Source organism: Panulirus ornatus, chromosome 36 (assembly GCF_036320965.1).
Source record: "Panulirus ornatus isolate Po-2019 chromosome 36, ASM3632096v1, whole genome shotgun sequence".
Classification (NCBI taxonomy): Eukaryota; Metazoa; Arthropoda; class Malacostraca; order Decapoda; family Palinuridae; genus Panulirus; species Panulirus ornatus.
The window spans coordinates 16329876-16618233 of NC_092259.1; the positions used below are offsets into that span (position 1 = coordinate 16329876).

Consider the following 288358-nt stretch of genomic DNA (forward strand, 5'->3'; position numbering starts at 1 on the left):
ATACTTCAAATGAATTGTGTCGTCAATTCGGCACATGGTTTTAAGAAGTTTTATTGTCAAAATAAATGTTATTTCTGTTTTCAGCTTATTGTTTTGATAGCCAAATGGGCGGTTCAGCTTCTTATAGCTTTTGTATTGCTTTTTTAGATAAAGTTTCGAAATTTTGTTATATTTTCATTTCAGTTGGCTATTCTAATTTTAGTTTTATTACTTTCTGTAATGTTGTTGCCTTCTAAGGCTGTTTTGTTGACCATAAAAAGGTTAATTTTGTTCAGTCATTGTTCGCAAATAACTTTGGTCACTAAATTTGGTCACTAATGAATAATTGCTTCATTTTATTTCATTTTCTTTTATTTTATTGTTTATTTTATTTCTTTTTTTTGTCTTCAAAAATGTTCTGTAAGGTTCTGCACAATTATTTTGTAACTTTCTCCGAGATTATTTTGTACGGTTACTAAGAAATAACCTTAAAGATATCTGCTCAAACTCTTAACTATTAACTGCAAAAAAAAAACTATCCACGAAACAGTCTTGCAAAAAATAACCTATTGATGAAAAATAACCACAAAACAACCACAAATAACCACAAATTCTATGAGGTTGTTTTATGCGCTAATTTTCATCATTTTGTTTTTTGAGATTATCTTTCATCAGTCTTTTCAGATATTGATAATTGTTTTCTTTGTGCACTCTTTATCATTAATTTTGTGTAAGAACGTTGTCAATTGTTCAAAAACTTTATGTACTTTTGTGTTATTATTGTGATATTGATATTTTGTGATATTTTTTGCTAGGTTGTTTTTGTACATCATTAATTTGTTTCATTAAGGATGTTTTATGCAGTCATTTATAATTTCTGTAATGTTGTGGTTATTTTTCATCAAAAGATTATTTTTTGCAAGGCTGTTTCGTTGATTTTTGCATTTATTATTCACCAAAAACATTAAGAGTTTATAAGGTTATTTTATTGTTATTCTTTATTAACTTATAGTAATAGTTATTTTTTTGTGCAGTTATTGATCATGAAATACATAATACATAACTTTCAGTAAGTTCTAACGTTCTAAATGTAACTGTTAATAACTTCCTGCAAATCCATCAATAGCTTGTTTTCAGCTGTTATTTTTCATTAGTAATTTTGTTATTAACAACATATGTTGACATAGAATTGTTACGAACATTTCTATCAAAACGTTATCAAAAAATGTTTTTATTCAAAAAAAAAAAAATTTCATTAGAAATATCAGAAAAAGAACTGTATGGCAACGATAACATGTGCTTTGATATCATTAAGAAATACTTTATCAATAAATCAACAAAACAAAATGTGTAAACATCAACAAAACAAAGTAATCATTAGAAAAGCCAAAGAATTTTAGCGTGAAGACGTTAAAATGCCATTTTCCTGTAAAAACTACAGCTAAACACCGACAAAAAAGAGATTGGTTTAGACATCAATAAAAGCCAACGACAGCCTAGGAAGTTGTTTTGACTATATTTCAACAAAAAGAAAACATTTATTGTGATATTGATATATTTAAAAAAGTAGCATCCCTGGACCATAAAAGCCATGAGATATATGTATATCAAACCAACATCCTAAGAAATCGTTTTGACTATATTTCAACAAAATATTTAGTAATAGACAATCCAAAAACGAGTAAATATAATCAAAACAGACTTCCTTTCTATAAATATATTAGTCATCAGTTACCACGGTGCAACAAAAACACATTTGTTTTGTTTAGTGGAAAACTAATATATGCATTCAAATACATGATCGCTATTAACAAAACAGCAGCCATACATTTGACATCTAAGAAACACCAAACACCAAAAAAAACGAATTTTTCTTTTTTTCTGTAAAAACGACAAAATCAAGAAATTTGTCTTGATTGATATAAATTGATATAAAGTATCGAAACAACATATCTTCAAAACACCCATTGGCATATCAAAACGAGAGCAAAAGAGTTATTTTCAACAGAAAACGTTTGTTGTGACTAATGAAACATTAAATAACGTGTTGACATTTACACCAATAATCTCATTGTAGCAAACGCAATTGACTGATAAAAATATGTCAATGCCAAAACAAAAAAACTGCTTATTTTTTACAATATAATAAGTGTAGACCCTCTAAAATTGATATCATCACAAAGGAAAAAAAAGACCGTTTTGTTTCTAATTTGTTCTGTTTTTTCATTGCGATGAGTGGAAAAAACCTACGTTTCATTTAATTTTGATAGCAAAAAGGTGTCCTAGCTCGTGCTCCATAGCATACCGTCTGTTCTCTCATGTTTTTTTTTGGTTTTTGATGCTTCCTTCCTTTACTACTTCGCTTATGTATCATTATCAAAGCATATTTTGTTTTTCTTGCAGTCGTTTTATGATATAATGATATAAAAGATGTTGATATTAACACCTGTTCTTTGGATATTTTATTGGTTTTCGATGTCGTTTTCATAAGATTATGTGGTTAAGATGTTTTATTTGTGTAAGTATGATGTAAAATTAGTGTTTACAGACGTGTATCTGTTTTAATATGAGCATTTGGATGTTACATTAAATGTTAAAAAAAATTCTGATTTGTTGAATGAGATTAATCATTTTTTTTGCTATCAATTTCTTAACAAAATGTCGATATGAAGGTCTGAATCTTTTAATGATGTCAATATACAGTTTCAATATACAATATACAATTTCAAATGACATATAAAGCAAAATATATAATGTTTCGCATATATTTTTTTGATAAAACATCTTTGGCTTCAGTTTTGATAGAAAAAAAAAAGCGTTTTAGAGCCTGTACGCACAAATTCTATGGCTTCTAATGTCAGTGGAAGTGTTTTGTTTCGTCCACACTTAATGTTTTCTTTTTGCTACAAAAATTGTGTTTTGTAATGGATTTTCTTAAGGATGTCATAGAGAGTATCTTTAACCATTTCAAGGACGTTTCATTCAAATAATGTTTTATTCAATGACGTTTCAATTTTTTTTTTTTTTTTTTGCTTTGTCGCTTTCTCCCGCGTTTGCGAGGTAGCGCAAAGAAACACATCCACACACGCAAATATACATAATTACACAGCTTTCCATGGTTTACCACGGACGCGTCACATACCTTGATTCAAATCACTGACAGCACGGCATGTTCAGGTCCCGATCGCTCAAAATCTTTTTCACTCCATCTTTCCACCTCTAATTTGGTCTAATTTTTCCTCGTTCCCTCCAACTCCGACACATATATCCTCTTGGTCAATCCTTCCTCACTCATTCTCTCAATGTACACAAACCATTTTAAAACACCCTCCTCTGCTCTCTTAACCACGCTCTTTTTATTTCCACACATCTTTCTTACACTTACGTTACTCGATCAAACTACCTCAAACATCTCATTTAGAGCACATCCATCCTCCTGCGCACAACTCTATCCACAGCCCATGCCTTGTAATCATCCACTATTCCTTAAAAAAAAAAAAAAAAAAAACCATTTTTGCTTTCCGAGATAATGTTCTCGACTTCAAGGCTCCCAGGATTTTCGCTCCCTCCCCACCATATGATTCACTTCCGCTTCCATGGTTCCATCCGCTGCCAGATCCACTCCCAGATATCTAAAACACTTTACTTCCTCCAGTTTTTCTCCATTCAAACTTACCTCCCAATTGACTTGACCCTCAACCCTTATTCACATTTTCTCTTAACTTTCTTCTTTTACACACACTCGGTCACCAGCTTCTGCAGTTTCTCACATGAATCAGCCACCAGCACTATCATCAGCGAACAACTGACACTTCCCGAGCTCTCTCATCCACAACATCTCGCATTCACCTCCCCAACAACCCCATCCATAAACATACAACCATGGAGATATCACACATCCCTGCCGCGAACCTACATTCAATGAGAACCAATTACTTTCCTCTCTCCTACACGTACACATACCTTACATCCTCGATAAAAAACTTCACTGCAACTAACAACTTGCCTCCCACACCATATGTTTTTAATACCTTCCACAGAGCATCTCTATCAATTCTATCATATGCCTTCTCCAGATCCATAAATGCTACATACAAATCCATTTGCTTTTCTAAGTATTTCTCACATATATTCTTCAAAGCAAACACCTGATCCACACATCCTCCACCACTTCTGATACCACACTGCTCTTCCCCAATCTGATGCTCTTTACATGTCTTCACCCTCTCAATCAACACCCTCCCATATAATTACCTCAGTAATTTGAGCAAATTCATCCCCTTTGCCTTTGTACAATGGCACTATGGCACCTCACAATGAGTCATACATACATTAAATATGTTTTATTCATATAAAGAGATTTGTTGCAATGAACTTTGCTTTGTAATCAACACTAGAATAGATATTTCAACATAACATCTAAGAAAATGGCACGAAAAACAGAAAACAAAACAACTAAAATAGTCAAAAGCTCATTTTAACAAATCCAGAAAGCTAAAAAAAAATCGAAACTGTTTTGATGTTCATATCAAAACATTCAAATGCAGTCAACGAACCCCATTTTTGCTATGAAACGACATCCAAACCGTTTCAGAGCATGTACTTTATTATCAAACATACAGAATTTGCACAATAAAGAGATCATGTGAAACGCCATTTTCCCGCATAACGACAAAAGGAAAACATCTAGTACATCGATGTTGACAGATATCTCAGATTTTTGGTTTTTATAAACAAAATATTCAAGAAATATGTGTTGAAATCGATGTAAAATCCAAACAATATATGTAGACCATTAGAAAACCCAAAGACCATCGAAGTTAACGCGTTTTTTTGTGTTTCGTCTGTTTTGATGTTTTACAGTCAAAAATTTTTTTTCTGTTGTATTGATTGGAAAAAAGGGTGTATTAGCGTTTGCACTCATGTCGTACACAAATTCTAAGGCTTCTGTTTTTATTTTATTAATGTTACCAAATGTTTTTACTTTTGTTTCTTGCATATTTCATGGATGAGAAAAAGAATGTTTTCCTTCAAATACTTCAAATGAATTGTGTCGTCAATTCGGCACATGGTTTTAAGAAGTTTTATTGTCAAAATAAATGTTATTTCTGTTTTCAGCTTATTGTTTTGATAGCCAAATGGGCGGTTCAGCTTCTTATACCTTTTGTATTGCTTTTTTAGATAAAGTTTCGAAATTTTGTTATATTTTCATTTCAGTTGGCTATTCTAATTTTAGTTTTATTACTTTCTGTAATGTTGTTGCCTTCTAAGGCTGTTTTGTTGACCATAAAAAGGTTAATTTTGTTCAGTCATTGTTCGCAAATAACTTTGGTCACTAAATCTGGTCACTAATGAATATTTGCTTCATTTTATTTCATATTCTTTTATTTTATTGTTTATTTTATTTCTTTTTTTTGTCTTCAAAAATTTTCTGTAAGGTTTTGCAAAATTATTTTGTAACTTTTTCCGAGATTATTTTGTACGGTTACTAAGAAATAACCTTAAAGATATCTGCTCAAACTCTTAACTTATTAACTGCAAAAAAAAACTATCCACGAAACGAAATCAAAAGATTATTTTTTTGCAAGGCTGTTTCGTTGATTTTTGCATTTATTATTCACCAAAAACATTAAGAGTTTGTAAGGTTATTTTTTTGTTATTATTCTTTATTAACTTATAGTAATAGTTATTTTTTTGTGCAGTTATTGATCATGAAATACATAATACATAACTTTCAGTAAGTTCTAACGTTCTAAATGTAACTAACTGTTAATAACTTCCTGCAAATTCATCAATAGCTTGTTTTCAGCTGTTATTTTTCATTAGTAATTTTGTTATTAACAACATATGTTGACATAGAATTGTTACGAACATTTCTATCAAAACTTTATCAAAAAATGTTTTTATTCAAAAAAAAAAAAAAAATAAAAAAAAAAAAAAATTTCATTAGAAATATCAGAAAAAGAACTGTATGGCAACGATAACATGTGCTTTGATATCATTAAGAAATACTTTATCAAAAAATGTTTTTATTCAAAAAAAAAAAAATTTCATTAGAAATATCAGAAAAAGAACTGTATGGCAACGATAACATGTGCTTTGATATCATTAAGAAATACTTTATATCAATAAATCAACCAAACAAAATGTGTAAACATCAACAAAACAAAGTAATCATTAGAAAAGCCAAAGAATTTCAGCGTGAAGACGTTAAAATGCCATTTTTCTGTAAAAACGACAAAATCAAGAAATTTGTCTTGATTGATATAAATTGATATAAAGTATCGAAACAACATATCCTCAAAACACCCATTGGCATATCAAAACGAGAGCAAAAGAGTTATTTTCAACAGAAAACGTTTGTTGTGACTAATGAAACATTAAATAACGTGTTGACATTTACATCAATAATCTCATTGTAGCAAACGCAAACCATTTTTTATCAAAAAATATGTCAATGCCAAAACAAAAAAAACTGCTTATTTTTTACAATATAATAAGTGTAGACCCTCTAAAATTGATATCATCACAAAGGAAAAAAAAGACCGTTTTGTTTCTAATTTGTTCTGTTTATTCATTGCGATGAGTGGAAAAAACCTACGTTTCATTTAATTTTGATAGCAAAAAGGTGTCCTAGCTCGTGCTCCATAGCATACCGTCTGTTCTCATGTTTTTTTTTAGTTTTTGATGCTTCCTTCCTTTACTACTTCGCTTATGTATTATTATCAAAGCATATTTTGTTTTTCTTGCAGTCGTTTTATGATATAATGATATAAAAGATGTTGATATTAACACCTGTTCTTTGGATATTTTATTGGTTTTCGATGTCGTTTTCATAAGATTATGTGGTTAAGATGTTTTATTTGTGTAAGTATGATGTTTTTGACAGTAAAATTAGTGTTTACAGACGTGTATCTGTTTTAATATGAGCATTTGGATGTTACATTAAATGTTAAAAAAAATTCTGATTTGTTGAATGAGATTAATCATTTTTTTTCTATCAATTTCTTAACAAAATGTCGATATGAAGGTCTGAATCTTTTAATGATGTCAATATACAATTTCAATATACAATACACAATTTCAAATAACATATAAAGCAAAATATATAATGTTTCGCATATATTTTTTTGATAAAACATCTTTGGCTTCAGTTTTATAGAAAAAAAAAAAAAAAACACTTTGAAATCAAATATATTTTATCCTAAATGTAACAGAAACAGAACATTTGTTTAGTACATAAAGAAAACATCAAAAAAGAGATCATGTGAAACGCCATTTTCCCGCATAACGACAAAAGGAAAACATCTAGTACATCGATGTTGACAGATATCTCAGATTTTTGGTTTTATAAACAAAATATTCAAGAAATATGTGTTGAAATCGATGTAAAATCCAAACAATACATGTAGACGTCATTAGAAAACCCAAAGACCATCGAAGTTAACGCGTTTTTTTGTGTTTCGTCTGTTTTGATGTTTTACAGTCAAAAATTTTTTTTCTGTTGTATTGATTGGAAAAAAGGGTGTATTAGCGTTTGCACTCATGTCGTACACAAATTCTAAGGCTTCTGTTTTTATTTTATTAATGTTACCAAATGTTTTTACTTTTGTTTCTTGCATATTTCATGGATGAGAAAAAGAATGTTTTCCTTCAAATACTTCAAATGAATTGTGTCGTCAATTCGGCACATGGTTTTAAGAAGTTTTATTGTCAAAATAAATGTTATTTCTGTTTTCAGCTTATTGTTTTGATAGCCAAATGGGCGGTTCAGCTTCTTATAGCTTTTGTATTGCTTTTTTAGATAAAGTTTCGAAATTTTGTTATATTTTCATTTCAGTTGGCTATTCTAATTTTAGTTTTATTACTTTCTGTAATGTTGTTGCCTTCTAAGGCTGTTTTGTTGACCATAAAAAGGTTAATTTTGTTCATTGTTCGCAAATAACTTTGGTCACTAAATCTGGTCACTAATGAATATTTGCTTCATTTTATTTCATATTCTTTTATTTTATTGTTTATTTTATTTCTTTTTTTTGTCTTCAAAAATTTTCTGTAAGGTTTTGCAAAATTATTTTGTAACTTTTTCCGAGATTATTTTGTACGGTTACTAAGAAATAACCTTAAAGATATCTGCTCAAACTCTTAACTTATTAACTCCAAAAAAAAACTATCCACGAAACGAAATCAAAAGATTATTTTTTGCAAGGCTGTTTCGTTGATTTTTGCATTTATTATTCACCAAAAACATTAAGAGTTTGTAAGGTTATTTTTTTGTTATTATTCTTTATTAACTTATAGTAATAGTTATTTTTCATCAATAAGATAGTTTTGTGCAGTTATTGATCATGAAATACATAATACATAACTTTCAGTAAGTTCTAACGTTCTAAATGTAACTAACTGTTAATAACTTCCTGCAAATTCATCAATAGCTTGTTTTCAGCTGTTATTTTTCATTAGTAATTTTGTTATTAACAACATATGTTGACATAGAATTGTTACGAACATTTCTATCAAAACTTTATCAAAAAATGTTTTTATTCAAAAAAAAAAAAATTTCATTAGAAATATCAGAAAAAGAACTGTATGGCAACGATAACATGTGCTTTGATATCATTAAGAAATACTTTATATCAATAAATCAACCAAACAAAATGTGTAAACATCAACAAAACAAAGTAATCATTAGAAAAGCCAAAGAATTTCAGCGTGAAGACGTTAAAATGCCATTTTTCTGTAAAAACTACAGCTAAACACCGACAAAAAAGAGATTGGTTTAGACATCAATAAAAGCCAACGACAGCCTAGGAAGTTGTTTTGACTATATTTTAACAAAAAGAAAACATTTATTGTGATATTGATATATTTAAAAAATGTAGCATCCCTGGACCATAAAAGCCATGAGATATATGTATATCAAACCAACATCCTAAGAAATCGTTTTGACTATATTTCAACAAAATATTTAGTAACTAGACAATCCAAAAACTGAGTAAATATAATCAAAACAGACTTCCTTTCTATAAATATATTAGTCATCAGTTACCACGGTGTAACAAAAACACATTTGTTTTGTTTAGTGGAAATCTAATATATGCATTCAAATACATGATCGCTATAAACAAAACAGCAGCCATACATTTGACATCTAAGAAACACCAAACAGCTTGGAAAAAAAAACGAATTTTTCTTTTTTTCTGTAAAAACGACAAAATCAAGAAATTTGTCTTGATTGATATAAATTGATATAAAGTATCGAAACAACATATCTTCAAAACACCCATTGCCATATCAAAACGAGAGCAAAAGAGTTATTTTCAACAGAAAACGTTTGTTGTGACTAATGAAACATTAAATAACGTGTTGACATTTACATCAATAATCTCATTGTAGCAAACGCAAACCATTTTTTATCAAAAAATATGTCAATGCCAAAACAAAAAAACTGCTTATTTTTTACAATATAATAAGTGTAGACCCTCTAAAATTGATATCACAAAGGAAAAAACAGACCGTTTTGTTTCTAATTTGTTCTGTTTATTCATTGCGATGAGTGGAAAAAAACCTACGTTTCATTTAATTTTGATAGCAAAAAGGTGTCCTAGCTCGTGCTCCATAGCATACCGTCTGTTCTCATGTTTTTTTTTAGTTTTTGATGCTTCCTTCCTTTACTACTTCGCTTATGTATTATTATCAAAGCATATTTTGTTTTTCTTGCAGTCGTTTTATGATATAATGATATAAAAGATGTTGATATTAACACCTGTTCTTTGGATATTTTATTGGTTTTCGATGTCGTTTTCATAAGATTATGTGGTTAAGATGTTTTATTTGTGTAAGTATGATGTTTTTGACAGTAAAATTAGTGTTTACAGACGTGTATCTGTTTTAATATGAGCATTTGGATGTTACATTAAATGTTAAAAAGAATTCTGATTTGTTGAATGAGATTAATCATTTTTTTTCTATCAATTTCTTAACAAAATGTCGATATGAAGGTCTGAATCTTTTAATGATGTCAATATACAATTTCAATATACAATACACAATTTCAAATAACATATAAAGCAAAATATATAATGTTTCGCATATATTTTTTTGATAAAACATCTTTGGCTTCAGTTTTATAGAAAAAAAAAAAAAAGCGTTTTATAGCCTGTACGCACAAATTCTATGGCTTCTAATGTCAGTGGAAGTGTTTTGTTTCGTCCACACTTAATGTTTTCTTTTTGCTACAAAAACTGTGTTTTGTAATGGATTTTCTTAAGGACGTTTCATTCAAATAATGTTTTATTCAATGACGTTTCAATTTTGTTTTTTTTTTTTGCTTTGTCGCTTTCTCCCGCGTTTGCGAGGTAGCGCAAAGAAACACATCCACACACGCAAATATACATAATTACACAGCTTTCCATGGTTTACCACGGACGCGTCACATGCCTTGATTCAAATCACTGACAGCACGGCATGTTCAGGTCCCGATCGCTCAAAATTTTTCCTCGTTCCCTCCAACTCCGACACATATATCCTCTTGGTCAATCCTTCCTCACCCATTCTCTCAATGTACACACAATGTACACATGCTCTCTTAACCACGCTCTTTTTATTTCCACACATCTCTCTTACCCTTACGTTACTCGATCAAACTACCTCAAACATCTCATTTAGAGCACATCCATCCTCCTGCGCACAATATCCACAGCCCACGCCTTGTAATCATACAACATTGTTGGAACCACTATTCCTTAAAAAAAAAAAAAAAAAAACATTTTTGCTTTCCGAGATAATGTTCTCGACTTCAAGGCTCCCAGGATTTTCGCCCCCTCCCCCACCATATGATTCACTTCCGCTTCCATGGTTCCATCCGCTGCCAGATCCACTCCCAGATATCTAAAACACTTTACTTCCTCCAGTTTTTCTTCATTCAAACTTACCTCCCAATTGACTTGACCCTCAACCCTACCTTGCTCTTATTCACATTTTCTCTTAACTTTCTTCTTTTACACACACTCGGTCACCAGCTTCTGCAGTTTCTCACATGAATCAGCCACCAGCACTATCATCAGCGAACAACTGACACTTCCCGAGCTCTCTCATCCACAACATCTCGCATTCACCTCCCCAACAACCCCATCCATAAACACAACCATGGAGATATCACACATCCCTGCCGTGAACCTACATTCAATGAGAACCAATTACTTTCCTCTCTCCTACACGTACACATACCTTACATCCTCGATAAAAAACCACTGCAACTAACAACTTGCCTCCCACACCATATATTTTTAATACCTTCCACAGAGCATCTCTATCAATTCTATCATATGCCTTCTCCAGATCCATAAATGCTACATACAAATCCATTTGCTTTTCTAAGTATTTCTCACATATATTCTTCAAAGCAAACACCTGATCCACACATCCTCTACCACTTCTGATACCACACTGCTCTTCCCCAATCTGATGCTCTTTACATGTCTTCACCCTCTCAATCAACACCCTCCCATATAATTACCTCAGTAATTTGAGCAAATTCATCCCCTTTGCCTTTGTACAATGGCACTATGGCACCTCACAATGAGTCATACATACATTAAATATGTTTTATTCATATAAAGAGATTTGTTGCAATGAACTTTGCTTTGTAATCAACACTAGAATAGATATCTCGTGCAGGTTATGTAACTGTAATGATGTTATAGCTACACTTTCGATGTTTATTTTTTTTTTTTTTTTTTGCCGAAATAAGGTTCAAACAACTTATTTGGGTGTCCTTTAGATAGCCTTTTTATGCAAGAGTCCTCTAGATGTCGTTTCAATAACGTTTTAATGTTTTATTCATATAAAGGTATAACAAAAAAAAAACTGCTTTCGATGTTCCGTGTTTGTAACAAAATGTGTTCTTTGATATACAATCAAAGAACACATTTTGTTACAAAGAAAATTTTGGGGTCAGGTCGCTTTTAATGATGGAAACATGTTAAGTTTTTTTTTAGTAAACTTAGATAAATGGTATCTTAGTGACCATATGAACGTCACAGCGCTGTATCATCAGCGAACAACCAACACTTCCCAAGCTCTCATGCACATCTCGCATTCACCTCCGATCCATAAACAAACAACCGTGGAGACCACTGTTCCATTGTTCTTTTCTTTTGTTCTAATGTTCTAATGTTTTCTAGGTTTCATGATATATTATTTTAGTTTTTAGAGCAAAAACGAGTGTTTTTGTGTTGTAGTTAGGTTAGAAAATGGCATTTTAGCGCCTTTATGCATAAATTCTATGGCGTCTTTGTTTCATTTGGTTGTCATTTGTTGCCACAAAGCTAGAATAACATGTGTCTATGTGGAAAAAGTGCTTATTTAGCTCACATTTTGACGTTTAGATGCTTCGATTCTATGTCAACATATGATATTTGGATTCTTATTTTATATAGATGTTAAAATTATTGATTAACAATTTCAAAAATTTTATCCATCAAAAAATTGTTGCAAAAAATTGTGTTTAATGGTTTTTATAAAAAGAATTAGGTATTTGGTTACAAAGAAATTGAAATAACCTATTTTTTTCATACTAAAACGCTTTTGTAATAATAAAAACACGTTAAAACCTTTTTATAGATGTTTTATGGTAATTAGAAACCTTTTATTGAAACTTCAATTTCTTAGCATAAATTTTGTTTCGATGTTTTCTCAATATCAACACATTTCGTCATTTTAGGTTAGTTTAGGTTTTAGGTTGGGTTACGTTAGGTTGTTAGGTTAGGCTTGGTTAGGTTAGGTTTTAAGTTAGGTTTTAGGTTAGATTAGGTTAGGTTTGTTTTTAGGTTAGGTTAGCTTAGGATGTTAGGTTTTAGGTTATGTTAGGTTTTAGGTTATGTTAGGTTTTAGGTTAGGTTAGGTTAGATTTTAGATTATGTTAGGTTAGGTTAGGTTAGGTTAGGTTTTAGGTTAGGTTAGGTTAGATTTTAGATTATGTTAGGTTAGGTTAGGTTAGGTTAGGTTTTAGGTTAGGTTAGGTTAGGTTAGGTTAGTTTTTAGGTTAGGTTAAAATAGGTTATGTTAGTTTTAAGTTTTAGTTTAGGTTATGTTAGGTTAGGTTAGGTTACGTTGTTAGGTTAGTTTAGGTTAGGTTAAGTTGTTAGGTTAGGTAAGGTTAGGTTAGGTTAGGTTAGATTAGGTTAGATTAGCTTAGGTTAGGTTAGGTTAGTTTTTAGGTTAGGTTAGGTTACGTTGTTAGGTTAGTTTAGGTTAGGTTAAGTTGTTAGGTTAGGCTAAGTTTTAGGTTAGATTAGGTTAGGTTAGGTTAGATTAGCTTAGGTTAGGTTAGGTTAGTTTTTAGGCTAGGTTAGGTTAGGATGTTAGGTTAGGTTAGGTTAGGTTAGGTTAGGTTAGGTTAGGTTAGGTTAGGTTAGATTTGGTTAGGTTAGGTTAGTTTTTAGGTTGGGTTTTTAGGTTAGTTTTTAGGTTGGGTTAAGTTAGTTTTTGGTTAGGTTAAGTTATTATTAAGTTAGGTTAGGTTATAGGTTAGGTTATGTTTGACGTTAGTTTAGGTTAGGTTAGGTTTGGTTAGGTGAGGTTATAGGTCAGGTTATGTTTTACGTTAGGTTAGGTTAGTTTAGGTTTGGTTAGGTTGTTTTAGGTTAGGTTAGGTTAGGTTCGGTTAGGTTAAGTTAAGTTAGGATAGGTTGACATTTACGTGTTTTTAGGTCTTTGTTTTCTTTGTTTTGACAATAAATCATTTAGCTTCATTGTCAAAACAAATGTTCTGTTTTTTCAATGCTTTCATAAAAGACAGAAGTATTTCTATGAAAACGACATTGTAATGATATCAATGTTACATGATATACACATTTATTTCTCTTATTCATATGAATGTATATTTCTTGTATAATTATTATTATCAAAACATAATTGTTTTTGTTGCAGTTTACTTTTTTATGGGTTGGGTTTTAGTGTCAACATATGACTCATTTTTATTGGTCAATTGTTTTTGTTACGAGGTTAAAACAACTGCTTTCGTTGTCATTTTCTTACCAAAAAGAATCTTTTAGCTCCTGTGAGATTCAATAGATTTTGCATTATCACTATGAAGGTTTTAATATTACTACGTTCTTGGATGTTCTATTAATGTCAACACAATTGTTTCATTTGTCACAACAAAAAGTTGTTGAAAACAACTTTTTTTGCTGTCGTTTCAATATATAGCTTTTGTAATGATGCCAATGAGGATGGTATTAGGCTTTGAAAATATGTATGTTTATTCAGCTTTATTGATGTCGACAAATTACTGATTTTGTCGTTTTTACAGCAAAAAAAAAAATGTTTTAACGTGCGTACACAATTTCTCTAAATTTGTAATGATGTAAGGGTTCGTTAGCTATTTTGTTGGTCTTCTATGTTGTTTGGTGTTTCTTAGATGTTTTTATTGATGTTTTTGTTGAAATGGTGTTAAAACAACTTTTTTAGCTGTCGTTTTGATAAGAAAAAGGAAGTACACGCGTAATATTAACATATTACACATATTACACTGTTGATTTAGTGATGTTCACACATGTTTCTTAGATTTTTACTGTCAAAATAAGTGCTCTGAGCTTGTTGTATCGATGTCGTTTTAAGATTTTGCAATGATTTTAATGGGAAGGGTGTTTGGATATTTCAATGATTATTTTTTTCAGATTTTGATATCAAAATAATTGCCTGTTTTGTGTTACAATGTCATTTTGATAAAAAGATTTAGCTGAGTTCCGTAAGATCATATTCTATGATGTTTCTAAAGATATTGTTTAGATATGAAAACATTTTTATTAATGTTTTACCGTCTGTAGTGATATGTTTGGTTCAACTTTTGGTGTATGTATTATTGGTATCAAAGTGAGTTTTTTTCGTGTAAATTTTTTTTTTTTCGAAGTAATAGTCTTTTTTATAATGTCAATGACTGATTTAATGATGTTTGTTAGATTTTTATTGGTTTTAATTCAAATGCTCTGTTACTTTATGATGTTACTTTATTGAAAATTAGTTAAGGATGTTTCCTTGAGAGCAAAAAAAAATGTTTGTTAAAATCAGTTAAAACAACTTTGGTGATTTATATGTTTCTTGACTTTTGTCAATATATGTTTGGATGCTTTATTGATATCAAAAAGACAGATTTTCAATGATGTCAAAACAAATGCTCTGTTTTTGTTGCAACGAGTTTGACAATTGTTTTCGTTGTCTTTTAGCTCCTTTCTAACATTACAAAAGCCATAGAATTTGTGCGCTAAAACACGACAACTAAAGATATTCTAACCTCAATGTAACAAAAAACATTTTGTACAAAAACTTCTTTGTTGATTACACAGGTTGTTTTATGGATTGATGTTTCGTGCAGATGTTATGTTAGCTTTTGTAACTGTAATGATTATAATAATTATTCCTTTTTTGCTGAAATAATGTTAAAACAACTTATTTGGGTGTCGTTTTGATAGCCTTTTTATGCTATTCATATAATGCTATTTATATAATGTCTTATTCAATGACATTTCAATGTTTAAAAAAAAAGAAAAAACTGCTTTCGATGTTTCGTGTCAAAGGACCTCTTTTTGATACACAAAGAAATTGAAATAACTTCTTTGCCTTTTGGGGTCGTCTTTTAATGTTGATTTTTATTAAAGTTATCAAGCTTAGATAAATGGTATTTTAGCGACCATATTAACAAGTCCTAAGGCTGTTTTAATGATGTTTTGCAGGTTTGATATTGGTCATATTGATGTTTATTTCTGTTTTTACAGCAAAACGAGTGTTTTAGTATCGGATTTGTAATGATGTCTTTTCGTTGAAAAATAGTCCTAGGATGTTTTGAAGATGTTTCGATGTTTTGTCACCATTTTCTTTAAAGCTACTGCTTCTGAGCTATAGCTTTAAGGAAAATGACATTTTAGCGCCTGTACGCATAAATTCTATGGCGTCTTTGTTTTTGGATACCTACACATATCATTTGGTTGTCTTATTGATATGAGTATATATTTCATGAATCTATTATTGATATCAAAGCATGTTTTGTAATTGTTGCCACAAAGCAAGAATAACTTAGATATTAAATCTATGTAGAAAAAGTGTTTTTGTATAAATGATAAAAAAAACTTGTTTGGTTCACGTTTTGTGATGGCTGTTTGAATTATTGATTAACAATGTAAGGATGACACGTTTTTAGACGTTTTATTCATGTCAAAAGAATTGTTGCAACGAGGTTCAAAAAATTGCTTTCAATGACGTCTATATAAAAAAAAAACATTCTAGGGTTTTTGACTGCCAATGTTGTTTGCTTACAAAGAAATCAATATAATTTCTTAGCTTGTTCGTTTCGTACTAACACGCTTTTGTAATAATGAAAACGTTAAAAATTTTAGTTTTAGGATTGTTTTATAAAAGTCAGAAGAAATCTTTCATTGAAATTTCAATTTCTTAGCATACATTTTGTTTAAACGTTTTCTCGTTTCTTAGAAGTCCTAATTTTGTCATTTTACGGCAAAAACGTTACGTTAGGTTAGGTTAGGTTTTAGGTTTGATTAGGTTAGGTTAGGTTAGGTTAGGTTAGGTAAGGTTAGATTTTAGATTATATTATGTTAGGTTAGGTTAGGTTTTTGTTTAGATTATGTTAGGTTAGGTTTTAGGTTAGGTTAGGTCAGGTTAGGTTAGGTTAGGTGTTAGGTTAGTTTAAGTTAGGTTAGGTTATGTTAGGTTTTAGGATAGGTACTGTTAGGTTACATTAGGTTAGGTTAGTAAAAACTAAGCTAACCTAAGGTTAGGTTAGGTTAGTTTTAAGTTTTAGTTTAGGTTAGGTTAGGTTAGGTTAGGTTAGGTTGGGTTACGTTGTTAGGTTACTTTAGGTTGTTAGGTTAGGTTAGGATAGGATAGGTTAGCTTAGGTTAGGTTGTTAGGTTAGGTTAGGTTAGGTTAGGTTAGGTTAGGTTAGTTTTTAGGTTAGGTTAGGTTAGGTTAGGTTAGGTTAGATTAGTTTGTTAGGTTAGGTTAGTTTTTAGGTTAGGTTAGTTTTTAGGTTAGGTTAGGTTAGGTTAGGTTAGATTAGGTTAGGTTTTAGGTTTTATGATAGATTAGGTTAGGTTAGATTAGGTTTGGTTAGGTTAGGTTGTTTTAGGTTAGGTTAGTTTAAGTTTTATGTTTAGGTTAGATTAGGTTAGGTTAGGTTAGGTTAGTTTTTAGGTTAGGTTAAGTTAGGTTAGGTTAGTTTAGGTTTTATGTTTAGGTTAGATTAGGTTAGGTTAGGTTGGGTTAGTTTTAGATTAGGCTAGTTTAGGTTTTAGATTAGGTTAGGTTAGGTTAGGTTGGTAGGTTGGTAGGTTAGGTTAGGTTAGATTAGTTTGTTAGGTTAGGTCGGTGACTGTTTTGTTGACGTTCACGTGTTTTTAGGTCTTTATATTTGTTTTCTTTGTTTTGACAATAAATCATTTAGCTTCATTGTCAAAACAAATGTTCTGTTTTTTCAGTTGTTTTCATAAAAAGTATCAAAAAAAACAAAAACAAAACAGATTCTTTATTTCAATGTATAGGCATCATTATGTATACACATATTTACTTGTTGCAATAATTATTATTATCAAAACATAAGCACTATTTTTGTTGCAATAAAGTTGTTTTCTTATTTAAATCGTGATTTGGCGTCTGTAGAAATATTAAAACCTTCATAGTGATAAAGCAATATCTATTGAATCTCAGGAGCTAAAAGATTATTTTTGGTAAGCAAATTACAACGAAAGCAGTTGTTTTAACCGTTGTAACAAAAACAATTGACCAATAAAAATGAGTCATATGTCTCATTTTTATTGGTCAATTGTTTTTGTTACGAGGTTAAAACAACTGCTTTCGTTGTAATTTGCTTACCAAAAATAATCTTTTAGCTCCTGAGATTCAATAGATATTGCTTTATCACTATGAAGGTTTTAATATTTCTACGTTCTTGGATATTCTATTGATGTCAACACTATTAATTGTTTCATCTATGTCACAACAAAAAATTGTTGAAAACTTATTTTGCTGTCGTTTTGATATGCATACCTCTTATAGCTTTTGTAATGATGCCAATGAGGATGGTCCAAGGCTTTGAAAATATGTTGCCTCGATGTTTTCTTGTCAACACGTTTATTTAGCTTAAGACAAATTCCTGATTTTGTTTTTACAGAAAAAGAAAAAATGTTTTAACGTGCGTATACAATTTCTCTTAATTTGTTACAGCTTCTGATCTGTAGCTTTAAAGAAAATGGCATTTTAGCGCCTATACGCATAAATTCTATGGCGTCTTTGTTTTCGGATGTCTACACATTTCATTTGGTTGTCATTGATATGAGTCTATGTTCTGTAATTGTTGCCACAAAGCTAGAATAATGTGGAAAAAGTGTTTTTGTATAAATGAGGATAAAACAACTTCTTTGGCTCACGTTTTGACGTTTTGATGCATTGATTCTATGGCTCTTGTGATGGCTGTTTTAATTATGTCAACATATGATATTTGATTGCTTCAGTTTATTATAGATGTGAAAATTATTGATTAACAATGTAAGGATGACACGTTTTTAGACGTTTTATTCATGTCAAAAGAATTGTTGCAATGAGGCTCAAAAAATTGCTTTCAGTGACGTCTTTATAAAAAAAAAAAATATTCTTGGCTTTTTGACTGCCAGTGTTGTTTAGTTACAAAGAAATTGAAATAACTTCTTAGCTTGTTCGTTTGTAAAAATGAAAACACGTTAAAAATGTTAGTTTTCTAGATGTTTTATAAAAGTCAGAAGAAATCTTTCACTGAAATTTCAATTTCTTAGCATACATTTTGTCTAGACGTTTTCTCGATATCAACACGTTTCTTAGAAGTCTCATTGATGCCCTAATTTTGTCATTTAACGGCAAAAAAGAGTTCTTTGGAATTGTAATGATGTTGTTAGCATGGGTTAGGTTAGTTAGGTTAGGTTAGGTTAGGTTAGGTTAGGTTAGGTTAGGTTAGGCTAGGTTAGGTTAGGTTAGGATTTAGGTTAGGTTAGGTTTGGTTTTAGGTTAGGTTAGGTTAGGTTAGGTTAGGTTTTAGGTTAGGTTAGGTTAGGTTAGGTTAGGTTTTAGGTTAGGTTAGGTTAGGTTAAGCTAGGTTAGGTTTTAGGTTAGGTTAGGTTAGGGTAGGTTAGGATAGGTTAGGTTAGGTTTTAGGTTAGGTTAGGTTAGATTTTAGATTATGTTAGGTTAGATTAGGTTTTAGGTTAGGTTATGTTAGGTTAGGTTTTACGTTAGGTTAGGTCAGGTATGGTTAAGTTAGGTTTTAGGTTAGTTTAAGTTAGGTTAGGTTTTAGGATAGGTTAGGTTAGGTTAGGTTAGGTTAGGTTAGGTTAGGTTAGGTTAGGTTAGGTTAGGTTAGGTTAGGTTAGGTTAGGTTAGGTTAGGTTAGGTTAGGTTAGGTTAGGTTAGGTTAGGTTAGGTTAGGTTAGGTTAGGTTAGGTTAGGTTAGGTTAGGTTAGGTTAGGTTAGGTTAGGTTAGGTTAGGTTAGGTTAGGTTAGGTTAGGTTAGGTTAGGTTAGGTTAGGTTAGGTTAGGTTAGGTTAGGTTAGGTTAGGTTAGGTTAGGTTAGGTTAGGTTAGGTTAGGTTAGGTTAGGTTAGGTTAGGTTAGGTTAGGTTAGGTTAGGTTAGGTTAGGTTAGGTTAGGTTAGGTTAGGTTAGGTTAGGTTAGGTTAGGTTAGGTTAGGTTAGGTTAGGTTAGGTTAGGTTAGGTTAGGTTAGGTTAGGTTAGGTTAGGTTAGGTTAGGTTAGGTTAGGTTAGGTTAGGTTAGGTTAGGTTAGGTTAGTTTAGGTTAGTTAGGTTAGTTAGGTTAGTTTTAGGTTAGGTTAAGTTAGGTTAGGTTAGTTTAGGTTAGGTTAATTTAGGTTTTATGTTTAGGTTAGATTAGGTTAGGTTAGTTTTTAGGTTAGGTTAGTTAGTTAGGTTGTTTTAGGTTAGGTTAGTTTAGGTTTTAGGTTAGGTTAGGTTGGTAGGTTGGTAGGTTAGGTTAGTTTAGATTAGTTTGTTAGGTCGGTGACTGTTTTGTTGACGTTCACGTGTTTTTAGGTCTTTATATTTGTTTTCTTTGTTTTGACAATAAATCATTTAGCTTCATTGTCAAAACAAATGTTCTGTTTTTTCAGTTGTTTTCATACATATTTACTTGTTGCAATAATTATTATTATATCAAAACATAAGCACTGTTTTTGTTGCAATAAAGTTGTTTTCTTATTCAAATCGTGATTTGGGCGTCTGTATGCATATATTCATTGACTTTGGCTGTTTTAATGTCAACATATAACTCATTTTCATTGGTCAATTGTTTTTGTTACAACGAAGTTAAAACAACTGCTTTCTTTGTCATTTTCTTACCAAAAATAATCTTTTAGCTCCTGAGATTCAATAGATATTGCTTTATCCTATGAAGGTTTAATATTTCTACGTTCTTGGATGTTCTATTGATGTCAACACTTATTAATTGTTTCATCTATGTCACAACAAAAAATTGTTGAAAACTTTTTTGCTGTCGTTTTGATATGCATACTTCTTATAGCTTTTGTAATGATGCCAATGAGATGGTCCAAGGCTTTGAAAATATGTTTCGATGTTTTCTTGACAAAACGTTTATTCAGCTTGTCAAGACAAATTCCTGATTTTGTCGTTTTTACAGCAAAAGAAAAAATGTTTTAACGTGCGTATACAATTTCTCTTAATTTGTTACAGCTTCTGATCTGTAGCTTTAAAGAAAATGGCATTGTAGCGCCTATACGCATAAATTCTATGGCGTCTTTGTTTTCGGATGTCTACACATTTCATTTGGTTGTCACTGATATGAGTCTATATTCGTGCATCTATCAAAGCATGTTCTGTAATTGTTGCCACAAAGCTAGAATAACTTAGATATTATATCTATGTGGAAAAAGTGTTTTTGTATAAATGAGGATAAAACAACTTCTTTGGCTCACGTTTTGACGTTTTGACGCATCGATTCTATGGCTCTTGTGATGGCTGTTTTAATTATGTCAACATATGATATGTGATTGCTTCAGTTTATTATAGATGTGAAAATTATTGATTAACAATGTAAGGATGACACGTTTTTAGACGTTTTATTCATGTCAAAAGAATTGTTGCAATGAGGCTCAAAAAATTGCTTTCAGTGACGTCTTTATAAAAAAAAAAATATTCTTGGCTTTTTGACTGCCAGTGTTGTTTGGTTACAAAGAAATTGAAATAACTTCTTAGCTTGTTCGTTTGTAAAATGAAAACACGTTAAAAATGTTAGTTTTCTAGATGTTTTATAAAAGTCAGAAGAAATCTTTCACTGAAATTTCAATTTCTTAGCATACAATTTGTCTAGACGTTTTCTCGATATCAACACGTTTCTTAGAAAAGTCTCATATGATGCCCTAATTTTGTCATTTAACGGCAAAAAAGAGTTCTTTGGAATTGTAATGATGTTGTTAGCATGGGTTAGGTTAGGTTAGGTTAGGTTAGGTTAGGTTAGGTTAGGATTAGGTTAGGTTAGGTTGATTTGGGTTTAGGTTAGGTTAGGTTAGATTAGTTGTTAGCTTAGGTTAGGTTTTAGGTTAGGTTTTAGGTTAGGTTAGGTTAGGTTAGGTTAGGCTAGGTTAGGTTATAGATTAGGTTAGGTTTTAGGTTAGGTTAGCTTAGATTAGTTAGGTTAGGCTAGGTTAGGTTAGGTTAGGATTCAGGTTAGGTTAGGTTTGGTTTTAGGTTAGGTTAGGTTAGGTTAGATTAGTTTGTTAGCTTAGGTTAGGTTTTAGGTTAGGTTAGGCTAGGTTAGGTTAGGTTAGGTTAGGTTAGGTTAGGTTAGGTTAGGTTAGGTTAGGTTAGGTTAGGTTAGGTTAGGTTAGGTTAGGTTAGGTTAGGTTAGGTTAGGTTAGGTTAGGTTAGGTTAGGTTAGGTTAGGTTAGGTTAGGTTAGGTTAGGTTAGGTTAGGTTAGGTTAGGTTAGGTTAGGTTAGGTTAGGTTAGGTTAGGTTAGGTTAGGTTAGGTTAGGTTAGGTTAGGTTAGGTTAGGTTAGGTTAGGTTAGGTTAGGTTAGGTTAGGTTAGGTTAGGTTAGGTTAGGTTAGGTTAGGTTAGGTTAGGTTAGGTTAGGTTAGGTTAGGTTAGGTTAGGTTAGGTTAGGTTAGGTTAGGTTAGGTTAGGTTAGGTTAGGTTAGGTTAGGTTAGGTTAGGTTAGGTTAGGTTAGGTTAGGTTAGGTTAGGTTAGGTTAGGTTAGGTTAGGTTAGGTTAGGTTAGGTTAGGTTAGGTTAGGTTAGGTTAGGTTAGGTTAGGTTAGGTTAGGTTAGGTTAGGTTAGGTTAGGTTAGGTTAGGTTAGGTTAGGTTAGGTTAGGTTAGGTTAGGTTAGGTTAGGTTAGGTTAGGTTAGGTTAGGTTAGGTTAGGTTAGGTTAGGTTAGGTTAGGTTAGGTTAGGTTAGGTTAGGTTAGGTTAGGTTAGGTTAGGTTAGGTTAGGTTAGGTTAGGTTAGGTTAGGTTAGGTTAGGTTAGGTTAGGTTAGGTTAGGTTAGGTTAGGTTAGGTTAGGTTAGGTTAGGTTAGGTTAGGTTAGGTTAGGTTAGGTTAGGTTAGGTTAGGTTAGGTTAGGTTAGGTTAGGTTAGGTTAGGTTAGGTTAGGTTAGGTTAGGTTAGGTTAGGTTAGGTTAGGTTAGGTTAGGTTAGGTTAGGTTAGGTTAGGTTAGGTTAGGTTAGGTTAGGTTAGGTTAGGTTAGGTTAGGTTAGGTTAGGTTAGGTTAGGTTAGGTTAGGTTAGGTTAGGTTAGGTTAGGTTAGGTTAGGTTTTAGGTTAGGTTAGGGTAGGTTAGGTTTTAGGGTAGGTTAGGTTAGGGTAGGTTAGGTTAGTTTTTAGATTAGGTTAGGTTTTAGGTTAGTTTAAGTTAGGTTAGGTTAGGTTAGGTTTTAGGATAGATTAGGTTAGGTTAGTTTTTAGGTTAGGTTAGGTTAGTTTTTAGGTTAGGTTAAGTTAGGTTAACTTAGGTTAGTTTTAAGTTTTAGTTTAGGTCAGGTTAGGTTAGGTTAGGTTAGGTTTTAGGTTAGGTTAGGTTACGTTGTTAGGTTAGTTTAGGTTGTTAGGTTAGATTAGGTTAAGTTGTTAAGTTAGGTTAGGTTAGGTTAGGTTGTTAGGTTAGGTTAGGTTAGTTTAGATTAGTTTGTTAGGTTAGGTTAGTTTTTAGGTTAGGTTAGGTTAAGTTTTAGGTTAGGTTAGGTTAGGTTAGGTTAGGTTAGGTTAGGTTAGGTTAGGTTAGGTTAGATTAGGTTAGGTTAGGTTAGGTTAGTTTTTAGGTTAGGTTAAGTTAGGTTAGGTTAGGTTAGGTTATGTTTTAGGTTAGGTTAGGTTAGGTTAGGTTTTAGGTTAGGTTAGGTTAGGTTAGGTTAGATTAGTTTGTTAGGTTAGGTTAGGTTAGGTTAGGTTAGGTTAGGTTAGGTTAGGTAAGGTTGTTAGGTTAGGTTAGGTTAGGTTAGATTAGTTTGTTAGCTTAGGTTATGTTAGGTTAGGTTTTAGGTTAGGTTAGGTTAGGTTTTAGGTTAGGCTAGGTTAGGTTAGGTTAGGTTTTAGATTAGGCGTCTTTGTTTTTGGATGCCTACACATATCATTTGGTTGTCTTATTGATATGAGTATATATTTCGTGAATCTATTATTGATATCAAAGCATGTTCTGTAATTGTTGCCACAAAGCTAGAATAACTTAGATATTATATCTATGTGGAAAAAGTGTTTTTGTATAAATGATAAAACAACTTGTTTGGCTCACGTTTTGACGTTTTGACGCATCGATTCTATGGCTTTTGTGATGATGGCTGTTTGAATTATGTCAACATAGTTTATAGATGTGAAAATTATTGATTAACAACGTAAGGATGACACGTTTTTAGACGTTTTATTCATGTCAAAAGAATTGTTGCAATGAGGTTCAAAAAATTGCTTTCAATGACGTCTATATAAAAAAAAAAAAACATTCTAGGGTTTTTGACTGCCAATGTTGTTTGGTTACAAAGAAATCGATATAATTTCTTAGCTTGTTCGTTTCATACTAACACGCTTTTGTAATAATGAAAACATTAAAAATTTTAGTTTTAGGATTGTTTTATAAAAGTCAGAAGGAATCTTTCATTGAAATTTCAATTTCTTAGCATAAATTTTGTTTAAACGTTTTCTCGATATCAACACGTTTCTTAGAAGTTTAATATTGATGTCCTAATTTTGTCATTTTACGGCAAAAATGAGTTCTTTGGAATTGTAATGATGTTAGCATGGGTTACGTTCCGTTAGGTTAGGTTAGGTTTTAGGTTTGATTAGGTTAGGCTTGCTTAGGCTTTAGGTTAGAGTAGGGTAGGTTAGGTTAGGTTAGGTTAGGTTTTAGGTTAGGTTAGGTTAGGTTTTTGCTTAGATTATGTTAGGTTAGGTTTTAGGTTAGGTTAGGTTAGGTCAGGTTAGGTTAGGTTAGGTTAATTTAAGTTAGGTTAGGTTATGTTAGGTTTTAGGATAGGTACGGTTAGGTTAGATTAGGTTAGGTTAGTAAAAACTAAGCTAACCTAACCTAAAAGGTTAGGTTAGGTTAGTTTTAAGTTTTAGTTTAGGTTAGGTTAGGTTAGGTTAGGTTTTAGGTTAGGTTAGGTTGGGTTACGTTGTTAGGTTACTTTAGGTTGTTAGGTTAGGTTAGGTTAGGTTAGGTTAAGTTGTTAGGTTAGGTTAGGTTAGGTTAGGTTAGGTTAGGTTAGGTTAGATTAGTTTGTTAGGTTAGGTTAGGTTAGTTTTTAGGTTAGGTTAGGTTTTAGGTTAGGTTACGTTAGGCTAGATTAGGTTAGGTTAGGTTAGGTTAGTTTTTAGGTTAGGTTACGTTAGGTTAGGTTAAGTTAGGTTAGTTTAGGTTAGGTTAGGTTTTAGGTTAGGTTAGGTTAGGTTAGACTAAGTTTTAGGTTAGGTCAGGTTAGGTTGTTAGGTTAGGTTAGATTAGTTTGTTAGCTTAGGTTAGGTTAGGTTAGTTTTTAGGTTAGGTTTTAGGTTAGTTTAGGGTAGGTTAGGCTAGGTTAGATTAGGTTAGGTTTTAGGTTAGTTTAAGTTAGGTTAGGTTTTAGGATAGATTAGGTTAGGTTAGATTAGGTTTGGTTAGGTTAGGTTAGTTTTTAGGTTAGGTTAGGTTAGGTTAAGTTAGGTTAGGTTAAGTTTTAGGTTAGGTTAGTTTAGGTTTTATGTTTAGGTTAGATTAGGTTAGGTTGGGTTAGTTTTTAGGTTAGGTTAAGTTAGGTTAGGTTAAGTTTTAGGTTAGGTTAATTTAGGTTTTATGTTTAGGTTAGATTAGGTTAGGTTAGTTTTTAGGTTAGGTTAAGTTAGGTTAGGTTGTTTTAGGTTAGGTTAGTTTAGGTTTTAGGTTAGGTTAGGTTGGTAGGTTGGTAGGTTAGGTTAGGTTAGATTAGTTTGTTAGGTCGGTGACTGTTTTGTTGACGTTCACGTGTTTTTAGGTCTTTATATTTGTTTTCTTTGTTTTGACAATAAATCATTTAGCTTCATTGTCAAAACAAATGTTCTGTTTTTTCAGTTGTTTTCATACATATTTACTTGTTGCAATAATTATTATTAATATCAAAACATAAGCACTGTTTTTGTTGCAATAAAGTTGTTTTCTTATTCAAATCGTGATTTGGCGTCTGTATGCATATATTCATTGACTTTGGCTGTTTTAATGTCAACATATGACTCATTTTTATTGGTCAATTGTTTTTGTTACAACGAGGTTAAAACAACTGCTTTCGTTGTAATTTGCTTACCAAAAATAATCTTTTAGCTCCTGAGATTCAATAGATATTGCTTTATCTCTATGAAGGTTTAATATTTCTACGTTCTTGGATGTTCTATTGATGTCAACACTTTATTAATTGTTTCATCTATGTCACAACAAAAAAATTGTTGAAAACTTCTTTTGCTGTCGTTTTGATATGCATACTTCTTATAGCTTTTGTAATGATGCCAATGAAGATGGTCCAAGGCTTTGAAAATATGTTGTCTCGATGTTTTCTTGTCAACACGTTTATTTAGCTTGTCAAGACAAATTCCTGATTTTGTCGTTTTTACAGCAAAAGAAAAAATGTTTTAACGTGCGTATACAATTTCTCTTAATTTGTTACAGCTTCTGATCTGTAGCTTTAAAGAAAATGGCATTGTAGCGCCTATACGCATAAATTCTATGGCGTCTTTGTTTTCGGATGTCTACACATTTCATTTGGTTGTCACTGATATGAGTCTATATTTCGTGCATCTATCAAAGCATGTTCTGTAATTGTTGCCACAAAGCTAGAATAACTTAGATATTATATCTATGTGGAAAAAGTGTTTTTGTATAAATGAGGATAAAACAACTTCTTTGGCTCACGTTTTGACGTTTTGACGCATCGATTCTATGGCTCTTGTGATGGCTGTTTTAATTATGTCAACATATGATATGTGATTGCTTCAGTTTATTATTGATTAACAATGTAAGGATGACACGTTTTTAGACGTTTTATTCATGTCAAAAGAATTGTTGCAATGAGGCTCAAAAAAATTGCTTTCAGTGACGTCTTTATAAAAAAAAAAATATTCTTGGCTTTTTGACTGCCAGTGTTGTTTGGTTACAAAGAAATTGAAATAACTTCTTAGCTTGTTCGTTTGTAATAATGAAAACACGTTAAAAATGTTAGTTTTCTAGATGTTTTATAAAAGTCAGAAGAAATCTTTCACTGAAATTTCAATTTCTTAGCATACAATTTGTCTAGACGTTTTCTCGATATCAACACGTTTCTTAGAAAAGTCTCATATTGATGCCCTAATTTTGTCATTTAACGGCAAAAAAGAGTTCTTTGGAATTGTAATGATGTTGTTAGCATGGGTTAGGTTAGGTTAGGTTAGGTTAGGTTAGGTTAGGTTAGGATTCAGGTTAGGTTAGGTTTGATTTTGGGTTTAGGTTAGGTTAGGTTAGATTAGTTTGTTAGCTTAGGTTAGGTTTTAGGTTAGGTTTTAGGTTAGGTTAGGTTAGGTTAGGTTAGGCTAGGTTAGGTTATAGATTAGGTTAGGTTTTAGGTTAGGTTAGCTTAGATTAGGTTAGGTTAGGCTAGGTTAGGTTAGGTTAGGATTCAGGTTAGGTTAGGTTTGGTTTTAGGTTAGGTTAGGTTAGGTTAGATTAGTTTGTTAGCTTAGGTTAGGTTTTAGGTTAGGTTAGGCTAGGTTAGGTTTTAGGTTAGGTTAGGTTAGGTTAGGTTAGGCTAGGTTAGGTTAGGATTCAGGTTAGGTTAGGTTTGGTTTTAGGTTAGTTTAGGTTAGATTAGTTTGTTAGCTTAGGTTAGGTTTTAGGTTAGGTTAGGTTAGGTTAGGCTAGGTTAGGTTTTAGGTTAGGTTAGGTTAGGTTAGGATAGGTTAGGTTAGGTTTTAGGTTAGGTTAGGTTAGATTTTAGATTATTTTAGGTTATGTTAGGTTAGATTAGGTTTTAGGTTAGGTTATGTTAGGTTAGGTTTTTAGGTTAGGTTAGGTTAGGTTTTAGGTTAGTTTAAGTTAGGTTAGGTTAGGTTAGGTTTTAGGATAGATTAGGTTAGGTTAGTTTTTAGGTTAGGTTAGGTTAGTTTTTAGGTTAGGTTAAGTTAGGTTAGTTTTAAGTTTTAGTTTAGGTCAGGTTAGGTTAGGTTAGGTTAGGTTTAGGTTAGGTTAGGTTAGGTTAGGTTATATTGTTAGTTTAGGTTGTTAGGTTAGGTTAGGTTAAGTTGTTAGGTTAGGTTAGGTTAGGTTAGGTTAGGTTAGGTTAGGTTAGGTTAGGTTGTTAGGTTATGTTAGGTTAGATTAGTTTGTTAGGTTAGGTTAGGTTAGTTTTTAGGTTAGGTTAGGTTAGGTTAAGTTTTAGGTTAGATTAGGTTAGGTTTTAGGTTAGGTTAGGTTAGATTAGGTTAGGTTAGGTTAGGTTAGGTTAGATTAGGTTAAGTTAGGTTAGGTTAGGTTATGTTAGGTTAGGTTTAGGTTAGGTTAGGTTAGGTTAGGTTAGGTTTAGGTTAGGTTGTTAGGTTAGGTTAGGTTTGTTAGGTTAGGTTAGGTTAGGTTAGGTTGTTAGGTTAGGTTAGGTTAGGTTAGGTTAGGTTAGATTAGTTTGTTAGCTTAGGTTAGGTTTTAGGTTAGGTTAGGGTAGGTTAGGTTTTAGGGTAGGTTAGGTTTTAGGTTAGGTTAGGTTATGGTAGCTTAGGATAGGTTAGGTTAGGTTATATTTTAGATTATGTTAGGTTATGTTAGGTTAGATTAGGTTTTAGGTTAGGTTATGTTAGGTTAGGTTTAGGTTAGGTTAGGTTAGGTTAGGTTAGGTTAGGTTAGGTTAGGTTAGGTTAGGTTAGGTTAGGTTAGGTTAGGTTAGGTTAGGTTAGGTTAGGTTAGGTTAGGTTAGGTTAGGTTAGGTTAGGTTAGGTTAGGTTAGGTTAGGTTAGGTTAGGTTAGGTTAGGTTAGGTTAGGTTAGGTTAGGTTAGGTTAGGTTAGGTTAGGTTAGGTTAGGTTAGGTTAGGTTAGGTTAGGTTAGGTTAGGTTAGGTTAGGTTAGGTTAGGTTAGGTTAGGTTAGGTTAGGTTAGGTTAGGTTAGGTTAGGTTAGGTTAGGTTAGGTTAGGTTAGGTTAGGTTAGGTTAGGTTAGGTTAGGTTAGGTTAGGTTAGGTTAGGTTAGGTTAGGTTAGGTTAGGTTAGGTTAGGTTAGGTTAGGTTAGGTTAGGTTAGGTTAGGTTAGGTTAGGTTAGGTTAGGTTAGGTTAGGTTAGGTTAGGTTAGGTTAGGTTAGGTTAGGTTAGGTTAGGTTAGGTTAGGTTAGGTTAGGTTAGGTTAGGTTAGGTTAGGTTAGGTTAGGTTAGGTTAGGTTAGGTTAGGTTAGGTTAGGTTAGGTTAGGTTAGGTTAGGTTAGGTTAGGTTAGGTTAGGTTAGGTTAGGTTAGGTTAGGTTAGGTTAGGTTAGGTTAGGTTAGGTTAGGTTAGGTTAGGTTAGGTTAGGTTAGGTTAGGTTAGGTTAGGTTAGGTTAGGTTAGGTTAGGTTAGGTTAGGTTAGGTTAGGTTAGGTTAGGTTAGGTTAGGTTAGGTTAGGTTAGGTTAGGTTAGGTTAGGTTAGGTTAGGTTAGGTTAGGTTAGGTTAGGTTAGGTTAGGTTAGGTTAGGTTAGGTTAGGTTAGGTTAGGTTAGGTTAGGTTAGGTTAGGTTAGGTTAGGTTAGGTTAGGTTAGGTTAGGTTAGGTTAGGTTAGGTTAGGTTAGGTTAGGTTAGGTTAGGTTAGGTTAGGTTAGGTTAGGTTAGGTTAGGTTAGGTTAGGTTAGGTTAGGTTAGGTTAGGTTAGGTTAGGTTAGGTTAGGTTAGGTTAGGTTAGGTTAGGTTAGGTTAGGTTAGGTTAGGTTAGGTTAGGTTAGGTTAGGTTAGGTTAGGTTAGGTTAGGTTAGGTTAGGTTAGGTTAGGTTAGGTTAGGTTAGGTTAGGTTAGGTTAGGTTAGGTTAGGTTAGGTTAGGTTAGGTTAGGTTAGGTTAGGTTAGGTTAGGTTAGGTTAGGTTAGGTTAGGTTAGGTTAGGTTAGGTTAGGTTAGGTTAGGTTAGGTTAGGTTAGGTTAGGTTAGGTTAGGTTAGGTTAGGTTAGGTTAGGTTAGGTTAGGTTAGGTTAGGTTAGGTTAGGTTAGGTTAGGTTAGGTTAGGTTAGGTTAGATTAGGTTAGGTTAGGTTAGGTTAGTTTAGGTTAGGTTAGGTTAGGTTAGGTTAGGTTAGGTTAGGTTAGGTTAGGTTAGGTTAGGTTAGGTTAGGTTAGGTTAGGTTAGGTTAGGTTAGGTTAGGTTAGGTTAGGTTAGGTTAATTTAGGTTAGGTTAAGTTTTAGGTTAGGTAAGTTTAGTTTTTATGTTAGGTTAGGTTAGGTTAGGTTAGATTAGGTTAGGTTAGGTTAGTTTTTAGGTTAGGTTAAGTTAGGTTAGGTTGTTTTAGGTTAGGTTAGGTTTTAGGTTAGGTTAGGTTGGTAGGTTGGTAGGTTAGGTTAGGTTAGATTAGTTTGTTAGGTTCGGTCGGTGACTGTTTTGTTGACCACGTGTTTTTAGGTTTTTATATTTGTTTTCTTTGTTTTGACAATAAATCATTTAGCTTCATTGTCAAAACAAATGTTCTGTTTTTTTCAATGTTGTTTTCATAAAAAGACAGAAGTGTTTTTATGAAAACGACATTGTAACAAAAACAAAACAGGTTCTTTTTTTCTTTGTAATGATATCAATGTATAGGCATCATTATGTATACACATATTTACTTGTCTTATTCATATCAATGTACATTTTGTGTATAATTATTATCGATATCAAAACATAAGCACTGTTTTTGTTGCAATAAAGTTGTTTTCTTATTAAAATCGTGATTTGGCGTCTGTATGCATATATTCATTGACTTGTTATGGGTAGGGTCTTTGGCTGTTTTAATGTCAACATATGACTCATTTTTATCGGTCAATTGTTTTTGTTACAACGAGGTTAAAACGATTGCTTTCGTTGTCATTTTCTTACAAAAAATAATCTTTTAGCTCCTGTGAGATTCAATAGATATTGCATTATCACTATGAAGGTTTTAATATTACTACGTTCTTGGATGTTCTATTGATGTTAACAATTTATTGTTTCACTTGTCACAACAAAAAGTTGTTGAAAACTTTTTTGCTGTCGTTTTGATATGCATAATTCTTATAGCTTTTGTAATGATGCCAATGAGGATGGTACTAGGCTTTGAAAATATGTTGTCTCGATGTTTTCTTGTCAACACGCTTATTTAGCTGATTTTGTCGTTTTTACAGCAAGAAAAAATGTTTTAACGTGCGTATACAATTTCTCTTAATTTGTTACAGCTTCTGATCTGTAGCTTTAAAGAAAATGGCATTTTAGCGTCTTTGTTTTTGGGTGTCTACACATTTCATTTGGTTGTCTTATTGGTATGAGTATATATTTCGTGTATCTATTATTGATATCAAAGCATGTTCTGTAATTGTTGCCACAACGCTAGAATAACTTAGATATTATATCTATGTGGAAAAAGTGTTTTTGTATAAATGAGGATAAAACAACTTGTTTGGCTCACGTTTTGACGTTTTGACGCATCGATTCTATGGCTTTTGTGATGATGGCTGTTTTAATTATGTCAACATATGATATTTGATTGCTTCAGTTTTTTATAGATGTGAAAATTATTGATTAACAATGTAAGGATGACACGTTTTTAGACGTTTTATTCATGTCAAAAGAATTATTGCAATGAGGTTAAAAAAAATTGCTTTCAATGACGTCTTTATAAAAAAAAAAAAATTCTAGGGTTTTTGACTACCAATGTTGTTTGGTTATAACTTCTTAGAAATAACTTCTTGTTTGTAATAATGAAAACACGTTAAAAAGTTTTCTAGATGTTTTATGAAAGTCAGAAGAAATCTTTCATTTAAATTTCAATTTCTTAGCATAAATTTTGTTTAGACGTTTTCTCGATATCAACACGTTTCTTAGAAAAGTCTCATATTGATGTCCTAATTTTGTCATTTTACGGCAAAAATGAGTTACGTTAGGTTAGGTTATGTTAGGTTAGGTTAGGATTTAGGTTAGGTTAGGTTAGGTTAGGTAGGTTAGGTTAGGTTAGGTTAGCTTAGGTTAGGTTAGGTTAGGTTAGGTTTTAGGTTAGGTTAGGTTTTACGTTAGGTTAGGTTAGGTTAGGTTTTACGTTAGGTTAGGTTAGGTTTTACGTTACGTTAGGTTAAGTTAGTTTAGGTTTTAGGATAGGTTAGGTTAGGTTAGGTTTGGTTAGGCTAGGTTAGGTTTTAGGTTAGGTTAGGTTTTAGGTTAGGTTAGGTTAGGTTAGGTTAGGTTAGGATAGGTTACGTTTTAGGTTAGATTAGGGTAGGGTAGGGTAGGGTAGGGTAGGTTAGGTTAGGTTTTAGGTTAGGTTAGGTTTCAGGTTAGGTTAGGTTAGCTTAGTTTAGGTAAGGTTTTACGTTAGGTAAGGTTAGGTTAGCGAGTTTAGATGTTTAAAAAACTGCATTCAATATCGTTTCCATGGTAAAAGCGGTGTTTTGTGATGATGCTAATGGGGAGGGTTTCGATGTTTTAATAATGTCATCATACGTTGTTTCGATGTTTTATTGATGTCAACATGTTTTTTAGATGATTTATTGATGTCAAAGTTAATTTTTTCGTTTTGTTGAAATGATAAAACAACTTCTTAGGCTATTTTGATGCCAAAAGAAGGGTTTTCTAGTGCATGTTCTTTTGATTTTGTATTATGTCAACTGTTTTTTCTAATGATGTTAATGGTTGTTTTAATGATGACACCACATGATATCTGAATGTTATTGACGTTAACATATCCTTAGATTTATTATAGGTCAGAAGGAGTTCTTTTTTTTTTTAAATTAAGTAGCTTATTTAGTTAGAAAAATTGACGCTTTAGCGCAAATTCTATAGTGGTTTTAATTATGTCCTTATGTCTTATTGATATCAAAACATGTTCTGTTGTTTTCATAATGCTTCCGTTGTCTTTTGTAAAATCATGTTCTACGGTTTTTCTAATGTTACTTTATTGCTTTTGTAATGATGTCAATGAAGATGGTCTTTGGTTGTTTTAAAGAAGTGAAAAATGGGTTAAGGATGTTTCCTTGAGCAAAAAAATGTTTTTGTTGAAATGAGTTAAAACAACTTTGGTTGTACTTTGGTGATTTACGGTCTATATGCATATGTTTCTTGACTTTTGTAATGGCTGTTTCAATGTCAACATATGTTTGGATACTTTACTGATATCAAAACGACAGATTTTCATTGATGTCAAAACAAATGCTCTGTTTTTGTTGCAGCGAGGTTAAGACAAATGTTTTCGTTATCTTTTAGCTCCTGTGGATGTTGCAATATTGATGGGAAGATTCTCTGTTTTAATATTTCCATATTTTTGGATCTCCTAATGATGTCAAAACGTTTTTAAATGTTTTGTTGATGTTACATCAAATGTTCTCTTTTCGTTAGAATATAGTCAAAACAACTTCTTTGGCAGTCGTTTTGATATGCATATGCTTTTGTTGTTTCGATGTTCTGTTGATGTTTTAGATGTCAAAGCAAATGTTCTCTGTTTGTCGTAATAAACAATTTGTTTAATCGTAGTTTTTATAGCAAAATGGCATTTTAGCGTCCGTAGACACAAATTCTATGGCTTTTGTAATGTCAATGGTAGTGACTTCGTTTTGTTTATTTCACATTATATTTGGTTTTATATATATTGTTGCCATAAAGTTAAAAGGGTGTTTTAGCGTCTGTACGCATAAGTTTTTGGCGTTTGTGATGATGTCAACACATGTTTCTTTGATGTCATATCGGTGAAAAAAAAAAGTCGTTTTTATTAAACTGAGGTTAAAACAACTTTTTGGCTGTCGTTTTGATAGAACTGTACGCAACAGTTCTATGGCTTTTGTAATGATATCATTGGGGAGGGTCTTTGGCTGTTTTAATGATGTCGACAGTTTTTTTATTGATGTCAAAATTATAACTGCACAAAACATCCTTCAAGAGTTACTGATGAAAAATAACACAAAACCACCTAAGAGAAAGTTATTGATGAATAATGAAAGCAAAAAACAACCTTGATAAAATGAGTTGCAAAATGTTATGTTACAGAAAAATATCTGCACAAAACATTACAGAAATTTATTTATGAACAATTATTGCACAAAACAATCTTAAAGTTATTGATGAAAAATAACTACACAAGACAATCCTCATAGAAAGTTATGAATGAACAACAACTGAAAGAAATAATAACTGCCCAAAACAAACACAAAGATACTGATGAACAATAACTGCAGTGTTATAGATGAGAAATAACTAAACGAAACAGCCTTACAGAAAGATACTGATGAATAATATCTATACGAAACTTAATGAAAGTTATAGATGAAAAATAACTACACAAAACATTCCTTACAGAGAGTTATCAATGAACAATAACTGAAAGAAATAACCTTATTGATGAACACTAATTGCACAAAACAAACACAAAACAATCATCCAGTATTATTGATGAGAAATAACTAAACGAAACTGTCTTACAGAAAGTTATTGATGAACAATATCTACACAAAACAACCGAATGAAAGTTATTGATGAAAAATAACTCCACAAAACATCATTACAAAAAGTTATTGATGAACAATAACTGCAAAGCAACCTTAAAGTTATTGATAAAAAAAAACTACACAAAACAACCTTGCAGAAAAGTGTTTGATGAACATCAACTGACTAAAGCTACCTTACAGAAAGAGATTGATGAAAAATAACTGCAGAAAACCTTACAGAAACTTATTGATAAACAAAACCTTGCAGAAAGTTACTAATAAAGTTAACTGCACAAAATTAGCTGTACAAAACCTTACAAAAAGTTGTTGAACAATAACATCACAAAAAACTTACAGAAACTTTTTGTTGAACAATAACATCACAAAAAACTTACAGAAAGTCATTCATGAACAGTAACGTCACAAAGAATTACAGAAACTTCCTTATGATGAAAAGTACTGCACAAAACAAGGTTACAATAGCTGAAAACATTACAGAAAGTTGTTGATGAAAGATAACCGCAAAAAACACAAAAAGCTATTGATGAAAAATAACTGCATAAAACCATACAGAAAACTATTGAAAAATAACTGCATAAAACCATACAGAAAACTATTGAAAAAATAACTGCACAAAGCAAGTTATTATTGATGAACAAAAACTTACAGAAAGTAGATAAAACAATATCAAAAAGTTATTGGTGAACAAAAACTGTACAAAACTACCTTACAAAAAGATATTGATGAACAATGACAGAAAACAACCTTAGAGAAAGTTATTAATGAAAAATAAGAGCACAAAACACCCTTACAGAAAGTTATTGATAAACATTAACTGCACAAAACCACGTTCTTTATGAACAATTGCACATATGTTCCTTTGTTATTGTCTAGGGTCTTCGGCTGTTTTAATAATGTTGTTTGGATGGGTTATGATGTCAACACATGCTTCTTAGATGTTTTCGTTGAGGTTAAAACAATTGATTTCGATGTTGTTTTGTTACCAAAAACGGTGTTTTAGCTCTTTGCAATGAGTTTAATGTGAAGGGCCTTTGGGCGTTTTAATGATGTCAGCACAAGTTGTTTGGATGTCTTATTCACGTCAACATATGTCAGATGTTTTATTGATGTCAAAACAAATGTTCTGTTTTACTGAAAAAGTTTTACAAGTTCTATTGCTTTTGGCAGGGTCTTTCACTGTTTTGTTGATGGCAATGTGAACACTCAAATGGCTTCACTCCTGTATGAACAATCATGTGCCTTACTAAATGTCTTTTGGCAATCTTACTAAATGTCTTTTGGCAATGTGAACATTCATACGGCTTCTCTCCTAAATGAAGTCATGTGCTTCACCACCTCATCCTTCCGGGAGAACGTCTTTTGGCAATTTGAACACTCATACGGCTTCTCTCCTGTATGAACAATCACTCTTCCGAAAGAATGTATTTTGGCAATGTGAACACTCATATGGCTTAACTCCCGTATGAAGAGTCATATGCCGCACTAAATCACTCTTCCGGTAGAAAGTCTTTTGACGATGTTAACACTCGTATGGCTCCTTACTTGTATGAAGAGCCATGTGCCTCACCAAATTACCCTTCTTGGAAAAGGTCCTTTGGCAATATGAACACTCGTATGCTTTTTCTCCTGTATGAATATGTATGTGTTGTACTAAATTACTCCTCCGAGAGAATGTCTTTTGGCAATGTGAACATTCATATGGCTTCTCTCTTGTATGACCAAGCATGTGTTCTACTAAATGACTCTTCCGAGAGAACGTCTTCTGGCAACGCGAACATTTATATGGCTTCTCTCCTGTATGACCAAGCATGTGTTCTACTAAATGACTCTTCCGAGAGAATGTCTTTTGGCAATGTGAACATTCGTATGGCTTCACTCCTGAATGAACAGTCATGTGCTTCACCAAATCATTCTTCCGTGAGAAGGCCTTCTGGCAATGTGAACATTTGTATGGCCTCTCTCCTGTATGAACTATCATGTGTTGCACTAAATAACTCCTAAAAGAAAATGTCTTTTGGCACTGTGAACATTCATGTAGCTTCTCTCCTGAATGAACAGTCATGTGCTTCACCAAATCATCCCTCCGGGAGAACGTCTTTTGGCAATGTGAACACTCATACGGTTTCTTTCCTGTATGAACAATCATGTGCTTTACTAAATCATTCTTCCGGGAGAATGTCTTTTGGCAATGTGAACACTCGTGTGGCTTCTCTTCCGAGTGAGCAATCATGTGCTTTACCAACTCACCCTTCCGATAGAATGCCTTTTGGCAATTTGGACACTCATGTGACTTCTCTCCTGTATGAACAATCATGTGCTGCATTAAAACACCCTTCTTGGAGTATGTCTTTTTGCAATGTAAGCATTCATATGGCTTCTCTCCTGAATGAGGAGTTATGTGCTTCACCAAATCACTCTTCCGGGAGAAGGTCTTTTGGCAATGTGAACACTTAAATGGCTTCTCTCCTGTATGAACAATCATGTGGTTCACTAAATATCTCCTCAAGGAGAATGTCTTTTGACATTGTGAACACTCATATGGCTTCTTTCCTGAATGAAGACTGATGTGCATCACCAAATCATCCTTCCGGGAAAAGGTCTTTTGGCAATGTGAACACTCATACGGTTTCTTTCCTGTATGAACAATCATGTGCTTTACTAAATCATTCTTCCGGGAGAATGTCTTTTGGCAATGTGAACACTCATATGGCTTCTCTCCTGTATGAACAATCATGTGCTTCGCTACATTATTCTTCCAGGAGAACGTCTTTTGGCAATATGAACACTCATATGGCTTCTCTCCTGTATGAACAACCATGTGCCGGACTAAATAATACATCTTGTGGAACTCTTTTTGGCAAAGTGAACACTTATGTGGCTTCTCTCCTTTACGAGTTGCCATGTTCTACACCAAGTTAATTCTCCCAACATATGTCTTTTGGAAAATACTTAATTGTTTTTTATTTGCACGAACTTTCACGTCCCTTAAATTTTCATAATAAAATTCTCTACAAAATGTTCTAGAGTATAGCTAACATTCCATTCATTTGCCCTCCATAAAGTTACCATGCAAAATCACAAAACAAAAGAGCACGATTCCCTCATGTTCAGTGAGTGTACACTACAGTTGGAGCATCACAAGATAAGTGAACTGAGCACCTACTGCTCCAGGTACCACAGAGTCAACTATAGAGGTGAACTACTCACAACCTGTGAGGTGAAGCATACAGAGGGCTCAGGTAAACAATGTACCTTCCAAAGTAAGGTCAACCATTACACCCTCCAACCAAGCATTACCTGCAAGATATGCCAGCGACCCTATATGACAATTCACATTCTTCTCTCTTCTTCTGCATTCCCATAACTAAAAGTCCAGCTATCTCTGTAAGTACATCTCAATCAATTACTTACACTTCACACTGCAAGTCTTACTTACCTTAACATGTCTGACAACGACAAATTTTTTCATGTAAGGTTAGTTCCAACACCAGTTATGAAACGTTATCTTTACAAAGACACAATCCCACAATCACCTACTACAGACAGGAATACCGGTTTACATCTTAGGGCCTTACACTAAGCAGGATAAACCAGTCAAGATCATATTAAATATTTTGACGAAAAATGAATCTAGTTATGAGAATTATTTGTCATTAATCTACATCTGACTATTGTATTTATAATCAAAAAATGCTAACTATAACATTTTGATTTTATCTAATAGTAACATGACTTTGGGGGGAATAATTCAAAATACATCTCGCTATCATGAAACTATGAAGAGGTCATTGTTTAGAGTTCTTGTCATAAAGAAATGTATCCAATAATAATTTTATTAAATATAATGAAAAGTTTAATTGCACTAAACATGAATTATGATCCTTTTATTGTACTAAACACGAACTATGGTCATTATTGTATTTAGCATGATCTATGGTCCTTTTTATTGTACAAAACATGAACTATGGTCCTTCTTATTGTACTAAGCATGAACTATGGTCCTTTGAACTGTACTAAACAAGAACTATGGTCCGTGTTATCATACTTAAGGTGTTTCTTATTTTAGCTGAGACAGCTCAGGGAGCTGAGTTGGATGAACAGTTGGGTTGACTGTGGACCAACACCAGCAACCTGGCAGGATTCGAACCCATGCGCTATGATCCTTTCTGCACTTAACATACACTTTGGTTTTTCTAACTGTACTAAACATGAACTATGTACTATATAAAACTTTCCCTAGTTCTTTTTATTGTTTTTACTGTTCACTGTTGTTTCTACTGCTATACTGTCATTGATGTCTTTCACATGCTGTTGATGCTGCTCTAAAAACTCTACATCAATCTGATTTATTGATGCAGCTATGTTTCTACTGATGTTGCTCTTGTTTATACTGGTGATCTTGGTATTACTGATTCTGCTTGTGTTTTTCCTGATGACACTCCTTATCTAACTGCTATTGCTACTGTGATTATTGGTGCTTGTCTTGTTTCTACTGATGCCGCTTCTGAAGATGTTTCTGAAGATGCTGCTTCTGTTTTTACCGATGCTTCTTCTGTTTGTACTGTCATTTCAGGAAAACTTGGAAGCTCATATCATGTTATTGTGCTGAACACAGACAGCTGCCAAAGACAGAAGATTAAACATTACAGAACACACCCTTTGCCAACATATAAAAATAAAAGCTTTTAATCATATCCTTATCATACACCAAGATGAGGTCGTCAGTATTAATTACTGACACTATACTGAACCCAAATCTAGAGATAAAATCCTATAAAATCTATATGCCATCAAATATATAGTGATGGTAAATAAACATAAGAACTCTAACGCCAAATTCTGGCAACATATAAAAGAGGTGAGTTCCCCAAATTCAAGTGCTCCTGTTACACCAATGTATACACCCAATATCATGAATTAAGTTGTGACACCACAGATATGTAAATCATAAATCTAACATCAATCTATACTTTATCATGTTTAGGTGTTTACATTTGTGTAACAGACCTTTCCATGGTTTCTCCTGGCCGCTTCAGTCCAAAATCTTTTTCACGCCATCCTTCCATCTCTAATGTGATCCCTTCTCTTTCTCTCCTCCATTTCTGACACACATATATTCTTTGTTAACCTCTTCTCACTCATTCTCTTCCTATGTCTAGATCATTTCAGCACACACTCATTATTACCATATCTATCTCGTACCCTTTTGTTCAATACTCGATCAAATCACCTCACAGTTCATATCCAACAAATCCACCCTCCTCCGCACATCATGCCTGTGCCTCATATCTATGCAATATTGTTGGGACTACTATACCTTCAGAAATAATGATTTTCAGCAATGAAGACAACCTCTTTCCACACATCCGCTTCCATGGTTCCAATTGCTGCCATGCCCAATCCCAGATATCAAAAACACTTCACTTCCTCTAAATTTTCTCCAGTCAACTTCTCACCTCAATTAACCTTTCCATCTATCCCGCTAACCCTAATAATCTTGTGTTTATTCACATTTCCTCTCAACTTCCTCTTTTCACACAGACTTATAAACAGTCACCAACTTCTGCAGCTTCTCACTAACAAACAACAACTAACTCACTTCCCAGGTCCCTTCATCCCTAATGGACTAAATACATACACACATGCAAGCCTACATAAATAAATCGAACAGCCATGGAGACATCACACCTCCCTGCCACCGACCAACCTTGCTTCTTGCAGCTTTCCTCCCTCACCATATATTCTTAAAATCTTCCACAATGCATCTCTATGAACCCTATCATGTAATTTCCCCCGATTCAAAAATGCCACATATGCCACATATAGGGACGGGGCGGGAGAGGGGGACTGGAAACACTCCCCTTCTTGTATTTCAATTTCTAAAGGAAGAAACAGAAGTCAAGCTCATCCACCTCGAAGGCTCAGACTGGGGTGTCTGAATGTGTACAGATGTAACTGAGATGAGAAGAAAGGAGAGAGGACAAGAGATAAGAAGCAGCAGTAGTGGAAATGTTTGATAGAATGTAAGGAAGTAAATTCTGAGTGATATGGGTAAAACTGGAAGCGGATGGAGAGAGACGGGTGATTATTGATGCTTATGCACCTGGTCACGAGATCGAGAGAGGCAAGTGATTTGGGAGCAGCTGAGTGAGTGTGTCAGCAGTTTTGGCGCACAAGACCAGGTATTAGTGATGGGTGATATAAATGCGGAGTGAGTACTGTAACAGTTGTGAATGGAAATAATGAAAAGCTGAAAAAAGACTGACGATTGGGAATACCTGCTTTAAAAAGAGATATACACATATAAACGTATATGAGTATAGAGATGGTCAAAGAGCATTAATACATTACATGTTAAATTGATAGGCTGAGAGGAGCAGCTGCTGAAGGCAAAGGTGAAGATTTGGAGGTTTTCACAAAAGAAGAGAGAATGTTGGGGAGAAGAAACTGGTGAGAGTGAGCTTGGAAACTTGGAAAGGAGACGTGTAGGAAAGTACCATGAGATATTATGAGTAGAGTGGGACAGGAATGAGAAGTATTCAAGGAAGCGGTGATGGCATGTGCACGAGATGCATGTGGCATAAGAAAGGTAGTGGCGCACGAGTATGAAGTTTTCATTTTCGTGCCCTGGCAGTCCGCAGGGCGTCGGATTTCATGTATAACGTCATACGCATTGAAAACAGTTTTCAGTATTATTTGAATGGCCAAATATGGAGGCAGCAATGACGAATACTGTTAATTACAATCGATTTTGAGTTACAAAATAAGGTCGCTGATTATGATTTATAAAGGGCTCGAACTCTGCCCTCCACCTAGCTGATCCACTACATATCAATCACAAAATATCTACGTCGTATTCTAACATACCATAAGACATAGGTTACCTTGTACCCTTATTTCCAGGATTATTATCCGCAAAATAATTGCAATATCATTGGTTATTGCTGATGGCGGATGAACGGCAGGAAAAGGCGGGAAAGATGAATGTTTGCAGCCGATGTCCGGACTTGCCTCCTTCTCTACCCGTTGTACTATGCTCTATACACCCATAATTGCAAGCATGCTGCACTCTCTCTCTCTCTCTCTCTCTCTCTCTCTCTCTCTCTCTCTCTCTCTCTCTCTCTCTGGAGTTTTAGAGCTATATTCTAATTAACATGAATAGTCTGCTACAGTATCCATTCTCTGAATGGCCTCCATATTTGGCCATTCAAATATTACTGACAACTGTTTCCTAAACACTGTGGACCGGTAGGTTGCCAGGGCATGATAATGAAACCTTCAGATTCATGTGCCGCGACTATAGTGAAAGAGAAAAGACAGGCGTTTGGACGATCTTTGAAAGGAGGACGTGCAAATGACCGGGAGATAAATAAGAGAAAGCGGCAGGAGATCGAGGTAGGTTCAAGGGTTAAAAGAGAGGGCAAATGAGAGTTACGGAGAATAAAAAGATGTTTTGGAAAGAATAATAACGTGCGAAAGACAAGAGAACAAATGGGAACATCGGTTATTGGGGGCAAGGGGGAAGTGATAACAAGTAGTGATAAAGTGAGGAGGAGATGGAGTGAGTATTTTGAAGATTTATTGATTGTGTTTGATGATAGAGTGGTAGATGTAGGGTACTTTGGTCGGGGTGGTGTGCAAAGTGAGAGTAACGGAGAGCGGTTTGGTGAAGATGGTGAAAGCCTTGCGGAAGATGAAATCCGGCAAGGTGGCGATTCTGGATGGTATTGCAGTTGAATTTATTAAGGGGGTGACTGTGTTATTGATTGGATAGTAAGGATATTCAATGTGGATGGATCATGGTGAAGTGCAAGTACAGAGCATCAGATTGGGGTGGAGCAGTGTGGTTTTAGAAGTGGTAGATGTTTGGACCAAGAAACATTTAGAAAAACAGATGGATTTTTATGCAGCATTTATGGATCTGGAGAAGGTTATGATAGGGTCAATATATGTTGGGAGGTAAGCTGCTAGAGGCAGAGAAGTTTTTATCAAGGATGTAAGGAAGACAGGAGAGTGGTTCTCAATGAAAGTCGGTCTGCGACAGGTGTGTGTATGATGTTTCCATGCTTGTTTAATTTGTTTATGAATGGGGTGGTTAGAGAGGTAAATGCAAGAGTTTAGGAGAGAGGGGCGAGTATGTAGTCTGTTGGGTATGAAAGGGCCTCGGAAGTTAGTCAATTGTTGCTCGCGGTTGATACAGCTGATTCGAGTGAAAAACTGCTGAAGTTGGTGACTGAGTTTGGAAAAGTATGTGTAAGGAGAAAGTTCAACACAAGGTTGAGGGACAAATTAGTTGGGATGCAAGTTTGAATGGAAAAAAATTGGAGGAAGTAAAGTGGACTTGGCAGCGAATAGAACCACGGAAGCAGAAGTGAATCATAGGGTTAGGGAGGGGACAAAGGTTCTGTAGGAGCTATGAAGATTATGTGGAAAGAGTGAAAGCTACCTCAAAGAGCAAAAATATGTATGTTTGAAGGAATAGTGGTTTCAACTATTCCAACAATATCATATGGTTGCGAGGTTGTACAGGAGGAGGGTGTATGTGTTGGATATGAAGTGTTTGAGGGCAATATGTGGTGTGAGATGGTTTGATCAAATAATGAAAGGGTAAAAGAGATGTGTGGTAATAAAAAGAGAGGTGGTTGAGCAGAGGAGGGTGTGTTGAAATTATTTGGACATAAGGAGAGAATGAGTGAGGAAAGGCTGACAAAGAGGATATATGTGTCAAAGGTGGAGGGAACAAAAAAAAGCTGGAGACCAAATTGGAAGTGGAAGGATGGAGTGAAAAAGATTTTGAGTGACAGGGGCCAGTTCATGCAGGAGGGTGAGAGGCGTGTAAGGAAGAGAGTGAATTGGAATGATGTCGTCTGCTGGGGTCACTTGCAGTCAATGGACTGAGCCAGGGCACGTGAAACGTTTGGGATAAACCAAGGAAAGGTCTATGGGGCGTGGGAGCTGTGGTTTCGGTGCATTACACATGACCAATATTTTTTTTTTTTCTTTTTTTGTCTTTCCCTGGCGCTACGCTGTTTTCTGTGGGTCAAGGTGGCGCCGGAATAAAAGAAGGAAAGCAAGTAAGAATACATAAGAATGCATATGTTCATATGTATATGTATGTATATGCAGTGACGAGGGAAATGGCGATCAAGTATAATGATATAATAATAAAACAAAGATATATGTTTCTCAAATTTTTCTGACACCCTTTGAAGCAAACACCTGATCTGGCATCACTCTCTGTCACCATTCTCCCATATAGCTTACCAGATAAACTCAACAAACTTATACCCCTGTAGTTTGAATACTCTTGCCTTTGTACAGTGGCACTATACATGCATTCTGCCAATCCTCAGGAATATCACCCTGATCCATACATACAACGAAAATCCTAACTAACCACTGAACAAGAGTCACACTATTTCTGAAGACGTTCAACTGCAGTACCATCTACTCCAGCTGCCTTGCCATATTTAATCTTACACAAAGCTTTCATAGCCTTCCTTCACCAAGCAGCTTGCAATGACTCTCTCACTTCGCATTTATATATTTATATTTCAAATCTTATTATACTTAATCACATAAACGCCCACACACACTCATATACACACTCATATACATCCATCTAACCCCCCCCCCCACGAGGAAGCCCCAGGGAAAGAAAAAATGACCCGAAACCACAGCCCCCTTTCCTAATCCAGGCCTAACAGACCTTCCAAGGTTTACCCCAGACGCTTCACTTGCCTTCGTTCAATCCATTGACAGCATATCGACCCTGGTATACCACATCGTTCCAATTCACTCTATTCCTTGCAAGCCTTTCTACCCTCCTGTATGTTCAGGGCCCGATCGCTCAACATCTTTTTCACACCATCCTTCAACGTCCAATTTGGTCTCCCGCATCTTGTTCCCTCCATCTCTGACACATATATCCTATTTGTCAATCTTTCCTCAATCATTCTCTCCACGTGTCCAAACGATTTCAACACACCCTCTTCTGCTCTCTCAACCAAACTTTTTATTACCACATATCTCTCTTGCCCTTTCATTACTTACTCGATCAAATCACCTCACACCACATATTGCCCTCAAACATTTCATTTCCAACACAACCGTCATCCTCCGCATAACCCTATCTATAGCCCATGCCTCGCAACCATAAAACATCGTTCAAACATATCAATTTTTGCTCTCCGAGATAACGTTCTCGCCTTCCACACATTTCTCAACGCTCCCAGAACCTTCGACCCCTCCCCCACCCGGAGACTCACTTCCGCTTCCATGGTTCCATCCGCTGCTAAATCCACTCCCAGATATCTAAAACCCTTCACTTTCTCCACTTTTTCTCCATCTAAACCTACTTCCCAACTTTCCTCTTTCACACAATTTACCAAACTCAGTCACCAGCTTCTACAGTTTCTTACCCGAATCAGCCAACAGAGCTGTATCATCAGCGAACAACTGATTCACTTCCCAAGCCCTTTCCTCCTCAACAGACTGCATACGTGCCCCACTCTGCAATACTCTTGCATTCACATCCCAAACAACCCCATCCATAAGCAAATTAAACAACCATTACGCACCCCTGGGAACCAATCACTTTCCTCTCTTCCTACTCTTACACATGCCTTACATCCTTGATAAAAACTTTTCATTGCTTCAAGCAACTTACCTAACACACCATATACTCTTAATAGCTTCTACAGAGCATCTCTATCAGCTCTATCATATGCCTTCTCCAGATCCATAAATGCTACATACAAATCCATTAGTTTTTCTCAGTATTTCTCACATACATTCTTCAAAGGAAACACCTAATCCACACATCCTCTACAACTTCTGAAACCACACTGCTCTTCCCCAGTCTGATGCTCTGTACATGCCTTCGCCCTCTCAATCAATACCGTCCCTTATAATTTCCCAGGAATACTCAACAAACTTATACCTCTGTAATTTTAACACTCATCTGTATCCCCTTTGCCTTTGCACAATGGCACTATGCATGCATTCCGCCAATCCTCAGGCACTTCACCATGAACAGTGAATATCCTCACCAACCAGTCAAAAACACTCACCCCCTTTGTAATAAATTCCACTGCAATACCATCCAAACCTGCCGCCTTGGCGGCTTTCATCTTCCGCAAAGCTTTCACTACCTCTTCTCTGTTTCCCAAACCATTCTCACTGACCATCTCACTTCGCACACCACTCAACCAAAACATCCTATATCTGCCACTCTATCATAAAACATATTCAACAAACCTTCAAAATACTCACTCCATCTCCTTCTCACTTCACCACTACTTGTTATTACCTCCCCATTACCCCCCTTCACCGATGTCCCCATTCATTCTCTTGTCTTACGCACTTTATTTACCTCTTTCCAAAACATCTTTTTATTCTCAATAAAATTTAATGATACTCTCTCACCCCAACTCTCATTTGCCCTCGTTTTCACCTCTTGCACCTTTCTCGACCTCCTGCCTCTTTCTTTTATACATCTCCCAGTCATCTACACTATTTCCCTGCGAAAATAGTCTAAATGCACTCTCTTTCACTAATAATCTTCTTCATCCCACCACTCACTAGCCTTTCTAATCTGCCCACCTCCCATCTTTCTCATGTCGCAGACATCATTTGCGCAAGCCATCACTGCTTCCTTAAATACATTAAATACATTCTTCACTCAATCTCTCCTGGTCCTTCCTCACACAAGTCTCCTTTCCAAGCTCACTTACTCTCACCAGCTCTCTTCACCTCAACATTATCTCTTCATTTTTGAAACCCTTTACAGTTGCCTATCAGCACATTAACATCCAAAACTCTCTCTTTTACGCGCCTATCAATCAACACCTAATCCACTAACGCTCTCTGGCCATCTCTCCTACTTACATACGTATACTTATCTCTCTTTTTGAACAGGTATTCCCAATCACCAGTTTTTTCCGAACACAAATCTACAAGCTCTTCACCATCTTCATTTACAACACTGAACACCCCATGTACACCAATTATACCCTCATCTTTGCATTAAAATCACCCATCACTATAACCCGGTCTCGTGCATCAAAGCTGCTGACACACTCACTCAGCTACTCCTAAAACACTTGCCTCTCATGATCTTTCTTCTCATGACCAGGTGTATAGGCACCAATAATAACACATCTCTCTCCATCTACTTTCAGTTTTACCCATACTTTCTTACATTCTACCACATACTCCCACAACTCCTGCTTCAGTGGTGCTACTCCTTCCTTTGCTCTTGTCCTCTCACCAACCCTAACTTTTTACTCCCAAGACATTCCCAAACCACTCTTCCCCTTTACCCTTGAGCTTCGTTTCACCCACAGCCAAAACATCCAGGTTCCTTTCCTCAAACATACTACCTATCTTTCCTTTTTTCTCATCTTGGTTACATCCACACACATTTAGATACCCCAGTCTGAGCCTTCGAGGAGGATAAGCACTCCCCGCATGACTCCTGTTTTCCCCATTAGAAATACAAGGAGGGGAGGATTGCTAGTCCCCCGCTCCCGTCCCCTTTAGTCGCCTTATACGACACGAGGGGAATGCGTGGAAAGTTTTCTTTCTCCCCTATCCCAAGGGATTTATATATATATATATATATATATATATATATATATATATATATATATATATATATATATATATATATATATATGGTGGATATTCAATGTATGTATGGCTCATGGTGAAGTGCCTGAGGATTGGCGGAATGCATGCATAGTGCCACTGTACAAAGGCAAAGGGGATAAAGGCAAGTATTCAAATTACAGAGGTATAAGTTTGTTGAGTATTACTGAGAAATTATATGGGAGGGTATTGATTAGAGGGTGAAGGCATGTAAAGAGCATCAGACTGGGGAAGAGCAGTGTGGTTTCAGAAGTGGTAGAGGATGTGTGGATCAAGAATGTATGTGAGAAATACTTAGAAAAACAAATGGATTTGTATGTAGCATTTATGGATCTGGAGAAGGCATATGAAAGAACTGACAGAGATGCTCTGTTAAGAGTATATGGTATGGGAAGTAAGTTGCTAGAAACAGTGGAGGATGTAAGGCATGTGTACGAGTAGGAAGAGAGGAAAGTTATTGGTTATCAGTAAATGTCGGCTTGCGGCAAGGGTGCGTGATGTCTCCATGGTTGTTTAATTTGTTTAAGGATGGGGTTGTTAGGGAGGTGATTGCAAGAGTTTTGGAGACAGGGGTAAGAATTCAGTCTGTTGTGGATGAGAGAGCTTGGGAAGTGAGTCAGTTGTTGTTCGCTGATGATAAAGCGCTGGTGGCTGATTCGGGTGAGAAACTGCAGAAGCTGGTGACTGAGTTTGGTAAAGTGTGTGAAAGAAGAAAGCTGAGAGTAAATGTGAATAAGAGCAAGGTTATTAGGTACAGTAAGGTTGAGTGACTACTCAATTGGGAGCTAAGTTTGAATGGAGAAAAACTGGAGGAAGTGAAGTGTTTTAGATATCCGCGAGTGGATTTGTCAGCGGATGGAACCATGGAAGCGGATGTGAGTCACAGGGTGAGGAAGGGGGCAAAGGTTCTGGGAGCCTTGAAGAATGTGTGGAAGGCGAAACATTATCTCGGAGAGCAAAAATGGGTATAACATTGGTTCCAACAATGTTATATGGTTGCGAGACGTGGGCTATAGATACAGTTGTGCGGAGGAGGGTGGATGTGTTGGAAATTAAATGTTTGAGGGAAATATGTGGTGTGAGGAGGTTTGATCGAGAAAGAAATGAAATGGTAAGTGAAATGTGTGGTAATAAAAAGAGTGTGGTTGAGAAAGCAGAAGAGGGTGTGTTGAAATGGTTTGATCACATGGAGAGAATGAGTGAGGAAAGATCGACAAAGAGGTGGAGGGAACGAGAAGTGGAAGATCAAATTGGAGGTAGAAGGATGGAGTGAAAAAACTTTGAGTGATCGAGGCCTGAACATGCAGGAGGGTGAACTGGGGCCAACGGGCATGTGATGCGTCTGGGGTAAACCATGGAAAGTTGTGTGGGGCCTGGATGTGGAAAGGGAGCTGTGGTTTCGGTGCATTATACATGACAGCTAGAGACTGAGTGTGAAGGAATGTGGCCTTTGTTGTCTTTTTCTAGCGCTACCTCGCGCGCGTGCGGGGGGAGGGTGGGTGTCATTTCATGTGTGGCGAGGTGGCGACGGGAATGAATAAAGGCAACAAGTATGAATTATGTACTTGTGTATATAAGTATATGTCTATGTATGTATGTATATGTATACGTGGAAATGTATAGGCATGTATATATTCGTTTGTGGACGTGTATTATATACATGTGTATGTGCGTGGGTAGGACGATTCTTCCATCTGTTTCATTGCGCTACCTCGCTAAATAAATAAATAAATAAATATATATATACATATATATATATATATATATATATATATATATATATATATATATATATATATATATATATTTTTTTTTTTTTTTTTTTTTCAAACTATTCGCCATTTCCCGCATTAGCGAGGTAGCGTTAAGAACAGAGGACTGGGCCTTTGAGGGAATACCCTCACCTGGCCCAACTCTCTGTTCCTTCTTTTGGAAAATTAAAAAAAACGAGAGGGGAGGATTTCCAGCCCCCCGCTCCCTCCCCTTTTAGTCGCCTTCTACGACACGCAGGGAATACGTGGGAAGTATTCTTTCTCCCCTATCCCCAGGGATATGAAAATGAAATACTACTATAAATTGAGATAAACTTTGAAAATACAAAGTAACTTCACCATGGGACCAAGATTTACCTTAATTACAGTTGAAGCATAACAACAACATTTTTGTAATCTTCCTTCTGCTGTACTGGTTGCATGCAACAAGAAGCAAATACTCAGCAACTACAGCAGCAATAAACAATTCTTCCTGCAAGGTTGTCTTCATATATATATATATAGCGGGAATGCTAACCGCTAGGCTATGGGCCTGGCCCATAGCCTAGCGGTTAGCATTCCCGCCTTTTGCATAGGGGTCCTGAGTTCGATCCTAGCTGTTGGAGGTTTGTATGATATATATATATATATATATATATATATATATATATATATATATATATATATATATATATATATATATCTTTTCTTTTTTCTTTCATACTATTCGCCGTTTCCCGAGTTAGCGAGGTAGCGTTAAGAACAGAGGACTGGGCCTTTGAGGGAATATCCTCATCTGGCCCCCTTCTCTGTTCCTTCTTTTGGAAAAAAAAAAAAAAAAAACCGAGAGGGGAGGATTTCCAGCCACCCGCTCCCTTCCCCTTTAGTCGCCTTCTACGACACGCAGGGAATACGTGGGAAGTATTCTTATATATATATATATATATATATATATATATATATATATATATATATATATATATATATATATATATTATTACCATACATCTCTCTTACCCTGCTTTCATTACTTACTTGATCAAACCACCTCACACTGCATATTGTCCTCAAACATTCCATTTACAATACATCCACCGTCCTCCGCACAACCCTATCTATAGGCCATGCCTCGCAACCATACCCATTTTTGCTCCGATACAACGATCTCATCTTCCACACGCTACCAGAACCTTTATCCCCTCCCACACCGTGACTCACATCCGCTTCCATGGTTCTATTTGCTGCTAAATCCACTCCCAGATATCTAAAACACTTTACTTCCTCCACTAAATCTCCATTCAAACTTACCTCCCAATTAACTTTCTCTGAACCCTAACTGAACCTAATAACCTTGCTCTTATTCATATTTACTCTCAGCCTTCTTCTTTTACACACTTTACCAGTTTCTCATCCGAATCAGCCACCCCATCCATAAACAAATTAAACAACCATGGGGACATCAAGCATCCGTGCCGCAAAACCGACATTCACTGGGATCCAATCACATTCCTCTCTTCATACTTGGTAAAAACTTTTCAATACTTCTAACAACTTGCCTCCCACACCATATACTCTTAATACCTTCCACAAAGCATCTCTATCAACCCTATCATATGCCTTCTTCAGATCCATAAATGCTACATACTAATCCACAAATCCATCTGTTTTTCTAAGTATTTCTCACATACATTCTTCAAAGAAAACACCTGATCCACACATACTGTATTACTTCTGAAACCAAACTGCTCTTCCCATGCCTATACCCTCTAAATCAAGACCCTCCCATATGATTTCCACGGAATACTCAACAAACGTATGCCTCTATAAGTTACACATTAGCCTTTGTACAACTGCATTCCTCCAATCCTCAGGCGCTTCACCATGAACCATACATACATCGAATATCCTTACCAACCAATCAACAACACAATCACCCCCTTTTATATATATATATATATATATATATATATATATATATATATATATATATATATATATATTTCATACTATTCACCATCTCCCGCGTTGGCGAGGTAGCGTTAAGAACAGAGGACTAAGCCTTTGAGGGAAATCCTCACTTGGCCCCCTTCTCTGTTCCTCCTTTTGGAAAATTAAAAACGAGAGGGGTCCCGGGTTCGATCCTGGCTGTTGGAGATTTGTATGTGATATATTCTTTTAAACTATTCGCCATTTCCCGCGTTAGCGAGGTAGCGTTAAGAACAGAGGACTGGGCCTTTTTTGGAATATCCTCACCTGGCCCCCTCTGTTCCTTCTTTTGGAAAATTAAAAAAAAAAAAACGAGGGGAGGATTTCCAGCCCCCCGCTCCCTCCCCTTTTAGTCGCCTTCTACGACACGCAGGGAATACGTGGGAAGTATTCTTAATCCCCTATCCCCCTATCCCCCCATCCCCTATCCTCATGGGGGATATATATATATATATATATATATATATATATATATATATATATATATATATATATATATATATATATATATATATATTTTTTTTTTTTATACTTTGTCGCTGCTACCTCGCAAACGCGGGAGACAGCGACAAAGTATAAAAAAAAAATATATATATATATATATATATATATATATATATATATATATATATATATATATATACATATATATATATATATACATATAGCTACCTCGCTAATGCGGGAAATGGCGAATAGTATGAAAAAAAAAAAATATATATATATATATCCCCCATGAGGATAGGGGAAAAAGAATACTTTCCACGTATTCTCTGCGTGTCGTAGAAGGCGACTAAAAGGGGAGGGAGCGGGGGACTGGAAATCCTCCCCTCCCGTTTATAATTTTCCAAAAGAAGGAACGGAGAGGTGGGCCTAGTGAGGATATACCCTTTAAGGTTCACTCCTCCGTACTTAATGCTATCTCGCTACGCGAGATAAGGCGAATATATATATATATATATATATATATATATATATATATATATATATATATATATATATATATATATATATATATATATATATATATATATATATATATATATATATATATACGCCACATACGCACATATACATATATACATACCTGTTACTACCCAGCCCCACAGGAGACAGCATCGCAACCCTTCGCTTCAAGAAGGCAGCGCCAGGAAAACGGACATAAAGGCCACATTTGTTCACACTCAGTCTCTAGCTGTCATGTGTAATGCACCGAAACCACAGCTCCCTATCCACATCTAGGCCCCAGAGACCTCTCCAGGGTTTACCCCAGACGCTGCACATGCCGTGGTTCAGTCCACTGACAGGACGTCGACTCATTCTAATTCACTCAATTCCTTGCACAGCTCTCTCGCTCAAAATCTTTTTCACTCCATCCTTCAACCTCCAATTTGGTCTCCTGCTTCTCCTTGTTCCCTCCATCTCTGACACATATATCCTCTTCGTCAATCTTTCCTCACTCATTCTCTCCATATGTCCAAACCATTTCAACACACCCTCTTCTGCTCCCTCAACCACACTCTTTTTTTATTTCTACACATCTCTTACCCTTTTATTATTTACTCGATCAAACCATCTCACAACACATATTGTCAACAAATTCTTCATTTCCAGCATATCCACCCTACTCCATACAACCTAATCTATACCCCATGCCTCGCAACCATATAACATAGTTGGAACTACTATTCCTTCAAACATTCCCATTTTTGCTCTCCAAGACATTATCTCCTTCTACGCATTCTTCATCACTCCCAGAACCTTCGCCCTCTCCCCCACCCTGTGACTCACTTCCACTTCCAGATATCTAAAACACTTCACTTCCTCCAATTTTTCTCCTTCCAAACTTATATCCCAATTACCTTGTCCCTCAACACTACCGAACCTAATAACCTTGCTCTTATTCACATTTACTCTCAACTTTCTCCTTTCACACACTTTTCCAAACTCAGTCACGAACTGCTGCAGTTTCACACACGAATCAACCGAGTCATTTCCCAGGCCCTCTCATCCCAACAGACTGCATACTCGCCCCTCTCCAAAACTCCAGCATTTACCTCCCTAATAACCCCATCCATAAACAAATTTAACAACCATGGGGACATCACACACCCCTGCCGCAGACCGACATTCACTGGGAATGTCACTCTCCTATCTTCCTACTCGTACACATGCATTACACCTTTGATAAAAACTTCTCTGCTTCTAGTAACTAACCTCCCACACCATATACTCTTAATCAACTCTCCTCTCTTCCTAATCGTACACATAACTTACATCCTTGGTAGGACTTTTTCACTGCTTCCAGAAAGCATCTCTTGTCAACCCTATCATATGCTTTCTCCAGATCCGTAAATGCTACATAAAAATCCACATGTTATTTTAAGTATTTCTCACATACAATTTTCAAAGCAAACACCTGATCCACACATCCTCTACCACTTCAGAAACAACACTGCTCTTCCCTAATCTGATACTCTGTACATGCCTTCATCCTCTCAATCAAGACCCTCTCATATAATCTCACAGGAATACTCAACAAACTTATGCCTCTGTACTTTGAACACTCACGTTTATCCTCTTTGCCTTTCAACACTGGAACTATGCATGGATTCCGCCGATCCTCAAGCACTTCACCTTGGTCCATGCATACATTGAATATCCTTACCAACCAATCAATAAGACAGTTACCCCCGCTTTTTTATAAATTCCACTGCAATACCATCCAAACCCGCTACCCTGCCGGATTTCATCTTCCGCAAAGCTTTTACTACCTCCTTCTTCTTTACCAAACCATTCTCCCAGACCCTCCCACTTCGCAAACGACACCAACTAAAACACCCTATATCTGTCAATCTATTATCAAACACATTCAACAAACCTTTAAAATACTCACTCCATCTCTTTCTCTCTTCATCACTACCTGTTATTACCACCCCACTTGCCCCCTCACCAATGTTCCCATTTGTTCTCGTCTTACGCACGTTATTTACCTCCTTCCAAAACATCTTTTTATTCTCCCTAAAATCTAATGATTCTCTCTCACCCAAACTCTCATTTGCCCTCTTTTTTCAACCCTTGCACCTTTCTCTTGACCTCCTGCCACTTTCTTTAGACATCTTCCAGTCATTTACACTACTTTCCCGCAAGTATCGTCAAACACCTCTTTTTTTTCTCTTTCACAAACAATCTTACTTCTTCATCCCACCACTCACTACCCTTTTTAATCTACCCACCTCCCACCTTTCTCATGCCACATGCATCTTTTACGTAAGCCATCACTGCTTCCCTAAATACATCCCATTCCTCACCCACTCCCCTCACATCATTTGCTCTCACCTTTTGCCATTCTGCACTCAATCTCTCCTGGTACTTCCACACACAAGTCTCCATTCGAAGCTCACTAACTCTCACCACTCTCTTCTCATCAACATTTTCTCTTTTTTTCTGAAAAACTCTACAAATCTTCACCTTCGCCTACACAAGACAGCGATCAGATTCAGCTGCCCCTCTCAGCACATTAACATCTAAGTCTCTCTTTCACACGCCTCTCCATTAACACATAATTAATGCCTTTTGACCATCTCTCCTACTCACATACGTATACTTACGTATATCTCTCTTTCTAAACCAGGTACTCCCAATCACCAGTCCATTTTCAGCAAACAAATCCACAAGCTCTTCACCACTTCACCCCATGTACACCAATTTACCCTCAACAGCCACATCACTCACCTTCACATTTAAACCACCCATCACTATATATATATATTATTTTGCTTTGTCGCTGTCTCCCGCGTTAGCGAGGTAGCGCAAGGAAACAGATGAAAGAATGGCCCAACCCACCCACATACACATGTATATACATACACGTCCACACACAGCACATATACATACCTATACATCTCAACGTATACATATATACACACACACAGATATATACATAAATACACATGTACATAATTCATAGTCTGCCTTTATTCATTCCCATCGCCACCTCGCCACACATGAAATAACAACCCCCTCCCCCTCATGTGTGCGAGTAGCGCCACATTCGTTCACACTCAGTCTCAAGCTGTCATGTAATAATGCACCGAAACCACAGCTCCCTTTCCACGTCCAGGCCCCACACAAGTTTCCATGGTTTATCCCAGACGCTTCGCATGCCCTGGTTCAATCCATTGACAGCACGTCGACCTCGGTATACCACATCGTTCCAATTCACTCTACTCCTTGCACGCCTTTCACCCTCCTGCATGTTCAGGCCTCGATCACTCAAAATCTTTTTCACTCCATCTTTCCACCTCCAATTTGGTCTCCCACTTCTCCTCGTTCCCTCCACCTCTGACACATATATCCTCTTGGTCAATCTTTCCTCTCATTCTTTCCTTGTGACAAAACCATTTCAAAACACCCTCTTCTGCTCTCGCAACCACTCTTTTTATTACCAAACATCTCTCTTACCCTATCATTACTTACTCGATCAAACCACCTCACACCTCAAACATATGTCCTCAAACATATTTCCAGCACATCCACCCTCCTGCGCACAACTCTATCCATAGCCCACGCACATTGTTGGAACCACTATTCCTTAAAACATACCCATTTTTGCTTTCCGAGATGATGTTCTCGACTTTCACACATTCTTCAACGCTCCCAGAATTTTCGCCCCCTCCCCCACCCTATGATTTACTTCCGTTCCCATGGTTCCATCCACTGCCAAATCCACTCCCAGATATCTAAAACACTTCACTTCCACCACTTTTTCTCCATTCAAACTTACCTCCCAATTGACTTGACCCTTAACCCTACGGTACCTAATAGCCTTGCTCTTAGTCACATTTACTCTCAACTTTCTTCTTTCACACACTTTACCAAACTCAGTCACCAGCTTCTGCAGTTTCTCACATGAATCAGCCACCAGCGTTGTATCATCAGCGAACAACAACTGACTCACCTCCCAAGCTCTCTCATCCACAAAAGACTGCATACTTGCCCCTCTTTCAAAAACTCTTGCATTCACCTCCCTAACAACCCCATCCATAAACAAACTAAACAACCATGGAGACATCACACACCCCTGTCGCGAACCTACATTCACTGAGAACCAATCACTTTCCTCTCTTCCTACAAGTACACACGCCTTACATCCTCGATAAAAATTTTCACTGCTTCTAACAACTTGCCTCCCACACCATATATTCTTAATACCTTCCACAGAGCATCTCTATCAACTCTATCATATGCCTTCTCCAGATCCATAAATGCTACATACAAATCCATTTGCTTTTCTAAGTATTTCTCACATACATTCTTCAAAGCAAACACATGATCCACACATCCTCTACCACTTCTAAAACCACACTGCTCTTCCCCAATCTGATGCTCTGCATATGCCTTCACCCTCTCAATCAATACCCTCCCATATAATTTACCAGTAATACTCAGCAAACGTATACCTCTGTAATTTGAGCACTCACTCTAATCCCCTTTGTCATTGTACAATGGCACTATGCAAGCATTCCGCCAGTCCTCAGGCACCTCGCCATGAATCATACATACATTTAATAACCTTACCAATTAGTCAACAATACAGTCGCCCCCTTTTTTAATAAATTCCACTGCAATACCATCCAAACCCGCTGCCTTGCCGGCTTTCATCTTATGCAAAGCTTTTACTACCTCTTCTCTGTTTACCAAATCATTTTCCCTAAACCTCTCACATTGCACACCACCTCGACCAAAACACCCTATATCTGCCACTCTATCATCAAACACATTCAACAAACCTTCAAAATACTCACACCATCTCCTTCTCACATCACCACTACTTGTTATCACCTCCCCATTAGCCCCCTTCACTAAACTTCCCATCTGTTCCCTTGTCTTACGCACTTTATTTACCTCCTTTCAAAACATCTTTTTATTCTCCCTAAAATTTAATGATACTCTCTCACCCCAACTCTCATTTGCCCTCTTTTTCACCTCTTGCACCTTTCTCTTGACCTCCTGTCTCTTTCTTTTATACATCTCCCACTCATTTGCATTATTTCCTTGCAAAAATCGTCCAAATGCCTCTCTCTTCTCTTTCACTGATAATCTTACTTCTTCATCACACCACTCACTACCCTTTCTAATCAGCCCACCTCCCACGCTTCTCATGCCACAAGCATCTTTTGCGCAAGCCATCCCATTCCTTCCCCACTCCCCTTACCTCCTTTGTTCTCATCTTTTTCCATTCTGTAGTCAGTCTCTCCTGGTACTTCCTTACACAAGTCTCCTTCCCAAGCTCACTTACTCTCACCACTCTCTTCACCCCAACATTCTCTCTTCTTTTCTGAAAACCTCCACAAATCTTCACCTTCGCCTCCAAAAGATAATGATCAGACATCACTCCAGTTGCACCTCTCAGCACATTAACATCCAAAAGTCTCTCTTTCGCGCGCCTATCAATTAGCACGTAATCTAATAATGCTCTCTAGCCATCTCTCCTACTTACATACGTATACTTCTGCATATCTCTTTTTAAACCAGGTATTCCCAATCACCAGTCCTTTTTCAGCACATAAATCTACAAGCTCTTCCCCATTTCCATCACTGAACACCCCATGTATACCAATTATTCCCTCAACTGCCACATTACTCACCTTTGCATTCAAATCATCCATCACTATAACCCGGTCTCGTGCATCAAAACTACTAACACACTCATTCAGCTGCTCCCAAAACACTTGCCTCTCATGATCTTTCTCCTCCTGCCCAGGTGCATATGCCCCAATAATCACCCATCTCTCTCCATCCACTTTCAGTTTTACCCATATCAATCTAGAGTTTACTTTCTTACACTCTATCACATACTCCCACCACTCCTGTTTCAGTAGTGCTACTCCTTCCCTTGCTCTTGTCCTCTCACCAACTCCTGACTTTACTCCCAAGACAATCCCAAACCACTCTTCCCCTTTACCCTTGAGCTTCGTTTCACTCAGCGCCAAAACATCCAGGTTCCTTTCCTCAAACATACTACCTATCTCTCCTTTTTTCTCATCTTGGCTACATCCACACACATTTAGACACCCCGATCTGAGCCTCAGAGGAGGATGAGCACTCCCCGCGTGACTCCTTCTTCTGTTTCCCCTTTTAGAAAGTCAAAATACAAGGAGGGGAGGGCTTCTAGCCCCCCGCTCCCGTCCCCTTTAGTCGCCTTCTACGACACGTGAGGAATGCGTGGGAAGTATTCTTTCTCCCCTATCCCCAGGGATAATATATATATATATATATATATATATATATATATATATATATATATATATATATATATATATATATATATATATATATATATATATTCACTGCTTCTAACAACTTGCCTCCCACACCATATATTCTTAATACCTTCCACAGAGCATCTCTATCAACTCTATCATATGCCTTCTCCAGATCCATAAATGCTACATACAAATCCATTTGCTTTTCTAAGTACTTCTCACATACATTCTTCAAAGCAAACACCTGATCCACACATCCTCTACCACTTCTGAAACCACACTGCTCTTCCCCAATCTGATGCTCTGTACATGCCTTCACCCTCTCAATCAATACCCTCCCATACAATTTACCAGGAATACTCAACAAACTTATACCTCTGTAATTTGAGCACTCATTCTTATCCCCTTTGCCTTTGTACAATGGCAATATGCACGCATTCCGCCAATCCTCAGGCACCTCACCATGAGTAATACATACATTAAATAACCTTACCAACCAGTCAACAATACAGTCACCCCCTTTTTTAATAAATTCCACTGCAATACCATCCAAACCTGCTGCCTTGCCGGCTTTCATCTTCCGCAAAGCTTTCACTACCTCTTCTCTGTTTACCAAATCATTTTCCCTAACCCTCTCACTTTGCACACCACCTCGACCAAAACACCCTATATCTGCCACTCTATCATCAAACATCCTTATCGAGGATGTAAGGCATGTGTACGTGTAGGAAGAGAGGAAAGTGATTGGTTCTCAGTGAATGTAGGTTTGCGGCAGGGGTGTGTGATGTCTCCATGGTTGTTTAATTTGTTTATGGATGGGGTTGTTAGGGTGGTGAATGCAAGAGTTTTGGAAAGAGGGGCAAGTATGAAGTTTGTTCTGGATGAGAGAGCTTGGGAAGTGAGTCAGTTGTTGTTCGCTGATGACACAGTGCTGGTGGCTGATTCATGTGAGAAACTGCAGAAGCTGGTGACTGAGTTTGGTAAAGTGTGTGAAAGAAGAAAGTTAAGAGTAAATGTGAAAAAGAGCAAGGTTATTAGGTACAGTAGGGTTGAGGGTCAAGTCAATTGGGAGATAAGTTTGAATGGAGAAAAACTGGAGGAAGTAAAGTGTTTTACATATCTGGGAGTGGATCTGGCAGCGGATGGAACCATGGAAGCGGAAGTGAATCATAGGGTGGGGGAGGGGGCGAAAATCCTGGGAGCCTTGAAGAATGTGTGGAAGTCGAGAACATTATCTAGAAAGCAAAAATGGGTATGTTTGAAGGAATAGTGGTTCCAACAATGATGTATGGTTGCGAGGCGTGGGCTATGGATAGAGTTGTGCGCAGGAGGGTGGATGTGCTGGAAATGAGATGTTTGAGGACAATGTGTGGTGTGAGGTGTATGTATATACATTGTGTATGGGGGTGGGTTGGGCCATTTCTTTCGTCTGTTTCCTTGCGCTACCTCGCAAATGCGGGAGACAAGCGACAAAGCAAAATAAAAAAATGATATATATATATATATATATATATATATATATATATATATATATATATATATATATATATATATATATATATATATATATATTGTTTTGTTATCATTATTTTGCTTTGTCGCTGTCTCCCGCGTTTGCGAGGTAGCGCAAGGAAACAGACGAAAGAAATGGCCCAACCCACCCCCATACACATGTATATACATACACGTCCATACACGCAAATATACATACCTATACATCTCAATGTACACATATATATACACACACAGACACATACCTATATACCCATGCACACAATTCACACTGTCTGCCTTCATTCATTCCCATCGCCACCTCGCCACACATGGAATACCATCCCCCTCCACCCTCATGTGTGCGAGGTAGCGCTAGGAAAAGACAACAAAGGCCCCATTCGTTCACACTCAGTCTCTAGCTGTCATGCAATAATGCCCGAAACCACAGCTCCCTTTCCACATCCAGTCCCCACACAACTTTCCATAGTTTACCCCTGACGCTTCACATGCCCTGATTCAATCCACTGACAGCACGTCAACCCCGGTATACCACATCGATCCAATTCACTCTATTCCTTGCCCGCCTTTCACCCTCCTGCATGTTCAGGCCCCGATCACACAAAATCTTTTTCACTCCATCTTTCCACCTCCAATTTGGTCTCCCACTTCTCGTTCCCTCCACCTCCGACACATATATCCTCTTGGTCAATCTTTCCTCACTCATTCTCTCCATGTGCCCAAACCATTTCAAAACACCCTCTTCTGCTCTCTCAACCACGCTCTTATTTCCAAACATCTCTCTTACCCTTACATTACTTACTCGATCAAACCACCTCACACCACACATTGTCCTCAAACATCTCATTTCCAACATATCCATCCTCTTCCGCACAACTCTATCCTATAGCCCATGCCTCGCAACTATATAACATTGTTGAAACCACTATTCCTTCAAACATACCCATTTTTGCTTTCCGAGATAATGTTCCCGCCTTTCACACATTTTTCAACGCTCGCAGAACTTTCGCCCCTTTCCCCACCCTGTGACTCACTTCCGCTTCCGTGGTTCCATCCGCTGCCAAATCCACTCCCAGATATCTAAAACACTTCACTTCCTCGTTTTTCTCCATTCAAACTTACGTCCCAACTGACTTGTCCCTCAACCCTACTGTACCTAATAACCTTGCTCTTATTCATATTTACTCTCAGCTTTCTTCTTTAACACACTACCAAATTCAGTCACCAGCTTCTGCAGTTTCTCACCCGAATCAGCCACCAGCGATGTATCATTAGCGAACAACAACTGGCACTTCTCAAGCTCTCTCATCTACAACGGACTGCATACTTGCCCCTGTCTCCAAAACTCTTGCATTCACCTCCCTAATAACCCCATCCATAAACAAATTAAACAGCCATTGAGACATCATACACCCGTGCCGCAAACCGACATTCACTGAGAACCAATCACTTTCCTCTCTTCCCAATCGCATACATGCCTTACATCCTCGATGAAAGTTTTTCACTGCCCCTAACAACTTGCCTTCCACACCATATATTCTTAATACCTTCTACAGAGCATCTCTATCAACTCTATCACATGCCTTCTCCAGATTCAAAAATGCTACATACAAATGCATTTGCTTTTCTAAGTATTTCTCACATACATTCTTCAAAGCAAACACCTGATCCACACATCCTCTACTACTTCTGAAACCACAATGCTCTTCCCCTCTCAATCAATACAATTTCCCAGGAAAACTCAACAAACTTATACCTCTGTAAATAATTTGAGCGCTCACCTTTGCCTTTGTACAATGGCGCTATGTATGCATTCCGCCAATCCTCAGGCACCTCACCATGAGTAATAAAAGCATCAAATATCCTTACCAACCAGTCAACAACACAGTCACCCCTTTTGTAAGAGATTCCACTGCAATACCATCCAAACCCGCTGCCTTGCCGACTTTCATCTTCCGCAAACCTTTTACTACCTCTTCTCTGTTTACCAAATCATTATCCATAACCCCCTCACTTCGCACACCACCTCGTCCAAAACACCCTATTTATCTGCCACTCCATCATCCAACACATTCAACAAACCTTCAAAATGCTCACTCCACCTCCTTCTTACATCACCACTTCTTGTTATTACCTCCCCATTAGCACCCTTCACTGAAGTTCCCATTTGTTCTGTTGTCTTACGCACTTTATTTACCTCCTTCCAAAACATCTTTTTATTCTCCCTAAAATTTAATTATACTCTCGCCCCTAAAATTTAATTATACTCTCTCACCCCAACTCTCTTTTTCACCTCTTTCACCTTTCTCTTGACCTCCTGCCTCTTCTTTTATACATCTCCCAGTCACTTGCAGTATTTCCCTGCAAAACTCCTCCAAATGCCTCTCTCTTCTCTTTCATTAATAATCTTACTTCTTCATCCCACCACTCACTACCCTTTCTAATCTGCCCACCTCCCATGCTTCTCATGCCACAAGCATCACCAGCTTCTGCAGTTCTCACTCTAATCAGACACCAGTGCTGTAACATCAGCGAACAATAACTGACTCACTTAACAGGCCCTCTCATCCCCAACAGACTGAATACTCGCCCCTCTCTACAAATCTCATGCATTTACCTCCCTAACCACCCCATACATAAACAAATTAAACAACCATGGGGACATCACACACCCCTACCACAGACCGACCTTCACTTGGAAACAATCACTTTCTTCTTTTCTTACTCGTACACATACCTTACACCCTCAATACATACTTCTCTGCTTCTAGCAGCTTACCTCTTACACCATATACTCTTAATATCTTCCACAAACAATCTCTATCAATCCTAACCTATGCCCTCTCCAGATTCGTAAATGCTACATACAAATCCATTAGTTTTTCTAAGTATTTCTCACATACATTCTTCAAAGCAAACACAAGATCCACACATCCTCACTCACTTCTGAAACCACACTGCTCTTCTTCAATCTGATGCTTTGTACTTGCCTTCACCCTCTCAATCAATACCTTCCCATACAATTTTCCAGCAATACCGAAGAAACTTATGTCTCTGTAGTTAGAACACTCATCTTTACCCCCTTTGCCTTTTTACAATTTTACTATACATGCATTCCATCAATCCTCAGACACTTCACCATGATCCATACATACACTGAATATCCTTACAACCAATCAACAATACAGTCACCCACTTTCTTGATAAATTCAACTGCAATATCATCCAAGCCCGCCGCCTTGCCAGATTTCATCTTCTACAGGTCTTTCACCACCTCTTCTCTCTTCACCATATCACTCTCCCTGACTCTCTTAGTTTGCCCACCAGAACAACCAACACACCCTACATCAGCCACTCTGTCATCAAACACATTCAACAAATCATGAAAATACTCACTGCATCTTCTCACTTCATCACTACCTATTATCACTTCCTCCCATACAATTTTCCAGCAATACCGAAGAAACTTATGTCTCTGTAGTTAGAACACTCATCTTTACCCCCTTTGCCTTTTTACAGTTTTACTATACATGCATTCCAACAATCCTCAGACACTTCACCATGATCCATACATACACTGGATATCCTTACAACCAATCAACAATACAGTCACCCACTTTCTTGATAAATTCAACTGCAATATCATCCAAACCCGCCGCCTTGCCAGATTTCATCTTCTACAGGTCTTTCACCACCTCTTCTCTCTTCACCATATCACTCTCCCTGACTCTCTTAGTTTGCCCACCAGAACAACCAACACACCCTACATCAGCCACTCTGTCATCAAACACATTCAACAAATCATGAAAATACTCACTGCATCTTCTCACTTCATCACTACCTATTATCACTTCCCCCCTTGCCCCCTTCAACTATGTTCCCATTCATTCTCTTGTCTTAAACACATTATTTACCTCCTTCTATATGTACGTACCTTGAGGTGGTTAGGGCATGTGGAAGGAATGCATGACTGGGAGTTTACAGGGAGCGTGTATAATAGTATATACATGGTGAGAAAGAAATTGGGGAAGAATTCATGGAATGTTACATGAGAGGGAGGCATGTAAGGACAGGGATAAGTGGAAACTCTTTTGCCGTGGCCACCCCTCTATGGGAGTTTCAAGAGGGTATGGAATCAGAGATACAGATAAATAGATAGATATGTACGTACATTATCCCTGGGGATAGGGGATTAAGAATACTTCCCACGTATTCCCTGCGTGTCGTAGAAGGCGACTAAAAGGGGAGGGGGCGGGGGGCTGGAAATCCTCCCCTCTCGTCTTTTTTTTTAATTTTCCAAAAGAAGGAACAGAGGGGGCCAGGTGAGGATATTCCAAAAAAGGCCCAGTCCTCTGTTCTTAACGCTACCTCGCTAACGCGGGAAATGGCGAATAGTTTAGAAGAAGAAGATGTACGTACATATACATACACATGCATATATGTCTCTTTCACTCTTTTATACTTGATTGCCGCTCCCATGTTAGTAAGGTAACGCCAGGAAAAGACAGAATGGCCATATTCGCAGCTGTCTATCCACATCCAGGCCCCATAGATCTTTCCATGGTTTACTCCAAAAGTTTCACACGTCCTAGTTCTGTCCACTGACAATACGTTGAACCCAGTATACCAATTCACCCTATCCGATGCACACCTTTCACCCTCCTGAATATTCAGGCCCTGATTGCTCAAAATCATTTTCACTCCATTCTTCCACCTCCAATTTGGTCTCCCCATTCTCCCTTTTCCTTCCACTTATGACACATATATCCTACTTGTCAACCTATCCTCACTCATTTTCTCCACATGTCCAAACATTTCAACAGACTCAACAGACCCTCTTCTTGCTTTCTCAACCGCATTCATTTTTACTTACTCGAGCAAACCGCCTCACACCACATATTGTCCTCAAACATTTCATTTCTAACACATCCACCCTCCTCCAAGCAAGTCTATGTATAGTCCATGCCTCGCAACCATATGATATTGTTGGAACTACTATTCCTTCAAACATACCCATTTTTGCCTTCCCAGATAAAGTTCTCCCTTTCCAAATATTCCTCAGCACTCCCAAAACTTTCACTTACTCCCCCACCCTATGGCTCACTTCCACTTTCATGGCTCTGTTCACAGTCATTTCCTTTCCCAAACATCTAAAGCACTTCATATCCTAAAATTTTTCTCAATCCAAACTTACACCCCAATTACCTTGTCCTTCAACCCTTCTGAACCTAATAACCTATACCTGGTTTACATCAACCACTTCACTTGCACAAGTTCAGTCCACTGACAGCAAGTCAACCAATTAACTATCAGTACACCTTTCATCCTCCTGCATATTCAGATCCCAGTCACTCAAAATCTTTTTCACTCCATCTTTCCATCTCTAATTTGGTTGCCTCCAACTCTGATGCATATATCTTTTTGTTAACCTCCTCTCACTCATTTCAGCAGACCCTCTACAGCTTTCTCAACCACACACACAAAGGTCCACATCAATCTCCCTATATCTCTGATGCCTGTTACCTTCTGGAACTTCCATCAAAGGGTGGCCACGGAAAAAGGTCTCCAATCATCCTTGTCCTTGCATGCCTTCCTCGTATACACCATTTCACATATTCTTCCACCATTTCTCTGCCTCCAGCATTCCTTTACTCTATTTACCTATGTCACTGGTGGTCTTCTGCTCACACCAACCCCTTTAATTCTATCATACACTCTCCATGAAAAATTCCAGTCTTGCATTCTTTCCACAAGCCTAAACCACCTTAAAGTATTAAGTTTCACCCTTTCTACCACTCCACAATTAATTCCCTTTGCATTCCCTGCCATAATAAATCTCTCATAAACTCCTTCAGTTGTTTCTTCATTCAATCTAGTCACACCATATGCTCTTTGCAATTAGCTCATTTCCAAAGTCTGGATTCTTGACCTTTGTGACTTAATCCATGCCCATGTTTTCAGCTGCATAGGTCAGAGTTGGGAGTACTCTCTTCACTTCCATACTTACACCTCTGCCCATCATTATTCTATTAATGTACCAAATGACTCTTATACCCTGTACTGCTTTCTCCCTTAATTTTCTTCCATGTCATCAAACTTACCCAAAAGGGTTAAATACTAAAAGTCTCCATATATATATATATATATATATATGTATATATATATGTATATATATATGTAGGTTTGCGGCAGGGGTGTGTGATGTCTCCATGGTTGTTTAATTTGTTTATGGATGGGGTTGTTAGGGAGGTAAATGCAAGAGTCCTGGAAAGAGGGGCAAGTATGAAGTCTGTTGGGGATGAGAGAGCTTGGGAAGTGAGTCAGTTGTTGTTCGCTGATGATACAGCGCTGGTGGCTGATTCATGTGAGAAACTGCAGAAGCTGGTGACTGAGTTTGGTAAAGTGTGTGGAAGAAGAAAGTTAAGAGTAAATGTGAATAAGAGCAAGGTTATTAGGTACAGTAGGGTTGAGGGTCAAGTCAATTGGGAGGTGAGTTTGAATGGAGAAAAACTGGAGGAAGTGAAGTGTTTTAGATATCTGGGAGTGGATCTGTCAGCGGATGGAACCATGGAAGCGGAAGTGGATCATAGGGTGGGGGAGGGGGCGAAAATTTTGGGAGCCTTGAAAAATGTGTGGAAGTCGAGAACATTATCTCGGAAAGCAAAAATGGGTATGTTTGAAGGAATAGTGGTTCCAACAATGTTGTATGGTTGCGAGGCGTGGGCTATGGATAGAGTTGTGCGCAGGAGGATGGATGTGCTGGAAATGAGATGTTTGAGGACAATGTGTGGTGTGAGGTGGTTTGATCGAGTAAGTAACGTAAGGGTAAGAGAGATGTGTGGAAATAAAAAGAGCGTGGTTGAGAGAGCAGAAGAGGGTGTTTTGAAATGGTTTGGGCACATGGAGAGAATGAGTGAGGAAAGATTGACCAAGAGGATATATGTGTCGGAGGTGGAGGGAACGAGGAGAAGAGGGAGACCAAATTGGAGGTGGAAAGATGGAGTGAAAAAGATTTTGTGTGATCGGGGCCTGAACATGCAGGAGGGTGAAAGGAGGGCAAGGAATAGAGTGAATTGGAGCGATGTGGTATACAGGGGTTGACGTGCTGTCAGTGGATTGAATCAAGGCATGTGAAGCGTCTGGGGTAAACCATGGAAAGCTGTGTAGGTATGTATATTTGCGTGTGTGGACGTGTGTATGTACGTGTGTATGGGGGTTGGGCCATTTCTTTCGTCTGTTTCCTCGCGCTACCTCGCAAACGCAGGAGACAGCGACAAAGTATAAAAAAAAAAAAAAAAAAAAAAAAAAAAATATATATATATATATATATATATATATATATATATATATATATATATATATATATATATATATATATATATATTATCTTTTTTATTATCATACTTACCATCTCCTGCGTCAGCAAGATAGCGCGAGGAAACTGACGAAAGATGGCCCAACCCACCCACATACACGTATATACATAAACGCCCACACACGCATATATAAATACATATACAATTCAACGTATACATACATATATACACATATACATATTCACACTTGCTGCCTTCATCCATTCCTGTTGCCACCCACCTACACAAGAAATAGCATACCATCCCCCACCAGCGAGGGAGCGCCAGGAAAAGCCAAAAAAGGCCACATTCGTTCACACTCAGTCTCTACCTATCATGTGCAATGCACCAAAACCACAGCTCCCCCTCCACATCCAGACCGCACAGACTTCTATGGTTTATCCTACACGCTTCACATACCCTGGTTCAATCCAATGACAACAAGTCGACCCTGGAATAATACATTGTTCTAATTCACTCTATTCCTTGCATGCCTTTCACCCACCTGTATGTTCAGGCCTAGATCACTCAAAATCTTTTTCACTCCATTCTTCCATCTCCAATCTGGTCTCCCGCTTCTCCTTGTTCCCTCCACCTCTGACACACATATCCTCTTTGCCAATCTTTTCACACTCATTCTCCCCACGTGTCCAAACCATTTCAACACACCCTCTTCTGCTCTCTCAACCACACTCTTTTTCTTACCACAAATCTCTCTTACCCTTTCATCACTTACTAGATCAAACTACTTCACACTACAAATTGTCCTCAAACATCTCATTTCCAACACATCCACCCTCCTCCGCACAACCCTATCTTTAGCCCATGCCTCGCAACCATATAACAATGTATATTTCTTCAAACACAACCATTTTTGCTCTCCGAGATAATGTTCTCACCTTCCACACATCTTCAACGCTCCCAGAACTTTCGCCCCCTCCCCCACCCTATGACTCACTTCTGCTTCCATGGTTCCATCTGCTGCCAAATCCACTCCTAGATATCTAAAACACTTCACTTCCTCCAGTTTTCCTCCATCCAAACTTACCTCACAATTTACTTGTCCCTCAACCCTACTGAACCTAATAACCTTGCTCTCATTCACATTTACTCTCAACTTTCTTTTTCACATACTTTACCAAACTGTCACCAACTTCACCAGTTTCTCACCCGAATCATCCATCAGCGCTGTATCATCAGCGAACAACTGACTCACTTCCCAAGCTCTCTCATCCACAACAGACTACATACTTGCCCCTCTCTCCAAAACTCTTGCATTCACCTTCCTAACAACCCTATCCATAAACAAATTAAACAACCATGGAGACATCATGCACCCCTGCCACTAACCAACATTCACTGAGAACCGATCACATTCCTCTCTTCCTACTCATATAAATGCCTTACATCCCTGGTAAAAAAAAATTTCACTGCTTCTAGCAACTTACCTCCCATGCCATATACTCTTAATTCCTTCCACAAAGCATCTCTATCAACTCTATAATATGTCTTCCCCAGATCAATAAATGCTATATACAAAGCCATCTGTTTTTCTAAGTATTTCTCACATACATTCTTCAAAGCAAACACCTGATCCACACATCCTCAACCACTTCTAAAACCACACTGCTCTTCCCCAGCCTGATGCTCTATATATGCCTTTACCCTCTCAATCAATACCATCCCATATAATTTCCCAGGAATACTCAACAAACTTATGCCTCTATAATTTGAACACTCACCTGTATCCCCTTTGCCTTTGTACAATGGCACTATGCATGCATTCTTCCAATCCTCAGGCACTTCATGATCCATACATACACTGAATATCCTTATCGACCAATCAACAACAAAGTCACCCGCTTTTTTAATAAATTTCACAGCAATACCATCCAAATCAGCCGCTTTGCCGGCTGTCATCTTCCGTAACGCTTTCACTACCTCTCCTCTGTTTACCAAACCAATTTCCCTGACCCTCTCACTTCGCATAACACCTCGACCAAAACACCCTATATCTCTAAACTCTATCATCAAACATATTCAACAAACCTTCAAAATACTCACTCCATCTCCTCACTTCATCACTACTTGTTATCAACTTCCCATTTGCCCCCTTCACCGATGTCCCATTTGTTCTCTTGTCTTACGCACTTTATTTACCTCCTTCCAAAACATCTTTTTATTTTCCCTAAAATCTAATGATACTCTCTCACCCCAAATTTTATATGCCCTCTTTTTCACCTCTTGAACCTTTTTCTTGACCTCCTGCTGCTTTCTTTTACACTTTTTTTTTTTTTTTTGCTTTGTCGCTGTCTCCCGCGTTTGCGAGGTAGCGCAAGGAAACAGACGAAAGAAATGGCCCAACCCACCCCCATACACATGTATATACATACGTCCACACACGCAAATATACATACCTACACAGCTTTCCATGGTTTACCCCAGACGCTTCACATGCCTTGATTCAATCCACTGACAGCACGTCAACCCCGGTATACCACATCGCTCCAATTCACTCTATTCCTTGCCCTCCTTTCACCCTCCTGCATGTTCAGGCCCCGATCACACAAAATCTTTTTCACTCCATCTTTCCACCTCCAATTTGGTCTCCCTCTTCTCCTCGTTCCCTCCACCTCCGACACATATATCCTCTTGGTCAATCTTTCCTCACTCATTCTCTCCATGTGCCCAAACCATTTCAAAACACCCTCTTCTGCTCTCTCAACCACGCTCTTTTTATTTCCACACATCTCTCTTACCCTTATGTTACTTACTCGATCAAACCACCTCACACCACACATTGTCCTCAAACATCTCATTTCCAGCACATCCATCCTCCTGCGCACAACTCTATCCATAGCCCACGCCTCGCAACCATACAACATTGTTGGAACCACTATTCCTTCAAACATACCCATTTTTGCTTTCCGAGATAATGTTCTCGACTTCCACACATTCTTCAAGGCTCCCAGATTTTTCGCCCCCTCCCCCACCCTATGATCCACTTCCACTTCCATGGTTCCATCCGCTGCCAGATCCACTCCCAGATATCTAAAAACTTCACTTCCTCCAGTTTTTCTCCATTCAAACTCACCTCCCAATTGAATTGACCCTCAACCCTACTGTACCTAATAACCTTGCTCTTATTCACATTTACTCTTAACTTTCTTCTTTCACACACTTTACCAAACTCAGTCACCAGCTTCTGCAGTTTTCGTAAGTATTTCTTACATACATTCTTCATAGCAAACATGTGATCCATACATCCTCTACCACTTCTGAAACCACACTGCTCTTCTTCAGTCCGATGCTCTGGCTCTGTACATGCCTTCACCCTCTCAATCAATACCCTCCCATATAATTTCCCAGGAATACTCAACAAATTTATACCTTTGTAATTTGAGCACTCACTTTTATCCCATTTGCCTTTGTACAATGGCACTATGCAAGCATTCCGCCAATCCTCAGGCACCTCACCATGAGACATACATACATTAAATAACCTTACCAACCAGTCAACAATACAGTCACCCCCTTTTTAAATAAATTCTACTGCAATATCATCCAAACCGGCTGCCTTGCCGGCTTTCATCTTCCGCAAAGCTTTTACTACTTCTTCTCTGTTTAACAAATCGTTCTCCCCAACCCTCTCCCTTTGCACACCACCTCGACCAAAACACCTTATATCTGCCACTCTATCTTGAAACACATTCAACAAACCTTCAAAATACTCACTCCATCTCCCTCTCACATCACCACTCCTTGTTATTACCTACCCATTATTCTCGTGTCTTACGCTTTTTATTTACCTCCTTCCAAAACATCTTTTTACTCCTTAAAATTTAATGATACTCTCTCACCCCAGCTCTTATTTGCCCTGTTTCACATCTTGCACCTTTCTCTTGAGTGCAGAATGACAAAAGGTGATAGCAAATGACATAAGGGGAGTTAGGGAAGAATGGGATGTATTTAGGGAAGCAGTGTTAGCTTGCACAAAAGATGAATATGGCATGAGAAAGGTGGGTGGTGGGCAGATTAGAAAGGGTAGTGAGTGATGGGATGAAGATGTAAGATTTTTAGTGAAAGAGAAGAGGGGCTTTTGGTCGATTATTGCAGGGGAGTAGTTTAGATGGTATTGCAGTGGAATTTATTAAAAAAGGGGGTGACTGTATTGTTGACTGGTTGGTAAGGTTATTTAATGTATGTATGACTCATGGTGAGGTGCCTGAGGATTGGCGGAATGCGTGCATAGTGCCATTGTACAAAGGCAAAGGGGATAAGAGTGAGTGCTCAAATTACAGAGGTATAAGTTTGTTGAGTATTCCTGGTAAATTATATGGGAGGGTATTGATTGAGAGGGTGAAGGCATGTACAGAGCATCAGATTGGGGAAGAGCAGTGTGGTTTCAGAAGTGGTAGAGGATGTGTGGATCAGGTGTTTGCTTTGAAGAATGTATGTGAGAAATACTTAGAAAAGCAAATGGATTTGTATGTAGCATTTATGGATCTGGAGAAGGCATATGATAGAGTTGATAGAGATGCTCTGTGGAAGGTATTAAGAATATATGGTGTGGGAGGCAAGTTGTTAGAAGCAGTGAAAAGTTTTTATCGAGGATATAAGGCATGTGTACGTGTAGGAAGAGAGGAAAGTGATTGGTTCTCAGTGAATGTAGGTTTGCGGTAGGGGTGTGTGATGTCTCCATGGTTGTTTGATTTGTTTATGGATGGGGTTGTTAGGGAGGTAAATGCAAGAGTTTTGGAAAGAGGGGCAAGTATGAAGTCTGTTCTGGATGAGAGAGCTTGGGAAGTGAGTCAGTTGTTGTTCGCTGATGATACAGTGCTGGTGGCTGATTCATGTGAGAGACTGCAGAAGCTGGTGACTGAGTTTGGTAAAGTGTGTGAAAGAAGAAAGTTAAGAGTAAAAGTGACTAAGAGCAAGGTTATTAGGTACAGTAGGGTTGAGGATCAAGTCAATTGGGAGGTACATTTGAATGGAGAAAAACTGGAGGAAGTAAAGTGTTTTAGATATCTGGGAGTGGATCTGGCAGCGGATGGAACCATGGAAGTGGAAGTGGATCATAGGGTGGGGGAGGGGGCGAAAATCCTGGGAGCCTTCAAGAATGTGTGGAAGTCGAGAACATTATCTCGGAAAGCAAAAATGGGTATGTTTGAAGGAATAGTGGTTCCAACAATGTTGTATGGTTGCGAGGCGTGGGCTATGGATAGAGTTGTGCGCAGGAGGATGGATGTGCTGGAAATGAGATGTTTGAGGACAATGTGTGGTGTGAGGTGGTTTGATCGAGTAAGTAACGTAAGGGTAAGAGAGATGTGTGGAAATAAAAAGAGCGTGGTTGAGAGTGCAGAGGAGGGTGTTTTGAAATGGTTTGGGCACATGAAGAGAATGAGTGAGGAAAGATTGACTAAGAGGATATATGTGTCGGAGGTGGAGGGAACGAGGAGAAGTGGGAGACCAAATTGGAGGTGGAAAGATGGAGTGAAAAAGATTTTGTGTGATCGGGGCCTGAACATGCAGGAGGGTGAAAGGAGGGCAAGGAATAGAGTGAATTGGAGCGATGTGGTATACCGGGGTTGACGTGCTGTCAGTGGATTGAATCAGGGCATGTGAAGTGTCTGGGGTAAACCATGGAAAGCTGTGTAAGTATGTATATTTGCGTGTGTGGACGTATGTATATACATGTGTATGGGGGTGGGTTGGGCCATTTCTTTCATCTGTTTCCTTGCGCTACCTCGCAGACGCGGGAGACAGCGACAAAGCAAAAAAATATATATATATATATATATATATATATATATATATATATATTCCCTGGGGATAGGGGAGAAAGAATACTTCCCACGTATTCCCTGCGTGTCGTAGAAGGCAACTAAAAGGGAAGGGAGCGTGGAGCTGCAAATCCTCCCCCCCTTTTTTTTTTCTTTTTTCCCAAAGGAAGGAACAGAGAAGGGGGCTGGATGAGGATGTTTTCTCAGAGGCCCAGTCCTCTGTTCTTAACGCTACCTCACTGACGCGGGAAATGGCGAATAATATGAAAGAAAGAAAGATATATATATATATATATATATATATATATATATATATATATATATATATATATATATATATATATATATATATATATATATTTTTTCTTTTTTATACTTTGTCGCTGTCTCCCGCGTTTGCGAGGTAGCGCAAGGAAACAGACGAAAGAAATGGCCCAACCCACCCCCATACACATGTATATACATACGTCCACACACGCAAATATACATACCTACACAACTTTCTATGGTTTACCCCAGAAGCTTCACATGCCTTGATTCAATCCACTGACAGCACGTCAACCCCGGTATACCACATCGCTCCAATTCACTCTATTCCTTGCCCTCCTTTCACCCTCCTGCATGTTCAGGCCCCGATCACACAAAATCTTTTTCACTCCATCCTTCCACCTCCAATTTGGTCTCCCTCTTCTCCTCGTTCCCTCCACCTCCGACACATATATCCTCTTGGTCAATCTTTCCTCACTCATTCTCTCCATGTGCCCAAACCACTTCAAAACACCCTCTTCTGCTCTCTCAACCACGCTCTTTTTATTTCCACACATCTCTCTTACCCTTACGTTACTCACTCGATCAAACCACCTCACACCACACATTGTCCTCAAACATCTCATTTCCAGCACATCCATCCTCCTGCGCACAACTCTATCCATAGCCCACGCCTCGCAAACATACAACATTGTTGGAACCACTATTCCTTCAAACATACCCATTTTTGCTTTCCGAGATAATGTTCTCGACTTCCACACATTCTTCAAGGACCCCAGAATTTTCGCCCCCTCCCCCACCCTATGATCCACTTCCGCTTCCATGATTCCATCCACATGTTTCTGGGTGGGTTGGGCTATTCTTTCGTCTGTTTCCTTGCCCTACCTCGCTAACCCGGGAGACAGCGACAAAGTACAATAACATAATAAATAACAAATATATAAATATTTTTTTTTTTTTATTATACTTTGTCGCTGTCTCCCGCGTTTGCGAGGTAGCGCAAGGAAACAGACGAAAGAAATGGCCCAACCCCACCCCATACACATGTATATACATACGTCCACACACGCAAATATACATACCTACACAGCTTTCCATGGCTTACCCCAGACGCTTCACATGCCCTGCTTCAATCCACTGACAGCACGTCAACCCCGGTATACCACATCGCTCCAATTCACTCTATTCCTTGCCCTCCTTTCACCCTCCTGCATGTTCAGGCCCCGATCACAAAAAATCTTTTTCACTCCATCCTTCCACCTCCAATTTGGTCTCCCTCTTCTCCTTGTTCCCTCCACCTCCGACACATATATCCTCTTGGTCAATCTTTCCTCACTCATCCTCTCCATTTGCCCAAACCACTTCAAAACACCCTCTTCTGCTTTCTCAACCACGCTCCTTCTATTTCCACACATCTCTCTTACCCTTACGTTACTCACTCGATCAAACCACCTCACACCACACATTGTCCTCAAACATCTCATTTCCAGCACATCCATCCTCCTGCGCACAACTCTATCCATAGCCCACGCCTCGCAACCATACAACATTGTTGGAACCACTATTCCTTCAAACATACCCATTTTTGCTTTCCGAGATAATGTTCTCGACTTCCACAAATTCTTCAAGGCCCTAAGGATTTTCGCCCTTCCCCCACCCTATGATCCACTTCCACTTCCATGGTTCCATCCGCTGCCAGATCCACTCCCAGATATCTAAAACACTTCACTTCCTCCAGTTTTTCTCCATTCAAACTCACCTCCCAATTGACTTGACCCTCAACCCTACTGTACCTAATAACCTTGCTCTTATTCACATTTACTCTTAACTTTCTTCTTTCACACACTTTTCCAAACTCAGTCACCAGCTTCTGCAGTTTCTCACATGAATCAGCAACCAGCGCTGTATCATCAGCGAACAACAACTGACTCACTTCACAAGCTCTCTCATCCAGAACAGACTTCATACTTGCCCCTCTTTCCGAAACTCTTGCATTTACCTCCCTAACAACCCCATCCATAAACAAATTAAACAACCATGGAGACATCACACACCCCTGCCGCAAACCTACATTCACTGAGAACCAATCACTTTCCTCTCTTCCTACAAGTACACATGCCTTAAATCCTCGATAAAAACTTTTCACTGCTTCTAACAACTTGCCTCCCACACCATATATTCTTAATACCTTCCACAGAGCATCTCTATCAACTCTATCATATGCCTTCTCCAGATCCATAAATGCTACATACAAATCCATTTGTTTTCTAAGTATTTCTCACATACATTCTTCAAAGCAAACACCTGATCCACACATCCTCTACCACTTCTGAAACCACACTGCTCTTCCCCAATCTGATGCTCTGTACATGCCTTCACCCTCTCAATCAATACCCTCCCATATAATTTACCAGGAATACTCAACAAACTTATACCTCTGTAATTTGAGCACTCACTCTTATCCCCATTGCCTTTGTACATATATATATATATATATATATATATATATATATATATATATATATATATATATATATATATATATATATATTTTTCTTTTTTTTTTTTGCTTTGTCGCTGTCTCCCGCGTTTGCGAGGTAGCGCAAGGAAACAGACGAAAGAAATGGCCCAACCCACCCCCATACACATGCCTTGATTCAATCCACTGAGAGCACGTCAACCCCGGTATACCACATCGCTCCAATTCACTCTATTCTTTGCCCTCCTTTCACCCTCCTGCATGTTCAGGCCCCGATCACTCAAAATCTTTTTCACTCCATCTTTCCACCTCCAATTTGGTCTCCCTCTTCTCCTCGTTCCCTCCACCTCCGACACATATATCCTCTTGGTCAATCTTTCCTCACTCATTCTCTCCATGTGCCCAAACCATTTCAAAACACCCTCTTCTGCTCTCTCAACCACGCTCTTTTTATTTCCACACATCTCTCTTACCCTTACGTTACTCACTCGATCAAACCACCTCACACCACACATTGTCCTCAAACATCTCATTTCCAGCACATCCATCCTCCTGCGCACAACTCTATCCATAGTCCACGCCTCGCAACCATACAACATTGTTGGAACCACTATTCCTTCAAACATACCCATTTTTGCTTTCCGAGATAATGTTCTCGACTTCCACACATTCTTCAAGGCCCCCAGAATTTTCGCCCCCTCCCCCACCCTATGATCCACTTCCGCTTCCATGGTTCCATCCGCTGCCAGATCCACTCCCAGATATCTAAAACACTTCACTTCCTCCAGTTTTTCTCCATTCAAACTCACCTCCCAATTGAATTAACCCTCAACCCTACTGTACCTAATAACCTTGCTCTTATTCACATTTACTCTTAACTTTCTTCTTTCACACACTTTACCAAACTCAGTCACCAGCTTCTGCAGTTTCTCACATGAATCAGCCACCAGCTCTGTATCATCAGCGAACAACAACTGACTCACTTCCCAAGCTCTCTCATCCCCAACAGACTTCATACTTGCCCCTCTTTCCAAAACTCTTGCATTCACCTCCCTAACAACCCGATCCATAAACAAATTAAACAACCATGGAGACATCACACACCCCTGCCGCAAACCTACATTCACTGAGAACCAATCACTTTCCTCTCTTCCTACACGTACACATGCCTTACATCCTCGATAAAAACTTTTCACTGCTTCTAACAACTTGCCTACCACACCATATATTCTTAATACCTTCCACAGAGTATCTCTATCAACTCTATCATATGCCTTCTCCAGATCCATAAATGCTACATACAAATCCATTTGCTTTTCTAAGTATTTCTCACATACATTCTTCAAAGCAAACACCTGATCCACACATCCTCTACCACTTCTGAAACCACACTGCTCTTCCCCAATCTGATGCTCTGTACATGCCTTCACCCTCTCAATCAATACCCTCCCATATAATTTGCCAGGAATACTCAACAAACTTATACCTCTGTAATTTGAGCACTCACTCTTATCCCCTTTGCCTTTGTACAATGGCACTATGCACACATTCCGCCAATCCTCAGGCACCTCACCATGAGTCATACACACATTAAATAACCTTACCAACCAGTCAACAATACAGTCACCCCCTTTTTTAATAAATTCCACTGCAATACCATCCAAACCTGCTGCTTTGCCGGCTTTCACCTTCCGCAAAGCTTTTACTACCTCTTCTCTGTTTACCAAATCATTTTCCCTAACCCTCGCACTTTGCACACCACCTCGACCAAAACACCCTATATCTGCCACTCTATCATCAAACACATTCAACAAACCTTCAAAATACTCACTCCATCTCCTTCTCATATCACCACTACTTGTTATCACCTCCCCATTTGCGCCCTTCACTGAAGTTCCCATTTGCTCCCTTGTCTTACGCACTTTATTTACCTCCTTCCAGAACATCTTTTTATTCTCCCTTAAATTTAATGATACTCTCTCATTTGCCCTTTTTTTCACCTCTTGCACCTTTCTCTTGACCTCCTGTCTCTTTCTTTTATACGTCTCCCACTCAATTTCATTTTTTCCCTGCAAAAATCGTCCAAATGCCTCTCTCTTCTCTTTCACTAATACTCTTACTTCTTCATCCCACCACTCACTACCCTTTCTAATCAACCCACCTCCCACTCTTCTCATGCCACAAGCATCTTTTGCGCAATCCATCACTAATTCCCTAAATACATCCCATTCCTCCCCCACTCCCCTTACTTCCATTGTTCTCACCTTTTTCCATTCTGTACTCAGTCTCTCCTGGTACTTCCTCACACAAGTCTCCTTCCCAAGCTCACTTACTCTCACCACCCTCTTCACCCCAACATTCACTCTTCTTTTCTGAAAACCCATACAAATATTCACCTTAGCCTCCACAAGATAATGATCAGACATCCCTCCAGTTGCACCTCTCAGCACATTAACATCCAAAAGTCTCTCTTTCGCGCGCCTGTCAATTAACACGTAATCCAATAACGCTCTCTGGCCATCTCTCCTACTTACATAAGTATACTTATGTATATCTCGCTTTTTAAACCAGGTATTCCCAATCATCAGTCCTTTTCCAGCACATAAATCTACAAGCTCTTCACCATTTCCATTTACAACACTGAACACCCCATGTATACCAATTGTTCCCTCAACTGCCACATTACTCACCTTTGCATTCAAATCACCCAACACTATAACCCGGTCTCGTGCATCAAAACCACTAACACACTCATTCAGCTGCTCCCAAAACACTTGCCTCTCATGATCTTTCTTCTCATGCCCAGGTGCATATGCACCAATAATCACCCATCTCTCTCCATCAACTTTCAGTTTTACCCATATTAATCGAGAATTTACTTTCTTACATTCTATCACATACTTCCACAACTCCTGTTTCAGGAGTACTGCTACTCCTTCCCTTGCTTTTGTCCTCTCACTAACCCCTGACTTTACTCCCAAGACATTCCCAAACCACTCTTCCCCTTTACCCTTGAGCTTTGTTTCACTCAGAGGCAAAACATCCAGGTTCCTTTCCTCAAACATACTACCTATCTCTCCTTTTTTCACGTCTTGGTTACATCCACACACATTTAGGCACCCCAATCTGAGCCTTCGAGGAGGATGAGCACTCCCCGCGTGACTCCTTCTTCTGTTTCCCATTTTAGAAAGTTAAAAAAAATACAAGGAGGGGAGGATTTCTGGCCCCCCGCTCCCGTCCCCTCTAGTCGCTTTCCACGACACGCGAGGAAGGCATGGGAAGCACTCCCTCACCCCCACCCCCATATATATATATATATATATATATATATATATATATATATATATATATATTATATTATATTATTATTTATATTATACTTTGTCGCTGTTTCCCGCATTTGTGAGGTAGCGCAAGGAAACAGACGAAAGAAATGGCCCAACCCCCCCCCATACACATGTATATACATACGTCCACACACGCAAATATACATACCTACACAGCTTTCCATGGTTTACCCCAGACGCTTCACATGCCTTGATTCAATCCACTGACAGCACGTCAACCCCGGTATACCACATCGCTCCAATTCACTCTATTCCTTGCCCTCCTTTCACCCTCCTGCATGTTCAGGCCCCGATCACACAAAATCTTTTTCACTCCATCTTTCCACCTCCAATTTGGTCTCCCTCTTCTCCTCGTTCCCTCCACCTCCGACACATATATCCTCTTGGTCAATCTTTCCTCACTCATTCTCTCCATGTGCCCAAACCACTTCAAAACACCCTCTTCTGCTCTCTCAACCACGCTCTTTTTATTTCCACACATCTCTCTTACCCTTACGTTACTCACTCGATCAAACCACCTCACACCACACATTGTCCTCAAACATCTCATTTCCAGCACATCCATCCTCCTGCGCACAACTCTATCCATAGCCCACGCCTCGCAACCATACAACATTGTTGGAACCACTATTCCTTCAAACATACCCATTTTTGCTTTCCGAGATAATGTTCTCGACTTCCACACATTCTTCAAGGCCCTCAGAATTTTCGCCCCCTCCCCCACCCTATAATCCACTTCCGCTTCCATGGTTCCATCCGCTGCCAGATCCACTCCCAGATATCTAAAACACTTCATTTCCTCCAGTTTTTCTCCATTCAAACTCACCTCCCAATTGACTTAACCCTCAACCCCACTGTACCTAATAACCTTGCTCTTATTCACATTTACTCTTAACTTTCTTCTTCCACACACTTTACCAAACTCAGTCACCAGCTTCTGCAGTTTCTCACATGAATCAGCCACCAGCGCTGTATCATATATATATATATATATATATATATATATATATATATATATATATATATATATATATATACATACATACATTAAATAACCAGTCAATAATACAGTCACCCCCTTTTTTAATAAATTCCACTGCAATACCATCCAAACCTGCTGCCTTGCCGGCTTTCATCTTCCGCAAAGCTTTTACTACCTCTTCTCTGTTTACCAAATCATTTTCCCTAACCCTCTCACTTTGCACACCACCTCGACCAAAACACCCTATATCTGCCACTCTATCATCAAACACATTCAACAAACCTTCAAAATACTCACTCCATCTCCTTCTCACATCACCACTACTTGTTATCACCTCCCCATTTGCGCCCTTCACTGAAGTTCCCATTTGCTCCCTTGTCTTACGCACTTTATTTACCTCCTTCCAGAACATCTTTTTATTCTCCTTAAAATTTAATGATACTCTCTCACCCCAACTCTCATTTGCCCTTTTTTTCACCTCTTGCACCTTTCTCTCATGGGAAGGTGCCTGAGGATTGGCGGGATGCGTGCATAGTGCCATTGTACAAAGACAAAGGGGATAAGAGTGAGTGCTCAAATTACAGAGGTATAAGTTTGTTGAGTATTCCTGGTAAATTATATGGGAGGGTATTGATTGAGAGGGTGAAGGCATGTACAGAGCATCAGATTGGGGAAGAGAAGTGTGGTTTCAGAAGTGGTAGAGGATGTGTGGATCAGGTGTTTGCTTTGAAGAATGTATGTGAGAAATACTTAGAAAAGCAAATGGATTTTTATGTAGCATTTATGGATCTGGAGAAGGCATATGATAGAGTTGATAGAGATGCTCTGTGGAAGGTATTAAGAATATATGGTGTGGGAGGAAAGTTGTTAGAAGCAGTGAAAAGTTTTTATCGAGGATGTAAGGCATGTGTACGTGTAGGAAGAGAGGAAAGTGATTGGTTCTCAGTGAATGTAGCTTTGCGGCAGGGGTGTGTGATCTCTCCATGGTTGTTTAATTTGTTTATGGATGGGGTTGTTAGGGAGGTAAATGCAAGAGTTTTGGAAAGAGGGGCAAGTATGAAGTCTGCTGGGGATGAGAGAGCTTGGGAAGTGAGTCAGTTGTTGTTCGCTGATGATACAGCGCTGGTGGCTGATTCATGTGAGAAACTGCAGAAGCTGGTGACTGAGTTTGGTAAAGTGTGTGGAAGAAGAAAGTTAAGAGTAAATGTGAATAAGAGCAAGGTTATTAGGTACAGTAGGGTTGAGGGTCAAGTCAATTGGGAGGTGAGTTTGAATGGAGAAAAACTGGAGGAAGTGAAGTGTTTTAGATATCTGGGAGTGGATCTGGCAGCGGATGGAACCATGGAAGCGGAAGTGGATCATAGGGTGGGGGAGGGGGCGAAAATTCTGGGGGCCTTGAAGAATGTGTGGAAGTCGAGAACATTATCTCGGAAAGCAAAAATGGGTATGTTTGAAGGAATAGTGGTTCCAACAATGTTGTATGGTTGCGAGGCGTGGGCTATGGATAGAGTTGTGTGCAGGAGGATGGATGTGCTGGAAATGAGATGTTTGAGGACAATGTGTGGTGTGAGGTGGTTTGATCGAGTGAGTAACGTAAGGGTAAGAGAGATGTGTGGAAATAAAAAGAGCGTGGTTGAGAGAGCAGAAGAGGGTGTTTTGAAGTGGTTTGGGCACATGGAGAGAATGAGTGAGGAAAGATTGACCAAGAGGATATATGTGTCGGAGGTGGAGGGAACGAGGAGAAGAGCGAGACCAAATTGGAGGTGGAAAGATGGAGTGAAAAAGATTTTGTGTGATCGGGGCCTGAACATGCAGGAGGGTGAAAGGAGGGCAAGGAATAGAGTGAATTGGAGCGATGTGGTATACCAGGGTTGACGTGCTGTCAGTGGATTGAATCAAGGCATGTGAAGCGTCTGGGGTAAACCATGGAAAGCTGTGTAGGTATGTATATTTGCGTGTGTGGACGTATGTATATACATGTGTATGGGGGGGGTTGGGCCATTTCTTTCGTCTGTTTCCTTGCGCTACCTCGCAAACGCGGGAGACAGCGAAAAAGTATAAAAAAGAAAAAAAAAAAATATATACATATATATATATATATATTTTTTTTTTTTCAAACTATTCGCCATTTCCCGCGTTAGCGAGGTAGCGTTAAGAACAGAGAACTGGGCCACTGAGGGAATATCCTCACCTGGCCCCCTTCTCTGTTCCTTCTTTTGGAAAATTAAAAAAAATTGAGAGGGGAGGACTTCCAGCCCCCCGCTCCCTCCCCTTTTAGTCGCCTTCTACGACACGCAGGGAATACGTGGGAAGTATTCTTTCTCCCCTATCCCCAGGGATAATATATATATACATATATATATATATATACATATATATATATATACACACATATATATATATATATATATATATATATATATATATATATATATATATATATATATATATATATATATATATATATATAAACAAATTAAACAACCATGGAGACATCACACACCCCTGCCGCAAACCTACATTCACTGAGAACCAATCACTTTCCTCTCTTCCTACACGTACACATGCCTTACATCCTCGATAAAAACTTTTCACTGCTTCTAACAACTTTCCTCCCACACCATATATTCTTAATACCTTCCACAGAGCATCTCTATCAACTCTATCATATGCCTTCTCCAGATCCATAAATGCTACATACAAATCCATTTGCTTTTCTAAGTATTTCTCACATACATTCTTCAAAGCAAACACCTGATCCACACATCCTCTACCACTTCTGAAACCACACTGCTCTTCCCCAATCTGATGCTCTGTACATGCCTTCACCCTCTCAATCAATACCCTCCCATATAATTTACCAGGAATACTTTGTTTATGGATGGGGTTGTTAGGGAGGTAAATGCAAGAGTTTTGGAAAGAGGGGCAAGTATGAAGTCTGTTGGGGATGAGAGAGCTTGTGAAGTGAGTCAGTTGTTGTTCGCTGATGATACAGCGCTGGTGGCGGATTCATGTGAGAAACTGCAGAAGCTGGTGACGGAGTTTGGTAAAGTGTGTGGAAGAAGAAAGTTAAGAGTAAATGTGAATAAGAGCAAGGTTATTAGGTACAGTAGGGTTGAGGGTCAAGTCAATTGGGAGGTGAGTTTGAATGGAGAAAAACTGGAGGAAGTGAAGTGTTTTAGATATCTGGGAGTGGATCTGTCAGCGGATGGAACCATGGAAGAGGAAGTGGATCATAGGGTGGGGGAGGGGGCGAAAATTTTGGGAGCCTTGAAAAATGTGTGGAAGTCGAGAACATTATCCCGGAAAGCAAAAATGGGTATGTTTGAGGAATAGTGGTTCCAACAATGCTGTATGGTTGCGAGGCGTGGGCTATGGATAGAGTTGTGCGCAGGAGGATGGATGTGCTGGAAATGAGATGTTTGAGGACAATGTGTGGTGTGAGGTGGTTTGATCGAGTAAGTAACGTAAGGGTAAGAGAGATGTGTGGAAATAAAAAGAGCGTGGTTGAGAGAGCAGAAGAGGGTGTTTTGAAATGGTTTGGGCACATGGAGAGAATGAGTGAGGAAAGATTGACCAAGAGGATATATGTGTCGGAGGTGGAGGGAACGAGGAGAAGAGGGAGACCAAATTGGAGGTGGAAAGATGGAGTGAAAAGGATTTTGTGTGATCGGGGCCTGAACATGCAGGAGGGTGAAAGGAGGGCAAGAAATAGAGTGAATTGGAGCGATGTGGTATACAGGGGTTGACGTGCTGTCAGTGGATTGAATCAAGGCATGTGAAGCGTCCGGGGTAAACCATGGAAAGCTGTGTAGGTATGTATATTTGCGTGTGTGGACGTGTGTATGTACATGTGTATGGGGGGGGGGGTTGGGCCATTTCTTTCGTCTGTTTCCTTGCGCTACCTCGCAAACGCGGGAGACAGCGACAAAGTATAAAAAAAAAAAAAAAAAAAAAAAAAAAATATATATATATACTCATATATATATATATACATATATATATATATATATATATATATATATATATATATATATATATATATATATATATACACACACATATATATATATATATATATATATATATATATATATATATATATATGTGTGTGTGTCATTTGCTCTCACCATTTTCCATTCTGCACTCAATCTCTCCTGGTACTTTGTCACACGTCTCTTTTCGAAACTCACTTACTCTCACCACTCTCTTCACCCAAACATTCTCTCTTCTTTTCTGAAAACATCTGAAAATCTTCTCCTCCACAAGATAATGATCAGTCATTCCTTCAGTTGCCCCTCTTAGCCCACCGTTGAACTCAACTCTTGATATTAGCACAGCTGCTGAATGTAACTCTTGATCTTAACACCACGGATGAATACAACTCTTGATCTTAAAACAGCCGCTGAATCTAACTCTTGAACTTAACACGACCGTTGAATCCATCTCAAGTTTAACACCAACGTTGATATATATATATATATATATATATATATATATATATATATATATATATATATATATATATATATATATATATATTCTTTCTTTCAAACTATTCGCCATTTCCCACGTTAGCAAGGTAGCGTTAAGAACAGAGGACTGGGCCTCTGAGGGAATATCCTCTCTGTTCCTTCTTTTGGAAAATTAAAAAAAAATGAGTGGGGAGGATTTCCAGCCCCCCGCTCCCTCCCCTTTCACTCGCCTTCTACGACACGCTGGGAATACGTGGGAAGTATTCTTTCTCCCCTATAACCATGGATATATATATATATATATATATATATATATATATATATATATATATATATATATATTCATATTTATTTATTTTGCTTTGTCGCTGTCTCCCGCGTTTGCGAGGTAGCGCAAGGAAACAGACGAAAGAAATGGCCAAACCCACACCATACACATGTATATACACACACGTCCATACACGCAAATATACATACCTATACATCTCAATGTACACATATATATACACACACAGACACATACATATATACCCATGCACACAATTCACACTGTCTGCCTTGATTCATTCCCATCGCCACCTCGCCACACATGGAATACCGTCCCCCTGCCCCGTCATGTGTGCGGGGTAGCGCTAGGTAAAGACAACAAAGGCCCCATTCGTTCACACACAGTCTCTAGCTGTCATGCATTAATGCCCGAAACCACAGCTCCCTTTCCACATCCAGGCCCCACACAACATTCCATGGTTTACCCCAGACGCTTCACATGCCCTGATTCAATCCACTGACAGCACGTCAACCCCGGTATACCACATCGATCCAATTCACTCCATTCCTTGCCCGCCTTTCACCCTCCTGCATGTTCAGGCCCCGATCACACAAAATCTTTTTCACTCCAACTTTCCCCCTCCAATTTGGTCTCCCACTTCTCCTCGTTCCCTCCACCTCCGACACATATATCCTCTTGCTCAATCTTTCCTCACTCATTCTCTCCATGTGCCCAAACCATTTCAAAACACCCTCTTCTGCTCTCACTACCACACTCTTTTTATTTCCACACATCTCTCTTACCCTTACATTACTTACTCGATCAAACCACCTCACACCACACAATGTCCTCAAACATCTCATTTCCAGCACATCCATCCTCCTGCGCACAACTCTATCCATAGCCCACGCCTCGCAACCATACAACATTGTTGGAACCACTATTCCTTCAAACATACCCATTTTTGCTCTCCGAGGTAATGCTCTCGACTTCCACACATTCTTCAAGGCCCCCAGGATTTTCGCCCCCTCCCCCACCCTATGATCCACTTCCGCTTCCATGGTTCCATCCGCTGCCAGATCCACTCCCAGATATCTAAAACACTTCACTTCCTCCAGTTTTTCTCCATTCAAACTCACCTCCCAATTGACTTGACCCTCAACCCTACTGTACCTAATAACCTTGCTCTTATTCACATTTACTCTTAACTTTCTTCTTCCACACACTTTTCCAAACTCAGTCACCAGCTTCTGCAGTTTCTCACATGAATCAGCCACCAGCGCTGTATCATCAGCGAACAACAACTGACTCACTTCCCAAGCTCTCTCATCCCCAACAGACTTCATACTTGCCCCTCTTTCCAAAACTCTTGCATTTACCTCCCTAACAACCCCATCCATAAACAAATTAAACAACCATGGAGACATCACACACCCCTGCCGCAAACCTACATTCACTGAGAACCAATCACTTTCCTCTCTTCCTACACGTACACATGCCTTACATCCTCGATAAAAACTTTTCACTGCTTCTAACAACTTGCCTCCCACTTTCATATATTCTTAATACCTTCCACAGAGCATCTCTATTAACTCTATCATATGCCTTCTCCAGATCCATAAATGCTACATACAAATCCATTTGCTTTTCTAAGTATTTCTCACATACATTCTTCAAAGCAAACACCTGATCCACACATCCTCTACCACTTTTGAAACCACACTGCTCTTCCCCAATCTGATGTTCTGTACATGCCTTCACCCTCTCAATCAATACCCTCCCATATAATTTACCAGGAATACTCAACAAACTTATACCTCTGTAATTTGAGCACTCACTCTTATCCCCTTTGCCTTTGTACAATGGCACTATGCACGCATTCCGCCAATCCTCAGGCACCTCACCATGAGTCATAAATACATTAAATAACCTTACCAACCAGTCAACAATACAGTCACTCCCTTTTTTAATAAATTCCACTGCAATACCATCCAAACCTGCTGCCTTGCCGGCTTTCATCTTCCGCAAAGCTTTCACTACCTCTTCTCTGTTTACCAAATCATTTTCCCTAACCCTCTCACTTTGCACACCACCTCGACCAAAACACCCTATATCCGCCACTCTATCATCAAACACATTCAACAAACCTTCAAAATACTCACTCCATCTCCTTCTCACATCACCACTACTTGTTATCACCTCCCCATTTGCGCCCTTCACTGAAGTTCCCATTTGCTCCCTTGTCTTACGCACTTTATTTACCTCCTTCCAGAACATCTTTTTATTCTCCCTAAAATTTAATGATACTCTCTCACCCCAACTCTCATTTGCCCTTTTTTTCACCTCTTGCACCTTTCTCTTGACCTCCTGTCTCTTTCTTTTATACATTTCCCACTCAATTGCATTTTTTCCCGGCAAAAATCGTCCAAATGCCTCTCTCTTCTCTTTCACTAATACTCTTACTTCTTCATCCCACCACTCACTACCCTTTCTAATCAACCCACCTCCCACTCTTCTCATGCCACAAGCATATATATATATATATATATATATATATCTTTCTTTCTTTTAAACTATTCGCCATTTCCCGCATTAGCGAGGTAGCATTAAGAACAGAGGACTGGGCCTTTGAGGGAATACCCTCACCTGGCCCAATTCTCTGTTCCTTCTTTTGGAAAAAAAAAAAAACAAGAGGGGAGGATTTCCAGCCCCCCGCTCCCTCCCCTTTTAGTCGCCTTCTACGACACGCAGGGAATACGTGGGAAGTATTCTTAATCCCCTATCCCCAGGGATAATATATATATATATATATATATATATATATATATATATATATATATATATATATATATATATATCTTTTCTTTTCTTTTAAACTATTCGCCTTTTCCCGCATTAGCGAGGTAGCGTTAGGAACAGAGGACTGGGCCTTTTTTGGAATATCCTCACCTGGCCCCCTCTGTTCCTTCTTTTGGAAAATTTTAAAAAAAAAAGAGGGGAGGATTTCCAGCCCCCGCTCCCTCCCCTTTTAGTCGCCTTCTACGACACGCAGGGAATACGTGGGAAGTATTCTTAATCCCCTATCCCCAGGGATAAATATATATATATATATATATATATATATATATATATATATATATATATATATATTTTTTTTTTTTTTTTTTTTTTTGTCACTGTCTCCCGCGCTTGTGAGGTAGCGCAAGGAAACAGACGAAAGAAATGGCCCAACCCACCCCCATACACATGTATATACATACGTCCACACATGTAAATATACATACCTACACAGCTTTCCATGGTTTACCCCAGACGCTTCACATGCCTTGATTCAATCCACTGACAGCACGTCAACCCCGGTATACCACATCGCTCCAATTCACTCTATTCCTTGCCCTCCTTTCACCCTCCTGCATGTTCAGGCCCCGATCACACAAAATCTTTTTCACTCCATCTTTCCACCTCCAATTTGGTCTCCCTCTTCTCCTCGTTCCCTCCACCTCCGACACATATATCCTCTTGGTCAATCTTTCCTCACTCATTCTCTCCATGTGCCCAAACCATTTCAAAACACCCTCTTCTGCTCTCTCAACCACGCTCTTTTTATTTCCACACATCTCTCTTACCCTTACGTTACTTACTCGATCAAACCACCTCACACCACACATTGTCCTCAAACATCTCATTTCCAGCACATCCATCCTCCTGCGCACAACTCTATCCATAGCCCACCCTCGCAACCATACAACATTGTTGGAACCACTATTCCTTCAAACATAGCCATTTTTGCTTTCTGAGATAATGTTCTCGACTTCCACACATTCTTCAAGGCTCCCAGAATTTTCGCCCCCTCCCCCACCCTATGATCCACTTCCGCTTCCATGGTTCCATCCGCTGACAGATCCACTCCCAGATATCTAAAACACTTCACTTCCTCCAGTTTTTCTCCATTCAATCTCACCTCCCAATTGACTTGACCCTCAACCCTACTGTACCTAACAACCTTGCTCTTATTCACATTTACTCTTAACTTTCTTCTTTCACACACTTTACCAAACTCAGTCACCAGCTTCTGCAGTTTCTCACATGAATCAGCCACCAGCGCTGTATCATCAGCGAACAACAACTGACTCACTTCTCAAGCTCTCTCATCCCCAACAGACTTCATACTTGCCCCTCTTTCCAAAACTCTTGCATTCACCTCCCTAACAACCCCATCCATAAACAAATTAAACAACCATGGAGACATCACACACCCCTGCCACAAACCTACATTCACTGTGAACCAATCACTTTCCTCTCTTCTACACATACACATGCCTTACATCCTCGATAAAAACTTTTCACTGCTTCTAACAACTTGCCTCCCACACCATATATTCTTAATACCTTCCACAGAGCATCTCTATCAACTCTATCATATGCCTTCTCCAGATCCATAAATGCTACATACAAATCCATTTGCTTTTCTAAGTATTTCTCACATACATTCTTCAAAGCAAACACCTGATCCACACATCCTCTACCACTTCTGAAACCACACTGCTCTTCCCCAATCTGATGTTCTGTACATGCCTTCACCCTCTCAATCATTACCCTCCCATATAATTTACCAGGAATACTCAACAAACTTATACCTCTGTAATTTGAGCACTCACTCTTATCCCCTTTGCCTTTGTACAATGGCACTATGCACACATTCCGCCAATCCTCAGGCACCTCACCATGAGTCATACATACATTAAATAACCTTACCAACCAGTCAACAATACAGTCACCCCCTTTTTTAATAAATTCCACTGCAATACCATCCAAACCTGCTGCCTTGCCGGCTTTCATCTTCCGCAAAGCTTTTACTACCTCTTCTCTGTTTGCCAAATCATTTTCCCTAACCCTCTCACTTTGCACACCACCTCGACCAAAACACCTATCTGCCACTCTATCATCAACACATTCAACAAACCTTCAAAATACTCACTCCATCTCCTTCTCACATCACCACTACTTGTTATCACCTCCCCATTTGCGCCCTTCACTGAAGTTCCCATTTGCTCCCTTGTCTTACGCACTTTATTTACCTCCTTCCAGAACATCTTTTTATTCTCCCTAAAATTTAATGATACTCTCTCACCCCAACTCTCATTTGCCCTTTTTTTCACCTCTTGCACCTTTCTCTTGACCTCCTGTCTCTTTCTTTTATACATCTCCCACTCAATTGCATTTTTTCCCTGCAAAAATCGTCCAAATGCCTCTCTCTTCTCTTTCACTAATACTCTTACTTCTTCATCCCACCACTCACTACCAACTAATCAACTAATCAACCCACCTCCCACTCTTCTCATGCCACAAGCATCTTTTGCACAATCCATCACTGATTCCCTAAATACATCCCATTCCTCCCCCACTCCCCTTACTTCCATTGTTCTCACCTTTTTCCATTCTGTACTCAGTCTCTCCTGGTACTTCCTCACACAAGTGTGTTAGTGGTTTTGATGCACGAGACCGGGTTATAGTGATGGGTGATTTGAATGCAAAGGTGAGTAATGTGGCAGTTGAGGGAATAATTGGTATACATGGGGTGTTCAGTGTTGTAAATGGAAATGGTGAAGAGCTTGTAGATTTATGTGCTGAAAAAGGACTGATGATTGGGAATACCTGGCTTAAAAAGCGAGATATACATAAGTATACTTATGTAAGTAGGAGAGATGGCCAGAGAGCGTTATTGGATTACGTGTTAATTGACAGGCGCGCGAAAGAGAGACTTTTGGATGTTAATGTGCTGAGAGGTGCAACTGGAGGGATGTCTGATCATTATCTTGTGGAGGCTAAGGTGAAGATTTGTATGGGTTTTCAGAAAAGAAGAGTGAATGTTGGGGTGAAGAGGGTGGTGAGAGTAAGTGAGCTTGGGAAGGAGATATATATATATATATATATATATATATATATATATATATATATATATATATATATATATATATATATATATATATTATTCAGGAAGACGAAAGCCGAAAAGGCGGCTGGTTTGGATGGTATTGCAGTGGAATTTATTAAAAAAGGGGGTGACTGTGTTGTTGATTGGTTGGTGAGGATATTCAATGTATGTATGGCTCATGGTGAAGTGTCTGAGGATTGGCGAAATGCATGCATAGTGCCATGTAAAGGGGATAAAGGTGAGTGTTCAAATTACAGAGGTATATGTTTGTTGACCTCACTGACACAGGGGGTGGCAATGTTGTTTCCTGTGGGACAGGGTGGCACTGGGATTGGATGAAGGTGAGCAAGTTTGAATATGTACATGTTTATATATGTATGTGTATGTATATGTGTATATGATGATATGTATATGCATATGTATGTATATCTACGTGTATGTGTGTACATGAGTGAATCAGTCTTTCTTCGTCTGGTGATCAAGTATACTAAAAAAAATTGTCTTATTGTCTCTTTTCTTTTTCAAATATAAATGTGTACAAAGGCAAAGGGGATAAGAGTGAGTGCTCAAATTACAGAGGTATAAGTTTGTTGAGTATTCCTGGTAAATTATATGGGAGGGTATTGATTGAGAGGGTGAAGGCATGTACAGAGCATCAGATTGGGGAAGAGCAGTGTGGTTTCAGAAGTGGTAGAGGATGTGTGGATCAGGTGTTTGCTTTGAAGAATGTATGTGAGAAATACTTAGAAAAGCAAATGGATTTGTATGTAGCATTTATGGATCTGGAGAAGGCATATGATAGAGTTGATAGAGATGCTCTGTGGAAGGTATTAAGAATATATGGTGTGGGAGGCAAGTTGTTAGAAGCAGTGAAAAGTTTTTATCGAGGATGTAAGGCATGTGTATGTGTAGGAAGAGAGGAAAGTGATTGGTTCTCAGTGAATGTAGGTTTGCGGCAGGGGTGTGTGATGTCTCCATGGTTGTTTAATTTGTTTATGGATGGGGTTGTTAGGGAGGTGAATGCAAGAGTTTTGGAAAGAGGGGCAAGTATGCAGGTCTGTTCTGGATGAGAGAGCTTGGGAAGTGAGTCAGTTGTTGTTCGCTGATGATACAACGCTGGTGGCTGATTCATGTGAGAAACTGCAGAAGCTGGTGACTGAGTTTGGTAAAGTGTGTGAAAGAAGAAAGTTAAGAGTAAATGTGAATAAGAGCAAGGTTATTAGGTACAGTAGGGTTGAGGGTCAAGTCAACTGGGAGGTAAGTTTGAATGGAGAAAAACTGGAGGAAGTAAAGTGTTTTAGATATCTGGGAGTGGATCTGGCAGTGGATGGAACCATGGAAGCGGAAGAGAATCATAGGGTGGGGGAGGGGGCGAAAATCCTGGGAGCCTTGAAGAATGTGTGGAAGGCGAGAACATTATCTCCGAAAGCAAAAATGGGCTATGTTTGAAGGAATAGTGGTTCCAACAATGTTGTATGGTTGTGAGGCGTAGGCTATGGATAGAGTTGTGCGCAGGAGGATGGATGTGCTGGAAATGAGATGTTTGAGGACAATGTGTGGTGTGAGGTGGTTTGATCGAGTAAGTAATGTAAGGGTAAGAGAGATGTGTGGAAATAAAAAGAGCGTGGTTGAGAGAGCAGAAGAGGGTGTTTTGAAATGGTTTGGGCACATGGAGAGAATGAGTGAGGAAAGATTGACCAAGAGGATATATGTGTCAGAGGTGGAGGGAAGAAGAAGTGGGGGACCAAATTGGAGGTGGAAAGATGGAGTGAAAAAGATTTTGAGTGATCGGGGCCTGAACATGCAGGAGGGTGAAAGGTGGGCAAGGAATAGAGTGAATTGGATCAATGTGGTATACCGGGGTTGACGTGCTGTTAGTGGATTGAATCAGGGCATGTGAAGCGTCTGGGGCAAACCATGGAAAGTTGTGTGGGGCCTGGATGTGGAAAGGGAGCTGTGGTTTCGGGCATTATTGCATCACAGCTAGAGACTGAGTGTGAACGAATGGGGTCTTTGTTGTCTTTTCCTAGCGCTACCTCGCACACATGAGGGGGGAGGGGGATGGTATTCCATGTGTGGCAACGTGGCGATGGGAATGAATAAAGGCAGACAGTGTGAATTGTGTGCATGGGTATATATGTAGGTGTCTGTGTGTGTACATATATGTGTACATTGAGATGTATAGGTACGTATATTTGCGTGTGTGGACGTGTATGTATATACATGTGTATGGGGGTGGGTTGGGCCATTTCTTTTGTCTGTTTCCTTGCGCTACCTTGCAAACGCGGGAGACAGTGACAAAGCAAAATAAATAAATAAATAATAAATGTGTAAATTATAAACAATCTCTCCAAAATGTATTCTCACAAATCAGGAGACAGAAAAGAAAGAATGAGAGGAAAATGAAATACGGGGTCAACAAACACTCTTTCAACTTAGATTAAGTGCAGATTCATACAAATTTTCATTGAACTCACCAGTAGAATTGGACCAAGAAGAAACTGTTGGAAACCTCATCCCCAAACAAGGAGCAAATGATATGGGTAATCATATGAAGGGGCAGATGCAAAACATGAAAATGGAAAACAGAAACAAACAGATATACAGGTGCATGTGGAAGTGAATTTGGAAGACGAGGGGAGAAATCATAATGTAGGCCTTGACACTGGATACATCACAAATGAGTTTCCATCCCGAAAGAAAATGAAAAAGTATGTTAACAACTGTCACATCCCTCTGCTCAAAACATTCCCAAGACACCTGCAATCAAGTCTTCCCAGACAGCATATTGAAATTTCAAAGAACCAATGAAGAGCTACATGTAAGAGACTGGCTTCCCTGGAGTCAAAAGAAACAAGGATCATATTGCTTTCCATGTCGATTATTTTGGCACAAGACAGTTTAGACTAGCACTTCTGCATCTAAGTCTGCATTAGTATCTGCTGAAGGCTGGGATGCTAATGGGAAGTGGTGGAAACTTTCCAAAAGGAACCCAAAATATGAAAAAGGCAATAGTCACAGAGAATGTTACCTAGCTTGGCAAGAACTAGAAAGGTGCCTGTTGTCTGGGACTGGAGTTGACACCACCTCAGAAGCATCAATCAAAACTGAAGTTGTGAAATAGTACAATCTTTTAAAGTGGATCATCAATGCTGTACTCTTCTTGGGAGAACATGGTCTTGCATTTATTGGTTCATCACACCAAATTGGTGATTCAAACAATGGAAACTTTTTAGGACTTAATGAACTGCTTTCCAGGTGGGACCCGATCCTTCAGGAACATGTACTCAGTGTAGAGGAGTCCCAGAAAAGGAGTATGCAGCTTCAAGTTCATTATCTGACCCAACTCACAGAATGAATTCATTGCATAATGCTCAAATCTTCTGAAACAACACATCTTGCTTAAGAGGCAATCTGCAAAGGACTTTACAGTAACAGTAGATTTATCTATTCATTTATTTATTTTGCTTTGTCGCTGTCTCCCTGCGCCAGCGAGGTAGCGCAAGGAAACAGACGAAAGAAATGGAACAGACGAAAGAAATGCCCAACCCACCCCACACACACATGCACACACACACACGTCCACACACGCAAACATACACACCCACACATCCCAACGTACACACATATATACACACACAGACACACACATATACACACATGCACACAATTCACACTGTCTGCCCCTACTCCCCCCATCGCCACCCCGCCACACACAGAATAACATCCCCCTCCCCCCTCATGTGCGCGAGGCAGCGCCAGGAAAAGACAACAAAAGCCCCATTCGTTCACACTCAGTCTCTAGCTATCATGCAATAATGCCCGAAACCACAGCTCCCTTTCCACATCCAGGACCCACACTACTTTCCATGGTTTACCCCAGACGCTTCACATGCCCTGATTCAATACATTGACAGCACGTCGACCCCGGTATATCACATCGATCCAATTCACTCTATTCCTTGCCCGCCTTTCACCCTCCTGCATGTTCAGGCCCCGATCACTCAAAATCTTTTTCACTCCATCTTTCCACATCCAATTTGGTTTCCCACTTCTCCTCTTTTCCTCCACCTCCGACACATATATCCTCTTGGTCAATCTTTCCTCACTCATTCTCTCCATGTGCCCAAACCATTTCAAAACACCCTCTTCTGCTCTCTCAACCACGCTCTTTTTATTTCCACACATCTCTCTTACCCTTACATCACTTACTCGATCAAACCACCTCACACCACATATTGTCCTCAAACATCTCATTTCCAGCACATCCACCCTCCTGCGCACAACTCTATCCATAACCCACTCCTCGCAACCATACAAAATTGTTGGAACCACTATTCCTTCAAACATACCCATTTTTGCTTTCCAAGATAATGTTCTCGACTTCCACTCATTCTTCAAGGCTCCCAGGATTTTCGCCCCCTCCCCCACCCTATGATTTACTTCCGTTTCCATGGTTCCATCCGCTGCCAGATCCAATCCCAGATATCTAAAACACTTTACTTCCTCCAGTTTTTCTCCATTCAAACTTACTTCCAAACTGACTTGACCCTCAACCCTACTGTACCTAATAACCTTGCTCTTATTCACATTACTCTTAACTTTCTTCTTTCACACACTTTACCAAACTCAGTCACCAGCTTCTGCAGTTTCTCACATGAATCAGCCACCAGCACTGTATCATCAGCAAACAACAACTGACATCACTTCCCAAGCTCTCTCATCCCCAACAGACTGCATCCTTGCCCCTCTTTCAAAAACTCTTGCATTCACCTTCCTAACAACCCCATCCATAAACAAATTAAACAACCATGGAGACATCACACACCCCTGCCACAAACCTACATTCACTGAGAACCAATCACTTTCCTCTCTTCCTACACGTACACATGCCTTACATCCTCGATAAAAACTTTTCACTGCTTCTAACAACTTGCCTCCCACACCATATATTCTTAGTACCTTCCACAGAGCACAGTAGATTTATCTTATATTAATTCTATATCTATTAACTATACTCTGTGGCCCAACCCACCCACATACACATGTATGTACATGTGTATGTACACGCACATATCCATGCCAATACATTTCAACGTATACATACATATACATACACAGACATCAACATATGTACACATGTACATATTCATGCTTGCTGCCTTCATCCCTTCCCGTCACCACCCCACCATACATGAAAAACAGCACCCCCCCCTTCACCCGGCGCATGCGAGGTAGCACTAGGAAAAGACAACAAAGGCCACATTCATTCACACACTCAGTCTCTAGCTGTCATGTGTAATGCACCGAAACCACAGCCCCTTTCCACATCCAGGCCCCACAAAACTTTTATTGGTTTACCCCAGATGGTTCACATGCCCTGGTACAATCCATTGACAGCACGTCAACTCTGGTATACCACATCTTTCCAATTCACTCTATTCCTTACACGCCTTTCACCCTCCTGTATGCTCAGGCCCTGATCACTCAAAACCTTTTTCAATCTATCCTTCCACCTCCAATTTGGTCTCCCACTTCTCCTCATTCCCTCCACCTCTGACACATATATCCTCTTTGTCAACCTTTCCTCACTCATTCTCTCCATGTGACCAAACCATTTCAATACACCCTCTTCTGCTCTCTCAACCACGCTCTTTTTATTACTCTTACCCTTTCATTACCTACTCTATGAAACCACCTCACACCACATATTGTCCTCAAACATTTCATTTCCAACACATCCACCCTCCTGCGCACAACCCTATCTATAGCCCATGCCTTGCAACCATATAACATTGTTGGAATAGTAGTGCCACACTAAATTTCTTTCATACTGAACAAACAACATTTCTATTGAGATACATACTTTTAAAAGAAACGCAGTACGAGATTCAAGAAAGATTTCTCATGTCTGCAGATTTTAGTAACAAAAGGGGGAACAAACTGCTCAGCTGATAACTAATACATTGAAAGAACATGCTATTCCTCTCAGTGACTGTAGAGCTCAAGCCTATGATAATAGGGCAAATATGGCTAGAAAATACAATGGTACACAAGCAAAAATATAAGAACAATGCTCAACAGCAATATTTTCACCTTGCAGTTGTCTCAACTTATGTGGAAATGATGCTGTGAATGCATACCTGAAGCAATCATCTTTTTTGGAACAATTCACACTGTGTAGCACTTGTTCAGTTCCAGTCCTAAGTTCTGGGAATTACTACAATACCATATTGGTTGTTCTCTTCACGGAATGTCTCAAAGAAGACGGTCAGACCATGTTGAATGTGTACAGCCTTTTGCAGTTCACTTGCCTGGCATTACTCAGCATTAAAAGACCTCCTAGAACTAAATTTGACAGCCAATATAAATGAAGTCCATTGAGTTATATGTGACACCTTTTTCATGTTAATTTCAGCTGTGTGATACAAAATATTAGCTGGCACAGATAATTACAACAAGGTTATCCAAGCCGGATATGCCACACTGAATGCTGAAGAAGCAAACAGAGAAACTCTCCTCACAGATCTGAAAAAATTCAAAACAACTGGAGAGGTATGTGGAATGAAGCCAAATTGGTTGTGTCAAACCTAAAGATAGAAATAAAACTCTCCTGTATATGTGTTGAAGTTAGACACAAGAGGGAAGGGCCACATGATAACAACACACCTGATGTTAACTTGGAGGAAATGAATGACACAGATGATACACCAGAAGAGGCCTACTTCAGTTAAAAGTGTGTTTTACATTTTGATAGACGATGTTATAGCAGGATCAATTGTACACTTCAATGCTGTTAAGCAGTTGGCTGAAAAATTTGATTTCTTGTGGAAATATCTCACCATGTCTGAAAGTGATGTGGAGAGAAAGGATCTATCTTTATCAGAGCAATATCCTCCTAACCTTAATGGTGATGACATTTACCGTTAGGACATAAAACAAATTTTGTTCACAGTGTACGGACTTGGTAACCTGTTCCCAAATGTCTGTCTTAGCTTAAGAATGCTATTAACAATTCCAGCAATGGTAGCTTCTTCAGGGAGGTCATTCAGCAAACTCAAGCGATTAAGAATCATTTAAGGTCTACAATGTCTCAGGAATGTCTTGTGGATTTGGCCAGGCATTGCCAAAACAACCAAATTTCATACTGATTTGAAATTCTTCACAAAACAAGACCAGGAAAGCCCTTTTCAAATAATAAACCTGTCTACTTTTTTTTTTTTACTTTTTTTTTATTACTATTTTGCTTTGTCGCAGTCTCCCGCATTTGCGAGGTAGCGCAGGGAAACAGATGAAAGAAATGGCCCAACCCACCCCACACACACATGCACACACACACACGTCCACACACGCAAATATACATACCTATACATCTCAATGCACACACATACATATACACACACAGACATATACATATATACACATGTACATAATTCATACTGTCTGCCTTTATCTATTCCCATCGCCACCTCGCCACACATGGAATAACATCCCCCTCCCCCCTCATGTGTGCGAGGTAGCGCTAGGAAAAGACAACAAAGGCCCCATTCGTTCACACTCAGTCTCTAGCTGTCATGTAATAATGCCCGAAACCACAGCTTCCTTTCCACATCCAGGCCTCACACAACTTTCCATGGTTTACCCCAGACGCTTCACATGCCCTGATTCAATCCATTGACAGCATGTCGACCCCAGTATACCACATCGATCCAATTCACTCTATTCCTTGCCCGCCTTTTACCCTCCTCCATGTTCAGGCCCCGATCACTCAAAATCTTTTTCACTCCACCTTTCCACCTCCAATTTGGTCTCCCACTTCTCATTCCCTCCACCTCTGACACATATATCCTCTTGGTCAATCTTTCATCACTCATTCTCTCCATGTGCCCAAACCATTTCAAAACACCCTCTTCTGCTCTCTCAACCATGCTCTTTTTATTTCCACACATCTCTATTACCCTTACATTACTTACTCGATCAAACCACCTCACACCACATATTGTCCTCAAACATCTCATTTCCAGCACATCCACCCTCCTCCGCACAACTCTATCCATAGCCCACGCCTCGCAACCATATAAGATTGTTGGAACCACAATTCCTTCGAACATACCCATTTTTGCTTTCTGAGATAATGTTCTCGACTTCCAAACATTCTTCAACGCTCCCAAGATTTTCGCACCCTCCCCCACCCTATGATTCATTTCCGCTTCCATGGTTCCATCCGCTGCCAGATCCACTCTCAGATATCTAAAACACTTTACTTCCTCCAGTTTTTCTCCATTCAAATGTACCTCCCAATTGACTTGACCCTCAACCCTACTGTACCTAATAACCTTGCTCTTATTCACATTTACTCTTACATTCCTTCTTTCACACACTTTACCAAACTCAGTCACCAGCTTCTGCAGTTTCTCACATGAATCAGCCACCAGTGCTGTGTCATCAGCGAACAACAACTGACTCACTTCTCAAGCTCTCTCATCCCCAAAAGACTGCATACTTGCCCCTCTTTCAAAAACTCTTGCATTCACCTCCCTAACAACCCCATCCATAAACAAATTAAACAACCATGGAGACATCACACACCCCAGCCGCAAACCAACATTCACTGAGAACCAATCACTTTCCTCTCTTCCTACACGTACACATGCCTTACATCCTCAATAAACACTTTTCACTGCTTCTAACAACTTGCCTCCCACACCATATATTCTTAGTACCTTCCGCAGAGCATCTCTATCAACTCTATCATATGCCTTCTCCAGATCCATAAAAGCTATACAAATCCATTTGCTTTTCTAAGTATTTCTCACATACATTCTTCAAAGCAAACACCTGATCCACAAATCCTCTACCACTTCTGAAACCACACTGCTCTTCCCCAATCTGATGCTCTGTACATGCCTTCACCCTCTCAATCAATACCCTCCCATATAATTTACCAGGAATACTCAACAAGCTTATACCTCTGTAATTTGAGCACTCACTCTTATCCCCTTTGCCTTTGTACAATGGCACTATACAAGCATTCTGCCAATCCTCAGGCACCTCACCATGAATCATACATACATTAAATAACCTTACCAACCAGTCAACAATACAGTCACCCACTTTTTTACTAAATTCCACTGCAATACCATCCAAACCTACTGCCTTGCCGGCTTTCATCTTCTGCAAAGCTTTTACTACCTCTTCTCTGTTTACCAAATCATTTTCCCTAACCCTCTCACTTTGCACACCACCTCGACCAAAACAACCTATATCTGCCACTCTATCATCAAACACATTCAACAAACCTTCAAAATACTCACTCCATCTCCTCCTCACATCACCACTACTTGTTATCACCTCCCCATTAGCCCCCTTCACTGAAGTTCCCATTTGCTCCCTTGTCTTAGGCACTTTATTTACCTCCTTCCAAAACATCTTTTTATTCTCAATAAAATTTAATGATACTCTCTCACCCCAACTCTCATTTGCCCTCTTTATCACCTCTTGCACCTTTCTGTTGACCTCCTGCCTCTTTCTTTTATACATCTCCCACTCATTTGCATTTTTTCCCTGCAAAAATCGTCCAAATGCCTCTCTCTTCTCTTTCACTAATAATCTTACTTCTTCATCCCACCACTCACTACCCTTTCTAATCAACCCACCTCCCACGCTTCTCATGCCACAAGCATCTTTTGCGCAAGCCATCACTGCTTCCCTAAATAAATCCCATTCCTCCCCCACTCCCCTTACCTCCTTTGTTCTCACCTTTTTCAATGTACATTTTTTCTCCTTACCTGTATTGTAGCATAAACAAAGATGTTCAAATCATAAGAGCATTCTTCTCTCTGATCCTCTTTTACTTTATTTACATTTATCACGGAGGGAGTATAGGAGCACAAGGCCTCAAATGCAGAAAATCAACAGAGCACTCTATTCCACCCCTCTCTCATCTTCCATACTCTTTTTTGCCTTACAGTTCATGGCATAAAACCATAGAGGATAAAAACAGGATGAATAATGGAGAAGGGAAGGTGACCCAAAAGAAACTTTGTACCCCATTATATTCTTTTCAGAGGCCTGGAAGGAAATTCAGAAAAGAATTTTCTTAAGTTATTCTAGTCAACTTTGTTGAGGTGCTAGAATCTACGTCTAAGATGTGCTACTGGAGGGATTGGTGCCATTAGAGTAGATATATTTAAGACAGTATGATCAAAAGAATCAACTGAGGGGTACTCTGTACATACAGCAGGATGGATTAATGGTGAAAAAGAGAACTAGACTATTCAGTGGTCACAGGGCTCAGGAATATGGATAGGGTTTGAGAAAATTTGTTCTACATCATAAAAAATGGAGAATATGTGGGCTTCAACCCCTCTATCATCCATATAGGATGGGTTCAACCACTACCTATGGTGAGTGTTGAAATCCCAAAAATAAGAGGATCTCAGCTTGTAGGTAAAAGATGCCACAGTCTTGTGGTGGGAAATTTACACAATCGAAAAGCAAAAAAAAAATTTAATTTTAAATTAGGTGAGCAATAGGCGACATAAAGGAAAAGTGTGGTAGCTGGGAGACAGAGCTTGAGCCACATAACAAAGTTAGTGGAATCAAGGGCCTCTCTCTTTCCCTTTTATTAATTACTAAATAAAAGAAAATCTCACACCACATATCATCTGTGAACATTTCATTTCCAACACACCCACCCTCCTCTGCACATCCTCATCTACAGCCCATTCCTCACTTCCATATATAATATTGTTGGGACAACTATACCTTCAAACATACCCATTTTTGCCCTCCCAGGCAACTACCTCTCTTTCCACATATTTTCATTTCCCCCATCCTATGATTCACTTCCTCTTCCATGGTACATTCATTGCCATGTCCACTCTCAGGTGTCTAAAACACTTCAATCCTCAAGTTTTTTCTCTGTTCAAATGCACACCGCAACAAACCTGTACCTCAATGCTGTTTAACATACTAACCTATATTTCATTCATATCAACTCTCAAACTCCTCCTTTCACACACTCTTCCAAACTCAATCACCAACTTCCGAAGTTTCTAACTCAAATCAGCCACCAGTGCTGCACCCTCGGCAAATAACAAATGACTTACCTCCTAAGCCCTTCATCCCCTACAGATTGTGCATACTCACCCCTCTCCCCATGTCTCTCGCATTTACCTCCCTCACCATCCAATCCATAAACAAATTAAACAGCTATGGCAACATCAAATATCCTTGCTGCAGACAAACTTCATTAAGAACCACTCACTCTCCTCCCTTCCTATTCATAAACATGCCTTACACCCTTGATAAAAACTACTCTGCGTGTTAAGGCTTTCATTCTACACCATATATACTTAACAACTTGCATAAGGAACCTCCGTCAACCCTGTCATATGCTTTCATCATATCCATAAATGCCACATATATATCTGTCTGTTTCTCTAAGTATTCTCACACACATTCACTGAAGCAAACACCTGATCCACAAATACTCTTAACACTTCTGAAACCACACTGTTCCTCAAAATCTGATGCTCTGTATATTCCTTCACACTCTCAATCACTATTCTCCCATACGACTTACCAGGAACACTTAACAAGCTTATATATATATCTGTAGTTTGAACACTGAATGCTTGTAAAGATTGGTTTTTTTTTTTGTTTTTTTTTTGGCTTTGTCACTCTCCCGCGTTTGCGAGGTAGTGCAAGGAAACAGACGAAAGAAATGGCCCAACCCACCCCCATACACATGTATATACATACACGTCCACACACGCAAATATACATACCTACACAGCTTTCCATGGTTTACCCCAGACGCTTCACATGCCCTGATTCAATCCACTGACAGCACGTCAACCCCGGTATACCACATTGATCCAATTCACTCTATTCCTTGCACGCCTTTCACCCTCCTGCATGTTCAGGCCCCAATCACACAAAATCTTTTTCACTCCATCTTTCCACCTCCAATTTGGTCTCCCACTTCTCCTCGTTCCCTCCACCTCCGACACATATATCCTCTTGGTCAATCTTTCCTCACTCATTCTCTCCATGTGCCCAAACCATTTCAAAACACCCTCTTCTGCTCTCTCAACCACGCTCTTTTTACTTCCACATATCTCTCTTACCCTTACGTTACTTACTCGATCAAACCACCTTACACCACACATTGTCTTCAAACATCTCATTTCCAGCACATCCACCCTCCTGCGCACAACTCTATCCATAGCCCACGCCTCACAACCATACAATATTGTTGGAACCACTATTCCTTCAAACATACCCATTTTTGCTTTCCGAGATAATGTTCTCGACTTCCACACATTCTTCAAGGCTCCCAGGATTTTCGCCCCCTCCCCCACCCTATGATCCACTTCCGCTTCCATGGTTCCACCCGCTGCCAGATCCACTCCCAGATATCTAAAACACCTTACTTCCTCCAGTTTTTCTCCATTCAAACTTACCTCCCAGTTGACTTGACCCTCAACCCTACTGTACCTAATAACCTTGCTCTTATTCACATTTACTCTAAACTTTCTTCTTTCACACACTTTACCAAACTCAGTCACCAGCTTCTGCAGTTTCTCACATGAATTAGCCACCAGCGCTGTATCATCAGTGAACACGAACTGACTCACTTCCCAAGCTCTCTCATCCACAACAGACTTCATACTTGCCCCTCTTTCCAAAACTCTTGCATTCACCTCCCTAACAACCCCATCCATAAACAAATTAAACAACCATGGAGACAACACACACCCCTGCCGCAAACCTACATTCACTGAAAACCAATCACTTTCCTCTCTTCCTACACGTACACATGCCTTACATCCTCGATAAAAACTTTTCACTGCTTCTAACAACTTGCCTCCCACACCATATATTCTTAATACCTTCCACAGAGCATCTCTATCAACTCTATCATATACCTTCTCCAGATCCATAAATGCTACATACAAATCCATTTGCTTTTCTAAGTATTTCTCACATACATTCTTCAAAGCAAACACCTGATCCACACATCCTCTACCACTTTTGAAACCACACTGCTCTTCCCCAATCTGATGCTCTGTACATGCCTTCACCCTCTCAATCAATACCCTCCCATATAATTTACCCTGTCCTTCCAAACATCTTTTTTATTCTCAATACAATTAATGATACTCCTCTCAACCCCAACTCTCATTTGCCCTCCTATTATCACCTCTTGCCCCTTTTTCTGTTGACCTCCCTGCCCTTTCTTTTATACATCACAATCTCCCACTCATTTGCATTTTATTCCTCTGCAAAAAATATCGCCCAAAAATGCCTCTCTCTTCCTCTTCACTAATAATCTTACTTCTTCATTCCCACCACTCATCTACCCTTTCAATCAACGTCCACCCCTCCCACGCTTCTCATGCACAAGCATCTTTTGCGCAAACCATCACTGCTTCCCTAAATAAAATCTCCATTCTGCTCCCCAACTCTCCCCTTACCTCCTTTGTTCTCACCTTTTTTCAATGTCATTTTTCGTCCTTACCTGTATTGTAGCAAAACATAGATGTTCAAATCATAAGATCATTCATCTCTCTGATCCTCTTTATTACCTTTAATTTACATTTATCACGAGAGGGAGTATAGGAGCACAAGGCCTCACAAGCAGAAAAACAACAGAGCACTCTATTCCACCCCTCTCTCATCTTCCAATACTCTTTTTTTGCCTTACAGTTTCCATGGCATAAAACCATAGGGATAAAAAACAGGATGAATCATGGAAAGGGAAGGTGCCCCAAAAAGAAACTTTGTACCCCATTAATTCTATTTCCAGAGGCCTGTAAGGAATTCAGGGAAAAAAATTTTTCTTAATTTTCTATTCAACTATGTTGAGGGCTAGAAAATCTACGTCTAATATGTGCTACTGGAGGATTGGTGCCTTAGAAGTAGATATATTTAAAGCCAGTAGAATCAAAAGAATCACTAGTGTTTACTCTGTACAAATACAGCAGATGGATTAATGGTGAAAAAGAGAACTAGAACCTATTCAGTGGTCACAGGGCTACAGGAATATGGAAAGGGATTGAGAAAATTTGTTCAAACATCATAAAAAATGAGAATATGTGGGCTTAAAACCCCTCTATCATCCATATAGTAGGGTTCAAAACCACTACCTATGGTGAGTGTTGAAATCCCAAAAATAAGAGGATCCTCATCTTGTAGTAAAAGATGCCAAGTCTTGTGGTGGGAAATTTACACAAACGAAAAGAAGCAAAAAAAAAATTTAATTTTAAAATAAGGTGAGCCATTAGGCGACAAAAAGGGGAAAAGTGTGGTAGCTGGGAGACAGAGCTGAGCCGCCAAACAAAAGTAGTGGAATAAGGGCCTCTCCTTCCCTTTTATTAATACTAAGATAAAAGAAAAACTCACACCACATATCACTGTGAACATTTCATTTCCAACACCACACCCACCCTCCTCGCACATCCTCATCTACAGCCCATTCCTCACTTACCATATATAATTATTTGTTGGGACACCAATACCTTTCAAACATACCCATTTTTGTTTTGCCCTCCCAGGCACTACCTCTCTTTTCCTTCCACATATTTTCATTTCCCCCATCCTATGATTCACTTCCTCTTCCAAGGACAATTCCACAAAAGCATTATCCTCAAATATACTGCAATCCGAACTCCAACTCTCCAGGTGTCTAAAACACATCAATACCTCAAGTTTTTTCTCTGTTCAAATGCACACGCTCAACAAACCTGTACCTCAATGCTGTTATAACATACTAACCTATATTTCATTTCATTAACAACATCTCAAACTCCTCCTTTCACACACTCTTCCAAACTCAAATCACAACTTCCAGAAAGTTTTCTAACCACATATGCAGCCACAGTGCTGCACCCTCGCAAATAACAAATGACTTACCTCTCCTAAGCCCTTCATCCTCCCCCTTACAGATTGGGTGCAAATCTCCACGACCCTCCCTCGTCCCCATGTCTCTCGCATTTATTCCCTCCCTCACCATCCAATCCATAAAAAAAATTAAACATCTAATGGCATCATCAAATATCCTTGCTGCAGACAAACTTCATTAAGAACCACTCACCTCCTCCCTTCCTATCTCAAAAACAGCTCCTTACACCCTTGATAAAAACTACTCTGCGTGTTAAGGCTTCATTCTCCTACACCATATCTACTTAACAACTTGCATAAGGAACCTCCGTCAACCCTGTCATATCTTTCATCATATCCCATAAATCCACATATAATCTGTCTGTTTTTTCTCTAAGGTTTTAAAATTCTCACTAACACACATTCACTGAAGCAAACCCCCTGATCCACAAATACTCTTTAAACACTTCTGAAACCAACACTGTAGACAACTGTTCCTCAAAATAATCTGATGCCTTGTATATTCCTTCACACTCCTCAAACACTATCTCCTACTCCCATACGACTTACCAGTAAACACTTAACAGAAGCTTATATATATATCTGAGTTTGAACACTGAATGCTTGTAAAGATTGGGGTTTTTTTTTTTTTTTATTTTTTTGGCTTTGTCACGCTCCCGCGATTGCGAGGTAGTGCAAGGAAACACGACGAAAGAAATGGCCCAACCCACCCCCATACACATGAAAATACATACCCGTCCACACACGCAAAAAATACATACCTACACAAAACAGCTTTCCATGGTTTAACCCCCAGACGCTTCACATGCCCTGATCAATCCACTGACACACGTCAACCCCCGGTAATACCACAATTGATAACCAATTCATCTATTCCTTCACGCCTTTCACCCTCCTGCAATTTCAGCATGCGCCATCACACCAAAATCTTTATCACTCCATCTTTTCCCACCTCCAATTTGGTCTCCACACTTCACCTCTTCGCCTCCACCTCCGAACACATATATCCCTTGGTCAATCTTGATTCCCTCACTCCTTCCTCTCCATGTGCCCAAACCATTTCAAAACACCCTCTTCTGCTCTCTCAACCATGCTCTTTTTATTTCCACACATCTCTATTACCCTTACATTACTTACTCGATCAAACCACCTCACACCACATATTGTCCTCAAACATCTCATTTCCAGCACATCCACCCTCCTGCGCACAACTCTATCCATAGCCCACGCCTCGCAACCATATAAGATTGTTGGAACCACAATTCCTTCGAACATACCCATTTTTGCTTTCCGAGATAATGTTCTCGACTTCCAAACATTCTTCAACACTCCCAAGATTTTCGCACCCTCCCCCACCCTATGATTCATTTCCGCTTCCATGGTTCCATCCGCTGCCAGATCCACTCTCAGATATCTAAAACACTTTACTTCCTCCAGTTTTTCTCCATTCAAATGTACCTCCCAATTGACTTGACCCTCAACCCTACTGTACCTAATAACCTTGCTCTTATTCACATTTACTCTTACATTCCTTCTTTCACACACTTTACCAAACTCAGTCACCAGCTTCTGCAGTTTCTCACATGAATCAGCCACCAGTGCTGTGTCATCAGCGAACAACAACTGACTCACTTCCCAAGCTCTCTCATCCCCAACAGACTGCATACTTGCCCCTCTTTCAAAAACTCTTGCATTCACCTCCCTAACAACCCCATCCATAAACAAATTAAACAACCATGGAGACATCACACACCCCAGCCGCAAACCAACATTCACTGAGAACCAATCACTTTCCTCTCTTCCTACACGTACACATGCCTTACATCCTCGATAAACACTTTTCACTGCTTCTAACAACTTGCCTCCCACACCATATATTCTTAGTACCTTCCGCAGAGCATCTCTATCAACTCTATCATATGCCTTCTCCAGATCCATAAAAGCTATACAAATCCATTTGCTTTTCTAAGTATTTCTCACATACATTCTTCAAAGCAAACACCTGATCCACAAATCCTCTACCACTTCTGAAACCACACTGCTCTTCCCCAATCTGATGCTCTGTACATGCCTTCACCCTCTCAATCAATACCCTCCCATATAATTTACCAGGAATACTCAACAAACTTATACCTCTGTAATTTGAGCACTCACTCTTATCCCCTTTGCCTTAGTACAATGGCACTATACAAGCATTCCGCCAATCCTCAGGCACCTCACCATGAATCATACATACATTAAATAACCTTACCAACCAGTCAACAATACAGTCACCCCCTTTTTTAATAAATTCCACTGCAATACCATCCAAACCTACTGCCTTGCCGGCTTTCATCTTCTGCAAAGCTTTTACTACCTCTTCTCTGTTTACCAAATCATTTTCCCTAACCCTCTCACTTTGCACACCACCTCGACCAAAACAACCTATATCTGCCACTCTATCATCAAACACATTCAACAAACCTTCAAAATACTCACTCCATCTCCTCCTCACATCACCACTACTTGTTATCACCTCCCCATTAGCCCCCTTCACTGAAGTTCCCATTTGCTCCCTTGTCTTACGCACTTTATTTACCTCCTTCCAAAACATCTTTTTATTCTCAATAAAATTTAATGATACTCTCTCACCCCAACTCTCATTTGCCCTCTTTATCACCTCTTGCACCTTTCTGTTGACCTCCTGCCTCTTTCTTTTATACATCTCCCACTCATTTGCATTTTTTCCCTGCAAAAATCATCCAAATGCCTCTCTCTTCTCTTTCACTAATAATCTTACTTCTTCATCCCACCACTCACTACCCTTTCTAATCAACCCACCTCCCACGCTTCTCATGCCACAAGCATCTTTTGCGCAAGCCATCACTGCTTCCCTAAATAAATCCCATTCCTCCCCCACTCCCCTTACCTCCTTTGTTCTCACCTTTTTCAATGTACATTTTTTCTCCTTACCTGTATTGTAGCATAAACAAAGATGTTCAAATCATAAGAGCATTCTTCTCTCTGATCCTCTTTTACTTTATTTACATTTATCACGGAGGGAGTATAGGAGCACAAGGCCTCAAATGCAGAAAATCAACAGAGCACTCTATTCCACCCCTCTCTCATCTTCCATACTCTTTTTTGCCTTACAGTTCATGGCATAAAACCATAGAGGATAAAAACAGGATGAATAATGGAGAAGGGAAGGTGACCCAAAAGAAACTTTGTACCCCATTATATTCTTTTCAGAGGCCTGGAAGGAAATTCAGAAAAGAATTTTCTTAAGTTATTCTAGTCAACTTTGTTGAGGTGCTAGAATCTACGTCTAAGATGTGCTACTGGAGGGATTGGTGCCATTAGAGTAGATATATTTAAGACAGTATGATCAAAAGAATCAACTGAGGGGTACTCTGTACATACAGCAGGATGGATTAATGGTGAAAAAGAGAACTAGACTATTCAGTGGTCACAGGGCTCAGGAATATGGATAGGGTTTGAGAAAATTTGTTCTACATCATAAAAAATGGAGAATATGTGGGCTTCAACCCCTCTATCATCCATATAGGATGGGTTCAACCACTACCTATGGTGAGTGTTGAAATCCCAAAAATAAGAGGATCTCAGCTTGTAGGTAAAAGATGCCACAGTCTTGTGGTGGGAAATTTACACAATCGAAAAGCAAAAAAAAAATTTAATTTTAAATTAGGTGAGCAATAGGCGACATAAAGGAAAAGTGTGGTAGGTGGGAGACAGAGCTTGAGCCACATAACAAAGTTAGTGGAATCAAGGGCCTCTCTCTTTCCCTTTTATTAATTACTAAATAAAAGAAAATCTCACACCACATATCATCTGTGAACATTTCATTTCCAACACACCCACCCTCCTCTGCACATCCTCATCTACAGCCCATTCCTCACTTCCATATATAATATTGTTGGGACAACTATACCTTCAAACATACCCATTTTTGCCCTCCCAGGCAACTACCTCTCTTTCCACATATTTTCATTTCCCCCATCCTATGATTCACTTCCTCTTCCATGGTACATTCATTGCCATGTCCACTCTCAGGTGTCTAAAACACTTCAATCCTCAAGTTTTTTCTGTTCAAATGCACACCGCAACAAACCTGTACCTCAATGCTGTTTAACATACTAACCTATATTTCATTCATATCAACTCTCAAACTCCTCCTTTCACACACTCTTCCAAACTCAATCACCAACTTCCGAAGTTTCTAACTCAAATCAGCCACCAGTGCTGCACCCTCGGCAAACAACAAATGACTTACCTCCTAAGCCCTTCATCCCCTACAGATTGTGCATACTCACCCCTCTCCCCATGTCTCTCGCATTTACCTCCCTCACCATCCAATCCATAAACAAATTAAACAGCTATGGCAACATCAAATATCCTTGCTGCAGACAAACTTCATTAAGAACCACTCACTCTCCTCCCTTCCTATTCATAAACATGCCTTACACCCTTGATAAAAACTACTCTGCGTGTTAAGGCTTTCATTCTACACCATATATACTTAACAACTTGCATAAGGAACCTCCATCAACCCTGTCATATGCTTTCATCATATCCATAAATGCCACATATATATCTGTCTGTTTCTCTAAGTATTCTCACACACATTCACTGAAGCAAACACCTGATCCACAAATACTCTTAATACTTCTGAAACCACACTGTTCCTCAAAATCTGATGCTCTGTATATTCCTTCACACTCTCAATCACTATTCTCCCATACGACTTACCAGGAACACTTAACAAGCTTATATATATATCTGTAGTTTGAACACTGAATGCTTGTAAAGATTGTTTTTTTTTTTTGTTTTTTTTTTTGGCTTTGTCACTCTCCCGCGTTTGCGAGGTAGTGCAAGGAAACAGACGAAAGAAATGGCCCAACCCACCCCCATACACATGTATATACATACACGTCCACACACGCAAATATACATACCTACACAGCTTTCCATGGTTTACCCCAGACGCTTCACATGCCCTGATTCAATCCACTGACAGCACGTCAACCCCGGTATACCACATTGATCCAATTCACTCTATTCCTTGCACGCCTTTCACCCTCCTGCATGTTCAGGCCCCGATCACACAAAATCTTTTTCACTCCATCTTTCCACCTCCAATTTGGTCTCCCACTTCTCCTCGTTCCCTCCACCTCCGACACATATATCCTCTTGGTCAATCTTTCCTCACTCATTCTCTCCATGTGCCCAAACCATTTCAAAACACCCTCTTCTGCTCTCTCAACCACGCTCTTTTTACTTCCACATATCTCTCTTACCCTTACGTTACTTACTCGATCAAACCACCTTACACCACACATTGTCTTCAAACATCTCATTTCCAGCACATCCACCCTCCTGCGCACAACTCTATCCATAGCCCACGCCTCGCAACCATACAAAATTGTTGGAACCACTATTCCTTCAAACATACCCATTTTTGCTTTCCGAGATAATGTTCTCGACTTCCACACATTCTTCAAGGCTCCCAGGATTTTCGCCCCCTCCCCCACCCTATGATCCACTTCCGCTTCCATGGTTCCACCCGCTGCCAGATCCACTCCCAGATATCTAAAACACCTTACTTCCTCCAGTTTTTCTCCATTCAAACTTACCTCCCAGTTGACTTGACCCTCAACCCTACTGTACCTAATAACCTTGCTCTTATTCACATTTACTCTAAACTTTCTTCTTTCACACACTTTACCAAACTCAGTCACCAGCTTCTGCAGTTTCTCACATGAATTAGCCACCAGCGCTGTATCATCAGTGAACACGAACTGACTCACTTCCCAAGCTCTCTCATCCACAACAGACTTCATACTTGCCCCTCTTTCCAAAACTCTTGCATTCACCTCCCTAACAACCCCATCCATAAACAAATTAAACAACCATGGAGACAACACACACCCCTGCCGCAAACCTACATTCACTGAAAACCAATCACTTTCCTCTCTTCCTACACGTACACATGCCTTACATCCTCGATAAAAACTTTTCACTGCTTCTAACAACTTGCCTCCCACACCATATATTCTTAATACCTTCCACAGAGCATCTCTATCAACTCTATCATATACCTTCTCCAGATCCATAAATGCTACATACAAATCCATTTGCTTTTCTAAGTATTTCTCACATACATTCTTCAAAGCAAACACCTGATCCACACATCCTCTACCACTTTTGAAACCACACTGCTCTTCCCCAATCTGATGCTCTGTACATGCCTTCACCCTCTCAATCAATACCCTCCCATATAATTTACCAGGTATAAACCTATAAAAGCATTCTGCAAATCCTCAGGCAACTCACCATAATCCATACACAGGGTGAAAATTGTAACTTACAAATCAACAACACAGTCACCCCCTTTCTTAAGAAATTCAACTCTAATACCATCTACTCTAGTTGCCTTGCCACATTCAATCTCATGTAAGGCTTTCATCATCACTTCTCTTTTTACCAAACCACTCTCCAAGGCTCTCTCTATTCATATACCACCCAACCCAAACACCCTACATCTGCCATCCTGTCATCAACCACACTCAAAAATCCTTTCATAATACTCTCCATCTCCTCACTTAATCACTACCTATTACCATTTCCCAATTTGCCCTTGCACCAATGTTCCCATTTGTTTTCTTGTTTTTCACACACTACTAACATCACATCTTATTCCCCCAGGGGTTTACTGATACTCAACCCAGCTCCCATTGGCCTGTTTTTCAACCCTTACAGCTTCCTCTTGACCTCCTGCTGCTTTCTCTAATATCTCCCTCTAGCCATTTGCACTCCTTCCTGGTAAGTACCACCCATATACCTCTCTTTTCTCTTTTACTAGCAACTTCCCTTCTTCATCTCACCACTCACTACCTTTTCTAATCTCCCCACTTCCCACTTAACACATGCTACATGCATCTCTCGTTAATGCCAGCACTGCTTCCCTAAATAACTCCTATTTCCCTACCTTTATTTGTACCCACATTTGCCACTCTAGACTGGATCTCTCTAGGTATTTCTTCAAAGAAATCTATTTTCCAAGCTCACTTACTCTCACCTCACCTGCACTGTTTCCTCTTTTCTAAAAACCTTTACAAATCTTCACTCAAGCTCCACACTATGTTCAACATTTACTGTGTTCTCCAACATTACAATACCACCATAAAATCATATATTGTACGGTGCTCATAATCAAAAAATACTTCAAGTGCACAGCTAAACAGGTTAAGTACTGAGGTACACAGATAAGCAGGTAAAGTACGGAGGTTTGTTCATGTTTATGAAAACATGAACAGATTCCATCACATACTTAACCAAGTGATGTCACATAGCTGAAATTAGTTATTTCAAATCTAAAAATACGGTCATATATATTCATTTATTGATTTTGCTTTGTCGCTGTCTCCCGCGTTAACAAGGTAGCGCAAGGAAACAGATGAAAGAATGGCCCAACCCACCCACATACACATGTATATACATACATGTCCACACAAGCACATATACATACCTATACATCTCAACGTACACATATATATATACAAACACTGACATATACATATATACACATGTACATAATTCATACTGTCTGCCTTTATTCATTCCCATCGCCACACCAACACCCATGAAATAACAACCCCCTTCCCCCTCATGTGCGCAAGGTAGCACTAGGAAAAGACACAAAGGCCACATTTGTTGACACTCAGTCTCTAGCTGTCATGTAAAATTCACTGAAACCACAGCTCCCTTTCCACATCCAGGCCTCGCAAAACTTTCCATGGTTTACCCCAGACGCTTCACATGCCCTGGTTCAATCCACTGACAGCACGTCGACCCCAGTATACCACATCGTTCCAATTCACTCTATTCTTTGCAAGCCTTTCACCCTTCTGCATGTTCAGGCCCCAATCACTTAAAATCTTTTTCACTCAATCTTTCCACATCCAATTTGGTCTCCTACTTCTCCTCATTCCCTCCACCTCTGACATATATCCTCTGTGTCAATCTTTCCTCACTCATTCTCTCCATGTGACCAAACCATTTCAAAACACCCTCTTCTGCTCTCTCAACCACACTCTTTTTATTACCACACATCTCTCTTACCCTATTATTACTTACTCGATCAAACCACCTCACACCACATATTGTCCTCAAACATCTCATTTCCAGCACATCCACCCTCCTCTGCACAATTCTATCTATAGCCCATGCCTCGCAACCATATAACATTGTTGGAACCACTATTCCTTCAAACATACCCATTTTTGCTTTCTGAGATAATGTTCTTGACTTCCAAACATTCTTCAAGACTCCTAGAACTTTCGCCCCCTCCCCCACCCTATGATTCACTTCCGCTTCCATGGTTCCATCTACTGTAAAATCCACTCCCAAATATCTAAAACACTTCACTTACTCCAGTTTTTCTCCATTCAAACTTACCTCCAAATTGACTTGTCCCTCAATCTCGCTCTTATTCACATTTACTCTCAGCTTTCTTCTTTCACACACTTTATCAAACTCAGTCACCAGCTTCTGCAGTTTCTCACACGAATCAGCCACCACCGCTGTATCATCAGCGAACAACAAGTGACTCACTTCCCAAGCTCTCTCATCCACAACAGACTGCATACTTCCCCCTCTTTCCAAAACTCTTGCATTCACCTCCCTAACAACCACATCCATAAACAAATTAAACAAATTCAACAGAATCCGTAAAAAATCCAAACTAAACCCATGCTACATGTGAAATCACCTGGTCAAGTATGCATTGAAATCCAATCTTGTCTATATGAACATAAAGAATATGCAACAACAGCTTGCAAGTGAAAACCATACCAATCACCAATTTTTCAAATAATATAAAGAATAAGGTAATATAAAGTAAGGTTTGGTAAATTTTTCAAAAATTTCTAGTAATAACTTATGCATTACAGTTGAGAGTGAATGTGAATAAGAGCAAGGTTATTAGCTTCAACAAGGTTGAGGGACAAGTTAATTGAGAAGTAAGTTTGAATGGAGAAAAACTGAAGGAGGTGAAGTGTTTTAGGTATTTGGGAGTGGACTTGGCAATGAATGGAACCGTGGAAGCAGAAGTGAGTCACAGGGTGGGGGAGGAGAATGTGTTGAAGGCGAGAACGCTATCTCAGAGAGCAAAAATGGGTATGTTTGAAGGAATAGTGTTCCAACAATGGAATATGGTTACCAGGCATGGGCTATAGATAAGAGATGTACGCAGGAGGATGGATGTGTTGGAAATGAAATGTTTGAGGACACTTTACGGTGTGAGGTGGTTTGATGGAGTAAGTAATGAAAGAGTAAGAGAGAAGTGCGGTAATAAAATGAGTGTGATTGAGAGAGTAGAAGAGGGTGTGGTGAAATGGTTTGGACACATGAAGAGAATGAGTGAGAAAAGATTGACAAAGAGGATATATGTGTCAGAGTTGGAGGGAACTGGGAAAAGCAGGAGACCAAATTGGCGGTGGAAGGATGGAGTGAAAAAGATTTTGAGCGATCGGGGCCTGAACGTGCAGGAGGGTGAAAGACAGGCAAGGTATAGAGTGAATTGGAAAGATGTGGGTACTGGGATCGACATGCTGTCAATGGATTAAACCAGGGCATGTGAAGCATCTGGGGAAAACCATGGATAGGACTGTGTGGCCTGGATGTAGAGAGAGAGCTATGGTTTCGGTGCATTACACGAGAGCTAGAGGCTAAGTGTGAACAAATGTGGCCTTTTTTGTCTGTTCCTTGCACTGCCTCGCTGGAGGGGGATGAATGCTATTTCATGTGTGGCAGGGATTTGATGGGAATGGATGAAGGCAGCAAGTATGGATATGTACATGTGTATATATATGTATATGTATGTATATGTGTGGGTATGGGCATTTATGTATACACACGTGTATGTGGGTGGGTTGGGCCATACCTCATCTGTTTCCTTGCGCAGCCTCGCTAACGTGGGACACGACGGTTAAGCATGATAAATAAAAAAGATCATAAAATAACTATATTTATTTATTTATTATACTATGTCGCATTCTCCCACTTTAGCAAGGTAGCGCAAGGAAACAGACGAAAGAATGGCCCAACCAACACATATACACATATATATACATAAACGCCCACACACGCACATATACATACCTATACATTTCAACGTCAATGTATACATATATATACATACACAGACATATACATATGTAAACATGTACATAATTCATACTTACTGCCTTTATCGATCCCATCGCCACCCCGCCACACATGAAATGACACTCCCCTCCACCCGCACGCACATGAGGTAACACTAGGAAAAGACAACAAAGGCCACATTCAATCACACTCAGTCTCTAGCTGTCATGTCTGATGCACCGAAACCACAGCTCTCTTTCCACATCCAGCCGTATGTATAGGTATGTATATGTGCGTGTGTGGACTTGTATGTGGGTGGGTTGGGCCATTCTTTCGTCTGTTTCCTTGCGCTACCTCGCTGACATGGGAGACAGCGACATAATATAATAATGATAATATTTCAACGTATTCCTGGTAAATTATATGGGAGGGTATTGATTGAGAGGGTGAAGGCATGTACAGAGCATCAGATTGGGGAAGAGCAGTGTGGTTTCAGAAGTGGTAGAGGATGTGTGGATCAGGTGTTTGCTTTGAAGAATGTATGTGAGAAATACTTAGAAAAGCAAATGGATTTGTATGTAGCATTTATGGATCTGGAGAAGGCATATGATAGAGTTGATAGAGATGCTCTGTGGAAGGTATTAAGAATATATGGTGTGGGAGGAAAGTTGTTAGAAGCAGTGAAAAGTTTTTATCGAGGATGTAAGGCATGTGTACGTGTAGGAAGAGAGGAAAGTGATTGGTTCTCAGTGAATGTAGGTTTGCGGCAGGGGTGTGTGATGTCTCCATGGTTGTTTAATTTGTTTATGGATGGGGTTGTTAGGGAGGTAAATGCAAGAGTTTTGGAAAGAGGGGCAAGTATGAAGTCTGTTGGGGATGAGAGAGCTTGGGAAGTGAGTCAGTTGTTGTTCGCTGATGATACAGCGCTGGTGGCGGATTCATGTGAGAAACTGCAGAAGCTGGTGACGGAGTTTGGTAAAGTGTGTGGAAGAAGAAAGTTAAGAGTAAATGTGAATAAGAGCAAGGTTATTAGGTACAGTAGGGTTGAGGGTCAAGTCAATTGGGAGGTGAGTTTGAATGGAGAAAAACTGGAGGAAGTGAAGTGTTTTAGATATCTGGGAGTGGATCTGGCAGCGGATGGAACCATGGAAGCGGAAGTGGATCATAGGGTGGGGGAGGGGGCGAAAATTTTGGGAGCCTTGAAAAATGTGTGGAAGTCGAGAACATTATCTCGGAAAGCAAAAATGGGTATGTTTGAAGGAATAGTGGTTCCAACAATGTTGTATGGTTGCGAGGCGTGGGCTATGGATAGAGTTGTGCGCAGGAGGATGGATGTGCTGGAAATGAGATGTTTGAGGACAATGTGTGGTGTGAGGTGGTTTGATCGAGTAAGTAACGTAAGGGTAAGAGAGATGTGTGGAAATAAAAAGAGCGTGGTTGAGAGAGCAGAAGAGGGTGTTTTGAAATGGTTTGGGCACATGGAGAGAATGAGTGAGGAAAGATTGACCAAGAGGATATATGTGTCGGAGGTGGAGGGAACGAGGAGAAGAGGGAGACCAAATTGGAGGTGGAAAGATGGAGTGAAAAGGATTTTGTGTGATCGGGGCCTGAACATGCAGGAGGGTGAAAGGAGGGCAAGGAATAGAGTGAATTGGAGCGATGTGGTATACAGGGGTTGACGTGCTGTCAGTGGATTGAATCAAGGCATGTGAAGCGTCCGGGGTAAACCATGGAAAGCTGTGTAGGTATGTATATTTGCGTGTGTGGACGTGTGTATGTACATGTGTATGGGGGGGGTTGGGCCATTTCTTTCGTCTGTTTCCTTGCGCTACCTCGCAACCGCGGGAGACAGCGACGAGGTAAAAAAAAAAAAAAAAAAAAAAAAATTTCAACGTAAACATGCATAAACATTTATAATATTCATTTTATTATATTTTGTCGCTGTCTTCGGTGTTAGCAAGGTAGCACAGGGAAACAGGAGAAAGAATGGCCCAACCCATCCACATACACAGTATATACATACACGTCCACACACGCACATATACATACCTATATATCTCAACGTATACATATATATACACACACACAGACATAGACATATATACACATGTACATAATTCATACTGTCTGCCCTTATTCATTCCCATCACCATCCTGCCACACATGAAATGACATCCCCCTCCCCACATATATGCGCAAGGTAGCACTAGGAAAAGACAACAAAGGCCACGTTCGTTCACACTCAGTCTCTAGCTGTCATGTATAATGCACCGAAACCACAGCTCCCATTCCACACCCAGGTCCAATAAAACTTTCCATGGTTTACCCCAGACGCTTCACATGCCCTGGTTCAATCCACTGACAACACATCGACCCCGGTATACCACATCGTTCCAATTCACTCTATTCCTTGCACGCCTTTCACCCTCCTCCAGTCAACGTATACATATATATACATATACAGACATAAACATATATATATGTATACATAATTCATACCTGCTGCCTTTATCAATTCCTGTCGCCACCCTGCCACACATGAAATGACAACCCCCTCCCCCAGCACATGCGCGAGGTAGCGCAACGAAAAGACAACAAAGGCCACATAAGTTCACACTCAGTCTCTGGCTGTCAGTATAATGCAGCAAAACCACAGCTCTCTTTCCACATCCTGGCCCCACAAAACTTTCCATGGTTTACCCTAGATGCTTCACATGCCCTGGTTTTATCCAGTGTCAGCACATCGACCCCGGTATACCACATCGATCCAATTCACTCTATTCCTTGCATGCCTTTCACCCTCCTGCATGTTCAGGCCCCAATCGCTCAAAATCTTTTTCATTCCATCCTTCCACCTCCATTTTGGTTTCCCACTTCTCCTCGTTCCCTCCACCTCTGACACATATATCCTCTTTGTCAATCTTTCCCCACTCATTCTCTCCATGTGACCAAACCATTTCAAAACACCCTCTTCTGCTCTCTCAACCACACTCTTTTTATTACCAAACACCTCACTTACCCTTTCTTACATACTCGAATCAAACCACCTCAAACCAGATATTGTCCTCAAATATCTCATTTCCAACACATCCACCCTCCTCCACAAAACCCTATCTGCAGCCTACGCCTCACAACCATATAACATTGTCAGAACCACTATTCCTTCAAACATACCCATTTTTGATTTCTGAGATAATGTTCTCGCCTTCCACACATTCTTCAATGCTCCCAGAACCTGTGCCCCCCCCCCCCCCCCACCCCCCTGAGACTCACTTCTGCTTTCAATATTCCATTCGCTGTCAATTCCACTCCCAGATATCTAAACCACTTCACTTCCTCCAGCTTTTCTCCATTCTAACTTACCTCCCAATTGACTTGTCCCTCAACCCTACTGTACCTAATAACCTTGCTCTTATTCACATTTACTCTCAGCTTTCTTCTTTCACACACTTTACCAAACTCAGTCACCAGCTTCTGCAGTTTCTTACCCGAATCAGCCACCAGCGCTGTATCATCAGCAAACAACAACTGACACTTCCCAAGCTCTCTTATCCACAACAGATTGCATACTTGCCCCTCTCTCCAAAACTCTTGCATTCACCTTCCTAACAATCACATCCATAAACAAATTAAACAACCATGGAGACACCATGCACCCCTACCGCAAACCGACATTCACTGGGAACTAATCACTTTCCTCTATTCCTACTCGTACACATGCGTTACATCCTCGATAAAACTTTTCACTGCTTCTAGCAACTTGCCTCCTACACCATATTCTCTTAACACCTTATACAGAGCATCTCTATCAACTCTATCATATGCCTTCTCCAGACCCATAAATGCTACACACAAATCCATCTGGTTTTCTAAGCATTTCTCACATAAATTCTTCAAAGCAAACCCGTGATCAACACATCCTCTACCACTTCTGAAACCACACTGCTCTTACCCACTTTGATGCTCTGTACATGCCTTCACCCTCTCAATCAATACCCTCCCATATAATTTCCCAGAAATACTCAACAAATTTACACCTCTGTAATTTGAACACCCACCTTTATCCACTTTGCCTTTGTACAATGGCACTATGCATGCATTCCGCCAATCCTTAGGTACTTCATCATAAGCCATACATACATTGAATATCCTCACTAACCAGTGAACAACAGTCACCCTTTTTAATAAATTCCACTGCAATACCATCCAAACCCACAGCCTTGCCAGCTTTAATCTTCCGCAATGCTTTCAGTACCTCTTCTTTGTTTACCAAACCATTCTCCCTGACCCTCTCACTTCGCACACCACCTCGACCAAAACACCCCATATCTGCCACTCTATCATCTAACACATTCAACAACCTTCAAAATACTCACTCCAACCGTTCTCACATCACTTCCCACATCATTTGTCTTATTTATATTTATTTACTTATTATTATACTTTGTTGCTGTCTCCCGCATTAGCGAGGTAGCGCAAGGAAACAGACAAAACAATGGCCTAACCCACCCACATACATATGTACATACATACACGTCCACACACAGCACATATACATACCTATACATCTCAATATATGCATATATATACACACACGGACATATACATAATTAATACTGTCTGCCCTTATTCATTCCCATCGCCACCCCGCCACACATAAAATGAAAACCCCCTTCCCCGCATGTGTGCAAGGTAGCACTAGAAAAAGACAACAAAGGCCACATTCGTTCACACTCAGTCTCTACCTGTCATGTATAATGTACTGAACCCATACCTCCTTTTCCACATCCAAGCCCCACAAAACTTTCCACAGTTTACCCTAGACGCTTCACATGCCCTGGTTCAATCCACTGACAGCACATCGACCCCGGTATACCACATCGTTTCAATTCACTCTATTCCTTGCACGCCTTTCACCCTCCTGCATGTTCGTGCCCCGATCACTCAAAATCTTTTCCACTCTATCTTTCCACCTCCAATTTGGTCTCCCACTTCTCGTTCCCGTCCACCTCTGACACATATATCCTCTTGGTCAATCTTTCCTCACTCATTCTCTCCAAGTGCCCAAACCATTTCAAAACACCCTCTTCTGCTCTCTCAACCACACTCATTTTATTACCACGAATCTCTCTTATCCTTTCATTACTTACTCAATCAAACCACCTCACACCACTTATTGTCCTCAAACATCTCATTTCCAGCACATCCACCCTCCTCCACACAACTCTATCTATAGCCCACATCTCACAACCATATAACATTGTTGGAACCACTATTCCTTCAAACATACCCATTTTTGCTTTCGAAGATAACATTCTCGACTTCCACACATTCTTCAATGCTCCCAGAACTTTCGCCCCCTCCCCCACCATATGATTCACTTCCGCTTCCATGGTTCCATCCACTGCCAAATCCACTCCCAGATATCTAAAACACTTCACTTCCTCCAGTTTTCCTCCATTCAAACTTATCTCCCAATTGACTTATCCCTCAACCCTACTGTACCTAATAACCTTGCTCTTATTCACATTTACTCTCAGCTTTCTTCTTTCACACACTTTACCAAACTCAGTCACCAGCTTCTGCAGTTTCTCACCCGAATCATCCACCAGCGCTGTATCATCAGCGAACAATAACTGACTCACTTCCCAACCTCTCTCATCCACAAAAGTCTGCATTCTTGCCCCTCTTTCCAAAACTCTTGCATTCACCTCCCTAACAACCCTATCAATAAACAAATTAAACAACCATGGAGACATCACACACCCCTGCCACAAACCTACAATCACTGAGAACCAATCACTTTCCTATCTTCCTACACATACACATGCCTTACATCCTTGATAAAAACTTTTCACTGCTTCTAACAACTTACCTCCCACACCATATACTCTTAATACCTTCCACAGAGCATCTCTCTCAATTTTATCATATGCCTTCTCCAGATCCATAAATGCTACATACAAATGCATTTGCTTTTCTAAGTATTTCTCACTTACATTTTTCAAAGCAAACACCTGATCCACACATCCTATACCACTTCTGAAACCAAACTGCTCCTCCCTAATCTGATACTCCGTACATGCTTTCACCCTCTCAATCAATACCTTCCCATATAATTTCCCAGGAATACTCAACAAACTTATACCTCTCTAATTTGAGCACTCACTCTTATCCCCTTTGCCTTTGTACAATGGCACTATGCAAGCATTCTGCCAGTGCTCAGGCACCTCACGATGAGTCATTATGGTGAGTCATTATACATTAAATAACCTTATCAACCAGTCAACAATACAGTCACCCCCTTTTTAATAGATTCCACTGCAATACCATCCAAACCCGCTGCCTTGCCGGCTTTCAGCTACCACAAAGCTTATACTACCACTTCTCTGTTTACCAAATCATTATCTCTAACCCTCTCACTTTGCACACCACCTCACCCAAAACACCCTATATCTGCAACTCTATCATCAAACACATTAAACAAACCTTCAAAATACTAACTCCATCTCTTGTCTTACGCCCATTATTTACCTCCTTTCAAAACATCTTTATTATCATTATTATTATACTTTGTCGCATTTTCCCATGTCAGCAAGGTAGCGCAAGGAAACAGAAGAAAGAATGGCCCAACCCACCCACATACACATGTATATATATGCACGTCCACACACGCACATATACATACCTTAACATTTCAAAGTATACAAATATACACATACACAGACATTTATTTCATCATTTATATTTTGCTTTGTCGCTGTCTCCTGCATTAGGGAGGTAGCGCAAGGCAACAGACGAAAGAATGGCCCAACCCACCAACATACACATGTATATACATACGCGTCCACTCATACAAATATACATACCTATACATCTCAACATATAAATACATATACACACACACACATTTACATACATTTTCATAGTCTGCCTTTATTTATTCCCATCGTTACCCCGCCACACATGAAATAAAAACCCCCTTCCTCCTCATGTGTGCAAGTAGCGCTACGAAAAGATAACAAAGGCCACATTCATTCACACTCAGTCTCTAGCTGTCATGTAATAATGCACCGAAATCACAGCTTCCTTTCCACATCCAGGCCCCACAAAACTTCCCATGGTTTACCCCAGACACTTCACATGCCCTGGTTCAATCCACTGACAGCACGTCGACCCGGTATAACACATCATTCCAATTCACTCTATTCCTTGCATGCCTTTCACCCTTCTGCATGTACAGGCCCTGATTACTCAAATTCTTTTTCACTCCATCTTTCCACCTCCAATTTACTCTCCCACCTCCCATTCCCTCCACCTCTGACACATATATCCTCTTGGTCAATCTTTCCTCACTCATTCTTTCCATGTGACCAAACCATTTCAAAACACCCTCTTCTGCTCTCTCAACCACACTCTTTTTATTACCACACATCTCTCTTACCCTTTCATTCCTTACTCGATCAAACAACCTCACACCACATATTGTCCCAAAACATCTCATTTCCACCACATCCACCCTCCTCCGCACAACTCTATCTATAGCCCATGCCTCGCAACCATATATCATTGTTGGAACCACTATTCCTTCAAACATACCCATTTTTGCTTTCCGAGATAATGTTCTTGACTTCCACACATTCTTCAATGCTCCCAGAACTTTCGCCCCCTCCCCCACCCTTTGATTCACTTCCGCTTCCATGGTTCCATCCGCTGCCAGATCCACTCCCAGATATCTAAAACACTTTACTTCCTCCAGTTTTTCTCCATTCAAACTTACCTCCCAATTGACTTGTCCTTCAATCTTACTGTACCTAATAACCTTGCTCTTATTCACATTTACTCTCAGCTTTTTTCTTTCAAACACTTCACCAAACTCAGTCACCAGCTTCTGCAGTTTCTCACATGAATCAGCCACCAGCGTTGTATCATCAGCGAACAACAACTGACTCACTTCCCAAGCTCTCTCATCTACAACAGACTGCATACTTGCCTCCCTTTACAAAACTCTTGCATTCACCTCCCTAACAATCACATCCATAAACATTTTAAACAACCATGGAGACATCACACACCCCTGCCGCAAACCAACATTCACTGAGAACCAATCATTTTCCTCGCTTCCTACACGTACACATGCCTTACATCCTCGATAAAAACTTTTCACTGCTTCTAACAACTTGCCTCCCACACCATATATTCTTAGTACCTTCCACAAAGCATCTCTATCAACTCTATCATATGCCTTCTCCAGATCCATAAATACTACATACAAATCCATTTGCTTTTCTAAGTATTTTTCACATACATTCTTCACAGCAAACACCTGATCCACACATCCTCTACCACTTCTGAAACCAAACTACTCTTCCCCAATCTGATGCTCTGTACATGCCTTCTCCCTCTCAATCAATACCCTCCCAAATAATTTCCCAGGAATACTCAACAAACTTATTTTTTTTTTTTTTTTTTTGCTTTGTCGCTGTCTCCCACGTTTGCGAGGTAGCGCAAGGGAACAGACGAAAGAAATGGCCCAACCCATCCCCATACACATGCCTTGATTCAATCCACTGACAGCACGTCAACCCCGGTATACCACATCGCTCCAATTCACTCTATTCTTTGCCCTCCTTTCACCCTCCTGCATGTTCAGGCCCCGATCACACAAAATCTTTTTCACTCCATCTTTCCACCTCCAATTTGGTCTCCCTCTTCTCCTCGTTCCCTCCACCTCCGACACATATATCCTCTTGGTCAATCTTTCCTCACTCATTCTCTCCATGTGACCAAACCATTTCAAAACACCCTCTTCTGCTCTCTCAACCACGCTCTATTTATTTCCACACATCTCTCTTACCCTTACGTTACTTACTCGATCAAACCACCTCACACCACACACTGTCCTCAAACATCTCATTTCCAGCACATCCATCCTCCTGCGCACAACTCTATCCATAGTCCACGCCTCGCAACCATACAACATTGTTGGAACCACTATTCCTTCAAACATACCCATTTTTGCTTTCCCAGATAATGTTCTCGACTTCCACACATTTTTCAAGGCTCCCAGAATTTTTGCCCCCTCCCCCACCCTATGATCCACTTCCGCTTCCATGGTTCCATCCGCTGCCAGATCCACTCCCAGATATCTAAAACACTTTACTTCCTCCAGTTTTTCTCCATTCAAACTCACCTCCCAATTCCATTGACCCTCAACCCTACTGTACCTAATAACCTTGCTGTTATTCACATTTACTCTTAACTCTCTTCTTTCACACACTTTACCAAACTCAGTCACCAGCTTCTGCAGTTTCTCACATGAATCAGCCACCAGCGCTGTATCATCAGTGAACAACAACTGACTCACTTCCCAAGCTCTTCATCCCCAACAGACTTCATACTTGCCACTCTTTCCAAAACTCTTGCATTCACCTCCCTAACAACCCCATCCATAAACAAATTAAACAACCATGGAGACATCACACACCCCTGCCGCAAACCTACATTCACTGAGAACCAATCACTTTCCTCTCTTCCTACACGTACACATGCCTTACATCCTCGATAAAAACTTTTCACTGCTTCCAACAACTTGCCTCCCACACCATATATTCTTAATACCTTCCACAGAGCATCTCTATCAACTCTATCATATGCCTTCTCCAGATCCATAAATGCTACATACAAATCCATATATATATATATATATATATATATATATATATATATATATATATATATTTTTTTTTTTTTTTTTTTTTTTATACTTTGTCGCTGTCTCCCGCGTATTGCGAGGTAGCGCAAGGAAACAGACGAAAGAAATGGCCCAACCCCCCCCCCATACACATGTACATACACACGTCCACACACACAAATATACATACCTACACAGCTTTCCATGGTTTACCCCGGACGCTTCACATGCCTTGATTCAATCCACTGACAGCACGTCAACCCCTGTATACCACATCGCTCCAATTCACTCTATTCCTTGCCCTCCTTTCACCCTCCTGCATGTTCAGGCCCCGATCACACAAAATCTTTTTCACTCCATCTTTCCACCTCCAATTTGGTCTCCCTCTTCTCCTTGTTCCCTCCACCTCAGACACATATATCCTCTTGGTCAATCTTTCCTCACTCATTCTCTCCATGTGCCCAAACCACTTCAAAACACCCTCTTCTGCTCTCTCAACCACGCTCTTTTTATTTCCACACATCTCTCTTACCCTTACGTTACTCACTCGATCAAACCACCTCACACCACACATTGTCCTCAAACATCTCATTTCCAGCACATCCATCCTCCTGCGCACAACTCTATCCATAGCCCACGCCTCGCAACCATACAACATTGTTGGAACCACTATTCCTTCAAACATACCCATTTTTGCTTTCCGAGATAATGTTCTCGACTTCCACACATTCTTCAAGGCCCCCAGAATTTTCGCCCCCTCCCCCACCCTATGATCCACTTCCGCTTCCATGGTTCCATCCGCTGCCAGATCCACTCCCAGATATCTAAAACACTTCACTTCCTCCAGTTTTTCTCCATTCAAACTCACCTCCCAATTGACTTGACCCTCAACCCTACTGTACCTAATAACCTTCACATTTACTCTTAACTTTCTTCTTCCACACACTTTACCAAACTCAGTCACCAGCTTCTGCAGTTTCTCACATGAATCAGCCACCAGCGCTGTATCATCAGCGAACAACAACTGACTCACTTCCCAAGCTCTCTCATCCCCAACAGACTTCATACTTGCCCCTCTTTCCAAAACCCTTGCATTTACCTCCCTAACAACCCCATCCAACAAACTTATACCTCTCTAATTTCAGCACTCACTTTTGTCCCCCATGCCTTTGTACAATGGCACTCTGCAACCATTCCACCAATCGTCAGGCTCCTCACCATGAGTCATACATACATTAAATAACCTTACCAACTAGTCAACAATGCAGTCACCCCTTTTTTTTAATAAATTCCACTGCAATACCATCAAACCCACTGCCTTGCTGGCTTTCGTCTTCCACAAAGCTTTTACTACCTCTCCTCTGTTTACCAAATCATTCTCCCTAACCCTCTCACTTTGCACACCACCTCGACCAAAACACCTTATATCTGCCACTCTATCATCAAACACATTCAACAAACCTTCAAAATACTCACTCCACCTCCTTCTCACATCACCACTACTTGTTATCCCCTCCCCAGACATACATAAATACATAAACATTAATTTGTTTATGGATGGGGTTGTTAGGGAGGTGAATGCAAGAGTTTTGGAAAGAGGGGCAAGTATGAAGTCTGTTGTGGATGAGAGAGCTTGGGAAGTGAGTCAGTTGTTGTTCGCTGATGATACAGCGCTGGTGGCTGATTCATGTGAGAAACTGCAGAAGCTGGTGACTGAGTTTGGTAAAGTGTGTGAAAGAAGAAAGTTAAGAGTAAATGTGAATAAGAGCAAGGTTATTAGGTACAGTAGGGTTGATGATCAAGTCAATTGGGAGGTAAGTTTGAATGGAGAAAAACTGGAGGAAGTAAAGTGTTTTAGATATCTGGGAGTGGATCTGGCAGCAGATGGAACCATGGAAGCGGAACTGGATCATAGGGTGGGGGAGGGGGGCGAAAATCCTGGGAGCCTTGAAGAATGTGTGTAAGTCGAGAACATTATCTGGGAAAGCAAAAATGGGTATGTTTGAAGGAATAGTGGCTCCAACAATGTTGTATGGTTGCGAGGCGTGGGCTATGGATAGAGTTGAGCACAGGAGGGTGGATGTGCTGGAAATGAGATGTTTGAGGACAATGTGTAGTGTGAGGTGGTTTGATCGAGTAAGTAACGTAAGGGTAAGAGAGATGTGTGGAAATAAAAAGAGCATGTTTGAGAGAGCAGAAGAGGGTGTTTTGAAATGGTTTGGGCACATGGAGAGAATGAGTGAGGAAATATTGACCAAGAGGATATATGTGTCGGAGGTGGAGGGAACGAGGAGAAGTGGGAGACCAAATTGGAGGTAGAAAGATGGAGTGAAAAAGATTTTGTGTGATTGGGGCCTGAACATGCAGGAGGGTGAAAGGAGGGCAAGGAATAGAGTGAATTGGATCGATGTGGTATACCGGGGTTGACGTGCTGTCAGTGGATTGAATCAGGGCATGTGAAGCGTCTGGGGTAAACCATGGAAAGCTGTGTAGGTATGTATATTTGCGTGTGTGGACGTATGTACATACATGTGTATGGGGGTGGGTTGGGCCATTTCTTTCGTCTGTTTCCTTGCGCTACCTCGCAAACGCGGGAGACAGCGACAAAAAAAAATATATATATATATATATATATATTTATTTTTTTTACTATACTTTGTCGCTGTCTCCCGCGTTTGCGAGGTAGCGATATATATATATATATATATATATATATATATATATATATATATATATATATATATATACATACATATATATATATATATATATATATATATATATATATATATATATATATATATATATATATATATATATTTTCTTCTTTCAAACTATTCGCCATTTCCCGCATTAGCGAGGTAGCATTAAGAACAGAGGACTGGGCCTTTGAGGGAATACCCTCACCTGGCCCAATTCTCTGTTCCCTCTTTTGGAAAATTAAAAAAAACGAGAGGGGACGATTTCCAGCCCCCCACTCCCTCCCCTTTTAGTCGCCTTCTACGACACGCAGGGAATACGTGGGAAGTATTCTTTCTCCCCTATCCCCAGGAAATCCTCCCCTCTCTTTTTTTTTTTAATTTTCCAAAAGAAGGAACAGATAAGGGGTCAGGTGAGGATATTTCCCTCTAAGGCCCAGTTCTCTGTTCTTAACGCTACCTCGCTAACGCGGGAAATGGCAAATAGTATGAAAAAAAAAATATATATATATATATATATATATATATATATATATATATATATATATATATATATATATATATATATATATATATTTGTCCCTGGGGATAGGGGAGAAAGAATACTTCCCACGTATTCCCTGCGTGTCGTAGAAGGCGACTAAAAGGGAAGGGAGCAGGAGGCTGGAAATCCTCCCCTCATTTTTTTTTTGCCAAAAGAAGAAACAGACAAAGGGGCCAGGTGAAGATATTCCCTCAAAGGCCCAGTCCTCATCCTCTGTTCTTAACGCTACCTCGCTAATGCAGGAAATGGCGATTAGTATAAAAAAATATATATATATATATATATATATATATATATATATATATATATATATATATATATATATATATAAACAGAGAAGAGGTAGTAAAAGCTTTGCGGAAGATGAAAGCCGGCAAGGCAGCAGGTTTGGATGGTATTGCAGTGGAATTTATTAAAAAAGGGGGTGACTGTATTGTTCACTGGTTGGTAAGGTTGTTTAATGTATGTATGACTCATGGTGAGGTGCCTGAGGATTGGCGGAATGCGTGCATAGTGCCATTGTACAAAGGCAAAGGGGATAAGAGTGAGTGCTCAAATTACAGAGGTATAAGTTTGTTGAGTATTCCTGGTAAATTATATGGGAGGATATTGATTGAGAGGGTGAAGGCATGTACAGAGCATCAGATTGGGGAAGAGCAGTGTGGTTTCAGAAGTGGTAGAGGATGTGTGGATCAGGTGTTTGCTTTGAAGAATGTATGTGAGAAATACTTAGAAAAACAAATGGATTTGTATGTAGCATTTATGGATCTGGAGAAGGCATATGACAGAGTTGATAGAGATGCTCTGTGGAAGGTATTAAGAATATATGGTGTGGGAGGCAAGTTGTTAGAAGCAGTGAAAAGTTTTTATCGAGGATGTAAGGCATGTGTACGTGTAGGAAGAGAGGATAGTGATTGGTTCTCAGTGAATGTAGGTTTGCGGCAGGGGTGTGTGATGTCTCCATGGTTGTTTAATTTGTTTATTGATGGGGTTGTTAGGGAGGTGAATGCAAGAGTTTTGGAAAGAGGGGCAAGTATGAAGTCTGTTGGAGATGAGAGAGCTTGGGAAGTGAGTCAGTTGTTGTTCGCTGATGATACAGCGCTGGTGGCTGATTCATGTGAGAAACTGCAGAAGCTGGTGACTGAGTTTGGTAAAGTGTGTGAAAGAAGAAAGTTAAGAGTAAATGTGAATAAGAGCAAGGTTATTAGGTACAGTAGGGTTGAGGGTCAAGTCAATTGGGAGGTGAGTTTGAATGGAGAAAAACTGGAGGAAGTGAACTGTTTTAGATATCTGGGAGTGGATCTGGCAGCGGATGGAACCATGGAAGCGGAAGTGGATCATACGGTGGGGGAGGGGGCGAAAATTCTGGGAGCCTTGAAGAATGTGTGGAAGTCGAGAACATTATCTCGGAAAGCAAAAATGGGTATGTTTGAAGGAATAGTGGTTCCACCAATGTTGTATGGTTGCGAGGCGTGGGCTATGGATAGAGTTGTGCGCAGGAGGATGGATGTGCTGGAAATGAGATGTTTGAGGACAATGTGTGGTGTGAGGTGGTTTGATCGAGTAAGTAACGTAAGGGTAAGAGAGATGTGTGGAAATAAAAAGAGCGTGGTTGAGAGAGCAGAAGAGGGTGTTTTGAAATGGTTCGGGCACATGGAGAGAATGAGTGAGGAAAGATTGACCAAGAGAATATATGTGTCGGAGGTGGAGGGAACGAGGAGAAGAGGGAGACCAAATTGGAGGTGGAAAGATGGAGTGAAAAAGACTTTGTGTGATCGGGGCCTGAACATGCAGGAGGGTGAAAGGAGGGCAAGGAATAGAGTGAATTGGAGCGATGTGGTATACCAGGGTTGACGTGCTGTCAGTGGATTGAATCAAGGCATGTGAAGCGTCTGGGGTAAACCATGGAAAGCTGTGTAGGTATGTATATTTGCGTGTGTGGACGTATGTATATACATGTGTATGGGGTGGGTTGGGCCATTTCTTTCGTCTGTTTCCTTGCGCTACCTCGCAAACGCAGGAGACAGCGACAAAGCAAAAATAAAAAAAATATATATATATATATATATATATATATATATATATATATATATATATATCTACTTATTCATTTTGCTTTGTCCCTGTCTCCTGCGTTAGCGAGGTAGCGCAAGGAAACAGATGAAAGAATGGCCCAACCCACCCACATACACATGTATATACATACATGTCCACACATGCAAATATACATACCTATACATCTCAACATATACATACATATACACACACAGACATATACATAAATACACATGTACATAATTCATAGTCTGCCTTTATTCATTTCCATCGCCACCCCGCCACACATGAAATAACAACCCCCTCCCCCTTCATGTGTGCAAGGTAGCGCCAGGAAAAGACAACAAAAACCCCATTCGTTCACGCTCAGTCTCTAGCGGTCATGTAATAATGCACCAAAACCACAGCTCCCTTTCCACAACCAGGCCCCACACAACTTTCCATGGTTTACCCTAGACGCTTCATATGCCCTAGTTCAATCTATTGACAGCACGTCGACCCCGGTATACCACAACGTTCCAATTCACTCTATTCCTTGCACGCCTTTCACTCTCCTGCATGTTCACGCCCCGATCACTTAAAATCTTTTTCACTCCATCTTTCCACCTCCAATTTGGTCTCCCACTTCTCCTCGCTTCCTCCACCTCTGACACATATATCCTCTTGGTCAATCTTTCCTCACTCATTCTCTCCATGTGACCAAACCATTTCAAAACACCCTCTTCTGCTCTCTCAACAACACTCTTTTTATTACCACACATCTCTCTTACCCTTACATTACTTACTCGATCAAAACACCTCACACCACAATTTGTCCTCAAACATCTCATTTCCAGTACATCCACCCTCCTGCGCACAACTCTATCTATAGCACACGCCTCGCAACCATACAACATTGTTGGAACCACTATTCCTTCAAACATACCCATTTTTGCTTTCCGAGATAATGTTCTCGACTTCCACACATCCTTCAATGCTCCCAGAATTTTTGCCCCCTCCCCCACCCTATGATTCACTTCCGCTTCCATGGTTCCATCCGCTGCCAAATCCACTCCCAGATATCTAAAACACTTCACTTCCTCCAGTTTTTCTCCATTCAAACTTACCTATCAATTGACTTGACCCTCAACCCTACTGTACCTAATAACCTTGCTCTTTTTCATATTTACTCTCAACTTTCTTCTTTCGCACACCTTCCCATACTCAGTCACCAGCTTCTGCAGTTTCTCACATGAATCAGCCACCAGCACTGTATCATCAGCGAACAACAACTGACTCACTTCCCAAGCTCCCTCATCCACAACAGACTGCATACTTGCCCCTCTCTCTTGCATTCACCTCCCTAACAACCCCATCCATAAACAAATTAAACAACCATGGAGACATCCCGCACCCCTGCCGCAAACCTACATTCACTGAGAACCAATCACTTTCCTCTCTTCCTACACGTACACATGCCTTATATCCTCGATAAAAACTTTTCACTGCTTCTAACAACTTGCCTCCCACACCATATATTCTTAATACCTTCCACAGAGCATCTCTATCAACTCTGTCATATGCCTTCTCCAGATCCATAAATGCTACATACAAATCCATTTGCTTTTCTAAGTATTTCTCACATACATTCTTCAAAGCAAAAACCTGATCCACACATCCTCTACCACTTCTGAAACCACACTGTTCTTCCCCAATCTGATGCTCTGTACATGCCTTCACCCTCTCAATCAATACCCTCCCATATTATTTACCAGGAATACTCAACAAACTTATATCTCTATAATTTGAGCACTCACCTTTGTCCCCTTTGCCTTTGTACAATGGCACTATGCAAGCATTCTGCCAATCCTCAGGCACTTCACCATGAATCATACATACATTAAATAACCTTACCAACCAGTCAACAATACAGACACCTCCTTTTTTAATAAATTCCACTGCAATACCATCCAAACCCGCTGCCTTGCCAACTTTCATCTTCCGCAAAGCTTTTACTACCTCTTCTCTGTTTACCAAAGCATTTTCCCTAACCCTCTCCCTTTGCACACCACCTCGACCAAAACACCCTATATCTGCCACTCTATCATCAAACATTCAACAAACCTTCAAAATACTCACTCCATCTCCTTCTCACATCACCACTAAGCGGGAGACAGCGGCAAAAAAAAAAAAAAAAAAAAATATATATATATATATATATATATATATATATATATATATAAAAAGATGTTCTGGAAGGAGGTAAATAGGGTGCGTAAGACAAGGGAGCAAATGGGAACTTCAGTGAAGGGCGTAAATGGGGAGGTGATAACAAGTAGCGGTGATGTGAGAAGGAGATGGAATGAGTATTTTGAAGGTTTGTTGAATGTGTCTGATGACAGAGTGGCAGATATAGGGTGTTTTGGTCGAGGTGGTGTGCAAAGTGAGAGGGTTAGGGAAAATGATTTGGTAAACAGAGAAGAGGTAGTAAAAGCTTTGCGGAAGATGAAAGCCGGCAAGGCAGCAGGTTTGGATGGTATTGCAGTGGAATTTATTAAGAAAGGGGGTGACTGTATTGTTGACTGGTTGGTAAGGTTATTTAATGTATGTATGACTCATGGTGAGGTGCCTGAGGATTGGCGGAATGCGTGCATAGTGCCATTGTACAAAGGCAAAGGGGATAAGAGTGAGTGCTCAAATTACAGAGGTATAAGTTTGTTGAGTATTCCTGGTAAATTATATGGGAGGGTATTGATTGAGAGGGTGAAGGCATGTACAGAGCATCAGATTGGGGAAGAGCAGTGCGGTTTCAGAAGTGGTAGAGGATGTGTGGATCAGGTGTTTGCTTTGAAGAATGTATGTGAGAAATACTTAGAAAAGCAAAGGGATTTGTATGTAGCATTTATGGATCTGGAGAAGGCATATGATAGAGTTGATAGAGATGCTCTGTGGAAGGTATTAAGAATATATGGTGTGGGAGGCAAGTTGTTAGAAGCAGTGAAAAGTTTTTATCGAGGATGTAAGGCATGTGTACGTGTAGGAAGAGAGGAAAGTGATTGGTTCTCAGTGAATGTAGGTTTGCGGCAGGGGTGTGTGATGTCTCCATGGTTGTTTAATTTGTTTATGGATGGGGTTGTAAAGGAGGTAAATGCAAGAGTCCTGGAAAGAGGGGCAAGTATGAAGTCTGTTGGGGATGAGAGAGCTTGGGAAGTGAGTCAATTGTTGTTCGCTGATGATACAGCGCTGGTGGCTGATTCATGTGAGAAACTGCAGAAGCTGGTGACTGAGTTTGGTAAAGTGTGTGGAAGAAGAAAGTTGAGAGTAAATGTGAATAAGAGCAAGGTTATTAGGTACAGTAGGGGTGAGGGTCAAGTCAATTGGGAGGTGAGTTTGAATGGAGAAAAACTGGAGGAAGTGAAGTGTTTTAGATATCTGGGAGTGGATCTGTCAGCGGATGGAACCATGGAAGCGGAAGTGGATCATAGGGTGGGGGAGGGGGCGAAAATTTTGGGAGCCTTGAAAAATGTGTGGAAGTCGAGAACATTATCTCGGAAAGCAAAAATGGGTATGTTTGAGGGAATAGTGGTACCAACAATGCTGTATGGTTGCGAGGCGTGGGCTATGGATAGAGATGTGCGCAGGAGGATGGATGTGCTGGAAATGAGATGTTTGAGGACAATGTGTGGTGTGAGGTGGTTTGAGCGAGTAAGTAACGTAAGGGTAAGAGAGATGTGTGGAAATAAAAAGAGCGTGGTTGAGAGAGCAGAAGAGGGTGTTTTGAAATGGTTTGGGCACATGGAGAGAATGAGTGAGGAGAGATTGACCAAGAGGATATATGTGTCGGAGGTGGAGGGAACGAGGAGAAGAGGGAGACCAAATTGGAGGTGGAAAGATGGAGTGAAAAAGATTTTGTGTGATCGGGGCCTGAACATGCAGGAGGGTGAAAGGAGGGCAAGAAATAGAGTGAATTGGAGTCATGTGGTATACAGGGGTTGACGTGCTGTCAGTGGATTGAAGCAAGGCATGTGAAGCGTCTGGGGTAAACCATGGAAAGCTGTGTAGGTATGTATATTTGCGTGTGTGGACGTGTGTATGTACATGTGTATGGGGGGGGGGGGCCATTTCTTTCGTCTGTTTCCTTGCGCTACCTCGCAAACGCGGGAGACAGCGACAAAGTATAAAAAAAAAAAAAAAAAAAAAAAAAATATATATATATATATATATACATATAACAGAGGTATAAGTTTGTTGAGTATTCCTGGTAAATTATATGGGAGGGTATTGATTGAGAGGGTGAAGGCATGTACAGAGCATCAGATTGGGGAAGAGCAGTGTGGTTTCAGAAGTGGTAGAGGATGTGTGGATCAGGTGTTTGCTTTGAAGAATGTATGTGAGAAATACTTAGAAAAGCAAATGGATTTGTATGTAGCATTTATGGATCTGGAGAAGGCATATGATAGAGTTGATAGAGATGCTCTGTGGAAGGTATTAAGAATATATGGTGTGGGAGGAAAGTTGTTAGAAGCAGTGAAAAGTTTTTATCGAGGATGTAAGGCATGTGTACGTGTAGGAAGAGAGGAAAGTGATTGGTTCTCAGTGAATGTAGGTTTGCGGCAGGGGTGTGTGATGTCTCCATGGTTGTTTAATTTGTTTATGGATGGGGTTGTTAGGGAGGTAAATGCAAGAGTTTTGGAAAGAGGGGCAAGTATGAAGTCTGTTGGGGATGAGAGAGCTTGGGAAGTGAGTCAGTTGTTGTTCGCTGATGATACAGCGCTGGTGGCTGATTCATGTGAGAAACTGCAGAAGCTGGTGACTGAGTTTGGTAAAGTGTGTGGAAGAAGAAAGTTAACAGTAAATGTCAATAAGAGCAAGGTTATTAGGTACAGTAGGGTTGAGGGTCAAGTCAATTGGGAGGTGAGTTTGAATGGAGAAAAACTGGAGGAAGTGAAGTGTTTTAGATATCTGGGAGTGGATCTGGCAGCGGATGGAACCATGGAAGCGGAAGTGGATCATAGGGTGGGGGAGGGGGCGAAAATTCTGGGGGCCTTGAAGAATGTGTGGAAGTCGAGAACATTATCTCGGAAAGCAAAAATGGGTATGTTTGAAGGAATAGTGGTTCCAACAATGTTGTATGGTTGCGAGGCGTGGGCTATGGATAGAGTTGTGCGCAGGAGGATGGATGTGCTGGAAATGAGATGTTTGAGGACAATGTGTGGTGTGAGGTGGTTTGATCGAGTGAGTAACGTAAGGGTAAGAGAGATGTGTGGAAATAAAAAGAGCGTGGTTGAGAGAGCAGAAGAGGGTGTTTTGAAGTGGTTTGGGCACATGGAGAGAATGAGTGAGGAAAGATTGACCAAGAGGATATATGTGTCGGAGGTGGAGGGAACGAGGAGAAGAGGGAGACCAAATTGGAGGTGGAAAGATGGAGTGAAAAAGATTTTGTGTGATTGGGGCCTGAACATGCAGGAGGGTGAAAGGAGGGCAAGGAATAGAGTGAATTGGAGCGATGTGGTATACCGGGGTTGACATGCTGTCAGTGGATTGAATCAAGGCATGTGAAGCGTCTGGGGTAAACCATGGAAAGCTGTGTAGGTATGTATATTTGCGTGTGTGGACGTATGTATATATATGTGTGTGGGGGGGTGGTTGGGCCATTTCTTTCGTCTGTTTCCTTGCGCTACCTCGCAAACGCGGGAGACAGCGAAAAAGTATATAAAAAAAAATATATATATATATATATATATATATATATATATATATATATATATATATATATATATATATATGTCTGATCATTATCTTGTGGAGGCTAAGGTGAAGATTTCTATGGGTTTTCAGAAAAGAAGAGTGAATGTTGGGGTGAAGAGGGTGGCGAGAGTAAGTGAGCTTGAGAAGGAGACCTGTGTGAGGAAGTACCATGAGAGACTGAGTACAGAATGGAAAAAGGTGAGAACAATGGAAGCAAGGGGAGTGGGGGAGGAATGGGATGTATTTAGGGAATCAGTGATGGATTGCGCAAAAGATGCTTGTGGCATGAGAAGAGTGGGAGGTGGGTTGATTAGAAAGGGTAGTGAGTGGTGGGATGAAGAAGTAAGAGTATTAGTGAAAGAGAAGAGAGAGGCATTTGGACGATTTTTGCAGGGAAAAAATGCAATTGAGTGGGAGATGTATAAAAGAAAGAGACAGGAGGTCAAGAGAAAGGTGCAAGAGGTGAAAAAAAGGGCAAATGAGAGTTGAGGTGAGAGAGTATCATTAAATTTTAGGGAGAATAAAAAGATGTTCTGGAAGGAGGTAAATAAAGTGCGTAAGACAAGGGAGCAAATGGGAACTTCAGTGAAGGGCGCAAATGGGGAGGTGATAACAAGTAGTGGTGATGTGAGAAGGAGATGGAGTGAGTATTTTGAAGGTTTGTTGAATGTGTTTGATGATAGAGTGGCAGATATAGGGTGTTTTGGTCGAGGTGGTGTGCAAAGTGAGAGGGTTAGGGAAAATGATTTGGTAAACAGAGAAGAGGTAGTGAAAGCTTTGCGGAAGATGAAAGCCGTCAAGGCAGCAGGTTTGGATGGTATTGCAGTGGAATTTATCAAAAAAGGGGGTGACTGTAGGGTAAGGTTATTTAATGTATGTATGACTCATGGTGAGGTGCCTGAGGATTGGCGGAATGCGTGCATAGTGCCATTGTACAAAGGCAAAGGGGATAAGAGTGAGTGCTCAAATTACAGAGGTATAAGTTTGTTGAGTATTCCTGGTAAATTATATGGAAGGGTATTGATTGAGAGGGTGAAGGCATGTACAGAGCATCAGATTGGGGAAGAGCAGTGTGGTTTCAGAAGTGGTAGAGGATGTGTGGATCAGGTGTTTGCTTTGAAGAATGTATGTGAGAAATACTTAGAAAAGCAAATGGATTTGTATGTAGCATTTATGGATCTGGAGAAGGCATATGATAGAGTTGATAGAGATGCTCTGTGGAAGGTATTAAGAATATATGGTGTGGGAGGAAAGTTGTTAGAAGCAGTGAAAAGTTTTTATCGAGGATGTAAGGCATGTGTACGTGTAGGAAGAGAGGAAAGTGATTGGTTCTCAGTGAATGTAGGTTTGCGGCAGGGGTGTGTGATGTCTCCATGGTTGTTTAATTTGTTTATGGATGGGGTTGTTAGGGAGGTAAATGCAAGAGTTTTGGAAAGAGGGGCAAGTATGAAGTCTGTTGGGGATGAGAGAGCTTGGGAAGTGAGTCAGTTGTTGTTCGCTGATGATACAGCGCTGGTGGCTGATTCATGTGAGAAACTGCAGAAGCTGGTGACTGAGTTTGGTAAAGTGTGTGGAAGAAGAAAGTTAACAGTAAATGTCAATAAGAGCAAGGTTATTAGGTACAGTAGGGTTGAGGGTCAAGTCAATTGGGAGGTGAGTTTGAATGGAGAAAAACTGGAGGAAGTGAAGTGTTTTAGATATCTGGGAGTGGATCTGGCAGCGGATGGAACCATGGAAGCGGAAGTGGATCATAGGGTGGGGGAGGGGGCGAAAATTCTGGGGGCCTTGAAGAATGTGTGGAAGTCGAGAACATTATCTCGGAAAGCAAAAATGGGTATGTTTGAAGGAATAGTGGTTCCAACAATGTTGTATGGTTGCGAGGCGTGGGCTATGGATAGAGTTGTGCGCAGGAGGATGGATGTGCTGGAAATGAGATGTTTGAGGACAATGTGTGGTGTGAGGTGGTTTGATCGAGTGAGTAACATAAGGGTAAGAGAGATGTGTGGAAATAAAAAGAGCGTGGTTGAGAGAGCAGAGGAGGGTGTTTTGAAGTGGTTTGGGCACATGGAGAGAATGAGTGAGGAAAGATTGACCAAGAGGATATATGTGTCGGAGGTGGAGGGAACGAGGAGAAGAGGGAGACCAAATTGGAGGTGGAAAGATGGAGTGAAAAAGATTTTGTGTGATCGGGGCCTGAACATGCAGGAGGGTGAAAGGAGGGCAAGGAATAGAGTGAATTGGAGCGATGTGGTATACCGGGGTTGACGTGCTGTCAGTGGATTGAATCAAGGCATGTGAAGCGTCTGGGGTAAACCATGGAAAGCTGTGTAGGTATGTATATTTGCGTGTGTGGACGTATGTATATAGATGTGTGTGGGGGGGGGGTTGGGCCATTTCTTTCGTCTGTTTCCTTGCGCTACCTCGCAAACGCGGGAGACAGCGAAAAAGTATAATATAAAAATATATATATATATATATATATATATATTTTTTTTTTTTTTTTTTTTTCAAACTATTCGCCATTTCCCGCATTAGCGAGGTAGCGTTAAGAACAGAGGACTGGGCCTTTGAGGGAATACCCTCACCTGGCCCAATTCTCTGTTCCTTCTTTTGGAAAATTAAAAAAAAAAAAACGAGAGGGGAGGATTTCCAGCCCCCCGCTCCCTCCCCTTTTAGTCGCCTTCTACGACACGCAGGGAATACGTGGGAAGTATTCTTTCTCCCCTGTGATAAGAGGACATTTTCTTTTGAGTCTGTGAAGTCCCCCACATGTGAAGAGATGTCAAAATAGGATGGTGTTCTCTACTTATGTAGATTTTTTCCAAAATCTATCTTCTAACCATATAAATCAGTGACAACATGCATCCATTTGTCTAAAACAGTGTTGCACTGAAGTACCACTTATCCATATCAGGAATGAATCCATTATTATTTAAGAGCAAGTACCTTGTCAAGTTTTGAGGCAAGTCACAAAATCCCAATTTTTAAATTATGATCATAAGAACATATGCTTGTAACAAACCAAACATAATCAAGATCTTATTTTTAATGTGTCATTACAGTACATACCCTGCTGAATATACATAAAAAAAATACATTGTCTTTGGCTCTTTCAAGATCTCAGGTTCTCAAAAACTCAGACAGGCACTACAAAGTCATCAACCCCCATATACAGACTAAAGCATAGTCCTCAATGCTCTATATATATGTCTGATCATTATCTTGTGGAGGCTAAGGTGAAGATTTCTATGGGTTTTCAGAAAAGAAGAGTGAATGTTGGGGTGAAGAGGGTGGCAAGAGTAAGTGAGCTTGAGAAGGAGACCTGTGTGAGGAAGTACCATGAGAGACTGAGTACAGAATGGAAAAAGGTGAGAACAATGGAAGCAAGGGGAGTGGGGGAGGAATGGGATGTATTTAGGGAATCAGTGATGGATTGCGCAAAAGATGCTTGTGGCATGAGAAGAGTGGGAGGTGGGTTGATTAGAAAGGGTAGTGAGTGGTGGGATGAAGAAGTAAGAGTATTAGTGAAAGAGAAGAGAGAGGCATTTGGACGATTTTTGCAGGGAAAAAATGCAATTGAGTGGGAGATGTATAAAAGAAAGAGACAGGAGGTCAAGAGAAAGGTGCAAGAGGTGAAAAAAAGGGCAAATGAGAGTTGAGGTGAGAGAGTATCATTAAATTTTAGGGAGAATAAAAAGATGTTCTGGAAGGAGGTAAATAAAGTGCATAAGACAAGGGAGCAAATGGGAACTTCAGTGAAGGGCGCAAATGGGGAGGTGATAACAAGTAGTGGTGATGTGAGAAGGAGATGGAGTGAGTATTTTGAAGGTTTGTTGAATGTGTTTGATGATAGAGTGGCAGATATAGGGTGTTTTGGTCGAGGTGGTGTGCAAAGTGAGAGGGTTAGGGAAAATGATTTGGTAAACAGAGAAGAGGTAGTGAAAGCTTTGCGGAAGATGAAAGCCGGCAAGGCAGCAGGTTTGGATGGTATTGCAGTGGAATTTATCAAAAAAGGGGGTGACTGTAGGGTAAGGTTATTTAAGGTATGTATGACTCATGGTGAGGTGCCTGAGGATTGGCGGAATGCGTGAATAGTGCCATTGTACAAAGGCAAAGGGGATAAGAGTGAGTGCTCAAATTACAGAGGTATAAGTTTGTTGAGTATTCCTGGTAAATTATATGGGAGGGTATTGATTGAGAGGGTGAAGGCATGTACAGAGCATCAGATTGGGGAAGAGCAGTGTGGTTTCAGAAGTGGTAGAGGATGTGTGGATCAGGTGTTTGCTTTGAAGAATGTATGTGAGAAATACTTAGAAAAGCAAATGGATTTGTATGTAGCATTTATGGATCTGGAGAAGGCATATGATAGAGTTGATAGAGATGCTCTGTGGAAGGTATTAAGAATATATGGTGTGGGAGGAAAGTTGTTAGAAGCAGTGAAAAGTTTTTATCGAGGATGTAAGGCATGTGTACGTGTAGGAAGAGAGGAAAGTGATTGGTTCTCAGTGAATGTAGGTTTGCGGCAGGGGTGTGTGATGTCTCCATGGTTGTTTAATTTGTTTATGGATGGGGTTGTTAGGGAGGTAAATGCAAGAGTTTTGGAAAGAGGGGCAAGTATGAAGTCTGTTGGGGATGAGAGAGCTTGGGAAGTGAGTCAGTTGTTGTTCGCTGATGATACAGCGCTGGTGGCTGATTCATGTGAGAAACTGCAGAAGCTGGTGACTGAGTTTGGTAAAGTGTGTGGAAGAAGAAAGTTAACAGTAAATGTCAATAAGAGCAAGGTTATTAGGTACAGTAGGGTTGAGGGTCAAGTCAATTGGGAGGTGAGTTTGAATGGAGAAAAACTGGAGGAAGTGAAGTGTTTTAGATATCTGGGAGTGGATCTGGCAGCGGATGGAACCATGGAAGCGGAAGTGGATCATAGGGTGGGGGAGGGGGCGAAAATTCTGGGGGCCTTGAAGAATGTGTGGAAGTCGAGAACATTATCTCGGAAAGCAAAAATGGGTATGTTTGAAGGAATAGTGGTTCCAACAATGTTGTATGGTTGCGAGGCGTGGGCTATGGATAGAGTTGTGCGCAGGAGGATGGATGTGCTGGAAATGAGATGTTTGAGGACAATGTGTGGTGTGAGGTGGTTTGATCGAGTGAGTAACGTAAGGGTAAGAGAGATGTGTGGAAATAAAAAGAGCGTGGTTGAGAGAGCAGAAGAGGGTGTTTTGAAGTGGTTTGGGCACATGGAGAGAATGAGTGAGGAAAGATTGACCAAGAGGATATATGTGTCGGAGGTGGAGGGAACAAGGAGAAGAGGGAGACCAAATTGGAGGTGGAAAGATGGAGTGAAAAAGATTTTGTGTGATCGGGGCCTGAACATGCAGGAGGGTGAAAGGAGGGCAAGGAATAGAGTGAATTGGAGCGATGTGGTATACCGGGGTTGACGTGCTGTCAGTGGATTGAATCAAGGCATGTGAAGTGTCTGGGGTAAACCATGGAAAGCTGTGTAGGTATGTATATTTGCGTGTGTGGACGTATGTATATACATGTGTATGGGGGGGGTTGGGCCATTTCTTTCGTCTGTTTCCTTGCGCTACCTCGCAAACGCGGGAGACAGCGACAAAGTATAAAAAAAAATATATATATATATATATATATATATATATATATATATATATATATATATATATATATGATACAGCGCTGGTGGCTGATTCATGTGAGAAACTGCAGAAGCTAGTGACTGAGTTTGGTAAAGTGTGTGAAAGACGAAAGTTAAGAGTAAATGTGAATAAGAGCAAGGTAATTAGGTACAGTAGGGGTGAGGGTCAAGTCAATTGGGAGGTAAGTTTGAATGGAGAAAAACTGGAGGAAGTGAAGTGTTTTAGATATCTGGGAGTGGATCTGGCAGCGGATGGAACCATGGAAGCGGAAGTGGATCATAGGGTGGGGGAGGGGGCGAAAATCCTGGGAGCCTTGAAGAATGTGTGGAAGTCGAGAACATTATCTCGGAAAGCAAAAATGGGTATGTTTGAAGGAATAGTGGTTCCAACAATGTTGTATGGTTGCGAGGCATGGGCTATGGATAGAGTTGTGCACAGGAGGATGGACGTGCTGGAAATGAGATGTTTGAGGACGATGTGTGGTGTGAGGTGGTTTGATTGAGTAAGTAACGTAAGGGTAAGAGAGATGTGTGGAAATAAAAAGAGCGTGCTTGAGAGAGCAGAAGAGGGTGTTTTGAAATGGTTTGGGCACATGGAGAGAATGAGTGAGGAAAGATTGACCAAGAGGATATATGTGTCGGAGGTGGAGGGAACGAGGAGAAGTGGGAGACCAAATTGGAGGTGGAAAGATGGAGTGAAAAAGATTTTGTGTGATCAGGGCCTGAACATGCAGGAGGGTGAAAGGAGGGCAAGGAATAGAGTGAATTGGATCGATGTGGTATACCGGGGTCAACGTGCTGTCAGTGGATTGAATCTGGGCATGCAAAGCGTCTGGGGTAAACCATGGAAAGCTGTGTAGGTATGTATATTTGCGTGTGTGGACGTATGTATATACATGTGTATGGGGGTGGGTTGGGCCATTTCTTTTGTCTGTTTCCTTGCGCTACCTCGCAAACGCGGGAGACAGCGACAAAGCAAAAAATATATATATATATATATATATATATATATATATGAAAAAAAAAAAAAAAAATATATATATATATATATATATATATATATATATATATATAGATATCTATCCCTGGGGATAGGGGATTAAGAATACTTCCCACGTATTCCCTGCGTGTCGTAGAAGGAGACTAAAAGTGGAGGGAGCGGGAGGCTGGAAATCCTCCCCTCTCGTTTTTTTTTTTTTTTTTTTAATTTTCCAAAAGAAGGAACAGAGAATTGGGCCAGGTGAGGGTATTCCCTCAAAGGCCCAGTCCTCTGTTCTTAATGCTACCTCACTAATGCGGGAAATGGCGAAGTTTAAAAGAAAAAAAGATATATATATATATATATATATATATATATATATATATATATATATATATATATATATATATATATATATTATCCCTGGGGATAGGGGAGAAAGAATACTTCCCACGTATTCCCTGCGTGTCGTAGAAGGCGACTAAAAGGGGAGGGAGCGGGTGGCTGGAAATCCTCCCCTTTCTTTCTTTTTTTTTTTTTCTAAAAGAAGGAACAGAGAAGGGGGTCAGGTAAGGATATTCCCTCTGAGGCCCAGTTCTCTGTTCTTGGCGCTACCTCGCTAACGCGGGAAATGGCAAATAGTATGAAAAAAAAAAAAAATATATATATATATATATATATATATATATATATACATTTCATTTCTTTCGTCTGTGTCCCTGCACTACCTCACAAACGCGGGAGACAGCGACAAAGCAAAATAAATAAATAATATATAATATACACATCATTCATACTTGCTGCCTTTATTCATTCCAGTCGCCACCCCGCCATACATGAAATGACAACCCCCTCCCCCCCGTATGCATGCGAAATAGCGCTAGAAAAAGACAACAAACACCACATTAGTTCACACTCAGTCTCTAGCTGTCATGTATGATGCACCGAAACCACAGCTCCCTTTCCACATCCAGGCCCCACAGAACTTTCTATGGTTTACCCCAGACGCTTCACATGCCCTGGCTCAATCCACTGACAGCACGTCGACCCCAGCATACCACATCGTTCCAATTCACTCTTTTCCTTGCACACCTTTCACCCTCCTGCATGTTCAGGCCCCGATCACTCAAAATCTTTTTCACTCCATCTTTCCAACTCCAACTTGGTCTCCCACTTCTCCTTCTTCCCTCCACCTCTGACACACATATTCTCTTTGTCAATCTTTCCTCACTCATTCTCTCCATGTGACCAAACCATTTCAAAACACTCTCTTCTGCTCTCTCAACCACACTTTTTATGACCAAACATATCTCTTACCCTTCCATTACTACTCGATCAAACCACTTCACACCACATATTGTCCTCAAACATCTCATTTCCAGCACATCCACCCTCCTCTGCACAACTCTATCTATAGCCCATGCCTCGCAACCATGTAACATTCTTGGAACCACTATTCCTTCAAACATAACCATATTTGCTTTCCGAGATAATGTTCTTGCCTTCCACACATTTTTAAACACTCCCAGAACTTTTGCCCCCTCCCTCACCCTGTGACTCACTTCCGCTTCCATGGTTCAATCTGCTACCAAATCCACTCCCAGATATCTAAAACACTTCACTTCCTCCAGTTTTTCTCCATTCAAACTTATCTCCCAACTGACTTGTCCCTCAACCCTACTGTACATAACAGCCTTGCTCTTATTCACATTTACTTTCAACTTTCTTCTTTCACACACTTTACCAAACTCAGTCACCAGCTTGTGCAGTTTCTCACCCAAATCAGCCACCAGTGCTGTATCATCATCGAACAACATCTGACTCACTTTCCAAGCTCTCTCATCGACAACAGACTGCATAATTGCCCCTCTCTCGAAAACTCTTGCATTCACCTCCCTAACAACCCTATCCATAAACAAATTAAACAACCATGGAGACATCATGCACACCTGTCACAAACCAACTTTCACTGAGAACCAATCACTTTCCTCTCTTCCCACTTGCACACATGCCTTATATCCTCCATAAAAACTTTTCATTGCTTATAACAACTTGCCTCCCACACCATATATTCTTAATACCTTCCACAGAGAATCTCTATCAACTCTATCATATGCCTTCTCCAGATCCATAAATGCTACATACAAATCCATTTGCTTTTCTAAGTATTTTTCACATACATTCTTCAAAGCAAACACCTGATCTACACATCCTCTACCACTCCTGAAAACACACTGCTCTTCCCCAATCTGATGCTCTGTACATGCCTTCGCCCTCTCAATCAATACCCTCCCATATAATTTCCTAGGAATACTCAACAAACTTATACTTCTGTAATTTGAGCACTCACCATTTTCCCCTTTGCCTTTGTACAATTCCACTATGCATGCATTCCACCAATCCTCAGGTACTTCAACATGAGTCCTACATACATTAAGTATCCTTACCAACCTGTCAACAACAACAGTCACCCTCTTTTGTAATAAATTCCACTGCAATACCATCCAAACCCGCTGCCCCGCCGGCTTTCATCTTCCGCAAAGCTTTTACTACCTCTTCTCTGTTTACCAAATCATTCTCCCTAACCCCTCACTTTGCACACCACCTCGTCCAAAACACCCTATATCTGCCACTCTATCATCTAACACATTCAAAAAACCTTCAAAATACTCCATCTCCTTCTCACATCACTACATGTTATCACCTCCCCATTAGCTCCCTTCACCTATGTTCCCAAATGTTCTCTTGTCTTACGCACTTTATTTACCTCCTTCCAAAACATCTTTTTATTCTCCCTAAAATTTAATGATACTCTCTCACCCCAACTCTCATTTGCCCTCTTTTTCACCTCTTTCACCTTTCTCTTGACCTTCTGCCTCTTTCTTTGATACATCTCATAGTCATTTGCACTATTTCCCTGCAAAACTCATCCAAATGCCTCTCTCTTCTCTTTCACTAATAATCTTACTTCATCCCACCACTGACTACCCTTTCTAATCTGCCCACCTCCCATGCTTCTCATGCCACAAGAATCTTTTGAGCAAGCCATCACTGCTTCCCTAAATGCATCCCATTCTTCCTCCACTCCCCTTACATCCTTTGCTCTCACCTTTTTCCATTCTGCATTCAGTCTCTCCTGGTACTTCCTCCCACAAGTCTCCTTCCCAAGCTCACTTACTCTCACCACTCTCTTCACCCAAACATTCTCTCTTCTTTTCTGAAAACCTCTACAAATCTTCACCTTCGCCTCCACAAGATAATGATCAGACATCCTTCTAGTTGCACCTCTCAGCACATTAACATCCAAAAGTCTCTCTTTTGCGCGCCGATCAATTAACACATAATCCAATAATGCTCTATGGCCATCTCTCCTACTTACATACATATACTATGTATATCTCTCCTTTTAAACCAGGTATTCCCAATCACCAGTCATCTTTCAGCACATAAATCTACAAGCTCTTCACCATTTCCATTTACAACACTGAACACCCCATGTACACCAATTATTCCCACAGCTGCCACATTACTCACCTTTGCATTCAAATCACCCATCACTATAACCCGGTCTTGTGCATCAAAACTACTAACACACACTCAGCTGCTCCCAAAACACTTGCCTCTCATGATATTTCTTCTCATGCCCAGGTGCATATGCACCAATAATCACCCCTCTCTCTCCATCCACTTTCAGTTTTACCCATATCAATCAAGATTTTACTTTCTTACACTCTATCACATACTCCCACCACTCCTGTTTCAGGAGTAGTGCTACTCCTTCCCTAGTTCTTGTCCTCTCACCAACCCCTGACTTTACTCCCAAAACATTCCCAAACCACTCTTCCCCTTTACTCTTGAGCTTCGTTTCAGTCAGAACCAAAACATCCAGGTTCCTTTCCTCAAACATACTACCTATCTCTCCTATTTTCTCATCTTGGTTACATCCACACACACTTAGACACCCCAATCTGAGCCTTCAAGGAGGATGAGCACTCCCACGCGTGACTCCTTCTTCTGTTTCCCCTTTTAGAAAGTTGAAATACAAGGAGGGGAGAGTTTCTAGCCCCCACTCCTGTCCCCTTTAGTCACCTTCTATAACACTTGAGGAATGTGTGGGAAGTATTCTTTCTCCCCTATCCCCAGGGATAAAAAAAAATCTTTTTATTCTTCCTAAAATTTAATTATACTCTCAACCCAATTCTCATTTGCCCTCTTTTTCACCTCTTGCACCTTTGTCCTGACCTCCGGACTCTTTCATTTATACATCTCCCAGTCATTTGCACTATTTCCCTGTAAAAATCATCCAAATGCCTCTCTCTTCTCTTTCACTAAAAATCTTACTTCTTCATCCTGCCACTCACTACCCTTTCTAATCTGACCACCTCCCACACTTCTCATGCCACAAGCAGCTTTTGTGCAAGCCATCACTGCTTCCCTAAATACATCCTATTCCTCCCCCACTCCCCTTACGTCCTTTGCTCTCACCTTTTTCCATTCTGCACTAAGTCTCTCCTGGTACTTCCTCACACGAGTCTCCTTCCCAAGCTCACTGACTCTCACCACTCTCTTCACCCCAACATTCTCTCTTCTTTTCTGAACACCTCTACAAATCTTCACCTTCGCCTTCACAAGATAATGATCAGACATCTCAACAGTTGCACCTCTTAGCACATTAACATCCAAAAGTCTCTTTCAAGCGCCTAACAATTAACACGGAATCCAATAATGCTCTCTGGCCATCTCTCCTACTTACATACGTATACTTATGTATATCTCTCTTTTTAAACCAGGCATTCCCAATCACCAGTCCTTTGTCAGCACACAAGTGTACAAGCTCTTCACCATTTCCATTCACAACACTGAATATCCCATGTACACCAATTATTCCCTCAACTGCCACATTACTCACCTTTGCAGAGTAATGTGGCAGTTGAGGGAAAATTTGTTGTACATTCACAGACATATACATATATACACATGTACATATTCATACATGCTACCTTCATCCATTCCCGCCGCCACCCCGCCACACATGAAATGGCACTCCCCTACCCCTGCGTGCGCGCAAGGTAGCGCAAGGAAAAGACAACAAAGACCACATTCGTTCACACTCAGTCTCTAGCTGTCTTGTGTAATGCACCAAAACCACAGCTTCCTTTCCACATCCAGGCCACAGAACTTTCCATGGTGTACCCCAGATGCTTCATATGCCCTGTTTCAATCCATTGACTGCCCTTCGACCTCAGTATACCACATTGTTCCAATTCACTCTATTCCTTGCACACCTTTCAGATCTCCTGCATGTTCAGGCCCTGATCGCTCAAACTCTTTTTCACTCGTTCCCTCCACCTCTGATATATATAACCTCTCTGTCAATCTTTCCTCACTCATTCTCTCCATGTGACCAAACCATTTCAATACATCCTCTTCTGTTCTCTCAACCACACTCTTTCTATTACCACACATCTCTCTTACCCTTTCATTACTTACTCGATTAAACAACCTCACACCACATATTGTCCTAAAACATCTCATTTCCAACACATCTAACCTCCTCTGCACAACCCTATCTATAGCCCATGCCTCACAACCATATAACATTCTAGGAACCACTATTCCTTCAAACATACCCATTCTTGCTCTACGAGATAACGTTCTTGCCTTCCACACATTCTTCAACGCTCCTAGAACCTTCACCCCCTCCTCCACCCTGTGACTCACTTCCATGGTTCCATCCACTGCCAAAACACTCCCAGTTATCTAAAACACTTCACTTCCTCCAGTTTTTCTCCTTTCTAACTTACCTCCCAAGTGACTTGTCCCTCAACCCTAGTGTACCTAATTACCTTGCTCTTATTCACATCTACTCTCAACTTTCTTCTTTCACACACTTTACCAAACCCAGTTACCAGCTTCTGCACTTTCTCACCCAAATCATCCACCAGCGCTGCATCATCAGCGAACAACTGATTTACTTCCCAAGCCCTCATCTACAACAGACTGTATACTTGCCCCTTTCTCCAAAAATCTTGCATTTGCCTCCCTAACAACCCTATCCATAAATAAATTAAACAACCATGGAGACATCACACACCCCTGCTGCAAACCAACATTCACTAGGAACCAATCACTTTCCTCTCTTCCTCCGTACACATGCCTTACATCCTCGATAAAAACCTTTCACTGTTTCTAGCAACTTACCTCCCACACCATATACTCTAAATACCTTCCACGTAGCATCTCTATCAACTCTTATCATATGCCTTCTCCAGATCCATAAATGCTACATACACATTAATCTGTTTTTCTAAGTATTTTTCACATACATGCTTCAAAGCAAATACCTGATCCACACATCCTCTACCACTTCTGAAACCAAACTGCTCTTCCCCAATCTGATGCTATGTATATGCCTTCACCCTCTCAATCAATACCCTCCCATATATTTCCCAGGAATACTCAACAAACTTATACCTTTGTATTTTGAACACTCACCTTTATCTCCTTTGCCTTTGTACGATGGCACTATGCATGCATTCCGCCAATCCTCAGGCACTTCACCATGAACCATACATGCATTGAATATCCTCACCAACCAGTCAACAACACAGTCACCACCCATTTTAATAAATTCCACAGCAATACGATCCAAACCTGCCGCCTTTCATCTTCCACAAAGCTTTCAGTACCTCTTCTCTGTTTACAAAGTCATTCTCCCTGACCCTCTCACTTCCCACACCACCTCGACCAAAACACCTTATATCTGCCACTCTATCATCAAACACATTCAACAAACCTTCAAAATACTCACTCCATCTCCCTCTCACTTCACCAATGCTTGTTATTACCTCCCCATTTGCCCCTTCATCGATGTTCCCATTTGTCCTCTTGTCTTACACACTTTATTTACCTCATTCCAAAACTTCTTTTAAATCTCCCTAAAATTTTCATGATACTCTCTCACCCCAACTCTTATTTGCCCTCTTTCTCAACTCTTGCACCTTTCTCTCGGTCTCCTGCCACTTTCTTTTATACATCTCCCACTCATTTGCATTATTTCCCTGCAAAACTCGTCCAAATGCCCCTCTCTTCTCTTTCACTAACAATCTTACTTCTTCATCCCACCACACACTACCCTTTCTAATCTGCCCACCTCCCACCTTTCTCATGCAACATGCATCTTTTGTGCAAGCCATCACTGCTTCCCTAAATACATCCTATTCCTCCCCCACTCCCCTTACGTCTTTTGCTCTCAACTTTTTCCATTCTGCACTCAATCTCCCCTGGTACTTCCTCACACAAGTCTCCTTTCCAAGCTCACTTACTCTCACCACTCTCGACTCCAACATTCTCTCTTCTTTTCTGAAAACCTCTACATATCTTCACCTTCGCCTCCACAAGATAATGATCAGACATCCCTTCAGTTGCCCCTCTCAGCCCATTAACATCCAAAAGTCTCTCTTTCACTCGCCTATTAACACGTAATCTCATGCCACAAGCACCTTTTGCGCAATCCACCACTGCTTCCCTAAATACATCCCAATCTTCTCACACTCCCCTTACATCCTTTGCTGTCACCTTTTTCCATTCTGCACTCAGTCTCTCTTGGTATTTATTTCCTCACACAAGTCTCCTTCCCAAGCTCACTTACTCTCACCACTCTCTTCACCCAAACATTCTCTCTTCTTTTCTGAAAACCTCTACAAATCTTCACCTTCGCCTCTACAAGATAATGATCAGACATCCCTCCAGTTGCACCTCTCAGCACATTAACATCCAAAAGTCTCTCTTTCGCACGTCTATCAATTAACACATAATCTAATAACGCTCTATGGCCATCTCTCCTACTTACATACTTATACTTATGTATATCTCTCTTTTTAAACCAGGTATTCCCAATCACCAGTCCTTTTTCAGCACACAAATCTCCAAGCTCTTCATTATTTCCATTTGTATTTTAACTTTCTAAAAAGGGAAACAGAAGGAGTTATGCAGGGAGTGCTCATCCTCCTCAGTGGCTCAGATTGGGGTGTCTAAATGTGTGTGGATGTAACCAAGATGAGAAAAAAGGAGAGATAGGTAGTATGTTTGAGGAAAGGAACCTGGATGTTTTGGCTCTAAGTGAAATGAAGCTCAAGGGTAAAGGGCAAGAGTGGTTTGGGAATGTCTTGGGAGTAAAGTCAGGGGTTGGTGAGAGGACAAAAGCAAAGGAAGGAGTAGCACTACTCAAGAAGCAGGAGTTGTGGGAGTATGTGATAGAGTGTAAGCAAGTAAACTCTAGATTGATATGGGTAAAACTGAAAGTGGATGGAGAGAGATGGGTGATCATGAGAAAAAAATCATGAGGCAAGTGTTTTGGGAGCAGCTTTGAATATGCACGAGACTGGGTTATAGTGATGGGTGATTTGAATGAAAAGGTGAGTAATGTGGCAGTTGAGGGTATAATTGGTGTACATGGGGTGTTCATTGTTACAAATGGATAAAAAATACAAGAACAATAATAATAGTAACAGCTACATTTCCCTGATATACATAGCCCTCACCACTATAACCATATTTACTAACAAAGAACAAGTATAGTACACTAAATCTTGTTTTGCTCCTTATATTCTATCTTTAAAAGCTACATCATCTTTGCCAAACAATTTCACTCAGTGTTCAAAGCTAGCCTTGTGTAGCTAAACATGTAATTAGTAAATTTACATAGCTTTAAGGAAAAATACATATATCAACGGACACTAAGCACATGATCTAAACTGGAGAAGCACGATTTTGAGTAATATTTCTATCTTCAAAATAAGTAAATGTGTAGGGACTGCTATGTTCCAGGAAACTGATGGGCACATGAAAATGAAATTTTTTTTTTTTTTTTTCAAACTATTCGCCATTAGCGAGGTAGCGTTAAGAACAGAGGACTGGGCCTTTGAGGGAATGCCCTCACCTGGCCCAACTCTCTGTTCCTTCTTTTGGAAAATTAAAAAAAACGAGAGGGGAGGATTTCCAGCCCCCCGCTCCCTCCCCTTTTAGTCGCCTTCTACGACACGCAGGGAATACGTGGGAAGTATTCTTTCTCCCCTATCCCCAGGGATATGAAAATGAAATACTACTATAAACTGAGATAAACTTTGAAAATACAAAGTAACTTCACCATGGGACCAAGATTTACCTTAATTACAGTTGAAGCATAACAACAACATTTTTGTAATCTTCCTTCTGCTGTACTGGTTGCATGCAACAAGAAGCAAATACTCAGCAACTACAGCAGCAATGAACAATTCTTCCTGCAACTGGATGCAAAAAACACTGTAATTCCCATACCTTTTTCTTAATAACAAGAAAAGTCCAATTTTGATTATAAGGTGATTTAGTATGGCAATGCTTGTGGATATAATACAATAACAGCTGCAAAGCATGATTAGGAGCATTATCAAAATATATCAAATTAGGAAGAATAATTGGGTTATTTGCTTCCAGAAAAATGATGCATTCACTGATATAAAAGGAGGTACAACACTTCTAAAAACAACAAAATCAAGAGGACATATGACAACCCCATCTAACAACCCATAGTAGCCTAATTGTACAGCTGAAATATACCAACAATAAGTTGGTCTGCTGGTGGAATCACAACAAATGGCTGCTTGTCGAGAACTTGGACAGTGGCATACCTCTGTCATCTATTTGTTGATATTCAGCTGCATCTGACAGACACTCACAAGTTTCAGTGATATATTTTGAATAAAATAATGAACATCAAATCTCATCTGCTACAAAAGTTGGATGGAGTTTTCATCAATTCTGTTGATTTTTTGTAAGTGTATTACCTACTTTTATATTAGCACCACATTATTTCTGATATAAAGAGCCAATACTTACTTATATTATCTGTGACAATATAAATATATAAATAATTATCTAAATCATGCTCTACAACTGTTACTGTATCTCTTAAACAGTACTCTTAAAAAATTGAAATGTTAATAGAAGTGCTGAGCAGCTCTCCATGTACACCAAAATATAGCCTGAATAAGGAAACCAATAGAGTGTAGTCATGATGCAAAAACCTGTAATAGTATGATATGCAAAGTCAACTACCTGAAATCATATTAATTATAGTAGTATTGTAAAAGTGCTTTGAGAATATCATTGGATATAATGAAGCACGAGTCACAAAAATTGAAGCCAGTGTATCATTACATTCACAAGACGCCTTACTCTTACAAAAAACAATTACTTGGCTGTATCTAATTGCATAAACATGATGTAGTTTTTAATATAATGCTGCATGCCAGGCAAATCTTAATAATCTAAAAAATGAGGCATATTATTAAAGACTGTGAAACAAAATCATAAATGTTAAGAATACGAGAAAGTTGAAAGTGAATATGAATAAAAGCAAGGTTATTAGGTTCAGCAGGGTTAAGGAACTTGGGTTTGAGTTTGAACAGGAAAAAAAATTGGAGGAAGTGATTTAGATATATGAGATTGGATGGCAGGTCACCAAATGGAACCATGGAAGCAGAAGTGAGGAGGGAGGCAAAGGTTTTGGCAGCACTTGATGACAGTATGAAAGAGAGAACGTTATCAGAAAGGGCAAAAATGGGTGTTTGAAGGAACAGTAGTACCAACAATGGATATGAGGCAAAGGCTTTAGAAAAAGCTGTGCAGAGTAGGGTGGATGTGATGGAAATGAAATGTTTGAGGACAATATGAGGTGTGAGGTGTTTTGATAGAGTAAGTAATGAAAAAGTCAAAAAGATGTGGTAATTATAAGAGTTTGATAGAGAAAGCAGAAGACGGTATGCTGAAATGGTGTAGACATATACTGAGAATAAGTGAGGAAAGGTTGACAAAGAGGATATATGTGTCAGAAATGGAGGGAACAAGGTGAACAGGGAAACCAAACTGGCGATTGAAGATGCATTTAAAAAGATTTTGTGATCGAGGCCTGAACTTGCAGGAGGGTGAAAGGTGTCCACAGGATAGTGAATTGGAACGATGTGGCATACTGATGTCGATGTGCTGCCAATGGACTAAACCAGGGCATTCAAAGCATCCAGGGTAAACCATGGAAAGGTCTGCAGGCCCTGATTGTGGATAGGGAGCTGTGGTTTTGGTGCAATATACATGACAACTGAAGATGAATGTGAGCAAATGTGGCCCTTCTTCATCTGTTCCTGGTGCTACCTTGCTAATGCAAGAAACTGCGATTAAATGTGAAAAAAAAGTTAAAATAATTTTTTTAATTCATTTATCATACTTTGTCACTGTCTCCCACATTAGCGAGGTAGCGCAATCAAATAAGATGAAAGAATGGCCCAACCCACCCACATACACATGTATATATATAAACGCTCATACACGCACATATACATATCTATACATTTAAACGTAAACATACATATACATACAAAGACATATACATATAAACACATGTACATATTCATACATGCTGCCTTCATCTATTCCCAGCGCCACCCCGCCACACCTGAGAAATTTACATTCTAAACACTGAAATACAAGAAGATTGAAGTAGACCAAGTGAAAAATATACAAAAATGTAGGTAGTCCATCTGGCTTATATGATTCATATTATTTCAACTTTTAAGTTGTATTTCTGTGTTTAAAGAGTAAAGTTCTTACCTGATTAGCATGAATATATGGGAAAAGTTACAAGAAGTTTTCAATGATTTTCTTGATTTGAAGGTTATTATTGCCTATTTCCCCCCTCCCCCCCATATCTCTCTCTTAAACATCAAAAACCTTACTATTAACACATTAACAATTGTAAGATATAATGTTCCAAATCCCATTAAATCACTTCTATCAAACATAAATAGTTCACTGCTATAAGTTTATTCAAACCTACACGCTATTTCTATGGTACCCCTAAATTAGTATTTCACGTAATAATTTACCCAAAATATCAATATAACGAAAAAGGTGCCATTCTAATGTAAGGGATGGGGGGGGGTCAGCTGGTGTAAAACCCGGATAATAACATGGCACCTTTCTAACAAGGGTTATTGCAGCACCTTTTCTATTACATTTAGAAACAGCAGCTCCATTAATAGAACTTTACACATCCAAACCTAATTGCAACCTAAGTCAACCAGATCAAACAAATGGTGATAACACTAGAATAAACAATACATTAATCACTAACCTCGACCTCAATGCTTTCATTAGCAGTGATTACTATTCAATAAATATATATTTTTTCCTCATATGTGATATTTACAAACAAACAAAAAAAACTTGTTGCTTAGTACCGTAACTACACCATACCACTTGTGGGGCTTACCTCTCGACCCATCAGAATGTGTTGAGTTCAAAATACTGTTTTACGATAGTGTGATCTTACAATTAATTTCATAATCTAACACAACTCGAACATCAACATAACAACAAAAGTAGCGTACGTACGGTTGTCTTCATAAATTGCCTAGATATTGCATACATCATGACAATGTTGCAGTATCAAGCCAAGCGTCACAGATAAACATTATAGTAGGTAAGGTGACGAGCATCGAGTTCCGCAGCTCAGGTCTCCCTCCTGCCCACCTGCCATGATCAACCTACTCGACCAAACCTTTTCCTTACATTAAATCTAATTTGACGGACACTACGGCCTCCAATGATGCAAGTTGCGGTAAAAGCCTAGAGCAAAGGCATTACTGTCATAGGTTTTAGCTTTTTTTCTTTTTTTTTTTTTTTTTTTTTATACTTTGTCGCTGTCTCCCGCGTTTGCGAGGTAGCGCAAGGAAACAGACGAAAGAAATGGCCCAACCCCTCCCCCATACACATGTACATACACACGTCCACACACGCAAATATACATACCTACACAGCTTTCCATGGTTTACCCCGGACGCTTCACATGCCTTGATTCAATCCACTGACAGCACGTCAACCCCTGTATACCACATCGCTCCAATTCACTCTATTCCTTGCCCTCCTTTCACCCTCCTGCATGTTCAGGCCCCGATCACACAAAATCCTTTTCACTCCATCTTTCCACCTCCAATTTGGTCTCCCTCTTCTCCTCGTTCCCTCCACCTCCGACACATATATCCTCTTGGTCAATCTTTCCTCACTCATTCTCTCCATGTGCCCAAACCATTTCAAAACACCCTCTTCTGCTCTCTCAACCACGCTCTTTTTATTTCCACACATCTCTCTTACCCTTACGTTACTTACTCGATCAAACCACCTCACACCACACATTGTCCTCAAACATCTCATTTCCAGCACACCCATCCTCCTGCGCACAACTCTATCCATAGCCCACGCCTCGCAACCATACAACATTGTTGGAACTACTATTCCTTCAAACATACCCATTTTTGCTTTCCGGGATAATGTTCTCGACTTCCACACATTTTTCAAGGCTCCCAAAATTTTCGCCCCCTCCTCCACCCTATGATCCACTTCCGCTTCCATGGTTCCATCCGCTGACAGATCCACTCCCAGATATCTAAAACACTTCACTTCCTCCAGTTTTTCTCCATTCAAACTCACCTCCCAATTGACTTGACCCTCAACCCTACTGTACCTAATAACCTTGCTCTTATTCACATTTACTCTTAACTTTCTTCTTCCACACACTTTACCAAACTCCGTCACCAGCTTCTGCAGTTTCTCACATGAATCCGCCACCAGCGCTGTATCATCAGCGAACAACAACTGACTCACTTCCCAAGCTCTCTCATCCCCAACAGACCTCATACTTGCCCCTCTTTCCAAGACTCTTGCATTTACCTCCCTAACAACCCCATCCATAAACAAATTAAACAACCATGGAGACATCACACACCCCTGCCGCAAACCTACATTCACTGAGAACCAATCACTTTCCTCTCTTCCTACACGTACACATGCCTTACATCCTCGATAAAAACTTTTCACTGCTTCTAACAACTTGCCTCCCACACCATATATTCTTAATACCTTCCACAGAGCATCTCTATCAACTCTATCATATGCCTTCTCCAGATCCATAAATGCTACATACAAATCCATTTGCTTTTCTAAGTATTTCTCACATACATTCTTCAAAGCAAACACCTGATCCACACATCCTCTACCACTTCTGAAACCACACTGCTCTTCCCCAATCTGATGCTCTGTACATGCCTTCACCCTCTCAATCAATACCCTCCCATATATTTATATTCTTTTTTTTTTAATGTAAGAAATTGGCAGGGTTATGAGCGAAAGGTGTGAGGTTAAAAAAGACTATGATACTGGCAAATATGGAAATTAAGAAATGTTCACCTTTAATGTTTAAATATTGCATAAGTGATGGTCTCGATATTATCACATATTACGAAAAACGAACAGTACTCCTCGGATCTCCATCAGTTTTTTTCGTTTGAGTAAATTGTGGTGAGTTCATTTAGATATCAAAAAAAATAAAAAAAAGAATCTTACTCTGTGCGGCTGAAATCTCATAATCGTAATTACGAGCCTTAAATATATAAAGATATCTGGTCAACATATTTGCAAAATTGGTTTGCTATGTTACGAGGATATGGCGTTATTCAGTGGAATTATGAATTATAATGGGCATTTCCACTGTGTTCATGTAAGTTTTGTCGTCTTACAGCATCATTCGTTTTGTATATTGACATACGAACCAAATGAAGCTCTACATAATCCCAGGTAAATGATTTTGGTCAGCCAGCGGGAGGTCATAAGCGTCCTCTCCTGTTCGTTTACTAATTGCTCCTCTAATACAAAAATATATTTCTTACATTGTTCTGTTACTTTTTCTTTCTTAACCCGGCAAATTCCCTCTACTTCAAAGCCCTGCTCTCAAGGATATTACAAATGATGGAACTGCAGGTGCTATACCTATAATCCCACACCCGATTGCAACAATGCATTCCTGAAAATATCGTTGATTTACGAGGGATGGCGTAAGTAAAATTGGAAATTACCTGCGTTTCTTCGAAATCCGTATGTTATAACCGCTATCATCACAATCGAATTATTTAGTAGGAAAAAATAACCCTAATTACGCAGAACCATCTAATATCCCTAAATTTCCTGGTAAAAAAATCGAAAGGTATTAGAATGGAGACATTATAGTGCAATCTTTCCTCACTCATTCTCTCCATGTGCCCAACCCATTTCAAAACACCCTCTTCTGCTCTCTCAACCACGCTCTTTTCATTACCACACATCTCTCTTACCCTTACGTTACTTACTCGATCAAACCACCTCACACCACATATTGTCCTCAAACATCTCATTTCCAGCACATCCATCCTCCTGCGCACAACTTTATCCATAACCCACGTCTCGCAACCATACAACATTGTTGGAACCATTATTCCTTCAAACATAGCCATCTTTGCTTTCCGAGATAATGTTCTCGACTTCCAAACATTCTTCAACGCTCCCAGAACTTTCGCCCCCTATGACATTTCATTTTTCATGGTTCCATCCGATGCCAATAGTGTTACCACCAGTCGTTCACCACCGACAGTGTTACCACCAGCCCTACACCACTGACAATGTTACCATCAGCCCTACACCCCTGACAGTCCTACCACCAGCCGCATACCCCTGATAGTGTAACCATCAACCTCACACCCCTGACAGTGTTACCACCAGTCCCACATCCCTAAAAGTGTTACGCCATCCTCACACCACTGACAGTTTTACCACCAGCTCCACAACCCTAACAGTATTACCATCATCCCCACACCTCTGGCAGTGTTACCAAAAACCGTACACGACTGAGTGTTACAAAGAGTCGTACACCCTGACAGTGTTACAAAGAGTCGTACACCCTGACAGTGTTGACGTCAGTCCCACACCCCTGACATTGTTATCACCAATCGTACACCAGTGAGAGTATTAACAGGAGCCCCATGCCCATGACATGTCTTACCTGCAGAATTACGAGATTAAGAATGAAACTACCAGCCCCAACCTCAGAAAGTGTTACCATTATCCAAACACCCCTAACAGTGTTAACACCAGTCGCAAACCTCTGAAAATGTCACCACCAGTCCCACACCCCTGACAGTGTTACCACCAGCCCCACAACCCTGATAGTGTTACACATACCAGAACCCTGACAGTGTTAACATCAGCTTCCCACTGACATTGTGTTACCTCAACCACAACACCTGATCAGTTATCACCAGCGTACACCCTGACACGTTACCAACAGTCTACACCCTTGACAGTGTTACCAAGTCCCTACAACCCTGACAGTGTTACCACATCCAACCCTGACAGTGTTACCATAGCCTACATCCCTGACAGTGTTACCACCAGCCCCACATCCCTGACAGTGTTACCAGTGTACCTCAACTGACACATGTTATCACCTACCCTCAGCCACCACACCCCTGACAGTGTTACCACAACCCACACCCTGACAGTTTTACACACCCCCACAGCTATATGTAGCCATCAGCCCACACCCCTGACAGTGTTCCCACGCCTACACCCAACAGTGTACAAGTCGTACACCTGACAGTGTACCACCAGCCGTACGATGAAGTGTAACTACCAGCCCACACCTAGAAGTGTACCACCAGCCTCACACTAGACAGTTTACCACCAGCCCAACCCTGACATTGTGTTACCACCAGCCCACCCCTAGATAGTGTTACCACCAGCCCCACACCATAGATAAGTGTTATACCAGACCTAATTGTTACACAGCCCACACCTGATAGTGTTACACCGCACCTGAAGTGTTACCACAGCTACACCATAGAATGTTACCACCAGCCCCACCCTGACATGTTACCACAGCCCACACCTGACAGTGTTACCACCAGTCCAACCAAGGTACATGTTCCACACAGTGCCCACACCATGATAGTTACACCAGCGCACACCTGACATAGTTACCACAGCCCCACACCTGACAGTTTACCACCAGCCCCACACCTAGCAGTGTTGCCACCAGCCCCAACACCATAGATACAGTGTTACACCAGCCCCCACCTGACAGTGTTACCAGCAGCCCACACTGACGATGTGTTACCACCAGCCCCACACCCTGACATGTTACCACACCCCACACCACTGACAGTTTTATACCACCACCCCACACCTGATAATGTTACCACAGCCCCACACCCTGACAGTGTTCCACGACGTACCCACAACGTGTCCATCTATCTGACAGTGTTACCACCAGCCGCTACACGATAGAAGGAAACACCAGCCCCACACCATAGACAGTGTTACCACCAGCCCCACACCATAGATAGTGTTACCACCAGCCCCACACCATAGATATGTTACCACCAGCCCCACACCATAGATAATGTTACCACCAGCCCCACACCATAGATAATGTTACCACCAGCCCCACACCATAGATAGTGTTACCACCAGCCCCACACCATAGACAGTGTTACCACCAGCCCCACACCATAGATAATGTTACCACCAGCCCCACACCATAGATAGTGTTACCACCAGCCCCACACCATAGATAGTGTTACCACCAGCCCCACACCATAGACAGTGTTACCACCAGTCCCACACCTAGATAGTGTTACCACCAGCCCACCACCATAGATATGTTACCACAGCCCCACACCTGATAATGTTACCACAAACCGTACACCACTGACAGTGTTACAAAGAGTCGTACACCCCAGACAATATTACCAACAGTCCCACACACCTGACAGTGCTACCACCAGCTTTACATCCCTGATAATTTTGCCATCAGCATCACACCCTTGAGCGTATTACCACCAGTGTCACACACCAAACAGTGTTACCATCAGTCCCACACCCAGACATGTGTTACCACCAGCCCACACCATGACTGTGTTACCATCAGCCGCACACCCTGACAGTGTTACCACCAGTCCTACACCCTGACATGTGTTACACCAGCCCCACACCCTGACAGTCTTACCACCAGTCTTACACCCCTGACAGTGTTACCACCAGCCCCACACCCCTGATAGTGTTACTACCCGCACCTGACATTGTTACCACTAGTCCCACACCCCTGATAGTGTTACTACCCGCACCTGACATTGTTACCACTAGTCCCACACCCCTGATAGTGTTACTACCCGCACCTGACAGTGTTACCACTAGTCATACACCAATGACATTGTTACCACCAGTCCAACACCCCTGACATTGTTACCAAAAGTCCCACATCCCTGACAGTGTTACCACCAGTCCAGAACCCCTGACAGTGTTAACATCAGCTGTGCGCCACTGACAGTGTTACCTTCAACCCAAACCATCGATCGAGTTATCACCAGCGGTACACACCTGACACAGTTACCAACACTCGTACACCCTTGACAGTATTACCACCAGCCCCACAACCCTATCAGTGTTGCCACTAACTCCAACCCCATACAATGATACCATTAGCCTACATCCCTGACAGTGTTACCACCAGCCCCGCATCCCTGACAGTGTTACCAGGAGCCTCAACTGACGACTGTGTTACCTCTAGCCCCACACCCCTGACCATGTTACCAGCAACCCCACACCACTGACAGTTTTACTACCACCCCCACAGCCCTGATAATGTTGCCATCAGCCCCACACCCCTGACAGTGTTGCCACGAACCGTACACCACTAACAGTGTCACAGAGTCGTACATTCCTGACAGTGTTACCACCAGCCGTACACGATTGAGAAGGAAACTACCAGCCCCACACCATAGATAGTGTTACCACCAGCCCCACACCATAGATAGTGTTACCACCAGCCCCACACCATAGATAATGTTACCACCAGCCCCACACCATAGATAATGTTACCACCAGCCCCACACCATAGATAATGTTACCACCAGCCCCACACCATAGATAGTGTTACCACCAGCCCCACACCATAGATAGTGTTACCACCAGCCCCACACCATAGATAATGTTACCACCAGCCCCACACCATAGATAGTGTTACCACCAGCCCCACACCATAGATAATGTTACCACCAGCCCCACACCATAGATAATGTTACCACCAGCCCCACACCATAGATAGTGTTACCACCAGCCCCACACCATAGATAGTGTTACCACCAGCCCCACACCATAGATAATGTTACCACCAGCCCCACAACCCTGGCAGTGTTACAAAGAGTCGTACACCCCAGACAATATTACCAACAGTCCCACACACCTGACAGTGCTACCACCAGCTTTACATCCCTGATAATTTTGCCATCAGCATCACACCCTTGAGCGTATTACCACCAGTGTCACACACCAAACAGTGTTACCATCAGTCCCACACCCATGACAGTGTTACCACCAGCCCACACATCCATGACTGTGTTACCATCAGCCGCACACCCCAGACAGTGTTACCACCAGTCTACACACCATGACTGTGTTACCACCAGCCCCACACCCCTGACAGTCTTACCACCAGTCTTACACCCCTGACAGTGTTAACACCAGCCCCACACCCCTGACAGTGTTACAACCAGTAGTACACCAATGACTGTTACCGCCAGTCCAACACCCCTGACACTGTCACCAACAGTCCCACATCCCTGATAGTGTTATGACAAGTCGAACACCCCTGACAGTGTTACCACCAGTCCCACACCCTTGACAGGGTTACTATCAGCCCCACACCCCTGACAGTGTTACCACTTGCCCCACACCCCTGACGGTGTTACTACCAGCCTCACCCCGAGAGATTGTTAACAACAGCCCCACACCCTTGACATAGTTACTAACAGCCGTACACCCCTGACACTGTTACCACCAATCGTACACCCCTGATAGTCTTACCACCAGTCCCACACCCCTGACAGTGTTACCACCAGTCGGATAACACTGACAGTGTTACTACAATACCCAGGCCCCTGAGAGTGCTAACACCAGTCGTAAACTCTTCCCAGTGTTAAAACCATTTCCATACACCTGTCAATGTTGCCACCAGTCCCACACCCCTGACAGTGTTACCACCAGTCCCACACCCCTGACAGGGTTACCAAGAGTCCCACACCCCTGACAGTGTTACTACCAGTCCCACACCCCTGACAGTGTTACCATCAACCCGACACCCCTAACTGTGTTACTACTAGCCCCACAACCCTGGTAGTGTTACCACAAGTCCCATACCCCAGACAGTGGTGCCATCAGCCCCACAACCCTTGACAGCGTTACCACCAGCCCCACACCCCAAACAATGTTACCATCAGGTGTACGCCACTGACAGTATTACCATCAGATGTACGCCTCTGACAGTATTACCATCAGATGTACGCCTCTGACAGTATTACCATCAGATGTACGCCACTGACAGTATTACCATCAGATGTACGCCTCTGACAGTATTACCATCAGATGTACGCCTCTGACAGTATTACCATCAGATGTACGCCACTGACAGTATTACCATCAGATGTACGCCTCTGACAGTATTACCATCAGATGTACGCCACTGACAGTATTACCATCAGATGTACGCCACTGACAGTATTACCATCAGATGTACGCCTCTGACAGTATTACCATCAGCCTCAAACCTTGACAGAGTTACCACCAGCCATACACCCCTAATAGAGTTACCACCAGTCGTACACCCCTGATAGTGTTACCACAAGCCCAACAAAGCCTGACAGTGTTACCACAACCCCATATCCCAAACAATTGCACCATCACCTCTACACCCCTGACTGTTACCCCCAGCCCCACTGCCGGTTTTACCACCAGCCCAACACCGCTGACAGTATTATCACGAGCCCCATCTCCTGACAGTGTTACCTCCGGCCCCACCCACCTGACCGTGTTACCACCAACCCAAACCACTGACAGTTTTCCCACCACCCCACATCGCTGATAATGTTGCCATCAGCCCCACACCCCTGACAGTGTTACCACAATCCGTACTCCACTGACAGTGTCACGAAGGGTCGTACCCCACGGACAGTGTTACCACAAGTCCCACACCCCTGACAGTGTTACCACCAGTCGTACACCCCTAACAGTGTTAACATCACCCCACTTCCCTGACAGTGTTACCACCAGTCGTACACCCCTAACAGTGTTAACATCACCCCACTTTCCTGACAGTGTTACCACCAGTTGTACATGATTGAGAGTGAAACTACTAGCCCCACACCTGAGAGAGTATTACCACCAGCCCAACATCCTTAGCAGTGTTATCACCAGTAATAAACCCCTGACGGTGTTACCATTAGTCCCACACCCCTGAGAGTGTTACCACCAACATCACACCCTGAGCATGTTACCACTTGTCCCACACCCATGACAGTGTTACCCCCAGTCCCATACCCCTGACACCGCTGACAGTATTACCGCGAGCCCCAACCCCTAGCAGTGTTACCTCCAGCTGGAGTTTACTTAGTAGCGGATGGAACCATGGAAGTGGAAGTGAGTCACAGGATGGGGGAGGGGGCGAAGTTCTGGGAACTATGAAGAATGTGTGGAAGAACAGTAAGTTAAATCGGAGAGCAAAACCGGGTATATTTGAAGGAATAGTAGTTCCAACAATGTTGTATCGATGCGAGGCAGGTGCCATACATAGGGTGGTATAGAGGAGGGTGGATGTGTTGTAAAATTAATGTTTGAGGACAATATGTGGTGTAAGTTGGCTTGATCGAGTAAGTAATGAAAGGGTAAGAGAGATGTGTTTAGATAAAAAGAGTGTGGTTGAGAGAGCAGAAGGGGTGTGTTGAAACGGTTTGGACATATGGAGGAAATGAGTGAGGAAAGATTGACGAAGAGGATATATGTGTCAGGTAGTGGAGGGAACAAGAAATGGGAGACCAAATTGTAGGTGGAAGGATGCAGTGAAGAAGATTTGGAGCATCGGGACCTGAACACACAGGAGGGTGAGAGGCATGCAAGGAATAGAGCGAATTGGAATGATGTGGTATACCGGGGTTGTCGTGCTGTCAGTGAACTGAACAAGGGCATTTTAAGCGTCTGAGGTAAACCATGGAAAGGTCTGTGGGGCCTGGACGTGGATAGAGTGCTGTAGTTTTGGTGCATTGCACATGACAGCTAGAGAAAGAGTGTGAACGAATGTGGTCTTCTTTTCTCTTTTCCTAGCGCTGCCTCGCTGAAACGGGGTGTAGCAATGCTGTTTCCTATGGGGCAGGGTGGCGACGAGAGTGGATGAAGGCAAGCGGGTATGAGTGTGTACATGTGTAAGCATGTGTATGTCTGTGTGGGTTCGTAATTATGTATATAAACAAATCATATAAAAATCACACACACACACACACACACACATATATATATATATATATATATATATATATATATATATATATATATATATATATATATATATATATATATATATATATATTTCTTTCTTTCAAACTATTCGCCATTTCCCGCATTAGCGAGGTAGCGTTAAGAACAGAGGACTGGGCCTTTGAGGGAATACCCTCACCTGGCCCAATTCTCTGTTCCTTCTTTTGGAAAAAAAAAAAATAAAACGAGAGGGGAGGATTTCCAGCCCCCCGCTCCCTCCCCTTTTAGTCGCCTTCTACGACACGCAGGGAATACGTGGGAAGTATTCTTTCTCCCCTATCCCCAGGGATATATATATATATATATATATATATATATATATATATATATATATATATATATATATATATATATTTTTTTTTTTTTTTTTTTTTTTTTTTTTTTTGCTTTGTCGCTGTCTCCCGCGTTTGCGAGGTAGCGCAAGGAAACAGACGAAAGAAATGGCCCAACCCACCCCCATACACATGTATATATATACGTCCACACACGCAAATATACATACCTACACAGCTTTCCATGGTTTACCCCAGACGCTTCACATGCCTTAATTCAATCCACTGACAGCACGTCAACCCCGGTATACCACATCGCTCCAATTCACTCTATTCCTTGCCCTCCTTTCACCCTCCTGCATGTTCAGGCCCCGATCACACAAAATCTTTTTCACTCCATCTTTCCACCTCCAATTTGGTCTCCCTCTTCTCCTCGTTCCCTCCACCTCCGACACATATATCCTCTTGGTCAATCTTTCCTCACTCATTCTCTCCATGTGCCCAAACCATTTCAAAACACCCTCTTCTGCTCTCTCAACCACGCTCTTTTTATTTCCACACATCTCTCTTACCCTTATGTTACTTACTCGATCAAACCACCTCACACCACACATTGTCCTCAAACATCTCATTTCCAGCACATCCATCCTCCTGCGCACAACTCTATCCATAGCCCACGCCTCGTAACCATACAACATTGTTGGAACCACTATTCCTTCAAACATACCCATTTTTGCTTTCCGAGATAATGTTCTCGACTTCCACACATTCTTCAAGGCTCCCAGAATTTTCGCCCCCTCCCCACCCTATGATCCACTTCCGCTTCCATGGTTCCATCCGCTGCCAGATCCACTCCCAGATATCTAAAACACTCCACTTCCTCCAGTTTTTCTCCATTCAAACTCACCTCCCAATTGACTTGACCCTCAACCCTACTGTACCTAATAACCTTGCTCTTATTCACATTTACTCTTAACTTTCTTCTTCCACACACTTTACCAAACTTAGTCACCAGCTTCTGCAGTTTCTCACATGAATCAGCCTCCAGCGCTGTATCATCAGCGAACAACAACTGACTCACTTCCCAAGCTCTCTCATATATATATATATATATATATATATATATATATATATATATATATATATATATATATATATGGCATGAGAAGCGTGGGAGGTGGGTTGATTAGAAAGGGTACTGAGTGGTGGGATGAAGAAGTAAAATTATTAGTGAAAGAGAAGAGAAAGGCATTTGGACCATTTTTGCAGGGAAAAAATGCAATTGAGTGGGAGATGTATAAAAGAAAGAGACAGGAGGTCAAGAGAAAGGTGCAAGAGGTGAAAAAGAGGGCAAATGAGAGTTGGGGTGAGAGAGTATCATTAAATTTTAGGGAGAATAAAAAGATGTTCTGGAAGGAGGTAAATAAAGTGCGTAAGACAAGGGAGCAAATGGGAACTTCGGTGAAGGGCGCTAATGGGGAGGTGATAACAAGTAGTGGTGATGTGAGAAGGAGATGGAGTGAGTATTTTGAAGGTTTGTTGAATGTGTTTGATGATAGAGTGGCAGATATAGGGTGTTTTGGTCGAGGTGGTGCGCAAAGTGAGAGGGTTAGGGAAAATGATTTGGTAAACAGAGAAGAGGTAATAAAAGCTTTGCGGAAGATGAAAGCAGGCAAGGAAGCAGATTTGGATGGTATTGCAGTGGAATCTATTAAAAAAGGGGGTGACTGTATTATTGACTGGTTGGTAAGGTTATTTAATGTATGTATGACTCATGGTGAGGTGCCTGAGGATTGGCGGAATGCGTGCATAGTGCCATTGTACAAAGGCAAAGGGGATAAGAGTGAGTGCTCAAATTACAGAGGTATAAGTTTGTTGAGTATTCCTGGGAAATTATATGGGAGGGTATTGATTGAGAGGGTGAAGGCATGTACAGAGCATCAGATTGGGGAAGAGCAGTGTGGTTTCAGAAGTGGTAGAGGATGTGTGGATCAGGTGTTTGCTTTGAAGAATGTATGTGAGAAATACTTAGAAAAGCAAATGGATTTGTATGTAGCATTTATGGATCTGGAGAAGGCATATGATAGAGTTGATAGAGGTGCTCTGTGGAAGGTATTAAGAATATATGGTGTGGGAGGCAAGTTGTTAGAAGCAGTGAAAAGTTTCGATCGAGGATGTAAGGCATGTGTACGTGTAGGAAGAGAGGAAAGTGATTGGTTCTCAGTGAATGTAGGTTTGCGGCAGGGGTGTGTGATGTCTCCATGGTTGTTTAATTTGTTTATGGATGGGGTTGTTAGGGAGGTGAATGCAAGAGTTTTGCAAAGAGGGGCAAGTATGAAGTCTATTGTGGATGAGAGAGCTTGGGGAGTGAGTCAGTTGTTCGCTGATGATACAGTGCTGGTGACTGATTCATGTGAGAAACTGCAGAAGCTGGTGACTGAGTTTGGTAAAGTATGTGAAAGTTAAGAGTAAATGTGAATAAGAGCAAGGTTATTAGGTACAGTAGGGTTGAGGGTCAAGTCAATTGGGAGGTAAGTTTGAATGGAGAAAAACTGGAGGAAGTAAAGTGTTTTAGATATCTGGGAGTGGATCTGGCAGCGGATGGAACCATGGAAGCGGAAGTGAATCATACGGTGGGGGAGGGGGCGAAAATCCTGGGAGCCTTGAAGAATGTTTGGAAGTCGAGAACATTATCTCGGAAAGCAAAAATGGGTATGTTTGAAGGAATAGTGGTTCCAACAATGTTGTATGGTTGCGAGGCGTGGGCTATGGATAGAGTTGTGCGCAGGAGGGTGGATGTGCTGGAAATGAGATGTTTGAGGACAATGTGTGGTGTGAGGTGGTTTGATCGAGTAAGTAATGTAAGGGTAAGAGAGCGTGGTTGAGAGAGCAGAAGAGGGTGTTTTGAAATGGTTTGGGCACATGGAGAGAATGAGTGAGGAAAGATTGACCAAGAGGATATATGTGTCAGAGGTGGAGGGAACGAGGAGATGTGGGAGACCAAATTGGAGGTGGAAAGATGGAGTGAAAAAGATTTTGAGTGATCGGGGCCCGAACATGCATGAGGGTGAAAGGCGGGCAAGGAATAGAGTGAATTGGATCGATGTGGTATACCGGGATTGACGTGCTGTCAGTGGATTGAATCAGGGCATGTGAAGCGTCTGGGGTAAACCATGGAAAGTTGAGTGGGGCCTGGATGTGGAAAGGGAGCTGTGGTTTCGGGCATTATTGCATGACAGCTACAGACTGAGTGTGAACGAATGGGGCCTTTGTTGTCTTTTCCTAGCGCTACCACGCACACATGAGGGGAGGAGGGGGGATGGTTTTCCATGTATGGCGAGGTGGCGATGGGAATGAATAAAGGCAGAGTGTGAATTGTGTGCATGGGTATATATGTATGTGTCTGTGTGTGTATATATATGTGTACATTGAGATGTATAGGTATGTATATTTCCGTGTGTGGACGTGTATGTATATACATGTGTATGGGGGTGGGTTGGGCCATTTCTTTCGTCTGTTTCCTTGCGCTACCTCGCAAACGCGGGAGACAGCGACAAAGCAAAATAAAAAAAAAAATATATATATATATATAAAAGGGGAGGGAGCGGGAGGCTGGAAATCCTCCCCTCCCATTTTTTTTTTTTTTTTTCCAAAAGAAGGAACAGAGGGGGGCCAGGTGAGGATATTCCACAAAGGCCCAGTCCTCTGTTTTTAACGCTACCTCGCTAACGCGGGAAATGGCGAATAGTTTAAAAAATATATATATATATATATATATATATATATATATATATATATATATATATATATATATATATATATATATATATATATATATTCCTATGACTCCACGGGGAAAATAAAACACGAAAAGTTCCCAAGTGCACTTTCGTGTAATAATCACATCATCAGGGGAGACACAAGAGAGAAATATAACAGTCAGCTGATATACATCGAAGAGACGAAGCTAGGACGCCATTTGGTAAACATGTGATTGTCCAAAACATACAACCAGCGTTCATAAACTTATCATTTTACAAATCTTATCAACAATAAAGTTATCTAATTTGTATAGACCATTACTAATATCAAGATTATTATTCTTTGTGTATTTGATAATAGAAGATTCAATGATATTTCTCTTTGTTCGAGTTAATAACTGAGATGGCGTTACTCCAGTCAATACAATGATCATAGTCTTTACCGTGATTAAACAAGGAATTTGATTCTTGTCCCGTTCTTTTATTTATGTTGCTTAAGTCCAACAGATGGTCAGACCAACATAAAATTTATCACAGTTTCCACAAGGCACTTTATAGATGCAACCAAAAGAATTTTCTGGTGAATTCCTGATTAAGATATTCTTTATAGTTTTATTGTTGCTAAAGGCAACATTTACATTAAAGGATTTAAGCAACATGGGAAGCAAAGTGAAGTTATTATTAAAAGGGAGAACTAAAAGATTCTTGGTGTCAATGGGAGGTTTGGGCTCAACTTTATAAAATGATTTCTTTGCTAACTTAAGGGATTTATCAATGAAAGATCTAGGGTACTTTAACTTAGATCCAATAGAATATATCTTCTCAAACTCATCATCAATAAACTCTGGACTGCAAATATGTAATGCCCTTAGGAACATAGATTGAAATGATGATAATTTAACTCTGTCATGCTGAAATGAGTAATTATGGATATATGAGCTTACCTCTTGCACCTTTCTCTTGACCTCCTGTCTCTTTCTTTTATACATCTCCCACTCAATTGCATTTTTTTCCCTGCAAAAATCGTCCAAATGCCTCTCTCTTCTCTTTCACTAATAATCTTACTTCTTCATCCCACCACTCACTACCCTTTCTAATCAACCTACCTCCCACTCTTCTCATGCCACAAGCATCTTTTGCGCAATCCATCACTGATTCCCTAAATACATCCCATTCCTCCCCCACTCCCCTTACTTCCATTGTTCTCACCTTTTTCCATTTTGTACTCAGTCTCTCCTGGTACTTCCTCACACAAGTCTCCTTCCCAAGCTCACTTACTCTCACCACCCTCTTCACCCCAACATTCGATCTTCTTTTCTGAAAACCCATACAAATCTTCACCTTAGCCTCCACAAGAGGTGAAAAAGAGGGCAAATGAGAGTTGGGGTGAGAGAGTATCATTAAATTTTAGGGGGAATAAAAAGATGTTCGGGAAGGAGGTAAATAAAGTGTGTAAGACAAGGGAGCAAATGGGAACTTCAGTGAAGGGCGCAAATGGGGAGGTGATAACAAGTAGTGGTGATGTGAGAAGGAGATGGAGTGAGTATTTTGAAGGTTTGTTGAATGTGTTTGATGATAGAGTGGCAGATATAGGGTGTTTTGGTCGAGGTGGTGTGCAAAGTGAGAGGGTTAGGGAAAATGATTTGGTAAACAGAGAAGAGGTAGTAAAAGCTTTGCGGAAGATGAAAGCCGGCAAGGCAGCAGGTTTGATGGTATTGCAGTGGAATTTATTAAAAAAGGGGGTGACTGTATTATTGACTGGTTGGTAAGGTTATTTAATGTATGTATGACTCATGGTGAGGTGCCTGAAGATTGGCGGAATGTGTGCATAGTGCCTTTGCACAAAAGCAAAGGGGATAAGAGTGAGTGCTCAAATTACAGAGGTATAAGTTTGTTGAGTATTCCTGGTAAATTATATGGGAGGGTATTGATTGAGAGGGTGAAGGCATGTACAGAGCATCAGACTGGGGAAGAGCAGTGTGGTTTCAGAAGTGGTAGAGGATGTGTGGATCAGGTGTTTGCTTTGAAGAATGTATGTGAGAAATACTTAGAAAAGCAAATGGATTTGTATGTAGCATTTATGGATCTGGAGAAGGCATATGATAGAGTTGATAGAGATGCTCTGTGGAAGGTATTAAGAATATATGGTGTGGGAGGCAAGTTGTTAGAAGCAGTGAAAAGTTTTTATCGAAGATGTAAGGCATGTGTACGTGTAGGAAGAGAGGAAAGTGATTGGTTCTCAGTGAATGTAGGTTTGCGGCAGGGGTGTGTGATGTCACCATGGTTGTTTAATTTGTTTATGGATGGGGTTGCTAGGGAGGTGAATGCAAGAGTTTTGGAAAGAGGGGCAAGTATGAAGTCTGTTGGGGATAAGAGAGCTTGGGAAGTGAGTCAGTTGTTGTTCGCTGATGATACAGCGCTGGTGGCTGATTCATGTGAGAAACTGCAGAAGCTGGTGACTGAGTTTGGTAAAGTGTGTGAAAGAAGAAAGTTAAGAGTAAATGTGAATAAGAGCAAGGTAATTAGGTACAGTTGGGTTGAGGGTCAAGTCAATTGGGAGGTAAGTTTGAATGGAGAAAAACTTTAGGAAGTAAAGTGTTTTAGATATCTGGGAGTGGATCTGGCAGCGGATGGAACCATGGAAGCGGAAATTGATCATAGGGTGGGGGAGGGGGCAAAAATCCTGGGAGCCTTGAAGAATGTGTGGAAGTCGAGAACATTATCTCGAGGCGTTGCGAGGCGTGGGCTATGGATGTGTGGGCTATGGGTTGGGCTATGGATTGTGCGCAGGAGGATGGATGTGCTGGAAATGAGATGTTTGAGGACAATGTGTGGTGTGAGGTGGTTTGATCGAGTAAGTAACGTAAGGGTAAGAGAGATGTGTGGAAATCAAAAAAAGCGTGGTTGAGAGAGCAGAAGAGGGTGTTTTGAAATGGTTTGGGCACATGGAGAGAATGAGTGAGGAAAGATTGACCAAGAGGATATGTGTCGAAGGTGGAGGGAACGAGGAGAAGTGGGAGACCAAATTGGAGGTGGAAAGATGGAGTGAAAAAGATTTTGTGTGATCGAGGCCTGAACATGCAGGAGGGTGAAAGGAGGGCAAGGAATATAGTGAATTGGATCGATGTGGTATACCGGGGTTGACGTGCTGTCAGTGGATTGAATCAGGGCATGTGAAGCGTCTGGGGTAAACCATGGAAAGCTGTGTAGGTATGTATATTTGCGTGTGTGGACGTATGTATATACATGTGTTAGGGGGTTAATTGGGCCATTTCTTTCGTCTGTTTCCTTGCGCTACCTCGCAAACGGGGGAGACAGCGACAAAGCAAAAAAAAAAAAAAAAAGAGCATACTTTGATGGGTATTCTGTATATGCTAAACTTAAACTTGTTTCCTTGTCTATGGATCATGCAATCTAAAAATGGTAACATACCGTTATTTTCATTTTCTACAGTAAATTTGATGGAAGGTACTAAATTGTTTAGGGGAAAAATATTTGTAAGTTTTCATTTGTTGGCCAAACACAAAGAACATCATCTACATACCTAAACCAATTTGCATTAGAAAGTAAGATATCCTTTAGTAATTTTGTTTCAAAAAATTTCCATATAAAGATTACTTAGTACAGGTGAAAGAGGGTTACCCATTGCCATACCAAATTTTTGAGCATAATAATCTCCATTAAATTGAAATACACAATCTTTTATACACAATTTTATCAGTTCAATGAAATTAGACTTTGAAACAGGTAAATGAATATCATCCAAGACATCAAATAAATATTCTAAAAGGTCATCAACTGGAACTTTAGTGAAAAGTGAGGAAACATCAAAGCTAACTAGTTTGAAATCAAAATTAACATTGATATTGTTTAGCTTGTTGACTAAATCTACATTGTTCATGATAATAGAATTTGATACCTTTCCGACTAAAGGGCTTAATAAAGAAACTAACCATTTTGAGTTTATATGTGATGGAGCCTACTGAACTCACTATAGGTCTTGCTGGAAAATTCTGTTTATGTGTTTTGATAAGTTCATACATATATGGCAATGAAGGGGACAAAGATGACAAACCTTTGATAAGAGAAATGTTACCTTTCAACAACAACTTCATTTCTTTATTGAGATGAGAATTAACTGCTTCTAAGGGATTTTTACTAAGTTTAGAATATGTTGTGTCATCATTTAGAAGATCATTCATTTTAGATAAATAGTTACTTTTGTCTAAAATCACAACAGTGTTAGCCTTATCTGCTTTAGTAATATGTATATCCTTGTCTTTTTTTAAGGTGTTAATAGTTCTTATGAATCTTTTAGGGCAATTAGCTTCCACTGGTTTTGACAAACTGGCATACACTAAACCCTTACAGATATTAATATCATCATTACTTAAATTACTGTATTTTCTAAATTACAAAAAGACTGTGACATCAACACAGCTGGCTTCTCTGTTAGAGCACACAAAACTTAAACCATAGCCTAATGCGCACAAGGAATCTTTATCTAGTTGTTTACCAGACAGGTTTACCACAAAAGATGGGTTTGTGTTCTTGGTCCAGTCGCTGTTTTCAGTAAGATGGTCCAACTTATGATTTAGTGACACTTTGTAGCCTATTGCGTTCTTTCCTTAATTCATCATAGCAATAGTCCAACATATGGTTCTTCCAGTGTGTCGGTATTGCCATTTGAAAGGCACCTTTCTTCTCTCTTGAAATGCGAAAAGCCTCCTCCATTTCAAGTTTCTTTATTTCAATGTTTTTCTTTAAAATGTTTTGAAATTGGTCAAATGGTCGACCAGACAGCTGCAACAAACGTTGAGGTAGGACAGATCTTGGCATCACTTGTTCATCAAGGTATTTCCTAAGGAATTCAAATCATAACTTCAGTTGGTGAGCCTTAATTAGCGATTTAGAGAAAGCAGTAACGAAAGGAACAAATGAAAATTTACAAATATTTCTCCCCTTACTTAACAATTTAGTACCTTCCATCAAATTTACTGTAGAAAATGAAAATAATGGTATGTTACCATTTTTAGTTTGCATGATCCATAGACAAGGAAACAAGTTTAAGTTTAGCATATACAGAAAACCCATCAATGTATGCTCATATATCCATTATTACTCATCTCAACATGACAGAGTTAAATTATCATCATTTCAATCTATGTTCATAAGGGCATTACATATTTGCAGTCCAGAGTTTATTGATGATGAGTTTGAGAAGATATATTCTATTGGATCTAAGTTAAAGTACCCTAGATCTTTCATTGATAAATCCCTTAAGTTAGCAAAGAAATCATTTTATAAAGTTGAGCCCAAACCTCCCATTGACACCAAGAATCTTTTAGTTCTCCCTTTTAATAATAATTTCACTTTGCTTCCCATGTTGCTTAAATCCTTTACTGTAAATGTTGCCTTTAGCAACAATAATACTATAAAGAATATCTTAATCAGGAATTCACCAGAAAATTCTCTTGGATGCATCTATAAAGTGCCTTGTGGAAACTGTGATAAATTTTATGTTGGTCAGACTGGTAAGGATCTTTCTGTTAGACTTAAGCAACATAAATATAGTATAAGAACGGGATGAGAATCAAATGCCTTGTTTAATTCCCATTTGTTCCCTTGTCTTACGCACTTTATTTACCTCTTTCCATGGTTGTTTAATTTGTTTATGGATGGGGTTGTTTGGGAGGTGAATGCAAGAGTTTTGGAAAGAGGAGCAAGTATGCAGTCTGTTGTAGATGAGAGAGCTTGGGAAGTGAGTCAGTTGTTGTTCGCTGACGATACAGCGCTGGTGGCTGATTCAAGTGAGAAACTGCAGAAGCTGGTGACTGAGTTTGGTGAAGTGTGTGAAAGAAGAAAGCTGAGAGTAAATGTGAATAAGAGCAAGGTTATTAGGAACAGAAGGGTTCAGGGACAAGTCAATTGGGAGGAAAGTTTGAATGGAGAAAAACTGGAGGAAGTGAAGTGTTTTAGATATCTGGGAGTGGATTTGGCAGCAGATGGAACCATGGAAGCGTTAGTGAATCATAGGGTGGGAGAGGGGGCGAAAGTTCTGGGAGCATTGAAAAATGTGTGGAAGTCGAGAACGTTATCTTGGAAAGCAAAAATGGTTATGTATGTTTGAAGGAATTGTGGTTCCAACAATGTTTTATGGTTGCGGGGCATGGGCTATAAATAGAGTTGTGCGGAGGAGGGTGGATGTGCTGGAAATAAGATGTTTGAGGACAATATGTGGTGTGAGGTGGTTTGATTGAGTAAGTAATAATAGGGTAAGAGAGATGTGTGGTAATAAAAAGAGTTTGGTTGAGAAAGCAGAAGAGGGTGTTTTGAAATGGTTTGGTCACATGGAGAGAATAAGTGAGGAAAGATTGTCAAAGAGGATACATGTGTCAGAGGTGGAGGGAACGAGAAGTGGGAGACCATATTGGAGGTGGAAAGATGGAGTGAAAAGATTTTGAGTGATCAGGACTTGAATATGGAGGAGGGTGAAAGGCGTGCAAGGAACAGAGTGAATTGGAACGATGTGGTATACCAGGGTTGACGTGCTGTCAATGGATTGAACCAGGGCATGTGAAGTGTCTTGGGTAAACCATGCAAAGTTTTATGGGACCTGGATGTGGAAAGGGAGCTGTGGTTTTGGTGCATTATACATGATAGCTAGAGACTGAGTGTGAACGAATGTGGCCTTTGTTGTCTTTTCCTAGCGCTACCTCGTGCACATGTGGGGGAGGGAGTTTTCATTTCTTGTGTGGCGGGGTGGCGACGGGAATGAATAAGGGCAGACAGTATGAATTATGTACATGTGTATATATGTATATGTCTGTGTGTGTATATATATGTATACGTTGAGATGTATAGAAATGTATATGTGCGTATGTGGACATGTATGTATATATGTGTGTATGTGGGTGGGTTAGGCCATTCTTTGACATGTATGTATATACGTGTGTATGTGGGTGGGTTAGGCCATTCTTTCGTCTGTTTCCTTGCGCTACCTCACTAACGCGGGAGACAGCGACAAAGTATAATAAATATAAAAAATATATGTACACATCCATACATGCAGCCTTCAACCATTCCCGTTGCCACCCTGCCACACACGAAATAGCATTCCCCCCTCCAATGAGGCAGCTCCAGGAGCAGACAAAACGGGCCACACTCGTTCACACTCAGTCTCTGTCATGTGTAATGCATTGAAATCATAGCTCCCTTTCCACATCCAGGCCCTACATACCTTTCCATGGTTTATCCTAGATGCTTCACATGCCCTGGTTCAATCCATTGACAGCACGTCAACCCAGATATACCACATCGTTCCAATTCACACTATTCCTTGCACGCCTTTCACCCTCATGTATGTTCAGGCCCCGATCGCTCAAAATCTTTTTCACTCCATCCTTCCACCTCCAATTTGGTCTCTCACTTCTCCTTCCCTCCACCTCTGACACATAAATTCTCTTTGTTAATCTTTCCTCTTTCATTCTCTCCATTTCAAAATGCCTTCTTCTGCTCTCTCAACCACACTCTTTTTTATTACTACACATCTCTTACCCTTTCATTACTAACTCCATCAAACTACCTCAAACAACATATTGCCCTCAAACACTTCATATCCAGCACATCAACCTTCCTCCGCACAACCCTATCTGTAGCCCATGCCTTGCAACCCTATAACATTAATGGCATCACTATTCCCTCAAACATACCCATTTTTGCTTTGAGATAACATTCTCGCCTTCCACACATTCTTCGTCACTTCCAGAACCTTAGCCCCTCCGTCATCCTGTGACTCACTTCTGCTTCCATGGTTCCATCTGCTGCTAAGTCCACTCCTGGATATCTAAAACACTTCACTTCCTCCAGTTTTTCTCCATTCAAACTTATTTATTATTCTATTTATATTGCTTTGTCGCTGTCTCCCATGTTAGCGAGGTAGCGCAAGGAAACAGACGAAAGAATGGCCCAACCCATCCTCATACACATGTATATACATACACGTCCATACACGCAAATATACATACCTATACATCTCAACGTATACATATATATACACACACAGACATACACATATATACACATGTACACAATTCATACTGTCTGCCTTTATTCATTCCCATCGCCACCCTGTCACACATGAAACAACAACCTCCTCCCCCCTTATGTGTGCGAGGTAGCGCTAGGAAGACAACAAAGGCCACATTCATTCACACTCAGTCTCTAGCTGTCATGTAATAATGCACTGAAACCACAGCTCCCTTTCCACATCCAGGCCCCACAGAACTTCCACTGGTTTACCCCAGACACTTCACATGCCCTGGGTCAATCCATTAACAGCAAGTCGACCCCGGTATACCACATCGTTCCAATTCACTCTATTTCTTGCACGCCTTTCATCCTCCTGCATGTTCAGGCCCTGATCACTCAAAATCTTTTTCACTCCATCTTTCCACCTCCAATTTGCTCTCCCACTTCTCCTCGTTCCCTCCACCTTCGACACGTATATCCTCTTGGTCAATCTGTTCTCAGTCATTCTCTCCATGTGACCAAACCATTTCAAAACACCTTCTTCTGCTCTCTCACCCACACTCTTTTTATTACCACACATCTCTCTTACCCTTACATTACTTACTCGATCAAACCACCTCAAACCACATATTGTCCTCAAACATCTCATTTCCAGCACATCCCCCTCCTCTGCACAAGTCTATCCATAGCACAGGCCTCGCAACCATACAACATTGTTGGAACCACTATTCCTTCAAACATACCCATTTTTGCTTTCCGAGATAATGTTCTCGACTTCCACACATTCTTCAACGCTCCCAAAATTTTCGCCCCCTCCCCCACCCCATGATTCACTTCCACTTCCAAGGTTCCATCCCCTGCCAAATCCACTCCCAGATATCTAAAACACTTTACCTCCTCCAGTTTTTCTCCATTCAAACTTACCTCCCAATTGACTTCACCCTCAACCCTACTGTACCTAATTACCTTGCTCTTATTCACATTTACTCTCAACTTTCTTCTTTCACACACTTTCCCAAACTCAGTCACCAGCTTCTGCAGTTTCTCACATGAATCAGCCACCAGCACTGTATCATCAGCGAACAACAACTGACTCACTTCCCAAGCTCTCTCATCCACAACAGACTGCATACTTGCCCCTCCTTCCAAAACCCTTGCATTCAACTCCCTAACCACCCCATCCATTAACAAATTAAACAACCATGGAGACATCACACACCCCTGCCGCAAACCGACACTCACTGGGAACCAATCACTTTCCTCTTTCCCACTCGTACACATGACTTACATCCTTGGTGAAAACATTTCACTGCTTCTAGCAACTTACCTCCCACACCATATACTCTTAAAACCTTCTACAAAGCATCTTTACCCACCCTATCATATGCCTTCTCCAGATCCATAAATGCTACATACATCTCCATCTGTTTTTCTAAGTATTTCTCACATACATTCTTCAAAGCAAACGCCTGATCCAGACATTCTCCCCCACTTCTGACACCACACTGCTCTTTCCCAATTTGATGCTCTGTATATGCCTTTACCCTCTCAATCAATACCCTCCCATATAATTTCCCAGGAATACTCACCAAACTTATGCCTTTGTAATTTGAACACTCACCTTTTTCCCCTTTGCCTTTGTACAATGGCCCTATGCATGCATTCCGCCAATCCTCAGGCATTTCACCATGATCCATACATACATTGAATATCCTTATCAACCAATCAACAACACAGTCACCCCTTTTTTGATATATTCCACTGCAGTACTATCCAAACCTGCTGCCTTGGTGGCTTTCATCTTCTGCATTATGCTCTTTATAGACTTGTGTTAAGTTGATTACAACTGCCAACACTAATTTATAATCTTTACATGAGCAGAAGTCAACAGAGAGGTATCTGACTGTAACAAAAGAAAATCATCTAAACTGTTACACAGGTATAGAATAAGGATCAGTAGATTATTGAAAAGAGTTGTTACTCTTAAATAAGTCTCAGTCAAGATGTAACCCAAAGTGCATCTTACCGCTTGCATAATTTCAAATGCACCTAATATCTCAAAGGCTTTCCATCAGAATTTTTCAAAACACAAAGTTGTCAGCTGTCCAAAAGAAAGGTAGATGCTCTTCAAATGCTGAAGTGCTTTTCACTTGGCCTTTATTTTAGTAGCACCTGGCCATATAATTTACTTGCTAAAATTTTTGCTCTTCCGAGAATATGCACAATATGCTACTGGGTTAATTGTAGAAGGTTTAGTCCTGGACAGAATCAATATTTGATTTTTTTAGAAAAAGCTAAAAACTTAGAAACAAAGAACATGTGGAGTGGTATTTGATGCCATCTCAATCCTTTCTAATTTTTTTTTTTTTTTTTTTTTTGCTTTGTCGCTGTCTCCCGCGTTTGCGAGGTAGCGCAAGGAAACAGACGAAAGAAATGGCCCAACCCACCCCCATACACATGTATATACATACGTCCACACACGCAAATATACATACCTACACAGCTTTCCATGGTTTACCCCAGACGCTTCACATGCCTTGATTCAATCCACTGACAGCACGTCAACCCCGGTATACCACATCGCTCCAATTCACTCTATTCCTTGCCCTCCTGCATGTTCAGGCCCCAATCACACAAAATCTTTTTCACTCCATCTTTCCACCTCCAATTTGGTCTCCCTCTTCTCCTCGTTCCCTCCACCTCCGACACATATATCCTCTTGGTCAATCTTTCCTCACTCATTCTCTCCATGTGACCAAACCATTTCAAAACACCCTCTTCTGCTCTCTCAACCACGCTCTTTTTATTTCCACACATCTCTCTTACCCTTACGTTACTTACTCGATCAAACCACCTCACACCACACATTGTCCTCAAACATCTCATTTCCAGCACATCCATCCTCCTGCGCACAACTCTATCCATAGTCCACGCCTCACAACCATACAACATTGTTGGAACCACTATTCCTTCAAACATACCCATTTTTGCTTTCCGAGATAATGTTCTCGACTTCCACACTTTCTTCAAGGCTCCCAAAATTTTCGCCCCCTCCCCCACCCTATGATCCACTTCCGCTTCCATGTTTCCATCCGCTGCCAGATCCACTCCCAGATATCTAAAACACTTCACTTCCTCCAGTTTTTCTCCATTCAAACTCACCTCCCAATTGACTTTACCCTCAACCCTACTGTACCTAATAACCTTGCTCTTATTCACATTTACTCTTAACTTTCTTCTTTCACACACTTTACCAAACTCAGTCACCAGCTTCTGCAGTTTCTCACATGAATCAGCCACCAGCGCTGTATCATCAGCGAACAACAACTGACTCACTTATATATATATAACAGAAGTAAAGACAGGTTTGGAGTAGAAGACATGGAGAGTGTGGGACGTCAGAGAAATGGGCTCAATATGCCGTGGTATTCATGGTGAAAGATTTGTGCAGGAAGTACAGGCAAACATTGGGGTATTTCATTTTTAACAGGTCCATAAGGCTACATATTTTATGAAAAATGATAACAGACTGCTTGAATAAAATCACACAGGCAGGATTGTTACCCAAGTTTGTTGTATGTGACCAGGATGTAACAAACCAAGCAGTGGAAAAGTCTTGGCATATCCAGCTTTTCCCCATTTATCATGAATGAAAATGAGAGTTTGTTTCTTTTATGATACCCTAATGTACTAAAAAGTATTAGAAACAATGTTTCAAAGTATATCATATAATGGTAATATGATATGAAAATACGTAAAACAGTTTTATTAAGCCAGTAAGAAACTTTGAATACTTCTTGCTCCTAAATTGTCAGACCATCATATCTACTGCAATACATTTGATAAGCTTGGCAATACAGACCTTAAGCAGAAGAGTAGCTACAGGCATGACAACTTACTGTGCCCTTATAGAATTTCCAGACAAAGCCATCTACACATATAAATTTATCAACAATATGGATCAGTTGTTTGATGTATCCAATTGTGGAAAAAAATTACTATAAAGAAAAGTGTGCAGTTAGAGTAGGCAATGATCACTTTTTAGATAAGGCAGTTCTTTTTCTTCTGGTAAGTTTGTAGGATCAAAGGAAAACCCCTCATGTAGCAGTGGATGGCTTCTGAATATATCTAGTTTAAAGCTTTTATGGGATGATGTAAAAGAAACTTTGATTTTCAGTATATTTTAACAAATAGAATCAATCAAGATTGCCTTGAGAACTTTTTCAGTGTCCTAAGAAATACAGGTGGGAACAATACTCCCACTGCCCCAGTATTTTTAAGTGCAGTTAAGGCTGTGGTAAGAAATCAAATTCTGCATAAGTCTATGAGCAGCAGTTGCATAGATGATGCCTATCCATTTCTAAATACAATAAGGCTGTGGTAGAAAATCAAATTCTGCATAAGTCTATGAGCAGCAGTTGCATAGATGATGCCTATCCATTTCTAAATACAATCAAGTTTACAGTTCCATTACCCAAAGAAATTCTTATTCAGCCAACAGTTACTATTGACGAAGATGAAATGGCTGGAATAATTGACAATATCTCTGGGGATAGGGGAGAAAGAATACTTCCCACGCATTCCTTATGTGTCATAGAAGGTGACTAAAGGGGATGGGAGGGGGGGCTAGAAACCCTCCCCTCCTTGTATTTTAACTTTCTAAACAGGGAAACAGAAGGAGTCATGCGGGGAGTGCTCATCCTCCTCGAAGGATTAGATTGGGGTGTCTAAATGTGTGTGGATGTAACCAAGATGAGAAAAAAGGAGAGATAGGTAGTGTTTGATGAAAGGAACCTGGATATTTTGGCTCTGAGTGAAACGAAGCTCAAGAGTAAACGGGAAGAGTGGTTTGGGAATGTCTTGGGAGTAAAGTCAGGGGTTAGTGAGAGGACGAGAGCAAGGGAAGGAGTAGTACTACTCCTGAAACAGGAGTGGTGGGGGTATGTGACAGAGTGTAAGAAAGTAAACTCTAGATATGGGTAAAACTGAAAGTGGATGAAGAGAGATGGGTGATTATTGGTGCATATGCACCTGGGCATGAGAAGAAAGATCATGAGAGGTAAGTGTTTTGGGAGCAGCTGAGTGAGAATGTTAGCAGTTTTGATGCACGAGACCGGGTTATAGTAATGGGTGATTTAAATGCAAAGGTGAGTAATGTGCCAGTTGAGGGAATAATTGGTGTACATGGGGTGTTCAGTGTTGTAAATGGAAATGACGAAGAGCTTGTAGATTTATGTGCTGAAAAAGGACTGGTGATTGGGAATGCATGGTTTAAAAAGAGAGATATACATATGTATACATATGTAAGTAGGAGAGATGGCCAGAGAGCGTTATTGGATTACGTGTTAATTGATAGGTGCGCAAAAGAGAGACTTTTGGATGTTAATGTTGTGAGAGGTACAACTGGAGGGATGTCTGATCAGTATCTTGTGAAGGCGAAGGTGAAGATTTGTAGAGGTTTTCAGAAAAGAAGAGAGAATGTTGGGGTGAAGAGAGTGGTGAGAGTAAGTGAGCTTGGGAAGGAGACTTGTGAGAGGAAGTACTAGGAGAGACTGAGTACAGAATGGAAAAAGGTGAAAACAAAGGACGTAAGAGGAGTGAGGAAGGAATGGAATGTATTTTGTATACAGGGAAGCAGTGATGGCTTGTGCGTAAGATGCTTGTGGCATGAGAAGCGTGGGAGGTGGGCAGATTAGAAAGGGTAGTGAGTGTTGGGATAAAGAAGTAAGATTATTAGTGAAAGAGAAGAGAGAAGCATTTGGACGAGTTCTGCAGGGAAATAATGCAAAAGAGTGGGAGATGTATAAAAGAAAGAGGCAGGAGGTCAAGAGAAAGGTGCAAGAGGTGAAAAAGAGGGCAAATGAGAGTTGGGGTGAGAGAGTATAATTAAATTTTAGGGACAATAAAAAGATGTTTTGGAAGGAGGTAAATAAAGTGTGTAAGACAAGGGAACAATAAGAACATTAGTGAAGGGGGCTAATGGGGAGGTGATAACAAGTAGTGGTGATGTGAGGAGATGGAGTGAGTATTTTGAAGGTTTGCTGAATGTGTTTGATGACAGAGTGGCAGATGTAGGGTGTTTTGGTCGAGGTGGTGTGCAAAGTGAGAGCGTTAGGGAGAATGATTTGGTAAACAAAGAAGAGGTAGTAAAAGCTTTGCAGAAGATGAAAGCCGGCAAGGCAGCGGGTTTGGATGGTATTGCAGTGGAATCTATTAAAAAAGGGGGTGACTGTATTGTTGACTGGTTGGTAAGGTTATTTAATGTATGTATAACTCATGGTGAGGTGCCTGAGGATGGTGGAATGCTTGCATAGTGCCATTGTACAAAGGCAAAGGGGATAAGAGTGCTCAAATCACAGAGGTATAAGCTATTGAGTATTTCTGGGAAATTATATGGGAGGGTATTGATTGAGAAGGTGAAGGCATATACAGAGCATCAGATTGGGGAAGAGCAGTGTGGTTTCAGAAGTGGTAGGATGTGTGGATCAGGTGTTTGCTTTGAAAAGTGTATGTGAGAAATACTTAGAAAAGCAAATGGATTTGTATGTAGTATTTATGGATCTGCAGATGGCATATGATAGAGATGCTCTGTGGAAGGTATTAAGAATATATGGTGTTGGAGGTAAGTTGTTAGAAGCAGTGAAAAGTTTTTATCGAGGCTGTAAGGCATGTATATGTGTAGGAAGAGAGGAAAGTGATTGGTTCTCAGTGAATGTTGGTTTGCAGCAGGGGTGTGTGATATTTCCATGGTTGTTTAACTTGTTTATGGATGAGGTTGTTAGGGAGGTGAATGCAAGAGTTTTGGAAAGAGGGGCAAGTATGCAGTCTGTTGTGGATGACAGAGCTTGGGAAGTGAGTCAGTTGTTGTTCGCTGATGGTACAGTGCTGGTGGCTGATTCAGGTGAGAAACTGCAGAAACTGGTGACTGAGTTTGGTAAAGTGTGTGAAAGAAGAAAGCTGCAAGTAAATTTGAATAAGAGCAAGGTTATTAGGTACAGTAGGGTTGAGGGACAAGTTAATTGGGAAGTAAGTTTAAATGGAGAAAAACTGGAGGAAGTGAAGTGTTTTAGATATCTGGGAGTGGATTTGGCAGTGGAGGGAACCATGGAAGTGGAGGTGAATCATGGGGTGGGGGAGGGGGCAAAAGTTCTGGGAGCATTGAAAAATGTGTGGAAGTCGGGAACGTTATCTTGGAAAGCAAAAACGGGTATGTCTGAAGGAATAGCGGTTCCAACAATGTTATATGGTTACGAGGCGTGGGCTATAGATAGAGTTGTGCGGAGGAGGGTGGATGTGCTGGAAATGAGGTTTGAGGGCAATATGTGGCGTTAGGTGGTTTGATTGAGTAAGTAATAATAGTGTAAGAGAGATGTGTGGTAATAAAAAGAGTGTGGTTGAGAAAGCAGAAGAGGGTGTTTTGAAATGGTTTGGTCACATGGAGAGAATGAGTGAGGAAAGACTGACAAAGAGGATATATGTGTGAAGGGAATGAGGAGAAGTGGGAGACCAAATTGGAGGTGGAAAGATGGAGTGAAAAAGATTTTGAGTGATCGGGGCCTGAACACGCAGGAGGGTGAAAGGCATGCAAGGAATAGAGTGAATTGGAACGATGTGGTATACCAGGGTCGACGTGCTGTCAATGGATTGAACCAGGGCGTGTGAAGCGTCTGGGGTAAACCATGGAAAGTTTTGTGGGGCCTGGATGTGGAAAGGGAACTGTGGTTTGGTGTATCATACATGACAGCTAGAGACTAGTATGAACAAATGTGGCCTTTGTTGTCTTTTCCTAGCGCTACCTCATGCACATGCAGGGGGAGGGGGTTTTCTTTTCATGTGTAGCGGGGTGGCAACAGGAATGAACAGGGGAAGACAGTATGAATTATGTACATGTGTATATATGTATATGTCTGTGTGTGTGTATATATATATATATATATATATATATATATATATATGTATACATTAAGGTGTATAGGTATGTATATGTGCATGTGTGGACGTGTATGTATATACATGTGTATGTGGGTGGATTGGGCCATTCTTTCATCTGTTTCCTTGTGCTACCTCGCTAACGTGGGAGACAGCAACAAATTATAATAAATAAACAAATATAATCTCTGAAATTGAAAGTACCAAGAATGCAGAAACTACACCTGACAAATCAGAGATTTTGAAGTTTTAATCCCTATGAGGAAGATGTATCTTTAGTAGAAGATAATGATATTTCAGAATATTTTGCTAATTTTAATCCATATGAAGATGATGTTTTTCTCAAAGACGATGGTGTTAATTTGAAATTGTCCCATGCACCTGTACTGAAAAATGGATTGACATATATAACAGGGTATGCTTGTAAAAAAAAAACTTTTGAAATATCATAATTGTGAAAAATGCCAAGAGTAGTTGACAAAGGAGAGGCAATGATGCTTTATTTTGTGAGATTTATTTGAAATGAAAAGACACTGGACCAAAAAAGTATCTGGTTTATCCTAATAGGTATATTGTAAATATGATTAACAAAATTAAACAGACTTTGCATGATAGCAAATGTGAAGGAGTTAAATAATAAAAGATTAATAAGATCAGAGTTGAATACCATAATCTAACAGAAATCTCACAAATCACAACTTTGTGAAGGTGTATTTGAAAAGCTTGATATATATCTATCAATACATCTACACTATCATGCAAAGCTCCTAAATAAGGAAATAAGAGGAAAAAGATAAAGAAATGCACCATCTTTACATTTTGTTGCAAAGCAAAACAAAAAAATGATCTTGTCCCATATGTAATTCTTTTGTTATAGATCTCTTTTGTCCAAAACAACAAGTGGCAACAGGTTAATGGTATGTATATGTACTTGTCTTAATTTAGAAAAGCTACAAAATATTGCATGCACTCTTACTGTGGGACTCTATATGCCTGTTACGTTTTCATTTGTTTTCTAAAGGTTTAATATGTTTTTCATTTCTACCTAGCACGCTCATTCATTGTATATTTGATTTTATTTAATTTTTTGTATCATTTGAATATCTTTCTTGTTCCTATGTTTAATCACAATTTTTCAATGTTTATTGGAAAATGTTTAATTTGTGATTTTCTTTATATTATTCTATATCTTTACTCCTAGTCTTGATTTTCCACATTTTGCATGCATATTTCTTGCCTTGAATTTTCCATTGTCCTTGTATATGAAGTGTCTCATAATATACCTTCAATAATAAAACTACAATGTAATGACATCTTACTTATACCTTTAACAAAAGATGTTGAACTATATATTGAATACTGTTTCAGTATTACAATACAAAAATATATATTACTGTTAATCTAGAATAATATGTAACATCAATGAGGGTAGAACATTAATGTTCAAGAAAATGTAAATGAATAACAAATAAAAATCATTGCTTTGCCTAATAATGAAAATCTTTGACTTGGATGATAAAACAACATTGTATTGTATAATCACAGATGATTAGATAATGAAGATTAATCTTATTTCCTATCTATACATAAAAGGTTTATGTTCATATTTTAAGTATATGACAGTGTTTATGTTAAATTTATAAAAAATTCCGATTAATCCTTTATATGATATTGTCAAACAAAAATATCGATAAATAAAATACATATACCTCAATATAATGGTATGACAATATATTTGTCAACTATCCGTATCATGTGGAAGTACCTAGCGTCATTTTCCTAAAACCTTTTTTGGAAAACTAAATGGCGGCACAGACACCCTCTATCCTATCTTTGTTATATAGTCTTTGCTTTAACATGAACTTCATTGAAAAAACCAAAGCTTTATGGAACTGTTTAAAATCAGGATTTCCTATGTCGGCACGTGTTTCTGCTCACAAGAGAAGACGTAAAAAACAATTCACTGTTCATTCTCAAGTCTTGCGAGGGTCGAAACAGCGTAGTTATATACCTTCCATCCAGCTGACTAAAGTTTTCAAGTAGCACCACTGAAATGCCATGAAACTATCCGGCTGAAGAACACAGGTAGATTGACATTATTCCAACCCTCCGAAGACTCGCTTCTATTTCTTATGGACAGTTAAAGATGAAATATTCCAGGGGTCAACATGGTTATGGTGGAATGGGACACCCCTCCTGTTCTCCATCCAAAACAATCGCAATGTTTGACCAATCTTGTCCGAGACTTGTAACCAAAACTTCGAAATTACTCACGTATTTAGCTTTTCATTGTTTCCCGTTAGATACAAAGCTGACAAGTGTGTAGTCTAGGCTCCACACTTTATGCAGTATCAGTTAGAACAACACGTAAAGGGCCTGTGAATAGTTATTTGAAGTTTCTGTTTTTCTAGGAAGCATAACTTAATGTCTTCGGACACTTAATTGCATCCATGAGTCAACTTTCCAGACCTGCACCGTTGATTATACATTCATGCCGACGTCACCCATTAGTTTGGTCTTCACTAGGAGACTTTAGTAAGTCCTCAACCTTAAGTTGATCTTATGAACGTGTATCATTGGTTACAAGATCTAGACGACATTAGGCCAGCTCAATGGCAGAACTGGGAATTCACTGGTGTATGTGTGATTTTGTGGTTACTCAATATAATGGTACCATAATTAATTACCTCTGGCAGACTAGGGGTTTGTATGAGGTAATGTTTGTCTAATTATTTACAGATCAAGGGACGATATCATGTCATCCCAGCTGAATTCTTTCTCTTTGTTCACTGAACTCATAATTTCATGGAGGGCTGTGTCAACATCCTCGAGTGAGATTCCTTCATGCACAGTTCCAGCTTCCTCTTCCTCCGTAGGTGTCTGGGAGGAGGAATTTACAAGGGACGATATCATGTCATCCCAGCTGAGTTCTTTCTCTTTGTTCACTGAACTCTTAATTTCATGGAGGGCTGCGTCAACATCCTCAAGTGAGATTCCTTTATGCACAGGGCCAGCTTCCTCTTCCTGCGTAGGTGTCTGGGAGGAGGAGGAATTCACCTGTTCGTCTAGGGGAGTCTGAGGCGTGGAGTAATCTACCTTTTCTTCTGGGTTTGGCTGAGAGTCTGGGCAAACCACAGCCAGGGTTGTCTTTTTTGCTCTTATCTGATCCATTGATGTCCAGTCGTTCTTGATAAATTCAGTACATAAGGGGTCGATATTCTTCTTCCCTAACTGTGGCCAGGCCTCAGGTACCCAACGGACACCACTGTAGCACCTCACTTGCTTACCAGCTACTCCAATCTTGGTGTTGCATTTGATCCCCAAGTGGCCAAGATGTCGACCAATGTTCACATTAGATGCAATCGGTTCATTTAGCTCACGACAGAACACTGCATATCGCTCCTGCAGTTCACTCCTCTTGATCAGGTGCATTTTCTGCTCGTGTCTGGTTACGTCCATTTTCTCGATGAAGGTGTTGAGAAATTCGGTGAAGGACGATTTCCCATAGTAGTCTACTGAATAATAGCTGGACGCCATCTTCAATGATCAGCCCACTCTACCCCAAAAGGTAGCTGTTATATAACTTCTGGTAATATAATGTTGATTTCACATGACCAAGTAATCTAAATCATATGAGTATAGTTTAGTTAGATATGGTTCATTCTTGTTTCATTTGAATTAGTACGATTTTATCTGGTTTGCTTATATAATACGAAAGAAAAAGTGATCATATATTATCCAAATACGGAGAATGTATGAGTCCTAATTTTTCGTGCATATTTCATGCCATTCTCAAGTAGCCTTGAAAATGTCCTGCAATACAAACTAAAGCCTGGGATTCGTGTGTCTTCACTTCTGGATAAAAATGACCTTTAAACTAATCCATACAGCTTAGTTCAACACTAGTATAAAAATCGTTATACATATTACCCCTTATATATATTGTTACGAATTCAACACTTATTCAGGCAAGGTCGCAAGTAACATATGTTACAAATACTACTGTTCCTTGTCTTGCAAGGACGTTATAGATTTGTCAAGTTGCACAACTCAGGATAACACAATAATAAAGTTATGGGATTGAATTAAAGACCAGCATTACACTAAATCTACTTATAATGAAAGAATTCAAGTGTACAAAGATAGGCACATAAATCAAGCATGAAACATTACGTTAACACTGAACATTAGAGTTACCATTGAACATAAGATAACATTTGTACATGACTTAACATTCCAGATAAGATTTCAAGCCAGGAGTTCTCTTTCCTCTATGGCAGTTCTTCGATAACATTACACTGATAATTATAACGGGCTTACAGCACAACACTTGGGTAATGGGCTTATAACACAGCAGGGCTTACAGGCTTACAACACAGCAGGACTTACAGGCTTACAACACAGCAGGACTTACAGCAGGGGACACCACCCACCTCGCTGGGCTTCAGAGAAAGGAATCAAGTCTCAGCGGGTGTTGTGGGTACAAGAAGACAAGCGTTCGCCCTTGTTACTATAAACCTTACATTTCGATTGGCTATAGAAATATAGGGGAAGTTCTCATTGGTTGGAGGGTCCCAGTGTCTCGGCGTAGTTACACTCTCGTAAAATGCTGGGTGGACAGAAACTCCGAGCCAGCCTCTGGCATCACTCCTCGCCCTGATAAGAAATAGATACAAACACACAAGTCTTCGTAACACCCCCCTCCTTAAAGGAGAAAATTCCTAGAAGAGGAATTTTCTCAAATTAAGAGCGGGATAAACAATCAGCTAACACATTATGTGCGCCAGCAATATGGTGAATATCTAAATTATACTCTTGAAGGAACAAGGCCCACCTAGTTAACATTGACTCCGTTCCCATAACTTGTGAACATTTTGAAAGGTTTGGTAGTCAGTACACTCCGATTGGCTGAAGAACACAAATATACAGTGTTATAATACACAAATAGCAAAACAAAAGTTCCCTCTTCATGGTGGAGCTATCTGTTTAGGCTCAACCTTTTTTCTTATCCTCCTGCATGGGGGACCTTACCAGCCTTTACAACACTGGCGCCATTCACAGTTAATCTGGTTGGAGCCTGCAAAATAAAACAGTCAAAAAAAGTAGTGTTCCCAACTGATGAGAGAGGCTCTCTAACACTGCTCATTTCAAACATATCTAACATTTATCAACAGATTTATGAGAGGGGGTTGTAACTGCGAGAAAAGTTACTAATACACTCTGTAATACCCAACTGTACCCACAAACGTCTCGGTTCTCTCCGAGATCGGGGGGAACTCATTACGGGCTAATACTTGGACCTTTACGGTCGGTGGAAGGCGGGGACTGACAAACCTCTGGCAAAACTCTGGGTACGTCGACAGGAGGGCAAACCTTTCTACCCGTCACTTCCCAGGCAGGTGCTAAAGCGTCTCCGTCTCCCCGGGTCTCCGAGGCCTTCACAGCTACGTCGTCAACTTCGTCACACACGGCTACCGCTGGACGTTGGATGATGCAGACTGATACCGTCGGTTCATAGGGACCCTGAAAACGGACAGCCAAGGGTTGACCTGGCTGCTGTAGAAGCCACACCTCGTCGCCTGTCTCTACACTTCTAAATCGAGACCGTCTGTCACGCCACCTCGTCCTTCATCCACGACTCTCTTGAATGGGCTCGAGACAAATCCTCAATTCCTCTGTCACAACGGAGGCTACACCAGGAGAGAGGGTATCACACAGCTCCCTCTCGCTGGTCTCACTCTCAAGAAGAGTGTAACAGTGGTCAGAGGAGGTCATTAGCAATGGGCTCACAATGTCAATTAACTCGGTCAAACCGACCTTTTAAATGGGGAGTAGGAACTCGCCTGTCTCTACGCTTCTGAATCGAGACAGTCTGAGTAGGCTTCCCTTCGCCTTCCCCATTACATGACACTGAACACCACTTCCTCAGGTCTCAACCCTCAGGGAGAGTCTTCACTCCCTGCGTTTCAACAGCTATGTCCTCAGGCACACGGCCTGCCGTGCCAGTTGTCATGGACCTGGCACCATCGTGGTTGTAGACAATATCTGGTACCTCTTCGTCAAGCTGCACCGCCTCCGTGGACTTTACCGGGCCCGTAGGCAACACCGGCATTGGGTTCATCTTCCCACCCGCTAGGTCACTGCCTAACACTAAGTCGACGTCTAAGACAGGAACTTATCTACAATCCCTACAAGATCATGGCCCGTGAAGAAATCTATTTCTGCCCTCACATTGACTAGTGGAGCTTCCTTGGGATCAGACAGTCTGTCTAGCAAGACTCGGTCTCCAGACTCTTCTCGCGGCACCAAGCCATCCACCATTAGGGACTGTAGCGCACCAGACTCCCGTAATACAGTCACTTTTCGTCGTACACCACATCTACTAACATAGCCCTTAGACAGGAATGCATTGTAGTTCCCACATAACAGATCCTATAATAAGGACAGATTAATCAGCAGTCTCGCAACCCCTCACTCTCCTAAGAGCAGAAACAGCCTCACCTACTTTACTAAATTGGCCCTAAAATTAAGAAGAGACCCAATGGCCTACAATTATATTAAAAAAAAGGTAGAGTCTCTGGACTCCTTCTCTCGAGCCCAGCAATCCCTCACCTGGTGCCCAGCCTTGCCACAATAAAAACAACTCTTAACTGTTGGAGTATTTCCCCTTACTTTCATGAGTTACCGGCAAGGTAGCAGATTCAGGTGGGATTACATAATCAGTGGTCCTCCCTCTGCTATCGTAGCCCTTTAAATGCCTGCCCGCGTCAAGTTCACTGAACTTCGGTACGAGATGTAAGTTACCCAACTGAGACGACACTGGTCCTGATGGTGAAGCGTTAAGTCTAAGTTTAATGATCGAACGGTATTGTCACCACTGATCAACGACATGATTAATGAATCGAGGAAAGAGATTCCGTTAAGGCAAGAAATATCCTGGCAGGGTCGCCAATTTATATGTTACGAATTCAACACTTATTCAGGCAAGGTCGCAAGTAACATATGTTACAAATACTACTGTTCCTTGTCTTGCAAGGACGTTATAGATTTGTCAAGTTGCACAACTCAGGATAACACAATAATAAAGTTATGGGATTGAATTAAAGACCAGCATTACACTAAATCTACTTATAATGAAAGAATTCAAGTGTACAAAGATAGGCACATAAATCAAGCATGAAACATTACGTTAACACTGAACATTAGAGTTACCATTGAACATAAGATAACATTTGTACATGACTTAACATTCCAGATAAGATTTCAAGCCAGGAGTTCTCTTTCCTCTATGGCAGTTCTTCGATAACATTACACTGATAATTATAACGGGCTTACAGCACAACACTTGGGTAATGGGCTTATAACACAGCAGGGCTTACAGGCTTACAACACAGCAGGACTTACAGGCTTACAACACAGCAGGACTTACAGCAGGGGACACCACCCACCTCGCTGGGCTTCAGAGAAAGGAATCAAGTCTCAGCGGGTGTTGTGGGTACAAGAAGACAAGCGTTCGCCCTTGTTACTATAAACCTTACATTTCGATTGGCTATAGAAATATAGGGGAAGTTCTCATTGGTTGGAGGGTCCCAGTGTCTCGGCGTAGTTACACTCTCGTAAAATGCTGGGTGGACAGAAACTCCGAGCCAGCCTCTGGCATCACTCCTCGCCCTGATAAGAAATAGATACAAACACACAAGTCTTCGTAACAATATATATATATATATATATATATATATATATATATATATATATATATATATATATATATATCCCGTCACTTTTATGTGTAATATAATCTAACAAATGCATTCATATCAATTCACATCAAACCATAATGAACCATATCAAACTAAACCCAACTATTTAAATATGATTAGTCCCACCTACATAATCAAAAACTAGTAGGAGATGGTCACGTGACCGGAGAGTAGTTTGAAAATGTAATCATTCTTCAGTCAGCAACCATAGAGTTAAAACGTTCACGAGAGAGCTCTTGGTGTCCCTCAAAATATTTAACGACACCCACAGCAAGTGAGCTAGTGTTCTTTCAAAAATTATTGGTCGTAATGACCAAATTTGCAAGAGACGTCCGGCTGCTTAGCAGCTTGGATCTGAAATTTGATAACAAAATTGCCACTGGGGCTCAGGGAACTGTGTTCCAGGGCTGCAGTACCATGGGAATGTTGTAGCCATCAAGAAGTCTGAGATTAACACAAACTTGATGCGAGAACTTAGGCCCTGGCACAACTTCAGGAGGTCGACAACATCTGCCGCTTGGTTGGATACTGTGAGGAACAGGCAGTGATTGGTTTGCATCTTTATGAAGGGATCACCCTCCGAGAATTCATTTCCACTGCATCTTCTGGCCAGGAGGTGAACGCTTGCTCTGTCCTCATTTTGTTGGCCCATATCTGTCAGACGCTGGAGGATATTACAAAATTGGACTGGTCTCATCAAGACCTGCACAAAAGCAACGTTCTGGTTATAAAGGACTCTTCCGGTTCTCTCAGACCAGTTCTGATTGATTTTGGGCTGGCACTGAAGCTGCACCCCACAAAGCAGACTGCCCGTGGTTGCTCCACCTGCAAGGGAGTGACTGGGCAAGATTTTATTGGACTCGACTGATCGCCAAGGCACTCTGTGATATGGTGGGCAACAGGGGCGCTCCTATCGTGCAACAAGTTGAAAAGGCATTTGCCACGGTCAAATTATCAACCTGCTTCAAAATCTGTTTGTGTGGCATCAAGACCTCAGTGAAGGAGGCAATTCAAGCTCTGCCAGGGGTTAAAGTCATTATTTCTGTGAATACCAAGTGCGACAATAACCCGTGTCTGCCGGGGGTTTATGAATATGGCGTCATAATTATACGTTACCCCACCCCCCCAAAAGCAAAAGATACTAATAAAAAATATAGATTTTAAAACGACCAGCTGGCCTCCCCGTTGTCAAGGTCTGGTAATTCTAAGGGAACATTAACCCTCAGTGCTAACAGCTGTCGCGCACACACTCACAATATACAATCCTTTACTTTTCATTCATTTAAATGATCTGCAGGGATTATCCCCATTCAGACCTGAACCTAGTGTATCTGGTATGGATCTGCATTTTTTCCCCAGTGCTTATCACTAAGTTCTCATTACGACCAAAGACTAGTCTTTGATTACAACTTGCGAGAAGGATCCTTTATATAATGATAATTACTTCAATTTATATAGAAATTATATTTTCATTATATGACATTGTATTATTAGTTGCTTTTGTAGCAGGTAATTATGTCATTTCTTTTAAAAGGACTTGTCATGCTGCACGGGATTCTACATTGTTGGAATTATGACAATAGCTTGGCGCTACATATGGAAATGCTGTTTTTCTCAATCTCTCTGCCTTCCTTCTTCACCTTAAAGCCACCCTGACATGGCATATATTACACAGTTTCAGGTGTACCGACGTCACGTGTTTCTGACAATAAAGAGGAGCCACGTGTGTGGGAGGGGAAAAAGGGCTGTTAGGTGGCAGTCTCCCTGTGCCTTTGTTGTTGAAAAAAATTCCACCAGGCATTTGAGATATAGCTACTGAATTTTAAGAAGAAGGAAGAGGTGAAGGTTGCCTTACTGCTAAACTGGTGGAAGAGAACTGCTAGATATATAACACTGCCTGTAGAGGAAGCTGATAAAAAGAAATAAAAGACTTGCAGAGAAGTTGCAAGAATATTTTGAGACAATGAAAAATGTCACATGAAATACATTTTTAGTAGAAAGCAACATGCTGATGAAACTATTGATAGTTTTGTTACCTAAGAAAAGTATATAAACTGAGTTTGGTGCCTTGAAGGAATGGCGACACGACCCTTGATGAAGTACGACAGTGTAGAGCTCATGAGGCAAGTGAAGAACAGATGGTGTTTGGTGCATCTGTAAGCAGTTTGAACGTCCAACACAGTAAAGTCAAAGAAGAAAAATGAGTATCATTCCTCAATTCCTGGCAACACATCACATAGGAACTGTCAGTTCTGTGGCTTCAAGCATGTCTTTGGAAGGATATACTGCCCAGCTAGCAACAAACAGTGTAGAGATGTGGCAAAACTGGACATTTCAAGAGTAGGTGTGACAACTTCAGCAGTCCAGGAAAAGGCAAGAGTGTATATCAGGCTGGCAACGATTAGTCATCTGACTCTAAAGGGTGTTACGAGAAGCCAGTGGGAGGTTTCTATATCCTTAAGAAGCCAGCAAAAACAGTGTCCAAGGTAACCTCCAACCAGTTAAGATGACCAGATCAAGAAAACCAGTTTACTCTTATCCTTCAAGATCAACCAGTCTTTCCAAATGAATACAGGAGCAGAAGCCACTGTATTGCCTAAATCTACGACTAGTTAAATGGAAAACTTGAGCTGAAACGCACAAAGACTGTATTGGTTGGAAGTAAAATTAAACCCCTTGGTAAGTATTAAATGACATGTTTACATTACTGGAAAATATCAGCCCTCTTTCTTCATTGCTGATGTAAATTGTGTGCCACTCGAGTAAAAATGCCTGTAAATTGGTGGGGTTAGACATGTTCATGAATCAAGCAAAGTCAGAGGCCGACTTAGACACAACCACTGATAAGGTATTGCAGAAATATAAAGATGTATTTGATGGATTGCAGAAATATAAAGATGTATTGGGATGCCTAGAGAGTGAAATGCATCTAGAGGTTTATTAAAAAATTATCCCAGTGGCTCATCCATCCCCATAAAAAGCCTGTTACTCTGAAACATAGACTGAAATGTGAAAAGAGGTCATAGAAAAGAAATGTATAACCATCAGAGAAAGTAATCCCACAGATTGGGTTAAAAGATGGTTATTGTAGATAAGGGAAGTAAGTTAAGAATATGCCTAGATTAAAGAGATTTAAATAAGGCCTTAAAGAGGCTACACTATCCACTACCTAAAATTGAGGAAGTATAATCTGGGTTGGCAGATGCGAAGTTGTTAGATGCCAACAAGGTTTTGGCAAATTAAACTAGATGAAGTGTCTTTCAAACTGCTTGTATTTAACATGTTTTAGGTACAGGTTTCCCATTTTAGAAAGTTAATACAAGGAGGGGAGGATTTCTGGCCCCCCGCTCCCGTCCCCTCTAGTCGCTTTCTACGACACGCGAGGAATACGTGGGAAGTATTCTTTCACCCATATCCCCAGGGATAAATATACATATATATATATACATATACACATACACACACATACACATACATACGCACATATACACACACACACACATACATATATATACATATGAAAAATGTAAGAAACAATTTAGAAAACTGAAACTTCTAGCTTGAAATGAATGAAAAAAATGAATGTCACATAATGGTTCAACCTCTGGCTATGGAAAAAAGGAAATGTATAATTTATTTACACAAACGTCAATAGCAATTCTCATCAATTTAACCACTGTAGCAATAAGCTTCAATGTCTAAGCTACATTTTTCTCCAATTTCACTATTTTCCTTCACATTTTCAATTGTGTCTGAAGGTTCTACTTCAAGAGTGATTGTTTTTCCAGTAAGGGTCTTCACATCTTGGTTACATCCACACACATTTAGGCACCCCACTCTGAGCCTTCGAGGAGGATGCTTTACTTGGGGTGCTGACTTCCCGTAAACGGTGGCTTGTGTGAGAGCAGCAGTTCCTAAGGTGTGCTACCTCGCAAACGCGGGAGCAGCGACAAAGTATAAAAAAAAAAAGAAAAAAAAAAAAAGGTACAGGTACTTGTATATTCCTCTTGGGATAAGTCCGGCTTCAGAAATCTACTAGAAGTCCATGCATGAATTGTTTGATGATCTTGAAGAAGTGGAAATTATAATGGATAACATATCAGTTTATGGTTATTCTGAAGATGCCAGGAAAGAAATCTCAGGTTGAACCATGCCAAACTTAAGCATAGTACAGGTAGAATACATTCACCATGTATTAACATCAGATTGGTTAAGATCAGACCCTAAGATGGTAGAAACTATAAGTAATTTTCCAACTCCTAAGGATAAGCAAGAGTTAGTTAGATTCTTAGGAATGATCAACCACGTGGGAAAGTTTGTTCCCAATATGTCAAATAAATGAAACTCTGAAAAGGTTACTGGAGAAGGGCACTAAATTGAAATGGTATGAACAACGAAAAATGTTTTCTAACACTTTAGCAAATGATCTGTGAAGCACCAGCTTTGAAGTATTATGATGTATCTAAACCTGTAACCTTGACTGTTGATGCCTCAGGGTATGCTGTAGGGGCTTGTGATCTACAAGATCACCCTGTTGCCTATGCTGCCAAGTCCCTATCTAAAACTCAGGAAAATTATGCTCAAAATGAGAAGGAATTGTTGGCCATTGTTTTTGGAGCTGAGAAATTTCACTCTTGTCTGCATGGGAAAAGTGAAGTAGTTGTAGAGACTGATCAGGAACCATTTACAGGTACTTTCAAAAAGTCCTTGTCATCTGCTCCTTCTAGGTTAGAATGCTTCTCAGACTGTAGAAATATTCCTTAGAAGTTCATTATAAGAAAGGGAATGACATGCATATAGCTGATGCTCTGAGTGGAGTCAGCTGGGCTGAAGAAGTGAAAAATGATGATGAAGAGGTTCAAGTAAATCTAGCAACTCATGAACAGCTAAACACTGCAGGTATAAATAAGCTTGAAGGTTCTTAAAAATAGGACTAAGGACCATATAGTATTGCAGACTCAAAGAATTCACATTAGAGGGATGGCTTGATAGCAAGAGACCAGTATAAACCATGCCTTTTGGAATTACAGAGATAAGTTATGGAGACGGAATGCTGCTTTTAATGAACAGAATAATGGTGCATAAGGTTCTAAGAATTGGGTCCTCAAACACATTTATAAATCTCATCAAGGTACAGGAAAGTCTCTAAGGATAGTGAGAGATTGTTTATTGGCCCGGAATGGGGGCTGAATTTAAGGAACTGATAAATGTTTGTGACACCTGTAATGCTTATATTAACCACCAAACCAAGCAAGGGAACCATTGATGCCTCATGAAGTCCCTAAACTCCCTTGGCAAAAACTTGGAGCTGATTTATTTGAGATAAAATGGAAGAGGTACCTGTTGCTTGTTGATTATTACTGCAAATATTTTGAGTTTGACTTGTTAGCAAATACTCATTCCATTACTATTGTGAAATACTGTATCATTTAGCTCGGCATGGAATACCTCAGAATATTCACTGTGACAGTGGCCCACAGTTCACAGCTGTATAATTTAAAGAATTCTGTAAGTAATATGGAATAGACTTCATTCCCTTATTACCCAAAAAGTAATGGCCTAGCAGAAAAAAAAAAAAGTGTACAAACAGTAAAGGAACTGATGAAGAAGGCAGCCTAAGAGGGCAAGGATCTTTATCTAAGTGAAGTGTGGTGGATTATAGAAATACTGTTGTGGGGACAGCAAACCCCAGTCAGTTTGGTACGAGAATAAGAACCACATTCACCACTTCTAAAGCCTAGTTACGACGAGACACACAACCCACTGACTGTCAGACAACTACATCAAGACTCACAAGATAGGCAGAAACTTTATTCTGATAGAAGTTCTAAGCTATTGGCTGAACTGTTGGAGGGAAATGTGGTCCAAATAAATGACGACACATGTAAAGAGTTAATAAAGGATATAGTGGTTGCTCCTGAGATCATATTTGGTTAAGAATAGTGATCGTCAGATTTACAGGAGAAATAAGCAGCAACTGCGCAAGACTGTCAAGCCAAAATTCTCTAAAATATGACAATGGTTATGATGAACTAACTGATATGTGCCATGAAGGATTCTGAAGGTTCTGTGACACCGGGAACGGAGGAAGTGTCGAGTGTAAGGGACACATGGGGTAGGTACACGAAATAGGAGTACGCATGATTCCAGTGAGGTAAGAACATCAAGAGGTAGACTAGTGCAATCTCCTAAGAGGTTAGGTCTATATAGGTATGATGTAAAAAAAATCTTTGCATATCTCTAATCATTTTTTTTGGGGGGGAAGATGATGTAATGGTAATTATTTCAGTTTATATGGAAATTACATTTTCAATATATGACATTACATTTGCATTTTCGTTGCTTTTATAGCTGGCATTTATGTTTCTTTTAAAAGGACTTGACCTGATGCACGGGATTAAGGTGCGATTCTGTATTGTTGGAACAGTAACACTTGCTTGGCGCCACTTATGGAAACTATTTCTCTCATTGCCTCTGCCTTCCCTCTTCATCTTAAAGCCATCTTGACTTGGCACTCATTATCGCAACTACAACCAGGAACCTCACACAGACCACCATAACCCCAGGACACAGAGGACGAAGAGATTGCGATTTGGGAACTCGTAGATCTGGAATAATGGCGAGTATTTTAGTGTTACAGCAGACAGTCGTACCTTTGTTAATAATTTGGCGTGTCAGTAAGCATAAGTAATTCGAAGAGCATTGTCCCGATGTCAGTTTAATAAGTTTAACGTTTTTCTGGAGTGAATGTAACGCTATCAGAAAAAATTGAGTTGGCAACTCTGGCTTGACAAGACTTGTGATCATGTAGACGTTTACTGGCTGGCTTGTGTTATTAAGTACAAGCTAGGTACAATCTACAACTGTTGTCACTCTGTAATGTTAAATCCGCTTAGCAGTAACAAAAACCTAGGCGGGTAATTTACCAGTTAAACGTAGTATTAAAAAATCTAATTTAGCTCGGCATCAGAAACACCTGTAGTGGGTTATGGCTTCTGTAATTATTTTTGTTTAAGATGATTTACACATTTTGTGGTGATGACTGAAATACTTATGGAAGACAGATCTGTCTTGATTTCCTAGTGAATTATGTGAGAAAGGGCGTGTGATACTCTATATTTCTACCATTATTTCGGCTTTTAGGTGAGGTTTGTTGCAGGTTCTGTAGTTATGTGACAAGTGTATAATATACTTTTAACATAAATTAACTCTACTTTTTCCCAAATTAAATGATTTATCACCTATCTGTGCTAAAAGTTAATTTAAGTTTCTCACAAAAACCAGCTTTGTGGAATAGCCTTTTATGCTTCAAGATGCTTATTTTGTTATGATGATAGAAATATATACAGGGTAGGTTGTGGATCATCATTGACTACACAATATGGACGAAAGTGACTGTTGTATAATCCCGGATTATATGGGATTAATTCAAGGATTTAATAGTCATAAAAAATCTGAAGAACCTGTCGTCTAATCTCCTGATCAGTCAGGATTTAAGGTATTTTCTGTAATCTGGTCAAAATTTACCAGACTTGCACATGGAAATGTGTTATTAATGTTATGCAGGATATAAATAAACAGACAACACCACATAATACATATTAGGAGGCAAGAAATAATGATAGTAGTGTAAGTTTCACTAGGTAAGGTAGATTTATTTAGGTTCTGTTGATTTTTTAAGAACTTATTACCTACTTTAGCATTAATTACTCCATTTTCTGATATAAAATTATCGCATTATTGAAAATCATTCAGAGATACAATATTTCAGAACCTATTTCACAAGAACCATATTTCTGTACTTAGTAAACCACCCTAACTTTGAATACTGTAGCCAATTTCCCAAAGCTACTTTTGTTGCATAGCAAAACTAAGCTTTTACTGAAAAGATTTTGGTCCTATTATTACTCAACTGTAATTGTATTCTGTAAACACTACATTAGTAATGCTGAAATTGTAGAACAAAATTATATAACATTCAAAACAAATAGTAATTGATTTATATTTTGTTAAGATATTAAATAGGAAAACAGTAGAATATCATGACAAAGATGTTGGGTTAATTAAAATAAAAATAGTTGCATGTAATATACTTTTATGAATGAATACAACTTAGGAAATTCTCACCTGATCTTCTAGCAGATAAGATTAATCATAATTTTCATTATTCTAGGCTCAGTCAAGATATGGTGCCAGATGTCAATAAACAGACTGCTTAATGTGCAACCATGCAATCCACACCAGCAGCAAATTTCATGGTGTCAGGGATGGTTATGTTTGATGATGTAGTGCTGTGTAGATGTGAGACGAAGATCCAAAATGGAAGGGTATGTAAGAGGGTGGATGTGTTTGAAATGAAGTGCTTAAGGACAAAATGTGGTGTGAGGAGGGTTGGTTGAGTAAGAAAACCAGAGTAAAAGAGATGTTTGGTAGTAAAAAAAGAGCATGATTGAGAAAGCTGAAGAGTATGTGCTGAAATGATTTGGACGTATGAAAAGAATGAGTCAGGATAGACTAAGAGGGTATACACAGAAGTAGAGGGGAAAGAAGGAGGGGAACTTAAAGATTTACAAGAGAAATAGATCATTGTACTCCTTACATTATGTGGAAGTGACTTAAAAAAGGTACTGATTTTTTTTAATAAGTCATTTTGTATTAATATATATATGACAATAAAGGAGAAAGCCACGATGATCAGGGTGAATTCGGTTGCAGTGTAGAAGTAGATAAACTTATGGGAGGTTTTAGTTTCTTTTTTTTCTATTTCTGCAGGTGTTACAACTTCTTTTATGACAGTGAATAACATTTACTGAGCTTCATCACCATCCCTACAGACACCTTATTTGTTATCAAAGGATTACCTAGCTGTCATATCCAGTGAGCTCCCTTTATATAATTTCAACTGTTTAATGATTCTATTGATATGCATTTCTACCAAATCCATAATCTATTTCTTTTATGTCTGCTGACTATATCTAGATTTTGAGGTATAGACAAAAAAGGAAAAAATATAGTAGTTGCTGATATTATAGCTGAACTTTTCGTAAGTAAATATTAACTGTAGTGACACTGCAGATTTGGTTAATAGAAATGATATAAAGAGATTGTTATAGTTAGAACTCACTTCCTCCAGTAGAAATCAACTTCAAGAATGTTAGATTAGGTAAGTTTTCTTGGGTTGGTGATGAGTTTTTATTAACTTCCAAAAAATAAAAAAAAACTTACAAACTTTCAGAAAAATAAAAAGAAACTACCAATGCTGAAAGACATAATTTTGTACTCTTTTAAGTGATTGCTAACAGTACAGTTCTACCAACTCTTAACTGTTCCTTTGCCAGTTTTGTTGCTATTCGTGTCATATTTGTTGCAGTGCTAAAGTGGTAAATACCTATATAGGTTCATCACAAATATAACTTTGGAATTCAAGCAGATTTCTTTAACAGTGGTAGGGTATTGCATGGGGGATAGAACGAGAGTTATGGGTCATATTTTGATCCATTATCTTTTATGCTGATAAATATTTATAGATGGGAAGCCACTGATTATAAAGGATAAATGGGATTCAGAGAAGTAAGAAGCAGTGAAACTCATCTTGGAATCATGTAAACCTTTAGGACGTCACCAAACTTCTCATAGATCTGACTTTTACCTTTGTTATATGAAAAAAATTTGATTGATGAGATCTTTTCATATATGTAAATCCATTTTTTTGACGTGTGTTGTTCCCTGTGGTCAAATACCCTTAAAAGCATTCTCACATATAAAAAGCATTTCAGTGCATGAGTTTATTCTCCTTTAGAGGGACGTGGCAGACTATGGCATCCTTGGTATGTTTTGACTGTGACAATGTTTTAAGATATATCCCAGCCCTAGATTAAGGAAGAGGGAGCTTTTTTTTGGTTCTGAAGATTTCATGTGATTTTTAAAGTTACTTTAACATCAATAACTTCATTTTTCTGTGATCTTCATATCCTTCCCTACTATCATTTTTTTTTTCTCTCTGATCTTCATATCCCTCCCTACTATCAACTTTAGAGAATTTTTGTAGTCAGAAAGAAAAAAATATCAAAATAAATTTCTCCCACATACATCTATTCTCCATACATCACACAACCAGTGCTATTCAAAATAATTCATATTCCAAATATGTTTTGGAGCATTCTTACCTAGAAATGCATTTCATTTTATGAATATGTTTTCCCATGGAGGGATGCTTTATACAGTTGTGTCCTTGAGCACATTCAGGTAAGATGGGCTGATCTTCATATCATTCCCCACAATTGAATTATATTTTTTTGTTGAAAATATTAAAAATCCAAAACTGCTATTTTTATTCTGCTTTCCACACACCACATGACCATTGTAATGCAGAGTTGTTTCTGAGACGTACCTAAACTGGAACTGTACCATATTGATATTTACTTTCTCATTTAGTAAACTATGTCAAGTATTTGGTATATTACATTAAAGTGGTGCCAGTAGTTGGACCATTTTAAGTACCTTGTCTTCTTTTATTCAGAAACTTTATGAGCATGTTCTCAAATAAACCTGTGTAAAACACAGACATTGCACAACTAATGTCTCATAGAATATAGTTTTAATGAGTTGAATGTTTTCTTAGGAAAGATCCTTATTCATTAATGTAAATGGAGGAATGGGGGAGGAATGGGATGTATTTAGGGAATCAGTGATGGATTGCGCAAAAGATGCTTGTGGCATGAGAAGAGTGGGAGGTGGATTGATTAGAAAGGGTAGTGAGTGGTGGGATGAAGAAGTAAGAGTATTAGTGAAAGAGAAGAGAGAGGCATTTGGACGATTTTTGCAGGGAAAAAATGCAATTGAGTGGGAGATGTATAAAAGAAAGAAACAGGAGGTCAAGAGAAAGGTACAAGAGGTGAAAAAAAGGGCAAATGAGAGTTGGGGTGAGAGAGTATCATTAAATTTTAGGGAGAATAAAAAGATGTTCTGGAAGGAGGTAAATAAAGTGCGTAAGACAAGGGAGCAAATGGGAACTTCAGTGAAGGGCGCAAATGGGGAGGTGATAACAAGTAGTGGTGATGTGAGAAGGAGATGGAGTGAGTATTTTGAAGGTTTGTTGAATGTGTTTGATGATAGAGTGGCAGATATAGGGTGTTTTGGTTGAGGTGGTGTGCAAAGTGAGAGGGTTAGGGAAAATGATTTGGTAAACAGAGAAGAGGTAGTGAAAGCTTTGCGGAAGATGAAAGCTGGCAAGGCAGCAGGTTTGGATGGTATTGCAGTGGAATTTATTAAAAAAGGGGGTGACTGTATTGTTGACTGGTTGGTAAGGTTATTTAATGTATGTATGACTCATGGTGAGGTGCCTGAGGATTGGCGGAATGCGTGCATAGTGCCATTGTACAAAGGCAAAGGGGATAAGGGTGAGTGCTCAAATTACAGAGGTATAAGTTTGTTGAGTATTCCTGGTAAATTATATGGGAGGATATTGATTGAGAGGGTGAAGGCATGTACAGAGCATCAGATTGGGGAAGAGCAGTGTGGTTTCAGAAGTGGTAGAGGATGTGTGGATCAGGTGTTTGCTTTGAAGAATGTATGTGAGAAATACTTAGAAAAGCAAATGGATTTGTATGTAGCATTTATGGATCTGGAGAAGGCATATGATAGAGTTGATAGAGATGCTCTGTGGAAGGTATTAAGAATATATGGTGTGGGAGGAAAGTTGTTAGAAGCAGTGAAAAGTTTTTATCGAGGATGTAAGGCATGTGTATGTGTAGGAAGAGAGGAAAGTGATTGGTTCTCAGTGAATGTAGGTTTGCGGCAGGGGTGTGTGATGTCTCCATGGTTGTTTAATTTGTTTATGGATGGGGTTGTAAGGGAGGTAAATGCAAGAGTTTTGGAAAGAGGGGCAAGTATGAAGTCTGTTGGGGATGAGAGAGCTTGGGAAGTGAGTCAGTTGTTGTTCGCTGATGATACAGCGCTGGTGGCTGATTCATGTGAGAAACTGCAGAAGCTGGTGACTGAGGTTGGTAAAGTGTGTGGAAGAAGAAAGTTAAGAGTAAATGTGAATAAGAGCAAGGTTATTAGGTACAGTAGGGTTGAGGGTCAAGTCAATTGGGAGGTGAGTTTGAACGGAGAAAAACTGGAGGAAGTGAAGTGTTTTAGATATCTGGGAGTGGATCTGGCAGCGGATGGAACCATGGAAGCGGAAGTGGATCATAGGGTGGGGGAGGGGGCGAAAATTCTGGGGGCCTTGAAGAATGTGTGGAAGTCGAGAACATTATCTCGGAGAGCAAAAATGGGTATGTTTGAAGGAATAGTGGTTCCAACAATGTTGTATGGTTGCGAGGCATGGGCTATGGATAGAGTTGTGCGCAGGAGGATTTATGTGCTGGAAATGAGATGTTTGAGGACAATGTGTGGTGTGAGGTGGTTTGATCGAGTGAGTAACGTAAGGGTAAGAGAGATGTGTGGAAATAAAAAGAGCGTGGTTGAGAGAGCAGAAGAGGGTGTTTTGAAGTGGTTTGGGCACATGGAGAGGATGAGTGAGGAAAGATTGACCAAGAGGATATATGTGTCGGAGGTGGAGGGAGCAAGGAGAAGAGGGAGACCAAATTGGAGGTGGAAAGATGGAGTGAAAAAGATTTTGTGTGATCGGGGCCTGAACATGCAGGAGGGTGAAAGGAGGGCAAGGAATAGAGTGAATTGGAGCGATGTGGTATACCGGGGTTGACGTGCTGTCAGTGGATTGAATCAAGGCATGTGAAGTGTCTGGGGTAAACCATGGAAAGCTGTGTAGGTATGTATATTTGCGTGTGTGGACGTATGTATATACATGTGTATGGGGGGGGGTTGGGCCATTTCTTTCGTCTGTTTCCTTGCGCTACCTCGCAAAAGCGGGAGACAGCGACAAAGTATAAAAAAAAAAAAAAAAAAATGGATTCTTCACTTTTTCCCCTGTGGTTTGTCCCACAACTATTAGAAAATTCCCAAGGTATACTAGGGTTTTTGACTATTCTTTACCTACACATTTGGTGTGAAGGCATCAACTCTACTCTGCACAACCCTTGCAGCCGTATGATATTGTTGAAACTACTATTCCCTCAAACTTACCCATTTTTGCTCCAAGATAACATTCTCTCTTTTCATACGTTTTTCATTGCTCTCAGAACCTTCACACCTTCCACCACCCTGTGACCCGCTTCTGCTTCCATGGTTCCATCCGCTGCCAAGCCCACTCTTAGATGTCTAAAACACTTCATTTCCTCCAATTTTTCTACATGCAAATTTACATCCTAACTAACTTGTCCCTCAACCCAGCTGAACCTAATAACCTTTCTCCTTTCACACACTTTTCCAAACTCAGTCGCCAACTTATGCAGTTTTTCACTAGTATCAGCCACCATTGCTGTATCATAGGTGAATACAGGTGACTCACTTCCCAGGCCCTCTCATCCACAACAGACTGCATACTTGCCCTTCTCTCCAAAATTTGCATTTATCTCCCTCACCACCCCATCTATAAACAAATTAATCAACCATGGTGACATGACTCCCTTGCCACAGACCAACCTTCACTGTGAACCAATCACTCTCCTTTCTCCCTACTCGTACACATGCCTTACACCCTTGTTAAAGACTTTTCACTGCTTATAGCAGCTTAATACTCACACCATATATTCTCGAGACCCTCCAGAAAGCATCTCTATCAACTGCAGTCATATGCCTTCTCCATATGCCACACAAATCCATATGTTTTTCTAAGTTTATCCTCCCATTTCTTTAAAGCAAAAACCTGGTCCACACTTCCTCTACCATTTCTGAAACCACACTGCTCCTCCCCAATCTGATGTTCTATACATGCCTTCACCCTCTCAATCAAAACCCTCCCATATAATTTTCCGGGTATACTCGACAAACATATGCCTCAAAAGTTTAAAAATTCACCTTTATCCCCTTTGCCATTATACAGTGGCACTATACATGCATTCCTTCAATCATCAGGCACTTTACTATGATGCATACATTCACTGAATATCCTTACCAACCAATCAACAACACAGTCACCCCTTCATAAATTCAACTACAGTACTATCCAACCCTGCCATCTTACTAAATTTCATCTTCCACAAGGCCTTTTATACCTTCTTTTTTCACCAAACATTCTCCCTGACTCTCACTTCGCATAGCATCCCAACCCAAACACCTTACATTTACCACCCTATCATCAAACACACTTAACAAACCTTCAAAATACTCACTCTCCCCTTTTGCTCTCTTCTCCAATTTCCCCACTTGTTCTTGTTTTTTGCACATTATTTATGTCCTTCCAAAACAGCTTTTTATTCTCCCTAAACTTTGATGATACTCTCTCACTCCAACTCTCATTTGACCTTTTTTCAACCCTAGCTCCTTCATCCTGACCACCTGCCACTTTTTCTTATACATCTCCCCATTATCTGCACTTCTTTCTTGTAAGTACTACCTAAACACCTCTCTTTTCTCTTCCACTATCAGCTTTACTTCTTCATCCCACCTCGTAGTACCCTTTCTAATCTACCCACCTCCCACCTTTCATGCACCACATGCATCTCATGCCATCACTACTTCCCCAAATACCTCATATTTCTCACCCACTCTATTCATTTCATTTTCTTTCACCTTTTGCCATTCTACACTCAATCTTTCCTGATATTTCTTCACAGAAACTCTTTCCAAACTCACTTTCACCAGTGTGTGAAAGGAGGACATTAAGAGTAAATGTGAATAAGAGCAAGGTTATTAGTATTAGGTTCAGTAGGCTTTAGGAACAAGTTAACTGGAATGTAAGTGTGAATGGAGAAAAATTGGAGGAAGTGAAGTTTTTAGATATCTGGGAGTGGACTTAGCAGCAAACGGAACAATGGAAGCGGAAGTGAGTCATGGGGTGGGGGAGGGGGCGAAGGTTCTGAGAGCGATGAAGAATGTGTGGAAGGCGATAACGTTATCTCGGAGAGCAAAAATGGGTATGTTTGAAGGAATAGTAGTTCCAACAATGTTATATGGTTGCAAGGCATTGGCTATAGATAGGGTTGTACAAAGGAGGGTGGATGTGCTGGAAATTAAATGTTTGGGGTCAATATGTGGTGTGAGATGATTTGATCGAGTAAGTAATGAAAGGGTAAGAGAGTTGTTTGGAAATAAGGAGACCGTGGTTGAGAGAGCAGAAGAGGGTGTTTTGAAATGGTTTGGTTACATGGAGAGAATGAGTGAGGAAAGATTGACCAAGAGGATATATGTGTCAGAGGTGGAGGGAACAAGGAGAAGTGGGAGACCAAATTGGAGGTGGAAAGATGGAGTGAAAAACATTTTGAGTGATTGGGGCCTGAACATGCAGGAGGGTGAAAGGCAAGCAAGGAATAGAGTGAATTGGATCGATGTGATATACCAGGGTCGACGTGCTGTCAGTGGATTGAATCAGGGCATGTGAAGCGTCTGGGGTAAACCATGGAAAGTTCTGTGGGGCCTGGATGTGGAAAGGAAGCTGTGGTTTCGGGCATTATTACATGACAGCTAGAGACTGAGTGTGAACGGATGGGGCCTTTGTTGTCTTTTCCTAGCGCTACCTCTTACACATGAGGGGGGAGGGGGATGTTATTCCATGTGTGGCGATGGGAATAAATAAAGGCAGACTATGAATTATGTACATGTGTATATATGTATATGTCTGTGTGTGTGTATATATGTGTACATTGAGATGTATAGGTATGTATATTTGCATGTGTGGACATGTATGTATATACATGTGTATAGGAGTGGGTTGGGCCATTTCTATCGACTGTTTCCTTGCGCTACCTCGCAAACGCGAGAGACAGCGACAAAGCAAAAAATATATTTATTTTATATATATATATATATATATATATATATATATATATATATCTTTTCTTTTCTTTTAAACTATTCGCCATTTCCCGCGTTAGCGAGGTATCGCTAAGAATAGAGGACTGGGCCTTTTTTGGAATATCCTCAACTGGCCCCCTCTGTTCCTTCTTTTGGAAAATTTAAAAAAAAAAAAAAACGAGAGGGGAGGATTTCCAGCCCCCCGCTCCCTCCCCTTTTAGTCGCCTTCTACGACACGCAGGGAATACGTGGGAAGTATTCTTAATCCCCTTTGCGGAAGATGAAAGCCGGGAAGGCAGCGGGTTTGGATGGTATTGCAGTGGAATTTATTAAAAAAGGGGGTGACTGTATTGTTGACTGGTTGGTAAGGTTATTTAATGTATGTATGACTCATGGTGAGGTGCCTGAGGATTGGCGGAATGCGTGCATAGTGCCATTGTACAAAGGCAAAGGGGATAAGAGTGAGTGCTCAAATTACAGAGGTATAAGTTTTTTTGAGTATTCCTGGTAAATTATATGGGAGGGTATTGATTGAGAGGGTGAAGGCATATACAGAGCATCAGATTGGGGAAGAGCAGTGTGGTTTCAGAAGTGGTAGAGGATGTGTAGATCAGGTGATTGCTTTGAAGAATGTATGTGAGAAATACTTAGAAAAGCAAATGGATTTGTATGTAGCATTTATGGATCTGGAGAAGGCATATGATAGAGTTGATAGAGATGCTCTGTGGAAGGTATTAAGAATATATGGTGTGGGAGGCAAGCTGTTAGAATCAGTGAAAAGCTTTTATCGAGGATGTAAGGCATGTGTACGTGTAGGAAGAGAGGAAAGTGATTGGTTCTCAGTGAATGTAGGTTTGCGGCAGGGGTGTGTGATGTCTCCATGGTTGTTTAATTTGTTTATGGATGGGGTTGTTAGGGAGGTGAATGCAAGAGTTTTGGAAAGAGGGGCAAGTATGAAGTCTGTTGGGGATGAGAGCTTGGGAAGTGAGTCAGTTGCTGTTCGCTGATGATACAGCGCTGGTGGCTGATTCATGTGAGAAACTGCAGAAGCTGGTGACTGAGTTTGGTAAAGTGTGTGAAAGAAGAAAGTTAAGAGTAAATGTGAATAAGAGCAAGTTTATTAGGTACAGTAGGGTTGAGGGTCAAGTCAATTGGGAGGTGAGTTTGAATGGAGAAAAACTGGAGGAAGTGAAGTGTTTTAGATATTTGGGAGTGGATCTGGCAGTGGATGGAACCATGAAAGCGAAAGTGGATCATAGGGTGGGGGAGGGGGCGAAAATTCTGGGAGCCTTAAAGAATGTGTGGAATTCGAGAACATTATCTCGGAAAGCAAAAATGGGTATGTTTGAAGGAATAGTGGTTCCAACAATGTTGTATGGTTGCGAGGCGTGGGCTATGGATAGAGTTGTGCGCAGGAGGATGGATGTGCTGGAAATGAGATGTTTGAGGACAATGTGTGGTGTGAGGTGGTTTGATCGAGTAAGTAACGTAAGGGTAAGAGAGATGTGTGGAAATAAAAAGAGCGTGGTTGAGAGAGCAGAAGAGGGTGTTTTGAAATGGTTTGGGCACATGGAGAGAATGAGTGAGGAAAGATTGACCAAGAGGATATATGTGTCGGAGGTGGAGGGAACGAGGAGAAGAGGGAGACCAAATTGGAGGTGGAAAGATGGAGTGAAAAAGATTTTGTGTGATCGGGGCCTGAACATGCAGGAGGGTGAAAGGAGGGCAAGGAATAGAGTGAATTGGAGCGATGTGGTATACCGGGGTTGACATGCTGTCAGTGGATTGAATCAGGGCATGTGAAGCGTCTGGGGTAAACCATGGAAAGCTGTATAGGTATGTATATTTGCGTGTGTGGACGTATGTATATACATGTGTATGGGGGTGGGTTGGGCCATTTCTTTCGTCTGTTTCCTTGCGCTACCTTGCAAACGCGGGAGACAGCGACAAAAAAACTGGTGACTGAGTTTGGTAAAGTGTGTGAAAGAAGAAAGTTAAGAGTAAATGTGAATAAGAGCAAGGTTATTAGGTACAGTAGGGTTGAGGGTCAAGTCAATTGGGAGGTGAGTTTGAATGGAGAAAAACTGGAGGAAGTGAAGTGTTTTAGATATCTGGGAGTGGATTTGGCAGCGGATGGAACCATGGAAGCGGAAGTGGATCATAGGGTGGGGGAGGGGGCGAAAATTCTGGGAGCCTTGAAGAATGTGTGGAAGTCGAGAACATTATCTCGGAAAGCAAAAATGGGTATGTTTGAGGGAATAGTGGTTCCAACAATGTTGTATGGTTGCGAGGCGTGGGCTATGAATAGAGTTGTGCGCAGGAGGATGGATGTGCTGGAAATGAGATGTTTGAGGACAATGTGTGGTGTGAGGTGGTTTGATCGAGTAAGTAACGTAAGGGTAAGAGAGATGTGTGGAAATAAAAAGAGCGTGGTTGAGAGAGCAGAAGAGGGTGTTTTGAAATGGTTTGGGCACATGGAGAGAATGAGTGAGGAAAGATTGACCAAGAGGATATATGTGTCGGAGGTGGAGGGAACGAGGAGAAGAGGGAGACCAAATTGGAGGTGGAAAGATGGAGTGAAAAAGATTTTGTGTGATCGGGGCCTGAACATGCAGGAGGGTGAAAGGAGGGCAAGGAATAGAGTGAATTGGAGCGATGTGGTATACCGGGGTTGACATGCTGTCAGTGGATTGAATCAGGGCATGTGAAGCGTCTGGGGTAAACCATGGAAAGCTGTATAGGTATGTATATTTGCGTGTGTGGACGTATGTATATACATGTGTATGGGGGTGGGTTGGGCCATTTCTTTCGTCTGTTTCCTTGCGCTACCTCGCAAATGCGGGAGACAGCGACAAAAAAACTGGTGACTGAGTTTGGTAAAGTGTGTGAAAGAAGAAAGTTAAGAGTAAATGTGAATAAGAGCAAGGTTATTAGGTACAGTAGGGATGAGGGTCAAGTCAATTGGGAGGTGAGTTTGAATGGAGAAAAACTGGAGGAAGTGAAGTGTTTTAGATATCTGGGAGTGGATTTGGCAGCGGATGGAACCATGGAAGCGGAAGTGGATCATAGGGTGGGGGAGGGGGCGAAAATTCTGGGAGCCTTGAAGAATGTGTGGAAGTCGAGAACATTATCTCGGAAAGCAAAAATGGGTATGTTTGAGGGAATAGTGGTTCCAACAATGTTGTATGGTTGCGAGGCGTGGGCTATGAATAGAGTTGTGCGCAGGAGGATGGATGTGCTGGAAATGAGATGTTTGAGGACAATGTGTGGTGTGAGGTGGTTTGATCGAGTAAGTAACGTAAGGGTAAGAGAGATGTGTGGAAATAAAAAGAGCGTGGTTGAGAGAGCAGAAGAGGGTGTTTTGAAATGGTTTGGGCACATGGAGAGAATGAGTGAGGAAAGATTGACCAAGAGGATATATGTGTCGGAGGTGGAGGGAACGAGGAGAAGAGGGAGACCAAATTGGAGGTGGAAAGATGGAGTGAAAAAGATCTTGTGTGATCGGGGCCTGAACATGCAGGAGGGTGAAAGGACGGCAAGGAATAGAGTGAATTGGAGCGATGTGGTATACCGGGGTTGACGTGCTGTCAGTGGATTGAATCGGGGCATGTGAAGCGTCTGGGGTAAACCATGGAAAGCTGTGTAGGTATGTATATTTGCTTGTGTGGACGTATGTATATACATGTGTATGGGGGTGGGTTGGGCCATTTCTTTCATCTGTTTCCTTGCGCTACCTCGCAAACGCGGGAGACAGCGACAAAGCAAAAAAAAAAAAAAAAAAATAAGATAAAATAAAATATTATATAAAATATATATATATATATATATATATATATAAAATATATATATATATATATATATATATATATATATATATATATATATATATATATATAAAATATATATATATATATATATATATATATATATATATATATATATATATATATATAAAATATATATATATATAGGTTATTAGGTACAGTAGGGTTGAGGGTCAAGTCAATTGGGAGGTGAGTTTGAATGGAGAAAAACTGGAGGAAGTGAAGTGTTTTAGATATCTGGGAGTGGATCTGGCAGCGGATGGAACCATGGAAGCGGAAGTGGATCATAGGGTGGGGGAGGGGGCGAAAATTCTGGGGGCCTTGAAGAATGTGTGGAAGTCGAGAACATTATCTCGGAAAGCAAAAATGGGTATGTTTGAAGGAATAGTGGTTCCAACAATGTTGTATGGTTGCGAGGCGTGGGCTATGGATAGAGTTGTGCGCAGGAGGATGGATGTGCTGGAAATGAGATGTTTGAGGACAATGTGTGGTATGAGGTGGTTTGATCGAGTGAGTAACGTAAGGGTAAGAGAGATGTATGGAAATAAAAAGAGCGTGGTTGAGAGAGCAGAAGAGGGTGTTTTGAAGTGGTTTGGGCACATGTAGAGGATGGGTGAGGAAAGATTGACCAAGAGGATATATGTGTCGGAGGTGGAGGGAACAAGGAGAAGAGGGAGACCAAATTGGAGGTGGAAAGATGGAGTGAAAAAGATTTTGTATGATCGGGGCCTGAACATGGAGGAGGGTGAAAGGAGGGCAAGGAATAGAGTGAATTGGAGCGATGTGGTATACCGGGGTTGACGTGCTGTCAGTGGATTGAATCAAGGCATGTGAAGCGTCTGGGGTAAACCATGGAAAGCTGTGTAGGTATGTATATTTGCGTGTGTGGACGTATGTATATACATGTGTATGGGGGGGGTTGGGCCATTTCTCTCGTCTGTTTCCTTGCGCTACCTCGCAAACGCGGGAGACAGCGACAAAGTATAAAAAAAAAAAATATATATATATAAAATAAATATATATATATATATATATATATATATATATGTCTAAGTGTGTGTGGATGTAACCAAGATGAGAAAAAAGGAGAGATAGGTAGTATGTTTGAGGAAAGGAACCTGGATGTTTTGGCTCTGAGTGAAACGAAGCTTAAGGGTAAAGGGGAAGAGTGGTTTGGGAATGTCTTGGGAGTAAAGTCAGGGGTTAGTGAGAGGACAAGAGCAAGAGAAGGAGTAGCACTACTCCTGAAACAGGAGTTGTGGGAGTATGTGATAGAATGTAAGAAAGTAAATTTTAGATTAATATGGGTAAAACTGAAAGTTGATGGAGAGAGATGGGTGATTATTGGTGCATATGCACCTGGGTATAAGAAAGATCATGAGAGGCAAGTGTTTTGGGAGCAGCTGAATGAGTGTGTTACTGGTTTTGATGCACAATACCGGGTTATAGTGATGGGTGATTTGAATGCAAAGGTGAGTAATGTGGCAGTTGAGGGAATAATTGGTATACATGGGGTGTTCAGTGTTGTAAATGGAAATGGTGAAGAGCTTGTAGATTTATGTGCTGAAAAAGGACTGGTGATTGGGAATACCTGGTTTAAAAAACGAGATATACATAAGTGTACATATGTAAGTAGGAGAGATGGCCAGAGAGCGTTATTGGATTACGTGTTAATTGACAGGCGCGCGAAAGAGAGACTTTTCGATGTTAATGTGCTGAGAGGTGCATCTGGAGGGATGATTATCTTGTGGAGGCGAAGGTGAAGATTTGTATGGGTTTTCAGAAAAGAAGAGAGAATGTTGGGGTGAAGAGGGTGGTGAGAGTAAGTGAACTTGGGAAGGAGACTTGTGTGAGGAAGTACCAGGAGAGACTGAGTACAGAATGGAAAAAGGTGAGAACAAAGGAGGTAAGGGGAGTGGGGGAGGAATGGGATGTATTTAGGGAAGCAGTGATGGCTTGCGCAAAAGATGCTAGTGGCATGAGAAGCGTGGGAGGTGGGTTGATTAGAAAGGGTAGTGAGTGGTGGGATGAAGAAGTAAGATTATTAGTGAAAGAGAAGAGAGAGGCATTTGGACGATTTTTCTGGGAAAAAATGCAAATGAGTGGGAGATGTATAAAAAAAGAGACAGGAGGTCAAGGAAAAGGTGCAAGAGGTGAAAAAGAGGGCAAATGAGAGTTGGGGTGAGAGAGTATCATTAGATTTTAGGGAGAATAAAAAGATGTTCTGGAAGGACGTAAGTAAAGTGCGTAAGACAAGGGAACAAATGGGAACTTCAGTGAAGGGGGCTAATGGGGAGGTGATAACAAGTAGTGGTGATGTGAGAAGGAGATGGAGTGAGTATTTTGAAGGTTTGTTGAATGTGTTTGATGATAGAGTGGCAGATATAGGGTGTTTTGGTCGAGGTGGTGTGCAAAGTTAGAGGGTTAGGGAAAATGATTTGGTAAACAAAGAAGAGGTAGTAAAAGGTTTGTGGAAGATGAAAGCCGGCAAGGCAGCAGGTTTGGATGGTATTGCAGTGGAATTTCTTAAAAAGGGGGTAACTGTAGTGTTGACTGGTTGGTTAGGTTATTTAATGTATGTATGACTCATGGTGAGGTGCCTGAGGATTGGCGGAAGGCGTGCATAGTGCCATTGTACAAAGGCAAAGGGGATAAGAGTGAGTGCTCAAACTACAGAGGTATAAGTTTGTTGAGTATTCCTGGTAAATTATATGGGAGGGTATCGATTGAGAGGGTGAAGGCATGTACAGAGCATCAGATTAGGGAAGAGCAGTGTGGTTTCAGAAGTGGTAGAGGATGTGTGGATCAGGTGTTTGCTTTGAAGAATGTATGTGAGAAATACTTAGAAAAGCAAATGGATTTGTATGTAGCATTTATGGATCTGGAGAAGGCATATGATAGAGTTGATAGAGATGCTCTGTGGAAGGCATTAAGAATATATGGTGTGGGAGGTGAGTTGTTAGAAGCAGTGAAAAGTTTTTATCGAGGATGTAAGGCATGTGTGCGTGTAGGAAGAGAGGAAAGTGATTGGTTCTCAGTGATTGTAGGTTTGCGGCAGGGGTGTGTGATGTCTCCATGGTTGTTTAATTTGTTTATGGATGGGGTTGTTAGGGAGGTGAATGCAAGAGTTTTGGAAAGAGGGGCAAGTATGAAGTCTGTTGTGGATGAGAGAGCTTGGGAAGTGAGTCAGTTGTTGTTCGCTGATGATGCAGTGCTGGTGGCTGATTTGGGTGAGAAACTGCAGAAGCTGGTGACTGAGTTTGGTAAAGTGTGTGAAAGAAGAAAGTTTAGAGTAAATGTGAATAAGAGCAAGGTTATTAGGTACAGTAGGGTTGAGGGTCAAGTCAGTTGGGAGGTAAGTTTGAATGGAGAAAAACTGGAGGAAGTAAAGTGTTTTAGATATCTGGGAGTGGATCTGTCAGCGGATGGAACCATGGAAGCGGAAGTGAATCATAGGGTGGGGGAGGGGGCGAAAATCCTGGGAGCCTTGAAGAATGTGTGGAAGTCGAGAACATTATCTTGGAAAGCAAAAATGGGTATGTTTGAAGGAATAGTGGTTCCAACAATGTTGTATGGTTGCGAGGCGCGGGCTATGGATAGAGTTGTGCGCAGGAGGATGGATGTGCTGGAAATGAGATGTTTGAGGACAATATGTGGTGTGAGGTGGTTTGATCGAGTAAGTAATGGAAGGATAAGAGAGATGTGTGGAAATAAAAAGAGCATGGTTGAGAGAGCAGAAGAGGGTGTTTTGAAATGGTTTGGGCACATGGAGAGAATGAGCGAGGAAAGATTGACCAAGAGGATATATGTGTCGGAGGTGGAGGGAACAAGGAAAAGTGGGAGACCAAATTGGAGGTGGAAAGATGGAGTGAAAAAGATTTTGAGTGATCAGGGCCTGAACATGCAGGAGGGTGAAAGGTGGGCAAGGAATAGAGTGAATTGGATTGATGTGGTATACCGGGGTCGACGTGCTGTCAATGGATTGAATCAGGGCATGTGAAGCGTCTGGGGTAAACCATGGAAAGTTGTGTGGGGCCTGGATGTGGAAAGGGAGCTGTGGTTCGGGCATTATTGCATGACAGCTAGAGACTGAGTGTGAACGAATGGGGCCTTTGTTGTCTTTTCCTAGTGCTACCTTGCACACATGAGGGGGGAGGGGGAAGGTATTCCATGTGTGGCGAGGTGGCGATGGGAGTGAATGGGGGCAGACAGTGTGAATTCTGTGCATGGGTATATATGTATGTGTCTGTGTATGTATATATATGTGTACATTGAGATGTATAGGTATGTATATTTGCGTGTGTGGACGTGTGTGTATACATTGTGTATGGGGATGGGTTGGGCCATTTCTTTCGTCTGTTTCCTTGCGCTACCTCGCAAATGCGGGAGACAGCGACAAAGCAAAATGATAATAATAATGATATATATATATATATTCTTCTCACATCTGAGAAGGGTGGGGAGGGGGCGAAAATTCTGGGAGCATTGAAGAATGTGTGGGTCAAGAACATTATCTCCGAAAGCAAAAATGGGTATGTTTGAAGGAATAGTGGTTCCAACAATGTTGTATGGTTTTGAGGCGTAGGCTATGGATAGAGTTGTGCGCAGGAGGGTGGATGTGCTGGAAATGAGATGTTTGAGGACAATATGTGGTGTGAGGTGGTTTCCACATCCAGGCCCCACAGAACTTTTCATGGTTTACCCTAGACGCTTCACATGCCCTAGTTCAATCCATTGACAGCATGTAGACCCTGGTATACCACATTGTTCCAATTCACTCTATTCCTTGCACGCCTTTCACCCTCCTGCATGTTCAGGCCCCGATCACTCAAAATCTTCTTCACTCCATTTTTCCACCTCCAATTTGGTCTCCCACTTCTCCTCGTTCCCTCCACCTCTAACACATATATCCTCTTGGCCAATCTTTTCTCACTCCTTCTCGCCATGTGACCAAACCATTTCAAAACACGCTCTTCTACTCTCTCAACCATACTCTTTTTATTACCACACATCTCTCTTACCCTTACATTACTTACTCGATCAAACAACCTCACACCACGCCTCGCAACCATACAACATTGTTGGAACCATTACTCCTTCAAACATACCCGTTTTTGCTTTCAGAGATACTGCTCTCGACTTCCATACATTCTTCAATGCTCCCAGAATTTTCGCCCCCTCCCCCACCTTATGATTCACTTCCGCTTCCATGGTTCCATCCGCTGCCAAATCCACTCCCAGATATCTAAAACACTTCACATCCTCCAGTTTTTCTCCATTCAAACTTACCTCCCAACTGACTTGACCCTCAACCCTACTGTACCTAATAACCTTGCTCTTATTCACATTTACTCTTAAGTTTCTTCTTTCGCATACTTTACCAAACTCAGTCACCATCTTCTGCAGTTTCTCACCCAAATCAGCCACCAGCGCTGTATCATCAGCGAACAAAAAGTGACTCACTTCCCAAGCTCTCTCATCCACAGCAGGCTGCATACTTGCCCCTCTTTCCAAAACTCTTGCATTCACCTCCCTAACAACCCCATCCATAAACAAATTAAACAACCATGGAGACATCACACACCCCTGCCGCAAACCTACATTCACTGAGAACCAATCACTTTCCTCTCTTCCTACACGTACACATGCCTTACATCCTCGATAAAAACTTTTCACTGCTTCTAACAACTTGCCTCCCACACCATATTTTCTTAATACCTTCCACAGAGCATCCCTGTGAACTCTATCATATGCCTTCTCCAGATCCATAAATGCTACATACAAATCCATTTACTTTTCTAAGTATTTCTCACATACATTCTTCAAAGCAAACACCTGATCCATACATGCTCTACCGCTTCTGAAACCACACTGTTCTTCCCCAGTCTGATGCTCTGTACATGCCTTCACCCTCTCAATCAATACCCTCCCATATAATTTCCCAGGAATACTCAACAAACTTATACATCTGTAATTTGAGCACTCACCTTTGTCCCCTTTGCCTTTGTACAATGGCATTATGCAAGCATTCTGCCAATCCTCAGGCACCTCACCATGAATCATACATACATTAAATAGCCTCACCAACCAGTCAACAATACAATCACCCCCTTTTTTAATAAATTCCACTGCAATACCATCCAAACCCGCTGCCTTGCCGGCTTTCATATTCCCCAAACCTTTTACAACCTCTTCCCTGTTTACCAAATCATTTTCCCTAACCCTTTCACTTTGCACACCACCTCGACCAAAACACCCTATATCTGCCACTCTATCATCTAACACATTCAACAAAGCTTCAAAATACTCATTCCATATCCTTCTCACATCACCACTACTTGTTATCACCTCCCCATTAGCCCCCTTCACTGAAGTTCCCATTTGTTCCCTTGTCTTACACAGTTTACCTCCTTCCAGAACATTTTTTTTATTCTCCCTATAATTTAATGATACTCTCTCACCCCAACTCTCATTTGTCCTCTTTTTCACCTCTTGCACCTTTCTCTTGACCTCCTGCCTCTTTCTTTTATACATCTCCCACTCATTTGCATTATTTCCCTTGCAGAAATTGTCCAAATGTCTCTCTCTTCTCTTTCACTAATAATCTTACTTCTTTATCCCACCACTCAGTACCCTTTATGATCTGCCCACCTCCCACGCTTCTCATGCCACAAGAATCTTTTGCGCAAGCCATCACTGCTTCCCTAAATATATCCCATTCCTCCTCCACTCCCCTTACCTCCTTTGTTTTCACCTTTTTCCATTCTGTACTCAGTCTCTCCTTGTACTTCCTCACACAAGTCTCCTTCCCAAGTTCACTTAAACTCACCACTCTCTTCACCCCTACATTCTCTCTTCTTTTCTGAAAACCTCTACAAATCTTCACCTTCGCCTCCACAAGATAATGATCAGACATCCCTCCAGTTGCACCCTCAGCACATTAACATCGAAAAGTCTCTCTCGCGTGCCTATCAATTAACACATAGTCCAATAACGCTCTCTGGCCATCTCTCCTACTTATATATGTATACTTATGTATATCTCTCTTTTTAAACCAGGTATTCCCAATCACCAGTCCTTTTTCAGCACACAAATCTACAAGCTCTTCACCATTTCCATTTACAACACTGAACACCCCATGTATACCAATTATTCCCTCAACTGCCACATTACTCACCATTGCATTCAAATCACCCATCACTATAACCCGGTCTCATGCATCAAAACCACTAACACACTAATTCAGCTGCTCCCAAAACACTTGCCTCTCATGATCTTTCTTCTGATGCCCAGGTGCATCTGCACCAATAATCACTCATCTCTCTCCATCAACTTTCAGTTTTACCCATATCAATCTAGAGTTTACTTTCTTACACTCTATCACATACTCCCACCACTCCTGTTTCAGGAGTAGTGCTACTCCTTCTCTTGCTCTTGTCCTCTCACTAACCCTTGACTTTACTCCCAAGACATTCCCAAACCACTCTTCCCCTTTACCCTTGAGCTTCGTTTCACTCAGAGCCAAAACATCCTGGTTCCTTTCCTCAAACATACTACCTATCTCTCCTTTTTTCTCATCTTGGTTACATCCACACACATTTAGATACCCCAATCTGAGCCTTCGAGGAGGACATACTGAGAATATCAGAGACCATAAGAAAGAAGATTAATTACTGTACATATGATGTCATATTCAATTCTATGAGCATTAGAGAAAACCTGCTCCCAGTGTACACTAGTTTACAACTACACGCCCGAGCAGTATAGTTAAACTTATGACTTCTTGAGGAAGTTGATAAAGGAACAAATACGTTTGAAAGAAAGGCAGTTGGAAAGACTGGAAGGAGAATTAGAGGAAACTTCTGCGAAATATAATGACGTTGAATTTGGCCATGATTTAAGACTACGTACAGAGGAGGACCTTCATAATATTCAGACATGTTAAGACCATTGAAACTCGCATCATGAAGAAACTGGTGAGGCTATGTAGTGAGTGGCTCGGCACTCCTCAACCTACTGACAGTTTTACTAATCTCTCAAGGGAACAGCTGGTTGAGGACCAGATAGAATTCCTTAATCTTGGAATCAATTGTCAGCCCCAAAATATTAGTAGGCTAACAAGAAGGCGGAACTTTGTATCCTAAATGACTTTTGTAATTTGCATAGAGACGGGAAAATCACAGTGAACCCCAACTTGCTGGAACAGTTACAGGTCGGGAGAACCAAAAGTGGGCATCGCCCTTCGAAAGGCCTACTCACACCATGGCTATGGGAAGTGGCGTAATATGAGAGGATCGTTGTCAAACGTGCAGACAAGTCACACACTTACAGCATCTTTAACCGAAATGATTACTGAGAGACCATACTGCAAAAAGCCTACAAAATTTCAACAGATTTCAAGAAAAGACTCAAAAAGCGCCTTAACTCATTTATTACGGCTACGAATGCTGTGAAGGACGACATCAAAGTCAATCTTCTAAAGGGTGACTTCGAACCAGGATATTTCTAAGGAAACGTCATAATGCACAAGCCAGGAAATCCTCTAAGGTTGGTTGTCTCAGATCCCTTCCTACCTACAGGTGGGCCAAGATGCTAAACAGTTGATCTCACCGTACATCCTTACAACTTGTTCCCTACAATCAACTAAAGAATTTACTGACATCCTCAGGAATAGAGAACCACATTGGCATCACACTCTCCCTGGATGTGGCATCTGTCTTCACAAATGTACCAGTGGAAAGGACAATTAACATAATCCTGGATTATGTCTACCAACACCATGTCTTACCTCCCTTGATGATGCTCAGAAATGTATTAAGAGAAATGTTACGTTCCTGCACCATGGAAGCATCTTTCAGGTGTCTACAATGCAAGCTTTATCGGTCGGTGCACGAAATAGCCACTGAGACCCCCTTGGGGTTATCTTTGCGAAAATATTTATATCATATGTCGAAACTACAGCACTGCCACCTAAGAGCATAACACCCTAGGTTTATAGCAGATATATTGACATTTCTATTAGCGAAGATAACTTGAGAACCCCTTTATAGTATTAGTATCTTAATCAGGAATTCAGAAAATTCTCTTGGTTGCATCTATAAAAAGCCTTGAGGAAACTGTGATAAATTTTATGTAGGTCAGACTGGTAAGGATCTTTCTGTTAGACTTAAGCAACATGAATATAGCATAAGAACGGGACAAGAATAAAATGCCTTGTTTAATCATGTTAAAAACTATGATCATTGTATTGACTGGAGTAACGCCACCTCAGTTATTAACTCTATTACCAAGAGAAATATCATTGAATCTTCTATTATTAAATACACAAAGAATTATAATCTTGATATTAGTGATGGTCTATACAAATTAGATAACTTTATTGTTGATAAGATTTGTAAAATGATAAGTTTATGAACGCTGGTTGTATGTTTTGGACAATCACATGTTTACCAGATGGCGTCTTAGCTTCGTCTCTTCGATGTATGTCAAGTGACTGTTATATTTCTCTCTTGAGTCTCCCCTGATGATGTGAATATTACACGAAAGTGCACTTGGGAATTTTCGTGTTTCATTTTCCCAGTGGGCTCAGGAATATCTTGATCACGCGCAAAATTTCCAATATATATATATATATATATATATATATATATATATATATATATATATATATATATATATATATGATCCCTGGGGATAGGGGAGAAAGAATACTTCCCACGTATTCCCTGCGTGTCGTAGAAGGCGACTAAAAGGGGAGGGAGCGGGGGGCTGGAAATCCTCCCCTCTCATTATTTTTTTTTTTAATTTTCCAAAAGAAGGAACAGAGAAGGGGGCCAGGTGAGGATATTCCCTCAAAGGCCCAGCTCTCTGTTCTTAACGCTACCTCGCTAACGCGGAAAATGGTGAATAGTTTGAAAGAAAGAAATATATATATATATATATATATATATATATATATATATATATATATATATATATATATATATATATATATATATTGCTACATACAAATCCATTTGCTTTTCAAAGTATTTCTCACATACATTCTTCAAAGCAAACACCTGATCCACACATCCTCTACCACTTCTGAAACCACACTGCTCTTCCCCAATCTGATGCTCTGTACATGCCTTCACCCTCTCAATCAATACCCTCCCATATAATTTACCAGGAATACTCAACAAACTTATACCTCTGAAATTTGAGCACTCACTCTTATCCCCTTTGCCTTTGTACAGTGGCACTATGCACGCATTCCGCCAATCCTCAGGCACCTCACCATGAGTCATACATACATTAAATAACCTTACCAACCAGTCAATAATACAGTCACCCCCTTTTTTTAATAAATTCCACTGCAATACCATCCAAACCTGCTGCCTTGCCGGCTTTCATCTTCAGCAAAGCTTTTACTACCTCTTCTGTGTTTACCAAATCATTTTCCCTAACCCTCTAACTTTGCACATATGATAGAGTTGATAGAGATGCTCTGTGGAAGGTATTAAGAATATATGGTGTAGGAGGCAAGTTGTTAGAAGCAGTGAAAAGTTTTTATCGAGGAGGTAAGGCATGTGTACGTGTAGGAAGAGAGGAAAGTGATTGGTTCTCAGTGAATGTAGGTTTGCGGCAGGGGTGTGTGATGTCTCCTTGGTTGTTTAATTTGTTTATGGATGGGGTTGTTAGGGAGGTGAATGCAAGAGTTTTGGAAAGAGTGGCAAGTATGAAGTCTGTTGGGGATGAGAGAGCTTGGGAAGTGAGTCAGTTGTTGTTCGCTGATGATACAGCGCTGGTGGCTGATTCATGTGAGAAACTGCAGAAGCTGGTGACTGAGTTTGGTAAAGTGTGTGAAAGAAGAAAGTTAGGAGTAAATGTGAATAAGAGCAAGGTTATTAGGTACAGTAGGGTTGAGGGTCAATTCAATTGGGAGGTAAGTTTGAATGGAGAAAAACTGGAGGAAGTAAAGTGTTTTAGATATCTGGGAGTGGATCTGGCAGCGGATGGAACCATGGAAGCGGAAGTGGATCATAGGGTGGGGGAGGGGGCGAAAATCCTGGGAGCCTTGAAGAATGCGTGGAAGTCGAGAACATTATCTCGGAAAGCAAAACTGGGCATGTTTGAAGGAATAGTGGTTCCAACAATGTTGTATGGTTGCGAGGCGTGGGCTATGGATAGAGTTGTGCGGAGGAGGGTAGATGTGCTGGAAATGAGATGTTTGAGGACAATGTGTGGTGTGAGGTGTTTTGATCGAGTAAGTAACGTAAGGGTAAGAGAGATGTGTGGAAATAAAAAGAGTGTGGTTGAGAGAGCAGAAGAGGGTGTTTTGAAATGGTTTGGGCACATGGAGAGAATGAGTGAGGAAAGATTGACCAAGAGGATATATATGTCGGAGGTGGAGGGAACGAGGAGAAGTGGGAGACCAAATTGGAGGTGGAAAGATGGAGTGAAAAAGATTTTGTGTGATCGGGGCCTGAACATGCTGGAGGGTGAAAGGAAGGCAAGGAATAGAGTGAATTGGATCAATGTGGTATACCGGGGTTGACGTGCTGTCAGTGGATTGAATCAGGGCATGTGAAGCGTCTGGGGTAAACCATGGAAAGCTGTGTAGGTATGTATATTTGCGTGTGTGGACGTGTATGTATATACATGTGTATGGGGGTGGGTTGGGCCATTTCTTTCGTCTGTTTCCTTGCGCTACCTCGCAAACGCGGGAGACAACGACAAAGCAAAAAAAAAAAAAAAATTTATTATCCCTGGGGATAGGGGAAAAAGAATACTTCCCACGTATTCCCTGTGTGTCGTAGAAGGCGACTAAAAGAGGAGGGAGCGGGGGGCTGGTAATCCTCCCCCCCTTTTTTTTTTTTTTTTCCAAAAGAAGGAACAGAGAAGGGGGTCAGATGAGGATATTCCCTCAGAGGCCCAGTCCTCTGTTCTTAACGTTACCTTGCTAACGCAGGAAATGGCGAATAGTTTGAAAGATATATATATATATGTATACATATATATATATATATATATATATATATATATATATATATATATATATATATATATATATATATATATATCCTCTTGGTCAATCTTTCCTTACTTATTCTCTCCATGTGACCAAACCGTTTCCAAACACCCTCTTCTGCTCTCTCAACCACACTCTTTTTATTTCCACACATCTCTCTTACCCTTACATTACTTACTCGATCAAACCATCTCACACCACATATTGTCAAACATCTCATTTCCAGCACATCCACCCTCCTCCGCACAACTCTATCAATAGCCCACGCCTTGCAACCATACAACATTGTTGGAACCACTATTCCTTCAAACATACCCATTTTGGCTTTCCGAGATAATGTTCTCGACTTCCAAACATTCTTCAAGGCTCCCAGAATTTTCACCCCCTGCCCCACCCTATGATTCACTTCCGCTGCCAGATCCACTCCCAGATATCTAAAACACTTTACTTCCTCCAGTTTTTCTCCATTCAAACTTACCTCCCAATTGACTTGACCCTCAACCCTACTGTACCTAATAACCTTGCTCTTATTCACATTTACTCTTAACTTTCTTCTTTCACACACTTTACCAAACTCAGTCACCAGCTTCTGCAGTTTCTCACATGAATCAGCCATCAGCGCTGTATCATCAGCGAACAACAACTGACTCGCTTACCAAGCTCCCTCATCCACAACAGACTGCATACTTGCCCCTCTTTCCAAAACTCTTGCATTTACCTCCCTAACAACCCCATCCATAAACAAATTAAACAAAAATGGAGACATCACACACCCCTGCCGCAAACCTACATTCACTGAGAACCAATCACTTTCCTCTCTTCCTATCCGTACACATGCCTTACATCCTCGATAAAAACTTTTCACTGCTTCTAACAACTTGCCTCCCACACCATATATTCTTACCTTCCACAGAGCATCTCTATCAACTCTTATCATATGCCTTCTCCAGATCCATAAATGCTACATACAAATCCATTTGCTTTTCTAAGTATTTCTTACATTCTTCAAAGCAAACTCCTGATCCACACATGCTCTACCACTTCTGAAACCACACTGTTCTTCCCCAATCTGATGCTCTGTACATGCCTTCACCCTCTCAATCAATACCCTCCCATATAATTTACCTGGGGATAGAGGAGAAAGAATACTTCCCACGTATTCCTCATGTGTCGTAGAAGGCGACTAAAGGGGACGGGAGCGGGGAGCCAAAAACCCTCCCCTCCTTGTATTTTAACTTTCTAAAAGGGGAAACAGAATATATATATATATATATATATATATATATATATATATATATATATATATATATATATATATATATATATTCGAGTACTTAGTATTTCGAATAGTTGTTTCCTATTATACAGTCCCTTAGCCTAGCGATTAGCATGCCTGCCTCTTGCACAAGGGGTCCCAGGTTCGATCCTGGCTGTTGGAACTTTGTATGTTCTATGAAGGTGCGCGTTCATATACACTTTATTCGTATTCATATAACTCCGCGTTGTACAGTCAGGTTCGGTAAAACGCTATCAGCTGGCTATGTGTTCTGTTCGGAAACAACCGATAGACCCCGTTGCTCACCATTGTGAGACGAAGGGTATTCGAGTACTTAGTATTTCGAATAGTTGTTTCTTATTATACAGTCCCTTAGCCTAGCGGTTAGCATGCCTGCTTCTTGCACAAGGGGTCCCAGGTTCGATCCTGGCTGTTGGAGCTTTGTATGTTCTATGAAGGTGCGCGTTCATATACACTTTATTCGTATATATATATATATATATATATATATATATATATATATATATAGATAGATAGATAGATATATATCATAGTGAATCATAGGGTGGGGGAGGGGGCGAAAATCCTGGGAGCCTTGAAGAATGTGTGGAAGTCGAGAACATTATCTCGGAAAGCAAAAATGGGTATGTTTGAAGGAATAATGGTTCCAGCAATGTTGTATTGTTGCGAGGCGTGGGCTATGGATTGAGTTGTGCGCAGGAGGGTGGATGTGCTGGAAATGAGATGTTTGAGGAAAATGTGTGGTGTGAGGTGGTTTGATCGAGTAAGTAATGTAAGGGTAAGAGAGATGTGTGGAAATAAAAAGAGCGTGGTTGAGAGAGCAGAAGAGGGTGTTTTGAAATGGTTTGGGCACATGGAGAGAATGAGTGAGGAAAGATTGACCAAGAGGATATATGTGTCGGAGATAGATGGAACGAGGAGAAGTGGGAGACCAAATTGGAGGTGGAAAGATGTAGTGAAAAAGATTTTGAGTGATCGGGGCCTGAACATGCAAGAGGGTGAAAGGAGGGCAAGGAATAGAGTGAATTGGATCGATGTGGTATACCGGGGTTGACGTGCTGTCAGTGGATTGAATCAGGGCATGTGAAGCGTCTGGGGTAAACCATGGAAAGTTGTGTGGGGCCTGGATGTGGAAAGGGAGCTGTGGTTTCGGGCATTATTCCGTGGCAGCTAGAGACTGAGTGTGAACGAATGGGGCCTTTGTTGTCTTTTCCTAGTGCTACCTCGCACACATGAGGGGGGAGGGCGATGGTATTCCATGTGTGGCGAGGTGGCGATGGGAGTGAAAGGGGGCAGACAGTGTGAATTATGTGCATGGGTATATATGTATGTGTCTGTGTATGTATATATATGTGTACATTGAGAAGTATAGGTATGTATATTTGCGTGTGTGGACGTGTGTGTGTGTATACATTGTGTATGGGGGTGGGTTGGGCCATTTCTTTCATCTGTTTCCTTGTGCTACCTCGCAAACGCGGGAGACAGCGACAAAGCAAAATGAATAAAATATATATTCTTTTTTTCTTTTTTTTTGCTTTGTCGCTGTCGCCGCGTTTGCGAGGTAGCGCAAGGAAACAGACGAAAGAAATGGCCCAACCCACCCCCATACACATGTATATACATACGTCCACACACGCAAATATACATATCTACACAGCTTTCCATGGTTTACCCCAGACGCTTCACATGCCCTGATTCAATCCACTGACAGCACGTCAACCCCGGTATACCACATCGATCCAATTCACTCTATTCCTTGCCCTCCTTTCACCCTCCTGCATGTTCAGGCCCCGATCACACAAAATCTTTTTTACTCCATCTTTCCACCTCCAATTTGGTCTCCCACTTCTCCTCGTTCCCTCCACCTCCGACACATATATCCTCTTGGTCAATCTTTTCTCACTCATTCTCTCCATGTGCCCAAACCATTTCAAAACACCCTCTTCTGCTCTCTCAACCACGCTCTTTTTATTTCCACACATCTCTCTTACCCTTACATTACTTACTCGATCAAACCACCTCACACCACACATTGTCCTCAAACATCTCATTTCCAGCACATCCATCCTCCTGCGCACAACTCTATCCATAGCCCACGCCTCGCAACCATACAACATTGTTGGAACCACTATTCCTTCAAACACACCCATTTTTACTTTCCGAGATAATGTTCTCGACTTTCACACATTCTTCAAGGCTCCCAGGATTTTCGCCCCCTCCCCCACCCTATGATCCACTTCCGCTTCCATGGTTCCATCCGCTGCCAGATCCACTCCCAGATATCTAAAACACTTTACTTCCTCCAGTTTTTCTCCATTCAAACTTACCTCCCAATTGACTTGACTCTCAACCCTACTTTACCTAATTACCTTGGTCTTATTCACATTTACTCTTAACTTTCTTCTTTCACACAATTTACCAAACTCAGTCACCAGCTTCTGCAGTTTCTCACATGAATCAGCCACCAGCGCTGTATCATCAGCGAACAACTGACTCACTTCCCAAGCTCGCTCATCCCCAACAGACTTCATACTTGCCCCTCTTTCCAAAACTCTTGCATTCACCTCCCTAACAACCCCATCCATAAACAAATTAAACAACCATGGAGACATCACACACCCCTGCTGCAAACTTACATTCACTGAGAACCAGTCCCTTTCCTCTCTTCCTACACGTACACATGCCTTACATCCTCGATAAAAACTTTTCACTGCTTCTAACAACTTGCCTCCCACACCATATATATATATATATATATATATATATATATATATATATATATATATATATATATATATATATATATATTTATACTATTCGCCATTTCCCGCGTCAGCAAGGTAGCGCCAAGAACAGAGGACTGAGCCTTTGAGGGAATATCCCCACTTGGCCCCCTCCTCTGTTTCTTGACTAGGAAAATCAAGAACGAGAGGGGAGGATTTCCAGCCCCCCGCTCCCTTCCCTTTTAGTCGCCCTCTACGACATGCAGGGAATACGTGGGAAGTATTCTTCCTCCCCTATCCCCAGCGATATCACACACACTATATATATATATATATATATATATATATATATATATATATATATATATATATATATATATTTATATATATATATATATATATATATATATATATATATATATATATATATATATATATATATATATTTATATATATATATATATATATATTTTTTTTTTTTTTTTTTTTTTGCTTTGTCGCTGTCTCCCGCGTTTGCGAGGTAGCGCAAGGAAACAGACGAAAGAAATGGCCCAACCCACCCCCATACACATGTATATACATACGTCCACACACGCAAATATACATACCTACACAGCTTTCCATGGTTTACCCCAGACGCTTCACATGCCCTGATTCAATCCACTGACAGCACGTCAACCCCGGTATACCACATCGCTCCAATTCACTCTATTCCTTGCCCTCCTTTCACCCTCCTCCATGTTCAGGCCCCGATCACACAAAATCTTTTTCACTCCATCTTTCCACCTCCAATTTGGTCTTCCTCTTCTCCTCGTTCCCTCCACCTCCGACACATATATCCTCTTGGTCAACCTTTCCTCACTCATTCTCTCCATGTGCCCAAACCATTTCAAAACACCCTCTTCTGCTCTCTCAACCACGCTCTTTTTATTTCCACACATCTCTCTTACCCTTACGTTACTTACTCGATCAAACCACCTCACACCACACATTGTCCTCAAACATCTCATTTCCAGCACATCCATCCTCCTGCGCACCACTCTATCCATAGCCCACGCCTCGCAACCATACAACATTGTTGGAACCACTATTCCTTCAAACATACCCATTTTTGCTTTCCGAGATAATGTTCTCGACTTCCACACATTCTTCAAGGCTCCCAGGATTTTCGCCCCCTCCCCCACCCTATGATCCACTTCCGCTTCCATGGTTCCATCCGCTGCCAGATCCACTCCCAGATATCTAAAACACTTTACTTCCTCCAGTTCTTCTCCATTCAAACTCACCTCCCAATTGACTTGACCCTCAACCCTACTGTACCTAACAACCTTGCTCTTATTCACATTTACTCTTAACTTTCTTCTTTCACACACTTTACCAAACTCAGTCACCACTTCTGCAGTTTCTCACATGAATCAGCCACCAGCGCTGTATCATCAGCGAACAACAACTGACTCACTTCCCAAGCTCTCTCATCCCCAACAGACTTCATACTTGCCCCTCTTTCCAAAACTCTTGCATTCACCTCCCTAACAACCCCATCCATAAACAAATTAAACAACCATGGAGACATCACACACCCCTGCCGCAAACCTACATTCACTGAGAACCAATCACTTTCCTCTCTTCCTACACGTACACATGCCTTACATCCTCGATAAATATATATATATATATATATATATATATATATATTGGGGATGAGAGAGCTTGGGAAGTGAGTCAGTTGTTGTTCGCTGATGATACAGCGCTGGTGACTGATTCATGTGAGAAACTGCAGAAGCTGGTGACTGAGTTTGGTAAAGTGTGTGAAAGAAGAAAGTTAAGAGTAAATGTGAATAAGAGCAAGGTAATTAGGTACAGTAGGGTTGAGGGTCAAGTCAATTGGGAGGTAAGTTTGGATGGAGAAAAACTGGAGGAAGTAAAGTGTTTTAGATATCTGGGAGTGGATCTGGCAGCGGATGGAACCATGGAAGCGGAAGTGGATCATAGGGTGGGGGAGGGGGCGAAAATCCTGGGAGCCTTGAAGAATGTGTGGAAGTCGAGAACATTATCTCGGAAAGCAAAAATGGGTATGTTTGAAGGAATAGTGGTTCCAACAATGTTGTATGGTTGCGAGGCGTGGGCTATGGATAGAGTGGTGCGCAGGAGGATGGATGTGCTGGAAATGAGATGTTTGAGGACAATGTGTGGTGTGAGGTGGTTTGATCGAGTAAGTAACGTAAGGGTAAGAGAGTTGTGTGGAAATAAAAAGCGTGGTTGAGAGAGCAGAAGAGGGTGTTTTGAAATGGTTTGGGCACATGGAGAGAATGAGTGAGGAAAGATTGACCAAGAGGATATATGTGTTAGGGGTGGAGGGAACGAGAAGTGGGAGACCAAATTGGAGGTGGAAAGATGGAGTGAAAAAGATTTTGTGTGATCGGGGCCTGAACATGGAGGAGGGTGAAAGGAGGGCAAGGAATAGAGTGAATTGGATCGATGTGGTATACCGGGGTTGACGTGCTGTCAGTGGATTGAATCAGGGCATGTGAAGCGTCTGGGGTAAACCATGGAAAGCTGTGTAGGTATGTATATTTGCGTGTGTGGACGTATGTATATACATATGTATGGGGGTGGGTTGGGCCATTTCTTTCGTCTGTTTCCTTGCGCTACCTCGCAAACGCGGGAGACAGCGACCAAGCAAAAAAAAAAAAAAAAAAATATATATATATATATATATATATATATATATATATATATATATATATATATATATATATATATATATATATATATATTCTTTTCTTTCAAACTATTCGCCATTTCCCGCATTAGCGTGGTAGCGTTAAGAACAGAGGACTGGGCCTCTGAGGGAACATCCTCACCTGGCCCCCTTCTCTGTTCCTTTTTTGGAAAATTAAAAAAAAAAAACGATCGGGGAGGATTTCCAGCCCCCGCTCCTTCCCCTTTCATTCGCCTTCTACGACATGCAGGGAATACGTGGGAAGTATTCTTTCTCCCCTATCCCCAGGGATAATAAATATATATATATATATATATATATATATATATATATATATATATATATATATATATATATATATATATTCCTGTCGCTAGCGCTGGACGCGGCGATCAAGTATGAAAGAAGAGAGAGAGAGAGAGTCTATGTATGTTTGTGTGTAGGTGAAAGTTAAAACAGATCATGTTACTTCAAAATCCCATCATTTTTCCTATTTCCCATAAAATGTGGTGAATATGTGTATATTTGTGGATGAACTTGAAAAATAAAGGACCAAAGAATAGGGCCTCCCATGAGAGAGCTCCTCGAAAATTCATTGCAGTATAGGACTGGTCCGCCCTCCAGCTCCACATACATACCCTTCTATCCGATTATTCTTACGTTTTCCTTGTGCTGTCTTAAACCTCCTCATCATCACTCTCATTACTTTGTCTTCCATGGTATCAGATTGATATCATTTTCGAATAATTCTTTGGTGGACGTTTATGAAATATTATCTAAAGATGTATGTAGGCGTGCGTATGTTCAGCTTTAGCTGGTACTTCGATTCCGCCTCATCGACTCAATCAGCAACTTGGATATGAGTCATCTTCAGGAGGCTGGAGGTAAAACTGTCAGTATCTCTTGTTTGTTGACTGTGGGGTTGGGTTTCTGGAGCTGAAGGCTATAGGAAGGGTTTCTTATGTGAATCCTAGCATCAACCCAGGAGCTCCACTGTCGGTCGGTCAAAATTGGTTCTTTGTTCTCTGGAGTATGTCAACTCTTTAATGTTCTGATCTTACTGCCTCTTATTATCACTTATTAATGGTACGTTTGATTACATAAATGGTATGATAACGTGGTTTATTACTTATGTCACACGATACTTCATTACAGGGAAGACAGAATGTCAAATAACTCTTCAAAGTCCACCTTAAAATCCATGTATCATGGTGGGTCTGGAGACAGATTATCACAGAGTTATAAATGCCTGTTCAGCTTGCTCATGACGTTGAAATTTACTCTCCAGTATTGACTGTTATGGTCATGCACACATCTCACCTTATTTCTGTCTGGTAGGTTATTATCAATGCTTTTAATCTGTTCATTATTGCAAAGTTCCAGTTTTTTCTTTCTTTAAACCGTGTGTTGGTCGTCACACCTCGACTTTCGATCTGTCTTTGATATTGGTAATAATGTCATGAAATCTACTAAATTTCTAATATTCTTAGCAAAGAAATATTCTCATCAAAGAAATGATCATCCGAAAGTTTAGCAAGTTCGGCAGAGAAAATTTATGGAACCTTTTAATGATTTGACATAGAAAACAAAACACAACGATACTGTGATAACGCGAACACTGAGGAGGTAATTTGATATTAATCTATATAATTACGTCTTAATTTTCTTTCTTAGCTGGGGTCTTCTGAAAAGTAGATCTGTGAACTGCATGGAACAGAAATTTCGTAACATCTGAGGGGCGTAAACTGTGAAAATACCAAAATGAGTTACATAAAATAGTCTCACAATAATAAAGTGACAGGATTATTGTTTTGAGTGATCCTTGCTTCGGCAGCCCTTGCGCTGAATCCGGCAGGATTCATGTGTTCCAACTGTACTTGTTCATTCACAAAAAGACGCAACATGCAGACTGGAAGGGACGATTGGATAACCCAGCAGACATTTTTTTACTGATATGGAAAAAGGCAGGCAGCGCGCAAGTGTGCAGGCCTCTGGTCACTCTATAAAATTATTTTTTTCTTTTTTTGCCAATGAAAGATCTAGGATACTTTAACTTGGATCCAATAAAATATATATCCTCAAAATCTTCCTCAGTCAGTTCTGGACTGCATGTACGTAATTCCCTGGGGAACATAGACTGTCATGATGATAGCTTGTCTGTCATGTTGAGCTGAGTAATAATGGATATAACAAACATGGGTGGGTTTTCAGCATATACTAACTTAAACATATTCCATCCCTATTGATTAAGCAATCTAAAAATAACATACAATCATTTTCCACTTCTGCTGTAAAGTTGATAGGGATGCTAAACTGTTCAGGAAGAGGAGAAATGTTTTGATATTCGCATGTTGGCCAGATACAAAGAACATCATCTGTATGCCTAAACCAGACTACCGTAGAGGTTAAGATATCACAGACTACCGTAGAGGGTAAGATATCACTTTGTAATTTTGTTTCATACACTAGTGAAAAAGGTTTACCCATCGCCATGCCAAACTTCTGGGCATAATATCCTCCATTAAATTGAAATACACTATTTTATACACGATTTTATCTTCAAAAAACAGACTTTCAAACAAATTGTTGAAGAGTTTTAGAAGATATATTCCAATGGATCAAAGTTAAAACATCCTAGATCTTTCATTGATAAATCTCTTAAGTTGGCAAAGAAATCATTTTCTACAGTTAACCCCATACCTCCCCTCGATATTAAGAATCTGTTAGTTCTCCCATTTAGTGATAATCTCATGTTACTCCCTAGCTTACTTAAATCCTTAAATGTGAATGCAGTCTTTCGCAATAACTATATGAATATCTTAATCAAAAACTCGCCAGAAAATTCTGCAGGCTGTGTTTACAGAATACCTTGTAAAAGCTGTAATATGTTTTTTATTGAGCAAACTGGTAAGGATCTCTCTGTTAGACTAAGCAACATGAATCAGATACTTTGTTTCATCATGCAACACATGCCATCACTGCTTTCCTACACACCTCACATTACTCATCCACTCCCCTCACCTCATTTGCTCTCACCTTTTGCCATTCTACAGTCGGTCTCTCTTGGGTCTCTTTTCCAGTCTCACTTATTCTCACCACTCTCTTCTCTCCAACATTGTTTCCTCTTTTTTTAAAACTCCACAAATCTTCACCCCTCTTCTCTACGGGATAGTGATCAGACATCCCATTAGCCACCCCTTTCAGCACATGTACATCCAAAAGTCTCTCTTTTACACTTATATCAAATGATACGTAGTTTGATAATGCCCGTTGACCATCTCTCCTGATCACATACGCATACATGTGTATTTCTCTCTTTTTAAAGTAGGTATCCTCAGTCACCAGTCTTTTTCAGCACACAACTCCACAGGCTATACACCATTTCCATTTATTACACTGAGTACCCCATGTACACGAATTATACCCTCAACTGCCACATTACTCACCTCCGCATTCAAATCACCCATCATTATAACCCGGTCTCGTGCACCAAAACTGCTGACACAATCTCTTAGCTGTTTCCAAAACACTTGCATCTCATGATCTTTTTTCTCGTAGTCAGTTGCACAAGCACCATTAATCACTCATCTCTCGCCATCCACTTACAGTTTTACCTCTTTACACACTATCACACACTCCCACAACTCCTGATTCAATAGCAGTGATCCTCCTTCCTTAGCCATTGTCCTCTCACCAAACCCTGGCTTTACTCCTAAGACATTTCCAAACTATCCTTCCCCTTTACCCTTGAGCTTTGTTTCACTCAGAGCCAGAACACCCAGGTTTCTCTCCTCAAACATACAACCTATCTATCCTTTCTTCTCATCTTGGTTACATCCAGTCACATTTAGACACCCCAATCTGAGCCTTCGAGGAAGATGAGCACTCCCCGCTTGACTCCTGTTTCTCCTTTAAGAAATTGAAATACAAAAAGGGGAGGGTTTCCAGCTTCCGCTCCCACCCCTTTAGTCACCTTCTACGACACGCGGGGAATACAGAGGTAATTCATTGAAACTTTACAATACACAACATGTTTCACGGAGAAAATCCGCCTCGTCAGGTGTAAACAATTTACAAAGTTTCAGATCCCAACACCAACACACAGGCTTGTACATCCTGACACCGACATGCCATAATAGAAACTGTCCTGGCTGTTCGAGGGAAAGTTGATGGGAGGAGTTGGGGGAACTAGTGGTTAATGAGTGGGTTGGGTGGGGGGGGGGGGGGTTAAGCTGGCCTGGGTAGCGACATGCGTGCTCAACTCCTCTTATGTCATCTTCTCTTGATAATTCTTTCATAATGATTTGGTTGATGATTGGACGTGTAGTAAAGTTATTTGAAGACAGCTACTATAGCTGTCTTTCCCATTGACACAACAACTCTCTTTGGTTCCCGTTTCTCGTCTAACTCCACCTTCGATGACTTTAACATTCCTTCACCCCCTGATGCTCCTCTTACTAATCCTATGCCTCTTCCCGTAATCTCATTTCGGACTGTCCAAAAAGCGCTTCTTTCTCTGGACAGAAGCAAGGCTTATGGTCCTGATGGCATCCATCCCCGTGTGCTGAAAGTGTGCCTCTGAACTTGCACCTGTGCTTGCTCGTCTGTCCTGTTTCTTTTTAAAAATCAAAACTTTTCCTTCTTAGAAACATGTAATGATGCATCCCATTCCTAAGAAGTGTGACCATTCTGATCCCTCTAACTATCGTCCCATTGTTTTGACATCTACCATTTCCAAAGTCTTTGAATCCCTCCTCAACTCCCATATCCTTAAACATCGCGAGAATCTCAGCCTATTCTCTGATCACCGTTATGTTTTCCGTAAGGCGAGATCCACTGGTAATATTTCCCATCTTACTAATGTCTGGCCATCATCTATGAAAGATTTTGGGGAGTCATGTGTAGATGCCCTTAACATATCTAAAGCTTTTGACAGGATGTGACATCGGGATCTCATCTCTAAGTTTCTGTCTTTTGGCTTCCCTCCCTCACTTTGCTCCTTCATATCTAGCTTCCTCTCTGGTCTATCTATCAAAAAATAGCTTGACAAGAAAATGAAATTCTGCTCAACAGATTTTTAAGGCTACCATCGACCCCCCGCTGCGGCACATTACCCTTCTAGTGTCGCCGTTACCGCTGTCGTTTATACAGTTTATTTCTGGCGAATTTCTGAGTCTACCTGAAGTTATGAAATTTTTGTCTAAACGACTTTTGAAGGTATTTATAGTCTTAGCATTCACTGCGTCTGACGGTAACGTATCCCAGTGCTCAACACACCTATAGGAAAAGAAGCTTTTCCCCAAATCCGTACTACATCTTTTAGCTTTGAGTTTTATTCCACTTGTCCTGGTAACCGTATTTTCTTGTATTTCGAAATGATGTTCGTGATTTACTTTATGTAACTTGTTTAGAATTTTGAACACTTGGATTAAGTCGCTGCGAAGTCTACATTTTTAATGGAGAAGAAATCTAATGGTTTTAGCCTTTCTTTGTATGCCAGATTTCTAAGGGATGGGATCAATTTTGTCGCACGTCTTTGTACTTGCTCTAATTATTCCTCGTCTTTTTTATAGTTTGGGAACCAAAACTGGACAGCTTATTCAAGGTCTTACTAGAGAAATAGAAAGTGTGCACCTATTTGGTTGCCTTTTTTACTTGCTGCATGACACTGTTTAGTGTATTTCAAATCGTTGCTAATGACAACTCCAAGCTCCATTTCTTCGTTTACTTTAGTTAGAGAGTTTCTGAATAGTTTGTAGTTGCAACGTATATTCTTGTCTCCAAAGTGCATAACTTTACACTTGTCTGCATTGAACTTCATTTGCCGTCTGTCTGACCACTCTGCTAGTAAGTTAAGATCTCTTTGAATAATTTCCCAGTCTCGCCTGTTTACAGCTCTATCATCTAATTTAGTATCGTCAGTAAACTTGGAGGTCTTTGATATGAGACCAAGTTTTAGGTCATTAATGTATATCATTAAAAGAATTGGGCCTAGGACTGACCCCTGTGGCACACCACTCGTTACGTCTAGCCAATCTGCGGCTTCGCCGTTTAATACTACACGCTGCCTTCTTCCGATAAGCCAGTCTCTCATCCATGTACAGAGTTCTTCCGATTCCGTGTACTTTGAGTGTCTTCAAAAGTCTTGTGAGGTACTTCATCGAAAGTCTTTTGGAAATCTAAATATTCTACATCAGACATTAAGTTTTTCGTTTCAATTCTGATAAATAACGCTGAAAGATTCCAGCAAATTTGTCAGGCAGGATCTTCTATAGCGGAAACCGTGTTGGTTGTCCGATATGATTTTGTGTTCTTGAAACGACAGTTTTATTGCGTATTATTTTTTTTTATCATTTTACCTAACACCGACGTAAGGCTAATTTGGTGGTAGTTCAAAGCATACTTTTTGCTTCCTTTTTCATATATAGGAGTAACATTTGCTAGTTTCCAGTCAGGTGACACCTGACCATCCGATAGAGATTTATTGAATATTTTTGTAATGTGGTAGATCAGCTGTCTTCTGACCTCTTTTAAAAATCCTGGAGCTAAGTTATCTGGGCCGTTGGATTTGTTAGGATTTAATTGGTTCTTGTATTTAAGTACTTCAGAGCTCTTTACTTCTCTAACCTTCAACTCTTCTTCATCTGATCCTTGAAACATTTTCATTGGTTGCGGTATTCGAGATGTTTCTTCAATTGTTTCTTCAATTTCCTTGTCGTCAGTAGTTAGTGTGTCATGTTGGTTTCGTAATGGTCCAATTCCTTCTTTTACTGTCTTCCTTTGTCTTATATATTTGAAGAATTTCTTAGGATTATTCTTAACTTTCAAGGAAATTCTTTTTTCCTCTTCGCTTTTACTCTGTCTTATGACCTTCTTACACTCTCTTTGGATTTTGATTAATTTCCTGGCGATTTTCATCAGTTCCCATTGATCTTGATTAAATTTCTTATGTTCTCTCCCTTTGGCAAATTCATCCATGATGGTTTTGAAATATTACAAGTTCTCTTCGTAATTCGTGGATTTTTTTTATTTTCTATCTCGACTAATATGTTTTTAGAATTATTCCACATTTCCTCTACTAAGTAAACGTCAAGAAGTTTTGTCCAAGTGGTACTACGAATTTCATGTCAAATGTTTTCATCGTTTGTTCGCCTGTAATTTGGGATCAAGAGTTTGTTGATGGATCAGCCTCCACCCTTTCCTCCATCAGCAGCGATGTCCCTCATGGATCTGTCCTCTACCCTAATTATTTTTTTCTAATTTTGAACGATTTCCTCTCCTCCACACATAATCCAGTGCACTCCTACGCTGACGACCCTGCGCTGTATTCATCTACGTCTTTCAATGCTGCCATACTAGGCATTACATACGACACATATGACATTCACTCACCACACTTCAGACATCATCATTAAGGCAATAAACACAATAACGCCCTCAGAGCACTCACCAGCACCGATCTTGGAAAAGAATAAGAATCTTTTTGTTTCCTCTACAAACAGATCATTTGCTCCATCCTAGGCTATGCCTCACCTGCCCGATCGTGTATTTTAAAGCCAGTATAATTAAGCTGGTAACATCACAAAGAAAGTCCCTAAAGTAATCACAGGTCGCCTAACAACCACAAACATTGAATATTTCCAACATAAAGCAAAAATATGATACAGTCTCACATGAATATCCTTGGCACACAATTGTTTGCAGCAGCCCTAACTACATTCCTCCCACCCAAGCCATTTCATAACCAGAACGTAAGATGTAACAAGCACCTTACTCCTGCTTCACGGATCCTTCCTTCTCGAGAAAAAAAAATGATGTTGACAATCATACACACAGCGTAATGACAGGACAAGCTCTTACCAACCACCCTCTCAACCTAGTCCTAAACTTCTCTCCGCTTCATACACAACCCACCTGAAACTTAGCTCTCCAGGATTGTACAGGAAACATTTTTTCGTCTGCATTTCCGTACCCATTTGTCCGACTTCACAATCATCAATTCAGCACACCACAAGAGCCTCATTGTTGCATGGTTAGTTGGGCTCAAGATCTATAAACTGTTATGGTCCTTAAGGCCATCAACTTTGAGTTGTACCTTCCAACCCAAAAATCTTTAACCCATTCCTCAGGTGTCAGAGATCATTTTCAGACCACATATACTCTTACTGTGTACATGGCCCATTAAGGTTCTCATGCTCAAGATGCAGCTTCCATTATCAAGACACTGGACGCCCACTCTTCAACTGTCCTACATACACTTACACTGCACGTCATGGCCTGTCGTCCCGCCCTGTGAGAAATGGACAGTTTCCTGAGCTCTGAAGGAAAGGAAAATAAGGTATTCTATCCTACGCTCGGGACATATTCATCGGCCAGCTGCAAGGGTAGGATGAACAGCGAGGGTGGCTTTTAACTGACTTCCCGTCCTAGGATTCGACTCCGAGTCCTCTCGATTCAGAGTCAGCGACACGAACCATCGCACCACGGAAACTTACTCCCGTAACTCGAATGTTCTTCAGCGTTTATGTTTTGGAACATCAAAAGCTGTGTCAAGGTACGTCCTTTCTATTTACGTTTATGTAAGATCAAATTTACGTACATAACAGCGCCAATGGCTTACACGTTTCACTTCATCCTCAGTTATCATTGTGGGTACTTGGCTGACTTCCTGACCACAGTCTTCATAGCCTTACCATAAACGAATGCATATATCTTGAATTAATTTTCAAACATTGCCAGAAAATCACAGCTGAAATCAATGAAAAGAGAGAAAAGAAAAAAGATCCGAAATATGTAAAGAGGGTTTGTATACGACATTTCTACTAAGCTGATTATAATCCTTTTTCTAACAAATAGAGAAACTGTAGAAGTTGGTGACTGCGTTTGGAAAAGTGTGTGAAAAAAGAAAGTTGAGAGTAAATGTGAATAAGAGCAAGGTTATTAGACAGCGACAAAGAAAAAAAAGAAAAGAAAAAAAAAAAAAATATATATATATATATATATATATATATATATATATATATATATATATATATATATATATATTTCTTTCCTTCATACTATACGCCATTTCCCGCGATAGCGAGGTAGCGTTAAGAACAGAGGACTGGGCCTTTGACGGAATATCCTCACCTGGCCCCCTCTGTTCCTTCTTTTGGAAAATTAAAAAAAATTAAAAAAAAAAACGAGAGGGGAGGATTTCCAGTCCCCGCTCCCTTCCCTTTTAGTCGCCTTCTACGACACGCAGGGAATACGTGGGAAGTATGCTTTCTCCCCTATCCTCAGGGATATATATATATATTTTTTTTTTTTTTGCTTTGTCGCTGTCTCCCGCGTTTGCGAGGTAGCGCAAGGAAACAGACGAAAGAAATGGCCCAACCCACCCCCATACACATGTATATACATACGTCCACACACGCAAATATACATACCTACACAGCTTTCCATGGTTTACCCCAGACGCTTCACATGCCTTGATTCAATCCACTGACAGCACGTCAACCCCGGTATACCACATCGCTCCAATTCACTCTATTCCTTGCCCTCCTTTCACCCTCCTGCATGTTCAGGCCCCGATCACACAAAATCTTTTTCACTCCATCTTTCCACCTCCAATTTGGTCTCCCTCTTCTCCTCCTTCCCTCCACCTCCGACACATATATCCTCTTGGTCAATCTTTCCTCACTCATTCTCTCCATGTGCCCAAACCATTTCAAAACACCCTCTTCTGCTCTCTCAACCACGCTCTTTTTATTTCCACACATCTCTCTTACCCTTACGTTACTTACTCGATCAAACCACCTCACACCACACATTGTCCTCAAACATCTCATTTCCAGCACATCCATCCTCCTGCGCACCACTCTATCCATAGCCCACGCCTCGCAACCATACAACATTGTTGGAACCACTATTCCTTCAAACATACCCATTTTTGCTTTCCGAGATAATGTTCTCGACTTCCACACATTCTTCAAGGCTCCCAGAATTTTCGCCCCCTCCCCCACCCTATGATCCACTTCCGCTTCCATGGTTCCATCCGCTGCCAGATCCACTCCCAGATATCTAAAACACTTTACTTCCTCCAGTTTTTCTCCATTCAAACTCACCTCCCAATTGACTTGACCCTCAACCCTACTGTACCTAATAACCTTGCTCTTATTCACATTTACTCTTAACTTTCTTCTTTCACACACTTTACCAAACTCAGTCACCAGCTTCTGCAGTTTCTCACATGGATCAGCCACCAGCGCTGTATCATCAGCGAACAACAACTGACTCACTTCCCAAGCTCTCTCTCCCCCACCCTATGATCCACTTCCGCTTCCATGGTTCCATCCGCTGCCAGATCCACTCCCAGATATCTAAAACACTTTACTTCCTCCAGTTTTTCTCCATTCAAACTCACCTCCCAATTGACTTGACCCTCAACCCTACTGTACCTAATAACCTTGCTCTTATTCACATTTACTCTTAACTTTCTTCTTTCACACACTTTACCAAACTCAGTCACCAGCTTCTGCAGTTTCTCACCCGAATCAGCCACCAGCGATGTATCATCAGCAAACAACAACTGACTCACTTCCCAAGCTCTCTCATCCACAACAGACTGCATACTTGCCCTATTTTTCAAAACTCTTGCATTCACCTCACTAACAACCCATACATAAACAAATTAAACAACCATGGAGACATCACACATCCCTGCCGCAAACTTACATTCACTGAGAATTAATCACTTTCCTCTCTTCCTACACGTACACATGCCTTAAATCCTCGATAAAAACTTTTCACTGCTTCTAACAACTTACCTCCCACACCATATATTCTTAATACCCTCCACAGAGCATCTCTATCAATTCTATCATATGCTTTCTCCAGATCCATAAATGCTACATACAAATCCATTTGCTTTTCTAAGTATTTCTCACGTACATTTTTCAAAGCAAACACCTGATCCACACATCCTCTACCACTTCTGACACCACACTGCTCTTCCCCAATCTGATACTCTGTACATGCCTTCACCCTCTCAATCAATACCCTCCCATATAATTTCCCAGGAATACTCAACAAACTTATACCTCTGTAATTTGAGCACCCACTCTTATCTCCTTGAGGGTCAAGTCAATTGGGAGGTAAGTTTGAATGGAGAAAAACCGGAGGAAACGAATTGTTTTAGATATCTGGGAGTGGATTTGGCAGCGGATGGAACCATGGAAGCGGAGGTGAATCAGGGTGGGGGAGCGGGCGAAAGTTCTGGGAGGGTTGAAAAATGTGTGGAAGTCGAAAACGTTATCTTGGAAAGCAAAAATGGGTATGTTTGGAGAAATAGTGGTTCCAACAAAGTTATATGGTTGCGAAGTGTGGGCTATAGATAGAGTTGTGTGGAGGAGGGTGGATGTGCTGGAAATGAGATGTTTGGGGACAACTCTATCATACTCCCACATATCTTGTCACTGTCTTCCGCGTTAGCAAGGTAGCGCAAGGAAACAGACGAAAGAATGGCCCAACCCTCCCACATAGATATGTATGAACATAAACGCCCAGGCACGCCCATATACATACCTATACATTTCAACGTATACATACATATACATACACAGACATATACATATATACACATGTACATATTCATATTTGCTTGCCTTCATCCATTCCTGTCGCCACCCAGCCCCACAGGAAACGGCATCTCTACCCCCTGCTTCAGCGAGGTAGCGCCAGGAAAACAGACTAAAAGGCCACATTCGTTCACACTCTGTCGAACTGTCATGTGTAATGCACCGAAACTACAGCTCATACACCTCCACTATATACAGTATATACATACCGGTTGTTTGTAAGTGAATGAATCGTTTTTACTTAGTAAGCCTTCTGAAATTTATATGTCTTATCTATTAATTTTAGTGATGCATTTATTCTATGATACACATGCTTTCAAAGTCAGTCCTGTGATACGTAAGAATGAAGAGTATATACGTCTATGATTTTAGTTTTCCATTAAATGAGGAAATAATTGTTTTCTTTAATTTGTGTACGTAAATTATGGGGTACTACTTTACTTTCATCTGCCCGGTGTTTTACTTGGTTTTAAATTTTTATACTCATTATATGATGCTTATAGTGGTAAATATAATGCTTTATCATTAACGTTATGAGATACATTATTTTGTATATGCATATATTATCAGTATATCTTGAGTAAACTTGTTAACTTAACGAGAATGCACAGATGGAAAAATGATATACCATCTGTGGTATAGGAGCATATTCTATTTTTTCTTTTGCTCAACAACTTCATGGAGTTTTATTACATATATTACTGAGAGTTGATGATGTTTTATAATGGTACATGAAGTGTACACATGGAAGGTTCACCATCCAATGTTTTGGTTTGGTGGTCCAATATTCACTCGCATACTTTACAGTGTTTACTACTAAAAATACTGTATATTTGCACAGAAACTCTAATACAGGAGAGTTATTATTTGCTTTCATCCTTATTGAACTTTATCAAGGTAGATATTAAATATTTTTAGGGAGAATAACTCGTTATGAAAATCGCCATGCCCACACATTATTGGAATTGGCCACTAGTATGAACCAAACATTTGTGAGAGTCTACGCACGGTATCAGGAAACGTTTCTTTCATTCACCATCTATCCTCAGCAGTGTCCTGAGATTGATTGGTTGTTGAAAAGTATAAAAGAAGATGCCTCAAAGCAAGAGAAGACAAAAGGATCCCCAGAAACTCCATAAGGAAAAACGAAGGTAAGAAAACATGACTACAAGGCTTCTGAGCGAGTTTGCCCTTCGCTCAAGTAGCGAGTGATATTTTCGCTATTTTAGAATACTTTCTACGGGAAAGTATTTAGCAAAACATAGACATTTTCCTACCTTTACAATATTATGTGTATAGAAATGGACGATAGATGGACGCTTAACTTTTCAATTGGATTATACGTGTGACACCATGGCTTAAGGATTAGGCTTAGGTTCTTGTGAGGTCATGGATGTTACATAAAAAAGAAGGAAGACGAATTGGCAGTTTTCTTCGTGATCTCAACACCATTAATGTAGTATCTCAAGTACTTATCCCGGCGTACAATTACTAGTTTTCTCAGGATCGTAAAACTGTGGAGAATCAGGCCAAAGTTCGTGTGGTGAAGGTTTCGCGAGGCACTTTTTTGAGTTTTTTTTTTAAACATTAAACATCAGCTCAAGATAGGGTTGAGGAGAATGGGAAATATGTAAGCAGGGACGGAACTCCTTTATTTTGACGAGGACAAATACGGAAATATTTAAAGAGCATCCACAACAACGTAGAAATCAAAATAGCCGAGAGTAATTGCAAATGTTCAGACATTGTTCATCTTAGCGTTGATAGATTTTTACATCTACGCTTCACATACCCTGTACAATGACTGAAACTTGATGCTCAGTATCATTCCAACGTTTATTCCCCATTAGAACGATAAACATGACAAACTACAAACTAACATTGAAAGAGATGTCAGTATATAACATTGAAATCTGTTCACTATATTATATGCAAATAGTAAGAGCATTTGGATTGGTTGGAATGTAAGAATGCTCTGGACTAATAACTTCATAATGTTACGTGTGTATCAATCAAGTTGTAGTTATTAGTGGTAATTATGGGCCACTCAGTTACCCCGACCTGTCAGTATTGGTGATTACCTAATTGTACAATACGGGGGGAGAGAGTTTTACCCCCGTGGGGGCCCATCTCTTGATCAGTCTTAACTATCATACAACTGGAATACGTATGCTGTTTGTCGTTACCTCGTCCTGGGTCGTTCAGTTCCATTCATCCTTTCCTGCTTTGACAGTTGTTGAGGTCGAGTTGGATCTTTAGAAACAAAAATCTGTCATTCTTGATTGAATGGAAAACTGGACATTTCTCGTCGTTGCTGTGGAAAGGATTGATCATTAGCTGCAATAGTATGGAGAACTTCTAAAGTTATCCTGTGACTGACCTGACATATACCATACGCCAGTGTTGGGAGCTGCCTTTTAACCCTGTAGCTTGGTGTGTGACCCTGTTTGCTCACTGAGGGTCTGGTCACCCATGACTGTGCGAGATGTGCCAGTCATAACTTATTAATGTTGTTCACGTTTGCTGGAATAATACGCCGTGAAGGAAGCTGAAACATAAAAGTTAAACAAAGGAGGGCAATGCATGGCAGATCAGGGAATGTGTAGTTAAATGAAAGAAAACGGTCAAAATGATATGTTTTGGTATCCATAATGAAATACAGTGCAACCTGGGGAACATATTGTAATGCAAACTAAATAATTTTGGTTGAATCTTTATGAATAAACAAAATATTATTCAGATATACCCTTCAATGCCAAGTTTACTTTAAATTCAAAGCACATCTTTAATGAAGATAGATAAGGTACTTATACATTCTAAATGGAAGGGCCTAGCCTAAATAGGTTATGTTATTTTGTTAAACATTTGTCATATAGCCCCACAGTTTCAAATATTTTGCAAGCCTGCTCTTCTCTGTTAAGCTTTGAATGTTATAGGATAACTGTTAAAAGATCTTTGATTGCAAAACTGATAAGTAATCTAAATAGCATCCACAGTTACAGAGAATATTTTTTTAAACAGTTGAAAAAGTGAATTCCACACCTCTACTGATCAACTTAGGTATTGTGAGATTGAAATAAGCCTTTTATGTTTCTAGTTTTTCTTGTGAATTGCCCCTCTCCCTCTCAGTCCTTTTCATTACATTTTAAATCTTTACCTGTATTTCTATTCATTAGTCTAGGTATATATTCCAGATTTTATTCTTTACATGTCTTTCTGTCTCTCTGATATAACTCACTGATAGGATGGCCTTGGAAGAAAAATTTAAAGGCTGCCTTATTCAAACAGTTCCTTTCCATTTTCCATTCCACCCACACCTTCCTGGATCCTGTTTTCTTATATTTTCCCCCCCACTTTTCTCACCCACTGTGCAGTATGTTTAACTTTCACTGTTATATCCTTCAGTTTTGCTGTATGTTTCCTTATCAACTAGTCATGATACATCCTTTCCATATTATGGCCATGTTTCACACCCAAAGCTCAGGGTTGGTGGAGCTGTGCCATTTCCTCATCCTTTTTTTTTTCCTAACATTCATAGTCAGATTTTTGTCTCATGACTATCCATTAGGGCCCATATGCCTGTCTTCCCAGTATAGCTCCCTTATTAGTTTCTCCTTCCTTAGTTCCATTTTTACCTAACACTGAATCAAAATATGTAAATTGGCGTCCTCCTTGAGTATATCACTTATCAGAACTCTGCACTTCAGCTTACTCCATATATTTGTTCATTGTGGAATTGCAAAGTTTAACACTTCATACTCCTTCCTTTTAGAATGCATAATTTTGCTCTTGCTGGCAACTGCATTCAGCTACCTACACATAAGCACTGTTCTCTGTTGTTTCACTGTTCTTTGGTTTGTTTCCATGACGAACATGAAAGATTTTATAATGTAGACATGGAAAAAAGTCAGGAAAACTCTACTTGATAACAGTAGGTGACTAAATGTTCACTAGGGAGTGCTGTATTTATTAAGGGATCCAGTCTGATGTATGTGAATTACAAAAAAAGGTTAGGAAAACTCTGCTTGATAACAATGACTATATGTTTAGTAGGGAGTTTGGTATTAATTAAGGGATCCAGTCTGATGTATGTGACTTACGGTGGTCATAAAACCTGCCATAATTTGTTGATTTATTGCGTATAACTATCTCAGACACCCAGAAACTGTTAGTTGAAAGTACCTAAATGAGTCTTATGCTTGGAGGTAAAGTCAAACCTTTTGAGGCATTTTCATGATGGTCAGTGAGGTATTGCCAGAGCTCCTGGCTAGCCCACAACAGCACTGAGAGCAGCTTATGAGCATGCAAAATGAAGCAATGTGCCTGTAGGGTGAGGTCCTGAAGTGCAGTGCAGATCATTCATACCTAAAGTGGAGGCAGAGGGAACATGGTGTGAATATTTTTTGTCTGGATTTATGATTGTATTTTTCCCTAAAATCAAAATTTCAAGCTATGTCCCTTATTCAGATATACATACTTACATATATTATACTGTATGTTTCTTTGCATTATAATCTTGTTTTGCATGAAAATTAGGTTGAAAAATCTCCTTAGGAACCTATCTTTTTATACCATTGTGTCCTTTGGTAAAATAGGTTCTGCTGTATGGTGATTCCGCTAAGTTATGTTTCCTGGGAGTGCATCTCAAGTAAATTCTCTTCTCACTTGTACCAATAATTGTTTCTTTACAAATGAGGTGGTCATCAGTGTCTCATTTTTCAGTCCAACTCAGACTTTGCTCTGTGTCATTCTGTTCTTGCAGTTATCTCCACCATTGCTCCATCCATTATATAGTGAAATAGCCAGGGTGACATCACACAGCTCCGACTCTCACATTCCTTTCTCAGAACTTTCATTCCATCAGCCATCCACTTTCACACATGCTTTGTTCTTTTTCTTAACTGATTTTGTTGCACAGTCTACTTTATCATTTGCCAGTTTTTAAGTCCATGATTGGTGTCTGTCTATCTATTTTATTTGTATCTCTGATGCTTATTTCCTCCTGGAACTCCCTTAATGGTGGTGGCCACAGCAGCATTCTCTGTAACTAGTGAACTCTAGTGCTACTTCTTAGGCTTTAGTGCCTCACCCTTAACAGGCCAGTGGCTGAGGGCAACTCCAGCATAGTATTTGCAGAGGCTCCTGCCTAATGTTCCTCCTGTCGTATTCTTCCAAATGATCCTACCTAATTTTCTGACCTACTACTTCTATGTAATGCTCCTGCCTAAATGTTTTGACGAAGCTTCTGTTTCTGCTTATTGCTCCCATCATTTTGCCAAATGGCAGGGCTAGTGCATGGTGCTCACCACAGGAAAATTTAGAATTATGGAGTATGAGATGTGTGAGTTAAGTGTTACCAAATGTTATATGTAAGGAGAGATTGTATGAGTGAGGCAGAAAGAAAAGAGAGCTCCTGTGTTAGAGGAGTGCAGCTTGAGAACCACTGAAGTGCTTGCTCATAACACAACCATCACTAACCCTCCTGATACCTAGATGGGTTGTACTAGTATTATACCTCCCTGGCCATTGGCTGCCTACCAACTACTACCTTCAGTAATTTTTTATATTTCCTCTTTAGGGATGCCTTTGCTTTAACCTAATCAGAGAAGGTTTGATTTAAATTCATCATCTAACTTTCTTGTAACCTCCTGACTGATTGTTCCCTTTTTTTATTGCCTTTATTTTCTTGTACACCTTTCTGGCATGCTCAGTAAGTTGATTCCTGTGTAGTTTTTACATTTAACACACTTTTTTTTTTCCCAGCGTGCTTTTATCTCATGCTTGAGTATTTTTACTCTTTTTCTCATTCATGATAATATTGCCTCTCTCCAATCAGTTTAAAGCTTCCTTCAGCTCTTTTGAAGTACTGCTGCTGTTTATTTAACACCTCATCTGTTTGTAGCCAAAAGACGTCCTCCCTCATCTCTTATTCTTTCTATTTAACCATTTTTGTCTTTGTGGACTTTCTGTCAATGGTTTCCTATTTTTTTCTGCAAACTTTTCACTAGCTTTCCTTTGGTCTTCTTTTGTTTTTTCTATTCTTTTATTATCTTTTTCACCCATGAATTGCTGTCTCTTTATATTCCTTTTTCATCCTGTCCCTCACTTCCTATGGCACAGTCTTTTGTTGAAACTTCTTAAGAGGCTCCTTGTATTTCATAACATTTTTATACTGCTTTGTTGCACCATTCATAGCCACCTTTTCCTCCACCCCTTTTCACTTCCTTTCCACACTCATCTTCACATGGCTTCATCATATTGCTACACTTCTTGAAGAAGTGTCACATACCCTCCTTCTCATCCATCTACACTTACAGCCATGTTGCTCTACATTTTTATGGTACTCCAACCTCATTTTTCACCACTACATTTTTATAACCCCCCCCCCCCCCCTTGTTTATCTTTACCTCTGTAATTACAGTACTTTATGTACAAACTATCAAAATTCAGCAGCATGCCCCTTACTTCCTTCACATTCAGCTCTTCCCTCCTGGTTTCTTTATATGTTATTACAGTCTGTCAGTGTCTTGTTACTTGTTCTCTCCTATCTCTACTTCATGTATATCTCTGAATTATTGTGTGATCAAATTTCAGAATAGGTAGGTAGTGGTTGGTAGGCAGCCACCAACCAGGGAGGTATATTACCATTTCTACCTGCCTAGGTATTAGGAGGGTTAGTAACAGCTGTATAGTAGGTCAGTACTTCAGTGGTTGCTAGGCTGCACTCCTATTCCCAGGTAACTATCTTTTCTTTCTGCCTTTACCACATGTAGACTGCTAGCATTCTGTCTATCGGCAACATAAAGTCTTTCCTTGTTACACATAGCACTTGAAAAACTCACACAGCTCATTCTTTGTAACTCTAGATTTTCATATGTTAAGTGCTATGTGCTAGCACCTTTCTTTTGGCAGAATGGTAGGAGCAATGGTAGAAGTATTAGGTAGAAACATTAGACAAGAGTGTTAGGTAGGAACATCTACGTGAGAGCATTAGGTAGAAGTAGTAGGTTGGAATATAAGGTAGAAGTAACTAGTGGGAACATTATGGAGAGGCATCTGAAAACAGTTTACTATAGTTGACCTCAAGAAGTGGCCTGTTAAGGATGAGACACTAAAAGGCTAAGAAGCCTAGTTATGGAGGCTCTTTTGCCATTGACACCCTCTTGAGGATGTTCGCGATGGGAATGGATGTCAGAGATATAGATAGATAGATAGGTCTTTGCCATGCATATCACTTAGTTTATAAGTCTCCCAGAAACTCCATCATTCTTATGGTATTCTTAAAATGTCTTCCACTTTTTCATCCCCCTTTTTTGCATTCATGTCTTCCCACTGTATGATTCTTTATACTTTATGGTATGCACATTTAGTTGCTCCCAGGTTTTTTTTTTTTTTTTCTTTTGTCCATGCAGTATCTACTTCTGTTTCTCAAGTACAGAAGCAATTTTTTTTTATAAAAAGATAGTCCTACAGTTCACCTGAACAGTTAAAATTGTGTCTAACCTTAATAATTTTCTTCCAAACTCTTTGTGCCAGTTAAAGGATAACAACCTTTATATCCTCTCCTCTAAAACTTTCTTCTAGTGTTGATCACACATCTTATATCGTACAGACTTTTCAAAAGCCTTTGATGAATATGACCATGGTGTCAAAGTACATAGAATAAGTAAAATTGGAATAAATGGTAAAATTAGATGAGTGTACAGTTTTAATTAATAGATCACAGTGTGTTGCTTAAGTTTAAGTTGTAGTTCCATTGCCTCCACAGTAATAAGCTCATTTCCTTAAGGAACCTTTCTCACACCCCTTCTGATCCTTAACCTCATCTTTAATATTGAAACAGTTGTAATTCTGTTTTCTATGGAGCTCTCGCAGCTCCTAGGAAGTGGATGGGACCACAGGTCATGAAATGTAATAATGTTGTATGTGTGTCTGTTTGAGGAAAGTGCAGGGCAATTGAGTAGTGGCAGTAATATATATCTTCATTGTACAAGTTGCATCATGGGCATGGAAGGTCTTGAGGTGTGTTGAATTGGTGTTTGTAATGTTGTAGATAGTTGGTGTCCAAAATATACACAAGAAAGTTTAAGTTGTACATGTCTGGGGATTGGTTTCAGATGGGTGTATGTGTGATGTGTTAGCATTTAAGACTGATTTGGGATGGTTATTTAGGGAATGGTTTAAATGGGAAAGGCCTGGAACAGTGGAAGAAAGGTCTCATTCAGTCGCATCCATTCTGTAGCTGTCATGTGTAATTCACCAAAACCACAGCTCCCTATCTGCAACTAGGCCCCACAGACCTTTTCATTGTTTCCCCTATCTGTTTCACATGCCCTGGTTCAGTCACCCAGCAGCATTTAGATTTTGTTCCTGTTCACTCTATCCTGTATGTGCCTTTTACCCTTTTACACATAAGGCCTTGATCACTCAAAATCTTTTGTGCTCCATCCTTCCATCTCCAGTTTGGTTTCTCCTTTCTCCTTGTTCACTCCAATTTTGACAGATATTTCCTCTTTGTAAACCTCTCCTCCATATGTCCAAACTACTGTAGCACACCCTCTTCACCTCTCTCAACTACACTCTTTTTTTTATTATTGTACCTCTCTCTTACCTTATTATTACTTACTCGATCAAACCCACTCATAGCACGTATTATCCTTGTATATTTTATTTCCAACACACCCACCTTCATTTTCATATCTTCATCATTAGCACATGCTTTGCATCCATATAACATTGTTGGAAATACTAGCCTTCAAACATATACACTTTTGCCCTTCCAGATATGGACCTTTAATTCCACTCATTCCTCAATGCTTCCAGAACCTTTGCTCACACACCAACCCTATGACTTGCTTCCATTTCCATGGGTCCATTTGCCACCATGTCCTCTCCCTGATATGTAAAAAACTTCTCTTCCACCAATCTCTCTCCATTCAAACTCACACCTCATCTAGCTGGTCCTACTGCCTTGCTAAACTTAATAACCTTGCTTTTATTCACTTTTACTCTCAATTTCTTCCTTTTACTTACTCATCCAAACTCAGTCACCAACTTTTGCAGTTTCTCTCATGAATCTTTCACCGGTGCTAGATCATCAGCAAACATCAGCTGACTTGCTTCCCAGGTCCCCTCAACCCCTGCAGAATGTGTACTCACCCCTCTCTCCTAGATTTGCATTTATCTCCCTCAGCACCCCATTCATAAACAAATTAAACTGCCAGTGTGACATTATGCACCTCTGCCACTGACCAAACTTCACATGGAACCATTTGTACACATGCCATACACCCATGATAAAACTTCCCACTTCTGCTGGCAGCTTTCCTCCCACTCATATATTCTTCCACAAGGCATCTCTGTCCATCATGTGTTTTCTCCAGATTCATAAATGCTACATACAAATACAAATCTTTCTGTTTCTGTAAGTATTTCTCACATTCTTTAAAGGAAAAACTTATCCACACATCCTTTACTTCTCCTGAAACTATATACCTCCCCAGTCTGATGTTCTGTACATGCTCTCACCCTTTCAGTCCCCACCCTCCCCTACAGCTTACCAGTTACACAAAAAATTATACTTCATTGGTTTGAACACTTTTTTATTACCTTGCCTGTGAATAGTGGCACTATGAATGCATTCTGCTGATCATCAGGCACCTCACCATGATCCATACATACAATGAAAATCCTTGTCCACCAGTCAACAACACAGTCACCTCCTTTCTTAATAATTCATCTGTAATAACATTCATCCCAACTGCCTTACCACAAATCACCATGCGTAAGGCTTTCACCACCTCTTTTCTCTTCACAAATGACTCTCCATGTCTCTCACACTGCATACCATCCTGACCCAAATGTGGTATGTCTGCCACCATCAACCACCATCAACCCCATTCACCAGTCCTTGAAAATACTCACTCCATCTCCTCCCGACTTCACTACGTGTTACCACTTCTGCATTTGCCCCTTTCACAAATGTTCCTGTTTGTTCTCATATTTTCAGCACACTATTAACCTCCTTTCAAAATGCCATTGTATTTCCCTGAAGTTTACTGATACTTGCTCACCCTGACTCTCATTTGCCTCTCTATTATCCCCTATGCATTCCTCTTGACCTCCTCCAACTTTCTTTTATACATCTTCCAGTCATTTGCACTCCTCTCTTATAAGTATTGCCCACATACCTCCCTTTTTTCTTTCAAAAACAACTTTGCTTTGTAATTCCACCACTCACTACCCTTTCTAACCTGCCTACCTCCCACTATATGCATGCCACATGCATCTCTCACACATGCTACCATTGCTTCCATAAATACCTCCTATTCTTCATCCACTCCCTAGATTTGTTTGCTCTCACCTTTTGCCATTCTACACTCAATCTCTCACAGTATTTTTCACACAAGTCTTCTTTTCTAATCTCGTGTACTCTCACTTCTCTGTTCTCACCTATGACGTTTGTACTTTTCCAAAAACTTATAATACTGATCTTCACCCTAGCTTCTGCAAGGTAATGATCAGACATCCCAACAGCTGCTTTATTAAGCACATTCATATCCAAAAGTCCCTTTTTTGCATTCCCGTCAATTAGTATTTAATCCAGTAATGCCTGTTTACTGTCTTCCGTATTCACCTTTTTGAGCCAGATATCCCAGTCACCAGTCCTTTTTCATCACAACTCACAAGCTCTTCACCATTTCCATTAATTTTACTGAAATCCCCATGTGCCCCAGTACTACCCTTAAGTGCTACAGTACTCACCTTCACATTAAAAGTACCTAACACTGATACCCATTCTTTTGCATCACAATTGCTGATACTCTTACTCACCTAATCCCATAGCACTTGCCTCTCATGAAATTCTCATGGTTAGATGCATGAGCACAAATAATCATTAATATGAGAGTGGGAAAGATGGTCAGCTGGTGTTACTGGATTACGTGCTAATTGATAGGCATGTGAAAGAGAGACTTCTGAATGTGAATGTGCTGAGAGGGCCAGCCAGTGGGAAATCTAATCACTGAATGTGAATGTGCTGAGAGGGCCAGCCAGTGGGAAATCTAATAATTACCTTGTGGAGGCAAGGGTAAAGAATTGTAGGGGTTTTCAGGAAAGAGGAAATGGATTGGGTGAGAAGAGAGTGGTAAAAGTAAGTGAGCTTGGAAAAGAGGCTTTTGTGAAGAGGTACCTGTAAAGATTGAGTATAGAATAGCAAAAGGTGAGAGTAAATGAGCTAGGGAGTGGATGAGGAATGGGGTTATTTAGAGAAGCAGTGTTGGCATATGTGACAGGTGTGTGTGGTATGCATAAGATGGGAGCTGGGCAGGTGAGAAAGGGTATTGAGTAGTAGGATGATGAAATAAAGATGCTGGTGAAAGAGAAAAGAGAGGTTTAGGGGCAGTACTTACAGAGAACACATACAAATGAATGGGAGATTTTTTTGTGAAAATGACAGAAAGTCAAGGTTGAAAAAGAGAGCAAATGAGAATTGTGGTGAGTGAGTATCATTAACCTTAAGAGAGAATCAGGATTTTGGAAGGAAGTTAATAGTATATCAAAAAAACAAGAGAACAAATGGGAGCATCTGTGAAGGGGGCAAATGGAGAAGTGAGAAGATGGAGTTAATGTTTTGAAGGACTGAGAGTGTTTGATGGTAAGGTGGCAAATGTAGGATGTTTGAGTCTGGGTGTGTGTGATATGCCAAGAGAGAGAGTCATGGGGAGTGGTTCAGTAAAGAGAGGTGGAGAAAGCTTGCATAAAAGGAATGTGGGAAGGCAGCAGGAGTGGATGTATTGCTGTTGAATTTCTTCAGAAAGATGGTGACTGTGTTGGTGATGGTTAATTAGAAATTCGGTGTATGTATGGATCATGTTGAGATGCCTGAGGATTTATGGAATGCATGTATAGTGCCATTGTATAGAGGCAAGGGGAATAAAGGTGAGTGTTCAAACTACAGTCATAAGTTTCTTAAGTGTACCAGGTAAAGTGTATGGGAGGGTATTGTTTGAGAGGGTGAAGGCATGTACAGAGCATCAGATTAGGAGGAAACAGCTTAGTTTCAGAAGTGGTTGAGGATGTGCGGATCAGATGTTTGCTTTAAAGAATGGGTATAAGAAATACTTAGAAAAACGGATGGATTTGTATGTAGCATTTATGGATCTGAAAAAAACATATGAGAGCATTGGTAGAGATACCTAGTGGCAGTTTTTAAGAATATACAGTATGGGGGAAAGCTGCTAGAATCAGTGAGAAGTTTTTATTGAGGGTGAAAGGTATATGCACGAGTTGGAAGAGAGGAGAGTGAATGGGTTCAAGTGAAGGTTGGTCTGTGGCAGGGTTCTGTGATGTTAACATTTGTTCAGTTTGTTTATGAATGAGGTGGTGAGAGAGGTGAATACAAGTCTTGGAGAGAGGGACAAGTATGCAGTCTGTGGGGGATAAGAAGGCCTGAGAAGTGAGTCAGTTGTTGTCTGCTGATGATACAGCACTCGAGGCAGATTAAAGTGAGGGACTGCAGAAGTTAACAAATGAGTTTGGAAGCGTGTGCTAAAGGAGAAAGTTGAGAGTAACTGAATGAACGCAAGGTTTTTAGGTTTAGCAGGGTTAAGGGACAGGTTAGTTGGGGTGTGAGTTTGAATGGAGAAAAATGGAGGAAAGGAGGTGTTTCAGATATGCGGGAGTGGATATGGCAGTGAATGAAACCATGTAAGAGGAGGTGAATTATAGGGTAGGGGAGGGAGTGAAGGTCCTGGGAGCAACATAGAATGTGTGGAAAAAGAGAATGTTATCTGGGAGGGGAGAAATGAGTATCTTTGATGGAATAATAGCTCCAACAATATTATATAGATATAAGGCATGATCTATAGATAAGGCTACACAAAGGAGAGTGGATGTGTTGGAATTGAAATGATTTTGGACATTATTTGGTGTGAGGTGGTTTGATCAAATTAGTATTGAAAGGATAAGAGAGACATGTGGTTGAAAGAGTAGAAGAGGGTGTCCTGAAATGGTTTGGACATATGAAGAGAATGAGTGAAGAAAGATTGACAAAGAGGATATATGCATCAGAAGTGGAGGGAACAGTGAGTGTGGGGAAACCAAATTAGAGATGGAAGAATGGAGTGAAAAAGATTTTGAGTGATCAGGGCCTGAACATGCAGGAAGGTGAAAGACATGTATGAAATAGAGTGAATTGGAATGATATGGTATACTGGGGTTCATGTGCTGTTAGTGGACTGAACCAAAGCATGGGAAGTGTCCAGGGTAGACCATGGGAAGTTCTGCTGGAGTTGGATGGACATGGTTGTGAATAGGCTGTGGTTTCTGTAAATCACACATGACAGTTAGAGAATGGATGTGAGTGGATGTGGTCTTTCTTCATCTTTTCCTGGCTCTACCTCGCTAATGCAAGAAATGATGATCAAGTATGAAAATAAATGAATAAATGTATAATGGGTGAATGAGGCAGTGAAATTTCTGTGAACACCGAAGAATGTGTGGAAAGAGAGAATGTTGTCTGGGAGGACAAAAATATGTATGTTTGAAGATATAGTAGTCCCAGTGATTTTTTTTTTTTTTTTTTTTTTTTTTTTTTTGTCACTGTCTCCCACGTTTGCGAGGTAGCGCAAGGAAACAGACGAAAGAAATGGCTCAACCCACCCCCATACACATGTATGTACATATGTCCACACATGCAAATATACATACCTACACAGCTTTCCATGGTTTACCTCAGACGCTTCACATGCCCTGATTCAATCCACTGACAGCACGTCAACCCCGGTATACCACATCGATCCAATTCACTCTATTCCTTGCCCGCCTTTCACCCTCCTGCATGTTCAGGCCCCGATCACACAAAATCTTTTTCACTCCATCTTTCCACCTCCAATTTGGTCTCCCACTTCTCGTTCCCTCCACCTCCGACCCATATATCCTCTTGGTCAATCTTTCCTCACTCATTCTCTCCATGTGCCCAAACCATTTCAAAACACCCTCTTCTGCTCTCTCAACCACGCTCTTTTTATTTCCACACATCTCTCTTACCCTTACGTTACTTACTCGATCAAACCACCTCACACCACACATTGTCCTCAAACATCTCATTTCCAGCACATCCATCCTCCTGCGCACAACTCTATTCATAGGCCACGCCTCGCAACCATACAACATTGTTGGAACCACTATTCCTTCAAACATACCCATTTTTGCTTTCCGAGATAATGTTCTCGACTTTCACACATTCTTCAAGGCTCCCAGGATTTTCGCCCCCTCTCCCACCCTATGATCCACTTCCGCTTTCATGGTTCCATCCGCTGCCAGATCCACTCCCAGATATCTAAAACACTTTACTTCCTCCAGTTTTTCTCCATTCAAACTTACCTCCCAATTGACTTGACCCTCAACCCTACTGTACCTAATTACCTTGCTCTTATTCACATTTACTCTTAACTTTCTTCTTTCACACAGTTATACTATATATATATATATTTTTTTTTTTTTTTTTATACTTTGTCGCTGTCTCCCGCGTTTGCGAGGTAGCGCAAGGAAACAGACGAAAGAAGTAGCCCAACCCCCCCCCATACACATGTATATGCATACGTCCACACACGCAAATATACATACCTACACAGCTTTCCATGGCTTACCCCAGACGCTTCACATGCCTTGATTCAATCCACTGACAGCACGTCAACCCCGGTATACCACATCGCTCCAATTCACTCTATTCCTTGCCCTCCTTTCACCCTCCTGCATGTTCAGGCCCCGATCACACAAAATCTTTTTCACTCCATCTTTCCACCTCCAATTTGGTCTCCCTCTTCTCCTTATTCCCTCCACCTCCGACACATATATCCTCTTGGTCAATCTTTCCTCACTCATCCTCTCCATGTGCCCAAACCACTTCAAAACACCCTCTTCTGCTCTCTCAGCCACGCTCTTTTTATTTCCACACATCTCTCTTACCCTTACGTTACTCCCTCGATCAAACCACCTCACACCACACATTGTCCTCAAACATCTCATTTCCAGCACATCCATCCTCCTGCGCACAACTCTATCCATAGCCCACGCCTCGCAACCATACAACATTGTTGGAACCACTATTCCTTCAAACATACCCATTTTTGCTTTCCGAGATAATGTTCTCGACATCCACACATTCTTCAAGGCCCCCAGAATTTTCGCCCCCTCCCCCACCCTATGATCCACTTCCGCTTCCATGGTTCCATCCGCTGCCAGATCCACTCCCAGATATCTAAAACACTTCACTTCCTCCAGTTTTTCTCCATTCAAACTCACCTCCCAATTGACTTGACCCTCAACTCTACTGTACCTAATAACCTTGCTCTTATTCACATTTACTCTTAACTTTCTTCTTGATTGAGTATATAATGAAATGGTAAGAGAGAAGTGTGGTAATAAATAGAGTGTGATTCAGAGAGCTGAAGAGGGTGTGCTGAAATGGTTTGGACATATGAAGAGAATGAGTGAGGAAAGGTTGACAAAGAAGCTATGTGTCAGAAGTGGAGGGAACAAGGAAAATGGCAGACCAAATTGGAGATGGGAGGATGGAGCAAAAACATTTTGAGCAATCAAGGCTTGAATATGCAGGAAGGTGAAAGGCTTGTCAGGGACAGAGTGAATTGGAACAATATGCTATACTTGGATCAGTTTGCTGTCATTGGACTCGGCCAGGGCATGTGAAGCGTATGGGGTAAACCATGAAAAGGTATATGGGTCTGGTTTTGGATAAGGAGCTTAACCATTCACTCTCCTTTTTTTCCTAATCGTGCACATGCCTTACACCTTTGATAAAATCTTTTCACTGCTTCTTGCAGCTTACTTCCCACTTCATATGTGTTTAATACCTTCACAAAGAATCTCTCTCAACCCTATTATATGCTTTCTCCAGATCCATAAATGCCACATACAGATCTATATGTTTTCTAAATATTTCTCATACATTCTTTAAAGCAAACAATTGATCCACACATCCTTAACAACTTGGGAAACTATATTGCTTCTCCCCATTCTGATGCTCTGTGTATGCCTTTACCATCGGTACCCTCCCATACAACTTACTAGGTGTACTCAATTGACTGATACCTCTGTAGTTTGAACACTCACCTATACCCACCTTGCCTTTACACAGTGGGACTGTACATGCATTTGCCCAGTCCTGAGACTTCTCACCATGATCAGTACATACATTGAATATCCTTACTAACCAATCAAGTATACAGTCACCCCCCTTTCATGATAATTTCAACCATCCACTTCAGCCACCTGGCAGCATTTCATACACAAGACTCGCCACCTCTTGTTGCTTCACCCAAGCACTCTCCATAACTCTCTCACTTTGCATACTACCCCGACCAAAACACCCTACAACTGCCACTCTGTCATCAAACACATTTAAGAACCCTTCAAAATATTCACTCCATCTCCTTTTCACTTCATCACTACCTGTTATCACTCCCCCTTTTTCCCCCCTTCACTGATGTTCCTGTTTGTTCTTTTGTCTTTCACATATATTTACCTCCTTCCAAAGTCTTTTTTTTTCTAAAGTTTAATGATATTGCGTTATCCTTTTTTTCAACCCCTGCGTCATCATCTTGACCTCCTGTTTTCTTGTATACATCTCCCAGTCATTTGCACTCCGTAGTAAGTACCACCCAAATGCTTCTCTTTTCTCTTTCACTAGCAGCTTTATTTCTTCATCCCACCACTCATTACTCTTTTTAATCTGCCCATGTCCCACCTTTCGCATGCCAGATGAATCTCTTGCACATGCCATTACTGCTTCCTTAAATTCCTCCCATTCATCACCCACTCCCCTCGCTTGATTTACTCTCACCTTTTGCTATTCTACACTCAGTCTTTCCTGGTCATTTGGTTGGGGGAGGGGATGAAGGTTCTGAGAACAATGAAGAATGTGTGGAAGGAGAGAAAGTTATCTCTGAGAACAAAAATGGGTATGTTTGAAGGAATAGTAGTTCCAATAGTATTATATGGTTGTGAGGCATGAGCTGTGGATAGGGTTGTATGGAGGAGGGTGAATGTGTTGGAAATGAAATGGTTTGATTAGGTAACGAAAGGGTAAGAGAGATGTGTGGAAATAAAAAGAGTGTGGTGGAGAGAGCAGAAGAGGGTGTGTTGAAATGGTTTGGATATATAGAGAGAATCAGTGAGGTGGAGGGAACAAGGAGAAGCGGGAGACCATTTTGGAGGTGGGAGGATGGAGTAGGAAAAAGATTTTGAGTGACTGGGGCTCAAGCATACAGGAGGGTGAGAGGCATGCAAGAAATAGAGTGAATTGGAACAATATGGTATGTCGGGGTCGATGTGCTGTCAATGGACTGAACATGAGCATGTGAAACGTCTGAAGTAAACTATGGAAAGGTCTGTGGGGCCTGGATGAGGATAGGGAAGTGTGGTTTCTGTGCATTGCACATTTTTTTGCCTGTTTTCTTGGTGCTACCTTGCTGAGGCAGGGGGTAGCAATGCTGTTTCCTATGGGGCGGGGTAGCACCAGGAATGGATGATAGCAAGCAAGTATGAATATGTACATGTATGTATATATATGTATATGTATGTATATGTTGATATGTATATGTATGTACATGTGTGCTTATGGGCAATTATTTCGTATGTTTCCTGGCATGACCTCGCTGACACGGGAGACTTGTTAGAGGGAGTACCAGGAGAGATTGAGTGTAGAATGGCAAAAGGTGATAGCAAATGACTTGAGGGGAGTGGATGAAGAATGGGATGTATTTAGGGAATCAGTGGTGGCTTGTGCAGAAGATGCATGTAACAGGAAATATGGGAGGTGGGCAGATTAGAAAGTGTAGTGAGTGGTGGGATGAAGAAGTAAAGTTGTTAGTAAAAGAGAAAAGAGAAGCATTTAAACAATACTTACAAGGAGAGAATGCAAATGACTGGGAGATGTATTAAAGAAAGTGACAGGAGGACAAGAGAAAGCTGCAAGGGTTGAAAAGGGGGCAAATGAGAGTTGGGGTGAGAGAGTATAATTTAACTTTAGGGAGAATAGAAAGATGTTTTGGAAGGAGGTAAATAATGTGCATAAGACAAGAGAACAAATGGGAACATTGGTGAAGGGGGCAAGTGGAAGTAATGATAGGTGATGATGAAGTGAGGAGATGGAGAGAATATTTTGAAGGTTTGTTGAATGTGTTCGATGATAGTGTGGCAAATGTAGGGTGTTTAGGTTGGGGTGGTGTGCAAAGTGAGAGGGTCAGGGAGAATGGTTTGGTTAAGAGAGAAGAGGTAGTAAAGGCTTTGTGGAAGATGAAATCTGGCAAGTCGGTGGGTTTGGATGGTATTTCAGTAGAATTGATTAAAAATGGGGGTGACTGTGTCGTTGATTGGTTGGTAAGGATAGTCAGTATATGCATGGATCAAGGTGAAGTGCCCGAGGATTGGCTATGGATCAAGGTGAAGTGCCTGAGGATTGGCAGAGTGCATGTATAGTGCCATTGCACAAAGGCAAAGGGGATAATGGTGTGTTCAAACTACAGAGGCATAAGTTTGTTGAGTACTCCTGGGAAATTATATGGGAGGGTATTGATGTACAGAGCATCAGAGTGGGGAGGAGCAGTGTGGTTTCAGAAGTGGTGGAGGATGTGTGGATCAGGTGTTTGCTTTGAAGAATATATGTGAGAAATACTTAGAAAAACTGATGGATATACTTAGAAAAACAGATAGATTTTTATGTAGCATTTATGAATCTGGTGGAGGCATATGTTAGGGTTGATAGAGATGCTTTGTGGAAGGTTTTAAGAGCATATGATGTGGGAGGTAAGCTGCTAGAAGCAGTGACAAGTTTTAACATGGATATAAGGCATGTGTATGAGTAGGAAGAGAGGAGAGAGATTGTTCCCAGTGAAGGTCAGGCTGTGGCATGGGTGTGTGATGTCACCATGGTTGTTTAATTCGTATGTGGATGGGGTGGTTAGGGAGGTTTACTAAATGTAAGAGTTTTGGAGAGAGGGGCGAGTATGCAGTCCATTGGCAATGAGAGGTCCTGGGAAGTGAGTCAGTTGTTCGCTGATGATACAGCACTGGTGGCTGCTTCGAGTGAGGAACTGCAGAAGTTGGTGACTGAGTTTGGAAAAGTGTTAGAAAGGAGAAAGTTGAGAGTAAATGTGAATAAGAGCAAGATTATTAGGTTCAGCTGCATTAAGGGACAAGTTAGTTGGGATGTAAGTTTGATCAGAGAAATTGGAGGAAGTGGTGTTTTAGATATCTAGGAGTGGACTTGGTGGCGAATGGAACCACGGATGCAGAAGTGAGTCACAGGGTGGGGGAAGGGGCGAAGGTTCTGGGAGTAATGAAGAATGTGTGGCAAGAGACAACTTTATTTCAGAAAGCAAAAATGGGTATGTTTGAAGGAATAGTAGTTTCAAGAATATTATGTGTTTGCAAGGCATGGGCTATAGATAGTGTTGTATGGAGGATGGATGTGTTGGAAATGAAATGTTTGAGGACAATATGTAGTCTAAGGTGGTTTGATCGAGTAAGTAGGGAACGGGTAAGAGAGATGAGTGGTAATGAAAAATGTTTGGTTGAGAGAGCAGAAGAGGGTGTGTTGAAATGTTTGGACATATGGAGAGAATGAGTGAGAAAAGGTTGACAAAGAGGATATATGAATCAGAGATGGAGGGAACAAGGAGAAGCAGATCAAATTGGAGATGGAAGGATGGAGTGGAAAAGATTTTAAGTGATCAGGGCCTGAACATACAAGAAGGTGAGAGGCATGCAAAGAATAGACTGAATTGGAATGATGTAGTATACTGGGGTCGACGTGCTGTCAATGGACTGAACCAGGGCATGTGAAATGTCTGGGATAAACCATGGAAAGGTATGCGGGGCCTGGATGTGCATAGGGAGCTGTGGTTTCAGTGCATTATAGATGACAGCTAGAGACTGGCCTTTTCTGTTTACTTTCCTGGCGCTGCCTCGCAGAAGTGGGGGTAGTGATGCTGTTTCCTGTGGGTTGGGGTGGTGCCAGGAAAGGTGATGGCAAGCAAGTATGAATATGTACATGTGTATATATGTATATGTTGATATGTATATGTACATGTATGGGCATTTTTATATATATGTATATATATATTATTTTATATTTTATTATACTTTGTCGCTGTCTCCCGCGTTTGCGAGGTAGGGCAAGGAAACAGACGAAAGAAATGGCCCAACCCCCCCCCATACACATGTATATACATACGTCCACACACGCAAATATACATACCTACACAGCTTTCCATGGTTTACCCCAGACGCTTCACATGCCTTGATTCAATCCACTGACAGCACGTCAACCCCGGTATACCACATCGCTCCAATTCACTCTATTCCTTGCCCTCCTTTCACCCTCCTGCATGTTCAGGCCCCGATCACACAAAATCTTTTTCACTCCATCTTTCCACCTCCAATTTGGTCTCCCTCTTCTCCTCGTTCCCTACACCTCCGACACATATATCCTCTTGGTCAATCTTTCCTCACTCATTCTCTCCATGTGCCCAAACCACTTCAAAACACCCTCTTCTGCTCTCTCAACCACGCTCTTTTTATTTCCACACATCTCTCTTACCCTTATGTTACTCACTCGATCAAACTACCTCACACCACCCATTGTCCTCAAACATCTCATTTCCAGCACATCCATCCTCCTGCGCACAACTCTATCCATAGCCCACGCCTCGCAACCATACAACATTGTTGGAACCACTATTCCTTCAAACATACCCATTTTTGCTTTCCGAGATAATGTTCTCGACTTCCACACATTCTTCAAGGCCCCCAGAATTTTCGCCCCCTCCCCCACCCTATGATCCACTTCCGCTTCCATGGTTCCATCCGCTGCCAGATCCACTCCCAGATATCTAAAACACTTCACTTCCTCCAGTTTTTCTCCATTCAAACTCACCTCCCAATTGACTTGACCCTCAACCCTACTGTACCTAATAACCTTGCTCTTATTCACATTTACTCTTAACTTTCTTCTTCCACACACTTTACCAAACTCAGTCACCAGCTTCTGCAGTTTCTCACATGAATCAGCCACCAGCGCTGTATCATCAGCGAACAACAACTGACTCACTTCCCAAGCTCTCTCATCCCCAACAGACTTCATACTTGCCCCTCTTTCCAAAACTCTTGCATTCACCTCCCTAACAACCCCATCCATAAACAAATTAAACAACCATGGAGACATCACACACCCCTGCCGCAAACCTACATTCACTGAGAACCAATCACTTTCCTCTCTTCCTACATGTACACATGCCTTACATCCTCGATAAAAACTTTTCACTGCTTCTAACAACTTTCCTCCCACACCATATATTTTTAATACCTTCCACAGAGCATCTCTATCAACTCTATCATATGCCTTCTCCAGATCCATAAATGCTACATACAAATCCATTTGCTTTTCTAAGTATTTCTCACATACATTCTTCAAAGCAAACACCTGATCCACACATTCTCTACCACTTCTGAAACCACACTGCTCTTCCCCAATCTGATGCTCTGTACATGCCTTCACCCTCTCAATCAATACCCTCCTATATAATTTACCAGGAATACTCAACAAACTTATACCTCTGTAATTTGAGCACTCACTCTTATCCCCTTTGCCTTTGTACAACGGCACTATGCACGCATTCCGCCAATCCTCAGGCACCTCACCATGAGTCATACATACATTAAATAACCTTACCAACCAGTCAACAATACAGTCACCCCCTTTTTTAATAAATTCCACTGCAATACCATCCAAACCTGCTGCCTTGCCGGCTTTCATCTTCCACAAAGCTTTCACTACCTCTTCTCTGTTTACCAAATCATTTTCCCTAACCCTCTCACTTTGCACACCACCTCGACCAAAACACCCTATATCTGCCACTCTCTCATCAAACACACACATATATATATATATATATATATATATATATATATATATAAGGGGATAAGAGTGAGTGCTCAAATTGCAGAGGTATAAGTTTGTTGAGTATTCCTGGTAAATTATATGGGGGGGTATTGATTGAGAGGGTGAAGGCACGTACAGAGCATCAGATTGGGGAAGAGCAGTGTGGTTTCAGAAGTGGTAGAGGATGTGTGGATCAGGTGTTTGCTTTGAAGAATGTATGTGAGAAATACTTAGAAAAGCAAATGGATTTGTATGTAGCATTTATGGATCTGGAGAAGGCATATGATAGAGTTGATAGAGATGCTCTGTGGAAGGTATTAAGAATATATGGTGTGGGAGGAAAGTTGTTAGAAGCAGTGAAAAGTTTTTATCGAGGATGTAAGGCATGTGTACTTGTAGGAAGAGAGGAAAGTGATTGGTTCTCAGTGAATGTAGGTTTGCGGCAGGGGTGTGTGATGTCTCCATGGTTGTTTAATTTGTTTATGGATGGGGTTGTTAGGGAGGTAAATGCAAGAGTTTTGGAAAGAGGGGCAAGTATGAAGTCTGTTGGGGATGAGAGAGCTTGGGAAGTGAGTCAGTTGTTGTTCGCTGATGATACAGCGCTGGTGGCTGATTCATGTGAGAAACTGCAGAAGCTGGTGACTGAGTTTGGTAAAGTGTGTGGAAGAAGAAAGTTAAGAGTAAATGTGAATAAGAGCAAGGTTATTAGGTACAGTAGGGTTGAGGGTCAAGTCAATTGGGAGGTGAGTTTGAATGGAGAAAAACTGGAGGAAGTGAAGTGTTTTAGATATCTGGGAGTGGATCTGGCAGTGGATGGAACCATGGAAGCGGAAGTGGATCATAGGGTGGGGGAGGGGGCGAAAATTCTGGGGGCCTTGAAGAATGTGTGGAAGTCGAGAACATTATCTCGGAAAGCAAAAATGGGTATGTTTGAAGGAATAGTGGTTCCAACAATGTTGTATGGTTGCAAGGCGTGGGCTATGGATAGAGTTGTGCGCAGGAGGATGGATGTGCTGGAAATGTGATGTTTGAGGACAATGTGTGGTGTGAGGTGGTTTGATCGAGTGAGTAACGTAAGGGTAAGAGAGATGTGTGGAAATAAAAAGAGCGTGGTTGAGAGAGCAGAAGAGGGTGTTTTGAAGTGGTTTGGGCACATGGAGAGAATGAGTGAGGACAGATTGACCAAGAGGATATATGTGTCTGAGGTGGAGGGAACGAGGAGAAGAGGGAGACCAAATTGGAGGTGGAAAGATGGAGTGAAAAAGATTTTGTGTGATCAGGGCCTGAACATGCAGGAGGGTGAAAGGAGGGCAAGGAATAGAGTGAATTATAGCGATGTGGTATACCGGGGTTGACGTGCTGTCAGTGGATTGAATCAAGGCATGTGAAGCGTCTGGGGTAAACCATGGAAAGCTGTGTAGGTATGTATATTTGCGTGTGTGGACGTATGTATATACATGTGTATGGGGGGGGTTTGGCCATTTCTTTCGTCTGTTTCCTTGCGCTACCTCGCAAACGCGGGAGACAGCGACAAAGTATAATAATAAAAAAAATAAATATATATATATATATATATATATATATATATATATATATATATATATATATATATATATATATATATACATATATATATATATATATATATATATACTGGTTGGTAAGGTTATTTAATGTATGTGTGACTCATGGTGATGTGCCTGAGGATTGGCGGAATGCGTGCATAGTGCCATTGCACAAAGGCAAAGGGGATAAGAGTGAGTGCTCAAATTACAGAGGTATAAGTTTGTTGAGTATTCCTGGTAAATTATATAGGAGGGTATTGATTGAGAGGGTGAAGGCATGTACAGAGCATCAGATTGGGGAAGAGCAGTGTGGTTTCAGAAGTGGTAGAGGATGTGTGGATCAGGTGTTTGCTTTGAAGAATGTATGTGAGAAATACTTAGAAAAGCAAATGGATTTGTATGTAGCATTTATGGATCTGGAGAAGGCATATGATAGAGTTGATAGAGATGCTCTGTGGAAGGTATTAAGAATATATGGTGTGGGAGGCAAGTTGTTAGAAGCAGTGAAAAGTTTTTATCGAGGATGTAAGGCATGTGTACGTGTAGGAAGAGAGGAAAGTGATTAGTTCTCAGTGAATGTAGGTTTGCGGCAGGGGTGTGTGATGTCTCCATGGTTGTTTAATTTGTTTATGGGTGGGGTTGTTAGGGAGGTGAATGCAAGAGTTTTGGAAAGAGGGGCAAGTATGAAGTCTGTTGGGGATGAGAGAGCTTGGGAAGTGAGTCAGTTGTTGTTCGCTGATGATACAGCGCTGGTGGCTGATTCATGTGAGAAGCTGCAGAAGCTGGTGACTGAGTTTGGTAAAGTGTGTGAAAGAAGAAAGTTAAGAGTAAATGTGAATAAGAGCAAGGTTATTAGGTACAGTAGGGTTAAGGGTCAAGTCAATTGGGAGGTAAGTTTGAATGGAGAAAAACTGGAGGAAGTAAAGTGTTTTAGATATCTGGGAGTGGATCTGGCAGCGGATGGAACCATGGAAGCGGAAGTGGATCATAGGGTGGGGGAGGGGGCGAAAATTCTGGGAGCCTTGAAGAATGTTTGGAAGTCGAGAGCATTATCTCGGAAAGCAAAAATGGGTATGTTTGAAGGAATAGTGGTTCTAACAATGTTGTATGGTTGCGCGGCGTGGGCTGTGGATAGAGTTGTGCGCAGGAGGGTGGATGGGCTGGAAATGAGATGCTTTAGGACAATATGTGGTGTGAGGTGGTTTGATCGAGTAAGTAATGTAAGGGTAAGAGAGATGTGTGGAAATAAAAAGAGCGTGGTTGAGAGAGCAGAAGAGGGTGTTTTGAAATGGTTTGGGCACATGGAGAGAATGAGTGAGGAAAGATTGACCAAGAGGATATATGTGTCGGAGGTGGAGGGAACAAGGAGAAGTGGGAGACCAAATTGGAGGTGGAAAGATGGAGTGAAAAAGATTTTGAGTAATCAGGGCCTGAACATGCAGGAGGGTGAAAGGTGGGCAAGGAATAGAGTGAATTGGATCGATGTGGTATACCGGGGTCAACATGTTGTCAATGGATTGAATCAGGGCATGTGAAGCATCTGGGGTAAACCATGGAAAGTTCTGTGGGTCCTGGATGTGGAAAGGGAGCTGTGGTTTCGGGCATTATCGCATGACAGCTAGAGACTGAGTGTGAATGAATGGGGCCTTTGTTGTCTTTTCCTAGTGCTACCTCACACACATGAGGGGGAGGGGGATGTTATTCCATGTGTGGCGAGGTGGCGATGGGAATGAATAATAGGCAGACAGTGTCAATTGTGTGCATGTGTATATATGTATGTGTCTGTGTGTATATATATGTGTACATTGAGATGTATGGGTATGTATATTTGCGTGTGTGGACGTGTATGTATATACATGTGTATGGGGGTGGTTTAGGCCATTTCTTTTGTCTGTTTCCTTGCGCTACCTCACAGATGTGGGAGACAGCGACAAAGCAAAATAATAATAAAAATATATATATATTTTTTTTTTTGCTTTGTCGCTGTCTCCCGTGTTTGCAAGGTAGCTCAAGGAAACAGACAAAAGAAATGGCTCAACCCACCCCCATACACATGTATATACACACGTCCACACACGCAAATATACATACCTACACAGCTTTCCATGGTTTACCCCAGACGCTTCACATGCCTTGATTCAATCCACTGACAGCACGTCAACCCCGGTATACCACATCGCTCCAATTCACTCTATTCCTTGCCCTCCTTTCACCCTCCTGCATGTTCAGGCCCCGATCACACAAAATCTTTTTCACTCCATCTTTCCACCTCCAATTTGGTCTCTCTCTTCTCCTTGTTCCCTCCACCTCCGACACATATATTCTCTTGGTCAGTCTTTCCTCACTCATTCTCTCCATGTGCCCGAACCATTTCAAAACACCCTCTTCTGCTCTCTCAACCACGCTCTTTTTATTTCCACACATCTCTCTTACCCTTACGTTACTTACTCGATCAAACCACCTCACACCACCCATTGTCCTCAAACATCTCATTTCCAGCACATCCATCCTCCTGCGCACAACTCTATCCATAGCCCACGTCTCACAACCATACAACATTGTTGGAACCACTATTCCTTCAAACATACCCATTTTTGCTTTCCGAGATAATGTTCTCGACTTCCACACATTCTTCAAAGCTCCCAGAATTTTCGCCCCCTCCCCCACCCTATGATCCACTTCCGCTTCCATGGTTCCATCCGCTGCCAGATCCACTCCCAGATATCTAAAACACTTCACTTCCTCCAGTTTTTCTCCATTCAAACTCACCTCCCAATTGACTTGACCCTCAACCCTACTGTACCTAATAACCTTGCTCTTATTCACATTTACTCTTAACTTTCTTCTTTCACACACTTTACCAAACTCAGTCACCAGCTTCTGCAGTTTCTCACATGAATCAGCCACCAGCGCTGTATCATCAGTGAACAACAACTGACTCACTTCCCAAGCTCTCTCATCCCCAACAGACTTCATACTTGCCCCTCTTTCCAAAACTCTTGCATTCACCTCCCTAAAAACCCCATCCATAAACAAATTAAACAACCATGGAGACATCACACACCCCTGCCGCAAACCTACATTCACTGAGAACCAATCACTTTCCTCTCTTCCTACACGTACACATGCCTTACATCCTCGATAAAAACTTTTCACTGCTTCTAACAACTTGCCTCCCACACCATATATTCTTAATACCTTCCACAGAGCATCTCTATCAACTCTCATATGCCTTCTCCAGATCCATAAATGCTACATACAAATCCATTTGCTTTTCTAAGTATTTCTCACATACATTCTTCAAAGCAAACACCTGATCCACACATCCTCTACCACTTCTGAAACCACACTGCTCTTCCCCAATCTGATGCTCTGTACATGCCTTCACCCTCTCAATCAATATCCTCCCATATAATTTACCAGGAATACTCAACAAACTTATACCTCTGTAATTTGAGCACTCACTCTTATCCCCTTTGCCTTTGTACAATGGCACTATGCACGCACATATATATATATATATATATATATATATATATATATATATATATATATATATATATATGCGGGAGACAGCGACAAAGTATAAAAAAAAAAAAAAAATATATGGAAGAAGAAAGTTAAGAGTAAATGTGAATAAGAGCAAGGTTATTAGGTACAGTAGGGTTGAGGGTCAAGTCAAGTGGGAGGTGAGTTTGAATGGAGAAAAACTGGAGGAAGTGAAGTGTTTTAGATATCTGGGAGTGGATCTGGCAGCGGATGGAACCATGGAAGCGGAAGTGGATCATAGGGTGGGGGAGGGGGCGAAAATCCTGGGGGCCTTGAAGAATGTGTGGAAGTCGAGAACATTATCTCGGAAAGCAAAAATGGGTATGTTTGAAGGAATAATGGTTCCAACAATGTTGTATGGTTGCGAGGCGTGGGCTATGGATAGAGTTGTGCGCAGGAGGATGGATGTGTTGGAAATGAGATGTTTGAGGACAATGTGTGGTGTGAGGTGGTTTGATCAAGTGAGTAACGTAAGGGTAAGAGAGATGTGTGGAAATAAAAAGAGCGTGGTTGAGAGAGCAGAAGAGGGTGTTTTTGAAGTGGTTTGGGCACATGGAGAGGATGAGTGAGGAAAGATTGACCAAGAGGATATATGTGTCGGAGGTGGAGGGAACAAGGAGAAGAGGGAGACCAAATTGGAGGTGGAAAGATGGAGTGAAAAAGATTTTGTGTGATCGGGGCCTGAGCATGCAGGAGGGTGAAAGGAGGGCAAGGAATAGAGTTAATTGGAGCGATGTGGTATACCGGGGTTGACGTGCTGTCAGTGGATTGAAGCAGGGCATGTGAAGCGTCTGGGGTGGACCATGGAGGGCTGTGTAGGTATGTATATTTGCGTGTGTGGACGTATGTATATACATGTGTATGGGGGGGGGTTGGGCCATTTCTTTCGTCTGTTTCCTTGCGCTACCTCGCAAACTCGGGAGACAGCGACAAAGTATAATAATAAAAAAGTTTTTATCGAGGATGTAAGGCATGTGTACGTGTAGGAAGAGAGGAAAGTGATTGGTTCTCAGTGAATGTAGGTTTGCGGCAGGGGTGTGTGATGTCTCCATGGTTGTTTAATTTGTTTATGGATGGGGTTGTTAGGGAGGTAAATGCAAGAGTCTTGGAAAGAGGGGCAAGTATGAGGTCTGTTGGGGATGAGAGAGCTTGGGAAGTGAGTCAGTTGTTGTTCGCTGATGATACAGCGCTGGTGGCGGATTCATGTGAGAAACTGCAGAAGCTGCTGACGGAGTTTGGTAAAGTGTGTGGAAGAAGAAAGTTAAGAGTAAATGTGAATAAGAGCAAGGTTATTAGGTACAGTAGGGTTGAGGGTCAAGTCAATTGGGAGGTGAGTTTGAATGGAGAAAAACTGGAGGAAGTGAAGTGTTTTAGATATCTGGGAGTGGATCTGTCAGCGGATGGAACCATGGAAGCGGAAATGGATCATAGGGTGGGGGAGGGGGCGAAAATTTTGGGAGCCTTGAAAAATGTGTGGAAGTCGAGAACATAAAAGCAAAAATGGGTATGTTTGAAGGAATAGTAGTTCCAACAATGTTGTATGGTTGCGAGGCGTGGGCTATGGATAGAGTTGTGCGCAGGAGGATGGATGTGCTGGAAATGAGATGTTTGAGGACAATGTGTGGTGTGAGGTGGTTTGATCGAGTAAGTAACGTAAGGGTAAGAGAGATGTGTGGAAATAAAAAGAGCGTGGTTGAGAGAGCAGAAGAGGGTGTTTTGAAATGGTTTGGGCACATGGAGAGAATGAGTGAGGAAAGATTGACCAAGAGGATATATGTGTCGGAGGTGGAGGGAACGAGGAGAAGAGGGAGACCAAATTGGAGGTGGAAAGATGGAGTGAAAAGGATTTTGTGTGATTGGGGCCTGAACATGCAGGAGGGTGAAAGGAGGGCAAGGAATAGAGTGAATTGGAGCGATGTGGTATACAGGGGTTGACGTGCTGTCAGTGGATTGAATCAAGGCATGTGAAGCGTCCGGGATAAACCATGGAAAGCTGTGTAGGTATGTATATTTGCGTGTGTGGACGTGTGTATGTACATGTGTATGGGGAGGGTTGGGCCATTTCTTTCGTCTGTTTCCTTGCGCTACCTCGCAAACGCGGGAGACAGCGACAAAGTATAAAAAAAAAAAAAAAAAAAAAAAAATATATATATATATATATATATATATCTCCATTCAAACTCACCTCCCAATTGACTTGACCCTCACCCCTACTGTACCTAATAACCTTGCTCTTATTCACATTTACTCTCAACTTTCTTCTTCCACACACTTTACCAAACTCAGTCACCAGCTTCTGCAGTTTCTCACATGAATCAGCCACCAGCGCTGTATCATCAGCGAACAACAATTGACTCACTTCCCAAGCTCTCTCATCCCCAACAGACTTCATACTTGCCCCTCTTTCCAGGACTCTTGCATTTACCTCCTTTACAACCCCATCCATAAACAAATTAAACAACCATGGAGACATCACACACCCCTGCCGCAAACCTACATTCACTGAGAACCAATCACTTTCCTCTCTTCCTACACGTACACATGCCTTACATCCTCGATAAAAACTTTTCACTGCTTCTAACAACTTGCCTCCCACACCATATATTCTTAATACCTTCCACAGAGCATCTCTATCAACTCTATCATATGCCTTCTCCAGATCCATAAATGCTACATACAAATCCATTTGCTTTTCTAAGTATTTCTCACATACATTCTTCAAAGCAAACACCTGATCCACACATCCTCTACCACTTCTGAAACCGCATTGCTCTTCCCCAATCTGATGCTCTGTACATGCCTTCACCCTCTCAATCAATACCCTCCCATATAATTTACCAGGAATACTCAACAAACTTATACCTCTGTAATTTGAGCACTCACTCTTATCCCCTTTGCCTTTGTACAATGGCACTATGCACGCATTCCGCCAATCCTCAGGCACCTCACCATGAGTCATACATACATTAAATAACCTTACCAACCAGTCAACAATACAGTCACCCCCTTTCTTAATAAATTCCACTGCAATACCATCCAAACCTGCTGCCTTGCCGGCTTTCATCTTCCGCAAAGCTTTTACTACCTCTTCTCTGTTTACCAAATCATTTTCCCTAACCCTCTCACTTTGCACACCACCTCGACCAAAACACCCTATATCTGCCACTCTGTCATCAGACACATTCAACAAACCTTCAAAATACTCATTCCATCTCCTTCTCACATCACCGCTACTTGTTATCACCTCCCCATTTACGCCCTTCACTGAAGTTCCCATTTGCTCCCTTGTCTTACGCACCCTATTTACCTCCTTCCAGAACATCTTTTTATTCTCCCTAAAATTTACTGATAGTCTCTCACCCCAACTCTCATTTGCCCTTTTTTTCACCTCTTGCACCTTTCTCTTGACCTCCTGTCTCTTTCTTTTATACTTCTCCCACTCAATTGCATTTTTTCCCTGCAAAAATCGTCCAAATGCCTCTCTCTTTCTTTCTTTCTGGAGGAAGTGAAGTGTTTTAGATATCTGGGAGTGGATCTGTCAGCGGATGGAACCATGGAAGCGGAAGTGGATCATAGGGTGGGGGAGGGGGCGAAAATTTTGGGAGCCTTGAAAAATGTGTGGAAGTCGAGAACATTATCTCGGAAAGCAAAAATGGGTATGTTTGAGGGAATAGTGGTTCCAACAATGCTGTATGGTTGCGAGGCGTGGGCTATGGATAGAGATGTGCGCAGGAGGATGGATGTGCTGGAAATGAGATGTTTGAGGACAATGTGTGGTGTGAGGTGGTTTGATCGAGTAAGTAACGTAAGGGTAAGAGAGATGTGTGGAAATAAAAAGAGCGTGGTTGAGAGAGCAGAAGAGGGTGTTTTGAAATGGTTTGGGCACATGGAGAGAATGAGTGAGGAGAGATTGACCAAGAGGATATATGTGTCGGAGGTGGAGGGAACGAGGAGAAGAGGGAGACCAAATTGGAGGTGGAAAGATGGAGTGAAAAAGATTTTGTGTGATCGGGGCCTGAACATGCAGGAGGGTGAAAGGAGGGCAAGGAATAGAGTGAATTGGAGTCATGTGGTATACAGGGGTTGACGTGCTGTCAGTGGAGTGAAGCAAGGCATGTGAAGCGTCTGGGGTAAACCATGGAAAGCTGTGTAGGTATGTATATTTGTGTGTGTGGACGTGTGTATGTACATGTGTATGGGGGGGGGGGGTTGGGCCATTTCTTTCGTCTGTTTCCTTGCGCTACCTCGCAAACGCGGGAGACAGCGACAAAGTATAAAAAAAAAAAAAAAAAAAAAAAAAATATATATATATATATATATATATATATATATATATATATATATATATATATATTTTTTTTTTTTGCTGTCTCTTGCATTTGTGAGGTAGCGCAAGGAAACAGACGAAAGAAATGGCCCAACCCACCCCCATACATATGTATATACATACGTCCACACACGCAAATATACATACCTACACAGCTTTCCATGGTTTACCCCAGATGCTTCACATGCCCTGATTCAATCCACTGACAACATATCAACCTCGGTATACCACATTGATCCAATTCACTCTATTCCTTGCCCTCCTTTCACCCTCCTGCATGTTCAGGCCTCGATCTCACAAAATCTTTTTCACTCCATCTTTCCACCTCCAATTTCGTCTCCCACTTCTCCTCGTTCCCTCCACTTCCGACACATATATCCTCTTGGTCAATCTTTCCTCACTCATTCTCTCCATGTGCCCAAACCATTTGAAAACACCCTCTTCTGCTCTCTCAACCACACTCTTTTTATTTCCACACATCTCTCTTACCCTTATGTTACTTACTCGATCAAACCACCTCACACCACACATTGTCCTCAAACATCTCATTTCCAGCACATCCATCCTCCTGCGCACAACTCTATCTATAGCCCACGCCTCGCAACCATACAAAATTGTTGGAACCACTATTCCTTCAAACACACCCATTTTTGCTTTCCGAGATAATGTTCTCGACTTCCACACATTCTTCAAGGCTCCCAGAATTTTCGCCCCCTCCCCCACCCTATGATCCACTTCCACTTCCATGGTTCCATCCGCTGCCAGATCCACTCCCAGATATCTAAAACACTTTACTTCCTCCAGTTTTTCTCCATTCAAACTTACCTCCCAATTGACTTGACCCTCAACCCTACTGTACCTAATAACCTTGCTCTTATTCACATTTACTCTTAACTTTCTTCTTTCACACACTTTACCAAACTCAGTCACCAGCTTCTGCACTTTCTCACATGAATCAGCCACCAGCGCTGTATCATCAGCGAACAACAACTGACTCACTTCCCAAGCTCTCTCATCCACAACAGACTTCATACTTGCCCCTCTTTCCAAAACTCTTGCATTCACCTCCCTAACAGCCCCATCCATAAACAAATTAAACAACCATGGAGACATCACACACCCCTGCCGCAAACCTACATTCACTGAGAACCAACCACTTTCCTCTCTTCCTACACGTACACATTCCTTACATCCTCGATAAAAACTTTTCACTGCTTCTAACAACTTGCCTCCCACACTATATATTCTTAATACCTTCCACAGAGCATCTTTATCAACTCTATCATATGCCTTCTCCAAATCCATAAATGCTACATACAAATCCATTTGCTTTTCTAAGTTTTTCTCACATATATTCTTCAAAGCAAACACCTGATCCACACATCCTTCACCCTCTCAATCAATACCCTCCCATATAATTTACCAGGAATACTCAACAAACTTATACCTCTGTAATTTGAGCACTCACTCTTAACCCCTTTGCCTTTGTACAATGTCACTATGCACGCATTCCGCCAATCCTCAGGCACCTCACCATGAATCATACATACATTAAATAACATTACCAACCAGTCAACAATACAGTCACCCCCTTTTTTGATAAATTCCGCTGCAATACCATTCAAACTTGCTGCCTTGCCGGATTTCATCTTCCGTAAAGCTTTTACTACCTCTTCTCTATTTACCAAATCATTTTCACTAACCGTCTCACTTTGCACACTACCTCGACCAAAACACCCTATATCTGCCACTCTATCATCAGATACATTCAAGAAACCTTCAAAATACTCACTCCATCTTCTCACATCACCTCTACTTGTTATCAACTCCCCATTAGCCCCCTTCACTGAAGTTCCCATTTGCTCCCTTGTCTTACGCACTTTATTTACCTCCTTCCAAAACATCTTTTTATTCTCCCTAAAATTCAATGATACTCTCTCACCCCAACTCTCATTTGCCCTCTTTTTTCACCTCTTGCACCTTTCCCTTGACCTCCTGCCTCTTTGTTTTATATATCTTCCACTCATTTGCATTTTTTCCCTACAAAAATCATCCAAATGCCTCTCTCTTCTCTTTCACTAATAATCTTACTTTTTCATCCCACCACTCACTACCCTTTCTAATCAACCCACCTCCCATGCTTCTCATGCCACAAGCATCTTTTGCGCAAGCCATCACTGATTCCCTAAATACATCCCATTCCTCCCCCACTCCCCTACCTCCTTTGTTCTCACCTTTTTCCATTGAGTAATATATATATATATATATATATATATATATATATATATATATATATTTTATTTATTTTGCTTTGTTGCTGTCTCCCGCGTTTGCGAGGTAGCGCAATGAAACAGACGAAAGAAATGGCCCAACCCACCCCCATACACAATGTATATACATACACGTCCACACACGCAAATATACATACCTATACATCTCAATGTACACACATATATATATACACACACAGACACATACATATATACCCATGCACACAATTCACACTGTTTGCCTTTATTTATTCCCATCGCACCTCGCCACACATGGAATACCATCCCCCTCCTCCTCATGTGTGCGAGGTAGCACTAGGAAAAGACAACAAAGGCCCCATTCGTTCACACTAAGTCTCTAGCTGTCATGCAATAATGCCTGAAACCACAGTTCCCTTTCCACATCCAGGCCCCACACAACTTTCCATGGTTTACCCCAGACGCTTCACATGCCCTGATTCAATCCACTGACAGCACGTCAACCCCGGTATACCACATCGATCCAATTCACTCTATTCCTTGCCTGCCTTTCACCCTCCTGCATGTTCAGTCCCCGATCACACAAAATCTTTTCCACTCCATCTTTCCACGTCCAATTTGGTCTCCCACTTCTCCTCGTTCCCTCCACCTCTGACACATATATCCTCTTGGCTAATCTTTCCTCACTCATTCTCTCCATGTGCCCAAACTATTTCAAAACACCCTCTTCTGCTCTCTCAACCACGCTCTTTTTATTTCCACACATCTCTCTTACCCTTACATTACTTACTCGATCAAACCACCTCACACCACACATTGTCCTCAAACATCTCATTTCCAGCACATCCACCCTCTTGCGCACACCTCGTATGAGAAACTGCAGAAGCTGGTGACTTAGTTTGGTAAAGTGTGTGAAAAAAGAAAGTTAAGAGTAAATGTGAATAAGAGCAAGGTTATTAGGTACCGTAGGGTTGAGGGTCAAGTCATTTGGGAGGTAAGTTTGAATGGAGAAAAACTGGAGGAAGTAAAGTGTTTTAGATATCTTGGAGTGGATCTGGCAGCGGATGGAACCATGGAAGCGGAAGTGAATCATAGGGTGGGGGAGGGGGCGAAAATCCTGGGAGCCTTGAAGAATGTGTGGAAGTTGAGAACATTATCTCGGAAAGCAAAAATGGGTATGTTTGAAGGAATAGTGGTTCCAACAATGTTGTATGGTTGCGAGGCATGGGCTATATATATATATATATATATATATATATATATATATATATATATATATATATTTTTTTTTTTTTTGCTTTGTCGCTGTCTCCCGCGTTTGCGAGGTAGTGCAAGGAAACAGACGAAAAAAATGGCCCAACCCATCCCCATACACATGTATATACACACACGTCCACACACGCAAATATACATACCTACACAGCTTTCCATGGTTTACCCCAGACGCTTCACATGCCGTGATTCAATCCACTGACAGCACGTCAACCCCGGTATACCACATCGCTCCAATTCACTCTATTCCTTGCCCTCCTTTCACCCTCCTGCATGTTCAGGCCCCGATCACACAAAATCTTTTTCACTCCATCTTTCCACCTCCAATTTCGTCTCCCACTTCTCGTTCCCTCCACCTCTGACACATAAATCCTCTTGGTCAATCTGTCCTCACTCATTCTCTCCATGTGACCAAACCATTTCAAAACACCCTCTTCTGCTCTCTCAACCACGCTCTTTTTATTTCCACACATCTCTCTTACCCTTACGTTACTTACTCGATGAAACCACCTCACACCACACATTGTCCTCAAACATCTCATTTCCAGCACATCCATCCTCCTGCGCAGAACTCTATCCATAGCCCACGCCTCGCAACCATACAACATTGTTGGAACCACTATTCCTTCAAACATACCCATTTTTGCTTTCCGAGATAATGTTCTCGACTTCCACACATTCTTCAAGGCTCCCAGAATTTTCACCCCCTCTCCCACCCTATGATCCACTTCCGCTTCCATGGTTCCATCCGCTGCCAGATCCTTTCCCAGATATCTAAAACACTCTACTTCCTCCAGTTTTTCTCCATTCAAACTTACCTCCCAATTGACTTGACCCTCAACCCTACTGTTCCTAATAACCTTGCTCTTATTCACATTTACTCTTAACTTTCTTCTTTCACACACTTTACCAAACTCAGTCACCAGCTTCTGCACTTTCTCACATGAATCAGCCACCAGCGCTGTATCATCAGCGAACAGCAACTGACTCACTTCCCAAGCTCTCTCATCCACAACAGACTTCATACTTGCCCCTCTTTCCAAAACTCTTGCATTCACCTCCCTAACAGCCCCATCCATAAACAAATTAAACAACCATGGAGACATCACACACCCCTGCCGCAAACCTACATTCACTGAAACCAACCACTTTCCTCTCTTCCTACACGTACACATTCCTTACATCCTCGATAAAAACTTTTCACTGCTTCTAACAACTTGCCTCCCACACCATATATTCTTAATACCTTCCACAGAGCATCTCTATCAACTCTATCATATGCCTTCTCCAAATCCATAAATGCTACATACAAATCCATTTGCTTTTCTAAGTTTTTCTCACATATATTCTTCAAAGCAAACACCTGATCCACACATCCTCTACCACTTCTGAAACCACACTGCTCTTCCCCAATCTGATGCTCTGTACATACCTTCACCCTCTCAATCAATACCCTCCCATATAATTTACCAGGAATACTCAACAAATTTATACCTCTGTAATTTGAGCACTCACTCTTAACCCCTTTGCCTTTGTACAATGTCACTATGCACGCATTCCGCCAATCCTCAGGCACCTCACCATGAATCATACATACATTAAATAACATTACCAACCAGTCAACAATACAGTCACCCCCTTTTTTAATAAATTCCACTGCAATACCATTCAAACCTGCTGCCTTGCCGGATTTCATCTTCCGTAAAGCTTTTACTACCTCTTCTCTTTTTTTTTTTTTTTTTTTTGCTTTGTCGCTGTCTCCCGCGTTTGCGAGGTAGCGCAAGGAAACAGACGAAAGAAATGGCCCAACCCACCCCCATACACATGTATATACATACGTCCACACACGCAAATATACATACCTACACAGCTTTCCATGGTTTACCCCAGACGCTTCACATGCCTTGATTCAATCCACTGACAGCACGTCAGCCCCGGTATACCACATCGCTCCAATTCACTCTATTCCTTGCCCTCCTTTCACCCTCCTGCATGTTCAGGCCCCGATCACACAAAATCTTTTTCACTCCATCTTTCCACCTCCAATTTGGTCTCCCTCTTCTCCTCGTTCCCTCCACCTCCGACACATATATTCTCTTGGTCAATCTTTCCTCACTCATTCTCTCCATGTGCCCGAACCATTTCAAAACACCCTCTTCTGCTCTCTCAACCATGCTTGTTTTATTTCCACACATCTCTCTTACCCTTACGTTACTTACTCGATCAAACCACCTCACACCACACATTGTCCTCAAACATCTCATTTCCAGCACATCCATCCTTCTGCGCACAACTCTATCCATAGCCCATGCCTCGCAACCATACAACATTGTTGGAACCACTATTCCTTCAAACATACCCATTTTTTCTTTCCGAGATAATGTTCTCGACTTCCACACATTCTTCAAGGCTCCCAGAATTTTCGCCCCCTCCCCCACCCTATGATCCACTTCCGCTTCCATGGTTCCATCCGCTGCCAGATCCTTTCCCAGATATCTAAAACACTTTACTTCCTCCAGTTTTTCTCCATTCAAACTTACCTCCCAATTGACTTGACCCTCAACCCTACTGTTCCTAATAACCTTGCTCTTATTCACATTTACTCTTAACTTTCTTTTTTCACACACTTTACCAAACTCAGTCACCAGCTTCTGCACTTTCTCACATGAATCAGCCACCAGCGCTGTATCATCAGCGAACAGCAACTGACTCACTTCCCAAGCTCTCTCATCCACAACAGACTTCATACTTGCCCCTCTTTCCAAAACTCTTGCATTCACCTCCCTAACAGCCCCATCCATAAACAAATTAAACAACCATGGAGACATCACACACCCCTGCCGCAAACCTACATTCACTGAGAACCAATCACTTTCCTCTCTTCCTACACGTACACATGCCTTACATCCTCGATAAAAACTTTTCACTGCTTCTAACAACTTGCCTCCCACACCATATATTCTTAATACCTTCCACAGAGCATCTCTATCAACTCTATCAAATGCCTTCTCCAGATCCATAAATGCTACATACAAATCCATTTGCTTTTCTAAGTATTTCTCACATACATTCTTCAAAGCAAACACCTGATCCACACATCCTCTACCACTTCTGAAACCACACTGCTCTTCCCCAATCTGATGCTCTGTACATGCCTTCACCCTCTCAATCAATACCCTCCCATATAATTTACCAGGAATACTCAACAAACTTATACGCGTAGGTATATGAATACGAATAAAGTGTATATACAGTCCCATAGCCTAGCGGTTAGCATGCCTGCCTCTTGCACAGGGGTCCCAGGTTCGATCCTGGCTGTTGGAGGTTTGTATGTTCTATGAAGGTGCGCATTCATATACATTTTATTCGTATTCATATACCTCCGCGTTGTACAGTTAGGTTCGGTAAAACGCTATCAGCTTGCTATGTGCGTCTGTTCGGAAACAACCAAGTATAGACCCCATTGCTCACCATTGTGAGACGAAGGGTATTCGAGTACTTAGTATTTCGAATAGTTGTTTCCTATTATGCAGTCCCATAGCCTAGCGGTTAGCATGCCTGCCTCTCGCACAGCGGTCCCAGGTTCAATCCTGGCTGTTGGAGGTTTGTATTGTTATATATACATATATATATTCCTATGAGTCCACTGGGAAAATGAAACATGAAAAGTTTCCAGGTGCACTTTCGTGTAATAATCACATCATCAGGGGAGACGCAAGAGAGAAATATAACAGTCAGTTGATATACATCAAAGAGAGGAAGCTAAGATGCCATTTGGTAAACATGTGATTGTCCAAAACATACAACGAGCGTTCATAAACTTATCATTTTTAGAAGTCTTATCAACAGTAAAGTTATCTAATTTGTGTAGACATTCATTAATTTTTTTTTTTTTTTTTTTTTCTTTTCGCTGTCTCCCGCGTTTGTGAGGTAGCGCAAGGAAACAGATGAAAGAAATGGCCCAACCCACCCCCATACACATGCCTTGATTCAATCCACTGACAGCACGTCAACCCCGGTATACCACATCGCTCCAATTCACTCTATTCTTTGCCCTCCTTTCACCCTCCTGCATGTTCAGGCCCCGATCACACAAAATCTTTTTCACTCCATCTTTCCACCTCCAATTTGGTCTCCCTCTTCTCGTTCCCTCCACCTCCAACACATATATCCTCTTGGTCAATCTTTCCTCACTCATTCTCTCCATGTGACCAAACCATTTCAAAACACCCTCTTCTGCTCTCTCAACCACGCTCTTTTTATTTCCACACATCTCTCTTACCCTTACGTTACTTACTCGATCAAACCACCTCACACCACACATTGTCCTCAAACATCTCATTTCCAGCACATCCATCCTCCTGCGCAGAACTCTATCCATAGCCCACGCCTCGCAACCATACAACATTGTTGGAACCACTATTCCTTCAAACATACCCATTTTTGCTTTCCGAGATAATGTTCTCGACTTCCACACATTCTTCAAGGCTCCCAGAATTTTCACCCCCTCTCCCACCCTATGATCCACTTCCGCTTCCATGGTTCCATCCGCTGCCAGATCCTTTCCCAGATATCTAAAACACTCTACTTCCTCCAGTTTTTCTCCATTCAAACTTACCTCCCAATTGACTTGACCCTCAACCCTACTGTTCCTAATAACCTTGCTCTTATTCACATTTACTCTTAACTTTCTTCTTTCACACACTTTACCAAACTCAGTCACCAGCTTCTGCACTTTCTCACATGAATCAGCCACCAGCGCTGTATCATCAGCGAACAGCAACTGACTCACTTCCCAAGCTCTCTCATCCACAACAGACTTCATACTTGCCCCTCTTTCCAAAACTCTTGCATTCACCTCCCTAACAGCCCCATCCATAAACAAATTAAACAACCATGGAGACATCACACACCCCTGCCGCAAACCTACATTCACTGAAACCAACCACTTTCCTCTCTTCCTACACGTACACATTCCTTACATCCTCGATAAAAACTTTTCACTGCTTCTAACAACTTGCCTCCAACACCATATATTCTTAATACCTTCCACAGAGCATCTCTATCAACTCTATCATATGCCTTCTCCAAATCCATAAATGCTACATACAAATCCATTTGCTTTTCTAAGTTTTTCTCACATATATTCTTCAAAGCAAACACCTGATACACACATCCTCTACCACTTCTGAAACCACACTGCTCTTCCCCAATCTGATGCTCTGTACATACCTTCACCCTCTCAATCAATACCCTCCCATATAATTTACCAGGAATACTCAACAAATTTATACCTCTGTAATTTGAGCACTCACTCTTAACCCCTTTGCCTTTGTACAATGTCACTATGCACGCATTCCGCCAATCCTCAGGCACCTCACCATGAATCATACATACATTAAATAACATTACCAACCAGTCAACAATACAGTCACCCCCTTTTTTAATAAATTCCACTGCAATACCATTCAAACCTGCTGCCTTGCCGGATTTCATCTTCCGTAAAGCTTTTACTACCTCTTTATTTTTTTTTTTTTTTTTTTTTTTGCTTTGTCGCTGTCTCCCGCGTTTGCTAGGTAGCGCAAGGAAACAGACAAAAGAAATGGCCCAACCCACCCCCATACACATGTATATACATACGTCCACACACGCAAATATATATACCTACACAGCTTTCCATGGTTTACCCCAGACGCTTCACATGCCTTGATTCAATCCACTGACAGCACGTCAGCCCCGGTATACCACATCGCTCCAATTCACTCTATTCCTTGCCCTCCTTTCACCCTCCTGCATGTTCAGGCCCCGATCACACAAAATCTTTTTCACTCCATCTTTCCACCTCCAATTTGGTCTCCCTCTTCTCCTCGTTCCCTCCACCTCCGACACATATATTCTCTTGGTCAATCTTTCCTCACTCATTCTCTCCATGTGCCCGAACCATTTCAAAACACCCTCTTCTGCTCTCTCAACCATGCTTGTTTTATTTCCACACATCTCTCTTACCCTTACGTTACTTACTCGATCAAACCACCTCACACCACACATTGTCCTCAAACATCTCATTTCCAGCACATCCACCCTTCTGCGCACAACTCTATCCATAGCCCATGCCTCGCAACCATACAACATTGTTGGAACCACTATTCCTTCAAACATACCCATTTTTTCTTTCCGAGATAATGTTCTCGACTTCCACACATTCTTCAAGGCTCCCAGAATTTTCGCCCCCTCCCCCACCCTATGATCCACTTCCGCTTCCATGGTTCCATCCGCTGCCAGATCCTTTCCCAGATATCTAAAACACTTTACTTCCTCCAGTTTTTCTCCATTCAAACTTACCTCCCAATTGACTTGACCCTCAACCCTACTGTTCCTAATAACCTTGCTCTTATTCACATTTACTCTTAACTTTCTTTTTTCACACACTTTACCAAACTCAGTCACCAGCTTCTGCACTTTCTCACATGAATCAGCCACCAGCGCTGTATCATCAGCGAACAGCAACTGACTCACTTCCCAAGCTCTCTCATCCACAACAGACTTCATACTTGCCCCTCTTTCCAAAACTCTTGCATTCACCTCCCTAACAGCCCCATCCATAAACAAATTAAACAACCATGGAGACATCACACACCCCTGCCGCAAACCTACATTCACTGAGAACCAATCACTTTCCTCTCTTCCTACACGTACACATGCCTTACATCCTCGATAAAAACTTTTCACTGCTTCTAACAACTTGCCTCCCACACCATATATTCTTAATACCTTCCACAGAGCATCTCTATTAACTCTATCATATGCCTTCTCCAGATCCATAAATGCTACATACAAATCCATTTGCTTTTCTAAGTATTTCTCACATACATTCTTCAAAGCAAACACCTGATCCACACATCCTCTACCACTTCTGAAACCACACTGCTCTTCCCCAATCTGATGCTCTGTACATGCCTTCACCCTCTCAATCAATACCCTCCCATATAATTTACCAGGAATACTCAACAAACTTATACGCGTAGGTATATGAATACGAATAAAGTGTATATACGGTCCCATAGCCTAGCGGTTAGCATGCCTGCCTCTTGCACAGGGGTCCCAGGTTCGATCCTGGCTGTTGGAGGTTTGTATGTTCTATGAAGGTGCGCATTCATATACATTTTATTCGTATTCATATACCTCCGCGTTGTACAGTTAGGTTCGGTAAAACGCTATCAGCTTGCTATGTGCGTCTGTTCGGAAACAACCAAGTATAGACCCCGTTGCTCACCATTGTGAGACGAAGGGTATTCGAGTACTTAGTATTTCGAATAGTTGTTTCCTATTATGCAGTCCCATAGCCTAGCGGTTAGTATGCCTGCGTCTCGCACAGCGGTCCCAGGTTCAATCCTGGCTGTTGGAGGTTTGTATTGTTATATATACATATATATATTCCTATGAGTCCACGGGGAAAATGAAACATGAAAAGTTTCCAGGTGCACTTTCGTGTAATAATCACATCATCAGGGGAGACGCAAGAGAGAAATATAACAGTCAGTTGATATACATCAAAGAGAGGAAGCTAAGATGCCATTTGGTAAACATGTGATTGTCCAAAACATACAACGATCGTTCATAAACTTATCATTTTTAGAAGTCTTATCAACAATAAAGTTATCTAATTTGTGTAGACATTCATTAATTTTTTTTTTTTTTTTTTTTTTCTTTTCGCTGTCTCCCGCGTTTGTGAGGTAGCGCAAGGAAACAGATGAAAGAAATGGCCCAACCCACCCCCATACACATGCCTTGATTCAATCCACTGACAGCACGTCAACCCCGGTATACCACATCGCTCCAATTCACTCTATTCTTTGCCCTCCTTTCACCCTCCTGCATGTTCAGGCCCCGATCACACAAAATCTTTTTCACTCCATCTTTCCACCTCCAATTTGGTCTCCCTCTTCTCCTCGTTCCCTCCACCTCCAACACATATATCCTCTTGGTCAATCTTTCCTCACTCATTCTCTCCATGTGACCAAACCATTTCAAAACACCCTCTTCTGCTCTCTCAACCACGCTCTTTTTATTTCCACACATCTCTCTTACCCTTACGTTACTTACTCGATCAAACCACCTCACACCACACATTGTCCTCAAACATCTCATTTCCAGCACATCCATCCTCCTGCGCACAACTCTATCCATAGTCCACGCCTCGCAACCATACAACATTGTTGGAACCACTATTCCTTCAAACATACCCATTTTTGCTTTCCGAGATAATGTTCTCGACTTCCACACATTCTTCAAGGCTCCCAGAATTTTCGCCCCCTCCCCCACCCTATGATCCACTTCCGCTTCCATGGTTCCATCAGCTGCCAGATCCACTCCCAGATATCTAAAACACTTCACTTCCTCCAGTTTTTCTCCATTCAAACTCACCTCCCAATTGAATTGACCCTCAACCCTACTGTACCTAATAACCTTGCTCTTATTCACATTTACTCTTAACTTTCTTCTTTCACACACTTTACCAAACTCAGTCACCAGCTTCTGCACTTTCTCACATGAATCAGCCACCAGCGCTGTATCATCAGCGAATAACAACTGACTCACTTCCCAAGCTCTCTCATCCCCAACAGACTTCATACTTGCCCCTCTTTCCAAAACTCTTGCATTCACCTCCCTAACAACCCCATCCATAAACAAATTAAACAACCATGGAGACATCACACACCCCTGGCGCAAACCTACATTCACTGAGAACCAATCACTTTCCTCTCTTCCTACACGTACACATGCCTTACATCCTCGATAAAAACTTTTCACTGCTTCTAACAACTTGCCTCCCACACCATATATTCTTAATACCTTCCACAGAGCATCTCTATCAACTCTATCATATGCCTTCTCCAGATCCATAAATGCTACATACAAATCCATTTGCTTTTCTAAGTATTTCTCACATACATTCTTCAAAGCAAACACCTGATCCACACATCCTCTACCACTTCTGAAACCACACTGCTCTTCCCCAATCTGATGCTCTGTACATGCCTTCACCCTCTCAATCAATACCCTCCCATATAATTTGCCAGGAATACTCAACAAACTTATACCTCTGTAATTTGAGCACTCACTCTTATCCCCTTTGCCTTTGTACAATGGCACTATGCACGCATTCCGCCAATCCTCAGGCACCTCACCATGAGTCATTTTTTTTTTTTCTTTTTTTATACTTTGTCGCTGTCTCCCGCGTTTGCGAGGTAGCGCAAGGAAACAGACGAAAGAAATGGCCCAACCCCCCCATACACATGTACATACACACGTCCACACACGCAAATATACATACCTACACAGCTTTCCATGGTTTACCCCGGACGCTTCACATGCCTTGATTCAATCCACTGACAGCACGTCGACCCCTGTATACCACATCGCTCCAATTCACTCTATTCCTTGCCCTCCTTTCACCCTCCTGCATGTTCAGGCCCCGATCACACAAAATCCTTTTCACTCCATCTTTCCACCTCCAATTTGGTCTCCCTCTTCTCCTCGTTCCCTCCACCTCCGACACATATATCCTCTATGTCAATCTTTCCTCACTCATTCTCTCCATGTGCCCAAACCATTTCAAAACACCCTCTTCTGCTCTCTCAACCACGCTCTTTTTATTTCCACACATCTCTCTTACCCTTACGTTACTTACTCGATCAAACCACCTCACACCAAACATTGTCCTCAAACATCTCATTTCCAGCACATCCATCCTCCTGCGCACAACTCTATCCATAGCCCACGCCTCGCAACCATACAACATTGTTGGAACCACTATTCCTTCAAACATACCCATTTTTGCTTTCCGGGATAATGTTCTCGACTTCCACACATTTTTCAAGGGTCCCAAAATTTTCGCCCCCTCCCCCACCCTATGATCCACTTCCGCTTCCATGGTTCCATCCGCTGACAGATCCACTCCCAGATATCTAAAACACTTCACTTCCTCCAGTTTTTCTCCATTCAAACTCACCTCCCAATTGACTTGACCCTCAACCCTACTGTACCTAATAACCTTGCTCTTATTCACATTTACTCTTAACTTTCTTCTTCCACACACTTTACCAAACTCCGTCACCAGCTTCTGCAGTTTCTCACATGAATCCGCCACCAGCGCTGTATCATCGGCGAACAACAACTGACTCACTTCCCAAGCTATCTCATCCCCAACAGACTTCATACTTGCCCCTCTTTCCAAGACTCTTGCATTTACCTCCCTAACAACCCCATCCATAAACAAATTAAACAACCATGGAGACATCACACACCCCTGCCGCAAACCTACATTCACTGAGAACCAATCACTTTCCTCTCTTCCTACACGTACACATGCCTTACATCCTCGATAAAAACTTTTCACTGCTTCTAACAACTTGCCTCCCACACCATATATTCTTAATACCTTCCACAGAGCATCTCTATCAACTCTATCATATGCCTTCTCCAGATCCATAAATGCTACATACAAATCCATTTGCTTTTCTAAGTATTTCTCACATACATTCTTCAAAGCAAACACCTGATCCACACATCCTCTACCACTTCTGAAACCACACTGCTCTTCCCCAATCTGATGCTCTGTACATGCCTTCACCCTCTCAATCAATACCCTCCCATATAATTTACCAGGAATACTCAACAAACTTATACCTCTGTAATTTGAGCACTCACTCTTATCCCCTTTGCCTTTGTACAATGGCACTATGCACGCATTCCGCCAATCCTCAGGCACCTCACCATGAGT

At 40.5% G+C, this 288358-nt stretch overlaps 1 protein-coding gene and 2 long non-coding RNA genes across 5 annotated transcripts; 2 read left to right on the forward strand and 1 right to left on the reverse strand.

Moving 5' to 3' along the window:
- Window positions 1-19205: 19205 nt before the first annotated feature.
- Window positions 19206-24619, forward strand: LOC139760408 (uncharacterized). Its single transcript, XR_011715334.1, has 3 exons — window positions 19206-19296; window positions 22908-22983; window positions 24573-24619. It is a non-coding gene; the product is annotated as an uncharacterized lncRNA (long non-coding RNA).
- A 417-nt stretch (window positions 24620-25036) lies between these two features.
- Window positions 25037-28449, forward strand: LOC139760409 (uncharacterized). The gene is made up of 3 exons (XR_011715335.1): window positions 25037-25081; window positions 27555-27678; window positions 28269-28449. It is a non-coding gene; the product is annotated as an uncharacterized lncRNA (long non-coding RNA).
- Window positions 28450-33620: 5171 nt separating this feature from the next.
- On the reverse strand, window positions 33621-155151 carry LOC139760414 (uncharacterized). Of its 3 annotated transcripts, none has more exons than XM_071683586.1 (2): window positions 155005-155151; window positions 33621-38731 (listed from the first exon to the last, which is right to left on the reverse strand). In XM_071683586.1, exon 2 carries the CDS (start codon window positions 37012-37014, stop codon window positions 35632-35634), a length of 1383 nt encoding a protein of 460 aa, XP_071539687.1. In that variant the 5' UTR covers window positions 37015-38731; window positions 155005-155151; the 3' UTR covers window positions 33621-35631. The 3 variants fall into 3 exon arrangements, with proteins under 3 accessions (XP_071539687.1, XP_071539688.1, XP_071539686.1); XM_071683587.1 differs by having other exon boundaries at window positions 154883-155021; XM_071683585.1 differs by lacking the exon at window positions 155005-155151 and adding an exon at window positions 48893-49029.
- Between the last annotated feature and the right edge of the window lie 133207 nt (window positions 155152-288358).

Bases quoted from the DNA above. Each gene is read 5' to 3' on its own strand.
- LOC139760414 (XM_071683586.1), bottom strand. From the start codon at position 37,014: ATGGCAACTCGTAAAGGAGAGAAGCCACATAAGTGTTCACTTTGCCAA.